The 265,113-nt window shown below is 41.6% G+C and overlaps 7 protein-coding genes and 1 non-coding gene across 13 annotated transcripts; 3 read left to right on the forward strand and 5 right to left on the reverse strand.

The window, feature by feature from the left end:
- Positions 1–1,602: 1,602 nt before the first annotated feature.
- Positions 1,603–66,512, forward strand: LOC121572324 (equilibrative nucleoside transporter 1-like). 3 transcript variants are annotated; one of them, XM_045226494.1, is made up of 13 exons: positions 1,603–1,843; positions 34,980–35,056; positions 35,433–35,514; positions 35,928–36,106; positions 39,326–39,465; positions 48,977–49,111; positions 49,209–49,306; positions 49,786–49,864; positions 56,892–56,971; positions 61,193–61,301; positions 61,489–61,574; positions 63,827–64,026; positions 65,655–66,512. In XM_045226494.1, exons 2-13 carry the CDS (start codon positions 35,031–35,033, stop codon positions 65,764–65,766), a joined length of 1,326 nt encoding a protein of 441 aa, XP_045082429.1. In that variant the 5' UTR covers positions 1,603–1,843; positions 34,980–35,030; the 3' UTR covers positions 65,767–66,512. The 3 variants fall into 3 exon arrangements, with proteins under 3 accessions (XP_045082429.1, XP_045082430.1, XP_041740323.2); XM_045226495.1 differs by lacking the exon at positions 1,603–1,843 and adding an exon at positions 2,779–3,134; XM_041884389.2 differs by lacking the exon at positions 1,603–1,843 and adding an exon at positions 34,335–34,524.
- A 12,133-nt stretch (positions 66,513–78,645) lies between these two features.
- LOC121572325 (CSC1-like protein 2) lies at positions 78,646–168,304 on the reverse strand. 3 transcript variants are annotated; one of them, XM_045226497.1, is made up of 24 exons: positions 167,997–168,304; positions 140,003–140,246; positions 133,295–133,374; positions 130,880–130,918; positions 125,945–126,035; positions 125,040–125,077; positions 117,776–117,918; positions 115,123–115,174; positions 114,468–114,576; positions 114,225–114,295; positions 106,119–106,199; positions 103,350–103,473; positions 103,108–103,241; positions 102,781–102,918; positions 98,664–98,817; positions 96,033–96,139; positions 92,695–92,781; positions 91,702–91,767; positions 91,263–91,425; positions 91,073–91,178; positions 84,566–84,733; positions 84,294–84,409; positions 84,047–84,133; positions 78,646–82,540 (listed from the first exon to the last, which is right to left on the reverse strand). In XM_045226497.1, the coding sequence occupies exons 2-24, from the start codon at positions 140,174–140,176 to the stop codon at positions 82,358–82,360; spliced, it is 2,511 nt and encodes an 836-aa protein (XP_045082432.1). In that variant the 5' UTR covers positions 140,177–140,246; positions 167,997–168,304; the 3' UTR covers positions 78,646–82,357. The 3 variants fall into 3 exon arrangements, with proteins under 3 accessions (XP_045082432.1, XP_045082431.1, XP_045082433.1); XM_045226496.1 differs by having other exon boundaries at positions 84,273–84,409; XM_045226498.1 differs by lacking the exon at positions 130,880–130,918 and having other exon boundaries at positions 84,273–84,409.
- trnar-ucu lies at positions 160,978–161,048 on the reverse strand. Its single transcript has one exon. It is a non-coding gene; the product is annotated as a tRNA-Arg (tRNA).
- Positions 168,305–178,636: 10,332 nt separating the features above from the next.
- On the reverse strand, positions 178,637–185,036 carry LOC121572327 (replication stress response regulator SDE2). Its single transcript, XM_041884392.2, has 7 exons — positions 184,852–185,036; positions 181,314–181,431; positions 180,972–181,083; positions 180,555–180,724; positions 180,185–180,290; positions 179,662–180,052; positions 178,637–179,360 (listed from the first exon to the last, which is right to left on the reverse strand). Exons 1-7 carry the CDS (start codon positions 184,951–184,953, stop codon positions 179,142–179,144), a joined length of 1,218 nt encoding a protein of 405 aa, XP_041740326.2. The 5' UTR covers positions 184,954–185,036; the 3' UTR covers positions 178,637–179,141.
- Positions 185,037–185,131: 95 nt separating this feature from the next.
- On the forward strand, positions 185,132–185,924 carry LOC121572328 (28S ribosomal protein S28, mitochondrial). The gene has a single exon (XM_041884393.2). It carries the CDS (start codon positions 185,222–185,224, stop codon positions 185,798–185,800), a length of 579 nt encoding a protein of 192 aa, XP_041740327.2. The 5' UTR covers positions 185,132–185,221; the 3' UTR covers positions 185,801–185,924.
- Positions 185,925–186,107: 183 nt separating this feature from the next.
- Positions 186,108–210,504, reverse strand: LOC121572326 (calpain-1 catalytic subunit). Of its 2 annotated transcripts, XM_045226499.1 has the most exons (23): positions 209,932–210,500; positions 208,090–208,110; positions 207,091–207,337; positions 205,751–205,820; positions 198,185–198,303; positions 197,793–197,926; positions 197,194–197,362; positions 196,539–196,622; positions 195,732–195,817; positions 193,755–193,829; positions 193,377–193,537; positions 192,036–192,205; positions 191,777–191,788; positions 191,480–191,691; positions 190,308–190,347; positions 189,926–189,991; positions 189,743–189,800; positions 189,379–189,443; positions 189,060–189,128; positions 188,862–188,940; positions 188,105–188,218; positions 187,070–187,128; positions 186,108–186,977 (listed from the first exon to the last, which is right to left on the reverse strand). In XM_045226499.1, exons 3-23 carry the CDS (start codon positions 207,334–207,336, stop codon positions 186,951–186,953), a joined length of 2,115 nt encoding a protein of 704 aa, XP_045082434.1. In that variant the 5' UTR covers position 207,337; positions 208,090–208,110; positions 209,932–210,500; the 3' UTR covers positions 186,108–186,950. The 2 variants fall into 2 exon arrangements, with proteins under 2 accessions (XP_045082434.1, XP_045082435.1); XM_045226500.1 differs by lacking the exon at positions 208,090–208,110 and having other exon boundaries at positions 209,932–210,504.
- Positions 210,505–210,704: 200 nt separating this feature from the next.
- On the reverse strand, positions 210,705–227,442 carry LOC121572329 (calpain-2 catalytic subunit-like). The gene is made up of 21 exons (XM_041884395.2): positions 227,116–227,442; positions 226,505–226,574; positions 222,496–222,614; positions 222,128–222,261; positions 221,755–221,923; positions 221,168–221,251; positions 220,831–220,916; positions 220,671–220,739; positions 219,605–219,765; positions 218,912–219,081; positions 218,458–218,469; positions 215,512–215,723; positions 215,296–215,332; positions 214,861–214,926; positions 214,638–214,695; positions 213,942–214,006; positions 213,573–213,641; positions 212,243–212,321; positions 211,684–211,800; positions 211,234–211,292; positions 210,705–211,097 (listed from the first exon to the last, which is right to left on the reverse strand). The coding sequence occupies exons 1-21, from the start codon at positions 227,350–227,352 to the stop codon at positions 211,074–211,076; spliced, it is 2,097 nt and encodes a 698-aa protein (XP_041740329.2). The 5' UTR covers positions 227,353–227,442; the 3' UTR covers positions 210,705–211,073.
- A 719-nt stretch (positions 227,443–228,161) lies between these two features.
- capn8 (calpain 8) lies at positions 228,162–255,630 on the forward strand. Its single transcript, XM_041884396.2, has 21 exons — positions 228,162–228,398; positions 229,467–229,536; positions 232,693–232,811; positions 232,977–233,110; positions 237,922–238,090; positions 238,499–238,582; positions 238,985–239,070; positions 239,349–239,423; positions 239,670–239,830; positions 241,708–241,877; positions 242,290–242,301; positions 244,121–244,332; positions 244,891–244,927; positions 245,095–245,160; positions 245,250–245,307; positions 252,363–252,427; positions 252,711–252,779; positions 252,885–252,963; positions 254,810–254,926; positions 255,270–255,328; positions 255,434–255,630. Exons 1-21 carry the CDS (start codon positions 228,162–228,164, stop codon positions 255,455–255,457), a joined length of 2,103 nt encoding a protein of 700 aa, XP_041740330.2. The 3' UTR covers positions 255,458–255,630.
- Positions 255,631–265,113: the final 9,483 nt, after the last annotated feature.

The following is a 265,113-nucleotide window of genomic DNA, read 5'->3' on the forward strand; positions in this document are numbered from 1 at the left end:
ACATTTTTTTCTTTAACTGCAAATTAACTTGTCATATACTGTATATCTCCTATGTACTGAAACACACATTTTGAAAAGGATTGTGATGTAAATGTCGACATGTTTTTCTTTAACTGCAAATTAACTTAATTGTGTTATATACTGTATATCTATGTATTGAAATACAAATCTTGAAAAGGATTGCGATGTTGTAAATGCTCTTACCAAAATCATTAAGGATTGGAAGCAGTTGCTTGCAAACATATATTTAATAGTTCCATCAGTGCCATGACACATAAGCACATAACATGGTTAATAGTTGGATATTTTTACAATATATCACATTAGGTTCATTAATAGCTATGAAAAAGTTATTACCCTTAACAAAAACATACAGTATAACATTAGATCAATTAAATTACCAACAAAGTTAATTCATATTTAAATTTTTTTGTACATACAATACAGTAATATAAAAGTACTTCTATTTACAGCCCATCTAGCTTACTCAGGAAATATACAACTTCCAGTTGACAAAAACATCAGACTGGTTTGTCTCCTTTAATGTCAAGAGGTCCCTGATAGTTCGACATGAGGCAGCAGATGGCCCACAGCTGATTCACTGAACCCACTGTGGAAAGAGGAACAAGCCCATCCCAGATATGGTACTCCTTCACCCTCCGTATGGCCCTCTCGACTAAAATCCTCAGCCGGGCGATGGCCTGGGTCTTAAGAGTGTCCTCCCTGCTGAGCTGAGGAGATTTTTTTAAACATTCAGCTTTGACCAGGAATCAATATTTATCTAGCTATCATGCACAACAGTATTTGAATAGGTGAGTTACTATACATTCATGAATAAACTAACTGCCTAACAAAGGGTTAGATAGCTAGCTAAGTAAACTTGTTACATTACAGCCAGGCAGCAATGTAACGCTACCTTTAACGTTATCGGTATCTGGTACTAAGTTGTTGTTAGCTAACGTTAGCCCACTTTTAAGTAACTAAGGCAGTGAACAATTATGAATTAACAATAACGTTAGCAAGTTACAAACCATTGCATATACGTAAACATTATTACTCTTAACTTTACTAATTTAACTTAAACGTACCTTTTGGAATTTCTTCAAGTAGCTAGCTTGCTAGTTAGTGGTCAACAGTTGTATTTTCGTTGAGAAGTCTCAGGTTACGGGCGAACGGAAGTGAAGTTAACCTGCTACGCGGAAAGGCGGAAGTTAGATGACGTCATCGTGAAAAGGGCCTATTGAAAATAAAACTTTTGAAGGTGACATAATGCTTAACTTCATGAATCGGCACGATTGTGCCACCAACGAAGAAGAACAGCCTATGAACTTGCCCCCCCCCCCCCAGCATATTGGGCTGAAACACAAACTCTTGATTGTGACTTTAAAAGAGAGCCTGAAACCTAACTTGATATATGTACGCACAACTTTGACTTTAATTTAAAACATGTATTGTTGACATCAATAAGGATTTGGCATACAAAGTGAGGTTACTGAGAAAGACAGTTGTTGAATGGAATGTTTTAGTGATTGCATGACAGGAAGTATAGGAGTCCCTAGCCGACCTGGTTAAATATTTAAAAAGCCTTCCAATATTTGTGTTCAAGGTGCATTTGATTTAGCTTGAAGCTTGCAATTTTGGATCTATTCTATTTATTCCATAATAGGTAGATTTAATATAAAGTATTGTAAAGTATTTCAGTAATTAGTCATTATGGAGGTGGCTGTCTTTTTTACCACTCCCATTGAACACAGAGTATTTTAGATAAGGCCCTATTGGTCTTTGAACTTCAGCTGTTGAGACATCGCTCGCCGGGGAACATAGTTCTGCTAGACGATTGCAAGTAAGTATTCACTCTTTTCCTTTAGCTTATTTACTTTTACTCAAATCATTTGTCTCACTTACAGACAATCTTTCCTCAGTTTGTCATATTTAGAAAGACCACACACTCACCAACACCTATCTTAGAAAAACAGTACAACTACAATGTTTAGCCTTTCTCACACCATGTGAACACATTTGTCAGACCAGCAATGATCAATAATATGGACAATTAGCTCCATTCTGCATGTTTCAGCAACTTTTCCTAGACTGCCAGTGTCTTAGTATTTGTTTATGTGGTGGAACTTCTATCTGATCTCAAAATGTGTAATTATTGTCGCCTGTTATTGTTAGTGATAGTAGACAGAAGTAAATATACATACATTGTTGAATATCGTTTAACTGCAGCTGACATCTACATGGATTTTTAAAAACATGTTAGTTGACTTTGACAGAGAGCTAAAGCAAGTATCCAAATATGGCAATATGTTGTATACAGCAAGATAAAGCTTTATCCTTCTGCCATGAATTACATTTTTTACAACAATATATTGTTTTCTTTGAGAAGTAAGAGCTTTTAATTACGTTCTTTTTTATTTTAATCAAGGAAAGTACGATAAAGGTTTTCCTGTATGCACATTGAAGTCAATCAGCTATTTCATCCAGGATAAAAATGCACTCATGGTCAATATCTTTATCAATCCTGTTAATGATTTCCACTCTGAATGTTAATGGGGACTAGCATGGATAGAGCCTTACATAACATTTTGTTACATGTTGAAATATCATAAAATATTCCTTAAAATCAATTCACACATTTCATTTTAACAGTGATAAAAAATATCAGACTCTCGCTTGTTGTGCACTTCAACAGCAAGAGTTTCAGAAAATATTTCACACCCTGATTATGTAAAAAAAAAACAGTAGTCATAAACTAGGCATGCTAAAGAAAAGTTTCTAGAGTATGCAGCAATTATATTCTCTCGTATAAGTAGTCATTGAAAAATACACTTGTCTCTTTAAGGGGAAGGAAGAAATGTGACATGAGCATGAAAAAACCAACTAGCACAGGACTAATAAATTGCGTAATAGAGAAACTGCAGAGCAAGCGACAAGGACTTCTCCAAGAGCTGAAGTCAGGGTATTATTGGTTCGACTAAGGTTGTTCAATGAGGTATTTCTGAGAAAGGGATAAGACTACATGTGAAGTGGTTGAATTGAAAGAGAGAAAGAATACAATAACTCCATGACTTCAGTGTATGACCAACAACAGGTGAGAAGAGGACAGCACAACTACAGAGTAGCTAAGCCTTGTAAGTAGATACAATCTATGTTTAACAACCCTGCTCCTGGATGCTAAAATAAAATCTGTCTTAATAAAATATAATGTCACGTCAGTTCACGTCACATACAGTAAGTCATATTGATTCTGCATCTGAAGATGGCTATGTACTGTATTTACCACAGTATTGGAATATTATCCTAAACCAGGGGTGTTCTTCCATTTTGGTGGGCAACTTTAACATGTCTGATACAAATAGTGACAGCCATGATTATTGGATAATTTGAATCAGTGATCAGTGCAGTAATCGAACAAAAGCCTGCGGGCTGCTGTCTCACTGCAGCCCTTCAGGATTAGGTTTGGACACCACTGCCCTGTCATAAACTAGACCAGGTCTGTTGTGGTGTTTTTAAGAACAGTTTGTTTGCCTTGTATATATTCCCATACGCAATATTGGTTTTCTGGATGCCAATCTATACTGAACAAAAATAGAAACGCAACATGCAACAACTTCAAAGATTTCACTGAGTTACAATTCATATAAGGAAATCAGTCAATTGAAATAAATTCATTAAAACAAATCAAATCAATTCAAAATCAAATCAAATTGTATTTGTCACATGCGCCAAATACAACAGGTGTAGACATTACCGTGAAATGCTTACTTAAAAGCCCTTAACCTCTTAAGGATCGGACCCTTTTATTCAATTTTCGCCTAAAATGACATACCCAAATCTAACTGCCTGTAGCTCAGGACCTGAAGCAAGGATATGCACCCATTTGAAAGGAAACACTTTGAAGTTTGTGGAAATGTGAAATGAATGTAGGAAAATATAATACATTAGATCTGGTAAAAGATAATACAAACAAAAAAACATGCATTTTCTATTATTTTTTTAGTTCCATCATCTTTGGAATGCAAGAGAAAGGCCACAATATAATGTTGACGTTTAGGCACAGTTTAGATGTTGGCCACTAGATGGCAGCAGTGTGTGTGCAAAGTTTCAGATTGATCCAGTGAAGCATTGCAATACTGGACTATTTTGTATCAAGTCTGCCCAAATGTGCCGAATTGGTCAATTGATACATTCTCAAGTACACAACTATAGAGAACATACAAATATGATATGGTAATACAAAATGTAAGTTTACACACTCCTAGGAATGTCATACATGATGGATCATTAGCTTATACACTAACTTTCACACATCTAGATGAAACTGTTTCTTTCTTTATTTTTACATTTTATTTACCCCTTTTTCGTGATATCCACTTACAGTCTTGTCCCATTGCTGCAACTCCCGTACGGGCTTGGGAGAGGCGAAGGTCGAAAGCCATGCGTCCTCCAAAACACGACCCTGCCAAGCCGCACTGCTTCTTGACACACTGTTTGCTTAATCCGGAAGCCAGCCGCACCAATGTGTCGGAGGAAACACTGTACAACTGCCGACCTAAGTCAGCGTGCATGCAGCTGGCCCATCACAAGGAGTCGCTAGAGCGCGATGGGACAAGGACATCCCAGCCGGCCAAACACTCCCCTAACCCGGACGACGCTGGGCCAATTGTGCGCCGCATCATGGGTCTCCCGGTCGTGGCCGGCTGCGACACAGCCTGGGATCGAACCCGGGTCTGTAGTGACACCTCAAGCACTGCGATGCAGTGCCTTAGACCGCTGGGGGTAGAAGCTGTTACTGAGCCTATTGGAACTAGACTCGGCGCTCAGGTACTGCTTGCCGTGCGGTAGCAGAGAGAACAGTCTATGACTTGGGTGACTGGAGTCTTTGACACATTTTTGGGTCTTCCTCTGACACTGCCTAGTATATATGTCCTGGATGGCAGGAAGCTTGGCCCCAGTGATGTACGGGGCCCTACGCGCTACCCTCTGTAGCGCCTTATGGTCGGATGCCGAGCAGTTGCCATACCAGGCGGTGATGCAACCGGTCAGGTTGCAATAGTGCAGCTGTAGAACTTTTTGATGATCTGGGGACCCATGCCAAATATTTCCAATCTCCTGAGGGGGATAATACATTGTCGTGCCCTCTTCATGACTGTCTTGCTGTGTTTGGATCATGATAGTTGGTTGTTGATGTGGACATCAAGGAACTTAAAACTCTCGACCCGCTCCACTACAGCCCCGTCGATGTGAATGGCCCTCCTTTTCCTGTAGTCCACGATCAGCTCCTTTGTCTTGCTCACGTTGAGGGAGAGGTTGTTGTCCTGGCACCACACTGGCATGTCTCTGACCTCCTCCCTATAGGCTGTCTCATCATTGTTGGTGATCAAGCCTACCACTGTTGTATCATCAGCAAACTTAATGATGGTGTTGGAGTCGTGCTTGGCCACGCAGTCATGGGTGAACAGGGAGTACAGGATGGCACTAAGTACGCACCCCTGAGGAGCCCCCGTGTTGAGGATCAGCGTCGCAGATGTGTTGTTGCCTACCTGTTGCCTACCCTTACCACCTGGGAGCGGCCCATCAGTAAGTCCAGGATCCAGTTGCCGAGGGAGGTGTTTAGTCCGAGGGTCCTTAGCTTTGTGGACACTATGGTGTTGAACGCTGAGCTGTAGTCAATGAATAGCATTCTCACATACAGTACCAGTCAAAAGTTTGGACACGCCTACTCATTCAAGGATTTATCTTTATTTTTTACTATTTTCTACATTGTAGAATAATAGTGAAGACATCAAAACTATGAAATAACACATATGGAATCATGTAGTAACCAAAAAAGTGTTAAACAAATCAAAATATATTTTAGATTTTAGATTCTTCAAAGTAGCCACCCTTTGCCTTGATGACAGCTTTGCACACTCTTGGCATTCTCTCAACCAGCTTCACCTGGAATGCTTTTCCAACAGTCTTGAAGGAGTTCCCACATATGATGAGCACTTGTTGGCTGCTTTTCCTTCACTCTGCGGTCCAACTCATCCCAAACCATCTCAACTGTGTTGAGGTCGGGTGATTGTGGAGGCCAGGTCATCTGATGCAGAAGTCCATCACTCTCCTTCTTGGTCAAATAGGCCTTACACAGCCTGGAGGTGTGTTGGGTCATTGTCCTGTTGAAAAACAAATGATAGTCCCACTAAGCCCAAACCAGATGGGATGGCATATCGCTGCAGAATGCTGTGGTAGCCATGCCGGTTAAGTGTGGCTTGAATTAAAAAAAATCACTGACAGTGTCACCAGGAAAGCCCCCTCACACCATCACACCTCCTCCTCCATGCTTCACGGTGGGAACCACACACGCAGAGATCATCTGTTCACCTACTCTGCGTCTCACAAAGACACATCAGTTGGAAACAAAAATCTCACATTTCGACTCATCAGACCAAAGGACAGATTTCCACCGGTCTAATGTCCATTGCTTGTGTTTCTTGGCCCAAACAAGTCTCTTCTTCTTATTGGTGTCCTTTAGTAGTGGTTTCTTTGCAGCAATTAGACCATGAAGGCCTGATTCACGCAGTCTCCTCTGAACAGTTGATGTTGAGATGTGTCTGTTACTTGAACTCTGTGAAGCATTTATTTGGGCTGCAATTTCTGAGGCTGGTAACTCTAATGAACTTCTCCTCTGTAGCAGAGGTAACTCTGGGTTTTCCTTTCCTGTGGTGGTCCTCATGAGAGCCAGTTTCATCATAGCGCTTGATGGTTTTTGCGACTGCACTTGAACAAACTTTCAAAGTTCTTGAAATTTTCCGGATTGACTGACCTTCATGTCTTAAAGTAATGATGGACTGTCGTTTATCTTTGCTTATTTGAGCTGTTCTTGCCATAATTTGGATTTGGTATTTTACCAAATAGGGCTATCTTCTGTATACCAACCCTACCTTGTCACAACACAACTGATTGGCTCAAATGCATTAAGAAGGAAAGAAATTCCACAAATTAACTTTTAACAAGGCACACCTGTTTATTGAAATGCATTCCAGGTGACTACCTCATGAAGCTGGTTGAGAGAATGCCAAGGGTGGCTACTTTGAAGAATCTCAAATATTAAAATATTTGTTGATTAGTTAACACTTTTTTGGTTACTACATGATTCCGTATGTGTTATTTCATAGTTTGATGTCTTCACTGTTATTCTACAATGTAGAAAATAGTAAAAAAATAAAGAAAAACCCTGGAATGAGTAGGTGTGTCCAAACTTTTGACTGGTGCTGTAGGTGTTCCTTTTGTCCAGGTGGGAAATTGCAGTGTGGAGTGTGATTGAGATTGCGTCATCTGTGAATCTTTTGGGGCAGTATGCGAATTGGAGTGGGTCTAGGGTTTCCGGGATGATGGTGTTGATGTCAGCCATGACCAGCCTTTCAAAGCACTTCATGGCTACCGATGTGAGTGATACAGGGCGGTAGTCATTTAGACAGGTTACCTTCTCTTTCTTGGGCACAGGGTCTGTGGTGGTCTGCTTGAAACATTTAGGTATTACAGACTAGGTCAGGGAGAGCTTGAAAATGGCGGTGAAGACAATTGCCAGTTGGTCCACGCATGCTCTGAGTACACGTCCTGGTAATCTGTCTGGCCCCGCGGCCTTGTGAATGTTGACCTGTTTTAAAGGTCTTGCTCACATCGGCTAAGGAGAGCGTGATCACACAGTCATCCGGAACAGCTGGTGCTCTTATGCATGCTTCAGTGTTGCTTGCCGCGAAGCGAGCATAAAAGGCATTTAGCCTTTTAGGCTTGCGTCACTGGGCAGTTTGCGGCTGGGTGTCCCTTTGTAGTCTATAATAGTTTGCAAGCCCTGTCACATCCAACGAGCGTCAGAGCCGGTGTAGTAGGATTCAATCTTAGTCCTGTATTGAAACGTTGCCAGTTTGATGGTTCGTCTAAGGGCATAGCGGGATTCTTATGAGCGTCCAGAGTATTGTCCTGCTCCTTGAAAGCGGCAGCTCTAGGCTCTAGAGTGCGGTCTTAGTGCCAGCATCGATTTGTGGTGGTAAATAGAAAAATATAGATGAAAACTCTCTTGGTAGATAGTATGGTCTACAGCTTATCATGAGGTACTCTACCTCAGGTGAGCAATACCTCAAGACTTCCTTAATATTAGACATTGCGCACCAGCTGTTATTGACAAATAGACACACACCACCACCCCTCGTCTTACCGGACGTAGCTGATCTGTCCTGCCGATGCACGGAAAACCCAGCCAACTGTATATTATCCGTGCCGCCATTCAGCCACGACTCGGTGAAACATAAGATATTACAGTTTTTAGTGTCCCGTTGGTAGGACAGTCTCGAACGGAGCTCATCTAGTTTTTTCTCCACTGATTGCACGTTGGACAATAGAACGGATGGTAGAGGCGGGTTACCCACTCGCCAACAAATTCTCACAAGGTACCCGGATCTGCGCCCCCTGTATCTCAGTATTTTCTTCATGCGAATGACGGGGATTTGGGCCTGGTCCGGGAGAAACAGTATATCCTTCGCGTCAGACTCATTAAAGAAAATATTAGGCCCTAATCTATGGATTTCACTGGGAATAAATATATGCATAAATTGGTCACAGATACCTTAACAAAAGAGGTAGGGGCGTGGATCAGAAAACCAGTCAGTATCTGGTGTGATCACCATTTGCCTCATGCAGCGTGACACATCTCCTTCGCAAAGAATTGATCAGGCTGTTGATTGTGGCCTGTGGAATATTGTCCTACTCCTCTTCAATGGCTGTGCGAAGTTGCTGGATATTGGCGGGAAATGGAAATGCCAATTGCAAGCTCCATCAAAACTTGAGACATCTGTGGGATTGTGTTGTGTGACAAAACTGCACATTTTAGAGTAGCAACACAAGGTGCCCAACATCTTTGAGAAATAAGCTTTACTGAGATCTTATATTTCAGCTCATGAAACACTTTACATGTTGTGTTTATATTTTTGTTTAGTATAGATGACATTGCAGTGTGACATATTTACAACGAACTTGGAAACAGTGTCCAAGACCTCCACACATTACATAGGACACATACAGGACAAATGTGCAGGTGCGACTTGGCCTTACTGTTGTTCCTTATCTACTATCCAGGCCTATTTTTATCATCCTTGTTTTAGCAGTTAAAACATGACTGCCACATTATTATTATTTTTATTCTGAAAGGTGGTATTACATTTACATTTACGTCATTTAGCAGACGCTCTTATCCAGAGCGACTTACAAATAGGTGCATTCACCTTATAGCCAGTGGGATAACCACTTTATAAAGGTTTTTTTTTTTTTTTTTTTTTTTTTTTTGGGGGGTGGGTTGGGGTAAGGGGGGTAGAAGGATTACTTTATCCTATCCCAGGTATTCCTTAAAGAGGTGGGGTTTCAAATGTCTCCGGAAGGTGGTGAGTGACTCCGCTGTCCTTGCGTCGTGAGGGAGCTTGTTCCACCATTGGGGTGCCAGAGCAGCGAACAGTTTTGACTGGGCTGAGCGGGAACTATGCTTCCGCAGAGGTAGGGGAGCCAGCAGGCCAGAGGTGGATGAACGCAATGCCCTCGTTTGGGTGTAGGGACTGATCAGAGCCTGAAGGTACGGAGGTGCCGTTCCCCTCACAGCTCCGTAGGCAAGCACCATGGTCTTGTAGCAGATGCGAGCTTCAACTGGAAGCCAGTGGAGTGTGCGGAGGAGCGGGGTGACGTGAGAGAACTTGGGAAGGTTGAACACCAGACGGGCTGCGGCATTCTGGAGGAGTTGTAGGGGTTTAATGGCACAGGCAGGGAGCCCAGCCAACAGCGAGTTGCAGTAATCCAGACGGGAGATGACAAGTGCCTGGATTAGGACCTGTGCCGCTTCCTGTGTAAGGCAGGGTCGTACTCTCCGAATGTTGTAGAGCATGAACCTACAGGATCGGGTCACCGCCTTGATGTTAGCGGAGAACGACAGGGTGTTGTCCAGGGTCACGCCAAGGCTCTTCGCACTCTGGGAGGAGGACACAACGGAGTTGTCAACTGTGATGGTGAGATCATGGAACAGGCAGTCCTTCCCCGGGAGGAAGAGCAGCTCCGTCTTGCCAAGGTTCAGCTTGAGGTGGTGATCCGTCATCCATACTGATATGTCTGCCAGACATGCAGAGATGCGATTTGCCACCTGGTTATCAGAAGGGGGAAAGGAGAAGATTAGTTGTGTGTCGTCAGCGTAGCAATGATAGGAGAGGCCATGTGAGGATATGACAGAGCCAAGTGACTTGGTGTATAGCGAGAATATGAGAGGGCCTAGAACTGAGCCCTGGGGACACCAGTGGTGAGAGCACGTGGTGCGGAGACAGCTTCTCGCCACGCCACTTGGTAGGAGCGACCGGTCAGGTAGGACGCAATCCAAGAGTGAGCCGCGCCGGAGATGCCCAGCTCGGAGAGGGTGGAGAGGAGGATCTGATGGTTCACAGTATCAAAGGCAGCAGACAGGTCTAGAAGGACAAGAGCAGAGGAGAGAGAGTTAGCTTTAGCAGTGCGGAGAGCCTCCGTGACACAGAGAAGAGCAATCTCAGTTGAATGACCAGTCTTGAAACCTGACTGGTTTGGATCAAGAAGGTCATTCTGAGAGAGATAGCAAGAGAGTTGGCTAAAGACGGCACGCTCAATAGTTTTGGAGAGAAAAGAAAGAAGGGATACTGGTTTGTAGCTGTTGACATCAGAGGGATCGAGTGTTGGTTTTTTGAGAAGGGGTGCAACACTCGCTCTCTTGAAGACGGAAGGGACATAACCAGCGGTCAAGGATGAGTTGATCAGCGAGGTGAGGTAAGGGAGAAGGTCACCGGAGATGGTCTGGAGAAGAGAGGAGGGGATAGGGTCAAGCGGGCAGGTTGTTGGGCGGCCTGCTGTCACAAGTCGCAAGATTTTATCTGGAGAGAGAGGGGAGAAAGAAGTCAAAGCATAGGGTAGGGCAGTGTGAGCAGGACCAGCAGTGTCATTTGACTTAATAAACGAGGATCGGATGTCGTCAACCTTCTTTTCAAAATGGTTGACGAAGTCATCCACAGAGAGGGAGGGGGGGATTCAGCAGGGAGGAGAATGTGGCAAAGAGCTTCCTAGGGTTAGAGGCAGATGCTTGGAATTTAGAGTGGTAGAAAGTGGCCTTAGCAGCAGAAACAGATGAAGAAAATGTAGAGAGGAGGGAGTGAAAAGATGCCAGGTCCGCAGGGAGTCTAGTTTTCTTCCATTTCTGCTCAGCTACCCGGAGCTCTGTTCTGTGAGCTCGCAATGAGTCATCAAGCCATGGAGCTGGAGGGGAGGACCGAGCCGGCCGGGAGGATAGGGGACATAGAGAGTCAAAGGATGCAGAAAGGGAGGAGAGGAGGGTTGAGGAGGCAGAATCAGGAGATTGGAGGGAGAAGGATTGAGCAGAGGGAAGAGATGATAGGATGGAAGAGGAGAGAGTAGCGGGAGAGAGAGAGCGAAGGTTGCGACGGCACATTACCATCTGTGTAGGGGCAGAGTGAGTAGTGTTGGAGGAGAGGGAGAGAGAAAAGGATACAAAGTAGTGGTCGGAGACATGGAGGGGAGTTGCAGTGAGATTAGTAGAACAACAGCATCTAGTAAAGATGAGGTCAAGCGTATTGCCTGCCTTGTGAGTAGGGGGGGACGGTGAGAGGGTGAGGTCAAAAGAGGAGAGGAGTGGAAAGAAGGAGGCAGAGAGAAATGAGTCAAATGTAGACGTAGGGAGGTTGAAATCCCCCAGAACTGTGAGGGATGAGCCATCCTCAGGGAAGGAACTTATCAAGGCGTCAAGCTCATTGATGAACTCTCCAAGGGAACCTGGAGGGCGATAGATGACTTGGATATTAAGCTTAAATGGGCTAGTGATAGTGACAGCATGGAATTCAAATGAGGAGATAGACAGATGGGTCAGGGGAAAAATTGAGAATGTCCACTTGGGAGAGATGAGGATTCCTGTGCCACCACCCCGCTGACCAGATGCTCTCGGGGTATGCGAGAACACATGGTCAGACGAGGAGAGAACAGCAGGAGTAGCAGTGTTTTCAGTGGTAATCCATGTTTCCGTCCGCGCCAAGAAGTCGAGGGACTGGAGGGTAGCATAGGCTGAGATGAACTCTGCCTTGTTGGCAGCAGAACGGCAGTTCCAGAGGCTGCCTGAGACCTGGAACTCCACGTGGGTGGTGCGTGCAAGGACCACCAGGTTAGAGAGGCAGCAGCCACGCGGTGTGAGGCGTTTGTGTAGCCTGTGCAGAGAGGAGAGAACAGGGATAGGCAGAGGCATAGTTGACAGGCTGCAGCAGATGGCTACAATAATGCAGAGGAGATCGGAATGAAATGAACTAAACATCTGGGAAAGGAGAGAGCGGGGCCTCCCTCACCACAACTCCCAAATATAACTCTCCCAACTTCCACCTCTCATACTCCCAAATATAACTCTCCCAACTTCCACCTCATGAGAGGTGGAAGTTGGGAGAGTTATATTTGGGAGTTGTGGTGAGGGAGGCCCCGCTCTCTCCTTTCACAGATGTTTAGTTCATTTCATTCCGATCTCCTCTGCATTATTGTAGCCATCTGCTGCAGCCTGTCAACTATGCAGCAACTAATTAACACCATTACAGCGATTAAATTAATGAATAATTGATTAAAAGGGAAAGGGCTCTTATGAAAAAAAGTGTTTCTGGCAGTGATAAAACATGATGCAGTGTCTTGTAGAATACTTACCATGAATGTCATGTGAGCAACCTGGTCTCAGAGTAGGGCTGTGGCAGTCACGAAATTTCATCAGCCGGTGATTGTCAAGCAAATAACTGTCGGTCTCACGGTAATTGACCGGTAATTAACATAAACACATTTAGCCACTGAAGCAGACCTTTGGAACATCTACATTTTAAAAAGTGTAATAAATCCATGTAATATAGCCTACACCTTCACAATAAATCCATTATTTATTTTAGACAGGTCTAAAGAAGCATGATATGAAGAAAATGTAGTCTATTTAAGAAGAACAGAATAGCATACTCTGAGTTGTCCTTATGTTAGGTCCTGATCTGGCTATGCCAAATGGCTGTGGGCTACACCAGTTCATTTAGCAGACAAGATTTGCTTAGAATTCCGTGGCATTATTTTATAGTATGAAGAATACAATTGAACAAAGCTGAATAAAATAGAAATAATATTTTCTCCAAACGATTTGAGGGAGTGCACATGCGGCTATTCTGTGTTGAGCGGTTAACAAAGAGTTATTAATGTGACTTTAGTTGTTCTACAAACGTTGGGCTATATGTTTAGATTTTTAATACATTGTAAGGCTGAATGATGCGACTCTAATGATGATTTGGAAAAAGTCGCTTGAAAGGCATGAGCTCTGCTTTGTTTTTTGTGCAGGCTGTACACACTACGTCAGTCACTCATTCACAATTTGACAAGCACTTGATAATGTCTAGAATTTCACGGCGGCATCACCTTTGTGTGGCCGTAATGCACCCAAAACAATTCCATGCCGTTGTGCCCTTCTCCCTGAGTGCTGCGCGCTCTATCACGTGATCGGGTCTTTCTCACAGGCTACAAGTGAAAGACAGACACATCTGGGATGCAACTGCGCGTGTCCTTATCCAATTCCAAGGTGCATATTAAAGATACTTGAAGAACTGTCCACATTTACTTTTCGTCAGCCAACAAGATGACTAAGCCTAATGAACAGCAAAAGCACTAGCCTATGTCAATCTACTATCCCCCATAGTACAAAGGTCGACCTATTCCATTCTGTGCGATAAAAAAATATTCCAAGCATAGTCTGGGACAGTTGTGGGATGTGATAGATCCCAAATTAATACAACCACTAGCATCAAAACAGCCTTTTTACGCAATGTGGCTGACGCAACAGATCAGAACGTTTAGCTTAAAATGTTGATAAACTATTTGTCACAATCCGGGTTAGAACTCCGGTCTCAGAAGTGTAGAGCTGGGGGTACTACCCCTTAGCCACAGAGGAGATGTTGTAGGACCCAAATGAAACACCCAAGGCAATACTCCAGGCAAGTAGATTTAATGTTCCAAAACAGGAGGCAAAACAAAACAACTCCACGAGGGGAGAAAAACAAACTAAAGATAACTTCAAAAACTTACTAGGACAGACACGGTGAGACAAAGCAGGAGACACACAGTCAGGACGCAATAACCAAGTGAGAAACAAGGGGAAAACACACAGCTAAAATACACAAGGGGAAACAAGGCACAGGTGACCTGGATAAGCTAATTAGGACACATGAGGAAGAACTAAGGCAAAGGGGAACACAGCTGACCTCTAGAGGCCAGGAGACAAACAGGGGAAGCAGGAAGCTGACAGGACCCCCTCCTCTAGGAACGACTCCTGACGTTCCTTCCAGAACACCCTGGCCCCAGGGTGCGAAAATCTCGGATCAACCCTGGGTCCAGGATGTCCCTGGCTGGAACCCAGGAGCGCTCCTCTGGCCCGTAGCCCTCCCAGTCCACCAGATACTGCAGAGAGTTCTGGACCCTCCGGGAGTCCAGTATCCGGCGGACTGTGTAGGCTGGCTGGCCGTCTATGATCCTGGGAGGTGGCGGGGGTCTGTGGGGGGGGCAAAAGGAGAAGACAAGACAGGTTTAAGGAGTGAAACATGGAAAGTGGGGTTAACTCTAAGGGAGCGAGGCAGAACTAAACGATACGAAACAGGGTTAACCTTTCTAGCAATGCGGAAAGGGCCGATGTATCTCTGGGAAAGCTTCTTGGATTCGACCCGGAGGGGCAAGTTCTTAGTGGCCAACCAAACTCTCTGACCAGCTCGGAAACTAGGGGCCGTCCGGGCGGTGGCGATTAGCCTGACTTTGGTATCTCTGGGAGGTCCGAAGGAGGGTACACCTGGCCTTCTTCCAGGTCCGCCTACAGCGTTGGACAAAGCGCTGGGCCGAGGGAACACCAACTTGCGCCTCTTCCTCTGGAAATAATGGAGGGTTGTAACCGAACTGGCATTCGAAGGGGGACAATCCGGTGGCTGAGGACTGGAGGGTGTTGTGGGCATATTCAGCCCAAATGATATAGGTGGCCCAAGACGTGGGATTACTGGCCGCCATACACCGCAGGGTGGTCTCCAGATCCTGATTAATCCGTTCCGTTTGGCCATTAGACTCTGGATGGAATCCTGACGATAGGCTGGCTGTGGCCCCAATAAGCCTGCAGAAGGCCCCCAAAACCGGGACGAGAATTGGGGACCTCGGTCAGAGACCACGTCCAGGGGAATGCCAAATATCCGGGAAGACATGGTTCATGAGGAGCTCAGCAGTCTCCTTAGCCGAGGGCAGCTTGGGCAGGGGAATAAACCGGGCAGCCTTAGAGAAACGGTCTACCACCACAAGGATGACGGTGTTGCCCTGGGATAGAGGAAGTCCCGTAACAAAGTCCAGAGAAAGGTGTGACCATGGCCTTCGAGGAACAGGTAAGGGATGGAGCAGTCCCTGGGGTCGCTGGCGTGTCGACTTTCCCTGGTTGCACACAGGGCAGGCCTCAACATAGACCTGCACGTCCTTCTTGATGGACGGCCACCAAAACCGCCGTCGGAGGAACTCCAGTGTGCGAGCACTGCCAGGATGGCATGTCAAGGGCGACTCATGACCCCACTGCAAGACGCGGGCCCGAACCGAGAGAGGAACGTACAGGCGACCGGCAGGACCACCGCCTGGATCGGGCTCATGGGCAAGAGCTCTCGTACCCCTCTTTCTAGTTCCCACTGAAGAGGTGCGACGATCCTAGACCTCGGAATAATCGATGCCAAGGGCTTCTCTTGTACCTCGGGAGAATAGACTCGAGACAGAGCATCCGGCTTGACGTTCTTGGTGCCAGGTCGGTAAGTCAGGAGGAACTGGAATCGATTAAAGAAAAGGGACCATCGTGCTTGCCGAGGGTTCATCCGCTTAGCCTGTTGGAGATATTCCAGGTTCTTGTGGTCTGTGAGAACCTGGAAAGGGTGCTGAGCCCCTCAAGCCAATGGCGCCACTCTTCCAAGGCCAGTTTTACCGCAAGCAACTCTAGATCCCCCACGTGGTAGTTGCGCTCGGCCTCAGACAGGCGGCGAGACATGAAGGCACAAGGGTGTAATCTCCCATCCGCACCCCTCTGTGACAGGACGGCTCCCACCCCCACCTCTGAGGCGTCCACCTCCACCACGAAAGGTCTCTCTGGGTCAGGGGTCACCAGAATCGGAGCAGAAGTGAAGCGGCGCTTGAGATCCTCGAAGGCCCCTGCTGCTTCCGGACCCCAGTGAATCTTGGTCCCTCCTCCCTTGGTAAGCGTCGTCAAGGGGGCTACCACCGAGCTGAAATTCTTGATGAACTTCCGATAGAAGTTAGAAAAGCCAATGAACCGTTGAACCTCCTTGACCGTGGCAGGTGTGGGCCAATCGTGGACCGCCTTGACCTTCTTGGGATCCATCTCTAGGTGCCCGGGAGTGACAATAAACCCGAGAAACTGAGTCTGAGAAACATGAAATTCACACTTCTCAGGCTTAACGTAGAGGTGATTGTCAAGGAGCCTCTGGAGAACCCGGCTAACATGCCCCTCATGTTCCTTCAGTGACCTCGAGAAGATGAGGATATCGTCCAGGTACACGAAGACGAACAGATTAAGCATATCCCGGAGAACATCATTAATCAGGGCTTGGAATACTGCGGGGGCATTGGTGAGCCCGAACGGCATCACCCGATATTCATAGTGTCCCGTGGGCGTGTTGAACGCCGTCTTCCATTCGTCTCCTGGCCGGATCCGCACGAGATGGTAAGCGTTGCGGAGATCCAGCTTAGTAAAAATGGAAGCCCCTTGAAGCAGCTCAAAAGCAGTGGCCATGAGAGGAAGAGGGTATCGATTCCGAACCGTGATCTTGTTGAGTCCCCGGTAATCAATACAAGGCCTCAGACCCCCGTCTTTCTTTTCAACAAAAAAGAAGCCCGCCCCAGCCGGGGAAGTAGAGGCATAGATGAGGCCGGCTGCCAAGGACTCCTTAATGTAGGTGTCCATAGCTGTGTGCTCGGGGGAGGACAAGGAAAAGATCCGACCTCTAGGAGGGCAGCACCCAGGGAGTAGATCAATGGCACAGTCATAAGTGCGATGAGGCGGTAAGGCAGTAGCCCGGGCCTTGCTGAACACTGCCTTGAACCGATGGTAAACACTGGGGACTCGGGAGACGTCAACAGACTCTTGAAACTGGGTACTAGGGGCTGAGGAACTCTGAAGCATGCAGGTGAGTTGGCAAGTGGGACCCCAGCTAAGAATGGTGCCAGTAGGCCAGTCGATCTGGGGATTATGTCTGCATAGCCAAGGGTGACCCAGGATAATAGGATACTCGGGAGAGTCAATGAGATAGAAGGTCTCCTCCTGCTGGTGTTGAGAGATGGTAAGTCGCAGGGACTGAGTCGCCTCAGTAACTTTTCCTGGTTCCAGAGGTCTGCCATCTAAGGCTGTAACTGCCTGGGGTTGAGGAAGTAGTTGGGTAGGGATCTTAAGTTCCTTAGCCAAGGTTACATCCATAAAATCACCTGCGGCACCGGAATCGATCATAGCCTGGACCCGATGCTGGTGGCCCTCCCAGGACAGAGTGGCTGGAATAGCTAGGACCGCGTTAGTAGGAGGAGCTCTAATTTTCCCCATCACAACCCTCCTGTAGCTGGGCGGGGACAGGCGTTTCCCGAAGCTCGGGGCAAGTGGAGCGGAAGTGGCCGGCAACCCCGCAGTAGAGGCACCGACGCTCCCTCATGCGACGTTCCCTTTCGTTGGAAGAAAGCCTGGAACGGCCTAACTGCATGCTCTCCGGGAATCCTGGGGCAGTTCAGGAGCCGGGGCAGCTCTGAATGACGGAGTCCAAACAGGAGAAACAGAGCTGCTCAGAGGAACTTGGGACTGAGACACCTGACGGCGAGCCGTTCTCCGCTCTCTTAGACGATTGTCCAGGCGGATGGCCAAGGCTATGAGGGACTCGAGATCTTCAGCTGGTTCACGGGTGGCTAACTCATCTTGAAGGGGCTCAGATAACCCTCCCTGAAAGCAGACCCTCAGCACTTCATCATTCCATCCGCTCCTTGCTGCTATGGTTCGGAACTCAATGGCAAAATCTGCCGTGCTTCGGGGGCCCTGACGGAGAGACAGTAGGCGCTTGGAAGCCTCCCGCCCACTGACAGGATGATCGAACACCCGCTTGAACTCTTCTACAAATGCAGCGTGGGAGTCACAACAGGCCTCCTGGGACTGCCACACCGCAGAGGCCCAGGCGAGCGCCTTGTCTGAAAGAAGGGTAATGAGGTAGGCAATCTTGGAACGGTCTGTGGGAAAACTTGAGGGTTGGAGCTCGAAGGTGAGGGAGCATTGGGTGAGGAAACCCTGGCAAGAGCTTGGATCCCCAGAAAAGGGCTTGGGAGGTGGTAGTCGGGGCTCCGCCAACCGAGAAGGCCTGTCGTCACTGGGAGGTGACCGGGGGAAGGGGGAGGACCAAGGAGGCGTTCAAAGAGCTGGTGAAGGGAACTCATCATTTCGGCCAGGAGTTGAGAATGTCTAGCCATCAGCTCCTCTTGTCGGCTGAGAACGGCTTCATGGCGCTGGAAAGAAGCCTCATGTCGAATGATCACCGCCAACAGGTCCTGGGAACTGAGTGTTTCTGGGTCCATGATTGACTTGGTTATTCTGTCACAATCCGGGTTAGAACTCCGGTCTCAGAAGTGTAGAGCTGGGGGTACTACCCCTTAGCCACAGAGGAGATGTTGTAGGACCCAAATGAAACACCCAAGGCAATACTCCAGGCAAGTAGATTTAATGTTCCAAAACAGGAGGCAAAACAAAACAACTCCACGAGGGAGAAAAACAAACTAAAGATAACTTCAAAAACTTACTAGGACAGACACGGTGAGACAAAGCAGGAGACACACAGTCAGGACGCAATAACCAAGTGAGAAACAAGGGGAAAACACACAGCTAAAATACACAAGGGGAAACAAGGCACAGGTGACCTGGATAAGCTAATTAGGACACATGAGGAAGAACTAAGGCAAAGGGGAACACAGCTGACCTCTAGAGGCCAGGAGACAAACAGGGGAAGCAGGAAGCTGACACTATTAGGCTATTTCTTCACATTATAAGCGCAGCAATGCACACATGGTAGTAGGCTATAAGCGCGAATGTTCCATTAGCGGAAAACACCATTATCAAAAGTGACCGCAAATGCAATTATGCATATAATGCTTTTATTATGGGTTCGATCCCCGGGACCACCCATACACAAAAAATAAAATAAAATAAAATGTATGCACGCATGACTGTAAGTCGCTTTGGATAAAAGCGTCTGCTAAATGGCATATTATATTATATATATATATATAAAGGTGCATTTTTATGGTGAAAATGATCTTCCCCAAACTTGAAACTCACACATTGCTTATGTATTCCAGTTAGGCTCTACACCCCTTATAAAGCAGATTAATGTGCTTAATTTTAAGAAGTTATTTGGCCACTTTAGTTGTGATACAAACCTTATTAAAAACATATAAGCCTATGGGCTAGGCTACATGAGGTGTGAGACTATGATTCGAAAAAGTCAACAAAAAAAAGGCATTGTTCTTATGCTGGGCCTCATTCACAAGTTATAATATATAATTCACAATATTGTCACCCATCAGACTATTCTTGATTTAATATATGTGTGAAATTTGTTTTGATTTAGAATGGACCATTATCATGCACTTGTATCGAAACAGGGGCAGCGGATAAAAATACATGTAATCTATGCACTTAAATAGTGAATGGAGGACGCTTTTCCCCGATGTTTACTTTCACGCCAGCCAGGTAGGCTATACTCCTGTTGTAAATATAAGCAATGAGCAAGTTGAGAAATAAATATAGTAGGCTTAGCCTATAGAACACTGATCCTCCTCTTTGTAGTAGAGGTCATCACTCTATTTTCTCGCGCAATTGCATAGCCTATTGAAAGGTTGCGCAACTTGAGCTCATGGGCTCTCATGAAGTGTTTGATTAGATTTTCGAATACATTTACAGTGATGTCAGAGTGATTAGAGGGACAATAGAGTGCTGAGTACCAGGCAGTTAGCAAGTTTGGTAGGCTACTAATGACCATCAGCAGCATCAGAGCTTGGAGAAGCCTAATTACCGTGACTAAACGGTCATGTGGAATTTGCTGCCTTCATGACTCGTGACCGCAGGTGTGGCGGTAATATGGGCACCGCAACAGCCGTATCTCAGAGCAAAACATATTTTGCTAAAATCCGTGCCACTCCATTTAGTATGATACAGTATGTTACTTTACGTTAGGTTGGCAGTCGTACAATATAATACGAATTGTAGGACGTATAGTATCCTACATCTTGATCGCACCAGTTTGCTTTGACCCGTTTAATATGATACAGTGGGGAGAACAAGTATTTGATACACTGCCGATTTTGCAGGTTTTCCTACTTACAAAGCATGTAGAGGTCTGTAATTAGTATCATATGTACACTTCAACTGTGAGAGACGGAATCTAAAACAAAAATCCAGAAAATCACATTGTATGATTTTTAAGTAATTAATTTGCTTTTTATTGCATGACATAAGTATTTGATACATCAGAAAAGCAGAACTTAATATTTGGTACAGAAACCTTTGTTTGCAATTACAGATATCATATGTTTCCTGTAGGTCTTGACCAGGTTTGCACACACTGCAGCAGGGATTTTGACCCACTCCTCCATACAGACCTTCTCCAGATCCTTCAGGTTTCGGGGCTGTCGCTGGGCAATACGGACTTTCAGCTCCCTCCAAAGATTTTCTATTGGGTTCAGGTCTGGAGACTGGCTAGGCCACTCCAGGACCTTGAGATGCTTCTTATGGAGCCACTCCTTAGTTGCCCTGGCTGTGTGTTTCGGGTCGTTGTCATGCTGGAAGACCCAGCCACGACCCATCTTCAACAGCCGAAGCTAAGTAGTAACATTAACATGATGTCTTCTAATTGCAGTCGCTGTACTCATAATATACAGGAGAACGATCGCCTTACGGCGAGAATAGCTGTGCTACAAGCCCAGCTTCAGACGCAATCGTTAGGCAAGGGTAATCTCAGTGTAGGAAAGGAAGAAACAGCGTCTGTGCCACCAGTAAGTACAGACAGTAACGTTAGTATAAATCCCCCCGCACAGTCCCCGCAGCCGGACAACTTTCTCATGGCTTCTGGAGGAAATACTGTTGGAATGCTCAACCGGTGTCGCTCATTCAGCCGACAGAAACCTTCAACCGGTTTTCCCCATTATGTAGCGAGTCGGAGTCTGAGTCTGAGTCTTCTCTTGTCTCTACTCCTCCCGTTACGGGGTCTGAGACGCCGAAGGCTCCCACCATTAGCTCTGACAAATTGAAAACCCTAGTCATTGGCGACTCCATTACCCGCAGTATTAGACTTAAAACGAATCACCCAGCGATCATACACTGTTTACCAGGGGGCAGGGCTACCGACGTTAAGGCTAATCTAAAGATGGTGCTGGCTAAAGCTAAAACTGGCGAGTGTAGAGAGTATAGAGATATTGTTATCCACGTCGGCACCAACGATGTTAGGATGAAACAGTCAGAGGTCACCAAGTGCAACATAGCTTCAGCGTGTAAATCAGCTAGAAAGATGTGTCGGCATCGAGTAATTGTCTCTGGCCCCCTCCCAGTTAGGGGAAGTGACGAGCTCTACAGCAGAGTCTCAGCACTTAATCGCTGGTTGAAAACTGTTTTCTGCCCCTCCCAAAAGATAACATTTGTGGATAATTGGCCCTCTTTCTGGGACTCACCCACAAACAGGACCAAGCCTGACCTGCTGAGGAGTGACGGACTCCATCCTAGCTGGAGGGGTGCTCTCCTCTTATCTACCAACATAGATAGGGCTCTAACTCCTCTAGCCCCACAGTGAAATAGGGTGCAGGCCAGGCAGCAGGCTGTTAGCCAACCTGCCAGCTTAGTGGAGTCTGCCAATAGCACAGTCAGTGTAGTCAGCTCAGCCATACCCATTGAGACTGTGTCTGTGCCTCGACCTAGGTTGGGCAAAACTAAACATGGCGGTGTTCACCCTAGCAATCTTATTAGGATAAAGACCTCCTCCATTCCTGCCATTATTGAAAGAGATCGTGATACCTCACATCTCAAAATAGGGTTACTTAATGTTAGATCCCTCACTTCAAAGGCAGTCATAGTCAATGAACTAATCACTGATCATAATCTTGATGTGATTGGCCTGACTGAAACATGGCTTAAGCCTGATGAATTTGCTGTGTTAAATGAGGCCTCACCTCCTGGTTACACTAGTGACCATATTCCCCGTGCATCCCGCAAAGGCGGAGGTGTTGCTAACATTTACGATAGCAAATTTCAATTTACAAAAAAAAAATGGCGTTTTCATCTTTTGAGCTTCTAGTCATGAAATCTATGCAGCCTACTCAATCACTTTTTATAGCTACTGTTTACAGGCCTCCTGGGCCATATACAGCGTTCCTCTCTGAGTTTCCTGAATTCCTATCAGACCTTGTAGTCATAGCAGATCATATTCTAATTTTTGGTGATTTTAATATTCACATGGAGAAGTCCACAGACCCACTCCAAAAGTCTTTCGGAGCCATTATCGACTCAGTGGGTTTTGTCCAACATGTCTCTGGACCTACTCACTGCCACAGTCATACTCTGGACCTAGTTTTGTCCCATGGAATAAATGTTGTAGATCTTAATGTTTTTCCACAAAATCCTGGACTATCGGACCACCATTTTATTACATTTGCAATCGCAACAAATAATCTGCTCAGACCCCAACCAAGGAGCATCAAAAGTCGTGCTATAAATTCTCAAACAACACAAAAATTCATTGATGCCCTTCCAGACTCCTTCTGCCTACCCAAGGACGTCAGAGGACAAAAATCAGTTAACCACTTAACTGAGGAACTCAATTTAACCTTGCGCAATACCCTAGATGCAGTTGCACCCCTAAAAACGAAAAACATTTGTCATAAGAAACTAGCTCCCTGGTATACAGAAAATACCCGAGCTTTGAAGCAAGCTTCCAGGAAATTGGAACGGAAATGGCGCCACACCAAACTGGAAGTCTTCCGACTAGCTTGGAAAGACAGTACCGTGCAGTACCGAAGAGCCCTCACTGCTGCTCGATCATCCTACTTTTCCAACTTAATCGAGGAAAATAAGAACAATCCAAAATTTCTTTTTGATACTGTTGCAAAGCTAACTAAAAAGCAGCATTCCCCAAGAGAGGATGGCTTTCACTTCAGCAGTGATAAATTCATGAACTTCTTTGAGGAAAAGATCATGACCATTAGAAAGCAAATTACGGACTCCTCTTTGAATCTGCGTATTCCTCCAGGGCTTAGCTGTCCTGGATCTGCACAGACTCTGCGAGGGCCTGGGATCGGGAGAGACACTTAAGTGTTTTAGTACTATATCTCTTGACACAATGATGAAAATAATCATGGCCTCTAAACCTTCAAGCTGCATACTGGATCCTATTCCTACTAAACTGCTGAAGGAGCTGCTTCCTGTGCTTGGCCCTCCTATGTTGAACATAATAAACAGCTCTCTATCCACCGGATGTGTACCAAACTCACTAAAAGTGGCAGTGATAAAGCCTCTCTTGAAAAAGCCAAACCTTGACCCGGAAAATATAAAAAACTATCGGCCTATATCGAATCTTCCATTCCTCTCAAAAATTTTAGAAAAAGCTGTTGCGCAGCAACTCACTGCCTTTCTGAAGACAAACAATGTATACGAAATGCTTCAGTCTGGTTTTAGACCCCATCATAGCACTGAGACTGCACTTGTGAAGGTGGTAAATGACCTTTTAATGGCGTCAGACCGAGGCTCTGCATCTGTCCTCGTGCTACTAGACCTTAGTGCTGCCTTTGACACCATCGATCACCACATTCTTTTGGAGAGACTGGAAACCCAAATTGGTCTACACGGACAAGTTCTGGCCTGGTTTAGATCCTACCTGTCGGAAAGATATCAGTTTGTCTCTGTGAATGGTCTGTCCTCCGACAAATCAACTGTACATTTCGGTGTTCCTCAAGGTTCCGTTTTAGGACCACTATTGTTTTCACTATATATTTTACCTCTTGGGGATGTTATTCGAAAACATAATGTTAACTTTCACTGCTATGCGGATGACACACAGCTGTACATTTCAATGAAACATGGTGAAGCCCCAAAATTGCCCTCGCTAGAAGCCTGTGTTTCAGACATAAGGAAGTGGATGGCTGAAAACTTTTTACTTTTAAACTCGGACAAAACAGAGATGCTTGTTCTAGGTCCCAAGAAACAAAGAGATCTTCTGTTAAATCTGACAATTCATCTTGATGGTTGTAAAGTCGTCTCAAATAAAACTGTGAAGGACCTCGGCGTTACTCTTGACCCTGATCTCTCTTTTGACGAACATATCAAGACTGTTTCAAGGACAGCTTTTTTCCATCTACGTAACATTGCAAAAATCAGAAATTTTCTGTCCAAAAATGATGCAGAAAAATTAATCCATGCATTTGTTACTTCTAGGTTAGACTACTGCAATGCTCTATTTTCCGGCTACCCGGATAAAGCACTAAATAAACTTCAGTTAGTGCTAAATACGGCTGCTAGAATCCTGACTAGAACCAAGAAATTTGATCATATTACTCCAGTGCTAGCTTCCCTACACTGGCTTCCTGTTAAGGCAAGGGCTGATTTCAAGGTTTTACTGTTAACCTATAAAGCGTTACATGGGCTTGCTCCTACCTATCTTTCCGAGTTGGTCCTGCCGTACATACCAATACGTACGCTACGGTCACAAGACGCAGGCCTCCTAATTGTCCCTAGAATTTCTAAGCAAACAGCGGGAGGCAGGGCTTTCTCCTATAGATCTCCATTTTTATGGAACAGTCTGCCTACCCATGTGAGAGACGCAGACTCGGTCTCAACCTTTAAGTCTTTACTGAAGACTTATCTCTTCAGTAGGTCATATGATTGAGTGTAGTCTGGCCCAGGAGTGTGAAGGTGAACGGAAAGGCTGGAGCAACGAACAGCCCTTGCTGGTGCTCTTTCATGCCGTCCCTGGGAGGGGTGCGTCACTTGAGTGGGTTGAGTTACTGACGTGATCTTCCTGTCTGGGTTGGCGCCCCCCCCTTGGTTTGTGCTGTGGTGGAGACCTCTGTGGGCTATACTCGGCCTTGTCTCAGGATTGTAAGTTGGTGGTTGGGGATATCCCTCTAGTGGTGCGGGGGCTGTGCTTTGGCGGAGTGGGTGGGGTTATATCCTTCCTGTTTGGCCCTGTCCGGGGGTTTCTTCGGATGGGGCCACAGTGTCTCCGGACCGCTCCTGTCTCAGCCTCCAGTATTTATGCTGCAGTAGTTTATGTGTCGGGGGGCTGGGGTTAGTTGGTTATACCTGGAGTACTTCTCCTGTCTTATCCAGTGTCCTGTGTGAATTTAAGTATGCTCTCTCTAATTCTCTCGTTCTCTCTTTCTCTCTGAGAACCTGAGCCCTAGGACCATACGTCAGGACTACCGGGCATGATGACACCTTGCTGTCCCCAGTCCGCCTGGCCTTGCTGCTATTCCAGTTTCAACTGTTCTGCCTGCGGCTACGAAACCCCTACCTGTCCCAGACCTGCTGTTTTCAACTCTTAATGATCGGCTATGAAAAGCCAACTGAGAGACCTGAGCCCTAGGACCATACGTCGGGACTACCGGCCGTGGTGACTCCTTGCTGTCCCCAGTCCGCCTGGCCTTGCTGCTATTCCAGTTTCAACTGTTCTGCCTGCGGTTATGGAACCCCTACCTGTCCCAGACCTGCTGTTTTAAACTCTTAATGATCGGCTATGAAAAGCCAACTGAGATTTATTCCTGATTATTATTTGACCATGCTTGTCACTTATGAACATTTTTGAACATCTTGGCATGGTTCTGTTATAATCTTCACCCGGCACAGCCAGAAGAGGACTGGCCACCCCTCATAGCCTGGTTCCTCTCTAGGTTTCTTCCTAGGTTTTGGCCTTTCTAGGGAGTTTTTCCTAGCCACCGTGCTTCTACACCTGCATTACTAGCTGTTTGGGGTTTTAGGCTGGGTTTCTGTACAGCACTTCGAGATATTAGCTGATGTAAGAAGGGCTATATAAAATAAAATTGATTGATTGATTGATCTTCAATGCTCTTACTGAGGGAAGGAGGTTGTTGGCCAAGATCTCGCGATACATGGCCCCATCCATCCTCCCCTCAATACGGTAGAGTCGTCCTGTCCCCTTTGCAGAAAAGCATCCCAAAGAATGATGTTTCCACCTCCATGCTTCACGGTTGGGATGGTGTTCTTGGGGTTGTACTCATCCTTCTTCTTCCTCCAAACACAGCGAGTGGAGTTTAGACCAAAAAGCTCTATTTTTGTCTCATTAGACCACATGACCTTCTCCCATTCCTCCTCTGGATCATCCAGATGGTCATTGGCAAACTTCAGACGGGCCTGGACATGCGCTGGCTTGAGCAGGGGGACCTTGCGTGCGCTGCAGGATTTTAATCCATGACGGCGTAGTGTGTTACTAATGGTTTTCTTTGAGACTGTGGTCCCAGCTCTCTTCAGGGGGTTGACCAGGTCCTGCCGTGTAGTTCTGGGCTGATCCCTCACCTTCCTCATGATCATTGATGCCCCACGAGGTGAGATCTTGCATGGAGCCCCAGACCGAGGGTGATTGACCGTCATCTTGAACTTCTTCCATTTTCTAATAATTGAGCCAACAGTTGTTGCCATCTCACCAAGCTGCTTGCCTATTGTCCTGTAGCCCATCCCAGCCTTGTGCAGGTCTACTATTGTATCCCTGATGTCCTTACACAGCTCTCTGGTCTTGGCCATTGTGGAGAGGTTGGAGTCTGTTTGATTGATTGAGTGTGTGGACAGGTGTCTTTTATACAGGTAACGAGTTCAAACAGGTGCAGTTAATACAGGTAATGAGTGGAGAACAGGAGGGCTTCTTAAAGAAAAACTAACAGGTCTGTGAGAGCTGGAATTCTTACTGGTTGGTAGGTGATCAAATACTTATGTCATGCAATAAAATGCTAATTAATTACTTAAAAATCATACAATGTGATTTTCTTGATTTTTGTTTTAGATTCTGTCTCTCACAGTTGAAGTGTACCTATGATAAAAATTACAGACCTCTACATGCTTTGTAAGTAGGAAAACCTGCAAAATCGGCAGTGTATCAAATACTTGTTCTCCCCACTGTATATTATGTTTGACTGCTTTAGTATGATATATTACATTTGACTTCTTTAGTATGATATATTACGTTCGACTGCTTTAGTATGATATATTACATTTGACTTCTTTAGTATGATATATTACGTTCGACTGCTTTAGTATGATATATTACGTTCGACTGCTTTAGTATGATGTGCTATGTTAGGTTAGGGGTTAAGGATAGGAGTTAGGTTAAAGGGTTAAGGCTATAGGGAAGGGTTAGCTAACATGCTAAGTGGTTGCAAAGTAGCTAAAAAGTAGTAAGTAATCCAAAGTTGTTAATTAGCCAAGATGCTAAAGTTGTCCATGATGAGATTCAAACGCAACCTTTGGGTTTCTAGACGGTTTTGTACGTTTGGTATGACCTAGTGTCATACCAAACGTAACATATCATACTAATTTCAGTGTCCCGGATTTCCGTAGGCCAATGTAATGTAACCTAATGTAAAGTAACATATCATACTAAATGAAGTAGCATGGATTTTAGTAAAATATAATACGTTTTGCTCTGAGACCAGGCTGATGTGAGACATAGGGCTCCATTTTTCTCACACAAAATAGCACTGAGCTGTGCAACAAATACTGTAAAATATACTTTACTCTCCAGAGTGATTGATGTTACTAATTTTTTATATTGTCTTGACTATCATAAGAGTAGGGGTAGATTTGAAACGGTTTCCATGTTTGCTAGTTTATAAATATGATGTAAATGTTTCCCTCCACTCTGCAATGCAGGTGAAGGGAGAAGCAATTCCAGTTTTACTTTGGCTGTTACATCAGAGAATATGGCTAATTTCCTCTAACATTAGAGACTTAAAAAGCTTACAGTTGGCATTGTCTGTTACTCACACAAATTATAATATGTTTGAAACTACTTTTGTTGCTTGTCATTTGGCCACATTTCATTTCCCCTTTTTGGTGCACTCTCAGCATGTGATTAACAGCTCAGCATTTAAATCTATGACAGTGGTTTTGTTTGGTCTGTTTTCATGGTGGCCCACTAGCCACTGGAGTTAAAAAAGATTAGGATGGATATTGTCTGATATGAGTACAATAGTACCTTCTAACTCTGTTTACTATTTATCTCCTCAACAATCAAATGATAAAATCCAACTTGACAATAGGAATGTGACCAGATATATAGAAGTCAGTGACACATTTCTATAGAAAGGAAAGTGTCTGTTCAGTGAGGAGAAACACCCATAGTAGTCTTCAACAATCCAAATCAGAGCAAAGAGCAGTTTGTAGCCAAGATGATTGATGGACGAAGATCAAATGGGATGTGAAGTCATAACAGTAGTACTATTCCAACTTTGTAGAGGATCTTGAAGGAACTCATACGCCTCAGTAAGTCTTATTGAATATACAAAACTGTCAGTTTCCAACCTTAACATGTGATGACAATACAACAGAACAGATAAACAGGAAAGACATTTACTCCCATGGGTACCCTCTAGGTAACAAATTTGCCATGCTTCTCTTTCAAATTGTGACCATTCTATAGACCAGGGTTCTTCAATTCCGGTCCTGGAGGGCCGAAACACCTCTGTTTTTCATCCTCTCCTTCTAATCAGGGGCTAATTCAGACCTGGGACACCAGGTGAGTGCAATTAACTACCAGGTAGAAATAAAAAACAGAAGTGTTTCGGCCCTCCAGGACCGGAATTGAAGAACCCTGCTATAGACTCTTAGAATTAGTGGTGACTCGAGGAACCCTGGAGAGCCTCCTGAAAGAACCATTGCTATTCAATGGTTCATATTTGCACATTTGGTTAGTTGAGGGGTTCTTGGAACAATCTTTAATGTTTCAATGTAGCAGTAGCCAAAAAAGTTCGAATGAGCAACCCAACCATACATTTTGACCTATACATTAAGGTCTTACAGCAAACTCAGTTTACATACACCTGCTACTGCTATTGATGTGCATCGGTCAAATTTAGGGTTGGTTTGCACAATTTAAGTTTCCTTTCTGTTTTTGGCTATTGCTGATGCTAAATATGTCACGTAAACAGGTGGGACCCTTAAAACATTGTTTTTGTAATTTATTTTCTGAGTTTTTCACCAGATGGATCTTTCCCTTTTTATTTTTTGTCTGTATGCTGCAGTTCAGCTTATAACTGTGAATGTGTACAAGACAGCCTAACCAATAATAAAACATTGATAATAATTAGCCTAACATGACAGTAGCCTAATTTATTCTTCAAAATAACTCCACTAACTTCGCTCAAGTTTAGTGGTTCTCATTTGAACCGTCAATCATATTTTGTAAAGAGTGACAGTGTGTTTTTGTACAATATCTTAATTCAATTGGGTCTAAATACTGTAGAACATATCTGCTGACATATCTGGTAGCCTAAGTTTAAACTGATAAAAATGCCTTTATATAGCCTAGATGACAAAGAACAGGCCTATACACATACATTTACATGTACCTTTTTTTCATTTAGCAGACGATCTTGTCAAATCAAATCAAATCAAATCAAATTTTATTGGTCACATGCGCCGAATACAACAGGTGCAGACATTGCAGTGAAATGCTTACTTACAGCCCTTAACCAACAGTGCATTTATTTTAAACAAAAAAAGTAAGAATAAAACAACAACAACAAAAAAGTGTTGAGAAAAAAAGAGCAGAAGTAAAATAAAGTGACAGTAGGGAGGCTATATATACAGTAAAATAAAGTGACAGTAGGGAGGCTATATATACAGGGGGGTACCGTTGCAGAGTCAATGTGCGGGGGCACCGCCTAGTTGAGGTAGTTGAGGTAATATGTACATGTGGGTAGAGTTAAAGTGACTATGCATAAATACTTAACAGAGTAGCAGCAGCGTAAAAAGGATGGGGTGGGGGGGGCAGTGCAAATAGTCCGGGTAGCCATGATTAGCTGTTCAGGAGTCTTATGGCTTGGGGGTAGAAGCTGTTGAGAAGTCTTTTGGACCTAGACTTGGCACTCCGGTACCGCTTGCCGTGCGGTAGCAGAGAGAACAGTCTATGACTAGGGTGGCTGGAGTCTTTGACAATTTTGAGGGCCTTCCTCTGACACCGCCTGGTATAGAGGTCCTGGATGGCAGGGAGCTTTGCCCCAGTGATGTACTGGGCCGCACGCACTACCCTCTGTAGTGCCTTTGCGGTCAGAGGCCAAGCAGTTGCCATACCAGGCGGTGATGCAACCAGTCAGGATGCTCTCGATGGTGCAGCTGTAGAATTTTTTGAGGATCTGAGGACCCATGCCAAATCTTTTTAGTCTCCTGAGGGGGAATAGGCTTTGTCGTGCCCTCTTCACGACTGTCTTGGTGTGTTTGGACCATGATAGTTCGTTGGTGATGTGGACACCAAGGAACTTGAAGCTCTCAACCTGTTCCACTACAGCCCCGTCGATGAGAATGGGGGCATGCTCAGTCCTCTTTTTTTTCCTGTAGTCCACAATCATCTCCTTTGTCTTGGTCACGTTGAGGGAGAGGTTGTTGTCCTGGCACCACACGGCCAGATCTCTGACCTCCTCCCTATAGGCTGTCTCATCGTTGTCGGTGATCAGGCCTACCACTGTTGTGTCGTCGGCAAACTTAATGATGGTGTTGGAGTCGTGCCTGGCCATGCAGTCATGGGTGAACAGAGAGTACAGGAGGGGACTGAGCACGCACCCCTGAGGGCCCCGTGTTGAGGATCAGTGTGGCAGATGTGTTGTTACCTACCCTTACCACCTGGGGGCGGCCCGTCAGGAAGTCCAGGATCCAGTTGCAGAGGGAGGTGTTTAGTCCCAGGATCCTTAGCTTAGTGATGAGCTTAGAGGGCACTATGGTGTTGAATGCTGAGCTGTAGTCAATGAATAGCATTCTCACGTAGGTGTTCCTCTTGTCCAGGTGGGAAAGGGCAGTGTGGAGTGCGATAGAGATTGCATCATCTGTGGATCTGTTGGGGCGGTATGCAAATTGGAGTGGGTCTAGGGTTTCTGGGATTATGCTGTTGATGTGAGCCATGACCAGTCTTTCAAAGCACTTCATGGCTACAGACGTCAGTGCTACGGGTCGGTAGTCATTTAGGCAGGTTATCTTAGAGTTCTTGGGCACGGGGACTATGGTGGTCTGCTTGAAACATGTTGGTATTACAGACTCAGTCAGGGACATGTTGAAAATGTCAGTGAAGACACTTGCCAGTTGGTCAGCACATGCTCGGAGTACACGTCCTGGTAATCCGTCTGGCCCTGCGGCCTTGTGAATGTTGACCTGCTTAAAAGTCTTACTCACATCGGCTACGGAGAGCGTGATCACATAGTCGTCCGGAACAGCTGGTGCTCTCATGCATGCTTCAGTGTTGCTTGCCTCGAAGCGAGCATAGAAGTGGTTTAGCTCGTCTGGTAGGCTTGTGTCACTGGGCAGCTCGCGGCTGTGCTTCCCTTTGTAGTCTGTAATAGTTTTCAAGCCCTGCCACATCCGACGAGCGTCAGAGCCAGTGTAGTATGATTCAATCTTAGACCTGTATTGACTCTTTGCCTGTTTGATGGTTCGTCGGAGGTCATAGCGGGATTTCTTATAAGCGTCCGGGTTAGAGTCCCGTTCCTTGAAAGCGGCAGCTCTACCCTTTAGCTCAGTGCGGATGTTTCCTGTAATCCATGGCTTCTGGTTGGGGTATGTACGTACGGTCACTGTGGGGGACGACATCATCGATGCACTTATTGATGAAGCCAGTGACTGATGTGGTGTACTCCTCAATGCTGTCTGAAGAATCCCGGAACATGTTCCAGTCTGTGCTAGCAAAATAGTCCTGTAGCTTAGCATCTGCGTCATCTGACCACTTTTTTATTAACCAAATCACTGGTGCTTCCTGCTTCAGTTTTTGCTTATAAGCAGGAATCAGGAGGATAGAGTTATGGTCAGATTTGCCAAATGGAGGGCGAGGGAGAGCTTTGTATGCGTCTCTGTGTGTGGAGTAAAGGTGGTCTAGAGTTTTTTTCCCTCTGGTTGCACATTTAACATGCTGGTAGAAATTAGGTAGAACGGATTTAAGTTTCCCTGCATTAAAGTCCCCGGCTACTAGGAGCGCTGCATCTGGATGAGCGTTTTCCTGTTGATTAATGGCCTTGTACAACTCATTCAGTGCAATCTTAATGCCAGCATTGGTTTGTGGTGGTAAATAGACAGCTATGAAAAATATAGATGAAACATAAATCCGCAATCAGAGATTTTTTTCCAAGTTGGCTTGTGAACCTCTGGGCATGGGATCCGGTCAAATACTGTACCACAGTTTGGAAAACATGGTGAACGATCCTCCGAGATTTTACTGGGCCAAGTTTCCTTTATTTATAACAACCACAAGAGGGCAATGTTATTATGGATAACCAGAAGGACCAGTGGCCTATAGACTGACTGACTGACACAGTGTTGGGATGATTGATAGGTTGTGTGCCTAGCCAGCAAAGTGACCGGTTTTCATATGTTCATTCTAATGCGGAGCAAAACTGGCCAATGCTAAGAGTGCAATAGCACCTATGTTGTTAAAGATTAGGCTACTTAAATTATATAAAAGATTAGACCCTACATAAAATATTAGGCCTACTTTTTTTTTTTGCATTAGTCTTTGGATAGGCAAGATCAACCACAATTGCTTATCACTTAAGATTCTCTAAGAGTTAGCCTAGCCATGATTAGGCTACTATTCATCTCAGTTTGGACTGAAAAAGTTTAGGAGGGCCTCCCTCATGATTTGAGGTTCTGTTTCAAAAAAGCTCAACTTACTTTTACAAAAACTTGTACTGCATGTGCCTTTTATTCAATAGGGCAAATGTTATTTTGCTTGGGTGTGGCATTCGTCCATCGTTGAGTTGACACACTTTGATATTTCACAAGGACTGCCACCTGTCTTTGTCAAGCAACCCCTCATACCTATTTCTTTCTGATATCACATGGGATCTTATCCAGAGGTAAATTCCTTCATGTAGGCCTATCTCCTAGGTCCTTCAGGGTGAGTTGCTTAACCTCGTACAGCTTTCACTCAACTCAAACCCATCAGCAACATCATTCCATGCTATTTTGTCAGACATTACTACTCCTACTGACTTGAGATAGTTGTATCTGTTTGATTTGGAGCTAAGGTCTGTGTAAATACAACTGTGCCAGGAAAATGTATGTAGAATTATGCAACATTGATGCCTTGCACGTCATGGTACTGTGTACCATGTACCGTGCTGTAGACCAATGATGCATTCAGATTTTAGTGCACAGTTTATGTGTTTTTAAGTGATTTTGCAGAGTGCAGACTAGGCTATACGTAGGCTATTGTTTGACCAAATGGTAGTGAGCTCTATACTGCTTTGCTTACCATGGAATGTTTAGAGGCTTGTTGCAGTTATAAACCTAGGCTACTGAATGGTGATGTGTATTGAAGGCAAATAGGCTATAGGATATTCTCCAAGGGTGTTCTAGGGTTGATAATAAGGCAAAACATAACCTAAACCCACTCTACAATGTAGGCAAAAACAATCAGTTGAGTGAGTTGATGAGTTGCATTGTGCTTTAGTTGCCTAGGCTAAATTTGACAAGAGAAAAAGTGACAGCTGTTAAAGAAAAAAGGTATGTGAATGTGCATGCCTGAGAGAGGGAGGGACAGAGAGAGAGGGGGGAGGGACAGAGAGAGAGAGGGAGGGACAGAGAGAGAAAGCGAGAGATAGAGAGAGATAGGGAGGGGTGGTTCCTATTGATTGCACCACAGACTAAGATAAAAGAGACAATGGGCAATGAAAAGGGTGAAGGAAGGAAGTTATGTATAAGGTTGAATTGCACATTCTGTTAGAATGATTAACCTAATCAGACCATCCATTCTGACCAGTATTGTCCTAGAGACTGAACACAGTAGGCTAACTTGTGAGATGCTATAGCCTACAGATCCCAATTGAAAATGTATTGAGGCCCATACAATTATTAAGCAGATAGAGAAAAATCATGTAGCTTATTCATTTGAAGTTGTTATTCAATTAACACATCACAGCTCTCTTCCGGGTAGTGTGGGGAATATGGAAAAGCCCTATATGTGTCGGGGGGGCTGGGGGGCAGAGAAGACATTAAGATAGCGCCTGTTAGTCACTATCAGCTGCTGAAATGCACACATAGTTGGCAACTGTATGCGCTGGGAGGAGTCAACATCTGAGTTCTTAGAATGTCCATGAGCCGACCTCTCAGCTTTATAAAATAAGAAGATCTTGACGACTGGCTGGAAATGGGTAGTTGATGATACTGAGTCTGTTGCTGTAAGTATTTTATCTCTCATCCCATTGCATGATGCTCTCTCTGTCTAATGCCTCGATGTTTGGTAATATGAAGAATATGAATCTTACATTGTACAGGAGCAAAACACTGTAGCCTAGGCTATTTGTCAGGATGCTACTGAATATCATCCAAAGAGTCAGCAGACCTTCATTTTAGACCTTCAATTTAAGTTTCAGTACTGTGGAAATGTGGGCTATATAATATCACTAATTAAGAAACTAGTCTAACCCTAGTTTTCAGATCTCATAGACCCATATTCATTCAAATATATTTTTTATTCCACTATCACAGTTTTATCTCCTAAAACCCTCTTGGTGTTTGTTCTCTAAAGTAGTTGATAAAATAATAATAATATGAGTTTGTTTTCTTGTAATTCCTCAACACGACTGAAGGAAAAAGACGTGAAATGTGTTTAAATCCATCCCATTTCTTTCAGGTTTGGTGCTGAGCTGTGGAAAAGGGTGACAGTAATCACTGAAGAGAAATAATGGCCGTCCATGAGCCAAAAGACAAGTGAGTAGCAGCCTCTTTATGTGTTGAATGTGTATGGCGACATCTTCACATTTTGACAATGCACCCACAGCTATAGTATCAAGTTTCTGTGACACTTTGGCTAGTCCTTCTTGATATGGATATTGGCAAATTATATTGGAACGTGGTGCTTGCTTATGCTAAAAAAATCTACAGGCTTTGTGACTTCTTGGACCCAAATGGTAGTCCCGCAAAAATTACTGGAATTTGCTTAATTGAATCCCACATGTTGTATCATAACAGTCAAGTAATTACCATTCTACCTTATCATTTCTGTGGGCCTACATACTATGGTATTTATTATCAAATTACAAATAAAGTCTGTAAGCCTAGTTTCCTCTCCTCTGTCATCCAACAGAAACAATGGCGTGTGGCTGATCTTTTTCATGCTGGGCTTAGGAACTCTCCTGCCATGGAACTTCTTTATGACAGCCACCATGGTAGAGCACACAATATTTTCATATCATCTACTTTAAGAGTGTGAATAATTAAAGAATACATTTCAGAGATACAATGCCAGAGCATTTAGTGAAATGTCTGTATTCATTTCAAAATATGTCTCAAGTCTTACTTTTCAGATATTCTTAATAGCCAATGATAATTAATATAAATACTGATAACCCCTAATCTATTCATTATAATAATTAATGATGGATTGGATTTAAATTCAATAGCATTTTTCAAATTTTCTCTAAGTGCTTTACATTATAGTATATTTTATACATTATTGTATTTCATCCACTAACAATGGATAGCACCCATCTGGGTGATGCATGGCAGCCATGTTGTGCCAGAACTATCACCACACATCAACAATTAACTAAAATTAAGTGACTGTCCTCTGTCTCTACAGTATTTTACCAGCCGTCTCAGCGACCCCTCCCAAATGGGCACCAACCTGTCAGGCAATGGGACCGGGGGAGAAGGGGACAACCGTAGCCTTTTGGAGGCCAAGTTCAATAACGTAATGACGCTTTGTGCCATGGTGCCTTTACTGGTCTTCACCTGTCTCAACTCAGTCCTGCATCAAAGGTTTGCCCACCACCCCACCCACATCTTTCCTAATGCATTAAAGCTCTACTCCAAAAGTTATAAATACAGTAATGTACATACACAAGGGTAAAAACATAATGGTTTGAGAAAAATAGTGTTTTTTAGACAACTGGGAACTTCTGAAGAGTAGGGCATTCAAGGAGTTGGTCTGATGGTCTAATGTGATGTCATCGGCCACCCCTCCTGCTTGAGGAACAATAGAGGAGCAATGGAGAACAAAAGAGGAAAGGCCCACTCTCACACTTGTGTCATGTCATGTCATACCTGGACCACCTATTGAGATGCGCCTTTTATTAAAGGCCCAATGCAGTTGTGTTTATCTCAATATCAAATCATTTCTGGGTAACAATTAAGTACATTAGTGTGATTGTTTTCAATTAAAATGGTCAAAAATAAACAAAAATAACAAAATCTTAGCATAAATGCAATTTCTCAAGCAAGATTTTTGCTAGGACAGTCTGGGAGTGGTCTGATAGAGGGGCCTAATTGGAGGAGCCCAATGGGAGGGATGTGGAACCTAAAAACTAGCTTGTATTGGCAGAGAAGAGGGAAAACTCTCTTTGTTATTGGTCTATTAACTCACACAGAGTGTACATAACATTAGGAATATCTGCTCTTTCATTGACATAGACTGACCAGGTGAATCCAGGTGAAAGCTATGATCCCTTATGAGTGTCGATGAATGGGAAAATACAGGTTAAAGAAGGATTTTTAAGCCTTGAGAAAATTTAGTCATGGATTGTGTATGTGTGCCATTCAGAGGGTGAATGGGAAAGACAAAATATTTAAGTGCCTTTGAACGGGGTATGGTAGTAGCTGCCAGGCGCACCAGTTTGAGTGTGTCAAGAACTGCAACTCTGCTGGGTTTTTCATGCACAACAGTTTCCTGTGTGTATCAAGAATGGTCCACTACCCAAAGGACATCCAGCCAACTTGACACAACTGTGGGAAGCATTGGAGTCAACATGGGTCAGCATCCCTGTTGAACGCTTTCGACACCTTGTAGAGCCCATGCCCCAACGAATTGAGGCTATTCTGAGGGCAAAAGGGGGTGCAACTCAAGATTAGGAAGGTGTTCCTAATGTTTTGTACAGTCAGTGTATACTGCTTGGTGATGTGAATTTCATGTAGTCTGTTCAAACAACTCTTACACTAAAAGTGCATTATTATAATGTTCACAATTTCACAGTATTATTCCAACCTCATAGTGTGGAAATATATACATTTTGGACTGCACTGCCGCTTTAAGTAAATCAGGCGTTAGAGGTGAAAATGAGAGTGGAGCAGAGAGGAAGAGGCAAAGCGAAAGGTTATATGCCGCGTTCACATTCTAGTCGGAACTAGGAAATGCTGACAGTTCTGACTTGCTAACTGGTTGAACGCGGTACGTGTATAACTAGGAGTGCTGAGCGATTAGTGCCTTTTGAGGTCGGTTCGGTTTCGGTTAGATTATAAAAAAATATGTTTCTGATTTTGGTTTCGATAATTTTATTCAACATTAAATTAACTATGAAATAGTGAGGTCCACATTGTGTAGACATCAATAGAAAAATAGGAAATTACTATGAAATAATGAAATATTTCAGTTGTATATTACTTAGTTTTTATTGGATTACTTTATTATTTTTCATTCCTTAAAGTCATCATCTCATCTCTGCTCAGGCAGTAGCAGCCAAACAATGTTCTCTGTGCTCCCCATAACTGTACTGTCTTTAGTCATCCTATTTAGCTAGGCTAGCCTGCCTAAGCATGCTGCAGAGCTGTCTGACTAAATCATTTACTAGTTCCTCAAAGTAGATAAGGCATACTTTCACGAACTGTCTCTATCCCTCTTGTTGTGTTGTGTACATTCCTCTCTCATACGGTCTGTGTGTATCTAACCTATCATAGCAAGCTTAAAAGTGTATCCATCTCCGTCCGAGTCGGAAAGAACAGGTGCAGTGGATTATGGTTATTGTAGTTATTTACCACATTCTTGCGCTGAACTATATTGAATATTTAAAAACTACAACTCCATTCAGCCCAGTGTCACACACAGTTCTTGACATGATTTCTCTTGTGAATTATTTGATTTCTCTCTAGAGAAACGGCATGTTGAGCTCACAACAAAATAGCTAAATGGTATTCAAGTAATTGAACCGATGTCGGTCAATTAATTGTTAATAACAAAAATAACAATTTGGGTTAATCGCTCAGCACTAATAACTACAACCAAATTTCCGACTAGCACGGCATTACTCCACCCAAAATCTGTCCACGAAAATAAGCCCATGAAGTGAGAAATGTTTGTATGGAGGTCAATGAGAGTGCCGAATTTAAATAAATAAAATTGCTACGTGAGGCTTATTTGAACGAACAGAAGTTTCGTAATGGCTAGGTTGTTACGAATGCACTGTTATAAGTGGTCGCATGGGCAACTTGGAAAAAAATGACTTTATTTCAGAGGTGTGCCTGTTGTCATAGAGATAGATAGAGGACTCATCATGGCTATAACCAGTTTTAGTATGGACATTGCCATTGTGGGCTTCCACCATTTTAAAGTAGTCAACTGGGTGGGGATTCCTATGAGATGGGAGCAATCAGCCAATGAAGAAGAAAGTGTACTACTTTAAAATGGAGATAGTCTCAATGGTGTTGCCAATGCTTTCACAGACACTATAATGGCACAGATACAAATATGAGTCCTCTATCTATCTCTATGGCCTGTTGTTCGCACGCATATCTGCCCTCTCATTGGCTAGAATGGTCCCACCTGATCTCGCCTCCTCCCGCCTGCCTTCCATCTTTGAGAACATGTATTTCCATTGTTAGAGTGGTCACTTGAATATCTTGCCAATATAATAGACAATCTTTGACTGGAGTAGGACTTTAATCTATTGCTGGACAAGCTAATATGATAATGTGTGCCTGTATTGAGCAGGCATGTTTAGAATCCCTTTGGGGTTCAACTTAGACGGTTGTACCCTTTGTACACTATTGTGCCGACCCAATCTGCACTGTGCTAGCTCAGATATTTTCTTTTCACATTTTCCTTTCCAGCATGGTTCCAGCAACTACAGTGGATCCATAGCCAGGCCAGCACATTTCAGCTTGGCCCAGCTCGGTTCAGTAGTGTAAAAAGTATACTATGCAGGATAACCACTTGTAATCAGCATAAGATTGACCTCAGATATTTCACTCCAACTCTGTAACTCCCAGGATTCCTCAGAAGTTTCGGATCATGGGCAGCCTGGCAGTGATTTTGGTGGTGTTTCTTCTGACGGCCATCTTGGTAAAAATAGAGATGGCACCCCTCCCCTTCTTCACGTTGACCATGATCAAGATTGTCATCATAAACTGTGAGTTTTTCCGGCCTTTCTAGGGTCCCTTTTTTGCCCCCTTCCTCCCTCTTTTTAACGTGTCAAATATTTTCCCCTTCAATCATCTGAGTTGTCCTGAAAGTAGAACTAGGCCTCAGCACCCTCAATGTCGTATGTCTTTATTTTACATTTTGGTAATTAGCAGATGCTCTTATCCAGGGCGACTTACAGTCAGTGCATTCAACTAAGGTAGAGAGAACAACCACATATTACAGTCATTGCAAATAATACAATTTGTCAATAAAGCATCTATCAGCAAAATCAGTGCTAGTAAGAAAAGACAAGTGTGAGTGTTAGTGCAAGAATGACACGTACAACAGTAAGGTATTCGTTTTGGGGGGGCATTCACAACTAGCAGGATAACAATAACTGAGTTGAGTTTTATTTCATTATATATGGCAGCTAGAAGCTGAATTGCGTATACAGGAAATTCAGGAAAAATAAATCAGGCTAATCAAGAAAGTAAAGAGGTCTGAAGAGGTCATGGACCAGAGAGTTGTTTTGATGTTTGAGAGAAGGAAACATCGATGCTCTGAGTGGAGGGAGCATCTCGATCACAGCTGGTCAGAGTCAAAAGACAGGCAGGTCAGTAGCCTCAGCTGCGCACCTGGTCATACTCCTTCGTAGACAATTAACTGTCTAGTCTTGCACTACCACTTGGGTAGTGCCACTGCTGCTACTAGGGCACTTACAGATGTCGGATCTTAATTTGACCCCCTTCGTCGCAGGATGAAAAATAGTCCTGCAGCAGGAGGATTTGAATGAAGAGTGAATATTTCAAATCGCCACCAAGGGGCAGCTGGAAGCGGTGTTTGTAGGATATACAATAATTTTGGTCCACCGGGCTTCAGTTCAAGTAACATATCTAGGCTATGTGCAGGCTACAGTGCATCTCTTGTAAATTCTCATGGATTATAATAAATTGACATATTTGTAGGGGGTAGATGTATCATTTTTTTAATCAATTGTTTTATTATACTGTATGTTCAAGGCAATCAATAGGCGGAATAAATTAGTGGTTGCATAAGTGGCAGTGTGGTCCAGTGGTTACAGCCATTGACCCTGGCACTCATATGCCAGAGTTTGCATGACTTTGAATCTGCCCCACTGCCCTTTGAGTTTTTAGAGGAAATAGTACTTTTCTAGTTACTCTCTGTGGGCTATACTTGTACTCTTACTCAAGTAATTTCTGAAGGAAGTAACTTACTTTTTACTCCATTATATTTTACCAAATCACTTCAGTTACATAGATATATTATATTATTAAATCGTTGCTGTCAGATGAAAACCTCGTAACTCCAAATTTGTTGTTTTTCATTTTTTTACATGAATCGATACTATTGGTTCCCGTTTACGTCTGTATGAACGTTTCACGACCCCTTGACCAATGAAATGTATTCAAAATAGCTTGTCATCAAAACTCGTAAGTCCATTTGCTCTCAAAGTTGTCCGTCAAACCCTGGATCTCCACCATGACTCTTGAAGGGAAGTGCACGTCTTTACTCCTGAGGATATTTTTTTGGTGGGTTCTTACCAAGTCGCTATCAGAGGTAAGTTGCACTATAATTACCTTTTTCCTTTGTAATATTATATATTTCTGGAGTAAAATAAGTATTTCTCAGATATAATTCTGCTATTGAAATTGTGTTTTGAGGGCGAGTGCAAATCAAATGGCTAGTTCGCCTGGAAACCCGACGTTGAATTGCATTGAATTCTACGTTGGGCAGAAATGATCATTTGAATCAGGAAAGTTTCCTCTCACGACCTCTACAAGCCAAAATGAATTAAAATTATATTTTAATGTACTTTACCGGTTGTCAGTGCGGTTGGTCCTTTTGGCGGTAGGAATGTGAGATAATATATCCACAGGAAAGTATAATTACATAAATCTTTCAAAACGCTGGTAATGTGTTCAGATTTCTATCACCTGAAACATGCGCAGAACCATGTAAACACATACACATGCTTCGTACAGTGGGGAAAAAATGTATTTAGTCAGCCACCAATTGTGCAAGTTCTCCCACTTAAAAATATGAGAGAGGCCTGTCATTTTCATCATAGGTACACGTCAACTATGACAGACAAATTGAGAAAATGTTTTCCAGAAAATCACATTGTAGGATTTTTAATGAATTTATTTGCAAATTATGGTGGAAAATAAGTATTTGGTCACCTACAAACAAGCAAGATTTCTGGCTCTCACAGACCTGTAACTTCTTCTTTAAGAGGCTCCTCTGTCCTCCACTCGTTACCTGTATTAATGGCACCTGTTTGAACTTGTTATCAGTATAAAAGACACCTGTCCACAACCTCAAACAGTCACACTCCAAACTCCACTATGGCCAAGACCAAAGAGCTGTCAAAGGACACCAGAAACAAAATTGTAGACCTGCACCAGGCTGGGAAGACTGAATCTGCAATAGGTAAGCAGCTTGGTTTTAAGAAATCAACTGTGGGAGCAATTATTAGGAAATGGAAGACATACAAGACCACTGATAATCTCCCTCGATCTGGGGCTCCACGCAAGATCTCACCCCGTGGGGTCAAAATGATCACAAGAACGGTGAGCAAAAATCCCAGAACCACACAGGGGGACCTAGTGAATGACCTGCAGAGAGCTGGGACCAAAGTAACAAAGCCTACCATCAGTAACACACTACGCCGCCAGGGACTCAAATCCTGCAGTGCCAGACGTGTCCCCCTGCTTAAGCCAGTACATGTCCAGGCCCGTCTGAAGTTTGCTAGAGTGCATTTGGATGATCCAGAAGAGGATTGGGAGAATGTCATATGGTCAGATGAAACCAAAATAGAACTTTTTGGTAAAAACTCAACTTGTCGTGTTTGGAGGACAAAGAATGCTGAGTTGCATCCAAAGAACACCATACCTACTGTGAAGCATGGGGGTGGAAACATCATGCTTTGGAGCTGTTTTTCTGCAAAGGGACCAGGACGACTGATCCGTGTAAAGGAAAGAATGAATGGGGCCATGTATCGTGATATTTTGAGTGAAAACCTCCTTCCATCAGCAAGGGCATTGAAGATGAAACGTGGCTGGGTCTTTCAGCATGACAATGATCCCAAACACACCGCCCGGGCAACGAAGGAGTGGCTTCGTAAGAAGCATTTCAAGGTCCTGGAGTGGCCTAGCCAGTCTCCAGATCTCAACCCCATAGAAAATCTTTGGAGGGAGTTGAAAGTCTGTGTTGCCCAGCGACAGCCCCAAAACATCACTGCTCTAGAGGAGATCTGCATGGAGGAATGGGCCAAAATACCAGCAACAGTGTGTGAAAACCTTGTGAAGACTTACAGAAAACGTTTGACCTGTGTCATTGCCAACAAAGGGTATATAACAAAGTATTGAGAAACTTTTGTTATTGACCAAATACTTATTTTCCACCATAATTTGCAAATAAATTCATTAAAAATCCTACAATGTGATTTTCTGGATTTTTTTTTTCTCATTTTGTCTGTCATAGTTGACGTGTACCTATGATGAAAATTACAGGCCTCTCTCATCTTTTTAAGTGGGAGAACTTGCACAATTGGTGGCTGACTAAATACTTTTTTTCCCCACTGTAAGTATGCATGCGTCTCGTGCATGTATTTTTTATCTTGTGTGCATGCTTCAGGTGATAGAAATCAGAACGCATTCCTACCGCCAAAAGGACCAACCTCACGGACAACCGGTAATGTATGTTAAAATATAATTTTATTCAACATTCTGGCTTGTAGAGGTTCTGAGAGGATTCAAATGCTAATTGCTGCCTGACATAGAAATCAATGCAATTCAACATCGGGTTTCCAGGCAAATGGTTAATTAGCGTTAGCTAACCCAGAATCTGACAACGTTTAATCTCCTGTTTTTAGCTCCCCATATTATCTCTGCTTGTTGGCTAACTATCCACCTTGTCATTGACATAAAGAGTGAACAGATTAATCAGATGTGTGTGGCAATAACTAACTAGCTATCACATTAGGTTGCCACTAGATACGCTGGCTAAGCTAGCTAGCTAGCTGCAGTGTCAACCATGTAGCTAACTTACATTAGCTAGATTAACCGGTCAGTCCAGCGCAGCATTCTCCCACTCCATTTCTCACTCGTGTGTGTGTGTGTGTGTGTGTGTGTGCATGTGTGCGCGCGTGTGTCTAAATGTCATTCTGTTTTTATGACAAGCCCTATAAGCACATCTGTCAGTGTATCAACTCAGTAAGCTGTTTGTGCCATATACTACACTGAACAAAAATATAAACGCAACATGCAACAATTTCAAAGATTTTAATGAGTTACAGTTCATAGAAGGAAATCAGCCAATTGAAATGAAAACATTATGCCCTAATCTATGGATTTCACATGACTGGGCAGGGGCACAGACATGGATGGACCTGAGAGGGCATAGGCCCACCCACTTGGGAGCAAGGCCCAGCCAATTATAATGAGTTTTTCCCCACAAAAGGGCTTTATTATTATAGACACACCCCTCCCCTCCTCAGACGATCCCGCTGGTGTAGAAACTGGATGTGGAGGTCCTGGGCTGGTGTGGTTACACGTGGTCTGTGTTTGTGAGGCCAGTTGGACGTACTGCCAAATTCTCTAAAACGATGTTGGAGGCGGCTTATGGTAGAAAATGAACATTAAATTATCTGACAACAGCTTTGTTGGGAATTCCTGCAGTCAGTATGCCAGTTGCACGCTCCCTCAAAACTTGAGACATCTGTGACATTGTTGTGTGACAAAGAGTGGCCTTTTATTGTCCCCAGCACAAGATGCACCTGTGTATTGATCATGCTGTTTAATCAGCTTCTTGATATGCTACACCTGTCAGCTGGATGGATTATCTTGGCAAAGGAGAAATGCTCACTAACAGGGATGTAAACACATTTGTGCAAAACATTTGAGAGAAATAACCTTTTTGTGATTATGGGAAATTTCTGGGATCTTTTATTTCAGCTCATAAAACAATGTACATGTTGCGTTTATATTTTTGTTCAATATAGAAATACAAATATGTGTGTGTGTGTGTCTTTTTATTTACAGCTTGTTGTGGCATCACCGAGAGGGAAGAGAATGGGCCATCCAAGAAAAGAAAATACCCTTCAATGTGGAAAGGAGTGGTTCGTAAGAGGAGGATGTAGGGTAAACATTCTACCTTGGCAAGAAAAAAATGATTGAGTTGACTGGCAATTAGTATCTGCACTGTTTGATCATTTATTACTTATATGATTCTTTCCTTATTACCTACCTTGATGTTTAATTCCATGCTGAAATGTGTCTGATTTGCATACTAGTAACATGATCGATAGTGACATGTCGATATTGATTGTTGTTTGACTGTTGTACCACTTACCTGATCCTCCTTGATATTTCATTCTGAGTGAAAAAAATGTAACATCACACTTGGTGTAAATCTTTTTAGTAGGCATTCACCATCACATGTAGACTACTTGAAATTGTGTTGTGAAATACATTTTCATCAATGCTATTGAAATGTTTAAATTATTCCAATGTCTTGAGTACCATTTACAGTGAGGGAAAAAAGTATCTGATTTTGTACGTTTGCCCACTGACAAAGAAATGATCAGTCTATATTTTAATGGTAGGTTTATTTGAACAGTGAGAGACAGAATAACAACAAAAAAATCCAGAAAAACGGATGTCAAAAATGTTATAAATTGATTTGCATTTTAATGAGGGAAATAAGTATTTAACCCCCTCTCAATCAGAAAGATTTCTGGCTCCCAGGTGTCTTTTATACAGGTAACGAGCTGAGATTAGGAGCACACTCTTAAAGGGAGTGCTCCTAATCTCAGTTTGTTACCTGTATAAAAGACACCTGTCCACAGAAGCAATCAATCAATCAGATTCCAAACTCTCCACCATGGCCAAGACCAAAGAGCTCTCCAAGGATGTCAGGGACAAGATTGTAGACCTACACAAGGCTGAAATGGGCTACAAGACCATCGGCAAGCAGCTTGGTGAGAAGGAGACAACAGTTGGTGCGATTATTTGCAAATGGAAGAAACACAAAAGACCTGTCAATCTACCTCGGCCTGGGGCTCCATGCAAGATCTCACCTTGTGGAGTTGCAATGATCATGAGAACGGTGAGGAATCAGCCCAGAACTACACGGGAGGATCTTGTCAATGATCTCAAGGCAGCAGGGACCATAGTCACCAAGAAAACAATTGGTAACACATTACGCCGTGAAGGACTGAAATCCTGCAGCGCCCACAAGGTCCCCCTGCTCAAGAAAGCACATATACAGGCCCGTCTGAAGTTTGCCAATGAACATCTGAATGATTCAGAGGAGAACTGGGTGAAAGTGTTGTGGTCAGATGAGACCAAAATTGAGCTCTTTGGCATCAACTCAACTCGCCGTGTTTGGAGGAGGAGGAATGCTGCCTATGACCCCAAGAACACCATCCCCACCGTCAAACATGGAGGTGGAAACATTAAGCTTTGGGGGTGTTTTTCTGCTAAGGGGACAGGATAACTTCACCGCATCAAAGGGACGATGGACGGGGCCATGTACCGTCAAATCTTGGGTGAGAACCTCCTTCCCTCAGCCAGGGCATTGAAAATGGGTCGTGGATGGGTATCCCAGCATGACAATGACCCAAAACACATGGCCAAGGCAACAAAGGAGTGGCTCAAGAAGAAGCACATTAAGGTCCTGGAGTGGCCTAGCCAGTCTCCAGACCTTAATCCCATAGAAAATCTCTGGAGGGAGCTGAAGGTTCGAGTTGCCAAACGTCAGCCTCAAAACCTTAATGACTTGGAGAAGATCTGCAAAGAGGAGTGGGACAAAATCCCTCCTGAGATGTGTGCAAACCTGGTGGCCAACTACAAGAAACGTCTGACCTCTGTGATTGCCAACAAGGGTTTTGCCACCAAGTACTAAGTCATGTTTTGCAGAGGGGTCAAATACTTATTTCCCTCATTAAAATGCAAATCAATTTATAACATTTTTGACATGCGTTTTTCTGGATTTTTGTTGTTGTTATTCTGTCTCTCACTGTTCAAATAAACCTACCATTAAAGTTATAGACTGATCATGTCTTTGTCAGTGGGCAAACGTACAAAATCAGCAGGGGATCAAATACTTTTCACCCTCACTGTACCTTTTTCTGAAATTGAGCACATTAATAGATATTAAGCTAACTTTGAATAAGACCGTAATTGAAACTGTACAGCCTACGAACTTAGTTTGATGTGAGTCTTTATTGGAGACTACTTAGGGTGTATTCATTACGGAAACCGTTTACTGTTTAATTAAGAACCAAACGGAAGCAAACAGGGACCTACCTGAATTTGTCCAATAGAAACTGTAGTTAGCATTTTCCGTTTGGAGTAAACGGTTTCTGTTGCAATATGTTTTGCAACAGAATCTGCGTACTGATTACACCTCTGTGCTGGAGTACATCTGCAAGATGGTGCTGGCAGGTTTAAATAATAAATGAATGTCAAATCAATTGCACTAAGTAGTTTTCCTTTTTGTTTTCTGTCACAGTTTAGGAAAACATAAAAAAATTACCTAACTAAATTTGTAACTAGTAGGTTACTTAAGTAGTTTTCTGACCGGATACTTTGTTACTCTCACTTGAGTAGTTTCTTATTAGGGCTACTTTTACTTTTACTTGAGTAAATTACAATCTAAGTAACAGTAATTTTACTTAAGTACAGATTTTCAGTACTCTACCCACCTCTGCAAATTATACATAGCCTAACTATAAAACCTGGGCGAGCATACACACTGGAGGAAAGTTTATTGTTATACAGTAGGCCTACATCTGTCAATCAACTGATGGCCCAAATCAGTTCATCAACTTTAGCCAGGGAAACACAAACAGTAGCCTATTAACAAGGGGCCTATTGCCACCATTGATGGCACTAGATTATCGCATGTTGATGTTTCGTTAAACCATCAATATGCTCTAAATTCATCCACACAGCTGATCTCAATTGCAACCATTATTGGTCACATCACATCAAGATGATGTTGGTGTTACCTTAGTCAGAGATCTGTATATAATGATGAGATGCTCATGTCTCTGCCCTAACAATGGGAGTCGTTTTCCCAAAGGCAGGAAGGCAGGCGACAAATGTAGGTCTGCATATGAAGGCCATAGAAACGCATTGGGCTTATTCTGGACAGATTTTGGCAAGAGTGAGCCCTCTTACTTTGCCTCTTCCTCTCTGCCTTAGTTCTGCTTGCAACCAAAGTATTTCAAGATACAGAATGTTCACCCTGTGGATGGTATTGTCATCGAAACAACTTAGTCCTTTTTGAACCAACTAAGGGCGATTTATCTATTTGACAAACATTCCGTACAATAGAAATAAAGTATTTCCTTGTTTACCACGGCAAATCTACTTTGGCAATTTACCCGACACTTTGTATGAATGGAAACTAATGTTGGTGTAGCCTACTCTTATTATTTTATTTGTTTCCTATTTATGTTATCCAAAAGTGTCTGGGTGAAATATCCCTGGACTGTCCATATTTGAAATGTGTAACTAAATCAAGTCAATTGGGGGGATTGAGTTATTTTTGCCAGAAGGGAGTAAGCCAGAATCGAACCCACACTGACATGGTAGGCCTATATCTGCGCCCTGAAGGCAACGGCCCTAACCGCTAGACCATCCCAGGCCACGATTGAACTGAATTTTGACAAGTCACTCGTAACCTTAGGATACACTTCATACGTGTACGTCATAGCCTAGTGAAGACCAATATCTATTTTGTGTTATTAAGCTATATTTAATGACGGTGGTTGATATGTATGGATGCATTTCAGAAACACTGTTGCATTAGTAGGGCCTAGAGATATGATTTTGATAGCAGGCCTGATCCCAATGACTCAACTGCCCCCGCATGGATAGAAAGAGAACTGCACATTTTCAAGGAATCACAAGGCTCATTTGAATTTCCTGATGTAGCAGGACATTTCTCCCTGACAAAAGAGTGATCAAGTTAAGATCCACAATCTGTAGGCTCACCACACATTTGATAAAAGGTAATAGCGGTAACATTGTTTACAATTCATTTCTATTGAGCACAACATAATCCAAAACACAACCAAAGCAAATGCATCCAACAAGTTTGTAGAGTCACAAGTCTGATGTAGTCATTGTGTGCTAGGAATATAGGACCAAATACAAAAATGTTGACTAATTTAATACACTATAATTGAATTTGTTCAAATACTTATGACAAATAATTTCATTTCTAAATGGTAAAACAGATATGTATGAGAATACCCTCAAATAAAAGGCATTCTGTTCTGTCACCTCATGAAACACCTCCAAATACTAGAGTATACAGTAGAGACAAATTAAAAGATTTAGCTTCATTGTCCAAATAAATATGTAGGGGAGTGTACGAGCGATAATTGGGGCATATTGGAATCACTGTCTGAGTAGTTATTCATTTGTCAAGCGATAATTCCTTGTTGTTGTATGACTGGACTGTTTTTTTTACAACCTCTTCAGCCTTTGGCGCTATCCTGCAGGGTAGTCTGTTTGGCATGGCAGGCCTAATGCCTGCCAAATACACCACGCCCATCATGAGTGGGCAAGGCCTGGCGGGCACTTTCGCTGCCTTCTCCATGATCTGTGCTATCGCAAGTAAGTCTGAGAGATGATACACCTTTTTTAAGAGGGGGCAACCGTGGCATTTCAAAATCAACTCTCTCTCACTCTCTCTCTCTCTCTCCTTCACCAGGTGGCTCAGAGATAAATGATGCTGCTTTTGGATACTTCATCACAGCCTGTGCAGTGATCTTATTGGCCATAATATCCTATGTGGTCCTCCCTAAACTGGTAATAACTGAACTCTGGATTTAATATGTTATTACATACATTTGGCTGAAAATGTGCTTAGGAGAGTCTACTCAATGATAATAAGTAATGCAAGTAATACTTTCGGGCAATTTTACCGTAATAGAATTACGGTGAAATCTCCCTCAGTTTTATTCTTTGTATTTGCACAGTGTTTCCTGTAAATTCTCTTCGGAAATTGTTAAAAGTAGTCCTTGTGCATAGAGTTTTATGGTTTGTTAAACTTTGAAATCAATGTATTTTCTTTGGTATACATTTTAAAGTGAAACATCTGAGTCTCAGCGTAATTCCGTTACCCTGGTTACCCTTTCACAACTTTTCATTCACTACTTATTAATTTCCCAGTGTTGTTAAAGAAAACAAGATATGTAATACCTCCATTTGAGCCATTCCAGTTGATCTCTTCCGTTTAACGACCATCCCCAGTGTGAAATAATTGGTCATTCTGAACCTTACTTTAGGAGTTCTACCAATATTATAAGAGCCAAAGTGGAAACAGGGTTAGTGATGAGGAGAACAAGCTGGATCTTCTCAAGAAAGGTAAAATGACAGCAATTTCTGTTTCTTATATTTGTGAAAATATTAAATGTAGAAATAAGAGAATTGTCCTTTTTATTTTATTGTATAGAAAAGTAAATCTAAGACACCCATTGAATATATTTCTATTCAAACATATTTGTATTACCAATTTTATCAATCATGGAAGATAGCAATATATTAAAGGAGCAATCTGCAATTGCTACATACATTTTTGGACATTTAAATTCATGATATATAGCATTGATTCTTAAAGAATATACAGTGAGGGAAAAAAGTATTTGATCCCCTGCTGATTTTATACGTTTGCCCACTGACAAAGACATGATCAGTCTATAATTTTAATGGTAGGTTTATTTGAACAGTGAGAGACAGAATACAACAAAAAAAATCCAGAAAAACGCATGTCAAAAATGTTATAAATTGATTTGCATTTTAATGAGGGAAATAAGTATTAGACCCCTCTGCAAAACATGACTTAGTACTTGGTGGCAAAACCCTTGTTGGCAATCACAGAGGTCAGACGTTTCTTGTAGTTGGCCACCAGGTTTGCACACATCTCAGGAGGGATTTTGTCACACTCCTCTTTGCAGATCTTCTCCAAGTCATTAAGGTTTCGAGGCTGACGTTTGGCAACTCGAACCTTCAGCTCCCTCCACAGATTTTCTATGGGATTAAGGTCTGGAGACTGGCTAGGCCACTCCAGGACCTTAATGTGCTTCTTCATGAGCCAATCCTTTGTTGCCTTGGCCGTGTGTTTTGGGTCATTGTCATGCTGGAATACCCATCCACGACCCATTTTCAATGCCCTGGCTGAGGGAAGGAGGTTCTCACCCAAGATTTGACGGTACATGGCCCCGTCCATCGTCCCTTTGATGCGGTGAAGTTGTCCTGTCCCCTTAGCAGAAAAACACCCCCAAAACATAATGTTTCCACCTCCATGTTTGACGGTGGGGATGGTGTTCTTGGGGTCATAGGCAGCATTCCTCCTCCTCCAAACACGGTGAGTTGAGTTGATGCCAAAGACCTCGATTTTGGTCTCATCTGACCACAACACTTTCACCCAGTTCTCCTCTGAATCATTCAGATGTTCATTGGCAAACTTCAGACGGGCCTGTATATGTGCTTTCTTGAGCAGGGGGACCTTGCGGGCACTGCAGGATTTCAGTCCTTCACGGCATAGTGTGTTACCAATTGTTGTTTTTGGTGACTATGGTCCCAGCTGCCTTGAGATCATTGACAAGATCCTCCCGTGTAGTTCTGGGCTGATTCCTCACTGTTCTCATGATCATTGCAACTCCACGAGGTGAGATTTTGCATGGAGCCCCAGGCCAAGGGAGATTTACAGTTATTTTGTGTTTCTTCCATTTGCGAATAATCGCACCAACTGTCGTCACCTTCTCACCAAGCTGCTTGGCGATGGTCTTGTAGCCCATTCCAGCCTTGTGTAGGTCTACAATCTTGTCCCTGACATCCTTGGAGAGCCCTTTGGTCTTGGCCATGGTGGAGAGTTTGGAATCTGATTGATTGATTGCTTCTGTGAACAGGTGTCTTTTATACAGGTAACAAACTGAGATTAGGAGCACTCCCTTTAAGAGTGTGCTCCTAATCTCAGCTCGTTACCTGTTGTGATGTCACGAGAGGCTACACAGCTTTCAGCGGGATTGCTCAAGTAGTGCAAGGAGACCAGGTTCAACCAAAACAAGGATTTTATTAAAGGTCTTGGGAAACTAACGAAAGTATAACACCATTCTGTTCTCTGGTGGCTCTTTAAGGGTTAACAGTTCAGGGATGTCTCTTCCACATCCAAAATCATAACTCTCCCTCGCTCAAATAACTTTTCCCCAGTCTTACTGTATTCCACGTTGCAGCTAGTGGCCAACCCAGCAAAACGTCCTTCCAAATGTCCCACACGTATTTCCACAGGTGCATATATCCAAAGGTGAGTATTTCCCAAAGGTAAGTATCTCCAAATCCTTATATTCCTCATGGAAGTGGACGTGCAGCACTCTTGTCCTCCAGAGAGCCCAGCTTGGAGACTGTGTCTCTTCCCTTCCCAAACCTTCAGCTCATCAGCTCCTCATTTGTTTCAGCTGCGTGGGAAGATTGGCCATAGAGGGGTGGAGTTCCCGACCATACCAGCAGATGGAGCCATAGCTGTCTGGGTTTGCAGCAACCTCAGGGGGATGTAACGTCCCTCCAGGACACAGCCTCTCGTGACATCACACTGTATAAAAGACACCTGGGAGCCAGAAATCTTTCTGATTGAGAGGGGGTCAAAAACGTATTTCCCTCATTAAAATGCAAATCAATTTATAACATTTTTGACATGCGTATTTTCTGGATTTTTGTTGTTGTTATTCTGTCTCTCACTGTTCAAATAAACCTACCATTAAAATTATAGACTGATCATTTCTTTGTCAGTGGGCAAACGTACAATATCAGCAGGGGATCAAATACTTTTTTCCCTCACTGTAACGTATAATCAATTGTATATAATCAATTGTACATAAAGCTAGCAAATATATAAATTATTGTTGATGATGAACTAAGCAATGTTATCCATTCCAAATGAATGACATAATTGTATTCTGGGATTATTTTGTAAATGATCTTACCCACTGGGCACACACTGGTTGAACCAATGTGGAATAGACGTTGAATTGACGTCTGTGACCAGTGGGTAGTTGTCTAACCCCACCTGAACCCAAAATATAAGCGGGTCCATCCTTGCAAACATTAGAAAAAGTTTACGTTTAAAATGATGCTCCGTCTCAAAATGCGCATCAGCCAATACCCTATGCAAGTAGCCTTGTAGGCTTTTTGAATGGTCTTCAATGGGCAAAAATGTAGATCAATGATCTTCAGCGCAAAGACATCTGACAGAAGTAAATGTATCCACAAACACTAATATATTTTTTCGAGACTGTATCTTATATGACACCGTTTTCATGAATTTGATCATATACTCACCAAGCCCATTCAAAAGACCATGGACATGAACATGGCAGTATGATGTAGGAACGTGTAATAAAGGGTATTATACAATCGTTGATGTAGTTGTACGTGATACAACTCTACATGTATACCTGTTCCCATAAGATAACCTGCCACATTTAGCCCTATGCTAACCTGACCAGGTGGCAGTGATTATATCCGGTAACAAGTTCTGCATCAGCCAATTACAAATGTTGATGTAGATGGACGTGATGGAATACTTTTCAATCAGAACATCCTTAACAGTAGTCAAGCGGTTCCCGATAGTCAATGGTACTACAACATACACAAAATGTCAACTGAATGATTTGCTCACAGTTTAGTGAGCCTGGCTCCTGGTTCTTGTCACCTTTTGCGGCAAGTTCGAATCCCAGGTGAGATATTGTTTATTCTTTTGAAATGTAGAATTACAATTATTGTGATAGTGTTGCGAAGGGAAGTGCAGCCAAAACCTTGTAAATGAAGATGAAATCAAATCAAAATAATGGGTATTTGTCACATGCGTCGTAAACAACAGGTGTAGACTAACAGTGAAATGCTTACTTATGAGTCATTTCCAACAATGCAGAGTTAAGATAAAGATTTTTTATTTTTTTTAAGTGACAGGAGGAATAGTCTAAATACACAGTGAACAACGAATAACAATAACAAGTAAAAGTAGGCTAACATGCCTATACTATATACAGGGAGTACCAGTAGCCTACCAAGTCGATGTGCAGGGGTACCAGGTGATTACAAATCTATATTATAATATGCTAAGGATTCTAAGCTGCGGGAAAGTCTCCTCCTACAATTTTGGGCCGATGTTCTTCATTTTAGGCTCAAAAGAAGGTCCTCCCACATCGGATGATCCACTTTATAATCCAGTGTGTTATGTATTTTTGTTTATTTTCCCGGTTTTTGTGTTTGGAATGGCACAGTTACTATTGCATCATCCTGCCAATACTAGGTTACTATGACGTTACTGAAGAAAGGAGTTTTCAAAATTCTAACTGTGATAATTATTGTATCATAATTTATCCCATGATGACTTGACTCCCGCCCCCCCTCCAACCCTATAAAAGGGACCCCGGCCCTTCTAAAAGTAATTCATAGTCTTATTTATCATTCACAATGCCCAGAAGATGCAGAGCATCCACCAGCCGCCCTGTCCGCAGGTGCCTCTGCCCCACCTGACCTAGCCCCAAGTGAATTAGCATATGTGATATTTGCACAAAAAAATATGTACGCAAATTAATCTCTATTGAACAAAATACATCTGCAATTCTGGAGTCCTATTTTGACAGTAAAATTATAACAACAATAGCCTAATTGTCAAACCAAAATGAATGCCAATCACTGATTTAGGTATTGCACATAGTATATATATACATTACCAGTCAAAAGTTTGGACACACCTACTCATTCCAGGGTTTTTCTTTATTTTTTATTATTTTCTACATTGTAGAATAATAGTGAAAACATCAAAACTATGAAATAACACATATGGAATCATGTAGTAACCAATAAAGTGTTAAACAAATCAAAATATATTTTATATTTGAGGTTCTTCAAAGTAGCCACCCTTTGCCTTGATGCCAGCTTTGCACACTCTTGGCATTCTCTCAACCTGCTTCATGAGGAATGCTTTTCCAACAGTCTTGAAGGAGTTCCCACATATGCTGAGCACTTGTTGGCTGCTTTTCCTTCACTCTGCGGTCCAACTCATCCCAAACCATCTCAGTTGGGTTGAGGTCGGGTGAATGTGGAGGCCAGGTCATCTGATGCAGCACTCCATCACTCTCCTTGGTCAAATAGCCCTTACACAGCCTGGAGGTGTGTTTTGGATCATTGTCCTGTTGAAAAACAAATGATAGTCCCACTAAGCGCAAACCAGATGGGATGGCGTATCGCTGCAGAATGCTGTGGTAGCCATGCTGGTTAAGTGTGCCTTGAATTCTAAATAAATCACTGACAGTGTCACCAGCAAAGCACCACCACATCTCCTCCTCCATGCTTCACGGTGGGAACCACACATGCAGAGATCATCCGTTCACCTACTCTGCGTCTCACAAAGACACTGTTTGGAACCAAAAATCTCAAATTTGGACTCATCATACCAAAGGACAGATTTCCACCATTCTAATGTCCATTGGTCGTGTTTCTTGGCCCAAGCAAGTCTCTTCTTATTATTGGTGTCCTTTAGTAGTGGTTTCTTTGCAACAATTCGACCATGAAGGCCTGATTCATGCAGTCTCCTCTGAACAGTTGATGTTGAGATGTGTACGTTACATGAACTCTGTGAAGCATTAATTTGGGCTGGTAACTCTAATGAATTTATCCTCTACAGCAGAGGTAACTCTGGGTCTTTCTTTCCTGTGGCAGTCCTCATGAGTGCCAGTTTCATCATAGTGATTGATGGTTTTTGCGACTGCACTTGAAGAAACTTTCAAAGTTCTTGAAATTTTCCAGATTGACTGACCTTCATGTCTTAAAGTAATGATGGACTGCCGTTTCTTTTTGCTTATTTGAGCTGTTCTTGCCATAATATGGACTTGGTCTTTTACCCAATAGGACTACCTTCTGTATACCACCCCTACCTTGTCACAACACAACTGATGGGCTTCAACGCATTAAGAAGGAAAGAAATTCCACAAATTAACTTTTAACAACCTGTTAATTAAAATGCATTCCAGGTGACTACCTCATGAAGCTGGTTGAGAGAATGCCAATAGTGTGCAAAGCTGTCATCAAGGCAAAGTGTGGCTACTTCGAAGAATCTCAAATATATAATATATTTTTATTTGTTTAACAATTTGTTGGTTACTACATGATTCCATATGTGTTATTTCATAGTTTTGATGTCTTCACTATTATTCTACAATGTAGAAAATAGTAAAAATAAAGAAAAACCCTTGAATGAGTAGGTGTGTCCAAACTTTTGACTGGTACTGTATATATATAAAATTCAAAATAAAATAGCTAGATGATCCTATGACCAAGGATCATTTAGCTATTTTTATTTATTTTAGGACCCCTGAAGGTATAATTTTTTTAAATATATAAAACAATTATTTGATGAAACATTGAATTTGGCCGGTCCCGGGCCCTTAAGACCATAGGGGATTTTAACAGAAAAGCTTGACACAAAGGGGCTCAAACCCATGCTTAACTTGCACTGTTGATTTTGAGTCAACCACTTTAGCAATGTGTACCACCTGGAAGCGGTGGTGATAATCGTGCATGACAGTTATTTGACAAGTCCATAAGGCTCTGTCTTTTTTGGGGGAGGTACGATAAACGTACATGTTGTATACACCTCATTTATATTTAAAAGTACATGAATGTGTGTGAAACTGATAAACTAAAATGTGGGATTTTGTCATATGTGAAAACGTGCCTCTTGAATTGTTCTAACGTTAGAAGCTAGTAGCCTAGTCAAGGATGCATCACGCAATATTGCCACACTACAATTGTGAGAGACCAAGTAGAACAAATGTAACCTTGAATTTGGAGGTTTAAAATATCCCTCTTGTGGCCAAGACCTATTTTCAGAAATGATATTGCTTGGTGGATATAAAGTCTAAGATCCTTGATAGGCTGATGCAGAATTTGTTAGAGGAAATAATCACCAGCCAGCTGGTCAGGTTAGGGCTAAATGTGCCAGGTTATTTTATGGGAACAGCTATCAGTACATGTAGCGTTGTATAACGTGCAACTGGCTGATGCACATTTTGAGACGGAGCAAAAAATGTTACTTAAACCTATTCTAATGTTCGTAAGTATGGCCCGAAGCATGCTTTACTCCTGTTTGTAAACAATTTTATTGTAAACAAACACTCTATAGCCTCAAAACATGGTTAAAACTTGAATGTTTATATCATGGATGGTCAGTCCTTGCATCCATAGCTCTGTCTATGAATTTGAGAGTGGTTAAATTTCTCCAGCCCCATCCCTTAGCTGTTTACTGAAACAGTGGTGGGGTATCCGCTTTGTTATTGTTTGAACTGCAGATTACCCCTTTAATGGATTGCCTCGTTCCTTACCCCCTCAGAAAATGCTACAGAGAATAGACCCGTTTTCAAACAAGGAGAAGAGGAGCAAAACGTGTCCATGTTGACCATCTTCAAGAAGGTAAATTATGTTGCTGAAGTTCAGCTTTATTGCGGGACTGAAATGTAAAGGCAATGCTCCCGTGTTAGCGGAGACTGCATTCACGCCACGGTAAACGCTGCGGAAATTAGCTTTACATTTTGATGGTGCAATCTGTAACGCTTCAGTTAATCAAATCAAACTTGATTTATATAATACATTTCAGACACGGATGCAATACAATGCACTTCACAGGAAAATGAATAAAAACAATGAAAAGACCATGAGACAAACAATATATATGCAGTGCATTTGGAAAATATTCAGACCCCCTGACTCTTTCCACAATTTGTTACGTTACAGCCTTATTCTAAAATGGATACAATAGTTTTTTCCCCTCATCAATTTACACACAATACCCCATAATGACAAAGCAAAAATTGGTTTTTAGATATAACAAAAATAAAATACATTTACCTAAGTTTTCAGACCCTTTACTCAGTATTTTGTTGAAGCACCTTTGGCAGCAATTACAGCATTGACTCTTCTTGGGTATGACGCTACAAGCTTGGCACACCTGTATTTGGGGAGTTTCTCCCATTCCACTCCTGCGTTGTCTTGGCTGTGTGCTTAGGGTCGTTGTCCTGGTGGAAGGTCGACCTTCATCCCAGTCTGAGGTCCTGAGCGCTCTGGAGCAGGTTTTCATCAAAGATCTCTCTGTACTTTGCTACGTTAATCTTTTCCTCGATCCTGACTAGTCTCTCAATCCCTGCTGCTGAAAAATATCCCACAGCATGATGCTGCCTCCACCATGCTTCACCGTAGGGATGGTGCCAGATTTCCTCCAGACGTGAAGCTTGGCATTCAGGCCAAAGAGTTCAATCTTGGTTTCATCAGACCAGAGAATCTTGTTTCTCATGGTCTGAGAGTCTTTAAGTGCCTTTTGGCAAACTCCAAGCGGGCTGTCGTGTGTTTTACTGAGGAGTGGCTTCCGTCTGGCCACTCTACCATAAAGGCCTAACTGGTGGAGTGGTGCAGAGATAGTTGTCCTTCTGGAAGGTTCATCTCCACAGAGGAACTCTAGAGCTTTGTCAGAGTGACCATCGGGTTCTTGGTCACCTCCCTGACCAAGGCCCTTCTCCCCCGATTGCTCAGTTTGGCCGGGCCGCAAGCTCTAGGAAGAGTCTTGGTGGTTCCAAACTTCTTCTATTTAAGAATGATGGAGGCCACTGTGTTCTTGGGGACCTTCAATGCTGCAGAAATGTTTTGGTACCCTTCCTCAGATCTGTGCCTCTTGCAATCCTGTCTCGGAGCTCTACGGACAATTCCTTTGAATTGGCTTGGTTTTTGCTCTGACATGCATTGTCAACAGTGGGACCTTATATAGACAGGTGTGCCTTTCCAAATCATGTCCAATCAATTCAATTTACCACAGGTGGACTCCAATCAAGTTGTAGAAACATCTCAAGGATGTCCAATGGAAATAGAATGCACCTGAGCTCAATTTCGACAAGATTCTCTGGTCTGATGAAACCAAGATTGAACTCTTTGGCCTGAATGCCCAGCGTCACGTCTGGAGGAAACCTGGCACCATCCCTACAGTGAAGCATGGTGGTGGCAGCATCATGCTGTGGAGATGGTTTTCAGCAGCAGGGACTAGGAGACTAGTCAGAATCAAGGGAAAGATGAACGGAGTAAAGTACAGAGAGATCCTTGATAAAAACCTGCTCCAGAGCGCTCAGGACCTCAGACTGGGGCGAAGGTTCACCTTCCAACAGGACAACGACCCTAAGCACACAGCCAAGACAACGCAGGAGTGGCTTCAGGACAAGTCTCTGAATGTCTTTGAGTGGCCCAGCCAGATCCCAGACTTGAACCCGATCTAACATCTCTGGAGAGACCTGAAAATAGCTGTGCAGCGACGCTCCCCACCCAACCTGACAGAGCTTGAGAGGATCTGCAGAGAAGAATGGGAGAAACTCCCCAAATACAGGTGTGCCAAGCTTGTATCGTCATACCCAAGAAGACTTGAGGCTGTAATCGCTGCAAAAGGGGCTTCAACAAAGAACTGAGTAAAGGTTCTGAATACTTATGTAAATGTCTTATTAAAGTTTTTTTTTTGTGTGTGTGCAAATATTAATAAAACCTGTTTTTTCTTTGTCATTATGGGGTATAGTGTGTAGATTGATGAGGAAAAAACAATTTAATCCATTTTAGAATAAGGCTGTAACGTAACAAAATGTGGAAAAAGTCAAGGGTTCTGAATACTTTCCAAATGCACTGTAACTCTTTTTTTATTTTTTATTTTATGTAATATCTTATGTTCTTGTCTATAACAGTTTTGTACTTTGTCATGTATTTGTACGTTTTTTGTGCACCCCAGGAAGAGTAGCTGCTGCTTGTGCAGTAGCTAATATGGATGCTAATAAACAAAACTATAGCGCAGGTCACCAGGGATGGTGGAACAGGGGGTGCAGGAAGAAAAAAGGTTTTAAGACTAATTTAGATGTTTTTCTGCTTATAATTTCTGACATTTGGTAGACTATTTCTTAGTCAACTTGTCGATAATAAAATACATGCGGTATGTCTTCTGTCATAACTTGTTGAGCTAGAAGACTAAATAAAGCAGTTCTCACCAGAATAATGTCATAAAATGATGTGCGTCAGTAAGATCAAGTTGACATTGGTAAAGTTTTCTCTTTCATTTCTGCTGCTCTCGCGGAGCAAGGAAGTTTAGGGAACGGGGAGGAAACGCAATTACTCTGAAACAGCGGAAAGATTTTTCCCATGTAAAATGTTCTAATTCCAAAATTACATATTGGTTTCCTTACTCTGTAAGCAGTCTATGGAAAAGGTATGACTGCAATCCATGCTTTGGTTTAGTTTACTTGGCACTATTTCCATATGCTAGCGTGTGGCACAAATCCCATTCAAGTCATGGGACCGATATTAGCATTTTTCGCACATGATGTTCAAATCATCTATAAGTGACTTTGCTGAGCTTCACAATCAATTTTAGATAAAAATACAATTCTAGATTTTACTATTACATGTTCAATATTTCTTTTGCAAAAAAAATATTAGTTCGTTTCACCATATTAAAATGAGAGTTCAGTTCACAGAACAGGGTTGACCTTAAAATGAGGGACAGGTTTTTCTTTAAACTTTAAAATGAATCACATTAAATAAATAATACATTTCAGAAATGACTTGGTCGAAGCAACAACATAACTAGGGCTTTACAATCATGGTGAAAACTTGGAGAGATCTTGGTGTTAAGTGGGTTAAAATCTTCCTGGAAGTAACAGAGGGTGCACAGAGGGACATTTCAAAATGCTGAATTTTGGCACTTTAGCAATTAATTCATATAAAAAAAATCAGATTTATTGAATTCTCCATGTGGTCTATATTAAAGGGAACTTCATTGAATATAACATGCTTTTAAAATGCAATATTGCTGCACAATTTCTACTTCTCCTGAGTAGCGCAGTGGTCTAAGGCACTGCATCGCAGTGCTAGCTGTGCCACTAGAGATCCTGGTTCGAATCCAGGCTCTGTCGTAGCCGGCCGCGACCGGGAGACCCATGGGGCGGCGCACAAGTCGTCCAGGGTAGGGGAGGGAATGGCCGGCAGGGATGTAGCTCAGTTGGTAGAGCATGGCATTTGCAACGCCAGGGTTGTGGGTTCGATTCCAGTATTTTAAAAAAAATGTATGCACTCACTAACTGTAAGTCGCTCTGGATAAGAGCGTCTGCTAAATGACTAAAATGTAATGTAAATGTAATACAATATCAAAGGGCACTCATTTCGTGGACGACCCAATTATAACTAAATTGCAGTTTATTTAGCTGTCTTTAGCATGTGGAATGACCAGTCACTTTCATAGCATGAGTTTTATTGAGGTTTTTTTAATGTATTTCATAAATTTCAATTAACTTTATGAATTGGAAAATCATGAAAACCAAGACACTCTTTATATAATTACTTAAAATGGATTAAAATGCCGTAGAAATAAATACTTTTTAAATACTTGTTTTTCCATGACTTCGAAAGTAGATCCCTACACCAAAGAGCACCTTCAATCACACTATTCTACAGTTCTACAGTGTGTACTGCTCTCTATCTTTCTTTTGGGTTGAATTAACTGAGGGATGCAAGCACAATAGTGCTTGTCAAGGGTATATCTGCATGGGAGCAGGCATCTGTGGGGGGCTCAGCTGGTCTAATGTGCTTTCTTCTTGACCTCTGACCCATTTACTGTAGATCTGGGTCCTGGCTCTCTCTGTGTGTTTTGCCTTCACCATCACCATCGGCACCTTCCCAGCAGTCACTGTGGATGTCAAGTCTACCATCGCTGATGGAGGCACCTGGGGTGTGTGTGTGTGTGTGTGTGTGTGTATGAATATCTATGATAAGAGCATGGTTTATGAGTCCATATTAGAGTATACCACTAGTCATTTTGCAAGCCTTTACAAAATGATCATATTCAATAATTCACAATCAATGAAACACAAATGAACAGATGTGGTGTCTTATTGTACATTGCCCTCTCCTTTCAGAGCTGTACTTCATCCCGGTGTGTTGTTTCCTGCTCTTCAACCTCAGCGACTGGGTTGGGAGAAGCCTTACTGCTGTGTGTATGTGGGTAAGTCAGCAACAAAACACTTGCAATTGGTCACTTTTAATGGAAAGGTCTGAAACTAACTGATTCGTATTCAAACTTTGCATTTTGTGAAGTAAGGATTCCAGCTCATAGGTCTGGATTGCATTTTGCTTTCCACACACAGTTAAGTGATAGAAGGCCCTAGAAGCCTTGGTTTGGAGGATAGTCTATCTGTGACCCAACACCTTTATGTGAGATTAAGTCAAATATTGCGATTTGCTTTATTATTATTTTTAAATAAAAGTACAGAATCAGAGCTTCAATATGGTGTATCATATACACTGTAGATGGAGTAAACAAGGGAAAGTTATGCTGCTTTGAAAGTTGATAAACCTGTAAACCCACTTAGGAGACAAATAGGAGAAAATGCCCTTGAAAGATTTTGCAGAGATTTTCACACTTGGTATAGAGCTCTTCTTTGTTTGCACCGATTCAGCATCGTTCACACCCTCTTAAGCCTTAGCCGCACCCATCTATTTAAATCAGCATGGCATTGTCTTCCAGAAAGTTGTCTCTATACTTAAAACTTTTGCCCACTGAGCTTTGTCGATAGCACCAGCTAAATTCAGGGCAGCAATGTTTTTGAGAGCTGTAGCAACACTTTTGCAGTTGTCCATTGCTACAGTGCATTTGGAAAGTATTCAGATCCCTTCACTTTTTTCCACATTTTGTTACGTTACAGCCTTATTGTAAAATGGATTAAATTAAATCCCTCATCAATCTACACACTTGTCATTAGTTCGATTGGCAAGTTGCTGTGCCATACAAAAATGTTTGCTATGGAGGCTCTTCCCCTTTGTTAACTTGCCAACTACACAGCTAACACAATCACTTCAAACTGAAGCTGGAAAGACCGCAAACTAGCTGCATTTCATTTAGTTTTAACTGTTTTTCTATTGAAATGAAAAGGAATCTCTGCACACTCAGGATTAATGCACAATTTTCTATTTATTTAGGCTGAGCTTTCAGTCGTCAAACCCTCATCAGAGTATACAAAAACACACAATGACAGAGGCCACATATAGGCAATATAAACTCAAGCTCAAGTCACTTTTTCTGAGATAATTGATTACTGATGTGCCTCCTGGCATTTGTGTTGTACACATGTTGCTCATCATGTCTGATTGCATTGACGCACGTTGCCTATATGTGGCCATCGTGTGTTTGTATGCTTTGGTGAAAGTCTAACGACCGAAAGCTCAGCCTAAATGCATTTAAAATTGTGGGCATATGTAGTATGTGTGTGTTGGGGTGTCAGTGTAGAGTTCAGTGTGTGTGCGCATAGAGTCAGTGCAAGAGAGTTAGTGCAAAAAGGGTCAATGCAGGTAGTCCGGGTAGCCATTTGATTAGTTATGTAGCAGTCTTATGGCTTGGGGGTAGAAGCTGTTCAGGGTCTTGTTGGTTCCAGACTTGGTGCACTGGTGCCACTGCAGTAGCAGAGAGAACAGTCTATGGCTTGGGTGGCTGGAGTCTTTGACCATTCTTTGGGCCTTCCTCTGACAACGCCTGGTATAGAGGTCCTGGATGGCAGTGAGCTCGGCCATAGTGATGTACTGGGACGTACTTACCACCCTCTGTAGTGCCTTGCAGTTGGGTGCCTTGCAGTTGCCGTACCAAGCGGTGATGCGGCCAGTCAATGGTGCAGATGTAGAACTTTTTGAGGATCTGAGGATAAGAGACACATTTTAATACCAGGTTTAGACACATTTCTGAAAATGTGAGGACAATCAGAATTGTGACAAGATCAGGACAGGACCCATGTTAGCGCCAGGTACTAGAGTAATGTACTATTGATCAAATGCTGCCTGCCAAAAAAAACTCTAAGAAATTCCTTGAAGATGCATTTCAAATATACTGCATACTTGATCTTGCAAACAAAATCTGTGATGTTGAAGAATCAGAACAATAGAGGTAAATTTACCATCTGTTTTTTAGAAGAGTAGAAAATACAGGTTAACACTGAACTACCCTGAATTTTAGATAAATAAATAAATACCTTATTGACTAACTTGTCTTGTGGTGATCAGCTTAAAACAAACACTGCAGTAATGTTTTATTGAACATAAAATGTTTTTCTCAAAAGGGAATTGAAGTTGTAACTTCCTCATCCTCTATCAAATAAAGCACTTGTCATTTACACATCCTTGTGGCATGTATTTGAGTGCATTTCATTGAATGTGCATGTGGTGTGTGTGGTACAGTAGTGTTGACATCCCTCTGCCATTCACTTTCAGCCTGGGAAGGACAGCAAACTGGTGCCCATTCTTCTGGTGGCCCGTGTGATCTTCGTGCCGCTCTTCATGCTGTGCAATGTTCAGCCCCGCTACAACCTGCCTGTCTTCTTTGAACACGACGCCTGGTTCATCGTCTTCATGATCCTCTTTGCCTTTTCCAATGGATACCTGGCCAGCCTCTGCATGTGCTTTGGGCCCAAGTAAGACCTCTTGCCTACGCCTGTGCACAAACCCAAATAGATAAACTTTCAAGGTACAGGGCAACATTTTCCTCTCGCAATGACACGCTGTGAGCAAACTAACCGTTTGCTAACAAAAAAATGTAATAGACGGGATTAGTACGATTATAATATGCAGCGTGATTCACACTAACTTTTCTTTAACAGGGAAATCCCATTGAGACCTAGGCCTCTTTTGCAAGTACACAAATTATACAAAATATACAAATACAACGTAATAAAACATATAATATTTACAAGCAATTTAAGAAAAGCAATCACATTCCTCAACAAGGGGCAGGTAGCCTAGCGGTTAGAGCATTGGGCCAGTAACTGAAAGGTCGCTGGTTTGAATACCCGAGCTGACAAGGTAAAAAATATGTCGATGTGCCCTTGAGCAAGGCACTTAACCTTAATTTGCTCCAGGGGCGCTGTACTACTATGGCTGACCCTGTAAAACAACACATTTCACTGCACCTATCTGGTGTATGTGACAATAAAACATATTATTAACTTGAACTGCCCTAGAGGTAACGGAGCGCAGAGGTCTGCAGATCATTCCATACACAGGGTGCAAAAAAACGGAATGCCGATTTCCCGTAGAGATCAACGGGACCTCTAGAGTTAGCCATTCCACTGATCAGGTCTGGTGACTCGTTTAATTTAACAATGAAGTAAGGTACGGTGGAAGTTTGTGCAAGAGGGCTTTATAAACAAAAATAGAGCAGTGTATCGATCTACGAGACAGCCAGCCTACTTTCTGATATAGGATGCAATGATGTGTACTGAGCCTGTCGCCTGTAATAAAGTGAAGTGTTCTGTGGTAAACTGCATCTAATGGTTTCAGTGCAGCTGCAGTCATATAAATGGTGTCATTGTAGTCTAGCAATGGCAGGAAAGTTTACTGAATTATCTGCTTTCTGCTGTTCAGGGAGAGGCATGATCTATTTCTAAAGAAGAAGCCCATGTTTATCCTCAACTTCTTAATGAACTCATCCATATGCTTTTTAAAAGATAACATTTTGTCAATCCAGATGCCCAGATATTTATAAGCAGGGACACGATCAATGTAGGCACCATAAACCAATTACATGACACCTGATCCAGGCCAATCTCAGACAACCTTTGAATTAGTAAAGAGCGGTCGACAGTGTTGAACGCTTTAGACAAGTCAATAAATAGAGCAGCACAGTGTTTCTTCCTATCCAAACAATTTACTACATAATGTAAAACCAATGATACTGCCGAGATGTTGCTATGCCCTGGTCTGAAGCCCGACTGATGCACATTTAGAATAGATTTTGAAGTTAAGAAGGAGCTTAGAATCATTGATTAATGCTCAACTAACATTTTTGCTAGGCTAGAAAGTTTAGAAATAGGGTGGTAATTATGTCTGTTAGAAAGACGAGGCACGACACACATGGTACACACAAAGAAATTGTGAGGTGCAGTTTTTGGAGCTCCTGTCTATTTAAAACGTTATGGTTAGTTTACTCACGTTGCAAGGGTCATTACGAGAAGAAAATGTCTCCCAGGTTGACAGAAATGAGATTGCACCTAAAATCTTACCACACCTGATCGGCTGTCATTCTCTCTCTCTCTCTCCACAGAAAAGTTGCTCCTCATGAGGCGGAGACAGCTGGAGCCATTATGGCCTTCTTCTTGTCCCTAGGTTTGGCTCTGGGAGCATCCCTCTCATTCCTCTTCAGAGGCCTGGTCTAAAATGGCACCTTGTAGAGAACATGACCCATAACCCAAACACGACCCATAACACTTGCATTGTAACAAATTGTCAAAAATGTATTTGTTTCTTTTTTAAACAAGCAATACTGATTCACCTCAAATCTGGTCTTCCAAAGAACAGAAGGTGGCAAGCAGCTTAAGACCAGGATTCAATCCGATGGCACTTTGTCAGCTATGCGCTATTTAAAGGTAATTTTCCAATTGAACTGACATATAAAGCGTTTATCGTGAATGCGGTCTCCGCAAACGCAGGAACATTACCTTTAACAGCCGATAGTGTGAGGATTTTTTTGTTTGACAGCTACCAAACTAACCAAAACTGACCTAAGTAGAGCGTTTGTGAAATTAGGCATCTACAGGTTCCTACTATCCATGGGAGATCACATTCTATGCAATTCAGTGCTTCGCTTTTGATTCTGTAGTATTCCAATTTGAATCCTTATGAAGCTGAATCCTTATGAAGCCATGAGCTCGATACGAAGCAAGTCAAACACAATTTACGGCTATATTAACTGCCATTTATTGGCAAATATATTTAATCAGTATGAGTGCAATAGACAGTGTATACAGTGTAATCATGAATAACATTACAACAAAGGGATGACACAATCCCTACAAGAAGGTGATGTGCAGTGTGCACTATTAAAAATAGACTCAGCGAGATGACGTTGCAACAAGCAACACCGCAGATATTGAGATGAGCGTGAATCTGCCAGTGGGGAGGCTGGTGGGAGGAGCTATAGGAGGACAGGCTCATTGTAATGGCTGGAATGGAATAAATGGAATGGAGTCAAACATGTGGTTTCCATATGTTTGATATCATTTAATTTATTCAATTCCAGCCATTGCAATGAGCATGTCCTCCTATAGCTCCTCCCACAGTCTCCTCTGGTATCTGCACATGTGCATGGGTGCGCTTCACGCTGCCACAACGTGACCAAAACAGCTACGGGACCAAAACTGAAAATAAGTTTAGCCTCGTGCATCAACACTCTTAGTTGTTGTGGAAATGTACCCGATATTGTGTTTACTTCGTGCATGCAACGTCATCTCACGAAGTCTACCTTTAGTCATGTGCCCTAACAAGAGCTAAAAAACATGGACAAAGCCAAATCAGCTCCAGGCCATGGTCATTTTGACAGCCTTCATTTTGTTAAGAAATTACTCAAAGAGCTCTGTTACAATGACTGTCGTTGCAAACTGCCATATATCCATGAATTGTTTTATGTTGCTTACAGTAGTGTATTGTTAATGTCTTAATGGAGTGTCCCAAAAACAGTATAGTTTCACTTTAAATAATGACAGTATGATTAGCAGCCTTCAAAAAGCCTACTTTACAGTAGCAGGAGATGAGAACAATATCTTGAAGCTATGCCTAGCGGGGTATCACTTAAATATTATGTGCTAATGTACATATGTTACTGTGTATAGCAAATACGAGTATACTACCTCTTCCATTTTTGTATAGCTTGATAACTCATGCCCCCAATTTAAGCATGTTTTTTTTTCTTTGCCAGTATGAGATATGGAGGAAAAGGGAAAGTAATGCAGCATTACTTTAATGCTTCACTGCACTTTGAATAGAGTAGGTGACAATGACAATGCCATGTAAGAATCACTGTACCAAAACGTCAATATGAACTTTACATAAAAATGGAACCATGTGTATTTTTTCCAGATTTTTAATACATAAAGTCATTTAATCAAACTTTAATGCAGATGGCACTGAAATATTATTATAAATATTATTGAATGCTCTAGGAAAGTGTGTACTAATAAATATGGAATCAGAAAATAGTATATAATCCACTGCTAAATCATAAACATGTTAAGTGGCTTCATGTGGCATGGTCTCAGAGGCATAGAATTAGTGCGTTCCTAAGAGTTCATCAGGGGGATGAGCCTTGGATGCACTTTTCTAATTCACAACATATTTCCCTAGTTCACAACATAGTTCAATGTGTGCTCCAACGCTACTTTTTCACTGTGCTCTTTCTGTCTGCAAATAGAAACATCCATATTCCCCCATGCAGATTACGTACTTCAGAGTACAAGATGAATTTCTGCTATTGCTCACAGTCATGATCCTCTTGCCATCTTAACCCTGAGAAATACCTCAGGATTTCCCAATCTCCAATTAAACTGTCTGCTGAGCGCATATTTCATGAGCATTATTTATGTGGAGATGCACGATAAGGATGACATTCAGGGGTTCAGTCAGGGTCAGTGTTTCATTACTTACGTAGTTTTGCACACATTGCTCAACACCTCAAGACAGCAGTGAACACTAGTAGGATGGATGTGTCCATGATGTGGCATCTGCACATCTTAAGTGAAATCCTAAATCAAACCCTGCTCCCTATCCCTGACACTTGTGAAGATCTGAAAGAGTTGTTGGTGTATGTGAAATGAAAGCTCCACCGCGTCTTCTAATTTCCAGATTTACAGTGCACCATTGCCTAGGAGTTGATATAGAATTGGGCATCACATTTCTGTCAATTTCCCAGGCATGCGATTGGACATTCACAGATGTTGGATCTTAATTCGAACCGTTTCGTCCTTGGAGGAAAATAATCCTGCAGCAGGAGGATTTGAATGACTGAAGAAATATTTAGAATTGCCACCAGGGGGCAGCTGGAAGCAGTGTTTGTATACAATGCAGTACACCATACCTACATTGTACATTAGACTGCAAGTCCACTGGGCGCCAGTTCAAGTATGCTATGTAGGCTATGTGCAGTCTTATGTGGATTATAATAAATGGACACATTTGTAGGGGTTAGGTGTATTTTTCCTTAGGGAAAATCATTTGTTTTAATCAATTGTTTTATTATATGTTCAAGTCAAGCAATAGGCAGAATAAATTATTGGTGGCCTCAGTGCCTGTGTGGTCCAGCAGTTACAGCTGCTAATCCCGGCACCCACATGCCAGAGTCGGCATGGGTTCAAATTTGGCCCACTGCTCTTTGACTCACCCTTCCCAGCACTGTTCTATCCCTTCAATAAAAGTGTCCTTAGTTTTCAGGAACTCAGTCTTTGTTTTGATTTGCCAGGGTCGTCGTTCTTTCTATATCTTAGACTGCGGTCAGTGCTTCGTGCCTATGGGGTCCAAGTTTGGGAAGGCACCCAATGATAGAGTGGATTTTTACATTCCCGTCCAGAGGTTTTATGTCTGCTATTTACTCTCATCTTCAATTCTTAAAGCAGAAAGATCTGTCAATGGTTAAAGCATGGGTAAAGGATTTGGCTGTCGATGATGAGGCTATTGATTGGGAGATCATATTTCCCTCATCAGAGAACCCAAACCATCAGTTAATTCATTTTGAACTTTGTCATAGATCTTATTGGAGATCACTTTCATGCAAAACAGGCTCCAAGCCCATACTGTGACCTATGTAATCTCAATACACTTGACACATACAAACATCTGATATGGGATTGTCCGGAGGTTTATGAGTTCTGGAGGAATGTGTCGTCTATTCTCTCGGACATGATTGATAAAACTGTACCCGTTGAACCAATTCCGCTGTTGCTTAACGATGATACAGGTATGCTGCTGAATGAGAAACGGCAAAAGGTTTGGCTGTTTGGGTTGACTGCTGCCCGAAAACTTGTTGTTCATCGCTGGTTGCCACCACATGACCTTCATACAAGGAAATGGCTGGCATACTTATGTAGAAGTTATCCACTGCCCGTATGAATAAAGCCAGACTTAGCACTTCGGAAACGTGGAAAGTAGCTGCCTCAGAAATCTCTGAATTGCTGGAGATTATGTAGGTGTGTGATGAAAATGCTTTCTTGATGGTGTTGTATTGACAAATGACTTTTCTGTGTATCATTTGTATTCTAGTGTAGTGTTTATTTTAATTTTCTAGAAACTAAAAAAATGTACATGTTTTGTTTTTATATTATGGGTTGTCTGAGGTTGGGGATAGTAGGGTGGGGCCGCCAGGGGTATGTTTGGGATGGGTGGGGTGGGAGGGTGTGTTTGCGGTGGGGTGGGAGGGGTATGTTTGGGATGGGAGGGGTGGGAGGGTGTGTTTGGGGTGGGGTGGGAGGGGTATGTTGGGTATGTTTGGGATGGGTGGGGTGGGAGGGTGTGAATGTTTGGGATGGGTGGGGTGGGAGGGTACGTTTGGGATGGGTGGGGAGGGAGGGGTACGTTTGTGATGGGTGGGGTGGGAGGGAGGGTGTGTTTGTTCAAAAAAGGGGGAACTTTATTTATATTTTTTATGATTGTATTGCTCGTGACCCAACAAAAACAATTGTTCACAAAAAAAGAGGAATTTTAAGCCTCGAATACATTGCAAGTTTGCGCTTTCACTTTTGATTGATGCACTGAATGAGTGGTGTTCCACAATCGGATTGTACATTGTTCAATTAATTTAGATAGCCTATAGCTTATATTAGGCCCACAAGTTAATTCCATTTATTTAAATGTTTTCAAGAAGTTAAAATGAATAGTCTGATAATTTACATATCAAAGAAAAGTGTCTCAGCTCAACAAAATAATATTTGGATAGACTCAAATGCATAAACATCTAGACAGCTTTAAGAAATGAAATATTAAAGCCACACAATTCAGGCTTTCAAGCCAGAAGGATGACTTAAAATTCCGGCATCAAACTGATAGTACAGTAGGCCTATGCTACTGTAACCGGTGCATAACAGTTTAGCAGACCATAACTATACTGAACAAAAATATAAACGCAACATGCAACATTTTCTAAGATTTTACAAAGTTACAGTTCATAGAAGGAAATCAGTCAATTGAAATAAATTAATTAGGCCCTAATCTATGGATTTCACATGACTGGACAGGGGCACAGACATTGGTGGTACTGGGAGGGCATAGGCCCACCCACTTGGGAGCCAGGCCCAGCCAATCAGAATTAGTTTTTCCCCACAAAAGGGCTTCATTACAGACAGAAATACTCCTAAGTACCCCCTCCTCAGATGATCCAGCAGGTGAAGAAGCCAGATGTGGAGGTCCTGGGCTGGCGTGATTCTACGTGGTCTGCGTTGGGAGGCCGGTTGGACGTACTGCCAAATTCTCTTAAACAACGTTGGTGGCAGCTTATGGTAGAGAAATGAACTTTCAATTCTCTGGCAACAGCTTTGTTGGACATTCCCGCAGTCAGCATGCCACTTGCATGCTCCTTCAAAACTTGAGACATCTGTGGCATTATGTTGTGTGACAAAATTGCAGATTTTAGAGTGGCCTTTTATTGTCCCCAGCACAATGTGCACCTGTGTAATGATACTCGTTTACCATAGCAAATCTACTGTTGCAATTTACCCGACACTTTGTATGAATGGAAACAAATGTTGGTGTAGCCGTCTGTTTTTATTTTATTTGTTTCCTATTTATGTTATCCATTAAATACAACTGTATTTAAAATAAAAGTGACTGGTATGGTCATTTCTTATCAAGATCGGGGGTAAAATATCCCTGGACTGTCCATATTTGAAATGCGTAACTAAATCAAGTCAATCAGGGGGATTTAGTTATTTGCCAGAAGGGGGTGGGCCGGAATCGAACACACCAACACAGTGGCCAATCTGTGAGCACTGAAGGCAGTGGCTCTAACCAGGCCAGAACTGAACTCAATTTTGACAGTTGGTTCGTAACCTTAGGTTCGCTAGAAACCTTAAGATTACCTATTTTTCGATAATAAACTATAGATAAAAAAAATGATGGGTTGCGTTTTTTCTGCGTGATTTTTTGGTTTTAAAATCAGTCACTTTCTTTCATGAGCCATTGCGCTCCATTCCGTAGGCTACCTCACTATTCTCAATTTCATCTCGTCTTTACATCTGATATTATAGGCCAATGTGGGCAATACGTTTTGATAGGCTACAGTAGAATACAGTTTAGGTGTAGCCTACTGTACGGCTGCATTTCAGATACACTTGACACTTGTATGTTGTAGTGGAGACCAATATCTATGTTGTGTTATTAAGCTATATAAGATGACGCTTGTTGATGTGTATGGATGCATTTCTGATAAATATTTGTACATTTGAATGTTGTAGTAATATGATCTATAGGCCTACAGTAGCAGTAGTGTTTTCAGTGAATATATCTAAATAACAAGGCTGATTTGAATTTCCTGATGCGTAGGGGAAAAAATTACAACAAAATAGTGATCAAATTAAGATCTGGCGTCATTAGATCTGCACCATATATGTTGTAAAGTTTAAATGATTCCACAATTATTTAGATTTTCACCATATCGGTTGTAAAACAAACAATATGATTCAGAATGATTTCTAGGAATTCAAGACTATGAATGGAGGATCTATATTGGTTGCTCTGTGGTTTATCGTTGACGTAGTTGCACGTGATAAGAATATTACATTGTAGCTGGTCCCATCATTAGCCCTATGCTAACCTCTTCTAGCCCTATGCTAACCTCTTCTTCTTTGTATGGTTTTTCGGCAGACTAGACGCTTTGTTGCGTATTGCTGCCGCCCACAGTTCGGAAAGTGCATTGCACATTTGTTCACAGAAAAAAGGGAAAAGGGAAATGGGGGAAAAAGGAAATTGCACCACCATGTAACCAAGTATATAGGGTTACATGGTGGTGCAATTTCCTTACAGTATACACACACCACTATTCCCAACACATCCTACCACCCCTTCCCACTACTTTGGCCCTAACAGATCCTACTCCAGACCGTCGGCCTTGGAGGCTAGAATCCCTTCTCTCAAAAGCCCCAGTAGATCTTCTGCACTAAAATCTCTGACACCCAACAATCTCTCTGCTGCTGCTAATACTAATTCAATCTACTGGGATTTCCTTTTCATCTGTGAGGTACAATTAATGACCATAGCAATAAACGCCAAGAAGCCAACCGTACAACATTCAGGATGTGCCTAAGAGTGCTGGGGTTGATGGCGTCCACATTCTCAGTAGTACCTCTTGGCTTACTGAGGATGAGAGACTTCCAGCGCTGGGTGTTTGCCCAACTCCTTTGTATACGGCGTCGTCTCCATCGCCAGATAGAGGTGACTTCCGCATGTCTCTCAGCTCTCCATCCTGGAAGAGTCCCTCAATCTTCGTTCCTGGCACTCCCCTAGGGGTGGTGGCAACAAGGAAAGTGGTGACGGCAGATGAGACGCACCACTGGGGGTGGATGCGCTGGCACACCCTTAGCTGAGGGTGTTGCTTTACGCTTTTCCTCCTCTCTGCCTCATACTCCCCACTCTGGCCAGAGTGAGGGAAGAAGGCTTATTCCTGATCTTGGTAGCCCCTCCATGGCAAGGCAAGCTCTGGATAGTGGAGATCACTCTCCTGTTATACAACAAGCCTTGGCAACTCCCGTTATGCAGTGATCTGTTGACCCAAGCGAACAGAGAGATTTTCCACCCTCACCCAGAAACCATGGCCCTCTGGGCCTGGCCCTTGAGAGGTTAAATCTGGATGCGACTGGCTTGCCTCGAAGTCATTGAGACAATCCAGAGTGCTAGGGCATGTTTACACACTCACTGTAGGAAAATAAGTGCTGCGTTATTGTGAAGTGGTGTGACCGAAAACAGATAATTCCTTACCAATGCTCTGTATCTGAGATTTTATGCTTCTTGCAGGACCTTTTGAACAGAGGGTAGGCTTTCTCCACTGTTAAGGTTTATCTAGCCGCAATCTTGGCCTGTCATATAGGCTTTGACTAGAACACGGTGGGAAAACACCTCTTCATGAAAGGGGCACATTGCTTACTACCAGTTCACAAGCCATTAACCCCATCATGGGATTTGTCTATTGTGTTTGAGGCTATTTCACGGCAGCCTTTAGAGATGAATAATCTCTCCTTTAAGATCGCTTTACTGTTTGCCCTTACTTCTGCAAAATGTACGAGTGGCTACATGTCAGTTCACCATTCGTGCCTGCAGTTTGCCCGAGGCTTTTCCAAGGTCACCTTGTTGCCTAACCCCGCCTTTATGCCCAAGGTTAGTGTCAGTTACAATTGTCTCACCTTGGAGCTTGTGGCTTTTCCACCCACCACCTTTCCTTTCTATGGAAGAGGAGCGGCTACACCATTTGTGTTCTGTACGCGCATATACTTGGATAGGACGAGAGCTTTGCGCAAGAGCGACCAACTCTTTGTGTCCTGGGCACCTCCCAGCAAGGGGATAATGATGATATAATGATAATGATCAGAGGGCAGGCAATGGCTCTTTAGTATGAGGGGAGGGGCTCCCTCATTCGCCACTTGACCCATCCGACAGACGTGTATGATTGGTTCTTCGAGCTACTTAGGAGATGTTGGTGAATTCTACTAGTGAGATGTCTCACTCATAATATCATAGAACCGGGGTTACGCAAGTAACTTCGAGTTTCCATCAGGAGTGTGACACTAAAGACTTGTGGCGAGCAGAATCAACAAACTCTGCATCATTCAAGACTGTTGCTTTGTGAGGTGTTAAAGTTAGCCATTGTTACGTAAATGAAAGCTAAGAAATACCCAGGGCCATGGCACAGTGAGACACGGGTGCCGGCACGTGTAGATGGACACAGAAAGGTCTGAGCCTTTTGGGTAAAACACGGGTAAATTCCTCAATGGAAATGTGGCATATGCTACTGCTACACAGGGGTGTAGCAAAGATACTGGTAACTAGCTCCTTCTATCTGTGGGTTGAGTGCTGCCGGTGCCAGAGCGCACCGGAGTGACGCTCTGCTACTTTTCAGTATGGTGGTCATTTAATAAAGTTTGGATCAAAGCTGAATCAATGTCTCTCAAGATCACTTAATTATTAATTTGTATTTTACATAATATCAAATGTTATTGGTCACATACACATATTTAGCAGATGTTATTGCTGGTGTAGCGAAATGCTTGTGTTCCTAGCTCCAACAGTACAGTTGTATCTATATACATATTAAATTAGTAAAGCAGTATGTAAACATTATTAAAGTGACCAGTGATTCCATGTCTATGTAAATAGGGCAGCGGCCTCTAAGGTGCAGAGTTGAGTAACCGGGTGGAAGCCAGCTAGTGATGGCTATTTAACAGTCTGATGGCCTTGAGATGAAAGCTGTTTTTCAGTCTCTCGGTCCCAGCTTTGATGTACCTGTACTGACCTCGCCTTCTGGATGGTAGCGGGGTGAACAGGCCTTGGCTCGGGTGGTTGATGTCCTTGATGATCTTTTTGGCCTTCCTGTGACATCGGGTGCTGTAGGTGTCCTGGAGGGCAGGCAGTGTGCCCCCGGTGATGCGTTGGGCAGACCGCACCACCCTCTGCAGAGCCGTGCAGTTGCTGTACCAGGCGTTGATACAGCCCGACAGGATGCTCTCAATTGTGCATCTGTAAAAGTTTGTGAGGGTCTTAGGTCTCACCTCCTCCCTGTAGGCTGTCTCGTCATTGTTGGTAATCAGGCCTACTACTGTTGTGTAGTCTGCAAACTTGATGATTGAGTTGGAGGCGTGCATGGCACGCAGTCATGGGTGAACAGGGAGTACAGGAGGGGGCTGAGCACACACCCTTGTGGGTTCAGCGAAGTGGAGGGGTTGTTTCCTACCTTCACCACCTGGGGGCAGCCCGTCAGGAAGTCCAGGACCCAGTTGCACAGGGGCGGGATTCAGACCCAGGGCTCCGAGCTTAATGATGAGCTTGGAGGGTACTATGGTGTTGAAGGCTGAGCTTTAGTCAATGAACAGCATTCTTACATAGGTATTCCTCTTGTCCAGATGGGATAGGCCAGTGTGCAGTGCAATGGCGATTGCATCGTCTGTGGATCTATTGGGGCGGTATGCAAATTGAAGTGGGTCTAGGGTGTCAGGTAAGGTAGAGGTGACATGATCCTTAACTATTCTCTCAAAGCACTTCATGATGACAGAAGTGAGTGCTACGGGGCGATAGTCATACAGTAGAATAGAATAGGTATACCAAAAATGTATAGTATAAGGTTACTTTTAGACCAAAAACACCACTTAATTTCTTATGTAGGCTACACTTACATGTACAACCATTTATATGCAATATTATAATCATCCACTTCGTCACGTGTTATTTGAATCGAGCATCCCAACAAAAAAGCTTGACACAAGGGGGGCTTGAACCCATGCTTAATGTGCACTGTGAATTTCAGGTACAGTGAGGGAAAAAAGTATTTGATCCCCTGCTGATTTTGTACGTTTGCCCACTGACAAAGAAATTATCGGTCTATAATTTTAATAGTAGGTTTATTTGAACAGTGAGAGACAGCATAACAACAAAAAAATCCAGAAAAACGCATGTCAAAAATGTTATAAATTGATTTGCATTTTAATGAGGGAAATAAGTATTTGACCCCTCTGCAAAACATGACTTAGTACTTGGTGGCAAAACCCTTGTTGGCAATCACAGAGGTCAGACGTTTCTTGTAGTTGGCCACCAGGTTTGCACACATCTCAGGAGGGATTTTGTCCCACTCCTCTTTGCAGATCTTCTCCAAGTCATTAAGGTTTCGAGGCTGACGTTTGGCAACTCGAACCTTCAGCTCCCTCCACAGATTTTCTATGGGATTAAGGTCTGGAGACTGGCTAGGCCACTCCAGGACCTTAATGTGCTGCTTCTTGAGCCACTCCTTTGTTGCATTGGCCATGTGTTTTGGGTGATTGTCATGCCGGAATACCCATCCACGACCCATTTTCAATGCCCTGGCTGAGGGAAGGAGGTTCTCACCCATGATTTGACGGTACATGGCCCCGTCCATCGTCCCTTTGATGCGGTGAAGTTGTCCTGTCCCCTTAGCAGAAAAACACCCCAAAAGCATAATGTTTCCCACCTCCATGTTTGAAGGTGGGGATGGTGTTCTTGGGGTCATAGGCAGCATTCCTCCTCCTCCAAACACGGCGAGTTGAGTTGATGCCAAAGACCTCGATTTTGGTCTCATCTGACCACAACACTTTCACCCATTTCTCCTCTGAATCATTCAGATGTTCATTGGCAAACTTCAGACGGGCCTGTATTTGTGCTTTCATGAGCAGGGGGACCTTGCGGGCGCTGCAGGATTTCAGTCCTTCACGGCGTAGTGTGTTACCAATTGTTTTCTTAGTGAGTATGGTCCCAGCTGCCTTGAGATCATTGACAAGATCCTCCCGTGTAGTTCTGGGCTGATTCCTCACCGTTCTCATGATCATTGCAACTCCACGAGGTGAGATCTTGCATGGAGCACCAGGCCGAGGGAGATTGACAGTTATTTTGTGTTTCTTCCATTTGCGAATAATCGCACCAACTGTTGTCACCTTCTCACCAAGCTGCTTGGCGATGGTCTTGTAGCCCATTCCAGCCTTGTGTAGGTCTACAATCTTGTCCCTGACATCCTTGGAGAGCTCTTTGGTCTTGGCCATGGTGGAGAGTTTGGAATCTGATTGATTGATTGCTTCTGTGGACAGGTGTCTTTTATACAGGTAACAAACTGAGATTAGGAGCACTCCCTTTAAGAGTGTGCTCCTAATCTCAGCTCGTTACCTGTGTAAAAGACACCTGGGAGCCAGAAATCTTTCTGATTGAGAGGGGGTCAAATACTTATTCCCTCATTAAAATGCAAATCAATTTATAACATTTTTGACATGCATTTTTCTGGATTTTGTTGTTGTTATTCTGTCTCTCACTGTTCAAATAAACCTACCATTAAAATTATAGACTGATCATGTCTTTGTCCATGGGCAAACGTACAAAATTAGCAGGGGATCAAATACTTTTTTCCCTCACTGTACATGTTACATGACAGCTATTTAGACAAGTCCATGAGGCTCTTCGTCTTTTACTATGTACGATAAACTTACATGTTGTAAGGACCTTATTTATATATTTTTCCGTAAAAGCACATGGATGTGTGTGAAACGGATAAGCAAAAATGTGTGATTTTGTCATTTACGTATACGAAAATATGCCTTTTGAATTTTGTCTAAGGTTAGTACTAGTAGCTAGTAACCTAGTCATGGATGCATCATGCAATATTGGCACACCATATTTTGTTACAAAGCGGAACAAAAGTAAACCTTGAATTTGGAGGATTAAAATATCCCACTGGTGGCCAAGTTGACCTATTTTAAGAAATGCCATTGGTTGGTGGATATAAAGTCTAAGATCTTGATAGGAATTTGTTACAGGAAATAATTACCGGCCAATTCGTCAGGTTAGCTTAGGGCTAAATGTGCCAGGTTATCTTATGGGAACAGCTATACATGTAGCGTTATATCACTTGCCACTACGTCTGATTTTAAATTGTCTGATGTGGATTTTGAGACAGAGAATTTTTTTAAACTGGGGGCTCTATTCAATCTATCACTGAAGCGTTACAGATTGCGCAATATTTAATTTAAAGCTAATTCCGATTGAGCCGACATATGCAGCGCTTACTGTGAATGCATTCTCTGCTAACGCGGGAAAATGTCCTTTAAATTTCAATCACGTAGCGCTGAACTTCAGCGATACCGATTGAATAGAGCCCTTAAACTTGTTCACAAGTATGGACCCAATAAGATCCCGCGCTAGCGGGCAAACGCATAGATTTTAATTTATTTTATTTAGACGTGTCGGAGGTGTAATTGCGTGAGAGCTGAGACCGCATTTACGGTCACTTCATATGTCCGCTCAATTGGAAATGAGCTTTAAAAATGCTACAAAGTGCGATCGGATTGTAAATTATTGCCAGAGTCTGGTGTAGCGGTACCGCTCCTGACTCTGGACCAAACATACTGCTCGGCCACTTTACCATAGGTGCCCTTCCATCTCTCTCCCGCTCTCCCCTACTGTTCTATCACAACAATTATTAAATATGAAAGAGATTGGGAATAGCATTATGTCAAAAGAGATGGAATCTCTGCTACCACAGGATTGCTCCTCAATCATGTTCTTATAAACCAACATGAAGGATGAATGACGATTTTATTGATCAAGGAACAGATAATGACAAATGCTTCACCATACAGACCTTTGGACAAACGTCAAAATAAATAGTATAGACAACCTGACAAATCTACAGCATCAAATTAAACTTTCCTTAGTTGTCTTAGTGAATGGAACCAGCATGAACGTTAGCAGAGGCTTAAAAACAAACAAACGTGTGACCATTTGCTGTATTTTTATGTATCCCTACCCATATTCATGTTTTATAGAAACTGTAGATTATGTGCTCTATAACACTACCATTATTTGATCCTCTGTAGCTCAGCTGGTAGAGCACGACGCTTGTAACGCCAAGGTAGTGGGTTCGATCGCCGGGACTGTAGAATAGTGATACTGTAAAGTAACTTAATTTCCATTGAGAAAGAGACCGTATATTAGCAAGCAAACCTCTATAACAAGATTTCTTATAGTGTCAGGAAAATGTACTTCCACTGGATTATTGTTAAGTCTTGTGTTAGCGTGCATACAAATCATGAACGGAGTGTTAGTGCACACTCACTTAAAAAGGGAAACAGAAGTTACAGAACAGAGTAGACACAGAAAATATACAATATCTCCAGCATGTAGCTATGGTTTTCAAACAGGGACAAACCACAATACAATGGTCATTTCAGTGTGTCTACAGAGGAACATGTGCTGCTAATAAGACAGCCATGGTAAAAAAAAATCATATCTGATAGAATGCTACTAATGTTACCAATAGCCACAGCTTTCATAGATTAGCTTAGTCAACAGATCAAAACGCTTAAAGTTGAAAACAACTAATACAATGTAAAAAAAACCCAGCTGTAATAAAAATACAACTGAGGACTTCAACATTTCCTTAAGTTACTGCTCTAGTTCTATTTCTTTGCTGAATGTCGCACTTGTCGCTATTGCATGTTCCTTGTTGCTATTGCATCCTTTTTTTGTTACAACAAATCATTTTGCAAAGAGACGATTCGTCCCGTTCCAAAACATGATCATTATAGTAATAAAAAAACACAGGTATACAGTGACCTCTAGCAGACCTTCACTATCAGTGCACCTCATCTGTTGGATTAGTCAGTGGAGCCACACTCTTGGGCCTGGTAAAATGTGTGTCCCTAGCCTCTTCCATTTGGCCCTATCCCTATGGTGTTCACAGATCTGAAAGGACTGGCTAGTTTAATAAAGAAATACTTCGTTATCCACTTTTTTCTGTTTTTGACAGGATTATATCAAATTCATGAAAACGTGGTAATTTAAGATATGTATGAAATTATATACGTATTTGTGAATTAATTTATTTCTACCCAATGCCTTTTATAGAAGTATTTGATTGTGTTTTCATGTGTTTTGTGCTTGAAGTCCATTTAGAAAAGAAAGTGAACACTGGCTTTGAAATGTCATCACACTTTCCCAGGGTATAACTGTGAACACCAAATGAGTAGTTGCTATGCGGGCTGAGAAAAGAGGCTGAGGGCCAAAATAGATCCTGGCCTTAATACCACAGTTCTGTTCCAGAAAGTGCAAAACAAAGATGGCTGACATCTAAGCCAGAAGGGCCAGCCCATGATGTCACTTTGTTCTCAACCAGACACCTGACTGATTGCACTTCAATCAGAGACAACTTAATGGTACTTTCATCCAAGTGCATGAAAACACACTGCACCCAAACGGATGTGAAAAAAATAAATGGAAGCGTCGCTATTCATTGGTGCTGTATATCTGAACAATTATCTTCCATAAGTATGACTCCTGAGGAGCAAAATACTTTACTAAGGCTACATTTTTTCATCTACACTTCATTACTATTCCCTCAGAGAGGAAGCATACAAAAACAGCTAATTCATTGGGACTTGGCTCCTCCAGAGATGCATATAATTTAGCTCACCTCAGCGTACTTCTGATTGGAGGACTTTAAGGGTAGAGAGTACAACTTGAGGCAAGACCAGTTTCTTCATGTCTCCCAGTGCCCCACCCCCCACCCACCCATCGGTCTAGTTTCTCTTTGAACACTTTTTGTCTCAAAATAACAGGCACCAGCTGATGACCATAGTCAACAAACACAAAGTGGGTCCTCACAATTGAAACCTTTTGTTTTGTTTTGTGTTCCCTGTGGGACGAAAGACAAGGCTTGACTACAAAAACGAAACAAATATTTTAATGCTGCACGCGCATGAAAGTCATTGTAAACCTATTTTTTTTCTACCTATAGACTAAATCTGTAGTTGACCCCTCTCCAAATTTCAACTGTAAGTAACTATAAACATTGCAAGAATCAGAAATAATAAAGAATCGGGGGGGTGGTGTTAATGTTTAAATGTTTAAATCCTTAGCAACTTTGTTTGCCGTTCTCATGTATTGATCTACTGTTAGTGCACACATAAACACAGACAGAACCCATACAGATACCCTCTTACAGGAGTGCTGAAAACTCCAGGCTTAAAAGGTAGATCATCAAGTGCAAAAGCACCGCTTTTCCCTGGATCTACAACATAAGCTAAACTATTGAACTATTGTGCAAATGTTCAAGTTCTCCAAGGTGAACAGAACCCAGTTAGAGTAGAAGTTGCCTACTGAACTATGCGCTGACAAGAACATTAGCTTCCTATTTCATATGTTTAAGGTAGTAGAGGTGAAATAAAAAATAATAAAAAAAACTGTAAGTCAGTGGCTGTAAGAGTCAGCAAGCCACTGACCCTTTGGAAACTGAGAGGGACAGGATGGAGGGGAGCAGAGAGACCAGGTGACTTACAGGGCATCACAGGCAGGAGGACTGTAGACATGTCATGACAACACAAGTCACACCAGAAACACCACAATCCAACTGAACTGAGGATGTTCAGTGGCAGAGTGAATATCTTATGACGAACAGAAGATATCAAAAGAAAAAGGGGCAAGCAAGTCATTTAGTTCATAAACTATGAGAAAGAAGACCTAATGCAGGGTGCTTTGCACGTTGACAAAAATGAACTAAGTTTAGTTTGGGTATGAGTCTGTAGACCCATAAAAGTTCATGGGACCTGTGCTTGGAGCAGGATTTCATTGGAGGCTTTGTGGCCTAATTTTCATGACCTCTACACCAGCCCTGAGCCACCCTGATTGGGATTTAGTAGTTAGACACACAAGTAAGGAAACATGGATGAAAATAAACCAAAACCAGGCACAATTTTGACCCCCTCTTCCCAATAAGAGACACAAAAACGGTTGGCATACTTTGGGATATGTACAAAGTTTAGCCTTTTGTATATGGTTTCTTTCCTGGGACTCCATCTTTTTGGGTTTGATGAAAACCAGTGTTGGACTGGTGCTCCATAGAAGTTCCATAAAAGTGTAGGACTCCAGTAGATAAATAAATAAAACAAGGGGCGTCAACGCCCAGATTCATATAGCGTGGATAGGTGTTCAAATTTCACTGAGAGGGGACTTTGAAGAATCCGCACAGACAAGCTCCAAATTAGACTTAACAAAACCACTCACAATTACACCACGTGAGTGTGTGTGTATCAGGCATTTTCTGGTAATGCCAATGTGCAGAGGCACAACCGAAAAAAGGTGACAGAGTGGGGGAGCATGGGGGGGGAATGACTGCAGATGGTTTTAGAATCCAAAGTGAAGTTGGTGGTTTGTTGTTCTTGTCTGGCATTCATCCTCTCCAAAATCCCTCTCTCACCATCTGTCTCTCTTTCCCCTTCTCAGCTAGTAGTGTTACTGGTGGACCTCGTTGGCTATGAGGCTGTCTTCACCTGACTGGAAATCAGCTTCATTGAGACTATTCCCAGCGTTGATCATCTCCTCATCCTGTGAGGACCCCCGATCTTCCTCCCCACTGCCTGTGTAAGCCTCATCCGTGATTGGGTCCTGTAAGACCTGGGCAATATACGTTGGTTGCTAAGGAAAAAAGAAACAAACATTCAATGTTATGAAGGATCCTGCACCTCATCATTCATATGCTTATAAATGGCATCTGAGAAGTTAAAAGGTGTTTAACATTGTACTGATCATTTCAACTTCCACTTGTTTTTGAAAGAATACTACTTAGCTTTGTATTGCTTCACCCTTCATCATAACCCAACACACACAATGGTTGAGTTCCTGCCCGACTACACTGCAGACCAATGCCAGCTCTTACAAAGCCCTGGATAGGTATTTAACATATCAGTTAACCACATCATATGATATAACAATCTGATGCCCGACTGCACAGTTGACCCAACCATTGGTTGATGCAATACAACGCCTGCGCATCTAGTCGGGCAGGAACTCTACCATTCTTTGCGGGAAAATGAAATATTTTATATTGTTTACATGTTCAACTGCCAAGAACGTGAACCAATAGTAAATCAGCAAGACACTGCTGTTTGTTTACATTGAAGATGATCAGAATGGCCAGTGAACAAGCAACTTCTTAATTTTTTTCCTTAAGGAATTTAATTCCTTTACTATTACAGATATTATAATTGATATTAAGGCCTATTTAAAAGTGCTGCTGACTCCAAACAACCACTGGGACAGGGAATACCCAGGGAGCAAATTGTCAAAAGTTTATAATAATGATGGATTGGATTTATATAGCGCCTTTCAACCAACTTCGGTACTCAAAGCGCTTTAGATAATAAGGGGGAAACTCACCTCATCCACCACCAATGTGTGGCACCCACCTGGGTAATGCACGGAAACCATTTTGTGCCAGAATGCTCACCACACATCAGCTAACATGGTGCAGAGGTGAGGAGTAATATATGCTAATTAAGGGGATGATTAGGTGGCCATGATATTCCATTTAGCAGACGCTTTTATCCAAAGCGACTTAGTCATGTGTACATACATTTTACATATGGGTGCTCTTGAGAAACGAACCCACTATCCTGGCGTTGCAAACGCCATGCTCTACCAACTGAGCCACAGAGGACCACATGAACATGGTGCATTTCTATGTTTTGTATTAAAAAAGATAGAGGAATAAGTATTTCCGATGACATGATCCAAAAAAACACTTGACATTGGCAGTGTTCAGGAGTATTAAAACCGTGATGCATCATGGGTAATTCATCATTGTGACTGACTGATCTGCAAATAATATTGAGTACTTATTTATGATGCAAGGTGATTTGTAGATCAGTCAGTCTCAACTTGCTTTTAAAGTGGGCTACAATGTCGAAGTACTGTATAGCTTAAAAAAATATTAAAGCTCTCATTTGGGCCAAAGTCAGATTGTTTGTCAAGGGAGCAAACAAACACACATTGTTGGCCCACTGGACAAAATGACGCATATTGTGCATTGCGATAACATTGGGCCAATGTCAGTGTGCTATCTGGACAGTTCCATTCTAGTCCCCCCACAATTCAACAGCTTGGAATACTCCAAAACCAAAAAGAATTGGCGTCTCTGCTTACCTGAGACTTATTAGAAGGAGAGGAGAAGGTGCGGAGTGGTGGGCGGCCATTTTCAACCACGTCAACATCAGTTTCCTTGGTGTCAATCTGTTTGAGACCAGAGGGGGGAAGAAAGGGGGTAAAGAAGGGAAAAGAGCTATCAGAGATTCTCCTCTATGGTCCTACTTGGCCTAAGTCTGCTACCTGAATTGAAGGACTGGACATTTGGCGTGTTGGTGAGCCGTACCTTGAGCACAGTGACCCGTACCTTGTAGTTGTGAGCGCTGAGGTACTTGAAGTGGCCGAAGCAGACGTGCGACAGGCATACCACAATGGTGATGATTAGGACCACCAAAGTGAACATGGACGTGGGGGTCACAAAGCCTGGGTTACAACACAGTGCAAAGAGACGGTAAGTTACAAGGTTTGACTTCAGGGCTCAGCCTCTGAATATGGTGGTAAGTGTTATGTACTAACACATCTTAACAATCCAATTAACCACTTTGTGTCTGGGAAGAAAAACATCCCCCAGTCCCTTACCTGTGCGCATGGTGGAAAAGAATAGCAGCCAAAAGAGACAGAGGATGGGAGCTGCCACCACCTGATTGACAGCACCCGAGTGGATTTTCTTGTCCAGTTTCGAGGGAAGGTAAGCGTAATACATGTTGTATCTATCCACCAGGTGCTTCAACAGCATGTACATCAGACCTGGAAAGAGGGAGACAACATTTTTTGTTTGACAACTATTGTTTAACCGATATAACTACTGAACATATACCTCCCCCCACCCGTTTTAAGTCTTTGCTGGAGACAACTGACATTCTGATAGTCTTCTTTGCTTGGTCTTTGGGGGGTTAGACCTGGGTTGAAATCCCTGAGTTGAGGGGGTTACAACTGCAGTATGTCTATTAATAACATGTGGCTGTCTTTTTTAAGTCTGTTTATAGCACAGTACATGATGTCAACTCACTTTTGAAAGTGTTTGCATGTGACCTCTATCTTCAATAATTCTCTCTAGATTAAAGTATTTACTAAATTAACAACTGTGTGCTCACTGTTGCCCATTAAGCAAATGTTCCTTACTAAAGTAGACAAGTGTAAACTACCCATACTGAAAACGAATGTATTATAATAAACAGTACAATTCAAAACATATTTGCATATTCAGTATGTCCAGAAAATATTGATTTAATATACAGTTGAAGTCGGAAGTTTACATACACTTAGGTTGGAGTCATTAAAACTCGTTTTTCAACCACTCCACACATTTCTTGTTAACAAACTATAGTTTTGGCAAGTCGGTTAGGACATCTACTTTGTGCATGACAAGTAATTTTTCCAACAATTGTTTACAGACAGATTATTTCACTTATAATTCACTGTATCACAATTCCAGTGGGTCAGAAGTTTACATACACTAAGTTGACTGTGCCTTTAAACAGCTTGGAAAATTCCAGAAAATGATGTCATGGCTTTAGAAGCTTCTGATAGTCTAATTGACATCATTTGAGTTAATTGGAGGTGTACCTGTGGATGTATTTCAAGGCCTACCTTCAAACTCAGTGCCTCTTTGCTTGACATCATGGGAAAATCTAAAGAAATCAGCCAAGATCTCAGAAAAAAGATGGTAGACCTCCACAAGTCCGGTTCATCTTTGGGAGCAATTTCCAAATGCCTGAAGGTACCACGTTCATCTGTACAAACAATAGTACGCAAGTATAAACACCATGGGCCCACGCAGCCGTCATACCGCTCAGGAAGTCTCCTAGAGATGAACGTACTTTGGTGCGAAAAGTGCAAATCAATCCCAGAACAACAGCAAAGGACCTTGTGAAGATGCTGGAGGAAACAGGTACAAAAGTATCTATATCCACAGTAAAACGAGTCCTATATCGACATAACCTGAAAGGCCGCTCAGCAAGGAAGAAGCCACTGCTCAAAAACCACCATAAAAAAGCCAGACTACGGTTTGCAACTGCACATGGGGACAAAGATCATACTTTTTGGAGAAATGTCCTCTGGTCTGATAAAACAAAAATATAACTGTTTGGCCTTAATGACCATCGTTATGTTTGGAGGAAAAAGAGGGATGCTTGCAAGCTGAAGAACACCATTCCAACCATGATGCACGGGGGTGGCAGCATCATGCTGTGGGGGTTCTTTGCTGCAGGAGGGACTGGTGCACTTCACAAAATAGATGGCATCATGAGGAAGGAAAATTATGTGGATATATTGAAGCAACATCTCAAGACATCAGTCAGGAAATTAAAGCTTGGTCGTACTTCCAAAGTTGTGGCAAAATGGCTTAAGGACAACAAAGTCATGGTATTGGAGTGGCCATCACAAAGCCCTGACCTCAATCCTATAGAACATTTGTAGGCTGAACTGAAAAAGCATGTGCGAGCAAGGAGGCCTACAAACCTGACTCAGTTACACCAGCTCTGTCAGGAGGAATGGGCCAAGATTCACCCAACTTATTGTGGGAAGCTTGTGGAAGGCTACCCGAAACGTTTGACTCAAGTTAAACAATTTAAAAGGCAATGCTACCAAATACTAATTGAGTGTATGTAAACTTCTGACCCACTGGGAATGTGATGAATTAAATAAAAACTGAAATAAATCATTCTCTCAACTATTATTCTGACATTTCACATTCTTAAAATAAAGTGGTGATCATAACTGACCTAACACATGACATTTTTACTAGGATTAAATGTCAGGAATTGTGAAAAACTGAGTTTAAATGTATTTGGCTAAGGTGTATGTAAACTTTCGACTTCAACTGTATAACTTGCACACATTATAGAATGTGTATGTTTTAAAATATACAGTACCAGTCAAAAGTTTGGACACACCTACTCATTCCAGGGTATTTCTTTATTTTTACTATTTTTTACATTGTAGATTAATAGTGACGACATCAAAACTATGAAATACCACATATAGAATCATGTAGAAACCAAAAAATGTTAAACAAATCTAAATATATTTTATATTTGAGATTCTTCAAAGTAACCACCCTTTGCTCACTATTGGGGGGGTATACAGAAGATAGCCCTATTTGGTAAAAGACCAAGTCCATATTATGGCAAGAATAATCAAAGAGAAAAGACAGTCCATCATTACTTTAAGACATGAAGGTCAGGTCAGTCAATACGGAAAATGTGAATAACTTTGAAAGTTTCTTCAAGTGCAGTCGCAAAAACCATCAAGCGCTATGATGAAAATGGCTCTCATGAGGACCGCCACAGGAAAGGAAGACCCAGAGTTACCTCTGCTACAGAGGATAAGTTTGTTGGAGTTACCAGCCTCAGAAATTGTAGCCCAAATAAATGCTTCAGAGTTCAAGTAACAGACACATCTCAACATCAACTGTTCAGAGGAGACAGCGTGAGTCAAGCCTTCATGGTCGAATTGCTGCAAAGAAACCACTACTAAAGGACACCAATAATAATAAGAGACTTGCTTGGGCAAAGAAACACAAGCAATGGACGTTAGACCGGTGGAAATCTGTATTATGGTCTGGAGTCCAAATTGGAGAATTTTGGTTCCAACCCCTGTGTCTTTGTGAGATGCAGTGTAGGTGAACGGATGATCTCTGCATGTGTAGTTCCCACAGTGAAGCATGGAGGAGGAGGTGTCATGGTGCATTGCTGGTGACACTGTGTGATTTATATAGAATTCAAGGCACACTTAACCAGCATGGCTACCATAGCATTCTGCAGCGATACGCCATCTCATCTGGTTTGGGTTGAGTGGGACAATAATTTGTTTTTCAACAGGACAATGACCCAACACACCTCCAGGCTGTGTAAGGGCTATTTGACCAAGAAGGAGAGTGATGAGTGCTGCATCAGATGACCTGGCCTCCACAATCCCCCGACCTCAACCAATTGAGATGGTTTGGAATGAGTTGGACTGTTGAAAAAGCATTCCAGGTGAAGCTGGTTGAGAGAATGCCAAGAGTGTGCAAAGCTGTCATCAAGGCAAAGGGTGGCTACTTTGAAGAAACTAAAATATATACTTTTTTGGTTACTACATGATTCCATATGTGTTATTTCATAGTTTTGATGTCTTCACTATTATTCTACAATGTAGAAAATAGTAAAAATAAAGAGTAACACTTGAATGAGTAGGTGTGTCCAAACTTTTGACTGGTACTGTATGTCAAATATATTTTTGTGCCACTAAAGGTATGTAGAGAGCTGCTCGTCGAACATCTCATTAAAAAATCACGGGCATTAATATGGAGTTGGTCCCCCCTTTGCTGCTATATCAGCCTCCACTCTTCTTGGAAGGCTTTCCACTAGATGTTGGAACATTGCTGAGGGGACTTGCTTCCATTCAGCCACAAGAGCATTAGTGAGGTCGGGCACTGATGTTGGGTGATTAGGCCTGGCTCTCAGTCGGCTTTCCAATTCATCCCAAAGGTGTTTGATGGGGTTGAGGTCAGGGCTCTGTGCAAGCCAGTCAAGTTCTTCCACACCGATCTCGACAAACCATTTCTGTATGGACCTCGCTTTGTGCACTGGGGCATTGTCATGCTGAAACAGGAAAGGGCCTTCCCCAAACTGTTGCCACAAAGTTGGAAGCACAGAATCGTCTAGAATGTAATTGTATGCTGTAGCGTTCAGATTCCCCTTCACTGGAACTAAGGGGCCTAGCCTGAACAATGAAAAACAGCGTTTCCACAGCTCCAGAGTCCAATGGCGGCGAGCTTTACACCACTCTAGCTGACGCTTGGCATTGCGCATGGTGATCTTAGGCTTGTGTGTGGCTGCTCAGCCATGGAAACCCATTTCATGAAGCTCCTGACGAACAGTTATTGTGCTGACTTTGCTTCCAGAGGCAGTTTGGATCTCGGTAGTGAGTGTTCCAATCGAGGACAGACTGTTTTTACACGCTACACTCTTCAGCACTTGGCGGTCCCGTTCTGTGAGCTTGTGTGGCATACCACTTCGCGGCTGAGCCGTTGTTGCTCCTAGACGTTTCCACTTCACAATAACAGACAGCGCTTACAGTTGACCGGGGCAGCTCTAGCAGGGCAGAAATTTGACGAACTGACTTGTTGGAAAGGTGACATCCTATGACGGTGCCACGTTGAAAGTCACTTAGCTCTTCAGTAAGGCCATTCTACTGCCAATGTCTGTCTATGGAGATTGCATGGCTGTGTGCTTGATTTTATACACCTGTCAGCAACAGGTGTGGCTGAAATAGACTAATCCACTATTTTGAAGTGGTGTCCACATACTTTTGTATATATAGTGTATGTAAATATATGTCAATTAAATGTATTTTTGTGCGACATGTATCATGGGGAATTGTAATGCTGAGTTTATTGACCTCTGGTACCTTGGCATTAGGGTCCCAAAGTGGGGTTTACATGCAAAAGTTGAAAATAAATAATGCCGCTATTGAGGCTACTTGTCACTTATGAAACATAGTAAGATTAGCTATGTTAATTTCGAAACGAGACATGAACCTAGAACATATTCATCCCGAGCTGTCAATCACAATTTGAAACATTCCCGAGCCCTGCCCCCAGCCCTGCCTGCAACTGACAGCGCAGCCATTGCAATTGTATTTATTTTTTCAGATGAAGGAGAAGAGCAGCTGTCAGCACCAACAATCTTTCTCATGGATAATGACATTTTATTTGATTATATAATCATACATTGATTTAAAATATACGTTTTTCACCTGGCGGGTGACAAAGGAAAAATATATTTTCTTCAACTGCATGCAAGAACTTTCACTGAGCTAGCAAACACAGCTAGTTAGCTCCTTTAGCTTGCCACTACAACATGCAGTGTGGCTGGCCAAGTTAATAATTATTTTGGATATTAAAGAGTTAATATGTCATGTATGTGTTATAATTTAATTGCCAAAGCTAGTTAGTTAATGTGAAATGTTGCTTGCCAAGCAATGTGTTGCTTGCTAGCTAGCTTTGTAGTGAGGGCTGGGTTTCTCTGACAGCAATATAGCAAAAAATGGCTAGCTTGCTAGATTATTTCTAGCTCAAAATAAACATATTTTTCCCTGCAGTGGAGCCTTCTGGTCTGGAGCCTCAACTGCCTATGGACAGACCCCAGCCAATATAAGTTAGTCTTCTGTATCATTTAGCTAGCTAGTTCCTGAACTTGTGCGGAATTGTTTCACTGATTGTCTCTGCATTATCCACAGGGTAACTATCAACTTGTGAGTCTGAAAATGGACACAAAATCCTAGAGGAAAACCTGGTTGAGTCTGCTTTCCACCAGACAGTAGCCTAAAACACAAGGCCAAATGTACACTGGAGTTATTTACCTAAGCGGCCGAGTTACAGTTTTGACTTAAATCTACTTGAAAATATATGTCAAAAACTGAAAATGTTTGTCTAACAATGATCAACAACTAATTTGACAGAGCTTGATGAATTTAGAAAATAATAATGGGCAAATGTAGCACAATCCAGGTGTGGAAAGCTCTTAGAGACTTACCCAGAAAGACTCACAGCTGTAATCGCTGCCAAATGTGCTTCTACAAAGTATTGACTCAGTGGTGTGAATACTTACGTAAATTAGATATTTATGTATTTCATTTCCAATACATTTGATAAATTTTTTGAAAACATGTATTTACTTTGTCATTATAGGGTATTATGTGTAGATGGATTCAAAAAAACAGATGTTTAATCCATTTTGAATTCAGGCTGTAACAACAAAATGTGGAATAAGTCAAGGGGTATGAATACTTTCTGAAGGCACTGTATGTCTTAGTAAAGATACATTGCATATTGTACCTATACAGTGCTTTTACAAAGAGATGCACAGTAGTGATATATTAATACTGTATGTACACACCAGGAGTGGGTAAGCCTGTTCTTGCCGTAATGCAGTGTTTAGTTTTCCCTAATTTACTTGGTGATTCATTCTGACTCATACAAAGAACTGCCAGTAGGTAGTCCTCTCTCTCCCCAGTCTCTCTTCCCGTTCTCCGTCTCTCACTTTCTCCTCCTTCTCTCCCTCTTACCCCTTTTCCTCTCTGGGGAGAGGTGGGCTGACTCACCGAAGGGGACGATGATTGGACAGGTGATGCTGTACGTCATTACTACAGTGAAGACGCACATCATCCAGGCGTAGGCCGCTCCGAACTGGAATTCAAATGCTTGATGCTGTAGACACAGAAACATTCAGCATTGAAAAGTCAATTGAACTTTGAGCACAGCAGCAGCAATATATTCCTTAAGGACTCTTACCCTCTTTACGTTACGCCTCTCTGCAGAGGAACGGGCCAGGGACAGTCTGATCATATACATGAGCAAGCCTGGAATCCGCAGCAGGTCCATGGCGTTACCGATAAATGCTGAGGCGATGACATAGTTGACAAAGAAGGCTCCGTTGTCAGGGAGGAAGACACACCTTAAACGGGGGGAGGCACCACCAGTGCGATTAGATAGCATTTACCATAGTACTGGTATTTACTAGTAATGGCCTGACAAATCACACAGTAATTATGCTTTGGTTTCATTGAGACAAACACTTATGTGCCTTAATGTACCAGGTGGTTAGCAATTGTGTTGAAAGTACAGTGCCAGGACGTACTAGATATTTCCCCCATAATACCAGGCAAATAACCAGCTGTAACAGGACTGGATCTTAATTACATTCCTCTTTTATAAAAATATAAATACTTACTCAAATCTGACAGTGGCGTCAGCAAGGAATTTCTTATCAAACAACCAGCGGAAGAAGACATCCAAACTGTATTAAAAGCAACCAAAAAAATGAAATCAAATTAGCTTTTCTGGGGTCATAATTTGGTCGAAATCTGTAGGCAGACATTGGTTGATTATTCATGTCCCATTTATTCGATAAAGTAATTTGGCAAAAACAGAGCAAGACCGATCTCTACAAGGCATTTGGGCCAAGGTGGACTTGCACAGCCAGGCAATGTAACTTCCTACCTAGGGCCAAGGAAAACTCCTGTATTTCACCTGCTGATTTCTATGGCTAAACCTCTTCTCTTTCCAGGTGCCAGCTATAAGATTTGCCTCTACATTTACCATTTCATGTACAGGTATATTTCAAAGTCTTCTATAATGGCATAAGAAATATAGCAACAGCTTAGGTTTTGGGGTTATTAATGAGATTCTATGGGACTTTTGTATACTTTTTAGCCAGTAGTTCTGAAAGTAGCGCTCACGAGCCAAAAGTGGCCCCCAAAAATGGTGTACTACGTCACATATGTGCAGATATGTGCACCATGTCATTGCGCTCTCTTTTGCTCTGCTATGTGTGCATCTTGCTAGCTGTCACTCAAATGGAGAGGGGCTGAAGCTCATTGGCAAAACTCAAATTGCTAGGGGGCTGGCCGACATGGGGGAAAATCTAGGGAAAATGGCGCAGCACAGCTTCCAGAAAAACAGTCGCTTTCAAACTAGGGATTTCGTGGCTAATTGAGGGAAGACAGTAATTCTGCTCATAGATTATGCATGAACTACACATTGACACATCCAGCCCAAAGTATGTAGGTTTAAAAAATACTTAGTAGATGCCAAAGTTCCAGAGCATGTCTAAGGGGTTTCATAAGGGATATAATAAAAAAAATTGAAGGGGTATATTCCCTTAGTTGAAATAACCAATGTTTTGTGCCTTTAAAACATAGATAGTACATAATTTAACAGGTACCTGCTAAGACCCAGTGAAGGCAGCAAGAGGACCATGAAGATGAGGAAGGTGTAGCACTTGTGCATGGTGGTCCGGTTCTCACCCGACCTGCCCATGAAAAAACATAGAGAAAAGGACTGAAGGAGCATTACATCACTTACATGATGATAATGGTTTATTTCATTTAGTTTCATGTGTACTATGGCAGTTAAAAGCTGAATTACAGTAACACATACAAGAAACACATTTAAATTAATAAAATGAGATACAACAAATTGAACAAAATCAAAACGTCTGGGAGTTGAGGCATGAAGGGAGGTAGAACGGTCTGAGCGGTGGAGGGAGGAGGGAGCATCTTGGTCACAGTCAGGGAGCTCGGTGGTCATATCAGAGTCAGAGACAGGTCCGCAGCCATCAGCACACCTCGCTGTCCCCGACGTCCTCAGCCTCTCCTTATGGACTCTGTAGGTAGCTGGCTAGCTACTCCTCTTCACTACTAATTTGTAGTATCCACTTGGGTGATGCACCGGCAGACGCTGGTGCCAGAAAGCCATCGGTAATCATCAGAGTAGTTGTCCTCATCTCTACAATTATACTAATTGAAGTGTGTGTGATCATTAGAAAACCCAAAATCAAGAACAAATTGAGTGGAAATTATATAGGTCAACTGAAAGAAACCCCTCCCATATATTTAGGTTATTCCCCATTGTCAACATCACATCTGCACAAAGAGCTGTTGGAATTAAAGATCTCTCAGAACATAACCTTAATGGCCACATGTACTCTTAAAGGTCCAATGCAGACGTTTTTATCTCAATATCAAATAATTTCTGGGTAACAATTAAGTACCTTACTGTGATTGTTTTAAATGAAAATGGTCAAAAAGAAACAAAAATAGCTTATCCGCGGTAACAAACTTGTTGAGCAATTATTACAAGATGAGGGGAAAGCAGAACAATCTGATGAGTAGAGTATTTTGCTAAACTATTTTGAACTGGAATAAATACTGCACTATTAACAATTACCGACACAATTCCAGTCAAAATAGATTGTAAGAAATACTGTAGCCTACCATTACTATAACCAACCCAACTGTTTGATGGCACATCCCAGTGGTTTTCAAACTTTTTGACCCGCGACCCCCAAAAAGGAGTGGTACAAAACTTGCAACCCCCCGCGCACGCACATGCATGTGTGCACACGTAAACATTCGTCCACAATCGCTCCGCAAGTGTAGCCTGTCATTACAGCCATAAACGGTGATGCATAAACTGCTCTTTACACATGCATGTGGATCTGAAGGTAATTCATTTTAGTAGCCAATATCAACTAGGGATATATCATGTCACTACTCTGAAGTCTACGCAGTGGCCTTGTGGTTAGAGTGTCCGCCCTGAGATTGGAAGGTTGTGTCATACCAAAGACTGTAATAACGGGATATGATGCGTCTGCTTGGCAGTTTAAAGGAGATAATGTAGATTTGAGGTAAGGCCCTGTGATAGACTAGCGTCCTGTCCAGGGGGTGTACTTGTACATCAAGCTGCCTCACGCTACAGAAACAGGAGATCGGCTCCTGCCCTATGAGCCGTTACGGCTCTCACAAGCTCGTGGCAGGCTACTTACTTACTCTGGAGTCCAGACAGAGCAAGCTAAATTATACGGCTTACTTGTAGCAGAGGCTGCAGGATCAGATGGAAAGCCTGCCACCGAAAAAGGCACTTTGGAGACTGGAAGGGCAAAGGGGCATGTGCTCTACACAGGTAGAGCCCTATGTGCACGTGCCTGCATGGAACAATCATTTTCTCTTATTCAACGTTGACTCCAAAGCTTGGGGTGCAGGCCACGTAGCCTATTTCTATGCTCACCGAGGCGTGTGCTCCTATTACACACAACAAAAATGACAGAAACATAGTCTGACATAACCTGGGAAATATGAACAAAGGAAATCATACATTGAATTAAATAAACAGCACTTCTACCTCATGAGTCTTGCAAACATTCATGTGCACAATAAACATTGCGCGAGTCCACTCAAAGGGTAAGAAATGGTAAATGAAAATGTATCGTATCAAACATGAAACAGAAATGTCTAAGTGCTGCAATAAATGTTACGGGATTGGAATGATGAATTAATGAATTATTGTAGGATTACATGGAATATATATTTTCCACATATGCATTTAAACGTTTGAAAGCAAAAGCAAACATTTCAACAAGAGCACAAAGCACTCTCTACTGGCAGGAGTTTGGAGAGCACAAGTGGAGATATGCGCCTATGGTGCACCTTCACCACTGTAGCCTAATAATTCATTTAAAAAACAAATTCCAAATGCAAGCTTCATAAGTAAATTATACATTTCAATCAATTTTGACAAACCAAAAGACCAGTAGGCCTGTGCTAGTAATTGTTGCAGATTGCTAGCTCACCCAACCTGTGTTGATTGAGTGTTTTCTGGTCCAATCAGAGGGCAGTGTGTGTTTTACTAGTCAATCTCTTGCAAAAAAAAAATAGCAAGGGAGATGCTGAGGCTACTGTTTCAGTGTGGCGAGTAATCCACACAGACTCTGTGCCACAAAATGAGTGATAAAACATTACAAAACCTGGCCAGATAATTTCAAGTCATCTCTCAAGTCAAAGTCGAGTCCCGTCTTGAGGCTCCAACTCAAGTCTCAAGATATTTTACTTTCTATCAAGTCGAGTCTCAAGTCATCAAATTTTTGACTAGAGTCAGACTCGATTCCATGTCATGTGACTCGAGTCCACAACTCTGCTGCCTGGTGATGTCACCAGGCAGGCCAAAACTCCATCTCACCAAAACAGGCAGAAATTTCAGGCGGTCTTTTTAAAACAGCTCTTACACTAAAAGGGCATTATCATCATTTTCACAATTTCACAGTATTATTCCAACCTCGTAGTGTGGAAATATAAATAAAACACAGGAAAATCACGTTATTGAGTGCACTGGGCCATTAAATTTCTACCCGGTACAGCCAGAAGAGGACTGGCCACCCCTCAGAACCTGGTTCCTCTAGGTTTTTTTCCTCGGTTCCTGCCTTCTAGGGAGTTTTTCCTAGCCACTGTGCTTCTGCCTCTGCATTGCTTGCTCTTTGGGGTTTTAAGCTGAGTATATGTAAAGCACTTTGCTGATGTAAAAGGGCTTTATAAAATACATCTGATTGATTGATAATTCTCATAACTCAGGGAAGAGCAACCCCAGTCTCCGCTGTTCGTGCTGATTTCTGTTCTTTAAACCAAATCAGCAACTCATTTGGACCTGGAAAATCCCTAGGACCAGTATGGCCTAACCCTCGGTGCAACTTGCAAAGCATATAGCTAACGATAGGAAAGTGAACAGTACCTCGTCCAGTGTTTCTCGAAGAAAGCAGAGTAGTAGACGATGGTGGGCAGCAGGGCAGAGAAAGCCCACAGGAGCAAAGTGGGGAAGAACTGGGTGACGATGGGGTTCTGGAGAAAAAGGACAGGAGGGAACAGAAGACAGACACTTCCTCAATAGTCAACAAAGCCTTGCTCCTCAAAGGCCCTCAGATTCAGCACTGTACCAAAAAGCTTTAGATTCTGTCCAACTGCAATTTATAACACCATGCTAAGAACAATGACTCCTTTCTCACTGAGCAAAGTACTAAGGCAGGGCAGGGTATGACTATTAAATTACGTCAGAAGCATTGCTGGTTTTGATTCTTACCCTCTAATCAAGGACTGAATCAGACCTGGGAAAGCAGGGTTCTGTTCATTAAGGGAAGGAAATGAAATGGAAAGGGACTACCTGGAATTCACCAATAACAATGGTAATTTTTCATTTTCCGTTGCAAAACCTTTTAAAACGTTATTTTGTGGTCTACCCTAACAGTGTTTTTCAAACCTCTCCTCGGGAATCCCCAGACGTTTCACAATCTTGTTGTAGCCCTGAACTAGCTCTCAACTAAATTACCTAGTCAAAGGCTTGATGATTAGTTGGCAAGTTGAATCAGGTTGGCTAGCTCTGCAATATATCAAATACAGTGAGGGAAAAAAGTATTTGATCCCCTGCTGATTTTGTACGTTTGCCCACTGACAAAGAAATGATCAGTCTATGATTTTAATGGTAGGTTTATTTGAACAGTGAGAGACAGAATAAATAAATAAAAATCTAAAAAACACATGTCAAAAATGCTATTAATTTATTTGCATTTTAATGAGGGAAATAAGTATTTGACCACTCTGCAAAACATGACTTAGTACTTGGTGGCAAAACCCTTGTTGGCAATCACAGTGGTCAGATGTTTCTTGTAGTTGGCCACCAGGTTTGCACACATCTCAGGAGGGATTTTGTCCCACTCCTCTTTGCAGATCTTCTCCAAGTCATTAAGGTTTCGAGCCTGACGTTTGGCAACTCGAACCTTCAGCTCCCTCCACAGATTTGTTTTGGGTCATTGTCATGCTGGAATACCCATCCATGACCCATTTTCAATGCCCTGGCTGAGGGAAGGAGGTTCTCACCGAAGATTTGAAGGTACATGGCCGCGTCCATCGTCCCTTTGATACGGTGAAGTTGTACTGTCCCCTTAGCAGGAAAAACACCCCCCAAAGCATAATGTTTCCACCTCCATGTTTGACGGTGGGGATGGTGTTCTTGGGGTCATAGGCAGCATTCCTCCTCCTCCGAACACGGCGAGTTGAGTTGATGCCAAAGAGCTCCATTTTGGTCTCATCTGACCACAACACTTTCACCCAGTTCTCCTCTGAATCATTCAGATGTTCATTGGCAAACTTCAGACGGGCATGTATATGTGCTTTCTTGAGCAGGGGGATCTTGCGGGCGCTGCAGGATTTCAGTCCTTCACGGCGTAGTGTGTTACCAATTGTTTTCTTGGTGACTATGGTCCCAGCTGCCTTGAGATCATTGACAAGATCCTCCCGTGTAGTTCTGGGCTGATTCCTCACCGTTCTCATGATCATTGCAACTTCACGAGGTGAGATCTTGCACTGAGCCCCAGGCCGAGGGAGATTTACAGTTATTTTGTGTTTCTTCCATTTGCGAATAATCGCACCAACTGTTGTCACCTTATCACCAAGCTGATTGGCGATGGTCTTGTAGCCCATTCCAGCCTTGTGTAGATCTACAATCTTGTCCCTGACATCCTTGGAGAGCTCTTTGGTCTTGGCCATGGTGGAGAGTTTGGAATCTGATTGATTGATTGCTTCTGTGTACAGGTGTCTTTTATACAGGTAACAAGCTGAGATTAGGAGCACTCCCTTTAAGAGTGTGCTCCTAATCTCAGCTCGTTACCTGTATAAAAGACACCTGGGAGACAGAAATCTTTCTGATTGAGAGGGGGTCAAATACTTATTTCCCTAATTAAAATGCAAATCAATTTATAACATTTTTGACATGCGTTTTTCTGGATTTTTTTGTTGTTATTCTGTCTCTCACTGTTCAAATAAACCTACCATTACAATTATAGACTGATCATTTCTTTGTCAGTGGGCAAACGTACAAAATCAGCAGGGGATCAAATACTTTTTTCCCTCACTGTACATGGAATGGCTGGGGGTCCCCAAGGAGAGGTTTAAGAACCACTGCCCTAATAAACACAATCCAGATGAACTCTGGTCAATCAGTGACATTCAATTAATGAACAGGTAGAAAAGAAAGCCAGCAGTGATATGGCTCTCTAGACTAGAATAAATAGCCCTGTACAAGGGCTTACAAGCAATTTCACAGTGGATAATTTTATTTCATTATGTCAATGTAGAATCAATTTGAGACGTTTCAGTTGACAAAGCCTTTTTTTAAATACATAATTTAAAGGTCTTTTCAGATTTGTATTTAACAGATAGTGGGAATGACAGTGGGGAAAGATAGAGAAAGGTTGTATCAAAGGGCAGTAAGCCGGATTCGAACCCATGCGATACTGCTAGACCAACCAGGCCACGACAAAACCTTTGATATGTAGTGAAATACATTGGGGGATATCGAAGATTTTCTTACATTGAGATACTCCACAGGCTTGGTGACGTTAAACTTGTCCATCGTGGAGATAATGATGGCGGGTGTAGTGAGAAAGAAGAGCAGGAGGAAAAGGATGCAGTTGATGATGAAGCAGCGAATCCACCAGGAAATCCCCCCCAACGATAAGTGCTCCCTGTCAGACAGAAGTTGACATACACAGAGATCATTTGTAAACCATCCATCATTTAAACAAGTCATCCCAACATGCACATTAAAGTGTTACCTTCATATTAGACTTAATACAATACCTTCTGCTAAGGTAATATAAATAAGAAAAATAGACCACACTAGTGTTGGTGTTCATCACTTAAAAGATGTCAAAATCCAAAGATTTGTTGATATCAAATCTATTGACCAAAATTCAGTGAACGAGGTAACACCACACCCGTGTACACACACACATACTACTATTCTGTTTTACGGTCCCTGACCAATTGTGCTATTATTTTTGCTGATCTTCACTTATTTTTTTTACATAATGTTACCGCCATGGTTTCCTATGACCGAAAAGAGCTTCTGGATATCAGAACAACAATCATCGATTTGGAGGAGGATTTCTACTTCAATGAGTTGGTGGCGAAGGACATACTGCTCATCCCGGACCAGGCCCAAACCCCCGACATTCGAAAAACGATAGAGGCGGTGTTATAGAGGCTTGCGTGTGGGATACCTGACGAGACTATGTCAGCGAGTGGATAAACCACCTCTACCCTCCGTTCTATTGGCGAATGTGCAATCACTGGAGAATAAACTGGATGAGCTCCGTTCGAGACTATCCTATCAACATGATTTGAAGAAATCGAATATCCTATGTTTCTCCGAATCATGGCTGAACAAGGACATGGAAAATATAAATCTAGCTAGTTTTTCTATACATCAGCAGGACATAACTGCAGCGTTGGGTAAACTCAAGGGGGGTGGTGTGCAGGTCTTTGATGCGCGATATCTAATATTAAGGAAGTCGAGGTTCTGCTCGCTTAAGCGAGAATACCTCATGATAAACTGTAGACCATAAAATGTATCAAGAGAGTTTTAATCTATATTTTTCGTGGCTGTCTATTTACCTCCACAAACCGATGCTGGCTTACACTAAAACCACACTCAACAAGCAAGCTGTATAAGGCCATAAGCAAACAAGAAAATGCTCATCCAGAGGCGGCGCCCCTAGTGGCCAGTGATTTTAATGCAGGAAAACAGAAATCAGTCTTACCTCATTTCTACCAGCATGTCACCGGTGCAACTAGAGGCGAAAAAAATCTCTAGATCACCTTTACTCCACACACAGAGACACATACAAAACTCTCCCTCACCCTCCATTTGGCAAATCTGACCAAAACTCTATCCTCCTGATTCATGCTTACAAGCAAAAACTTAAATCAGGAAGTGGTCTGATGAAGCGGATGCTAAGCTAGAGGACTGTTTCACTAGCACACACTGGAATATGTTCCGGGATTCATTCGATGGCATTGAAGAGTTTACCACAGCACCGGCTTCATTAATAAGTGCATCTACGACAACGTCCTCACCAGTGGAGGCTGGTGGGAGGAGCTATAGGAGGGCAGGCTCATTGTAATGGCTGGAATTAAATTATGTTTGATACCGTTCCATTTATTCCATTCCAGCAATTACAAGGAGCCTGTCCTCCTTTAGCTCCTCCCACCAGCCTCCTCTGGTCCTCAGAGTGACCATACGTACATATCCCAATCAGAAGCCATGGATTACAGCCAACATCCACACTGAGCTAAAGGCTAGAGCTGCCGCTTTCAAGGAGCGGGACACTAATCCAGACGTTTATAAGAAATCCCGCTACGCCCTCCGAAGAACAATCAAACAGGCAAAGTGTGAATACAGGACTAAGATCGAATCCTACTACCATGGCTCGGATGCTCGTCGGATGTGGTAGGGCTTGCATACTATCAAGGATTACAAAGGGAAACCAAGCCACGAGCTGCCCAGTGATGCGAGCCTACCAGTCTAGTGAAATGCCTTCTATCCTCTCTTTGAGGGAAGCAACACTGAACCATGCATGAGAGATCCAGCTGTTTCGGATGACTGTGTGATCACGCTCTCCGTAGCCAATGCACTGGGCATAAACGGTCCATATCAGGGGATCTCTTTACATTCTAGATAATACAGACCATTTCCCATGCATATTTTGAGTTTTGTGGATATGCCCCATATCCTGAAAAAGTCTGAATCCAGATAAGGCTTTTAGACATATGATATTGGGATTACTCCGCATATCACACATGGACATTTTCTATGGACTCATTCAATATCCTGAGATATGTGACATCCTATTTTCTCTCTTCGTGTTGACAAATACTGACTGTATACATTGCATATCTGTTTTCTCAGCACATTCAAGATATGAAGCTATATTGATTCCAGATATGCTTCTCTTGGCTGAGGTCCATATCCGGATCTTCATATGCTAAAGCATGATTTCTGATGCATTTCTAAGTTTTCAGCACACGCTAAATAATTGGACAAATATGAAATATATATTTTTTTCATGCACAAATCATTTTTGGATTGCCTCTGGATATCATAAATGGTATGGCAGGATATTGACTCATTAGATATCCTGAGATAGGCCTATGTGGACATCTTATTTTCTCTATATGATGACAAATATTGACAGTAGACCTACAAAGTATTTTGTCTCAGCACATACAATGCATATGCTCTTGACTGAGGTCCATATCAGGATCTTGATATGCATTTTGATATGCTAAATAAGGAACATTTTTTATGCTTATTTGAGGACATGCTCAATAATTTGACAAATATTAAACCATATAATTATTTCAGACACTAGCTATAATTTTGATATTGCCTCTGGATAAAGGCACGCACAAACCGCAAACTAAAAGCACTGTAACTGGTAGCCTTGCAACAAGAATCACGTATTTTCTGCTGTGGAGTTCCAACTGTAATTTTTGAATTTGGGCGCAACAAATGAGTGTGTAAACCGTGTGTGGTCAAACTGACAACTTGATAAACAAAGAAGTGAGAAGCTGTTCAGAAAATACCTCAAAGAAGTTAACGCTAAAGTGAGTAGCTAATTTAGGGATGTTTTAGTTATCTTAGTAACTAGAATCAAGAACGTTAGCTAAATTTGTCCAGCAGCAGTAGCAAGCTAGGCTTGATAGGCGGGTAAAAGCTAACTGGTAGCCTAGCAAGCTAACAAATAACAAAATTGCCTTCCCTTCAGGGAAAAACATTTTTACCCCCTATCAAGCCTCAAGGTGACAGCTAACGTTTTAAAACGTTTAGGCAGATTTTGTATTACTTGGCTAGCTAGCTAGCTTGTTCCAGTTAGTTTTCTCGTCATGAATGAAGCAGGTAGAGTAGCTACCTTGTGGTATGATTATGTGAAAGGACAATATTTTCTTGCCATATTGACACAATTTCGATTAATGATTTATGCATTGAGAGAGTTTGGAGTGGATCACAGACCAAATACTACCACCGAGCTGTGTCTAGACTGCGAGGGACCACCGCTGGCGACCCAATCTGCACCCATCGCATCCATCGTCAAAATCAAACAGGGCAGGCAGGGTTATTGAGGGTGTGCAACTTTTAATTTCTGTTAAATAAATAAAATAAATTTTTAGCAAAGATTGGCCTACGTTTGCATCTTTACAGAAAATACAGTATGTGTTGTGATTGGAGCTCTGGATTTGCTATGCAGCATTTTTTAAACAGAAATAGCAGAGATATGCTTTGGAAATAGCAACTTGGATGAAATATGACGATGTCAGGTAAAGAGCTGACTGGAGGTCAAGTGGGGCTGAGGATCATTAATACGTTTTGGACAAATACCCGTCATAACCCCATCCCCTCTTTCCATCTCTGCCCATAGCCACATTTTGTCCTTGAGTGCAAAGGCGTGGAGTGCAGTTGCTCATGCAGAAAGGATTACTCAGCACTTCTAAAGGATGATAGTCTCTTTTTGCCTTTCTTGCCGCCCCCCTTTGTTCTACCTCAACATCATAGTTGGTGCTGGCCGCATAGAAATAGAATGAGTATTATTCTAATTATATTCTAAATTCTATTGCTGGCCCACCCTGTGCAGGACACTGTCTCTTACCAACGCACGTTCTGAGGATCAGGAGCATAGCTCACACTCCAGTTGTAGATGTGGAGACTTTCACTGAACTGGGATGACCTGGGCTCTTGGCGGCATGTGCAGCCATGGCATTGGCAGGCATTGAAGTCCTTTAGGATTCTGTGAAAAGTGGTAAATGGCAAAGAAATTGAGTAGGCTAAACAAGCTTTTATTAAATTTGGCATTTGGTGATGGCACTGATCTACTGAGACGTTTTGAAAGACCATCCTGATCACATATAGCAGAGCATGCATGCACAAACAAACACATACAACACACAAACATCAAATTATGTTGAGATCGACTCACATTGCAGTCATGGCCTCATTCTGGAAAGTGACGAACGCCATGCCAAGAGGTTTGGTGTTCACCTTCTCTTTCTCCTTTCTGTACTCCTCCTTCAGTTTGGCCTCCCGCTTAGTATAGAAGCTCACTGCCTCTTCCTGAAATACAATGACAGATTATACTTTACATAACATTGCACAGTAGTTTAATTTGCACATCCCTAAAGGTCCAGCCTAATAAATGTGATGGTTTTCCGGGTGTCCAACCTGCTCACAGCCTTTGATGACACAGCAGCAGAGGTGGCCACAGGGCTTGGGGTTGATCATGGTGGGCATGTGCTCTTTGGCCATGAGATCAGTGAAGAACTTTAAACTGCGCTCTGTCTTCTTCCTGTGAGGCGACACACACACGCGGACACAAAAATCATATTGAGAGCTCTGCACACGGTGCACACATCAACGCACAATCCTGCACACATGCATGGTGACATACTGTACGTCCTCATCAGAGCAGTACATACACTCGCAAACATGCATAAACACGCTCACACAACAGACAAAGTAAGGCTCAAGTCTTCGGGTGAGTGCATTTCGACCCATAACTTTGGCAATCAATACCAGTAGCATGGAGGATTTCTCCATCCACTGGAGATCAATAGTGTTTAGCACCAGTGGGCGAGTAGGAGGAGATCAAGATGGCCGCTGCTGAGTCATCAAGGGCTACTTCCGTCATCAGAACTCACTGACCTAAAGAATATGGCCTCTCTCCTCCGATATCTTATAGGTCACACAGATAACATGTTTTTGCAACAGTGTCCATAACTGTGACTAACTTTAAACAAAGTCGTTCGTCTACAGGGTTGGGTAGGTTACTTTCTAAATGTCATCTGTTACAGTTACTAGTTACCTATCCAAAATTATAAATCAGTAAAGTAACTTTTGGATTACCCAAACTCAGTAAAGTAATCTAAGTTTAGGCATTAACTCCAAATGGTTAAGGTAATGGTTAAGGTTTGGGATAGGCTTAAAACAAACATTTCAAAAACAACTTTCTATCGCTGGATTCGAACATGCAACCTTTGGAACCAGAGGCAGATGCTGACAAAAACAACTTTCTATCACTGGATTCAAACATGCAATCTTTGGAACCAGAGGCAGACGCCCATCCACCATCCCCGTTCACAACACCCTAGCAAAACCAAAGCCTACTTGATGGTAACAGCGCTCACTGTTGCCCCTAGTGGCTGGTTTCCACGTCATCTCCCGACATCCTCAGACATGGATGGATGTTGAATACTGACTTGTATCACGGGTGAACTACCTGTTCAAGATATAGGATTTTCAAGAAGCAAAGTGTAACTTGCCACATCACTGTATTAACAGTGAACTAATGAAGAAAATACCCAAATGTAGTTTGAGTGGATTATTCCTTGAAGAGGCATTAGAAGACAAAAAGGATCCATCAAACACATTTGGTGTGTCATCATAGTGGTCTCAGACTTCTGGTCAGACTCACTCGTGTGGAACAAACTTACACTTGCGTTCATTTTTTCCAATGCTGAATTGAATGTCATTGAGAAAACAGAAAGGAGTTGATATATTTTTTTCGCAATCATCGTTTCTGCATTTAAATGTAATCCAAGAAGTAAACATGTAACAGTTACTTTCTAAATGTAATCTGTTACAGTTACCTATCCAAAATTATAATCAATAACGTAATTTTTGGATTACCCAAACTCAGTAAAGTAATCTAAGTTTAGGCATTAACTCCAAATTCTTAAGGTTAGGCATTAACTCCGAATGGTTAAAGTAAGGGTTAAGGTTTAGTTACTCCTCATGTAGTTACTCCCCCAACCCTGCGTCTCCATATACAATTCAAACACTATTTTATGGACCTTACACTTGCCTTGACCCATTTGTTGAGCGTGAGGAGGTAATGAATTTAATTAATGTAATATCTCTACGTCTGGTCAACAATTTTATGCTTTTGGGTGCTTTTTGTCTCCTTCAAAAAGGCAGGAATAAATTCCACCTGGAGTTCTTCTACAGTAACTACAGATGTAGGATCTTAATTAGACCTGTATTGTCGCAGCAAAAGAATCCTGCAGAAACAGGATTTTAACGTTTAATCCACCATGTTGCTTGATCGCTGGTCAAAATTAGGCTACATGTAAAGTGGAATACGGGTTTTCTGTGAATTTATGTAAATCACTCATCTGCATTGCAGCACAGGCAAATATCAGCAACAAAAGTGTGATCAAATTAAAATCCTGTAGTGAAGTAATACTTATCATATAGGCTAGATAATATATACCTCACGTGACAAGACTATGTAATTAGCCTATTAAAATGTTTTTCTGACTCCATAAAGATTATTTAGCAAAATGCAAGAAACTATAGTTGAGTTACAGTAATAGGCTATCAAGAAAGGTCTGAGTTGTCAAAGGCAAAAATACGTAACATCATTGTAAAATAAATGATTCAATTATACAAGGCATAAGCTTAAATTACAAGGCATTATTCTACGCATGATCAGACAGGGAATGAGAGAGACGTCATGACTTGTGCCATGTCCCGTAGCTCTTGGGGGAGACAGAGATAGAACGACAGTGTATATTTCACCAACGCAGGTCAGGAACAAAGAGAATCTGACTTGTTTGGATTCAAAATCTGAGTTGTTGACCAATAGCATTACTGTTGAGTTAACTTCCAATCAGATATCAGACCCGCAGGATATAAAGACAATGGAACCTGTTTCACAGAGGTGTGATAGAATGGGGGATGTGGAGAGCAACACAGACAAGGCTGAATTCTTAAGACAACACAAAGGAAATCTTTGCATACAGTGTAAAGAGTCACTTCGGGGGCTAGGCCGCACCTACAATCCTACATCTGTACAATTTTGCCATGCACTGCCATTTTATGTAGTGGGGGTTGGATATGTTGGGGGATATGTTGGGGGCTGAAATTGTGATGAAGCATTCTAAAGGAAAGTGAGAATGAACACAATTGGTGAACAGCAGGTAAAGGTCTCACCTCTCAGCATTCAGGGACATGAGTTTGGCTACGTTGTAGCAGATTCGAGCATCCAGAACAATGCAGTTCTCATAGGCTTGTCTGTGTGACAATGGCGAGAAAACAAAACAGAACAATTACCATACTATAATGAGAGTTGATCAAGTCTGTGATTTTAAAATGCAGTGACAACATTTTTTTACCGAATATATACCGATGTTCAGTATTTAGGATAAATTGAGCTACACCTCCAATATTAGTACACTAACGTCTGTCCATCAGTGAGTCACCTTGGTTTTACATTTCATTTGAACATTTCTGAATGATAAATCAGATGGGGAACAATTTCATCCGTGGCGTCTTCAAGGTAAACGGGGGAACTTACACAATCATTCACTGACTGGGCCTAAAACAGATGTGCCTGTATTCCAATGTGCTTGGGTTTAATCCAGAACAGGAGATTGACTGGTACAATATGCTGACAATGCAATCTTAACCAGTGGTGGAAAATGTACCCAATTATCATACTTGAGTAAAAGTAAAGATACCTTAATAGAAAATGACTCAAGTAAAAGTGAAAGTCACCAAGCAAATTACCACTTGTGAAAAAGTCTAAAAATATTTGGGTTTAAATATACTTCATTATCAAAAGTAAATGTAACTACTAAAATATACCTAAGTATCAAAAGCAAAAGTATAAATCATTTAAAAATATATATATTAAGCAAACCAGACGGCACGATTTTCTTGTTTTTTTAATTTACGGATAGCCAGGGGAACACTCCAACACTCAGACATCATTTACAAATGACGCATGTGTGTTTAGTGAGTCCGCCAGATCAGAAACGTAGGGATAACCAGGGATGTTCTCTTGAAAGTGTGTGAATTATACAATTTTCCTGTCTTGCTAAACATTCAAAATGTAACAAGTACTTTTGGGCGTCAGGGAAAATGTATGGAGCAAAAAGTACATTATTTTCTTTAAGAATGTAGTAGAGTAAAAGTTGTAAAAAATATAAAATAGTAAAGTACATTTACCCCAAAAAACGACTTAAGTAGTACTTTAAAGTATTTTTACTTAAGTACTTCACACCACTGATCTTAACCCACTTCCCACATACAGTGCCTTCAAAAAGTATTCATACCTCTTGGCTTATTCCACATTTTGTTGTGTTACTAACTGAATTAAAAATTTATTAAATAGATTTTTTTTCTCACCCATCTATCTATACACATTAACCCATAATGACAAAGTGAAAACATATTTTTAGAAATGTTTGCAAATGTATTGAAAAAGAAATACAGTACCAGTCAAAAGTTTGGACACACCTACTCATTCAAGGGTTTTTCTTTATTTTTTACTATTTTCTACATTTTAGAATAACAGTGAAGACATCAAAACTATGAAATAATACATATGGAATCATGTAGTAACCAAAAAAGTGTTAAACAAATCAAAATAAATGTTATATTTGAGAGTCTTCAAAGTATACACCCTTTGCCTTGATGACAGCTTTACACACTCTTGGCATTCTCTCAACCAGCTTCACCTGGAATGCTTTTCCAACAGTCTTGAAGGAGTTCCCACATATGCAGAGCACTTGTTGGCTGCTTTTCCTTCACGCTGCGGTCTAACTCATCCCAAACAATCTCAATTGGGTTGAGGTTGGGTGATTGTGGAGGCCAGGTCATCTGATGCAGCACTCCATCACTCTCCTTCTTGGTCAAATAGTCATTACACAGCCTGGAGGTGTGTTTTGGATCATTGTCCTGTTGAAAAACAAATGATAGTCCCACTAAGCGCAAACCAGATGGAATGGCGTATCGCTGCAGAATGCTGTGGTAGCCATGCTGGTTAAGTGTGCCTTGAATTCTAAATAAATCACTGACAGTGTCACCAGCAAAGCACCCCCCCCATCACACCTCCTCCTCCAAGCTTCACTGTGGGAACCACACTTGCAGAGATCATCCGTTCACCTACTCTGCGTCTCACAAAGACACGGCGGTTGGAACCAAAAATCTCAAATTTGGACTAATCCGACCAAAGGACAGATTTCCACCGGTCTAATGTCCATTGCTCGGGTTTCTTGGCCCAAGCAAGTCTCTTCTTATTGGTATCCTTTAGAAGTGGTTTCTTTGCAGCAATCTTCCTTTCCTGTGGCGGACCTCATGAGAGCCAGTTTCATCATAGCGCTTGATGATCTTTGCGACTGCACTTTAAGAAACGTTCAAAGTTCTTCAGTAGGTGTGTCCAAACTTTTCACTGGTACTGTAAGTATTCACACCCCTGAGTCAATACTTTGTAGAAGCACCTTTGGCCGCGATTACAGCTTTGAGTCGTCTTGTATCAGCTTTGCACATCTGGATTTGGGGATTTTCTCCCATTCTTCCTTGTAGATTTTCTCACGCTCTGTTGAATTAGATGGGGAGCGGCATTGAACAGTAATCTTCAAGTATTTCCACAGATTTTCAATAGTATTCAAGTCTGGGCTTCGCCTGGGCCACTCAAGGACTTTCACATTCTTGTTCAAAAGCCATTCCAGCATTGCTTTGGCTGTATGCTTGGGGTCATTGTCCTGTTGGAATGTAAATATTTGCACCAGTTTAAGGTTGTTTGCACTGTGAAACAGGTTCTCATCAAGGATTTGCCTGTATTTGGTTCCATTCATTGTTCCCTCTATCCTTACCAGTCTCCCAGTCCCTGCCGCTGAAAAGCATCCCTATAGCATGCTGCTGCCACCACCATGCTTCACAGTAGGGATGGTGTTAGACAGGTGATTAGCTGTGCCAGGTTTTCTCCAGACATAGTTTAATTTTGGTCTCATCAGACCACATAATATTTTGCCTTGTGCTTATGGACAACCAGCTGGGTAGTTCCATATTTTTTCAATTTACCAATGATGGAGACCACTGTGCTCTTGGAAACTTTCAACAATCTAGAAATTGTTTTGCATCTTTTGTAGTGGGGGGCAGTATAAAAAAATATATATATATATGTATTCACTAACTGTAAGTCGCTCTGGATAAGAGCGTCTGCTAAATGACTAAAATGTAATTGTTACTTTGGCCCAACACCTAGAAACTGTGTGTGCAAGGTCATGATCAGCCTATTGCACCCTGAGAGCAGAGACGCCTAGTTTGTGCATGAGTATAAAGAGTGCTGAAGGGAGAGCACCCCTTCAGAGCTTCTGACAGACTTGTACTTTGAGTATTACGTTTGTTGTAACCTCTCCGGCCGTGATAATAAATATATTTTCATTAACTTTGACTTTGAGTCCTTAGTGGTGAATTTCCACGACACCTTACCCAGATATACTGTATACCTCATCACAATTCAATCTCGGATATCTACGGGCAGTTCCTTGGGACCTTATATAGACAGGAGTGTTTCTTTCTAAATTATGTCCAAACAATTGAATCGGCCACAGGTGGACACCAATCAGGTTGTAGTAACAGCTCAAGGACGACCAAGGAAATTGGATGCACCTGAGCTCAATTTGGAGTGTCCTAGCAAATGGGTGTGAATACTTATGTAAATTAGATATTTCTGTATTTCATTTTCAATACATTTGCAAAACTTTCTAAAAACATGTTCTCACGTTGTCATTATGGGGTATTGTGTGTGGATGAGTGAGATTATAATATTTTTAATCCATTTTGAATTCAGACTAACACAACAAAATGTGGAATAAGTCAAGGGGTATGAATACTTTCTGAAGGCACATACAGTGGGGTCCGAAATTGACACCCTTGAGAAAGATGAGCAATAATGACTGTATAAAATAAACAAATCAAATACTGAGCTATATATTATGCTAAAACAATTGGGAAATTCTGTTTGGATTTATTAAGGATCCCCATTAGCTGCTGCCAAGGCACCAGCTACTCTTCCTGGGGTCCAGCAAAGTTAAGGCAGTTATATACCATTTAAAATATTACATGACATTACATTTCATAACACTTTACCCAATACATTTAGTTTGTTCCCTCAGGCCACTACTCCACTATCACATATTTACAATACAACATCCATGTGTATGTGTGTGTAGAGTGTGTGTCTTATGTGTGTCTGTGTCTGTGCCTTGTGTGTGTGTGTGTGTGTGTGTGTGTGTGTGTGTGTGTGTGTGTGTCTCTTCACAGTCCCTGCTGTCCATAAGGTGTATTTTAAAATCTGATTCTACTGCTTGCATCCGTTACCTGATGTGGAATAGAGTTCCATGTAGCCATGGCTCTATGTAGTACTGCGCGCCTCCCATAGTCTGTTCTTGACTTGGGGATTGTGAAGAGACCTTTGGTGGCATGTCTTGTGGGGTATGCATGGGTGTCCGAACTGTGTGCTAGTAGTTTAAACAGACACCTCTGTGCATTCAGCATGACAACACTTCTTACAAAAACAAGTAGTGATGAAGTCAATCTCTCTTCCACTTTGAGCCATGAGAGATTTACATGTATATCATTAATGTTAGCCCTCCGTGTACATTTAATGGCTAGCCGTGCTGCCCTGTTCTGAGCCAATTGTAATTTTCTGAGGTCTCTCTTTGTGGCACCTGACCACACAACTGAACAGTAGTCCCAGTGCGACAAAACTAGAGCCTGTAAGACCTGCCTTGTTGATAGTGTTGTTAAAAAGGCAGAGTAGCGCTTTATTATGGACAGACTTCTCCCCATCTTAGCTACTGTTGTAGCAACATGTTTTGACCATGACAGTTTACAATCCAGGGTTACTACAGCAGTTTAGTCACCTCAACTTGCTCAATTTAAACATTATTTATTACAAGATTTAGTTGAGGTTCATGGCTTAGTGAATGATTTGTCCCAAATACAATGCTTTTCATTTTTTAAATATTTAGGACTAACTTACTCCTTGCCACCCATTCTGAAACGAACTGCAGCTTGTTAAGTGTTGCAGTCATTGCAGACAGCTGCCCTGGGGAATTCCTGATTCTACCTGGATTATGTTGGAGAGGCTTCCATTAAAGAACACCCTCTGTGTTTTGTTAGACAGGTTCTTTCTCCACAATATAGCAGGGGTGTAAAGCCATAAAACATACGTTTTTCCATCAGCAGACTATGATCGATAATGTCAAAAGCCGTACTGAAGTCTAACAAAACAGCTCCCACAATCTCTTTATCATAAATTTCTCTCAGCCAATCATCAGTCATTTGTGTAAGTGCCGTACTTGTTGAATGTCCTTCCCTTTAAGCGTGCTGAAAGTCTGTGGTAAATTTGCTTACAGTAAAATAGCATTGTATCTGGTCAAACACAATTTTTTTCCAAAAGTTTACTAAAGGTTGGTAACAGGCTAATGGGTCGGCTATTTGAGCCAGTAAAGGGGGCTTTACTATTCTTGGGTAGCGGAATTGCTTTTGCTTCCCTCCAGGCCTGAAGGCACACACTTTCAAGTAGGCTTAGACTGAAGATATGGCAAATAGGAGTGCCGATATCATCCACTATTATCCTCAGTAATTTTCCATCCAAGTTGTCAGACCCCGGTGGCTTGTCATTGTTGATAGACAACAATAATTTTTTGTTTTATAACAATACAATTGCTCATAGAAAGATATTTTGTTTAACAAGTAATATTATTTTCTCTCAAAAAGGTAAGGGTCAAAATGATTGACACCCCTAAATATTCTTATAAATAAAGTAGTAAAAAGTGTAGTATTTGTTCCCTTATTCCTAGCATGAAATGACTACATCAAGCATGTGACTCTACAAACTTGTTGGATGCATTTACAGTTCGTTTTGGTTGTGTTTAAGAATATTTTAGCCCAAAATAAATTAAATGGTAAACAATGTATTGTGTCATTTTGGAGTCACTTTTATTATAAATAAGAATATAATATTTTCCTAAACACTTCTACATTAATGTGGAAGCTCCCATGATTACAGATAATCCTGAATTAATCGTGAATAATGATGAGTGAGAAATCATACCCCCAAGACATGCTAACCTCCCCTGTTATTGGTCATGTTTAGAAACATATATTTAGAAAGTGTTTAAAAACACATTATTCTTTTCTTATTTAAAATAAAAGTGACTCCAAAATGACAATACATTACTTACAGTTGAAGTCGGAAGTTTACATACACCTTAGCCAAATACATTTAAACTCAGGTTTTCACAATTCCTGACATTTAATCCTAGTAATCTTATGTCAGTTAGGATCACCACTTTATTTTAAGAATGTGAAATGTCAGAATAATAGTAGAGAGAATGATTTATTTCAGCTTTTATTTCTTTCATCACATTCCCAGTTGGTCAGAAGTTTACATACACTCAATTAGTATTTGGTAGCATTGCCTTTAAATTGTTTAACTTGGGTCAAACATTTCAGGTAGCCTTCCACAAGCTTCCCACAATAAGTTGGGTGAATTTTGGCCCATTCCTACTGACAGAGCTGGTGTAACTGAGTCAGGTTTGTAGGCCTCCTTGCTCGCACACGCTTTTTCAGTTCTGCCCACAAATGTTCTATAGGATTGAGGTCAGGGCTTTGTGATGGCCATTCCAATACCTTGACTTTGTTGTCCTTAAGCCATTTTACCACAACTTTGGAAGTCTGCTTGGGGTCATTGTCCATTTGGAAGACCCATTTGCGAGCAACCTTTAACTTCCTGACTGATGTCTTGAGATGTTGCTTCAATATATCCTCATAATTTTCCTTCCTCATGATGCCATCTACTTTGTGAAGTGCACCAGTCCCTCCTGCAGCAAAGCACCCCCACAGCATGATGCTGCCACCCCCGTGCTTCACGGTTGGGATGGTGTTCTTCGGCTTGCAAGCCATCCCCCTTTTCCTCCAAACATAATGATGGTCATTATGGCCAAACAGTTCTATTTTTGTTTCATCAGACCAGAGGACATTTCTCCAAAAAGTACAATCTTTGTCCCAATGTGCAGTTGCAAACTGTAGTCTGGCTTTTTTATGGCCGTTTTGGAGCAGTGGCTTCTTCCTTGCTGAGCGGCCTTTCAGGTTATGTCAATATGGGACTCGTTTTACTATGGATATAGATACTTTTGTACCTGTTTCCTCCAGCATCTTCACAAGGTCCTTTGCTGTTGTTCTGGGATTGATTTGAACTTTTCGCACCAAAGTACATTCATCTCTAGGAGACAGAACGCGTCTCCTTCCTGAGCGGTATGACGGCTGCGTGGTCCCATGGTGTTTATACTTGTGTACTATTGTTTGTGCAGATAAACGTGGTACCTTCAGGCATTTGGAAATTGCTCCCAAGGATGAACCAGACTTTTTCTGAGGTCTTGCCTGATTTCTTTTGATTTTCCCATGATGTCAAGCAAAGAGGCACTGAGTTTGAAGGTAGGCCTTGAAATACATCCACAGGTACACCTCAAATTTACTCAAATGATGTCAATTAGCCTATCAGAAGCTTCTAAAGCCATGACATCATTTTCTGGAGTTTTCCAAGCTGTTTAAAAGGCACAGTCAATTTAGTGTATGTAAACTTCTGACCCACTGGAATTGTGATACAGTGAATTATAAGTGAAATAATCTGTCTGTAAACAATTGTTGGAAAAGTTCCTTGTGTCATGCACAAAGTAGATGTCCTAACCGACTTGCCAAAACTATAGTTTGTTAAAAATAAATTTGTGGAGTGGTTGAAACACGAGTTTTAATGACTCCAACCTAAGTGTATGTAAACTTCTGACTTCACCTGTACCATTCATTTATATTGGGCACAACATAATCTGAAACACAACCAAAAGGAACTGTAAATGCATCCAAAAAGTTTGTAGGGTCACAAGCTTGATGTAGTCACAGCATGCTAGGAATATGGGACCAAATACTAAACTTTTAACTACTTTATTTATAAGAGTCTTTAGTGGTGTCAATCATTTTGACCCCTAACTTTCTGAGAAAGAAAATGTTACTTGTTAAAGAAAATCTCTTTCTGAGCAATTTTAGTAGTATAAAATAATATAATTTCCTTTTTTTGCATAAAATATAGCTCAGTATTTGAATTATTTATTTTATACAGTCATTATTTCTCATCTTTATCAATGATGTCAATAAATTCGGACCCCACTGTATAATGTACCACACATGCAGGTGCAAGCCAATGCCTTGCTGATGCCTGACAATAAATGAAACCAGAGAAACGCTTACTCAAAGTGTTGTTTTATGTGGACCTCTTCGGCATATTTGGAGATCCCATTGATAAATAAAGTGCGTTTCACCTGAAAAAGAGCATATGCCTTGATTTATGACTGCTGATTTTTTTTTTTTTTTTTTTTACTGTACATCAGAACTATTACATTCCAAATGTTCCTATAGTAGCCCACTGATTAAGTGGACATTGCATTCATCTGAATTTGACTAAGCTGGATAAATAAAATAAATCAACTTTACCAGGTCGTCCTCCTTGTAATGCATCTTGGACGTGTGTCGTCTCATGCTGTACACAGTCAGAAGCAGGTATATGAATGCAAACAAAGTGTGGAGCCACAAGAGGTTAGTCCTGAGAAAACGCAGAAGAGATTTGATAAGTCAACACTAACACTTGATAGCTGTGGACCTACACATCCTAGTGGGCAAACATTTGGTTTGGAATGTCATATTGATATAATTTTCTAGTTGTAAACTGGTTTTCTATTTATTTATTTTACCCTTATTTTACCAGGTAAGTTGACTGAGAACACATTCTCATTTACAGCAACGACCAGGGGAATAGTTACAGGGAAGGTCAGACTACAACAAGATGAAGATGTATTTTTCATGATGTCATTAAGACGTCAAGGAAAGACAGTATATTTTGGTTGTTATCTGGTCAGATAAGCAGATGACAACCAATAAGTAAATTGTTTTTGCTGGTTGTTTTAAATATTTAAAACATTACAACCAATCATCTGATCATGATGTACCAAAATACTTAATAATAAAGTCATTGCAACCAGTTTTGCCTGCTGGGATTTTCCGTAACTACCATCATTCTTTCTTTTCAAATAATGCCATTGGTTTAATAACCAACAAAATAACAAAAGCGTGTTATAAAAAATGTACCAACCCAGACTTCAGGTTTGCTATAGTGGTCCGCCCAAAGCTGTATGCATTATTTTCTGGTGACAAAAAGAGAACACTGTATATAGACATTTTCTTGTGACATTTCCTTTAAGTATTTCTATTATCTGTATTTAGCTATCTGTTGGTCAATTTAAATAATACTTTCTTGTAACAATTTAGCTATGATAGTCAACGTAAATAAAGTAGTCTGCAGAAGAATACAACCTAACAGCTGAGATACACTACATGACCAAAAATATGCAGACACCTGCTTGTCGAATATCTCATTCCAAAATGGACATTAACATGGAGTTGGTCCCCCTTTGCTGCTATAACAGCCTCCACTCTTCTGGGAAGGCTTTCCACTAGACGTTGGAACATTGCTGCGGGGACTTGCTTCCATTCAGCCACAAGAGCATTAGTGAGGTCGGGCACTGATGTTGGGCGATTAGGCCTGGCTGGCAGTCGGCGTTCCAATTCATTCCAAAGGTGTTAGATGGGGTTGAGGTCAGGGCTCTGTGCAGGCCAGTCAAGTTCTTCCACACCGATTTCAACAAACCATTTCTGTATGGACCTCGCTTTGTGCACTGGGGCATTGTCATGCTGAAACAGGAAAGGGCCTTCCCCAAACTGTTGCCACAAAGTTGGAAGCACAGAATCGTCTAGAATGTCATTGTATGCTGTAGCGTTAAAGATTTCCCTTCACTAGAACTAAGGGGCCTAGCCCGAACCATGAAAAACAGCCCCAGACTGTTATTCCTTCTCCACCAAACTTTACAGTTGGCACTATGCATTGGGGTAGGTAGCGTTCTCCTGGCATCCGCCAAACCCAGATTCGTCCGTCGGACTGCCAGATAGTGAAGCGTGATTCATCACTCCAGAGAACGCGTTTCCACTGCTCCAGAGTCCAATGGCGGCGAGCTTTACACAACTCCAGCCGACGCTTGGCATTGCGCATGGTGATCTTAGGCTTGTGTGCGGCTGCTCGGCCATGGAAACCCATTTCCTGAAGCTCCCGACGAACAGTTCTTGTACTGATGTTGCTTCCAGAGGCAGTTTAGAACTCGGTAGTGATGACAAGAGGGAAGCCTGTTCAGAATAAAAATATTCCAAAACACGCACCTTGTTTGCAATAAGGCACTAAAGTAAAACTGCAAAAAATGTGGCAAAGAAATGAACTTTTGCAGTGCTGAGGTGTCACTACAGCCTCGGGTTCGATCCCAGGCTGTGTCACAGCCGGCCGTGACCTGGAGACCCATGAGGTGGCGCACAATTGGCCCAGCGTCATCCGGGTTTGGCCGGCCGGGATTTCTCATCGTGCTCTAGCGACTCCTTGGGGCGGCCCGGGCGCCTGCAAGCTGACTTCGATTGTCAGTTGTACGGTGTTTCCTCTGACACATTGGAGCAGCTGGCTTCCGGGTTAAGCGAGCAGTGTGTTAAGAAGCAGGGTCGTGTTTCGGGGGACGCATGGCTCTCAACCTTCACCTCTCCTGAGTCCGTAGGGGAGTTGCAGCGACGAGACAAGACTGTAACTACCAATTGGATACCACGAAATTAGGGAGAAAAAGGGGTCAAAGTAAAACAACAATTTTAAAAATAACTTTATATCCTGAATAGAAAGTGTTATGTTTGGGGCAAATTCTATACAACACATCACTGAGTCCCACTCTTCATATTTTCAAGCATAGTGGTGGCTGAATCATGTTATGGGTATGCTTGTCATCAGCGAGGACTAGGGAGTTTTTAGGATAAAAATAAGCGGAATAGAGCTAAGCACCGATAAAATCCTAAAGGAAAACCTGGTTCAGTGCTTTCCAACAGACACTGGGAGACAAATTCACCTTACATTAGGACAATAACCTAAAACACAAGGCCAAATATATAATGGAATTAGTTACCAAGATTATGTTGAATGTTCCTGAGTGGCCTAGTTTCAGTTTTGACTTAAATTGGCTTGAAAATCTATTGCAAGACTTGAAAATGGCTGTCTAGCAATGATCAACAATCAACTTGACAGAGCTTGAAGAATTTAAAAAAGAATAATTTGCAAATATTGTTCAATACAAGTGTGCAAACCTCTTAGATACATACCCAGAAAGACTCACAGCTGTAATGGCTGCCAAATGTGATTCTAACATGTATTGACTGAGGGGTGTGAATACTTCTGTATTTAATTGTCAATACATTCTGCAAATATGTTTTCGCTTTTTCATTATGGGGTATTGTGTGTAGATTGGATTCCATTTTGAATTCATGTTGTAACACAACAAAATGTGAAATAAGTCAAGTGGTATGAATACTTTTTGAAGGCACTGCAAATGCCTTAAATGGGCCATTTTGGCATATCATAACCCCAAAACAAGGACTCATTGATCCATTTGTGATTTTGTTGTCATAGGAGATTTTGTAAACTAACTGTACAATGGAGAGCAGATATGCTACTTCTATGTGCAAATCTGATGGAATACGACTCCCTTCATATTGTTCCATTGTAAAAAAAAATTTGAAGTCACATCATTTATATACAAAGTCTCACATGACAACAAAAACTATGTAGTGTGTCTTTAGCTTAAGGTGATCTCATTAATAAGGGATTTATAAGGTAAACAAGAGGTAAATCTCATTAATAGAAATGAAGGGAAATCTGGCACACTCACCCAAAAGGTCTCCAGAAAAGTTGACTGGCAGGACGATGCCCACAGACAGAACCCCAACAACCACCAGCTGGCCGATGATGTGGCGCTGGAATGAAAGGTAGTGCACGGCGTCCTCACCACACTTCTCCCGGATCTCCTCGTCCCTAGGCGGGGTAAGGGCAGGAGAAGTGGGTTAACTTTTGGAGTATAAATTGAGCCCCATTTACACAGAGACAATAACCTTATTTTTAAACTTTGTGACCTTATTTTTGGTGAAAGGGATAGGGGGTACATGTTTTTTTCATTTTAAACGACCAAAAGCCCAGACTGAGACCAAGTCATGTGCAGACCTGGTATAACTAGTTTTAACTATGCTTTGTGGAAAGTCAAAATGTTGTTGGGAGGAACAAATAGTTTGTTTGGAGGTGACTGCAAATATTTGAATACAGATACCCCAAAATAGTTAATTTTTCTAAACTATTTGAATACAGATCTCAGAAAGTAACTTAGTTTTTAAAACTACGTGAATACAGATCTGAGAAAGCAACTACTTTTTTGTTTTTATACACCTCAGGAAGTGACTTCTTTTCAAAAACTATTGGATTGGGTGCCTTCAACTAATGGCACAGCTGTATCTGGAACTGCATGTTGCAGATAGAAATATATGAATAGAGCACATACAATTTCTTATACTATTCCAATCTATCCGACAGCAGATCATATTTGATCTACACAATACATTTATATCTGAAACTTCTCTAAATGTACATTCTCCTGAATGTCCATTGCCCCAGGTGTAGATAATCAAGTCAAACCAATTTTGTACTGATAAGTATAAACAAGTTGTGACGCTCAACTACTGTATGACTATCAACATGCCACTGAAAAAGTCGAAAGCCGCAATTGATTTTATGATACCTGAAAATACTGCAGAGACATTCAAAGCCATTTGCAAACAGCAAGTTGGATGCTTAGCAAAAACAATTTTGAACCCCTTTTTCCATCTGAGGGTAAGTGTGCTTGTTTCAAACACACTATAACCATTTTTAAAGGGACAGTTTACACAGAATATAAACTAACATGATTTTCAACCTACCTTGGCTGTAGTTGATTCAAGAAGGCAGTTCTTACATCGTTTCCCCTTTTGACATTTAATAGCCAGATTTTGTTAACATTAAACTGTTTTTATGCCTGTGTAATAAAACAAATTACTTTTGGAGCAACATTTTATTAGCATGTTGTTAAATAACACTTTGATAATTGCATAGCAATGAGCTGAGAGTTTTTATAACTATGGTATTACTCTATTATGCACTTATAAAACAATTTCCAAAGTCCTACGTAACACCAATGTTGCTATTGTAATAATCAAAGTAACTACACATGTATAAGAACTTGATGTCAAGTGTTACTATATTACCTTATGTCTCACTCATTATGAAAATATATTTGTTAGTCATTTAGAAAATGCAAAAGTGGTCTACTCTAATGTTGAGATGATTCTATGTCCCTCGTATTTATTTCTAGGTGATATATTAAGATTCATATCTGAGAGCCCTCCAAACCATGTGTTAATAATGATCATACACTGAACAAAAATATAAACGCAACAATTTCAAAGATTTGACTGAGTTACAGTTCATATAAGGAAATCAGTCAATTCAAATAAATTCACAAAATTTGAGAGAAAGAAGTATTTTGTGCATATGGAAAATGTATTGGATGTTTTAATTCAGCTCATGAAACATGGGACCAACACTTTACATGTTGTGTTTATATTTTTGTTCAGTATATATTTATACTAATTCAAATAGCTGTTGTAGTTTTTGGTTCTTCAAATATTTGGCAGCCATCAAATAAATATGTTGGGATTTTCAAATAACTGTCATACAGTGCCTTCAGAAAGTATTCACATCCCTCGACTTTTACCACATAATTTTTTGTGTTACTGCCAGAATTTTAAATTGATTAAATTTAGATTTTGTGTCTATGGCCTACACACTATACCCCATACATAATGTAAAAGCGGTATTATGTTTTTCAAAATGTTTGCAAATTAATAAAAAATAAATAGCTAAAATGTTTTGGGTCAATAAGTATTGCCCCTTTGTTATGGCAAGCCTAAATACGTTCAGGAGTAAACACCTACTTAACAAGTCACATAATTAGTTGCATGGACTCACTGCGTGCAATAATAGTGTTTAACATTATTTTTAAATGACTACCTCATCTCTGTACCCCACACATACAATTATCTGTAAAGTCCCTCAGTCGAGCAGTGAATTTCGAACACAGATACAACCAAAGACCAGAGAGGTTTTCCAATGCCTCGCGAAGAAGGGTGGGAATAAAAAAAGCAGACATTGAATATCCCTTTGAGCATTGGTAAAGTTATTAATTACACTTTGGATGGTGTAATCTCCAAAGTGGCGCATCTCCTGAGTGGCGCAGTGGTCTAAGGCACTGCATCGCAGTGCTAACTGTGCCACTAGATCCTGGTTCGAATCCAGGCTCTGTCGCAGCCGGCCGCGACCGGGAGACTCATGGGCGGCGCACAATTGGCCAAGCATCGTCCAGGGTAGGGGAGGGAATGGCCGGCAGGGATGTAGCTCAGTTGATAGAGCATGGCGTTTGCAACGCCAGGGTTGTGGGTTCGATTCCCACGGGGGGCCAGTATAAAAAAAATATGTATTCACTAACTGTAAGTCGCTCTGGATAAGAGCGTCTGCTAAATGACTAAAATGTAAAATGTAAAATGTGTATTAATAAACCTAGTCACTACAGAGATACAGGTGTCCTTCCTAACTCAGTAAAACAGTTACAGAGTTTAATGGCTCTGATTGTAGTTACTCCACAATCCAAACCTAATTGACAGAGGGAAAAGGAAGGCTGTACAGAATAAAAATATTCCAAAACATGCATCCTGTTTGCAACAAGTCACTAAAGTAATACTGCAAAAAAATGTGGCAAAGCAATTCGCTTTTTGTCCTGAATATGTTATGTTTGGGGTAAATTCAATACAACACATTACTGAGTACCACGGTCTATATTTTCAAGGATAGTGATGACTGTATCATGTTATGGGTATGCTTGTAATCGTAATGGACTGGGGAGTTTTTCAGGATAAAAAAATTAACTGAATGGAGCTAAGCACAGGCAAAATTCTAGAGGAAAACCTGGTTCAGTCTGCTTTCCACCAGACACTGGGAGATTAATTAACCGTTCAGCAGGACAATAGGCCAAATCTACAGTGGAGTTGCTTACCAAGAAGACTGTGAATGTTTCTGTGGCCGAGTTACAGTTTTGACTTAAATCTTTGACAATCTATGGCAACACCAGAAAATGGTTGTCCAGCAATGATCAACAACCAGTTTGACAGAGCTTGAAGAATTTTGAAAAGAATAATGGGCAAATGTTGCACAATTCAGGTGTGGAACGCTCTTAGAGACTAACCCAGAAATACTCACAGCTGTAATTGCTGCTAAAGGTGATTCTAACATGTATCGACTCAGGGGGTTGAATACTTATCTAAACATTTTACATTTACATTTTAGTCATTTAGCAGACGCTCTTATCCAGAGCGACTTACAGTTAGTGAGTGCATACATTTTCATACTGGCCCCCCCGTGGGAAACGAACCCACAACCTTGGCGTTGCAAGCGCCATGCTCTACCAACTGAGCTACAGGGGACTAATAATCAAGATACATGAGTTTATTTTGCATACATTTTTTACACATTTTAGAATTTTTCTTCCACTTCAGAGTATTTTGTGTAGATCGTTGACCAAAAAATGACAATTAAATCCATCTTAATCACACTTTGTAACAACAAAATGTGGAAAAAGTCAAGGGGTGTGAATACTTTCTGAAGGTACTCCTCTGAAAAGTATGCAAAATACTTTCAAATATTATTTGTTTTTCTGAGACCTGTATTTGAACAGCAAAGAAAATAATTGCCTTTGAAAACTCTGTTTTTGAAACTCTATATTCGACTACCTAGAGTATTTGAAAAGTTGGTATTTTAAAATAAACTGCAAAAGACAATTATTTTCTGCCCAGGTCTGTTTTTTACTGTCTGTGGGAATTGAGCTGTGTTTTTTGCAGGTAAATTCATTAACACTTGCATTGTTAAAGACCATTATAATTTGAATTTCAAACAGCCCCCATGGTTTAACAACCCAGCCCTTCCAAATTGCCGGTTATGCACTGATATGTACAAGAGGGGATACACCCCCCAAAAATGTTTTCAAGGGGCTGTTTAAACAAAGGTCATTTACCCTCTTTAAAAAAATGGTGTAAGTAAATTTATTGTTTGTGGGGAACGTAAAAACTGTATTAGATTACAGTATTGGATTTTATTTTATTTAACCTTTATTTAGGCAGGGGAGTCCCATTGATACCAATATCTATTTTTCAAGGGAGCCCTGCATGACAAGACCAAGCAATTACACAATCAAGGAAGGACCATAGGAAACACAAAGAAGTGGAGCGGGTCAAGAGTTTCAAGTTCCTTGGTGTCCACATCACCAACAAACTATCACGGTCCAAACACACCAAGTTCTACAGCTGCACCATCGAGAGCATCCTGACCGGTTGCATCACCACCTGGTATGGCAACTGCTCGGCATCTGACCGTAAGGCGCTACAGAGGGTAGTGTGTACGGCCCAGTACATCACTGGAGGCAAGCTTCCTGACATCCAGGACCAATATACTAGGCGGTGTCAGAGGAAGGCCCAAAAAATTGTCAAAGACTCTAGTCACCCAAGTCATAGACTGTTCTTGCTGCTACCGCACAGCAAGCGATACCAGAGCGCCAAGTCTAGGACCAAAAGGCCCCTTAACAGCTTCTACCCACCAAGCCATGCGACTGCTGAACAATTAATCAAATGGCCACCCGGACAATTTACATTGACCCCTCCCCTTTGTTTTTACACTGCTGCTACCCGCTGTTTATTATCTATGCATAGTCACTTTACAAATTGCCTCGACTAACCTGTACCCCCGCATATTGACTCGGTACCCCCTGTATATAGCCTCGTTATTGTTATGTAATTTTCTTGTGTTACTTTTTGATGTTATTTGATTTTTTGACTTTAGTTTATTTAGTCAATCTTTTCTTAACTCTATTTCTTGAACTGCATTGTTGGTTAAGGGCTTGTAAGTAAGCATTTCACGGTAAGGTCTACACCTGTTGTATTTGGCGCATGTGACAAATAACATTTGATTTGAAAAGACAAAACACACAATAATAAAAAACAACTACTACTAAATCTGTAGTGACAGAAGGAATTTCAAGAGTTAGTCATCTCTGCGACAGGATATGGTAACTCATACTTCTATAGGTTAGTTACAATGTTAGGTAACACGGGAGTTTTAGCAAAAGGGCTTTATAAATAAACAGAATGAAATGTTTTGACCTACGCAATGTCAAAGAGGGCCAGCCTACTTTCTGATAGGGAATGCAGTGATGAGTGCAAAACCTGTTGCCTGTGATAAAACAAAGTGCACTGCATCTAACGGCTTTAATGAAGTGGCAGCTGCAACAATGTAGATGATGTCGCCATAGTCTCGGACTGGTAGGAACGTCGACTGAATGATCTGCTTTCTACAATTAAGTAAGAGGCATGACCTATTTCTATAGAAGTCCAGTTTTATTCTCAGCTTCTTAGTTATCCAAATGTCCAGATATTTGTAAGCAGGGACATGATCAATTTGGGCACTATCCAATGTACATATGCTTACATCTTAAGAGTCATTGTAGAGCGCTCTAGAAAACAACATATACTTTGTTTTTCCCGTATTTTAATTTTAGGTCAATTAGTATATTTTTGTAATACAATGAAAGCAGTCTGTAGGTCAGCTAGAGCCTGGTCCACGGTGGAGGGGAATAGAATACGCAACAGTATCATCGGCATACTGGTGCAGTTTACAATTATTCACTGACAAACCAATATTGTTAATGTAGATAGTAAAAAGTACTGCACCCAGAATCAGCCCTTGCGGAACACCTTTTGTTATATTAAGGAAACTTAACTGAACACCATCAATAGACACACATTGTGTTAGATCTGTCAAGTCGTTTTTTAAAGGAAAGGTTCACACATTTTGAATGTTATATTGTTTCTGTGCATTTCTGTTCTATCGATTCCCTGGGTTTCATGTGTATCTGAGTTATTGGCGTTCAAGCAGGCAGAAATCCGGCCGGTATGATGTAGCACTGTGATTAAGTCCCTCTCACTACACTGGAAGTTAATAGGAATATGACATTTAGATTGCGAAAACGTCTATCGTAGATGTCAGATTTCAATACTGGCCGATGTCATAACTTGGGAGGATGTCTTCTCTCGAATGAGCCATTGATCATATTTTTGTGATATGCCTACCTCGAGAAATGTGTAATTTAACAGAGGGTCTAGCAAATTTTTCATATTTGTCTGCCTCTTTAGTACAGGGTCCATTGCATGGTGCCGTTGCCAGAGATGTATTGTGCCTCACGCACATCAATCTGCAGGTTGAACATGGTGAGATTGTAGACTCCTAAATTGATAGTGCAGTTTGTTTAGGCAATTTTACAGCTAACTAGCTACTTTACATGCTGATATTGTCTTTAGTATTATTGTGTGTAGCTACGTTTGCTAGCTAGCTAGCCAGCCCATAGAGTCGACTTAAGCTGCAACAGATTGCCACAATTTTCCATGTTGCTACCAACCTTATTATAACGCCAAAATGAAACATTTGTTCACAAAAAATGTTGTTCTCACATAGTGTTATTTAACACTGTAAATTAAAAAGGAATTAATGGTTTTGGGTGGATTTTTCTTTAAACCAATTGCAAGTGGCCTGACCTAAGCCAATTGAAGTTAGCCTCTGAATCAGCAGTGAATGATCAACAGTGTAAAATGCCTTGGAAAGGTCTAGAAAGACGGCAGCACAATGTTGTCTCTTATACATACAATTTACTACATAATTTACTACATGGGATGCAGCAGAGATGGTGCTATGTCCTGGTCTAAAACCAGACTGATGAACATTCTGGATACATTTCATAGATAAGATCATAGCTGAGAATTAATGAAGGATTCTAATATTTTTGCTAGGCAAGAATGTTTTGAAATAGGGCAATAGTTATTTATCACTGTTTGTTCTTATCAGAGGTGTGGTCTTTAGCACAGTAGCAACATTATTCATTCGGTTGCACATTTTGAGGCAACATTGACATGCATGATCTCTAGCTTTTTCCCAATCAAGTATTTACATAGAATGTTGATAACAGACCCACTTACTTTATTCTGAAGATGGCAGTTAACCAGGAACAGAAGCCCTGCAGTGTAGACATGCACAATACAAAAATCAGACATTTGAAAAATACGCAGTTTAAAACAAAATTTGCAGTTCAAAACATGATTAGTCAGCAGTCACATTTTCAAAGGTGTTTTCATTACAGCTGAAATTACATCAACACATGGAGATTTAAAAAAAAAATTACATTCCACACAATCAATCAAATAAATTGATGTATAGCGGTGGCCCAAACGTGATGTGAGTTTTAGTGAACAGACAGGGAGAGTAGAGGAAGAGCCCTAGCCTACCAGCTGGGATTCAAAGGCTAGGAGGTAGAAAGAGATAACATGGACTTGATTTGACCTCCTAGGGTGATTACAGTGCTACGTATGACTCAGGGATATGGTATGGAGTTGCATAGAATGTTCTTGAGGGACATTGGTGTGTGGATAACTGACGGGTTTAGCTTTAGCTTATATTTCTGTAATACAGTCACAAGTTGTTTGGACTAAAGGACAATTTGTCTATGAGTGTCTGTTCCACACACTGGGGCATTTCACCCTAAGGATATTAATTCAAACTATCACCATATATAATATTGTGTTGCATTAGTTGGAAGAGTCAAGAGAGATAAGGAGATAAGTCTCCCTTATGATAAAACATATATGTACTGTATCTATAAGGGGTGGGGAGTCTCTATCAGGAGTCACTCTAAGTGGAAATCTGTGTCTGGCGGACAGGTCCCCTCCCCACCCCACATCCAAGGCTGGCAACCAGTGGCTTTGCAGTCCTCTGCTTATCCTGCATTATTTAACAGGGATGGGAGGCAAAGCCAATGGAGTCGTTTAAAGAGATGCACGTGTGACCAGTAGGAGACAACCGGAGGGAGGAGGGAGGGATTTCTCACGTTATCCCGTTGATCGAAGTCGACAGAGCTGGAGACTGAAGTGAGACGCTCATAGCGGTCTGGCGTTTCAGAATGCAGAGCTGAGGCAACACTGGAAAAAGAGGACAAGTGTCAGGCTTTGACGGAGGCACGAAGAACAAAGCAGGACCGGGTCCTGCAACTGTTTGTTTGTTAATTTGTGGTTTGAAACAGAACGGAATTGAGGTTAGAGGAATTTCTTCACAATTAAAATGAACAGTACTGTCACAGCTAATGGGGTCGATTCCTTTTAAATTCCATCAATTCAGAAAGTAAACAGAAAATTGAAATTGGAATGTCAGTTAACTTCCTTAAAACATTTCAATGGAATTGACCCCAACCCACATTTTGTTTCACTACTGCATATTTATCATAAAAAATGCCCTTTTATTAATTAACCCATAACAGTTCCTCAATAATGTCCGTAGAACCATGCCATTTCGTGTCTATTTTATTGTCAGCTTGATAAACTCTCCATCTCTCTGAGGGTCTAACATGACATATTCAAGATCCCAACATCCTCAGCAGAATTACTGGCCAATCAAGCATTGCGGAGTGTAGAGCAGAGCTCTGAGTTGGTACGCACAGAGGTGTCAATCAGAAAATAGTTCATTTAGTCATTGACACATGACATAATCCTACATATTTTTGACTTTTTACTGTAGATACTATGCACTAACAAAACCACACAACATTTCACTTGAACTCCCCACTCCAAGGCCAACATCAAGAAGGCTGCTATGTGAAAAGACATAATAGATGTCGAGCTCCACAAGTTCAACATTAGTAGCTACACAAATGTCAAACTCGTGGGGCTGGACAGATGTCTAGATAATGGTTTGTGTCATGACTGTAAAGTCTGATAGCGTCAGCCAACAGCGTAATGACGGTTTATGACATCTGCCTTGTCAGGGAGGTGTCAAGTAAAGGGTTACCCCTCACTCTATAGGACAAGAGACATACACAGTGTGCAACTCAGACCAACACAACTCTGGCTGAGGGTGCCCCAAGTATGCCAAACATCCAGACAATAAGGTAGGCATCATTGAGGGTACCCTCAAGCCAAATAATGGTTATGTGCTAGCAGTATAATTTTCAGACAGAAGAAAGGCGATCTAACGATCTTTTAACGATCTATGTTGGCCACCACTGCATTGTGCTGCCCAACATGCCTGAGGAAATACACTATATATACAAAAGTATGTGGACACCCCTGCAGATTTACATTTTTACATTTTAGTCATTTAGCAGACGCTCTTATCCAGAGCGACTAACATTTAGTGAGTGAATACATTTTTCATACTGGCCCCCCGTGGGTATCGAACCCACAACCCTGGCGTCGCAAACGCCATGCTCTACTAACTGAGCTACACGGGGCCAGGAGAATGCTACCTGCCCCAATGCATAGTGCCAACTGTAAAGTTTGGTGGAGGAGTAATAATGGTCTGGGGCTTTTCATTGTTCGGGCTAGGCCCCTTAGTTCCAATGAAGGGACATTTTATTTTTATTATTTCACCTTTATTTAACCAGGTAAGCCAGTTGAGAACAGGTTCTCATTTACAACTGCGACCTGGCCAAGATAAAGCAAAGTAGTGCAATAAAAACAACACAGAGTTACATATGGGGTAAAAAAAACATAAAGTCAGAAATACAACAGAAAAATATATATACAGTGTGTGCAAATGTAGCAAGTTATGGAGGTAAGGCAATAAATAGGCTATAGTGCAGAATAATTACAATAGTATTAACACTGGAATGCTAGATGTGCAAGAGATTATGTGCAAATAGAGATACTGGGGTGCAAAAGAGCAAAATAAATAACAATATAGGGATGAGGTAGTTGGGTGGGCTAATTTCAGATGGGCTGTGTACAGGTGCAGTGATCGGTAAGGTGCTCTGACAACTGATGCTTAAAGTTATTGAGGGAGATAAGAGTCTCTTAACACTACAGCATACAATGACATTCTAACAGATTCTGTGCTTCTAACTTTGTGGCAACAGTTTGGGGAAGGCCCTTTCCTGTTTCAGCATGACAATGCCCTCGTGCACAAAGCGAGGTCCATACAGAAATGTTTTGTCGAGATCGGTGTGGAAGAACTTGACTGGCCTGCACAGAGCCCTGACCTCAACTCCATCGAACACCTTTGGGATGAATTGGAACGCCAACTGCGAGCCAGGCCTAATCGCCCAACATCAGTGTCCAACCTCACTAATGCTCTTGTGGCTGAATGGAAGCAAGTCCCTGCAGCAAAGTTCCAACATCTGGTGGAAAGCCTTCCCAGAAGGCTCCATATTAATACCCATGATTTTGGAATGAGATGTTCGACGAGCAGGTGTCCACATACTTTGGTCATGTAGTGTACTATCTTTGATATGCATAATCTCATTTTGTGATTAGAGCTCCACTGAGCAATTGACAGGACAAAGGAGGCAGTGTCTTTTGCATTAAATGCCAAGAGCCCTATTCAATTCAACCTATTAACTGTCTTCTCAGCATGAGCAATTATCATTTAAAATGCTACAAGAAATCCTGTAAAAAAAAAATATATATATATATATGCAACTCAAGGCCAGGCACCACGGGCTAATGACAGTTTCCAGAAAAATGGATTTACAGGATATGCAAATATGTGCATATTTAATTATATAGAGTACCACAGTATTGTCTCCCGAGTGGCCCAGTGGTCTAAGGCACTGTATTGCAGTGCTAGCTGTGCCACTAGAGATCCTGGTTCGTATCCAGGCTCTGTCGTAGCTGGCCGTGACCGGGAGACCCATGGGGCGGCGCACAATTGGCCCAGCGTCGTCCAGGATAGGGGAGGGAATGGCCGGCAGGGATGTAGCTCAGTTGGTTGAGCATGGCGTTTGCAACGCCAGGGTTGTGGGTTCAATTCCCACGGGGGGCCAGTAAAAAAAAAATAATATATATATATATATAAAAAATAAATACAAAAAGAATTATGTATGCACTCACTAACTGTAAGTCGCTCTGGATAAGAGTGTCTGCTAAATGACTAAAATGTAAAAAAATGTAAATGTATGAGTCATAATACCCATAAAACCTAGAGGTCAAACAGGGAAATGGTTCCAATAATTTTTCCACCATAGATTTTTCCCATAGGGGATGTAGAGACACTTAAAGTAAGGGCTGTGTTTCATGTAGGCTTAACCTGGCATGAGGTTTTGATAACCATGTAAATCTCTTTAGGACAATGTGATTTCCATCAATATATTTGCCTGTATTTACCCCCCAAAAAAGAAATGCTAATTAGCTGCAAATGTGGCTATCATAAAGAACTACAAATGCCATGATCTGGACGAGCATGCCGAATCGAGGCAAAGGTAAGAATGTCTGGATTAACCATCTAATGTTAGTTAAATGTAGTAATGAATAAATTGGCAACATTTCTTTAAAATTGACAGTTCAGTGAACTGTCTTGTGCATATTGACACAATACCTTTTAGCAAAGGTGTCAACTAGAGATAACTTGCAGGAGCTTGCGGGGATTTGTAGTTTTGCATGATGTCTACTTTCATGCTAATTAACATTTTCTAATCAGAGTAAATAGAGCCGAATATATTGATAAAAATCACCTTGTCCGAGAGAGATTTACATGGTTATCAAAACGTCACGCCATGGTAAGCCTACACGAAACACATCCCCTATTTTAAGTGTTTCTAAAATCCCCTATGGGAAAAATGAACGGTAAAAAAAAACGATTGGAACCATTTCCCTGTTTGACTGCTAGGTTTTATGGGTATTATGACACCTCCACTGTGGGGCTCTACAGCCTAGGTGATTGTGATTAAGGGGCAAAAAATACACTATTAGTGTGGTGCCTGGCCTCAACAACAACAGTATTACTCCATAATTTCTTGAAGGCTAGGATTTGTTTTGACATATTCCGGAAAGCCAGTTAGCGATTTTGAATAGGGCCCAAAGTCTACAAATAGGTTGCGTTTTACCTGCAGCACTGGGTGTATATTGTAATCTCCCACCCTTACATCCTACAACAGAAGATCTACCACAGTCCAACAATAAACTTAGTCCAATGACATGTACAGAAATGGGGGCAGTATACATTTCACTGTCAGGACAGAAGACCACATTCCACTTTCTAGCTGGATTCCAATCTGAAAACAGTCCTTTCCTCTTCCTTTATTGACCCCTTCATGGCCCTGAATGGACAGAGGGGAAGGGGTGATTTTTTGAATGAGAACCCAGCCTGTTGAGAACGTGGCTTCTTATGGTCTAAAAAAGGGTCCACTCTGGGAGGTGCTAGCATCACAGCTAATGTCACAAGGATTCACAAAGACGCCACAGCAAGAGGGCCTAGGGAAGTTCACATCCACACTGATGCACCTTTTACCTTGTATTATTTGCTCTCAGTGTATCATAGTTACCCTTTTCTCTTCTCCGACTATGTTATATTCAAATGTGTAAAAGGAAGCATGCATGTCAAAAGATTCATATGTTAGGTGACAGTCAAAGCATCAGAAGCCATGGCAGATACACTGGTGAAAGTCAACAGTATGGTTATTGACACACAAGGCACTTATGGTGGGTTAACAAAAGTCAGAGTCGACACCCAATAAATCCACAGCAAAAAGCAGTGACAGAGCCCTCACACCAAACCATCTTGCTTGTTAATAAGATAGATACACATACACCTTCTTTCTCACACACACCAACCCACAGGACACCCGATTTTGGGGTTGATTCCAGTCCATTCTGGAATTGGATTGCAAGCACGTACGCACACACACACACACACACCTATCCGAAAGGGAAAAACAGTGTGTTAGTCCACCAGTGAGCAGGACAACAAGTACAGTTAGGGCAGTAAAGCAACCAGGGAAGAGAGAAGACGCTGGAAAACAAGGAGATAATCAAAACGTGTTTAAAAAACAACATACTATTCCCGCTCCTCCAATCCGCTGAAACGCTTCTTCGATCTTCACAGTGAAACAAAAAAAAGAGGAAACATTAGCAAAACTGGCATGAAAAGGAGTACACATTTACTTCATTAAGGTTAGTCCTGGATAGAAATCCTGAAGTGTCAACAAATTGGATGTTACACAATGTATAGGAGCAGGACAGGTTTATGAGAGCCATAGGCGGGGTGAGGATGAGGGGCGAACCATCACATAACGTGGGACCTGATCAGATGTCACCCTCCATCCCCTCACCCTACACGCACACCAACACACACACACACAAACCAACTGCGACACTGGTGACCCCTGCCTCATCACAGCTCTGAAAGAGAGAGCCCCTGAAAGCAAGAAAACAGCTGTGTGTGTGTGTGTGTATGTGTCTGTTACTGCTGAGCAATTAACAAAAATGTTAACTCAATGCGCCGTTTCTCTTTCCCGCCCAAAATGTGTTTGCTTGCAGAGCAGCGTTGCTGTGTGAGCCAGGCGGTGGAGAGTTACAGCAGCGCTGTGCAATACGCGACCATATGGCCGACGCAGGTGGTGACTCCACTTCTGTCAGCGGCGTAATTTTTTGGAAAGCTGGGAAACTTTTTTTGGCTATGAACCCAGCATGAACCGGCAGAAATTCGCCAATTGGTTGATTCAATTCATCGATTGACCAGGGGAACATGACCACACACAGACCGCATGAGAGGAAGTAAAGTAGTGAATAAATTAAGTGATAAGCAGTAAAATGGGCAGTCACTACCATCATGGGGCTTTTATTAGCTAATTGTATTATTCTGTGTAGTTACAGAAAAAAAAAATTTCTAACCGAAATTGAAAACCGTGATTATTTTTCAAAAACCAAACTGAAACCAACCTCAAAAAGCATTAATCGCTCAGCACTAGTGTGTGTGTGTGTGTGTGTGTGTGTGTGTGTGTAGGGAGCGACAAGGGAGAGAGAGAGAGCGGGACAGACAAGAAAACAGGAAGTATGTGGCGCAAAATAGATTTTCCAGTCAGCTGTGGGACTATAGCAGGAAATGGTTTGCCCCTCTCTCTCTGTCCTTTAAATGAATGGGAGGACAGAACTATTTCAGAAAGGCAAAGGACGCAAAGCACTTAGAAAGCTCGTACATCCTATCCATAAGCAGACCAAGGTCACCTTAAAATAACCAAATAAGTCTTAAACTATTATTGTACTTAAAGCGGCCATCAAGGATTGGTACACAGTAAATCAAGGAGAGTTGAAATCACGGTGTTAAAATTGTTTGGGTTAAATTTACTCTACTTGAGTTATCTGAACCCTCAGAGTGATACGCTCTCTGGAGTTAGTTGGGACGGAGTACTTTTAACTCAATTAAGAGTAACCAGAGACATGGAGTTACATTTGGGAGGGGCCTCATTGTCATATTTCCCAGCATGCTCCGTTGCAGGTAGATTTCATTAGAATAGTTTATTTTAATATCTGTATTTTTGCATGTACATTGATTGTTTACAATCATTCATTTTTTAAACTTTCTGCTCTGACAGGCTTTCTGAATGCAAGTCGTAATCCATTATAAATTATTAATTATGTGGAGTAATTATAAAGTGCTACCAAATATTTTTACAAACTAATTTGTTGTGGCAGTTCTGAAAATCTTGTCTAAGCCTGTGTCTGGTTGGCCAAGGCCAACTCTCTCAATCTTGTGCAAAAGTGACCATGCAGCAAGTATGGAGCTGAGCAGTACAGTAAAAAAAAATTCGACTGCATCGCAGTGTAATGAGTTATAGCATCAAGGTAGGGGTACCTTACAGTAAGTTTATGACTTCAATCAGTAGGCATATAGCCATTTGTACATTAATATTCTTAGTGAATGACTGATTCAGTACTCAAGGAGTTCGAAACTTGTTATTTCTCTTCTTAATTGCACTGCATCAGATCATGTACATTCAAGGTGATGGATTTAATACAACAATAAAATACAGTAAGTATGCTAACTAGTTATACATTCTTTCCATATTTATTACCAACATACCCAAACCATAGATTACTCATAATTGATAAAGAAGTATCCCATGGGGTTATGGTAATAAACTGGTGAAAAGAAGATTCCCTAAAGAAGATTTATTTGCTCTGCTGTGTGAGCAAATCCTGCTGCACAGACAGTCGTTGTTCATATCCAGCTCCAGAAATGAGTAGTATGTAAGTGACAGTGAAACAAGTCTCCCTGAATGACTTGCAAACCAATCATCTTCAGGAAGAGGTAGGAAGGAATGGTTATGGGGTTACTTAAGGCACACTGTCATAATAGGCAAGTAATTCTCACAGTTCAACAGACAAGGACCAATGACCAGTAGGACTACATCTGGGCAGTGTACGTGTGTGTGTGTGTGATGTAACACCTCAGAGTAATTTGTTAGGCCTACCTGTCAGCGTCTGTCACCAATGCCAAGCGTCCATAATCCCAGGCCACTTTCCGCAATATTGAGAAGACAAAGAGAAGCACCTGAAAGCACAGAGGAAGGTAATGCTATATGATTTTCATTTTCTTTGGTGTTTTTCGATTGAGCCCCAAGAACATCTGTGTATCATTCAAATGGATTTTATAGCAATGTCACTGCTGTTCTAAAAAAATTTAGTAAGACCAGTAAGCATTTAGAGTGGGTCCCATATTCCTAGTACGCAATGACTACATGAAGCTTATGACTACAAACTTCTTGGACGCATTTGCAGTTCGTTTAGGCTGCAATTCAGATAATTTTGTGCCCAATAGAAATTAATGGTAAATTATGTATTGTGCTCATTTTGGAGTCATTGTAAATAAGAATAGAATAATGTGTTTCTAAACACTTCTACATGAATGTGAGTGAGAAAGTTAGAGGGTCAAAGATCATACCCCCAAGACATGCTAACCTCTCACCATTACCAATAAACAGTGGAGGTTCTATTCTTATTTACAATAAAATGGACACCAAAACGACAAATTATTTGCCATTCACTTCTACTGGGCACAAAATTATCTGAAACACAACCAAAACAAAACTTTTGACTACTTTATTTATAAGAATCTTTAGGGGTGTCACTATTTTGACCCCTACCTTTTTGAGAAATACTAAATGTTACAGAAAATCTCTGAGCAATTGTATTAGTATAAAATAATACAATTTACCATTTGTTTGCATTCAATATAGCTCAGTATTTGAATTACAGTACCAGTCAAAAGTTTGGACACCTACTCATTCCAGGGTTTTTCTTTATTTGTACTATTTTCTACATTGTAGAATAATAGTGAAGACATCAAAACTATGAAATAACACATATGGAATCATATAGTAACCAACAGTGTTAAACAAATCAAAATATATGTTATATTTGAGATTCTTCAAATAGCCACCCTTTGCCTTGATGACAGCTTTGCATACTCTTGAAATTCTCTCAACCAGCTTCATGATGTAGTCACCTGGAATGCATTTCAATTAACAGTGTGCCTTGTTAAAAGTTAATTTGTGGAATTTCTTTCCATCTTAACGCGTTTGAGCCCATCAGTTGTGTTGTGACAAGGTAGGGGTGGTATACAGAAGATAGCCCTTTTTGGTAAAAGACCAAGTCCATTTTATGGCAAGAACAGCTCAAATAAGCAAAGAGAAATGACAGCCATCATTACTTTAAGACATGAAGGTCAGTCAATACGAAACATTTCAAGAACTTTGAAAAGTTTCTTCAAGTGCAGTCGCAAAAATTATCAAGCGCTATGATGAAACTGGCTCTCCTGAGGACTGCCACAGAAAAGGAAGACCCAGAGTTGCCTCTGCTGCAGAGGATAAGTTCATTAGAGTTAACTGCACCTCAGATTGCAGCCCAAATAAATGCTTCAGAGTTCAAGTAACGTACACATCTCAACATCAACTGTTCAGAGGAGACTGCGTAAATCAGGCCTTCATGGTCTAATTGCTGCAAAGAAACCACTACTAAAGGACACCAATAAGAAGAAGAGACTTGCTTGGGCCAAGAAACACGAGCAATGGACATTAGACCGGTGACATTTTGTCCTTTGGTCTGGAGTCCAAATAGGAGATTTTTGGTTCCAACCGCCGTGTCTTTGTGAGATGCAGAGTAGGTGAACGTGTGATCTCTGCATGTGTGGTTCCCTCAGTGAAGCATGGAGGAGTAGGTGTGATGGTGTGGGTGTGCTTTGCTGGTGACATTGTCAGTGATTTATTTAGAATTCAAGGCACACTTAACCAGCATGGCTACCACAGCATTCTGCAGCGATACTCCATCCCATCTGGTTTGGGCTTAGTGGGACTATAATTAGTTTTTCAACAGGACAATGACCCAACACACATCCAGGCTGTGTAAGGGCTATTTGACCAAGAAGGAGAGTGATGGAGTGCTGCATCAGATGACCTGGCCTCCACAATCAACCGACCTCATCCCAATTGAGATGGTTTGGGATGAGTTGGACCGCAGAGTGAAGGAAAAGCAGCCAACAAGTGCTCAGCGTATGTAGGAACTCCTTCAAGACTGTTGGAAAAGCATTCCAGGTGAAGCTGGTTGAGAGAATGCCAATAGTCTGCAAAGCTGTCATCAAGGCAAAGGGTGGCTACTTTGAAGAATCTAAAAACACTTTTTTGGTTACTACATGATTCCATATGTTTTATTTCATAGTTTTGATGTCTTCACTATTATTCTACAATGTAGAAAATAGTAAAAAAATAAAGAAAAACCCTTGAATGAGTAGGTGTGTCCAAACTTTTGACATGTACTGTATGTATTTTATACAGTCATTATTGCTCATCTTTATCAAGGGTGTCAATAATTTCAGACCCCACTTCACATTATATGAGGTAGATGTAGTATTAGTGGATGACAATAGAAAGGAGCAACATTGGTGCTTAATTCTAAAGGGTAATTTAAAAATGTAAAAGTATGAAAAGGCCAGCACTCATGTCACTCAGTTTTCAGACTCCAAAAATGATTCAGTTTTGCATATTTATTTCACATTTTCATTATGCTGACAAAGACGCAAGTAATAATATGAAATAAATTGATTAAACTATCTGGCCTTTTCATCTGTTCATTGTGTTATGATATCATGTCCATGTTGTTAGTATATTTTATTTAACCAGGAATAGAGAGACCATTGAAGTTAGAAACCTCTTTTGGGAGGGGGACCTGCTATATGCTGCTTTATGAGCATCAACGTGACATTGTCCTGTGAAACAAAATCCTTGAGAGACATGGATCTTTGAGGGCACAGGCACACATTACGACATTTCTTTGGAACACTTATTCGGTTACCAGACCCTGTCATTTTGGGTGAAAACGCATTCTGGACACATCTATTTCATAGATGTAAAGTTATAGATAATGCTTACCAACGCACAGCCATAACCCACCACTTTGTGACCTTGGCTGCCCAGTAAAATGTTACAATAAATCTGGATTTGAGCATTTGAAGAGATGAGCATGTGGCCATGTGAATGTAGACATGTTCATTCATGCACTGAGACAGTTCTCTTACTCATACACCTAACCTGAGACAATAAGTAAGTATTGAGACAATAAGCATTGATTCATTACTTTGTTAATTTACTTTGCAGATTAGGTAATACCTTCCTTACTTTTATCTCATGGCCTTAAATTCAATTGGCAAGCATACATTAAAAAGACAACAGGAGGTGAGGTGACCCCCAATGACACAGTACAGCTTCATTTGAATAACGCCCCTACTAGACAGTCAGCCACTATGTAGGTCAATCCATTGTTCCCGTGGTCACGAAGCACTATGGATTTTACTATCAATTAGTCATGAACAGGAGCATCCTGTTCCACACCAGTACTACAGCCAAACCTTTAGGACTGGTAAAACAAAATGGTACCATTGAACTCACCGACTTGTCCAATTTGACTTTAATAAGATTCAATAAGATTTGTCAAACCATACCCTTCCTCCCCTGAAATCGGGGACTGATTCAGACCTAAATGACAAGGACACAAGGTTGAATGGACTCAGACCAATCAATGACATCAATCAATTAACATCCAGGGAGAAAATAAAACCAACACTACTGACGAACTTACTGGTCTGGATTTGAAGAGCCTAGCCCTATTCACCTTTTGTAGGCCCGCCAAATTGACCTGAGCCATTTTGAACGCATTTGTCTTTCAAATTCCTGCGCATTAACACACAAGCAAACCTAGGGAGGAGAAGTCATTAAATATGAATTACATGTGTTAAAACTATTACATAACATGTAGAGTTTGAAAGATATGGTAAATCTCTGGTGAGAAAAATAAATAATGAACCTGTATTTTCGCATAGTATAAGCACTCAGAAGCAGATGTTAGCATGTAAGCATTCCTATAGACTTAACATGGCAGGGTAGTTAGCTAGTTTATTCGATTATCTAATAGTCGTCATCCATACATGCTTTATCCCTTTTCAATCAAAGATCAAGAATTGAAAGGGCAATGCGGTTGGACAATGAAAAAAGACAAAAAACTAAATGTTTTTATGTAGATAACATTAGGATATTTGCAATCTGATGTGCCACAAAGCTAACTAGCCAACCCACCATGTTAAGTCTATGGGAATGCCAACGTCGGCTTCCGAGTGCTTACGTGAAAACACACCATATCTTTCAAATTCTGTACACGTTCTTTAGTTGTTTTGACAAATATATATCATATTGAACTAATTCTCCCTGTGTTTTAATGCGCCGGACGTTGATAGACGATCGCAAGAAATATGACCGCACCCTTGTTGCCTGGCTACATAAGGTGAATAGTACACTAATCAGGGTTGGGGTCATTCCATTTGATTCAGTCAGTGCATGAGATACATTGAAATTCGAATTCAATAATTTATAAGCAACATTTATGTTCTATGAGGGTTTTTCTGTCAAATTTTTAAGTGGAATTTCTATTTGCTTTTTGAATTGACTGGAAGTTAACACTGCTTGAGACACCTTGCCATTTTGGAGACAGTGTCTCCAGCAATGTTAACTTTTTTTCTATGACGCCTCCACTTTTCAAGCGTATTCCATCACAATTACAGTTTGTGAAAAAAAAGCTAGATGAAATTCCACTTAAAGCTTTTACAGAAAAACCCTCATAAAAAATACATGTTGCTTATAAATTCTTGAATTGGAATTTCAATTTCTCTCATGCACTGACAATCAAATGGAATGACCCCAACCCTGATTAGTGTACTATTCACCTTATGTAGCCAGGTAACAAGGGTGCAGTCATATTTGTTGCGATTGTCATTCAACTTCCGGCACATTAAAACACAGGGAGGAGATGTCGTTAAATTAATTAATAAATAAAAATAAATATAATATAATGACTAAGCAAAAACTGTTTTATCAAAATGTTTGCTAATTTATATTTAAAAATAATAATATCACATTTACATAAGTATTCACACCCTTTACTCAGCACTTTGTTGAAGCACCTTTGGCAGCGATTACAGCCTTGTGTCTTATTGGGTACGACGCTACAAGCTTGGCACACCTGTATTTGGGGAGTTTCTCCCATTCTTCTCTGCAGATCCTCTCAAGCTCTGTCATGTTGGATGGGGTGCGCTGCTGCACAGCTATTTTCAGGTCTCTCCAGAGATGTTCGATCGGGTTCAAGTCCGGGCTCTGGCTGGGCTACTCAAGGACATTGAGACTTGTCCCGAAGCCACTCCTGCGTTGTCTTGGCTGTGTGCTTAGGGTCGTTGTCCTGTTGGAAGGTGAACCTTTGCCCTAGTCTGAGGTCCTGAGTGCTCTGGAGCAGGTTTTCATCAAGGATCTCTCTGTACTTTGCTCCGTTCATATTTGCCTCGATCCTGACTAGTCTCCCAGTCCCTGCCGCTGAAAAACATCCCCACAGCATGATGCTGCCACCGCCATGCTTCACTGTAGGGATGGTGCCAGGTTTCCGCCAGACATGATGCTTGGCATTCAGGCCAAAGAGTTCAATCTTGGTTTCATCAGACCAGATAATCTTGTTTCTCATGGTCTGAGAGTCTTAAGGTGCCTTTTGGCAAACTCCAAGCGGGCTGTCATGTGCCTTTTACAGAGGAGTGGCTTCCATCTGGCCACTCTACCATAAAGGCCTGATTGGTGGAGTGCTGCAGAGATGGTTGTCCTTCTGGAAGGTTCTCCCATCTCCACAGAGGAACTCTGGAGCTCTGTCAGAGTGACCATCGGGTTCTTGGTCACCTCCCTGACCAAGGTCCTTCTCCCTCGATTGCGCAGTTTGGCCGGGCGGTCAGCTCTAGGAAGAGTCTTGGTGGTTCCAAACTTTTTCCATTTAAGAATGATGGAGGCCACTGTGTTCTTGGGGACCTTCAATGCTGCAGAAATGTTTTGGTACCCTTCCCCAGATCTGTGCCTCGACACAATCCTGTCTCGGAGCTCTACGGACAATTCCTTCGACCTCACGGCTTGGTTTTTGCTCTGACATGCACTGTCAACTGTGAGACCTTATATAGACAGGTGTGTACCTTTCCAAATCATGTCCAATCAATTTAATTTACCACAGGTGGACTCCAATCAAGTTGTAGAAACATCTCAAGGATGATCAATGGAAACAGGATGCACCTGAGCTCAATTTCGAGTCTCATTGCAAAGGGTCTGATTACTTATGTAAATAAGGTATTTATGTTTATTTGTTATATATTTGCCCAAAAATCTAAAAACCTGTTTTCGCTTTGTCATTATGGGGTATTTTGTGTAGATTGCTGAGGAAAATGTTTTATTTAATCCATTTTAGAATAAGGCTGTAACGTAACAAAATGAATACTTTCCGAAGGCACTGTATACATACGTACTGTATATATACACACACACAGATATACATATAAACACACACACACACACACACACATATGTAGACATATACACATAGATATACTGTATACCTATGTGATCAATGCAGATTAGCATAAAGTCACTAGGACCCAGGTCATAAGTATTGCTGTACACAGACCTGGGGTCCCAGGTAAGTAGAATCTCTGGCCAATGAATCAGTGATATAAGTCAATAAATGAACTACGGGGGAGAGAGAAAAACCTGCAACACTGGAATGGGGATAGGGATCAATTTGAAATTCAGGCAAGACTGATCTCTAGGCAGACTCACCAGGAAACACATGAAGTCCAGCGCGAGGACGGTGGGGACCCCTCCAAAGGGTAGGCCCTGAAGCACGGTGCTGCGGATACGGGCTGAGTAACAGTAGTCCTTGGACTCATTGTTGGCAGAGCAGTTCTCCTGGCCTGCAATGCAGGCCCGGACACCACCTGGCCATATCCCCATGGTCACGATCAGGTGAAGACCTACAGGATCAGCACTCTGAGCAAGCTCACAGCCACATCTTCCTGGGAACCTATCGTGGAAGGAAGGAGGGAAAAGGAGGGTGAAACCACCAATTATTTCAGATAAACCACTTATGACAACAACAAAAAACACCTAAACATCGTCACTTAGGGAGAGGAATTGTGCACTTTATATAGAAATCAGAAAATATCTGAAACCTCAGATCTTTGTAAATGACTTTCTAAAACTAGAACTTGTTGTGAACACAATTCAATAAATAGAGCAAGTGCTATGCCGCTAAGGACCATTTCACAAAGCAGAATAAGTGTGTTAGGGGCACCTCACAGTAACACAATGACGCTGAAACTCAGATTTTTCACTTTACAAGTATGCCAAACACAAACCATTGATTGCAAAATTAAACAAACCATACAACTCTATGCACATGGACTACTTTTAACAATTTCCACAGAACATTTTACAAAAACACATTTAAATCAAAGAACAGTGCAGATGTAAAGTTTGGTACCAGAATGATGGTAAAATCTCAGTTATTTTATGTGACCACGTTTTCCAAAAACTCTTATTAACTTATTAAGCTACTTTTTTACTCCTGAACATATTTAGGCTTGCCATAACAAAGAGGATGAATACTTATTGACAAGACATTTCAGCTTTTCATTTTAAATTAATCTAAAAACATAATTCCACTTTAACATTATGGGGTAGTGTGTGTTGGCCAGTGTCACAAAATCAAAATGTAATACATTTTAAATTCAGGCTGCAACACAACAAAATGTGGAAAAGGTCAAGGGGTGTGAATCCTTTCTGAAGGCACTGTAAATTGGTAGGTCTACCTTTACTTGTTACTTCTGTGAACTTTCATTATCCTCCCTCCTCATAAGGGAGAGAAATTCAAAAATATCTAAGATATGTGGGTTTTTGGTCATGGAATTACAAGGCACAGGCCAATGTACTTAAATGTACAAATAATTAATCCAAAACGAAATATTGGTGTTGATATTAGTTAGGGGTTGTTACTTAAACATTAGTGTTTTGTATTATTTCTAATCCCTTTTAAGACTTTTTCTGGTAGATGTTTTCTAAGACCCCTTTTCCATCTGTTTGACCAGAAATATTTTTATAGCACAGTTATGGAGTGTCTTCTTCTATCAAGTGTCTGTCTGACGTAATGGAGCACTGGAATTACATTAAATGACCATCCAAAACAGTGTTTCCCCTCTTATTAGTCCAAACCCAGTGTGGGTCTTCACCTGCTTTGTGAACTAGTGCCAATTCAAACAAACAGCCGATAACAGAAAAATCCTCCCAGAGACCGACACTGCCAACAACAGAATGTGACAGAGACATGATAAGCAGACACTGTCAAAGACATCAACCAAACTCAAAGAGCAATGACATTTCAAGAAGAGCCAGACACAAATGAAATGTACTGGCTTCAATGATCTCAACTGTCTCTTGTCACAGAAAAAAAGGTAACATTATCATATGAAAGCATTATAAATGTATTACACATGTGCTTCATCCATTATGAAGAGGGTATTCATTGGAAGTGTAAACCAAAAAGGAAGGTTTGCTCTTTCCTCTAACCAATGGGTGTCAAACTCATTCCATGGAGGGCTGGCCAAGTGTATGCTGGTTTTCATTATTTCCTTTCAATGTGTCCAATTAACCTTTTCACACATACCAAACAAACAGGTGTGATCATTCTACAGTGGTCCCTGCAGCGTACGCTCAAACCGGTGTGATTAGAACGTTTATTTAGAACGTGTGAGAATGCTGTTCATAAATTACAGCTCAGCGTTCAACACCATAGTCCCCTCCAAGCTCATCACCAAGCTGGGGACCTTGGGACTGAACACCTCCCTCTGTAACTGGATCCTGGACTTCCTGACGGGGCGGCCCCAGGTGGTGAAGGTAGGCAACAACACCTCCGCCACCCTGATCCTCAATTCGGGGCCCATCAAGGGTGTGTGTTAAGTCCCCTCCTGTAGTCCCTGTTCACCCACAACTGTGGCCACGCACGACTCCAACACCATCATCAAGTTTGCTGACGACACGACGTGGTAGAACTGATCACAGACGGCGATGAGACAGCCTACAGGAAGGAGGTCAGAGACTTGGTAGTGTGGTGCCATGACAACAACAACAACCTCTCCCTCAACGTCAGTAAGACCAAGGAGCTGATCGTGGACTACAGGAGAAAGAGGGGAGCATGCCCGCATCCACATCGACGGAGCTGTAGTGGAGAGAGTCGAGAGCGTCAAGTTCCTTGACGTCCACATCACTAAGGACTTAACATGGTACACACAGACCCGCACAATCATGAAGGAGGCTGGACAGCCCAGTACATCACTGGGGTCGAGCTCCCTGCCATCCAGGACCTCTATATCAGGCGGTGTCAGAGGAAGGACAGCTTGGCTGTCGAAACGTTGGTTATAAAATTATTGCATCTGAGCTCCTAGAGAGTGCATCCCTCGTTTTCTTTTTCAGCTGTCAGAGGAAGGCCCAGAAAATTGCCAAAGACTCCAGCAACCCAAGCCAGACTGTTCACTCTGATACTGTCCGGAAAACAGTACCGGAGCATCAGCTCTCGGACCAACAGGCTTCGAGACAGCTTATACCCCCAAGCCTTAAGACCGCTAAATAGCCATAAAGCTGCTAAATAGTTAATTAATGGGTTACCCAGGCTACCTGCACTTACCCTATCTTGCACTCACTATGCACACTCACAAGACTATACACATCATTAGTGCTCAGCGATTAACCAAAATGTCAGTTATTAAACAACTAATTGACTGACATTGGTTCAATTAATTGAATTCCATGTAGTTATTTGTATTTCCTGTGAGCTAAATGCGCACATTGCACAGTTTCTCTAGAGATAAATCAGATCCAGCCTGAACTGAGAGATGTAGTAGGGAGTTGTAGTTTCCAACAGGCCAATATTCTACATAGTTTAACGCATAAAACGTAGTAATTAGGTACAATGACCATGCTACGTTAGGTTAGTGTGGGGCAGACATGCAAAGGGAGAGAATAATGTGCGATCGTGAGGATATAGAGAGCCGCTGTTGCTTTGCGAGGTATCTCTACCTGAAAATACATGATCTAAGTGATTGATAGTTGGTATTCAGCAGTCATAAAAGTATGCATTATTTACTTTGACAGCATAGGCGGGAGCTCTATAGAGATGAGATGATGACTTGGAATGAAACAAAGTAATCAAATAAAACAAATGTAATATACACTACAACAGATTTTTGTTTTTTTAAGTAATGTGAATAAATGATTTATTACTAGTAATGGGCAGTCACTACCATCATGGGACTTTTATTAATTGTTTTATTCTGTGTTACAGCATTCAACCCAAATAATCTAAACCCGAACCCCAAAAAACACTAATCACTCCGGACTACACACCATATACACACACACTACAGCGACACTCACACACAAAACATACACACACGTGCACACACACATTTACAATCATCATATGCTGCTACTACTCTATTCTTTATTTCACTCATATTATATTATCTATCCTGATGCCTAGCCACTTTACCCTGCCTTCATGTGCATATCTACCTCAAATACCTCGTACCCCTGCACATTGATCTGTTTATTTATTTGTATTATAATTTTCTAACTTTGAATCATTAGGAAAGGCTCATATGCCAGAATACTTTCCGAAAGCACTGTATATTATGGACATTTTCTGAAATTACAAAGCAAAAAAATAAAAAAAATAATGTATGTGTAGCACCTTTGTATTTGTATTTATTATGGATCCCCATTTGCTGCTGCCAAGGAAACCGCTACTCTTCCTGCAGTCCAGCAAAATTAAGGCAGTTATACATTTTAACAACATTACAATACATTCATAACAGATTTCACAACAAATTAAGTGTGCCCCCTCAGGCCTCTACTCTACGACCCATGGGGCGGCGCACAATTGGCCCAGCGTCGTCCAGGGTAGGGGAGGGAATGGCCGGCAGGGATGTAGCTCAGTTGGTAGAGCATGGCGTTTGCAACGCCAGGGTTGTGGGTTCGATTCCCACAGGGGGCCAGTATAAACAAATAATGTATGCACTCACTAACTGTAAGTCGCTCTGGATAAGAGCGTCTGCTAAATGACTGAAATGAAATGTAAATGTAATATCTATAACACAAAATCCATGTGTACGTGTGTATAGTGCGTATGTTATCATGTGTCTATGTTTGTGTTGCTTCACAGTCCCCGCTGTTCCACAACGTGTATTTTTATCTGTTTTTTTTAAATCTAATTTTACTGCTGGCATGAGTTACTTGATGTGGAATAGAGTTCCATGTAGTCATGGCTCTATGTAGTACTGTGTGCCTCCCATAGTCTGTTCTTGACTTGGGGACTGTGAAGAGACCTCTGGTGGCACACGTTGTATTCGGTGCATGTGCCAAATATAATTTAATTTGATTTAAGTTTCTGACATTCAATCCCACAGATAATGATTTGTGCGAATTTGCACAAAATATTTATGACAAGAACAAACAAAAAATAAAAAACACCTTTATCCTCAAAAGGTGTCATAGTTTTTACATGGACAATGCATTATTATCTAAAAGTATAGCTGAACAAGCTGTCTGTAGTGGGGTCTAAAATAGCTCAATAGTGTTGATGTTATTAAATAGTTGAAATTATTGGTGCCCTGAAGAACGTCACTACATTACTTCAGCCATTTTATTCAGTCATTAGTCTTGTTTACACCTTGCGCTAACATGAGGTTTGTGATCTGATCAATATGATCCAATCACTATCTGATCAAGGTTTGTCGCGTCTACACATTGTATTGAAATGTGTCTCTTATCTGTCCACTGTGTCCGCATTGTGACCAGATCAGCTGGTGTCTCCCTGTATGCAAATTATCTGACAGATTCTTTCAAAATAATATTTATTTATTTTTAAGATAATTATTGATGCCATTAGTGAATGGTGCTACCGGTCAATGGATTTTAGAGGCCAGTATAATGATGATTTAAATGGTTTGACCATCTAGATCGGTTAACACTTGATTGATACAATGTGTGCCTGACTACCTCCGGAAGTGGTCAGGAAGATCTGATCACAATCATATCACAATGTGTCTTTTAATCGTCTAAACCGGTCTAAAGCTGTCACAATCAGAATGTGGGCAAGATCAGGACAAAGGGTGCATGTTAGTTATAAACAGGGCTATTGAGTCATACATTGTCTGAGTAGTAATACAGTGTAACCTGTTTGAGTTTTCCATGCACTTGTACAGTCATGCCCTAGATTGACTGGGCGATAAACTAATACAGGTAGGATCAGCATGAACTGTGCAATCGGTCTTGATGTTGTTGAGGGTGAAGATTAAAAGGTGTTTGGCCTATTTGCATTCCCCGAAAGATGGCATGTCTGCTTGCTTCAGAGTTCTCAGCTTAGAAAGTCTTGCAGCTGCCACTCTCCAGGGACAGCACTGACTATCTGCCTGAGCCTTACTACTCGGTGATGGCATTCCCTTTATGGATACGGTTGGATGTTCCCAACCTATTTTTCACACCTAATCGTCCCACTTTCTCTCATCAAAAGAGAACGGAAAATCTTTTTTCTTCTCCACTTGTGTATCAGAAGGATATCAGAGTAGTGAAGCAAAGAGAAAGAGAGAAAATGAGCCGAGATAGTGATGAGTGTGGAGTTCTGGCAGCTGAATTTTAGCTGATCAACAGAAATTCTATGCAAAGATCTTACTGACAACATTGAATTTCCCAACGATTAAATAAGGAAATAATGATGACCTGGCTTCCACAATCCCCCGACCTCAACCCAATTGAGATGGTTTGGGATGAGTCGGACCGCAGAGTGAAGGAAAAGCAGCCAACAAGTGCTCAGCATATGTGGGCACTCCTTCAAGTCTGTTGGAAAAGCATTCCAGGTGAAGCTGGTTGAGAGAATGCCAAGAGTGTGCAAAGCTGTCATCAAGGCAAAGGGTGGCTATTTGAAGAATCTCAAATATAAAATCTATTTTGATTTGTTTTAAACTTTTTGGGTTACTACATGATTCCTTGAATGAGTAGGTGTGTCCAAACTTTTGACTGGAAGTGTAAGTACAAAGTAGGAACCTCGTCAAGAGGTTTTAGCCATTAGGGTAATGACTAAGGTGTTGGACTGAGTCACAGAGACATGGGTTCGATTCCAGATCAGGCTACCCCCCCAAATTCACTACTACATGTTACCATTGAATCCTAGCAGAGGAAAAAGGGGCTTTGGTATTTTTCAATCCAGGTACACTGCAGTCTACAGCACAACTGAGATTAAGTGTGGCCAAGTGCACCTCTTCGTTTCATACAGTGCTCTTTTACTGGTCTTGGTATGAAAAAGTGTCCTTTTTTTGTTTGACATGACTTTGTAGCTGCGTCTGAACATAGTGTTATGAAGCCATCTAACCATCCTGATGAAAAGCCCATGATCTGTCTTATGAGTACAAATGTGATTACTTTCCATTGCCCTAAGACTTCATGAGAGGAGTCAGAAAAGTACACATAAAGGGCTTAATTAAATAAAAATTAACCCTTCTGTTGACAAACATATTCCAGAAGAGTTGGGGTACTGTAAGGTAGACTCAGTTTATTAGCATAAATGTGTGTGTAGCAAACAAAGGCAGTAGTTGTGTAAACAAATATACTGCATACACATTATTATTGAAACAGGCCAATTCTCCTACAAGACCAATTCCATGTCAGTATAAGAGTTACACACAGAGTGGAAAAAGTTTGGGGTCGTCTCATGAGCTGCAATTAAGTGCACATAAAATACAATCTAAAATGATCCATCTGATTGAATTTCCTTGGTCTGCAGGGAGGAATTATGCTACAACCACGGGTTTGTAATAAAGTCAGACAGTGAGTGAGTGAGTGAGTCAGTGAGTGAGCGAAAGAGAGAGAGAGATACAGTTGGGGTATATAATGTGTGCGTTGTCTTGAGTGCTAATGAGCTCTCTCTCGCTCTTAAGAATGAAGAAGAGCTGGGAGGGGGAAAGAATATAACACATTTGGTCTTCCTCAGCAACCCACACTTAAGCCGAATTTAAATACAAATGAGTCGGGACAACAAAAGCTTCAACTTATGACAACTCAGCACCTCCCCCACATGGGCCAACATGCAATTTACATATCTTCTTTCAGCCCCAAGTTTGTTCTCTTATTTCTGTATTTGATGTGTGAACTTTTCTAATTCAGGGCTCATCTGTAAGAGACCTTGGTCTCAGTATGACTCCCTGATAAAATAAAGGTTACATAAAATAAATACATTGGTCCAAGTTATGGTCACCTGCGGCGTGCACAAATGCAACGTGATAGCAGGTCGGCCGACAAAGAATCTGGGTAAAAAAGCATCCGACCCGAGGCCAGACTGCCCGAACTCTAATTCACATATAAGTGACAATTATTAAAATCGGCTCACTCTGTTTTAATATGAATGGACCTTTCCTCTTTGTCACTGCAGACCAGAGAAATCCCTCTATTACCCACAGGCCTTTGCTTTCTCTCCTTCGCTCCCCACCTCAAAACACTCTCCCTCCCGCTTTCTTTCACTCCCCACTTCAAATTTTTCACAGATGTGACAATGAACACTCAATGGGCTGCCAGGGTCCAGTGGAAACATGGGACTCATGGTGGAGGACGTGGAAAGCCCTCAGCACATCCTAACATGGAAACCCCTCAGCCCATCCCAACATTGTCCCCCCAGTCCGGGTTGCGTGAGAACGAAGTGCTGTAAACGAAATAATTATCTTAGTCCATTCATATACGGAAGCTTCAGATACCATTCAAACAATTTCTGCTTGATTTAACTGCCAAGCAGAAGATCTTATGCAATAAAATTGCCTACCGGGATAGATAGAACAATAATTTTATTGAGTCAAAAGGCAAGATGTGGCAGGATACCATAATGAAGTCTATTTCTTACCACTACTCCACAGTGCATCCTTAACGTCTAATTTAGGCACATAAGTTACATTATATTATGAATGTGGATAAATACACTGAACAAAAATATAAAACGCAATACGTAAAGTGTTGGTCCCATGTTTCATGAGCTGAAATAAAAGATCCCAGAAATGTTCCATATGCACAAAACACGTATTTCTCTAAAATGTGTTGTGCACAAATTTGATTACATCCCTGTCAGTGAGCATTTCTCCTTTGCCAAGATAATCCATCCACCTGACAGGTGTGGCATATCAAGAAGCTGATTAAAGCATGATCATTACACAGGTGCACCTTGTGCTGGAGACAATAAAAGGCCACTAAAATATGCAGTTGTCACAACACAATGCCACATGAGTCTCAAGTTGAGGGAGCGTGCAATTGGCATGCTAACTGCAGGAATGTCTACCAGAGCTGTTGCCAGAGAATGTAATGTTAATTTCTCTACCATAATCCTCCTCCAATGTCGTTTTAGAGAATTTGGCAGTACGTCCAAGCAGCCTTAAAACCGCAGACCACTTGTATGGCGTTGTGTGGCCAAGCGGTTTGCTGTTGTCAACGTTGTGAACAGAACATGGTGGCGGTGAGGTTATGGTATGGGCAGGCATAAGCTACGGACAACGAACACAATTGCATTTTATCGATGGCAATTTGAATGCACAGAGATACCGTGACGAGATCCTGAGGCCCATTGTCGTGCCATCCATCTGCCGCCATCACCTTATGTTTCAGCATGATGATGCACGGCCCCAAGTCGCAAGGATCTGTACACAATTCCTGGAAGCTGAAAATGTCCCAGTTCTTCCATGGCCTGCATACCCACCAGATGTGTCACCCATTGAGCAAGTTTGCGATGCTCTGGATCGACATGTATGACAGCATGTTCCAGTTCCCACCAATATCCAGCAACTTCGCACAGTCATTGTCGAGGAGTGAAACATTCCATAGGCCACAATCAACAGCCTGATAATCTCTATGCGAAGGAGATGTGTCGCGAGGCAAATGGTGGTCACACTAGATATATGACTGGTTTTCTGATCCACGCCTCTACCTTTAAAAAAAAAAAAGGTATCTGTGACCAACAGATGCATATCTTTATTCCCAGTCATGTGAAATCCATAGATTAGGGCCTAATTTATTTATTTTAATTGACTGATTTCCTTATATGAACTGTAACTTAATAAAATCTTTGAATCTGCATGTTGCGTTTATATTTTTGTTCAGTAATAGTACGGTGTAAACAACTGTCCAGTGATTCAGTCAATTTGTACAAATCCTCACTTTCCTCCACCACAACAGCAGACCTGAAGAAATGTGCAGGAACTCACCAACAAATACTCAGTTGTTTTGGAATTACCAGTAGCATGGAGCATAAACAATATTGAGTAGACCAACATAATTCAATATTGAGCGATAACCAACAGGTTAATTATCTATTTTGAAGGATATAAAAAGAAATGCACTTCTCCAGCCCACGTAGACAGCAAGTAAATAAATGAAATATATAGAAGGACATCACATGGATAGCAAGCCGTAAATCCCAGTGTCACTGCTGACAACTATGTTCCCATTAACACAGGCCTGGTGCCTTGCGCCATAGCAAACTGTCAGGGTACAGCGACAAAATACAAACCCCATTACTCACCAACATCAAAAGGTTAGTGTGTGTGTGTGTCCTGCATCACAACCATATGTCTAGGTGTATGTGTGTTAGTGTTGTTCCATCCTTCACTGACACACTGCCAGGTTCAGCACCAATTTCTGAAGGACTGGCTGCTAGTGCTCACCCTCGGCCTACAGACCCAAATACTATTGATCCCCATACTTTCAACTGGAACAAGTTGTCTTCACTCACCATACTAAGCAGCTCCACTGTGGACTCAAAGATATTACATATTCAAGAGTGAAACAAAAAGGCAAGAAACCAACACTTAAATCCTGGTTCCTTATAGTTGTCAAACGATCCACTGGAGCTTCAGTTTGGGGACTGCCGGAAACACAAACATATGTGGTAAACACATTAATTCACATAAAACATTTGTGTGCATATTGAGCCATGTTCAAGGAGATGGGTTGCACCTGAGATGTCTTGGTGCCGAACCTGTCCAAAGCTGGCCAAACACCTCAGCCATGTCTTGTTCAAACCAGAGAGCCAATCGCGCTATCTGCTCCATAACCGAGCCAACAGCTACAGAGATCACATTTAATGTTAGATGGAAATAATAAGAACCAACAGCAACCATTGATAATTCTAGAAGCCGGGATGTGCTACCAAGCGCTGAATCAAAAACTATCAGTCAGTATCTCTTTCAAATGTGCAGATCGCCTGGAATATCTCCTGACATATATGATTCATACACTGCATTAAAAACACTAACGTCATACTGCAAGTCAAGACATCAGAAAAGCTGGATATGAGAGCCTTTTCAATACAACAATAGGTACACACCCTGTAAGGTGTACAGAGTGGGTGTATCCCTGACTAAGAGTGCCATATCCATAATACATAACAGTGCCATATGGTTGACACTTGCACATTACCAAATTGAACTTTAGCATTTAGTCTGGTCAACAGAGCACAAGTTTCTTATGACCAACCTGCCTCTGACCAGTGTTTGTGGGTTGGCGGATTGGGGGGGGGTATGCTGTCAACAACACTGCAATGGAATAGGAGACATAACACCGCATCAAACAGATGCAGATTTCACATAACAAATTACATTCATAGCCATTTATGAATACTAGTAGCCACTATACTCCCTCCATATAACATATACTTTATTTTAGAATGTATAATATTGAATTCTAGAAGTACTGTGTATCTATTTGTTTAGGCCAAAACAAGAACTCTACTCCAGTGGTATGTATACATGCCAATTATTTTTACAATCATTGCAATTTCTCAAAGGGAAACTGTGGTGGACCTTCATATAGCACCGGCTGCTCATTATCACATATCTGCACTGGGCATGTTCTTCTGGGAGAGTAAGATTATCTGCGCCAAACAGACAGCAAGTGTGCAACAAGGGAAAAGGAGCAGAGACGCGAAACATTTTCTAGGTAGCCTATAAAGAACAAATCCGCTTAACATGAGTGCAGTGCTTATCAACAAACACAGAAACATATCATAGAAGTCCCATGATTGTCCATGTATTTCTTACCACTTACATAGCCTGTTTGTACATTGTTCGTCTGTATCAGTATCGTAAACCTGAGTTATAGACTAGATTATAAATGTAAATTCTGCCCTCGGAACAACGTAAAGCTGACGCAGCCTAGTCAATGGGAAGGACATGCTGTAGTGAAATTTAACAAGTGCTGTGTTATGACTATGCACCCCTCTCCGACACAATTCTTATCTTCGCTCATTAGCTGCAGTAGATTGGGTCCCATGCAGGAGCTCGCTAAATGAATTTAAAGCTTTCTCTGTGTCCATTACACAGACCCAAGCTAACCAGTAAATTGACTTGAAAGGTAGAGCAGAGAGAGAAAACATGAGATAGTAAGACAAAAGAGAAAATGAGAGAGAGAATGAGAGAGAAAAAGAATGACAGAATTTAATGATATAAAATATTATAATCACCCCACTTGAAGAAAAAAAAAGGATTCTCCGTCCAATGCTTCCATGTCAGAAACACGGAGCCAATGGAAAGATGGATTGGGCGGTATCTAGATTTGTACCTTCTGAAAATCATACCTTTAAAGAAAATGTGTTTCAATGGTATTGGAAATCATACCTGCTGTATTTCAAAATACCCTGGTACACGGTATAATCTAATGCACGTGTTAAACTCATTCCACGGAGGGCCGAGTGTCTGCGGGTTTTCACTCCACCCTTGTACTTGATTGATTAATTAAGGTGACTAATTAGTAAGGAACTCCCCTCACCTTGTTGTCTAGGTCTTAATTGAAAGGAAAAAACAAAAGCCCACAGACACTCGGCCCTCCGTGGAATAAGTTTGACACCCCTGATCTAACGGGAAGGGACTTAATATAGATTGAAGAGTTGCATTCACTACCCAAAAGACAATAGGGTAAATGGATGATGATTGATGATCAACATACCGGCGGTGTCGGCTACAGACTACAAAATATTTAATCTAGTTATCATTTTGACAGACAAGCTATGGGCAGTAAACCATTTGAATACCTTATTATTTTATTGATTTACTTATTTTTTTATGTGACTAGGATATCACAATAAAGTCAAGACTTATTTCCAAATCATCCCACCCACATCAAATCAAATTTTATTTGTCACATGGGCCGAATACAACAGGTGTAGACCTTACAGTGAAATGCTTACTTACAAGCCCTTAACACTTATTTATCTTAAAATGCATTGTTGGTTAAGTAAAAAATAGATAACTAAAAAATAAAAACAACAAATAATTAAAGAGCGGCAGTAAAATAACAGTAGAAAGCCTGACTGTCCAAGCAGCAAGTTACCGTGTGTAGTACAGGCTAGCGTCGTCGTCGTCGGGTGTGTCTCTCTCTGGCGGGAGGTAAGCTTGGCTTATATACAGAGTTTGGGCTTTGTCGAGAAAAAGCTTAAACTATGTATTTAGATTGTAGTTAGGTATTGTAGGTAGTTATCGTGGGTTGTTGTATGTAATTATTGTAGGTTAGTATTGTATTCGGCTGAGCCCGGTGAAGCACGAAGCTAGCTAACCCACTACCTGGACTAGCTGGCGGGTAGCTACTGGTAACTATTTGCAACTGTAGATAGTTGTTTCACGCCTGAGAGTACCTGTAATTACGCCAGCTAGCTGCCTACAATAATTACATACAATAATGCCTGCGATTCAGCAGTTTTTCTAACCTCATTGTCTGAAGCGTTAACGTTAGGTAGTAAGTGGCTACTGTGCTTGAAATTTAGCTAGCTTGTTGCTACCTGGATAGCTGTTAAACAATGGCTGGAACGACCTAGCGAACAGACGCGAACTGGCTGAGTCAATTCAGTGGCTAGCTTTGCACTTGGCTAGCTAACAGTAGCTGCTAGGGGTACGTTATAACCTACATTTGTGTTTTGTTTTTACATACTGGTAGCCAGAATCGTTCAAGGGAATTCGGGACATGGGTGACTAGTTAATGTTAGCTTGGCTCTCTCTGAGTGTTCGTGCCGTGGGAGGGCTAGCTAGTATGCTAACTATTCTAGCTAACTAACTGGCTGAATAAGTTGACGACGGACTCGTTCAAGCTGTCGGGACTAACCCACAACGTTAGACACAGACACGAATGATCTGCTTGGCGTGTTGACACACTGGTGCTTTGTTGTGGCCGAGTATTGGTGCTAAACCGTGTTGTTGGAGTCCGGCATGCTAGTTGGCTGTGGCGTCATATGACTAGGTGCCCTGGACGATTTTCACGGAAGAATACTGTACCAAGTTAGCTAGCTGAATAAACTAAGTTAGTCTATTCCTAGAAAACATTGAACCGCTGTAGTTTACAACAATTATAGTTTCTGAGGTGGAAGTTGGGAGAGTTATATTTGGGTGTTTCAGTGAAACGTAAGTGAGGGAGGCCTTGCTCTCTCCTTTCCCAGATGTTTAGTTCATTTCATTCTGATCTCCTTTGCATTATTGTAGCCATTTTCTGTAGCCTGTCAACTATGCCTCTGTATATCCCTGTTCTCTCCTCTCTGCACAGGGCATACAAACACCTCACACCGAGTGGCTGCTGCCTCTCTAACCTGGTGGTCCCTGCACGCACCACCCACGTGGAGTTCCAGGTCTCAGGCAGCCTCTGGAACTGCCGTTCTGCTGCCAACAAGGCAGAGTTCATCTCAGCCTATGCTACCCTCCAGTCCCTCGACTTCTTGGCGCTGACGGAAACATGGATTACCACTGAAAACACTGCTACTCCTACTGCTCTCTCCTCGTCTGACCACGTGTTCTCGCATACCCCGAGAGCATCTGGTCAGCGGGGTGGTGGCACAGGAATCCTCATCTCTCCCAAGTGGACATTCTCTCTTTTTCCCCTGACCCATCTGTCTATCTCCTCATTTGAATTCCATGCTGTCACAGTCACTAGCCCATTCAAGCGTAACATCCTTGTCATTTATCGCCCTCCAGGTTCCCTTGGAGAGTTCATCAATGAGCTTGACGCATTGATAAGTTCCGTTCCTGAGGATGGCACACCCCTCACAGTTCTGGGTGACTTCAACCTCCCTACGTCTACCTTTTACTCATTTCTCTCTGCCTCCTTCTTTCCACTCCTCTCCTCTTTTGACCTCACCCTCTCACCGTCCTCCCCTACTCACAAGGCAGGCAATACGCTTGACCTCATCTTTACTAGATGCTGTTCTTCTACTAATCTCACTGCAACTCCCCTCCATGTCTCCGACCACTACTTTGTATCCTTTTCTCTCTCGCTCTCCTCCAACACTACTCACTCTGCCCCTACTCAGATCGTAATGCGCCGTCGCAACCTTCGCTCTCTCTCCCCCGCTACTCTCTCCTCTTCCATCCTATCACCTCCTCCCTCCAATCTCCTGATTCTGCCTCCTCAACCCTCCTCTCCTCCCTTTCTGCATCCTTTGACTCTCTATGTCCCCTATCCTCCCGGCCGGCTCTGTCCTCCCCTCCTGCTCCGTGGCTTGATGACTCATTGCGAGCTCACAGAACAGGGCTCCGGGCAGCCGAGCGGAAATGGAGGAAAACTAGACTCCCTACGAACCTGGCATCTTTTCACTCCCTCCTCTCTACATTTTCTTCATCTGTTTATGCTGCTAAAGCCACTTTCTACCACTCTAAATTCCAAGCATCTGCCTCTAACCCTACGAAGCTCTTTGCCACCTTCTCCTCCTGCTGAATCCTGGATGACTTAGTCAACCATTTTGAAAAGAAGGTTGATGACATCCGATCCTCTTTTGTTAAGTCAAATGACACTGCTGGTCCTGCTCACACTGCCCTACCCTATGCTTTGACTTCTTTCTCCCCTCTCTCTCCAGATAAAATCTTGCGACTTGTGACGGCCGGCCGCCCAACAACCTGCCCGCTTGACCCTATCCCCTCCTCTCTTCTCCAGACCATCTCCGGTGACCTTCTCCCTTACCTCACCTCGCTGATCAACTCATCCTTGACCGCTGGTTATGTCCCTTCCGTCTTCAAGAGAGCGAGAGTTGCACCCCTTCTCAAAAAACCAACACTCGATCCCTCTGATGTCAACAACTACAGACCAGTATCCCTTCTTTCTTTTCTCTCCAAAACTATTGAGCGTGCCGTCTTTAGCCAACTCTCTTGCTATCTCTCTCAGAATGAACTTCTTGATCCAAACCAGTCAGGTTTCAAGACTGGTCATTCAACTGACTAACTCTCTCTCCTCTGCTCTTGTCCTTCTAGACCTGTCTGCTGCCTTTGATACTGTGAACCATCAGATCCTCCTCTCCACCCTCTCCGAGTTGGGCATCTCCGGCGCTGCTCACTCTTGGATTGCGTCCTACCTGACAGGTCGCTCCTACCAAGTGGCGTGGCGAGAATCTGTCTCCACACCACGTGCTCTCACCACTGGTGTCCCCCAGGGCTCAGTTCTAGGCCCTCTCCTATTCTCGCTATACACCAAGTCACTTGGCTCTGTCATATCCTCACATGGCCTCTCCTATCATTGCTACGCAGACGACACACAACTAATCTTCTCCTTTCCCCCTTCTGATAACCAGGTGGCGAATCACATCTCTGCATGTCTGGCAGACATATCAGTGTGGATGACGGATCACCACCTCAAGCTGAACCTCGGCAAGACGGAGCTGCTCTTCCTCCCGGGGAAGGACTGCCCGTTCCATGATCTCGCCATCACGGTTGACAACTCCGTTGTGTCCTCCTCCCAGAGTGCGAAGAGCCTTGGCGTGACCCTGGACAACACCCTGTCGTTCTCCGCTAACATCAAGGCGGTGACCCGATCCTGTAGTTTCATGCTCTACAACATTCGGAGAGTACGACCCTGCCTTACACAGGAAGCGGCACAGGTCCTAATCCAGGCACTTGTCATCTCCCGTCTGGATTACTGCAACTCACTGTTGGCTGGGATCCCTGCCTGTGCCATTAAACCCCTATAACTCATCCAGAATGCCGCAGCCCGTTTGGTGTTCAACCTTCCCAAGTTCTCTCACGTCACCCCGCTCCTCCGCACACTCCACTGGCTTCCAGCTGAAGCTCGCATCTGCTACAAGACCATGGTGCTTGCCTACGGAGCTGTGAGGGGAACGGCACCTCCGTACCTTCAGGCTCTGATCAGTCCCTACACCCAAACGAGGGCATTGCGTTCATCCACCTCTGGCCTGCTGGCCCCCCTACCTCTGCGGAAGCACAGTTCCTGCTCAGCCCAGTCAAAACTGTTCACGGCTTTGGCACCCCAATGGTGGAAAAAGCTCTCTCACGACGCCAGGACAGCGGAGTCACTCACCACCTTCCGGAGACACTTGAAACCCCACCTCTTTAAGGAATACCTGGGATAGGATAAAGTAATCCTTCTACCCCCACTTACCCCACCCCAAATAAAAAATAAAAAAAATAAAAAAAACATGTAAAAAATGTGTAAAGTGGTTATACAACTGGCTATAAGGTGAATGCACCAATTTGTAAGTCGGTCTGGATAAGAGCGTCTGCTAAATGATGTAAATGTAATATATACAGGGGGTACCAGTACAGAGTCAATGTGCGGGGGCACAGGTTAGTCAAGGTAATTGAGGTAATATGTACATGTAGGTAGAGTTAAAGTGACTATGCATAGATAATAAACAGAGAGTAGCAGCAGCGTAAAAGAGGGGGTGGGGGGAACAATGCAAATAGTCCGGGTAGCCATTTGATTAGCTGTTAAGAAGCCTTTTGGACCTAGACTTGGCGCTCCGGTAATGTTTGCTGTGCGGTAGCAGAGAGAACACTCTATGACCAGGGTGGTTGGAGTCAATTACAATTTTTAGGGCCTTCCTCTGACACCGCCTGGTATAGAGGTCCAAGGCAGGAAGCTTGGCCCCAGTGATGTATTGGGCCGTATGCACTACCCTCTGTAGTGCCTTGAGATCGGAGGCCGAGCAGTTGCCATACCAGGCAGTGATGCAACCAGTCAGGATGCTCTCGATGGTGTAGCTGTATAATTTTTTGAGGATCTGAGGACCCATGCCAAATCTTTTCAGTGTCCTGAGGGGGAATAGGCTTTGTCATTTCCCCTTCACGACTGTCTTGGTGTGTTTGGACCATGATAGTTTGTTGGTGATGTGGACAGCAAGGAACTTGAAGCTCTCAACCTGCTCCACTACAGCCCCGTCGATGAGAATGGGGGCGTGCTCGGTCCTCTTTTTCCTGTAGTCCACAATAATCTCCTTTGTCTTGATCACATTGAGGGAGAGGTTGTTATCCTGGCACAACACGGCCAGGTCTCTGACCTCCTCCCTATAGGCGGTCTCATCGTTGTCAGTGATCAGGCCTACCACTATTGTGTTGTTGGCAAACTTAATGATTGTGTTGGAGTCGTGCCTGGCCATGCAGTCATGGGTGAACAGGGAGTACAGGAGGGGACTGATAACACACCCCTGAGAGAACCCCCATGTTGAGGATCAGCGTGGCAGATGTGTTACCTACCCTTACCACCTGGGGGCGGCCTGTCAGGAAGTCCAGGATCCAGTTGCAGAGGGAGGCGTTTAGTCCCAGGGTCCTTAGCTTAGTGATGAGCTTTGAGGGCACTATGGTGTTGAATACCGAGCTGTAGTCAATGAATAGCATTCTCACGTAGGTGTTCCTTTTGTCCAGGTGGGAAAGGGCAGTGTGGAGTGCAATAGAGATTGCATCATCTGTGGATCTGTTGGGGCGGTATGCATATTGGAGTGGGTCTAGAGTTTCTGGGATAATGGTGTTGATGTGAGCCATGTCCAGCCTTTCAAAGCACTTCATGGCTACAGACGTGAGTGCTACTGGTCGGTAGTCATTTAGGCAGGTTACCTTGGTGTTCTTGGGCACAGGGACTATGGTGGTCTGCTTGAAACATGTTGGTATTAAAGACTCAGTCAGGGACAGGTTGAAAATGTCAGTGAAGACACTTGCCAGTTGGTCACCGCATGCTCAGAGTACACGTCCTGGTAATCCGTCTGGCCCTGCGGCGTTGTGAATGTTGACCTGTTTAAAAGTCTTTCCCACATCGGCTACGGAGTGTGATCACACAGTCGTCCGGAACAGCTGATGCTCTCATGCATGATTCAGTGTTGTTTGCCTCGAAGCGAGCATAGAAGTAATTTAGCTCGTCGGGAAGGCTCGTGTCACTGGGCAGCTCGTGGCTGTGCTTCCCTTTGTAGTCTGTAATAGTTTGCAAGCCCTGACGAGCGTCAGAGCCGGTGTAGTACGATTCAATCTTAGTCCTGTATTGACGCTTTGCCTATTTAATGGTTTGTCTGAGGGCATAGTGGGATTTCTTATAAGCATGTGGGTTAGAGTCCCGCTCCTTGAAAGCAGCAGCTCTACCCTTTAGCTCAGTGCGGATGTTTCCTGTAATCCATTGCTTCTGGTTGGGGTATGTACGTACGGTCACTGTTTGGACGACATCATCGATGCAGTTATTGATGAAGCCAGTGACTGATGTAGTATACTCCTCAATGCCATCGGAATCCCGGAACATATTCCAGTCTGTGCTAGCAAAATAGTCCTGTAGCTTAGCATCTGCGTCATCTGACCACTTCTTATTGACCGAGTCACTGGTGCTTCCTGCTTTAGTTTTTGCTTGGAATCAGGAGGATAGAGTTATGGTCAGACTTGCCAAATGGCGGGCAAGAGAGAGCTTAGTATCTCTGTGTGTGGAGTAAAGGTGGTCTAGAGTTTGTTTTACAACTGGTTGCACATTTAACATGCTGGTAGAAATGAGGTAAAACGGATTTAAGTTTCCCTGCATTAAAGTCCCCTGCCACTAGGAGCGCCACCTCTGGATGAGCGTTTTCCTGTTTGCTTATGGCCTTATATAGCTAATTGAATTTTGTTGCATTACAACCTGTAATTTAAATGGATTTTCTATTTGGATTTCATGTAATGGACATACACAAAATAGTCCAAATTGGTGAAGTGAAATGAAAAAAATAACTCATTTCAAAAAAATTGAAAAAATAAATAATGGAAACTGGTGCGTGCATATGTATTCACCCCCTTTGTTATGAAGCCCCTAAATTAGGTCTGGTGCAACCAATTACCTTCAGAAGCCACATAATTAGTTAAATAAAGTCCACCTGTGTGCAATCTAAGTGTCACATGATCTGTCACATGATCTCAGTATATATACACACACCTGTTCTGAAAGGCCCCAGAGTCTGCAACACCACTAAGCGGCACCATGGAGACCAAGGAGCTCTCCAAACAGGTCAGGGACAAAGTTGTGGAGAAGTACAGATCAGGGTTGGGTTATAAAAAAATATCTGAAACTTTGAACATCCCACAGAGCACCATTAAATCCATTATTAAAAAATTGAAAGAATATGGCACCACAACAAACCTGCCAAGAGAGGGCCGCCCACCAAAACTCACGGTCCAGGCAAGGAGGGCATTAATCAGAGAGGCAACAAAGAGACCAAAGATAACCCTGAAGGAGCTGCAAAGCTCCACAGCTGAGATTAGTGTATCTGTCTATAGGACCACTTTAAGCCGTACACTCCACAGAGTTGGGCTTTACGGAAGAGTGGCCAGAAAAAAGCCATTGCTTAAAGAAATAAATAAGCAAAAACGTTTGGTGTCTGCCAAAAGGCATGTGGGAGACTCCCCAAACATATGGAAGAAGGTACTCTGGTCAGATTAGACTCAAATTGAGCTTTTTGGCCATCAAGGAAAATGCTATGTCTGGCGCAAACCCAACATCTCTCATCACAACGAGAACACCATCCCCACAGTGAAGCATGGTGGTGGCAGCATCATGCTGTGGGGATGTTTTCCCATCGGTAGCGACTGGGAAACTGGTCAGAATTGAAGGAATGATGAGCTAAATACAGGGAAATTCTTCTTCAACCATCTTCCCCTTAAACCATCTTCCAGCAGGACAATGACCCTAAGCATACTGCTAAAGCAACACTCAAGTGGTTTAAGGGGAAACATTTAAATGTATTGGAATGGCCTAGTCAAAGCCCAGACCTCAATCCAATTGAGAATCTGTGGTATGACAAAGATTGCTGTACACCAGCAGAACCCATCCAACTTGAAGGAGCTGGAGCAGTTTTGCCTTGAAGAATGGGCAAAAATCCCAGTGGCTAGATGTGCCAAGTTTATAGAGACATACCCCAAGAGACTTGCAGCTGTAATTGCTGCAAAAGGTGGCTCTACAAAGTATTTACTTTGGAGGGGTGAATAGTTATGCATGCTCAAGTTGGTTTTTTGTGTTATTTCTTGCTTGTTTCACAATAAATAATATTTTGCATCTTCAAAGTGGTAGGCATGTTGTGTAAATCAAATTATACAAACCCCCCCAAAATCAATTTTAATTCCAGGTTAAGGCAACAAAATAGGAAAAATGCCAAGGGGGTGAATACTTTTGCAAGCCACTGTACAAGGCCCAGTGCACTGCTTTTCTGCTTTTTTTAAAAACTACATGTATTTGAGTGTTTACCAGCATTTGTAACTTGTGTCTGATAATTATCAGTACAAAACAGTTAATCTGATAATACTTGTGGAATATAAAAATTACTTGCTTGATATAAATTATGTTTTCCAGTTTCTTGAAATACTTTGCAAATGCAACTTAAGTGAAAATGGAAATGGTCTATTCAATCCTTTTCCATTTTAGTAGACCCTCTTTTCCAGAGCAACTTACAGTATTGAGTGCATACATTTTCGTACTGGTCCCCCATGGGAATTGAACCCATAACCCTAGCATTAGAAGTGCCATGCTCTACCAACTGAGCCACATCACATCATCACAAACCACTTGACGTCTCAATGTACTCACTGTATTGTGCATAGCGCATTGTGTTTTTCTTCATGGTGATGGAAAGACTACAGGTACAAAACGTAGATGACCAGCCTATGTACAATACAGTAATGTTAATTTACATTTAGTGGTTTGTAAGGATGGTAAATTAATACTGCACAAAAAGTATTTAATATTTAAGAAAAATAATTTGATGTGGGTGTTTTGTGTCTTTGCCCATAACTTTGCACCTTTTGATAAAAATGTTTGAGGACATGGTTTTGTTCTTTATGGATTCCATTAGAATGACAATCGCAGAGAAAGGGACAGAGCAAAAACTCTTACAATTCCAACTTTTGAATCCTGCAAGATACTGTTCTTAATTATACAATACCTTTTATGCCAAACCTGAGATGCTGAAAAAATAAAATGTGCCCGTGCTACAGACATCTATATCGGTTCGCTAATACTAGTGAAGGTACATTTTAGTCATTTAGCAGACGCTCTTATCCAGAGCAACTTACAGTTAGTGAGTGCATACATTATTTTTGTATTTTTCATACTGGCCCCGCATGGGAATCAAACCCACAACCCTGGAGTTGCAAACGCCATGCTCTACCAACTGAGCTACATCCCTGCCGGCCATTCCCTCCACTACCCTGGACGACGCTGGGCCAATTGTGCGCCACCCCATGGGTCTCCCGGTCGCGGCCGGCTACGACAGAGCCTGGATTCGAACCAGGATCTCTAGTGGCACAGCTAGCATTGCGATGCAGTGCCTTAGACCACTGCGCCACTTTTTTGTAATTCATATATATATATATATATTTTTTGGGGGTGCTACAGCACCCTCAGCACCCCTACTTCCCTCGGCTATGGGAGAGTGCACTTTTTGTAAAACACAAAAGGACCACTGGTGTAGTGGAAGGTATACACAGGTATAAGCGTAGTGGAGATATGACTTATCAATTATGTAGTACAATAGAGAAATCATGCACAAAGTAGCCTACACAAATCGCAAAGCACATGAAATACTGTATATTCACATGCGTGCCACACACATAACCTAGTTTTAGCGGAATATCATCTGCAGGCAGCAAGAGCGCGCACCTCTCAACTGGTTTTGGCATGGAGCAGCCGGTAGGGTAGGATAAGACGTTTCAACTTATGATATCTACCAGTAAATGCTAACTAAGGCAACAATGGTTATGAAAACAAGGTATTGAAAAAGTTTGGTCCGAAGTGTTGGTTAGTAGGCTATTTATGATGCTCAATTGTCATCATGGCTGTTTGCATCAGGGGCATAGGCATGGATGGGCCTGGGTGGACACAGGCTCACCCAATCAGATTTATGTGGTTTAAGCATTGTTGTGAATTTAGAACATCACATTTTTATTATTATTTCTATTTAAAAACTTCTCCAGGCACCACTACAAAGACAGCAGTCACACACTGCATGATGTTAAAGGATAAGCAGTCCATTCACTGACATAAGCCAGTAGGTCCCAATCATAAGAATACAAAAATACAACCATCAAGCATTTCCCAATCGAAATTTACAAGTATTACTTCCCATTGCAAAAAACATTTAACGTTTAGCACACAAAGTAACCGGTGACCTAACATTTTCATGCAACAATGTTTCACACTAACAACAGCAAGTGTGCTGCAATTAAAAACACAGTTCCACTCACCAGATGATGATAATTTAAAACTTAACTTCTTGTTGAAAGTTATTTTTGAAAAGGGAGACACTAACAAATTAGCAACAACACCTGCTGCAGCCACTGCAAACAAGACGGCAACAAAAGCTAGCTAGACCATGGGAAAACTACTGCTCGCTACTGCGCAGTGACCTGTTGGCCTTCGAGAAGGCAGAAGTTTCCATAGGTTTTTGTAAAAACGGTCCCGCACATTAAGTCAAAATGTGATTGGTTGATTTCACGGTCACTTCAACATTTTGCTCCCTACTGTGTCTGGGTTAGTAATAATTTGTAGAGTAGCTCTATTTTCCCTCAGCATGCATTTTTTCACTTCTGAATGGCTAAAGAATCCATATGTTGTTCAGAAATATGAACAGAGAAATATTGGACATTTTGAACTCTTATTATGGTGGCGATTTGACAAAATTACAATCATGGTCTTGAATTGGACTCGCATTTTTCTGGTCTCGGTTTTGGACCCCTTGTCCCCCTTGTCTCAGTCTTGAATCGGTCTCGCTTTATGTGGTCTCGAAGACAACACTGCTAATATGTGATCAATTGTGATCCATTGAAGGGAAGCACCTTCATTACACACACAATCATTACATACTGTAAATCAAAAGGAGTCGATGTGTTCTGAAAGATGAGACATGGAGGATTATAATAAAGACCGCTTTGATGTCATACAAGCAAACCACAAAACCATGAGTCCAAATGTGCACTTCACATTTCCATATTTGAAAATGCAAAATTACAATCTGTTTGTCTGACGTGCCTTTGAAAGCCTAACACTAAGATTGTATTTTATAACTTAGCTAGCTGTGTTGACAATAGAATAAGCTTTCACGATGCCCACCTGACCCAGATTGTGATTCATAATGGAACGTTTTTGGATTGCATAAACAGTAATTTTGTGATGGTGGGGACATAGGGCAGTGTTCCAAACAAAAAGCCACAAGCGTGTTTGCTTAAGTTCCTCAATGGCAAAGCTAGGAGAGCTATAAAAAATAAAAGCACCTTATAGTTGAAGGCTCTTTCATTGAGTCATAAAAGTTCATTGAAATTACTTAGGAAATGTGCACAGTTTGGAGAGGTGTGGCCACCTGGAGAGAGCAGTTAGACCTCTCACTCAAACCCTTGTAATAGGTTTTTCTTATCTTGCACCTACTCCAAAATTTCAATGAATATTCTTATGTTACTGAATGTATTCAGAGTATTTTCAGATTCCGTTATTGAAAAGTACAGTAAACGTAAAATGCACATGAAGTCAACAGTGTAATGTTTGGATTCAGTCTTGTGTCAGGTTAACTGTTGTGTCCTCACCTTTGGTCTGATAATTTCCCCATAATCTCCAAACTGTTCTCTTTCAATTGCTACCATGGTCATGCATACAGTGCATTCGGAACATATTCAGACCCTTTGACTTTTTCCACATTTTGTTACGTTACAGCCTTATTCTAAAATTGATTAAATCAAATGTTATTATCAATCTACACACAATACCCCATAATGACAAAGCAAAAAAAGATGCATCCTGTTTCCATTGATCATCCTTGAAATGTTTCTACAACTTGATTGGAGTCCACCTTTGGAAAATTCAATTGAATGGACATGATTTGGAAAGGCTCACACCGGTCTATATAATGTCCCACAGTTGACAGTGCATGTCAGAGCAAACACCAAGCCATGAGGTCGAAGGAATTGACAGTAGAGCTCCGAGACAGCATTGTGTCGAGGCACAGATCTGGGGAAGGGTACCAAAAAATTTCTGCAGCATTGAAGGTCCCCAAGAACACAGTGGCCTCCATCATTCTTAAATGGAAGAAGTTTGGAACCACCAAGACTCTTCCCAGAGCTGGCTGCCCTGCCAAACTGAGCAATCAGGGGAGATGGGCCTTGGTCAGGGTGGTGACCAATAACCCGATGGTCACTCTGACAGAGCTCCAGAGTTCCTCTGTGGAAATGGGAAAACCTTCCAGAAGGACAACCATCTCTCCACCAATCAGACCTTTATGGTAGTGGCAAGACGAAGCCACTCAGTAAAAAAGGCACATAACAGCCCGCTTGGAGTTTGCCAAAATGCACCTAAAGGACTCTCAGACCATGAGAAACAAGATTCTCGTCTGATGAAACCAAGATTGAACTAACAAATCTACACACAATACCCCATAACGATAAAGCAAAAACAGGTTTTTAGATTTTTTAGCAAATTTATAAAAATATAAAAACTGAAATATCACATGTACATAAGTATTCAGACCCTTTACTCAGTACTTTGTTGAAGCACCTTTGGCAGCGATTACAGCCGAGTCTTCTTGGGAATGATGATACAAACTGTAGAGAGCGGAAAATAGCTGTGCAGCGACGCTCCCCATCCAACCTGACTGAGCTTGAGAGGATCTGCAGAGAAGAATGGGAGAAACTCCCCAAACACAGGTGTGCCAAGCTTGTAGCGTCATACCAAAGGTGCTACATTTACATTTTAGTCATTTAGCAGACGCCCTTATCCAGAGTGACTTACAGTTAGTGAGTGCATACATTTTTTTCATACTAAAGGTGCTACAACAAAGTACTGCGTAAAGGGTCTGAACACATATGTACGTGATATTTCAGTATAATTATTATTTATTTTTTTTACATTGGAAATTTCTAAAAACCTGTTTTTGCTTTGTCATTATGGGGTAGTGTGTAGATAGGTGGGGGGGGATAGGGGGACCATTTAATACATTTTAGAATAAGGCTGTAACGTAACAAAATGTGGAAAAAGTCAAGGGGCCTGAATACTTTCCAAATGCACTGTATATATACATAATTATTCAGACCCTTTACTCAGTACTTTGTTGAAGCACCTTTAGCCTTTAGTGTTCTTTTTTTTAAGGTGGTAGATCTGCTTTAATATTGCAGATAGATTGTAACTTCCATCAATGTAATTGTCTGCATCACCTCCAATAGGTTTTTTTACAAATATATATAAATACATACATACATACATATAAATACATACATATATACACACACATATCCTTTAAAATATATATATATTTCCCTTTATTACTTTCCATTTCATCACACCAGAGAACCTTGTTTCTCATGGTCTGAGAGTCTTTAGGTGCCTTTTGGCAAACTCCAAGCTGAGGAGTGGCTTCCGTCTGGCCACTCTACCATAAAGGCCTGATTGGTGGAGCACTGCAGAGATGGTTGTCCTTCTGGAAGGTTGACCCATCTCATATACATACATATATACATATACGTCATTTAGCAGACGCTCTTATCCAGAGCGACTTACATGAGCAATTAGGGTTAAGTGCCTTGCTCAAGGGCACATCGGCAGATTTTTCACCTAGTCGGCTCGGGGATTAGAACCAGCGACCTTTCGATAACTGGCACAACGCTCTTAACCACTAAGCTACCTGCCGCCCCACAGAGGAACTCTAGAGCTCTGTCAGAGTGACCATCAGGTTATTGGTCACCTCCCTGACCAAGGCCCTTCTCCCCTGACAGCTGAGTTTGGTCAGGCGGCGAGCTCTAGGAAGAGTCTTGGTGGTTCCAAACTTCTTCCATTTAAGAATGATGGAGGCCACTGTGTTCTTGGGGACCTTCAATGCTGCAGACATTTTTTGGTACCCTTCCCCAGATCTGTGCCTCGACACAATCCTTTCTCAGAGCTCTACGGACAATTACTTCGACCTCATGGCTTGGTTTTTGCTCTGACATGCACTGTCAACTGTGGGACCTTATATAGACAGGTGTGTGCCTTTCCAAATAATGTCCAATCAATTGAATTTACCACAGGTGGACTCCAATCAAGTTGTAGAAACATTTCAAGGATGATCAGGCTCAATTTCGAGTCTCATAGCAAAGGGTCTGAATACTTATGTAAATAAGGTATTTCTGTTTTGCATACATTTCTAAAAACCTGTTTACGCTTTGTCATTATGGGGTATTGTGTGTAGATTGTTGAGTTTTTGTTATCCATTTTAGAATACGGCTGAAAAAAATGAAGGGGTCTGAATACTTTCCGAAGGCACTGTATATACTAAACAAAATTATAAACACAACCTGTTAGTGAGCATTTCTCCTTTGCCAAGATAATCCATTCACCTGACAGGTGTGGATTATCAAGAAGCTGATTAAACAGCATGATCATCACACAGGTGCACCTTGTGCTGGGGACAATAAAAGGCCACTAAAATGTGCAGTTCTGTCACACAACACCACATATGTCTCAAGTTTTGAGGGAGCGTACATTTGGCATGCTGACTGCAGGAATGTCCACCAGATCTGTGTCCATTTCTCTACCATAAGCCGCCTCCAACATCGTTTTAGAGATTTTGGCAGTACGTCCAACCGGCCTCACAACTACAGGCCACGTGTAACCACACCAGCCCAGGACCTCCACATCCGGCTTCTTCACCTGCGGGATCGTCTGAGACCAGCCACCCGAACAGCTGATGAAACTGAGAAGTATTTCTGTCTGTAATAAAGCCCTTTTGAGGGGAAAAACTGGGCCTGACACCCAAGTGGGTTGGCCTATGGCCTCCCAGGCCCACCCATGGCTGCACCCCTGCCCAGTCATGTGAAATCCATAGATTAAGGACTACTGAATTTATTTCAATTGACTGATTTCCTTATATGAACTGTAACTCAGTAAAATTGTTGTTTATATTTTTGTTCTATATATTTTTTTTTCTTTTCTAAATGACGAAATAGTAGATCAACTTACCTCAGAATAGTTTTGTTAGTGACTTAAAAAATGTAGATGAGATACATAACTCGAGTAGTGGCAGGAAAGTAGTTTCTGTGAGAATTACAGGGGGTGTTAGTTACACTATGCTGCTAGATGGAGATTACAATATCTGTCTAGAAGCTGGGCTAGTCAAGACTGTTCCGCTCACTGGATCCTACAAAGCCTTTATGCAAAGACAGTTCAGCGCAAAATCATTTTAAATGCGGTTATTTTCTTGGTACATCAATTAGGTCATATGACACGACGTTGTTTGTTATTGAAATAATTAATCAAATAGTCTAGGCTACTATAACATTTGATATAAAATAGGTTATCCCTCAACTAGCCTATAGGCGTGACAGGCCCAGAGCACAATAGTGCGAATGCGATTCTGCATGATTGCTGCGCTGCGTCAACATTTTTAAACACGTGAACACTCGCAATAGTCTATATTGTATGTAGGTCTTTACCTTCATGCCATATGTCAAAACAAATTAAATGAAGCTGCAGCGTCTTTTACCTGGCAATCCAATTTGATTTTCCGTTCGCGTCTTCTCTTGCTCAAATGGCAATATCCCAAACGAGATAGGCTAAATATATCCTTACAAATCCACCACCAAGGTGACGAGGTCTGGAAACCAAGCAATCAGCCTCACGAGAGTTAGCTACTGAGAAGCGTCAGAAACACATTCGAAATCCATTAAGGGCTTTTTGTTGCAAAAGTTTAAAAAGCGGCGAATTGCTTCACAGTCCCTTTGAACGACAGCGAAAATGGACGCGGACGCTCCGGGAATATAAATACCGGCAATTAGAAGCCCGACGTATTCCATTGTGAGCCTCTTTTCCAACAATAAACACTAGGTAGCGACAAAGTAACACTTCCGTTTGGTTTTCAGAATAAAAGTCCCCTTATCCAGCAACGCATGCAAAGGTATTTTGCAAAGTGTGACTGTCAGTGTCCACAGGCATTTTGTAAAGTGTAATTTGATTTATTTCCTATTAGTTACACCTCATTGGAATCATTGGAACACATCTGTTTTATTTACTTGAACTCTTAAGGACAAAATAAACATTGTCTCAACTAAAAACCAGTCCAGTCAGCTCACCGAAACCGAATTGTATTAGTATGGAAGTTGCAAATGACAAAGTGGCAACTGCATGCTTAGGGAGTGCCACTTCCACACAATTCGGAAGGGCAAACTCAGGACCTCTGCCTCGCAAGCACACATGACCGCCCTCCTAGAGCGTTCCAACCCATTGCACTTCCAAAAAATGCCTATTTCAAGAGCAGTTATTTCTTGATTTATACTGAATTGATTTATAATGGTGGGAATTAATGATTTCTGAGCTCTGGTGGTTTTGTAAAGATGGACTCTGCATCGGCGGCCTGATGGTGGGAGCTGGTTGAGTGTGTGTGTCAGGTTGGAGGCAATTCTCGCTTCTGCCCTCACTATTCTCTCCAAGAACATCACTTCCATGTTCTTAAGATTAACTCCACTGATTTTGCTTGACAGCTTTACTATTTTGTGTAGTTTTTATTTTATTTTTATGGATAGGCTTGGAAACAGAAAGTGACAACACTCTGAACAAGATGTGTAGAATATGGTTGTTATTATTTTATTGACCTGATATTTAATTCATATCCTCATGAAATACAGTCGTTGTTGTCCCTTTTTGTATATCTGTTGTGTGTTTGCAGTCCAGGAGAGTTTTGAGTAAACTATAGTTCCAAGATATTTGTATTGCTCAACTGATTCTGAGTCAATGTGAATGGGCCCGGTATCATCTTTTATAGATCTGAAGTTTGTCTGTTTTCCTTTTACCATTGGGTGAAGTACGTTATTTCTGTCCTGTAGTCATCCTCGGACCCCTAGGTGTGTTCCCAGGTTTGTACAATATGCTTTCTAAATGCTACTAAAGGCTGTACAAACCCAAAAGCCTTGTTTTCACCTTGCGCTAATGTGGTTTTCATTATCTGATCAAGATGATCCAAGCAAGTTCTGTCACGTTTACACATGGTAATAAAATGTGTCTGTTATCTGTCCACTGTGTCCACATTGTGACCATATTTCCCTATAATATCTATCTGCAGTCTGCAGTAACTACAAGGAACAGTTCAGTGTTGTAGTAATCAAGACCACATTGAGTGTCTCGGTCTTGTCTCAGTGTCTGATACATTTTTACTCAGTCTTGACTCGGTCTCAGACAATGAGGACTCATAATTTCTTCCAGAGACCAGCCGAGACCAGCAGAGTAAAAAACTCATAATTACAGTGGTCGCGTTCCACTGCTTAGACGTTGCATGCATCAACCAATGGTTGGTGCTACGTCATTGACTGTGTCATCGACTGACAGATCGCTATAACATATGATGTAAGATCTGGCAACGTCTAACAGTACATTTCCATATAACACAATAATTCGAATAGCCACTCTAGCTTCGCCCTCATTTGGAAGCTAGCAAGCAGCTTAGGTAGTGCTAGGTATCAACAGCCAATCCAGTAGGGGATGGAAGCTATAGTGAGCTTCGATTGGCAAATAGCGTTGCGTTATCGCAGAGTATTTGCATAAAGTTCAGCTTTCCCCAACTTTGGTCCTGCTCTGTTCACGCTCCCTCGCCTATGCTCGCATCGCTCAACGGTCCCCCTGTCCACTTTGCTTCCCTCCATAGAAAATGAATGGGGCTCCGTTGTTTCATCGCCCCCATAGTGTTCTGTGGAAATGCACTGTAAGCAGTGGAACGCGACCAGTATCAGCTTCCATTCCATCAGCGCATTAAACTGCTTCGCCAGGACAAATGTCCACACTCTTTTCATGACACATTAATATCTTATCGCCTATTGAAACATGGGCTTGCTACTTTTCTCAATAGTTACAGTGGGGAAAAAAAGTATTTAGTCAGCCACCAATTGTGCAAGTTCTCCCACTTAAAAAGATGAGAGGCCTGTAATTTTCATCATAGGTACACGTCAACTATGACAGACAAAATGAGAAAAGAAAATCCAGAAAATCACATTGTAGGATTTTTTATGAATTTATTTGCAAATGATGGTGGAAAATAAGTATTTTTGGCAATAACAAAAGTTTCTCAATACTTTGTTATATACCCTTTGTTGGCAATGACACAGGTCAAACGTTTTCTGTAAGTCTTCACAAGGTTTTCACACACTGTTGCTGGTATTTTGGCCCATTCCTCCATGCAGATCTCCTCTAGAGCAGTGATGTTTTGGGGCTGTCGCTGGGCAACACAGACTTTCAACTCCCTCCAAAGATTTTCTATGGGGTTGAGATCTGGAGACTGGCTAGGCCATTCCAGGATCTTGAAATGCTTCTTACGAAGCCACTCCTTCGTTGCCCGGGCGGTGTGTTTGGGATCATTGTCATGCTGAAAGACCCAGCCACGTTTCATCTTCAATGCCCTTGCTGATGGAAGGAGATTTTCACTCAAAATCTCACGATACATGGCCCCATTCATTCTTTCCTTTACACGGATCAGTCGTCCTGGTCCCTTTGCAGAAAAACAGCCCCAAAGCATGATGTTTCCACCCCCATGCTTCACAGTAGGTATGGTGTTCTTTGGATGCAACTCAGCATTCTTTGTCCTCCAAACATGACGAGTTGAGTTTTTACCAAAAAGTTATATTTTGGTTTCATCTGACCATATGACATTCTCCCAATCTTCTTCTGGATCATCCAAATGCACTCTAGCAAACTTCAGACGGGCCTGGACATGTACTGGCTTAAGCAGGAGGACACGTCTGGCACTGCAGGATTTGAGTCCCTGGCGGCGTAGTGTGTTACTGATGGTAGGCTTTGTTACTTTGGTCCCAGCTCTCTGCAGGTCATTCACTAGGTCCCCCCGTGTGGTTCTGGGATTTTTGCTCACCGTTCTTGTGATCATCATTTTGACCCCACTGGGTGAGATCTTGCGTGGAGCCCCAGATCGAGGGAGATTATCAGTGGTCTTGTATGTCTTCCATTTCCTAATAATTGCTCCCACAGTTGATTTCTTCAAACCAAGCTGCTTACCTATTGCAGATTCAGTCTTCCCAGCCTGGTGCAGGTCTACAATTTTGTTTCTGGTGTCCTTTGACAGCTCTTTGGTCTTGGCCATAGTGGAGTTTGGAGTGTGACTGTTTGAGGTTGTGGACAGGTGTCTTTTAGACTGATAACAAGTTCAAACAGGTGCCATTAATACAGGTAACGAGTGGAGGACAGAGGAGCCTCTTAAAGAAGAAGTTACAGGTCTGTGAGAGCCAGAAATCTTGCTTGTTTGTAGGTGACCAAATACTTATTTTCCACCATAATTTGCAAATAAATTCATTAAAAATCCTACAATGTGATTTTCTGGCTTTTTTTTTCTCAATTTGTCTATCATAGTTGACGTGTACCTATGATGAAAATTACAGGCCTCTCTCATCTTTTTAAGTGGGAGAACTTGCACAATTGGTGGCTGACTAAATACTTTTTTTCCCCACTGTACCTACCGTCCTTGAAAACTTTGTGGCATTCATCAGAATTTCCTTGATTTGTTGGTAGGGAAGAGTGGGGGAAATCGTTTGAAAGTTGTGTGCTCACTATTAGTAAGGGGAGACCGGGGGAAGCTGTAACATATTTTGTCTTTCTATCTATTATAGACCTGTTTGGGTTAGTGATAATTTGTAGAGCGGCTCTCTATTTGCCCTCAGCATGCATTTTCTCACCTTTCTGAATGTCTAAAGAATCCATATGTTTTTCAAAAAATATAAATATATATATATTTTCAATTAGTTAAACAAAGCATATTAATTATAATTGTACATTATATATTCAGTATACAAGAAAAACCTTGTTTGATTATGTGTGTGTGTGTGTGTGTGAGAGTGTGAGAGTTAGGCTACATGGAGGGGATTATCACTCCTCAGTAAAAGGCACATGACAGCCACTTGGAGTTTGCCAAAAGGCACCCAAAGGACTCTCAGACCATGAGAAACAAGATTCTCTGGTCTGATGAAACCAAGATTGAACTCTTTGGCCTGAATGCCAAGCGTCACGTCTGGAGGAAACCTGGCACCATCCCTACAATGAATCATGGTGGTGGCATCATCATGCTGTGGGGATGTTTTCCAGCGGCAGGGACTGGGAGACTTGTCAGGATCGACGGAAAGATGAATGGAGCAAAGTGCAGAGAGAAAACCTGCTCCAGAGTGCTCAGGACCTCAGACTGGGGTGAAGGTTCACATTCCAACAGGACAACAACCCTAAGCACGCAGCCAAGACAATGCAGGAGTGGCTTCGGGACAAGTCTCGAATGTCCTTGAGTGGCCCAGCTAGAGCCTGGACTTGAACCTGAGCAAACATCTGGAGAGACCTGAAAATAGTTGTGCAGTGATGCGCCCCATCCAACCTGACAGAGCTTGAGAGGATCTGCAGAGAAGAATGGGAGAAACTCCCCAAATACAGGTGTGCCAACCTCGTAGCGTCATACCCAAGAAGACTCGAGGCTGTAATCGCCGACAAAGGTGCTCCAACAAAGTACTGAGTGAAGGGTCTGAATAATTATGTAAATGTGATATTTCAAAAAAATATATACATTTGCAAAAATAAAAATAAAAACTGTTTTTGCTTTGTCATTATGGGGTATTGTCTGTAGATTGATGAGGGGAAAAAAGAATTTAATCAATTTTAGAATAAGGCTGTAACGTAACAAAATGAGGAAAAAGTCAAGGGGTCTGAATATTTTCCAAATGCCTGTGTAATGCAGCTTTAGTCACAAAGGAAGTAAGCTAAATTGTTCCTGCTTTTATTCACCCTGAAATAAGACTTTATTATTACACTGATAAGTGATGAACCACCCACTGCCAAAAATTCTACAATCTGTGGAGAGCAATTGTAAATATAAAATTGTAAACATAGTTTTTTCCCAATTTGGTGTAACTACTGTACATGATATGTCAGGTTTTGCTGTCTTTCAATCTCTAGAACACTTTGTAAAATACGTTTTTTTTTTTTTTAAGTCACCTGATCAAATACAGTAGTTGATAGCCCTAGTACTCTACTTCTTATTGTTGGGTTTTATTTATTTTACATTGACGTAGAAAATTGCAATGAGAAAATCGACATTGAAGTCTTCAGCCTACCCTGGAAGCCTGTGTTTCAGACATAAGGATGTGGATGGTGGCAAATGTTTTATTTTTAACTAGGACAAAACAGAGATGCTAGTTCTAGGCCCCAAGAAAAAAAGAGATTTGCTGTTTGATCTGACAATTAATCTCGATGGTTGTACAGTCCTCTCAAATAAAACTGTGAACAGGAGGTTGGTGGCACCTTAATTGGGGAGGATGAGCTCGTGGTAATGGCTGGAGTGGAATAGGTGGAATGGTATCAAATACATCAAACACATGGTTTCCATGTGTTTGATGCCATTCCATTCGCTCCATTCCAGTCATTATTATGAGCCGTCCTCCCCTCAGCAGCCTCCACTGCTGTGAAGGACCTTGGCGTTACTCTGGACCCTTTTCTCTCTTTTCTCTCTCTCACAAGCTTACTTACAAGCCCTTAACCAACAACGCAGTTTTAAGAAAGAATACCTAAAAAAAAAAAAAAAAGTAACAAATAATTAAAGAGCAGCAGTAAAATAACAATAGCGAGACTATTTACAGGGGGTACCGGTACCGAGTCAACGTGCGGGGGCACCGGTTAGTCGAGGTAATTGAGGTAATACAGTGCCTTGCAAAAGTATTCATCCCCCTTGGAGTTTTTCCTATTTTGTTGCATTACAACCTGTTATTTTAATGGATTTTTATTTGGATTTCATGTAATGGACTACACAAAATAGTCCAAATTGGTGAAGTGAAATGAAAAAAATAATAACTTGTTTTTCAAAAATATTAATAACGGAAAAGTGGTGTGTCCATATGTATTCACCCCATTTGCTATGAAGCCCCTAAATAAGATCTGGTGCAACCAATTCACTTAAAAGTCACGTAATTAGTTAAATGAAGTCCACCTGTGTGCAATCTAAGTGTCACATGATCTGTCACATGATCTCAGTATATATACACACCTGTTCTGAAAGGCCCCAGAGTCTGCAACACCACTAAGCAAGGGGCACCACCAAGCAAGCGGCACCACGAAGACCAAGGAGCTCTCCAATCAGGTCAGGGACAAAGTTGTGGAGAATTACAGATCAGGGTTGGGTTATAAAAAAATATCAGAAACTTTGAACATCCCATGGAGTATCATTAAATTCATTATTTAAAAATGGAAAGAATATGGCACCACAACAAACCTGCCAAGAGAGGGCCGCCCACCAACTCACAGACCAGGCAAGGAGGGCATTATTCAGAGAGGCGACAAAGAGACCAAAGATAACCCTGAAGGAGCTGCAAAGCTCCACAGCGGAGATTGGAGTATCTGTCCATAGGACCACTTTAAGACGTACACGCCACAGAGCTGGGCTTTATGGAAGAGTGGCCAGAAAAAAGCCATTGCTTAAAGAAGAAAATAAGCAAACACGTTTCGTGTTCGCCAAAAGGCACGTGGGAGACTCCCCAAACATATGGAAGAAGGTACACTGGTCAGATGAGACTAAAATTGAGGAAAACGCTATGTCTGGCGCAAACCCAACACCTCTCATCACCCCGAGAACACCATCCCCACAGTGAAGCATGGTGGTGGCAGCATCATGCTGTGGGGATTTTTTTCATCGGCAGGGACTGGGAAACTGGTCAGAAATGAAGAAATGATGGATGGCGCTAAATACAGGGAAATTCTTGAGGGAAACCTGTTTCAGTCTTCCAGATTTGAGACTGGGATGGAGGTTCACCTTCCAGCAGGACAATGACCCTAAGCATACTGCTAAAGCAACACTTGAGTGGTTTAAGGGGAAACATTTAAATGTCTTGGAATGGCCTAGTCAAAGCCCAGACCTCAATCCAATTGAGAAGCTGTGGTATGACTTAAAGATTGCTGTACACCAGCAGAACCCATCCAACTTGAAGCAAAAGGTGGTTCTACAAAGTATTGACTTTGGAGGGGTGGATAGTTATGCACGCTCAAGTTCTGTTTTTTTGTCGTATTTCTTGTTTGTTTCACATTTAAAAAAATATTTTGCATCTTCAAAGTGGTAGGCTCCCGTGTTGAGGAGCAGCGTGGCGGATGTGTTGTCACCTACTCTTACCACTTGGGGGCGGCCCATCAGGAAGTCCAGGATCCAGTTGCAGAGGGAGGTGTTTAGTCCTAGGGTCCTTAGCTTAGTGATGAGCTTTGAGGGCACTATGGTGTTGAACGCTGAGCTGTAGTCAATGAATAGCATTCTCACATAGGTATTCCTTTTTGCCAGGTGTGAAAGGGCAGTGTGGAGCGCAATAGAGATTGCATCATCTGTGTGTAGATTGCTGAGGAAAACATTTTATTTAATCAATTTTAGAATAAGGCTGTAACGTAACAAAATGTGGAAAAAGTCAAGGGGTCTGAATACTTTCCGAAGGCACTGTATATCCAAATAAGGAACATAGGTAGATAAGACCACAGAAAAACAAGAAAATAGTTATAAACCTACTTTTTAAGCCAGAGAATTTATGCTCTTTTTAAAAGACTTGTGAGAACAACCACTCACTAACCATGTTGCCATCCAACCTTTTTATGTGAGCAAAGTACATTGGATAAAAAATGTCACAACAGGCCTGATGGAAACTGCAAATTATGTCTGTAAACTTTCCAAATGTCAACAAAACATAATAAGCTAGACAAGGTGGGAGCTTTTTGTGTCTGTAAAATTAATTACAGTGAGGGAAAAAAGTATTTGATCCCCTGCTGATTTTGTACGTTTGCCCACTGACAAAGACATGATCAGTCTATAATTTTAATGGTAGGTTTATTTGAACAGTGAGAGACAGAATAACAACAAAAAAATCCAGAAAAACGCATGTCAAAAATGTTATAAATTGATTTGCATTTTAATGAGGGAAATAAGTATTTGACCCCTCTGCAAAACATGACTTAGTACATGGTGGAAAAACCCTTGTTGGCAATCACAGAGGTCAGATGTTTCTTGTAGATGGCCACCAGGTTTGCACACATCTCAGGAGGGATTTTGTCCCACTCCTCTTTGCAGATCTTCTCGAAGTCATTAAGGTTTCGAGCCTGACGTTTGGTAACTCGAACCTTCAGCTCCCTCCACAGATTTTCTATGGGATTAAGGTCTGGAGACTGGCTAGGCCACTCCACTCCAGGACCTTAATGTGCTTCTTCTTGAGCCACTCCTTTGTTGCCTTGGCCGTGTGTTTTGGGTTATTGTCATGCTGGAATACCTATCCACGACCCATTTTCAATGCCCTGACTGAGGGAAGGAGGTTCTCACCCAATATTTGACGGTACATGGCCCCGTCCATCGTCCCTTTGATGCGGTGAAGTTGTCCTGTCCCCTTAGCAGAAAAACCCCCCCAAAGCATAATGTTTCCACCTCCATGTTTGACGGTGGGGATGGTGTTCTTGGGGTCATAGGCAGCATTCCTCCTCCTCCAAACACGGCGAGTTGAGTTGATGCCAAAGAGCTCCATTTTGGTCTCATCTGACCACAACACTTTCACCCAGTTCTCCTCTGAATCATTCAGATGTTCATTGGCAAATTTCAGACGGCCCTGTATATGTGCTTTCTTGAGCAGGGGGACCTTGCGGGCGCTGCAGGATTTCAGTCCTTCACGGCGTAGTGTGTTACCAATTGTTTTCTTGATGACTATGGTCCCAGCTGCCTTGAGATCATTGACAAGATCCTCCCGTGTAGTTCTGGGCTGATTCCTCACCGTTCTCATGATCATTGCAACTCCACGCGGTGAGATCTTGCATAGAGCCACAGGCCGAGGGAGATTGACAGTTCTTTTGTGTTTCTTCCATTTGCCAATAATCGCACCAACTGTTGTCACCTTCTCACCAAGCTGCTGGCAATGGTCTTGTAGCCCATTCCAACCTTGTGTAGGTCTACAATCTTGTCCCTGACATCCTTGGAGAGCTCTTTGGTCTTGGCCATGGTGTAGAGTTTGGAATCTGATTGATTTATTGCTTCTGTGGACAGGTGTCTTTTATACAGGTAACAAACTGAGATTAGGAGCATGCTCCTAATGTTTTTATTTAACCAGGTAAGCCAGTTGAGAACAAGTTCTCATTTACAACTGCGACCTGGCCAAGATAAAGCAAAGCAGTGCGATAAAAACAACAACACAGAGTTACATATGGGGTAAAACAAAACATAAAGTAAAAAATACAACAGAAAATATATATATACAGTGTGTGCAAATGTAGCAAGTTATGGAGGTAAGGCAATAAATAGGCTATAGTGCAAAATAATTACAATTAGTATTAACACTGGAATGATAGATGTGCAAGAGATGATGTGCAAATAGAGATACTGGGGTGCAAATGAGCAAAATAAATAACAATATAGGGATGAGGTAGTTGTGCTCCTAATCTCAGCTCGTTACCTGTATAAAAGACACCTGGGAGCCAGAAATCTTTCTGATTGAGAGGGGGTCAAATACTTATTTCCCTCATTAAAATGCAAATCAATTTATAACATTTTTGACATGCGTTTCTCTGGATTTTGTTGTTGTTATTCTGTCTCTCACTGTTCAAATAAACCTACCATTAAAATTATAGTCTGATCATTTCTTTGGTCAGTGGGCAAACGTACAAAATCAGCAGGGGATCAAATACTTTTTTCCCTCACTGTACATGAGAAATGGCAGTGGAAACGCCTTCATACTCAAATTGTTGATATAATAACCATCATGTCAAAGTAAACTTGGGAGTCACGCGATTATATGTTGTGTGGTCCTCCCACTATGACTCGGGAAAGGATGCAGTTAATTAGGCTACAGATTAAATTAGTTATGAACTTCACAGGAGGGTGAAATTGCACAGTGACGGGCTTAATGCTCCTTTACAATAAATATTGAGTTTCTTATTCTGATCGACGCTTGGCTGCATTTGACAAATCAAAATAATCTCATCATGTAGGCTATACCCGTACTGTATCTGTCATCTGATTTCTAGAGCGCACGTACCAAGACTAGAGCAGGCACATTCGCTATATAACGCAACATTTTTTGTGACAAAACCATCTGTAGAGTTAAAAATGCGATGGAAACTCATAACATTTATTTTTTATTCGGTACATGGAAATGTTATTTTTTTTAAATGTGCACGTCATCACGCACAGATTTTTATCCGCCACAAGTCAATTTGATGGAAACATCTCTAGTGGGAAAATGAGCAAATCGTTTTAGGATTTTAGAATATTTGCATGAAAATCTGTCACCAATTGGTGACAGATACTGTGATAAATCTTTTGAGTGTTCAAAAAGAGACTTCACTTCATTTGTGACATTTCATCCAACATAAGGGACAGTACATAGAATTTAAAAAAGTAAAATCTATATACTCTAGAAAAATTTATAAAATGCATTGAGAATATAGTAGAATTCTGACATATATCCAATAGCTGGGACAATCTTAAAATGTGTCCACTATTTGGGGCAAACAAAAATATTCAGACACTTTGAATCTGGGGCTCATGGCATGGTTATAACAAGTAATAATATCCGTTGACTTAATTGTCACCAAGTTATCAGGCGTCCACTCAGCATAAGACTCATTATTATATGGTGCTGTAATAGAAATTGGGCAGTCATTTCTTCTTGCCCTTGCTGGGTTTGGCCAATAGGGCAGGATCAATGTCCTCTGCAGAAAGCCCTATGGTGGAGAAAAGGCGAACAGCGCGCTCGGACAGGGTTCCCCCACACTTCATCCCCCGTGCAATCAGTTCTGCCTTTAGCCTGTCCAACCCCAAAGTCTCCAGCTCCTTGTCCGAGTGCACTGCCTGGAGGTCTAAGGGCCCATCTTCCCACTGCATACCGGGGGAGAAACACACAAGTTAATCTTTAAAAGTAACTGCTCATTACGCTGTTCTATTCTGCTTGACTGCAGTTGGTCTTGTTGCAAAGTACTTTTCGTGGCGCATTATGAGCCATTAAACATAACTTTGGTCGTCTTAACATCTTGTTTGCATTCTGGGCTGACCCAGAAAAACCAAGGTACAAGTAGAAAAACCAAGGAGCAAGTATGGATGATATAATATTGAAAACATTAAATAATGGACTAATAAGGACCAAGAGAACAAATCTTGAGTGGAACATTAAGAAACTCACAGTGGGTTTGTTGGTGCTACTCTGAGCTTTGCTTAGACTGTCGGTCTTTGGGAATGTTTCTTCTGTGGGGACCACCTCCTTCTGAGCCCCACCATCACTGGTGCCCGAAGCTACTGCCTCTGCTTGAGATTGTGTCTGCACCTCTGCTGGGCTCTCTGGAGAGCTGGGTCCTGAGCTGGAGTTGCTGCTTGTGCTAGGAGCTTCTGGAGTTGCTGTTTGTTCCGCTCTGCTCTGAGAGGCTGAGGTGTGAGCTGGCGTTGCTCCCTTTACGGGACTACTGGGTACCCCTGAGCCAGAATCAGATGTTGAGGGAGAGGGAGAGTTCCCGCTGTCGCTTGCAGCATCGTCATCCTCAGAGCTGTCCAGGTCATCCAGGCCACCAACACCTGTCCTGTAAAATCCTAAACATTTCACTACTGGGCAGTTTTTTCCCCCCATTACATTAGTTTTTTTAAGAGTCTGGAAAGATGTCTTTTTTTTTTTTACACAACAACGTTAAACCAAGATGACAAAGCTCATTCACCAAAAGCATTTCTTCTTGCTTTTCCCTTGGCCTTTGTTTGGAGGTGGATTTTTGCGTTTCGGTGCCTCGTCTACTTTCACGAGTCCACTGGAAGAGGCTTGCATTCCTAAAAAACAGACTGTTAAAGACTCATCCTTGAATTAGTTATATGGAACGAACAGCCCTTTACATTGCAATAACTTTCTATAGCACAGATCATAAAGGTATCTCCATAAAAAGTACACCAGGGGCTATGCACTGTGTTTGGCCCTGTGCAGCTTCCAACCGTGTGTGTCAGAGAGGTTGGGTGAAAAACAAACATTTCCATTCTTACAAATGGACAATAAACATACTAAGTACATAATTCTAAATATCTATTTGAAATTAGTGCCTTTTAAGACTGAGTCATCCAGTCGTTCTGAGAGGTTGTGGCACTGCTGCTCGTAGTTTGGGTCTGTGAAGTGATGCTTGGGCTCGGCCAGCTTCCTCTGCAGTCTCTCCAGACGCCTTTGCTCTTTCTCTGCCTCGCGGTCTGCCTGCTTCTTAAGCCACTCTGCCATCCTGAAAACACAGACACACACAATAAGACCTCATTTTTTAAAACCTATTTATTCATGCCATTTAGGTGATAAAGACAGAGCATCCTCAACAAATTTGCTCACTTGTCGCACCGGGGTCCATTCCATTGCACCAAATGCAAACTGATGATCAAATGCACCAGGCGAGCTTAATCTAGGACACCTAGTTATTATACTAGGAAAATACTTCAAATCCCAGATAAAATTGAGTCTGTGGGTGACCATCTTACTCTTTCTCATGGTTGACATCTCTTAGTCGCCTTCCGCTTAGATCTCTGCAGGCTTCGCGGTTTGTGGTCTTTTCAATTTGTGCCCCAAGAGCCCTAAGCATAGACCCAAAGCCTGCCAATTACAAATAATGGAACAGTTAGTTATTAATTTACTCACTTATTCAGAATAATATAAGTAACATTTCACACCTGTCCACTAACTTTAGGCTTAACAGTAAATTATAATTCTTTTAAGTAGCTAACTAGCTAGATGGAAGTAATTAACCTGTTAACTAACTAGCTTGCTAGTTAGCTAGCTAGACTGCTTGCCCTTTAGACTTTAATAACTAGTTAGTTAGCTACCTCCTTTCCCACCACAGAGACGGGGCTCCAGTCGATACACCGCTCCAGCCTGCAATTTCTCATCAAGCTCTGATAATCGCCCATTATTCTTGACGTAGAGATCTGATGACGGGATTCCCTGAAAACAATAGAAGAAATGTTAGGCAAGTAGCTAGCTAGTAGGGACGTAATGATTGACCAATACGCATCGTCCCCGGTTCAAATGTATAAGATATGAGCGCATCAGTCTTCGGGACCCCAAACCGATCCAAATGTAGCATCAGCCAGGAAATCGATTCAAACGTTACGAATCGGCAGTTCACAAAAAACGTTTTGCTCAAATTACTTTCTTTCTACCGTCGGGAAATACCTCATCTTTTGTGACAACTGCGTCCTCTCCTTCAGTGTAGAACTAAACATTTCATTGTGTTGACAGTCATTGATCTACAACCCCAGGCAATATCAGTAGCCTAGTCAAACGGCACCAAGAGTGCTGTAATATCTAACAATTTCACAACATATACCCAATACACACAAATCTAAGTAAGGAATGGAATTAAGAATATATACATATATGGACGAGCAATGACAGAGCGGCATGGACTAAGATACAGTAGAATTGTATAGAATACAGTATATACATATGAGATGAGTAATGCAAGATATGTAAACATTATTAAAGTGACTAGTGTTCCATTTCTTAAAGTGGCCAGTGATTTCAATAGGCAGCAGCAGCCTCTAATGTGCTAGTGATGGCTATTTAACAGTCTGATGGCCTTGAGATAGAAGATGTTTTCCAGTCTCTTGGTCCCAGCTTTGATGCACCTGTACTGACCTCGCCTTCTGGGTGATAGCGGGGTGAACAGGCAGTGGCTCGGGTGGTTGATGTCCTTGATTATCTTTTTGGCCTTCACGTGACATCGGATACTGTGGGTGTCTTGGAGGGCGGGTAGTTTGCCCCCGGTAATGCGTTGGGCAGACCGCACCACCCTCTGGAGAGCCTTGCGGTTTAGGGCGGTGCAGTTGACGTGGACAATTTAAATTTGTCAGTGATGTGTACGCCAAGGAACTTGAAGCTCTCCACTGCGGTCCTGTCGATGTGGATAGGGGGGTGCACCCTCTGCTGTTTCCTGAAGTCCACGATCATCTCCTTTGTTTTGTTTAGTTGACATTGAGTGAGAGGTTATTGTCCTGGTACCACACTCCCAGAGCCCTCACCTCCTCCCTGTAGGCTGTCTCGTCATTGTTGGTAATCAAGCCTACTACTGTTGTGTCCTCTGCAAACTTGATGATTGAGTTGGAGGCGTGCTTGGCCACGCAGCCATGGGTGAAAAGGGAGTACAGGAGTGGGCTGAGCACACACCCTTGTGGGGACCCAGTGTTGAGGATCAGCGAAGTGGAGGTGTTGTTTCCTACCTTCACCACCTGGGGGCGGCCCTTCAGGAAGTCCAGGACCCAATTGCACAGGGCGGGATTCAGACCCAAGGCCTCAAGCTAAATTATGAGCTTGGAGGGTAAGTTTAAGCACCGCCTTCGCCCAATCCTGAGTCGTCCAAATAATCAACGACTTAAACCCAAAACCAGGAAATACTGCAGCTCTTTATTAAAAATGTTTTGCCAATGTACAAATACAATAAGGCATAACATACATTTAAATAGAGTCCGTGGCAAACAGAGCACACAAGGGGTACAACATAGCTAAATAAACCAAAATACAAAATAAAATAAGAAAATAAAATATAGGCTACAATGAGGCATAACTTAAGCTATGGGGTCTTCTAATAAATCTAATTAATTCATCAATTTATTTTTTGCTTACTTTTTTTCCTTCCTATACATTTCAATGAATCAAAGTTTTAAAAAAATATATTGCTGAAAAACTATAAGCAAAGGCTGTGTTTTTATGTATTTACTTTTACGAATATAAAATGTACCCAAAACAAGTAAAACATTCTAAAATTAAATGTTATGTTCTTATCTTCCATTATTATACCGAAAGCTACATTCTCTCTAGTAAACTGGGTTATTGGAAAGATTTGTTCTAACCAGTCAAACATATAACTCCAGAATGTGTTGCTGTAAACACACTTCTGAGTCACAAATGTAATCTATGCCAAAGCAAGTCTCACAAGATAGATATCATTAAATATTTAAGTGCAATTTCGGTCATCAAAAACACTCAGCTTTTCTATAAAAACACTCAGCTTTTCTATATCAGAATTCTTGATAAGAGCTGACAGCATTTCTGCAGCCATAAGAAAGAGTGATGGTGAAATAGAGCAGCCTTGTTTAATTCCACGACTTATAACAAATCGTGGATTAGTGCCTAGTGTTAAGGACACTGAGCTATTAGTGTTTTGATAAGAGGATCTAATCATGTTCCTGAACTTTTCTCCAAAACCATAAAGCTCCAAAGGACAGAAGATAAAAGGGTGTTCAACCATGTCAAATGTTTTGTAAAAATCAAGAAAAATAGTAAATCCATCGTTTCAGATTCCTATATTCAAGCATGTCTTGGACCAAGCGTATGTTGTTCTACTTTCTATGCCTGTGATATGTGGTTGTCCTGCCTAGCTATTTTACGATTAAAGCACTAACTGTAAATCGCTCAGGATTACAGCGTATGCTAAATCAGGGGTTCCCAAACTTTTTCCAATCGGGCCCCCACTTCCAGCATTGGGTAACATCCCGCGCACCCCATGGCTATTTCTATTGGCAAAAGCACTGTTCGTGACACAAACCGTTCACACCCTTCTTGTTGGTGGAGAGAATTGTGCAGGTTTAAAGCTTATTTCCTGCAATTCTACACATTTTGTCATGGGGTGCACAAGAAATGTGCTGTTTTAAAGCAAATTTCCTTGCAATTCCATACATTTTGCCATGTCTAATGTGAATTCATGTGATATTTGAGTGACTAAAAAAATTACAACAATATCTATGGGCTAAAAAACCTAAATGAAATACAAAACCGTAGACATAGGCTAGTTGATCTGGACATTTCTGACAAGTTATAAATAGCTCTCTAAGGTATGCAATGACAAGAGGAACTGATGTTGCACTACCAATTTGCATTCTACTATTACAACTTTCAAGAGTACGTTTAAAGCCGGACTGAGCTCCTTTATAAACAAACCAAAAAAAGTTTGGGAACCACTGTGCTAAATGACTAAACATTATTCTTTATTTGTTTTAACGTTTCGTTCTTGTATCGCATCGGAGCCCATCTAAATGCGTATCGAATCGTCTTGAAATGGAAAGATGCACATCCCTCCTAGTACTAGTACTGCTAGTAACGTTACTAGCTAGCTAGTTATAAAAATACAGAGCAGAAAATATCATCTTTGCTCAAATGCTGTTTGGCAAAGTTAGTTAAGCTAGTTAACTAGCTAGCGTCCGCTAATACCGCGTTAGTTATTTAGCCAGTTTGCTAGCTTGTTGGATGTGTCGACCCACCTAGCTTGCCTTGCCAGAGCTAGCTTGCCAGAGCTAGCTAGGTTGGCTAGCTACCAACGAAGTATTATTTCAGTTTAATTGATAACACGACCATTTTGATACTAACCTTTTCTTTCGTAAAAATATCAACTAGATCACGGACAGAGGCTCCAGTAGGAAAAGAAGCATTGCAAAACTGAAGAAGTGGACCAGAAAGAAACAACTCCATGATGTTGCCAAAGACAGTACAGAAATGTAAGGTTGCTTTGTCGAGCTACTACCGGATATTTACGCGGAAGGCCGAGAGCTTAAAAAAAGAGAGCTTGTTATGTAACGTGACGATATAGCGTTTTTTTTTAAGGGCTTTGTTTTTGCTACCAAAAATGTAATGAGTTTTTTTATACAGTACGGATTGGACTATTGTGGTATTCCTTCATTTTTTCTTTAAATGTAACACAAATAAAACACCCATCATCCTTTGCGGCAGACACACCAACATGGCAGCTTTGAACAAGGTTGTGTCATGTCTGAGGACTGGCACATGTGTGTTTCCAAAACGAGCAATAGATATTCGCAAGTCGTTATACAGCACAGATAGCGGGGAGACATCGGAAGGAAAAGCGGTGGAAGAAACGCAGAAACCAGCAGCCGACAAGGCGAAAAGTGGCTTCGCTGCAGCATATGAACAACACACAGACCTTCAGCAGAGGCAAGATCAGACGGGAACTGCTGTCAGACTTGGGTCAACAAGAAATGAAAAATCATTTGCGTCATTGCTACGAAATTCTCCTCTCATGCAGATGGGACCAGCAAAGGACAAAATGGTAATCGGGAAGATCTTTCACATAATCAAAGACGATTTATACATTGACTTTGGTGCCAAGTTCCATTGTGTATGTAAACGACCGACAGTGGATGGAGAGAGGTACCAGAGGGGGAGCAGAGTACGTCTGCGTCTTGAGGACCTCGAGCTCACATCTCGCTTCCTAGGTGGGAACACCGACACAACACTACTGGAAGCAGATGCCTTTCTTCTTGGACTGATCGAGAGCAAGGACGCAAAGATCAAAGAGTAGAACAGCATTGACTCCGACCCATAGACCTGCCCCGGAAGAGGACAGTTTTTCTTGTTAATGTCACTATTCTCACAGTATGGTAATTTGTAACCGAGGTCTTGAACAATAAATGTATCCAAATATATGTTTCTGTTTCATCTTGAGAAATCTGCTACATCCATGTTCAATGGTCATTTCAATTACCCATTTATTCTGGAAGAGTCATTAAATGTCTCATGCTTAGTAACAGTCATGTGTCATCATAACCCAAAATGTAAGGTTGTAGGTTAACCATGTTCTTTATCATCTTTAGAAAACGAGTAGCTCAAAAGTTCAGTCAGTTTTTATTCAGTGACATTATTTGCATCATTAAATGTGCAGTTCAGCATTGGAAATAACCTACACCAATCACAGAACACAAACATATCCCGCTTCAGAGCACCTCACACCTCAAAGTTACTTTTTACCTTGTCACATTTTGAGGAGTCCCTTTCCTACATTTAGTGTTTAAAAGAGTTGAAAGTACCCTCACCAATTTTTCAACTAAAATTGGCATCTTGAGAAAAAGATGAGTGTTATGAACTTTTTTATATTTCTATCTTTAACTGATGTAGGTTACTGTACTGAGGTATCCTAAAGACTAAGGCATCGGTACAATTTGCAGTTCATTAGCAGCCTATAGCTCTACATAAAATGAGAGATCCTGCGAAAGGTAGCAAAAAATACATAAGAATGTCACAGAGTACGATGTCATCTCTTATCACAGACTAGCATCTGAATTCAATGGTTAAACAAAAGAGAGGAAACCCTAAGACGTTTGGAATGGAACGTAAAAAATGCAGGCATTCTTTGTACAACGGTATGCCCTGAAAGCTTTGCAATTGTATAATGCGTGCAGTGATTTACATGCAGTGACTCCATTAGTAGAGCATCTCATATCACGTGTAATTGACCAGCTTAAATGCAATTCCCAAGTTATTGAGCAGAGGCAGTGAGGTATTTGAAGTGGTGATAAAAACTAGGGAGTAGTAGTTTCTTTGGGGTTGTTTGAGATGATGCAAGCCTTAGTTGGGTGCATTGAGATGCTTTGGAGGCACTTTGAAGCTATGGGTGTCCTCTACTATGGGTGTGTATGTGTCCTCTTCTACAGCAGACAAGATCACCATACACTTCAACCACACATGGTCATATACAGCCACTGTGAGAGAAAAAGACAGAGTGGATAAGGTTACGTTTTCCATAGTGAATCAGTGATTAAAAGACATATCATGGAAATTCAAATGGTCTCACCTCTGTGATATTCATTTCAGCAGTTCCAGTGCCTTCTCTATCCAACTCCTGGAAGGCCTCTGTGAAAATAAGGGGAAATATATATTTGTCTATTTGTACTTTAACACTATAATTAAGGCCATGAACATTTCTTGACCATCTGACCAATGACATTTTTAACCTGTAATTCGATGCAAGGCACTACAGGCACATCCCCCACAGACTCACCAGTTCAATCTCACATTAGGGTCTAATTATTAACAACTTTAAAGTGGAAATCTGGAGTTTGGACACACTGAACAAGACTGTTAGATGAAACATCTCTGAAAGTATTTCCCTGCTTGCTGTTTACAAAAGAAACATAACCATTGTTGAACCAATTTTTGTTATGTTGGGTAGCAGAAGTAATATAAATTACCCAGTTAAAGAAGAGTGCATGGACAATTCACATGCATTGAAGCTTAAAGGGATACTTTGGCATTTTGGCAATGAGGCCATTTATCTACTTCCCCAGAGTTGGATGAACTTGTGGATACTATTTTTATGTCTCTGTGTCCAGTATGAAGGAAGGTAGAGGTAGTTTCGCGAGCCAATGCTAACCTAGCGTTAGCACAAAGACAAAGTCTATGGGTATCTGCTAGCATGCTCATTGCCAAAATCCCGAAGTATCCTTTTAATGTGTGATAAGTAGAATATTAATGGAAATTATTAAGGTATGAAGACGTGATGAATGATTGTAAGCTTCAGAGGGCACTACATCAATGTCTTGGTGCTGGAGGACAGAATTACCAGTACAAGACAGAAGTCAAGAATTTCTCCTGGTCCTAGTTATGAAATGATCATGTGAATTCATTCACAAAATAAGTCCAGAAACAATCCCAGGCCTAGCCTTCACCCCCCTTTGCAGATTTAAAAGAATCAGATATGTATGCAAAATAATAATGGCTCCACTAACCATTCCAATCAGGCATAGGGGAGCTTACATATATCTAATTTCTTCAAGGCTAAATGTTGTTTCTGGACCAGGTTGTGTAGTCAAAGGCAAAAAATACATACTGAACATGGCTTCTAGCTTGACCAGACAGCAGACAAAGTTGTCAAAGTCGATGACCTCGTTTTCAGCATATCTGGCCACAAGCACCTGGTTCAGCCTGTTGTTCAGTTTAAATCCTGTGAAGATCATAAAGCATGTAACACACGAAAACCAGAGTGTTTTTTCGACATCACATACTGTAGTCTAAGCCTGGTCCCAGATCTGGTTGTGCTATCATGTCAACTAATAGTAATGCAATGGCAATAAGTGACAAGGAGCTGACATGATAGCACAAACAGATCTGGGACCAGGCTACTGTAGTCTAACTGTAAAGATGAAAGCAGTGTTATCCATTGATATCAATCAGTGGAGGCTGCTGAGGGGAGGACAGCTCATAATAATGGCAGGAACAGAGTGAATGGAATGGCATCAACTTATTCAGCTCCAGTCATTACCACAAGCCTGTCCTTCCCAATTCAGGTGCCACCAACCTCCTGTGATATCAACAGTCCTGAATTAACTATAATGTCATTGACAACATCAACTCTGCAATTCATAATGTGTTATAGTGCATAAGTAATGTAGAGTTATAGTACATAAGTTATAGTCATTAGCTGTTTCATTGAAGCCCCTGGATTGTGTTCAGTAGGTACACTGTAGCAAAACCTACACATTATTTTCAAGTTCAGGTAGCTAGTACATCTCTGTTTTACTCTATTTAAAAATATTTAGTGTCTACTGAACACCACCAATCCAGTAGTGCGAAGATAGAGTAATCACCAGCAGACTCCAAGGCCAGACGCATCTCATAGGAGCTCATACATCCGGACTTGTCCAGATCAAACTGGCGGAAGATTCCCTGGGAAAATAAGAGATTTGAGCTATGGGCGTCTGCTTTGCATTCTTGCATGCCATTGTCAATTTTACTATTACAGAAGTGAAATATTGTCATATAATTATCAGCATATTTCAACTCACCAGCCACTTTCTGATCTTATTCCACAGAATCTGAAATTCAACTATACCAAGGCGAGCGCTGCCATCTTTCTGCGTGCCAGGTGAGTCAAGGTGTCATGATAGCAATTGGAAATTGAGTGAAACATTTGTCAGTTAGTGTCACATATCAAAGTAATTATACTTTTTTGTGATCATGCAATTGGTTTTGTTGTGTGTGCATAGTATTCTGTATAGTATTTTTCATTAATACTGCTGTAATATATGCTTTGCCCAAATAAAGTTGAGCATGTATTGAAACGAAGGGTAGGGAGTGTTAAAGTGACTAGCTGAGGAAGGATACGTCTATTAGGCTGACCATGCCTCTACAGGACTCCATGCTGAACCCATCAGTCTTTAGGTCCCTGTCTGGGAATCAAATCAAATTTAAAATCACAACACACTTTACATTAAAACAATAAATGAAAAAAGTGAAAGCAGTAAAGAGGATAAATAAAAGAACAAGATCACAGAAGATGTGTAAAACAATCACTTATTAAAGGCCCGGCTAAAAAGGTGGGGTTTTAAAAGTGATTTAAAAACCTCAATGGTGTCTGCCCCTCTTACATGAATATAGGATAACAGACCACATTTCAGAAATTGCATTGACTGGATGATGAGTCATTAAACGCCCTGGACCTGAAGAGCATTGAATGAACAGTACTTACGTTTGGTCACCACCCTATTGAGAATGGTCCTGAGCTCACGGACAGAGATCTCCATGTCCTAAAACATAAAGCAGATAATGGTTTTGCACTCAAATGTCTCCATGTTCTTAAACATAAAACACATTAGCTTTGCACTCAAATGCGTTTCGGAACCATGCCACCAAAACCAAACTTGAAACTCACCTCCCCAGATAACTGAGCGAACATGGCCCTGAATGAGTCGTCAATGTCACTCTCTGAGATGTCCTCCTGTGAAGATATCAAGACTCGGTTGTCCATCCATGTTCATACATGGTCAACAAGCGAAATAACAGTGCCTTATGAAAGTATTTAATCCCTTGCAAAGTTCTGACGTGTTGCAGTAACTTAAAAATATATATGTTTTTTAAACAGATCTACACAACCTACTCCACACTTTCAAACTTAAAGAAAAATACATTATTATTTTTCCCGTAATAAAAAATGGAATGTCTCAATTGTATAAGTATTCACACCCCTGAGTCAAGTTCTTGGTGTAAGTACTTATTGCAAGGTAGTTGACACCTGAACATCTAAGCTTTTTTACCTCATCTTCAAAGTTTGCCACCACGTCATCATCCAGTTCTCTGAAATGACATGGCAAATATTTCAAATAATTTCCATAAATGTTTACATGCAATGTTTAGAATATACCAAAGCGGCTTTTTACATTCAGTAATAGCCATACAATACAATACGATAGCCACACAGACTCTTATTCCAATTATTTACCAAATTGTGCCAATGTCTAAAAGCTACAGTGGTATACAGATGTCGAATCTTAACTTGATCACTCTTTTGTCGCTGAGAATTTTCCTGCTGCATCAGGAAATTCAAATGTGATTCCCTGAAAAGTTATATTTTTCTCTCCATGCGGGGGCAGTCAAACGCTAGGCCTAGGTCCTATTACTCCAACATTCAAATGTACAAAAATGTATCTGAAATGCAGCCATACACATCAACAACTGTCATTTTATATAGCTTAATAACATAAAATAGATATTGTGGGTGGGTGGTTGGATAGAGACATGTTGGATAGGTGGGGTTGGGGGGGATGGGAGGTTGGGGATCGAGGCGCACTTATTTTTGTTTATTTTCCTTTACATATTAAATGTATTATAATTTTTTAACTCTGTAATATGATCATAATGATCAATGCTTTGTATATATGTACCTTTTTTAAAATGTATTTTTCTTTTTGAGTGGCAGCCCACAGGTGAATACAAAATAAATATGAAATTATATGACCCCCCATGATCATAAAAAAATCATAGGCTTTCATGCGCCATTGCGTAGGCTACCTTACCTAAGCAATGGTGCATGACAGCTTATGATTTTTTAGATCTACAGTATATATTATCGAGAAAAAGGACATCTTAAAACCAGTTGAACTGGTGCCCAGTGGACCTGCAGTAGGCCTACTATGTAGGTACGATACTGCATTGTATACAAATGCCGATTCTAGCTGCCCCCTGGCTGCGATTCTAAATATTTCTTCAAACATTCAAATCCTCCTACTGCAGGATAATTTCCTCCTGCGACGAAATAGGTCAAATTAAGATTTGACATCTGTACATAATTACCAACAACTGATTGAGGTGTATTGAGAAAACCAGACTAGAAATGATTTAGGATTGACAATTTTGCTGCTGAAGTGAACAGAACTGTATTTCTCCATTTAAGTTGCACATCCCTGAAGTACTACTGTACTGTACTCACTGTGTCTCCGACTGCTTCTCAGTGAAGACTCTGAGGACAAAGTCAGCCTCCTTCCCAGGTTCGAAGGTGGAGGGTACCACCAGGTACTCCCCGGGCGGCAGGCGCAGCCGTGCGCTCACCTCCCTCAGGTTGATAAAGGTCTCCGAACGTGCACAGGACGAGTGCTTCAAGAAGAAGTCTTTCTTCAAGTGAACACTTTGACAACCCTTAAACTGAGAGAAGAGGGACAGGGGGTAGATAGGGCTAGTCTGTTTGTGTGCGTGTGTGTTTGTGTGGGTGCGTGAAACCGTTACATACCTCTTCTGGAATCTGTAACGATAGATGACAAAGAAGGAAAATAGAAAGGACAAGGTCAGTTTTAGGGACATTTTGTTTTGGTCTATCGTTGATTCTTTGGTCACTGGGTCTCACATCAAATAAACAGACATTATACACAGAATCTACCTCTACTTGGCTAAATGTCTCTTTGCTTTATTCTACCCTTCATCAACTTTTATTATGGCTTAATTTCCTCCTCTGCTACTGGCATGTCACCTTGTCATCTTTGACCCCTCACCTCGTAGATGGCAAAGCCGATGGTGTGCATGTCCTGGCCCTGGCGTCGGTAGCGGCGCCTATCCTTTTGCATGAGAGCCACCAAGAAGCTGCAGGCCTCCTCTTCATCCTCAGGGTCGTCGTCCTCCTCCAGCAGGGTAATCTTATACTGGGGGTTGATCCAAAAGGTGTCTAACAAAGACAGAAGGCAGAGGTCATGATAATGCATATTTTGGGTTCTACCTCCTTTTGAACATAGCAAGTGAAAATGCCTGTGGTCAATTCTAATTCAACTCAGGGCTCTATTTTAACAAACCAAACGCAAACGGAAATCTTAGCACACTCACGCAGCACTGTGGGTGTGTCAGAAATATTTTTGTCGTTTTGACAGTGGGAATTATGGGCACAACAGCTGGCGGTGGTGTAAAGAGGCACGCTTTTCATTAATTTGTTGTAGGTGTAACGAGGGCTTGACCACTCACTGGCCAATGAAAACCTGCTCCTAAGCTTTTAATGTGGTTGTGTATTTATGGTGTTTGATGTTCCGTTGTCATGAACTCCAATTCATCAGGAGAGCATGGATGTGCATCCTATCTATTGAAGATTGTTTATTAAATGGCATAGGCCTATAGTAACCCTATAAATCAGCATAGTTATAAAAAAAACATGTATCCAGTTTTTCACAAAAAGGCTTCAACATAGGAATACTAACCTACACATTGCATTCACATTTCGGTAGCCTAAATTGCAATGCAGGTCCGAGCCATGGACATTGCCTACAAAACGTTTTAAGATTAGCCAACCTTCGCCGTTGATATGGTCTGTATGGTGACTTTGCCAAGTGAAGAATTGTAAAGGTAAAGAAACAAACAGGCAAATATCTTAGATCAGGTCCCTCCGATACATATGGCCCCAGAGCTACAGTACTTGTTCACTTCTCTCCTTTATCTGATACTGTCTATGATCCTACAGCACCCCCTAATGTCATAACTAGGTACTTGAAAGCGTAACAGTATATTCCTTATAAAATATGTTATGGTAAATTACATTTACATTAACATTTGTCATTTAGCAGACGCTCTTATCCAGAGCGACTTACAAATTGGTCTCACTAGGATGTTTGTATGTTGTAACATATGCAATCCATTAACAATATATGCAACTCATGTGATAAACAACAGATATGCAGTCAGTGGCTGATGAAGTTGAAATGTATCCCTGACTCCAAAATCAACCTCTAGCCCCTACCACCTAGGCCAGGTGGAATTGTCACCATATTGCTTACAACTATCCAATCCTCTCAGGTCTACACATGTGCCTACAAGGTAGTGGGTGTAGTGTAGTGGTCATGGTGCTCTCTCACTTGGATGGTTCCGGCAGCCTCCAGCCGTGCTGCCCTTCCTCCAGCCTCCGTCAAACTTGATGGTGTTCCAGAAACTCTGGCTGTCATCACTCAGAGCATCTGCTGTCAAGTTACAGATCTCCAGCCGGGAAAACTGACGCAGGAACTCCTGGAAGGACATCCTGGATATACAGAGAGCAGGGAAAGGGAGACAGATGGAATCTGTCAAAAGTTTGATAAAATGGTAATACATTTCCATCAGGTGTGGGTTGGGTTAGATTATTATCGGGTGCAGGTGTGGTATACAGGGTCCAGCCCCAACAAACAGGACACCATAGCAAACAACTGAGTGTTGTGGGGGGAGAACACACAAGGCGATATCTCGGAATGTGAACTCACCAGAACTCCCCGTCCTCCATGTGACAATTCATGTCCTCCCTTTCTGTTGGATCAATCGCATCCCACTCAGACGAACTAATAGCAATATCCGAGAGAGAGAGAGAGACAGACACAGAGAGAGAGAGAGAAAGAGAGAGACAGTGATGTGTATTGTTTATAATCCCCATTGTAAAGTGGTTATCCCACTGGCTATAGGGTGAACGCACCAATTTGTGAGTCGCTCTGGCTAAGAGCGTCTGCTAAATGACGTTAATGTGCCCTTGAGCAAGGCACTTAACCCTAATTGCTCCTGTAAGTCGCTCTGGATAAGAGCGTCTGCTAAATGACTAAAATGTAAATGTAAATGTAATTGATCAATAGAAATGTAATGCAAAGATCTTACTGACAACAACCTTAAAACTCGCTGCTCTGGATGACCAGGTGCTTTCGCTCTCCCAGCCCAGATGAGATGCTGACTAGGGCTGGGATGATACCAGTAACACGATACTCATTAGTATCGTGGCAAGGAAACAAAACACAAAGCGGATTCACCTTCTTTAGGAAAGCAGCCCTAATGTTGGAAACAAACATCATGTTGTCATCCAGAGTCACATGTATTTATTTTCCAAGCTATAGCAGACAATATTTTACATACAGAATGTTTTTAAAGGACCAAATAGTTTGTTCTGCTTCGTTTTTTCATTTTTTGCCATGGAAAAAAATATTGCGATACTGGTATCATCCCAGCCCTAGTGCTTACCAGCTGGTGGGCGTCTTCTCTAACATCTTCAAACTGTCACAGGCTGTAATCCACACCTTCTTCAAGGAGACCATTACGTCCAAGTGCTCAAGAAAAACAAGGTGACATGCCCAAATGACTATCGCCCCGTATAGGCTCGCCCCGGTCATCATGAAGTGCTTCAAGAGGCTGGTCATGGCCCCTGAGGACGGCCCACAGCATCATCCAGGACCCCACACACCCCAGCCACGAGCTGTTCACTCCCTTACAGTCTGGCAGACGGTATCGGAGCATGAGGTCTGATACCAACAGGCTCAGAGACAGTTTTTATCTACAAGCCATCAGACTGCTGAACACTTGAACTGGACTGACCGACCACCTGCACTGATTCTCCGCACCTTAGCACACATGCACTCACTCACGCACACACCCACCCACACAGATATACACATACACACATTCATGCTACACACACATCACAACTGCTGCTAACAGACTCTTTATTATTATTGCTAAATACTGCACAATTTAAAACACTTTCCCCCCAATCCCCCCTTCCCCAAAACAAGTGTAAATATTAGACTATAAATTGTGGCTTCCTGTATTATACTTATGCTAAAATGATTATTCTATTCTACTGAGTCATTTACTTTATGTTCGTATTCTTATATTTTCTTATTTCTTATTGTTGTTGCATTGTCGAGAAGGAACCTGCAAGTAACCATTTCGTTGGATGCCATGTGTATCCGGTACATACGACTAATAAAACTTGAAACTTGAATAGCGAATTCAGAAAGAGGTCCACTGGAGTACTCGTGCACACAAACAAATCCTTACACAAATCCTTACACAGACACACACGCAGCCTTTTGGGGGCCCTAAGCGAGCTTTGGTTGCAGTTTTAAAGCTAATTTCCTGGAATTCTATACATTTTTCCTTGACTTATGCCATGTTCATACGATATCTGGGTGACTAACAAGATCAATGGGGGACCCCTGGAGGTCAGGGGCCCCCTGGAGATCAGCCATGAAGGTTTAGATATAGCTGGCTTGACTAATTTACCTAGCAATCTTATAAAATGTTAGCTGACATGGGCTAATTGAATGACTGTCAGTGACTGACATAAGAGAAAAACTGCTGATGCACGTTGTGTATTCTACCCGACTGAGCCACGGGGCCCTATGCGCAGCGTGTAGTCTACGCAGAGGCGGCACTGCACACACAGTGTCCAGAAAAGCATGATGGTGATGTGAACTCACTTATCACTCCAAGCCCCGGTCCACTCCACCTGACCCCAGGGGTTACGAATACGGATCAACCTCTCCATGCGACCCCGGAAATCCACCTATGATGACAGACAGACACACACACACACACAAATGTGGGTCAGATTTTACTTAGAAAGTGTAACCACTTGCCAACTTCCAATTTGACGGTAGAATTTCTCAATCCAGATGTTGTTTGATAGTCATAGATGCCCGTATAACTATTAATTTGGAAATAAGTAATTTCTGCAAAATATTGCCTGTATACTGAAAGATCAGGAGAATAAGTGCCTCTTATTTTGCGATTTGTTTACGTCTACTATAATACATATTCCTGTTTTCACCACTCCTTTTCCTCCAATTCCAGATTCACACTAAGGTCAAGCTGAGCCAAGCTATGCTAAGTTGTACTTAGCTGGCCTGCTTAAGAATCCACCATGGAACCATGCTGGAAAGGACAATGTGGAGAAAAAAACATCTGCGCTATTACAGTATGGTTCGGGTCTGCCCTATAGTATGAATCAGGCACAATCGCCTAAGGCAGGGTTCTTCAATTCCGGTCCTGGAGGGCCGAAACACTTCTGTTTTTTATTTCTACCTGGTAGTTAATTGCACTCACCTGGTGTCCCAGGTCTGAATTAGCCCCTGATTAGAAGGAGAGGATGAAAAACAGAGGTGTTTCGGCCCTCCAGGACCAGAATTGCAGAACCCTGGCCTAAGGCTTGAAATGGCCCGCAGGAAGAGGCATATCCCTCACTTTTCCACAATTCATTATCCAAAGCCTTATTTTCACTCACTCACCTGCTTCAGACCTGTGACAGAGTAGGCATGGCCTTTAACCAGCTTCTTAAAGGTCACTGCCTCCATGTCGAAGGCACTGGTGATCTAGGAATGCAAACAGATGTCATCATACATATTCAATTATTACTACCCACACTTGGGACATGACATTTTTGGCCAAAAATATAATTGCGATTTTGCTCTATGTCAACAACAGACTATTTGTCTCTCCACTTTAAAGAGGCTGTATGGAGGTTAGGTTATTGTTGACCTAAAATGTTGGCTTGAGTGTTGCCTGTATGCCCATGGGCATGGGAAGATGTGCCCATTTCTGTCCAATGGGGTAATATCAAAAGCAATATTTCTGTCCATTTTAGGGGACCACTTTTGGCTCAAACCATCACCAGAGGCAAAAAGTTGAGAATACTGCAGCTCACAATTCCATTATGTGGAAAGATCGTTTAAAAAAAATAAATAAGCCAAGATTCATGATGCGAGTGATTCCGTTGTTTTGGGGAATTTAAAAGCTGAATGGGGGCGAAAATGTCAACCTAGATTAGAACATAGGACCTGCGCCAGTGACCTAGGTCCCGTCCAGAAACAACCCCTATCTGAGAGGACTGCATATGTGTACAGCAGGTTGTCCTGTGTGTCATGTAACAGGGACGCCACTTACGTCAATGGAGCAGCCCAGAAGGGAGCCTCTCTCCAGGGCTTTACCAATGATCCGGTACAGATCCTTAGGCGCCTTACGGAGCTCGTACATCTCTGCCACGCCACCTGTGAAGTCCTCAAAGCCCTCTGTGGTGCTGCCACCAGACAAGGCCTCGTAGGAGCCACTCAGTCTAACACAAAACAAAGGAATGACAATGTCACAATGTGTCAACCCTGGAAAATAATTATGTCCCTTCATGCAAAAATGCACCAGTATTCACCATCTACAATATTCGTAAATGAAATGTATGTTCATAAAACAAACATTACACCTAAGCACATAATAAACATATCATTATAGCTTCATAGATTGACGAAAGCTTAAGGAATGTATGATACAATTACAGATGTCAGAGCTAACTGGACTTGTGACATGTATGCTTTATGAACATACAATCATTACCCACTGTTTACTTGGTGTAACAAATAAAACTTTGCAAAAAGAAAATTCAATTCTAAGATGGATGCACTGTATACCTGAATTAAAGCCTGTTTTACAGAACCATTAAACATTTTTAAAGCTTTTGACACAGACAATAGCTAATATTAGGAAAGTCATACTTGGCATATGCCTTCTCAATCAGGGCACTCCAGAACTCGTTACCCTCAGCGGAGTGAACAAACATCAGCTCGCCATCTTTGACAGGCAGTCGATCATCAATGACAACGTCCACCCACTCTCCAAACTGCCAGAACTGTGAACAAACAAAACAGTCATTACTGTTGGTGAAGAATTTGGAGTCAGACATGAAGGCTATAATTGTTTTATGCTGTTTTATGCAACCTACAAAGGTTGATTTAAAATCCATCAAATCAAACTTCAATCTGAATATGACAAGTCACTATTTCTTATGTATGTAGGCTACCACGCTGTATGAAGCTGTATCATTATATTATCTTTCATTAAAATGTTTTTCTATTCCATTTCCTCTATTCTGTTTGATTGATTGGACCTGGAAGTGGAAGATGCCAGCGTAGTTGTCTTGAAAGGCTTGACCATGAGGGACCACCCTGTGTAGCAGCTTCTCGTTAAGGGTGAGGGAAGCAATGGCTGCCAGGAGCCAGCAGTCACCTAGCCACAGAGGGAAAATAGTAAAAAATGATCAATCAAATGTATTTATAAACACTGAGCGGTTGTCACCAAGTGCTTCACAGTAACCTGGTCTAGACTCCAAAGAGCAAGCAGATGCACAGTGGCCTGGAAAGCCTTCATACGAGGAGGAAACCTCGAGCGGAAGCAGGCTCAGAATAGAAGCACCTGGCCCAGATGGGAGAAGAGGTAGATAGAGGCATTTTCAAATGTAATCATTTCAACCTGGGGTGAAAGTGTGAGAGAGGGAATAGAAAGTGTAGGGCGGCAGGTAGCTTAGTGGTTAAGAGCGTAGTGCCAGTAACAGAAAGGTCGCTGGTTCTAATCCCAGAGCCGACTAGGTGAAAAATCTGTCGATGTGCCCTTGAGCAAGGCACTTAACCCTAATTGCTCCTGTAAGTCGCTCTGGATAAGAGCGTCTGCTAAATGACTAAAATGTAAATGAATAAATATAAGCTAGTTTAGCTGAGCTCCAAATGTTTTATTAAAATACTGTCAAAATAACTATACAGAAATCTTAACAGTCAAAATCTAAAGGCATCATAGCCTAAATTAGTCATGTGTGCATCTTTCTCAAATATTACCTAGATGTCTTAAAACACAACATTTACATTGTCTGGTGCGGTTTCAATCCCACCACTTTCAATGAAGGCTGCTGTTAGTAACAAAAAAAAAACACTTAACTCATTCCAAGCACTCAGCTCAAATCACCCTTGTTCAGCATTTAGTAGTGAGTGAATAGCCAACCTAATGCATTTTGGCCAGTCTGAGCCAAGCCTTCAAAAATGTGTTATTGTTTTCCAAAACCTCAACTCCTCTTTGAAAATTGCTTCCAATTTGCTTTAACTGAAATCATGCACCATCAGTAGACTACTATCAAATGGCATGCAGCAAGAACAGCTGAGATCTACACATGAATCATCACATTGTTAAAACCATCAGGCAACCTCAAGTCTTCTGGTCCAGTGTAGCTCAGTTGATAGAGCATGGTGCTTGAAATTCCAGGGTTGTGGGTTTGATTCTCACGGGGGACCAGTACGAAAATGTATGCACTCTCTACTGTAAGTCGCTCTGGATAAGAGCGTCTGCTAAATGACTAAAATGTATTCAGCTGTTAAGGGGTCATGTACTGCAACTCAGTTAGTGTGGGGAGTAAGCATTAGCACTGTTGGTTAAGGGCTGTAAGTAAGCATTTCACTGTAATGTCTGCACCTGTTGTATTCGGCGCATGTGACCAATAAAATTTGATTTGATTTGATTTTGATTAGCTACTTCCCTATAGAGAGAGCTATGGGGATTGCTAATGCAATGTTAAAGGTCCCTAACGTCACTACTGCGGATTGGGGGTTGAAATCCTAAGGCTAAGGCCACACTCAGACGCATGACACATTCAATTGTGTATGACCTGCATCATTGTCAGTTTTGGTCCGTCAACAGTACAACTTCAAAAAGCATTTGCTTCATCCGAAATTCTCGAACATAAAATTCTAGTGTGTCGGCGCCCTAATGTGGGTGCATGTGACAGCAGCCTTAACCATATAAGTGTATACTCAGAAGTAGATATGGTTAATAACTTAAGCCATGCACTGCTTGCTGGTGAAAAAGTAAAAGTATGGACCTTATAGTGAGGAGTATTATCAGATTCTGTCAATCATTGTCACATTTTCTATTACATTTCAAGCACTGATTAGCTGAACCTGAAGTTTGATGAGCCTTATAGAATGCTTGAAAGGCTACATAACTCAATCAAGTTAATTCCCAAAAACAAACAGAAGGGGGAGCCCACAGGCTGTGACGTAAAGGGAGAGTCAACTCCTGCCAAAGACAGAAAGAGAGAAGTTGTTTGTGGGCTGGGCCTTCATCCTGTCATGTGTATAATAATTACACATCAGACCGCCTTTTCCCTTCCAGCTAGACTAGAGATATGAGGAAACTTTAAACAAGACTTGTGAGATCACAAGAACAGAACAGTTTTGGGCATTATTTTTTGTTGCCATTTCCTGTGATCTACTCACAACAAAATAATTTTCTCACTAGTTAAAAAGGAAGCTGATCATGGCACTAATCACAACTGATAGCTCACTGATTGAACAATCTTTTATCTTGAATTCCATTCCAGTGGCTAGATCCGTTATCCGCCCCTCGTTATCCGCCTCCCTCCACCCTGTTTCGCAAACATACGCCAAAGATTGCTGCATGGGACTGGAGCCAATATCCATGAGCACGCTTTCTCTGTAGGCGTGTCCACTATTAGCCTTGCTGTGAGTCATTACCAGTATCTCCCTGACTCATAAATGGGTACCGCCACACTCAAGCAGTCAGCTGGCTAGTCAGGGTCATTCCTCTTTTACTCACAGAGCTACTCCAAAGGACATATACAGTTGAAGTCGGAAGTTTACATACACTTAGGTTGGAGTCATTAAAACTTGTTTTTCAACCACTCCACACATTTCTTGTTAACAAACTATAGTTTTGGCAAGTCGGTTAGGACATCTACTTTGTGCATGACACAAGTAATTTTTCTAACAATTGTTTACAGACAGATTATTTCACTTATAATTCACTGTATCACTGTATTCCAGTGGGTCAGAAGTTTACATACACTAAGTTGACTGTGCCTTTAAACAGCTTGGAAAATTCCAGAAAATGATGTCATGGCTTTAGAAGCTTCTGATAGGCTAATTGACATAATTTGAGTCAATTGGAGGTGTACCTGTGGATGTATTTCAAGGCCTACCTTCAAACTCAGTGCCTCTTTGCTTGACATCATGGGAAAATGAAAAGAAATCAGTCAAGACCTCAGAAAAACGATTGTAGACCTCCACAAGTCTGGTTCATCCTTTGGAACAATTTCCAAACGCCTGAAGGTACCACGTTCATCTGTACAAACAATAGTACGCAAGTATAAACACCATGGGACCACGCAGCCGTCATACCGCTCAGGAAGGAGACGCGTTCTTTTTCCTAGAGATGAACGTACTTTGGTGCGAAAAGTGCAAAACAATCTCAGAACAACAGCAAAGGACCTTGTGAAGATGCTGGTAGAAACAGGTACAAAAGTATTGTGACGTCACGAGAGGCTACACGGCTTTCAGCGGGATTGCTCAAGTAGTGCAAGGAGACAAGGTTCAAACAAAACAAGGATTTTATTATAGGTCTTGGGAAATTAACGAAAATATAACAAAATTCTGTTCTCTTGTGGCTCTTTAAGGGTTAACAGTTCAGGGATGTCTCTTCCACATCCAAAATCATAATTCTCACTCGCTCAGATAACTTTTCCCCAGCCTTACTGTAGTCCACGTTGCAGCTAGTGGCCAACCCAGCAAAAAGTCCTTCCAAATGTCTCTCACGTATTTCCACAGGTGCATATATCCACAGGTGAGTATTTCCCAAAGGTAAGTATCTCCAAATCCTTATATTCCTCATGGAAGTGGACGTGCAGCACTCTTGTCCTCCAGAGAGCCCAGCTTGGAGACTGTGTCTCTTCCCTTCCCCCACCTTCAGCTAATCAGCTCCTCATTTGTTTCAGCTGCGTGGGAAGATTGGCCATAGAGGGGTGGAGTTCCTGACCATACCAGCAGATGGAGCCATAGCTGTCTGGGTTTGCAGCCACCTCAGGGGGATGTAACGTCCCTCCAGGACACAGCCTCTCGTGACATCACACATCCCCCTCCTCGGGACCGACGTCCTCGTCGGGGTAAAGGCAGCGAAGAAGGCATCACGCCGGGAGAGGGCGTCCGCATTGCCGTGGTGCTTGCCAGACTGCTCTCTCTTCCACTCCTCCAACTCTAGGACCAGGGACTCAGCCTCCTGTTGTCTCTCCTTGAGTTTCTTACTGAACGCATCAGCCTTGGTTTTAGCAGAGTTTAGCTTCTGTTGAGCAGCTTTCAGTTCCTTCTCTCTCTCTGCCTCCGCATTCTTCATCTTGTTCTCCAACACCTTGTACTTCTCCTCTGCCTTCTTCTGGACCTCCTTACTACTGCGCAGGGTCTCCTCACACTCCTCGATGGTCCTGCGCAGCCTCTCCAGCTCCTCCTGTTGCTTAGGGAAGGAGCTCTGTTGGAGTTTAGCCTGGAGGATATCTAACTCTTCTGTCTTCATGTCTAACTGTTGCTTTAACAAACGATACCTCTCAGCGGTCCCCTTCAGACCAGACAGTTCTTTGTCCAGATTCTGTAGCTCCGTCTCTGTGTCGGTCTGGGCACCTGCCATCCCTATCAGAGCCCGGGCGGGAGTGAGTAACTCGGAGGATTGCACGGAGCCTTCCCAGGATGAGTCTTGCCTCTCCGTTTCCGAGGTACTCGGGTTATCCTCTCCTGAGACTCTCTCCAGAGTGGGTAAAAGGCTGGGCAGTCTCGTCCAATTAGGACAGGGACGGGAGGGAATCAACCACCCCCGCCGTCGTGTGTATGGTTCCCCGTGTGCTGGTCATTGTAAGTTCAGTAATGGGGTATTCTCTGGTGTCCCCATGGACACAGGAAACTGGGAGGACTTTCCCCGGGGTCAGACACGTTGGGCCCACCAAATCCTTACGCACCAGGGTGGCCCGGCTACCAGAATCCAGTAAGGCCTCCACATCATGGTGATTCACAGTTACCGGGCAGGTGGGGGGGTCGATCTGGGCCGCCATCTACGACTCCCAAGAGCGAGGCAAAACGGTGTGTGGGTGCTGAGCTGGAGGACTCCGCAGTGGGCATAGGTTCATCGGCTGGTTTCCCACACTGCCAGGAGATATGTCCCATCTCCCCCACACCGGTAACACTGTCGAGTTTCCCCCCTCCTGGTGTACTCTTCTTGGACCCGCCTGGTTTCTGGCTCCCCCTGGAGCCGGGATAAGTCCTGACGTGGCTGGGTTCGAGACCTTGGGGTCCTTTGGACGGGTTCTTCCCATTTGTGGTGGGGCCGCACTCCTGGGGTCTTTTCGGGAAGCATTCAGCATCTCCGCTGTGGCCTGGTACTTTTCCACAGCTTCCACGGTCAGATCAGCCGTGGTCAAGGCCTGTTGACTGATGAACCGTTTTGCCTCATAAGGCAGGGCGCGTGGTAACGATCCACCACAACGGCCTCCACCACCGCCGCTGCTGTATTCCTCTGCGGATCCAGCCATTTCCTTGCGATTCGGACAAGTTCATGCATCTGCGCCCGAGGAGGTTGGTCTGGTTGGAAGGTCCAGCTGTGAAAGCGCTGGGCCATACCAAACTTTGTGAGTCCATATCTGCTGAGGATCTCAGACTTCAGGGCATCATAGTCAGTAACCTGGTCAGGGCCCAGGTCCCGGACAGCATTCAGCGATTCCCCGGTTAGAAAGGGGGGCTAACAGACCAACCCACTGTTGCTTGGGCCAGGCTTCCCTAGTGGCCGTGGCCTCAAATGCATGCAGGTATGCCTCAATGTCATCGGTAGCTCCCATCTTAGATATAAAGTCACTTGCCTTTATTGGGCGGGTATTTTGGACAACCCTCTGTCTCTGCAACTGCAATTCCTCTGCCTTCAGAAGGTTGGCTTTCTTTTGCTCCTCCAAGAGAGCCACGTTTGCTTGCATCTGGGCTTGCTGGCCAGCAACAAGGGCTTTCAATATGTCCTCCATTTCCGTCGGCGGGGAGCCTACGGCCAACTTGGAAAACTGGGTGATCAAACCTTCGGTATCCTCCTCTGACATGCACTATTAACGCTTGAGCGTGCCCGTTTTCTCCACCATCTGTGACGTCACGAGAGGCTACACGGCTTTCAGCGGGATTGCTCAAGTAGTGCAAGGAGACAAGGTTCAAACAAAACAAGGATTTTATTATAGGTCTTGGGAAATTAACGAAAATATAACAAAATTCTGTTCTCTTGTGGCTCTTTAAGGGTTAACAGTTCAGGGATGTCTCTTCCACATCCAAAATCATAATTCTCACTCGCTCAGATAACTTTTCCCCAGCCTTACTGTAGTCCACGTTGCAGCTAGTGGCCAACCCAGCAAAAAGTCCTTCCAAATGTCTCTCACGTATTTCCACAGGTGCATATATCCACAGGTGAGTATTTCCCAAAGGTAAGTATCTCCAAATCCTTATATTCCTCCTGGAAGTGGACGTGCAGCACTCTTGTCCTCCAGAGAGCCCAGGTTGGAGACTGTGTCTCTTCCCTTCCCCCACCTTCAGCTAATCAGCTCCTCATTTGTTTCAGCTGCGTGGGAAGATTGGCCATAGAGGGGTGGAGTTCCTGACCATACCAGCAGATGGAGCCATAGCTGTCTGGGTTTGCAGCCACCTCAGGGGGATGTAACGTCCCTCCAGGACACAGCCTCTCGTGACATCACAGTATCTACATCCACAGTAAAACGAGTCCTATATCGACATAACCTGAAAGGCCGCTCAGCAAGGAAGAAGCCACTGCTCCAAAACTGCCATATAAAAGCCAGACTACGGTTTGCAACTGCAAATGGGGACAAAGATTGTACTTTTTGGAGAAATTTCCTCCGGTTTGATGAAACAAAAATAAAACTGTTTGGCCATAATGACCATTGTTATGTTTGGAGGAAAAAGGGGGTCGCTTGCAAGCCGAAGAACACCATCCCAACCGTGAAGCACAGGGGTGGCAGGATCATGCTGTGGGGGTGCTTTGCTGCAGGAGGGACTGGTGCACTTCACAAAATAGATGGCATCATGAGGAAGGAAAATTATGTGGATATATTGAAGCAACATCTCAAGACATCAGTAAGGAAGTTAAAGCTTGGTCGCAAATGGGTCTTCCAAATGGACAATGACCCCAAGCATACTTCCAAAGTTGTGGCAAAATGGCTTAAGGACAACAAAGATCCTGGTTCGAGTCCAGGCTCTGTTGCGACCGGGAGACCCATGGGGCGGTGCACAATTGGCCCAGTGTCGTCCAGGGTAGGGGAGGGTTTGGCCGGCAGGGATGTCCTTGTCCCATCACGCTCTAGCGACCCCTGTGGCAGGCCGGGCGCAGTGCACGCTGGCTCGGTCGCCAGGTGTACGGTGTTTCCTCCGACACATTGGTGCGGCTGGCTTCCGGGTTAAGCGGGCACTGTGTCAAGAAGCAGTGCGGCTCGGTTGGGTTGTGTTTCGGAGGACGCACGACTCTCGACCTTCGCCTCTCCCGTGTCCGTATGGGGGTTGCAGCGATGGGACAAAGACTGTAACTACCAATTGGATACCATGAAATTGGGGAGGAAAAGGGGGTAAAATACCTAAAAAATAAAAAAAGGGGGATGAATACTTTTGCAAGGCACTGTATGTGTTATTTCATAGTTGATGTCTTCACTATTATTCTACAATGTAGAAAATAGTAAAAATAAAGAAAAACCCTTGAGTAGGTGTGTCCAAACTTTTGACTGGTACTGTATATAACAATCTTTGTAAGGCCATTAAACCCCCTTTTAGTGTCAAACTATTACAGCACATTGACACCTAAACACATTGATACTCACCGAGTGCTCCTTGACAGATATCAGTCCTTGTGGCTCCGCCCAAAATGAACTCAGGGTTATCTGAAAGCTCCTATTGAAAATGAAGTAAAACCAGAAACAATCAAATAAATACATACAAATATGTACACATCGAGACAAATATCATGAATGAAAATGTGGCTGATGTTTTTAAATCTGGTGCAAAAGCTTGTGTAGCTACAGTACCCCTACTTATGATTTTGCAACTTCAACCCATGTCCATTTTGCACTGACACAGAAAGTATCTTTAGTCAAACTTTCAAAAAAGGTGTCAAAAGTAGATTGTTACTCTCTCAATGACATCAAAGCATCATTTGAAGAGTAAACAGCTGCCGCTAGTGTGAGAGAGTAGGGCTGCCCTCTCAGCCTTAATATGTTCAAATAATTTAGCAGCTCGTGCTGTTAGTTAGTAAACACAAGCAGCAGCTGTTGGAGGAGCTATGTCTGGCATGTAGGCCTCTAGACTGTTTGTTCACCACTCTCCGGCAAGGGACGCTGACTGAAGTGAGCATAGCTCTCCCGACCACCCACATCCACATTACCGTTAAACTAACAACAGTGCTGTCATTACCTCTGCTACAGAATGACAGTGTCATCACATGCTGCGTGAAAGAGGGATTGAGTTACATTCGTTTTTTGTCCACCAAACAATAACATTTTGCTGTAGTAAAGAATAAAATAAATGTTCCAAGACCAATACAAAACAACTATTTGAAAGCAGAAATAGACTGGCACCCAGGCTAGGTAGAACATTGTTAACACAGCAATGTATCAACAACCATTTGTGTATATATAAAATCAAGGAAGGGTGTCAAATTTGTTGTTTGAGTGTTTTATCTTTGCATGGGGTGGGAGGAATTGTCGGTAAGTGCACAGATGTCAGAATGATAGATTAATCTTTTACAGCACCTTTTCAGGTTTGGTGAAATGCTAACTCTAAAAGCCCTAACCCTCTGCTGAAAAGAGCATCTGTTTTTTTCTCATTACATGCCATTCATCGTGCCCCTCCATGCCAAAATAACAATTTAATTCTCAGCTCAGGCACAAAATGTATCTAGGGTGCCCTGTGTCTGCAAGTAGCACATACAAATCCTGCAGTCTAACCACACAGGAACAAGGGTTTGATTCAGAGGCTGGAGCAAAAGCTATTATGATACTACTAGAACAGCTTACACTCGCTCTTTTTTGCAATACCATTTATGAGTTTAGGGACAAATCCTTACTTGGGTTGATACAACCAAGGGATTTGCATGTGTATCTCTTGTATGGCTTCAACTACAATATTGTAGTTGAAGCCAGTGTAACTCCTATCAGTCTCTTACTGTGGGCCTCATCCACTCCACGCCCTGGGTTTTGGATGAGTGGGGGGCCAGCTCTTTGAAGCCCAGGGATGTTGGCTCGGTGGGGAAGCAGGGGTCCTCGAAGAGACAGCCGCTCTCCAGGCACTCCTGCTTCAAGGCCTCGTAGTCCTGGTTGAGGAACTTCAGCGCCCGCTCGTTGGTTCCCATTCCTTCAGCGTGTAGTCTGTCCCTCTGGATGCGTGCTGAGACCCCTCCGAATGGGTACATGCTGGGACGGACAAAAATAAGAGTGTGTGTGTGTGTGTGTGTGTGTTAAGAGGTGGGTTACTGGAAGCTAGCATATAAATAGCTTCGACAGAATACACTTGCAGGCAGAGGGATATTGTTTCAAATGAGAGAGGACACTGTACGATGTGGCTCATTATCAGTAAACGCTTTTTACTCATGACAATGGAGATAATGTCTCAGAACTAGGAGCAGTGATGGGCCCAGAGCAGCCATGGATAGGACCTTCTCTCTGAGTGCTGTCTGAATATTTCATAGATAAAACTGAGTGCCACAATGTAAAGGCGTTTGGATTATCCGGAATTCCACTGGTATTTTCATGTCAATTAATTAGTGTGCTTACAAAAATGCTAGCCTTTCGAAGATACAGTTTGACTATTGAGCATACACTTTCAGTGGAGTTTTTCACAAAAAATAAAAAACACTCAGGTCATATTTTGTTTATATGGCTGGGTACTTAAAGGGCAGAACAAGCACTACACTCAAATACTTTGAAGAGGCATTCTTCCTGGCCTGCCCTACAAAAAGTGATCACTGCTCTAACATAATTGGATATAGAGGAAGGACACCTTGTGTCCATCCATGCAATTCTGTCAGTCACAAAACTGAAACTACAGCATAAAACATTATTTGATGGTTAGGTTAGAGAAGGGACTACAATTCCAATCTGTACATTAGACTCCATTCCAGTCACTGAACAGACCATGACAAAAACACATATCTATATTATTGTACCTTCTGTCCTTCAGCAGCAGGCTTGGGGAAACAAAAGTCCAGTTAATGTAGGATTCAGTCTTCACAGATGCAGTCACAAACTAGAATTTCACTGTAGTATAGCAAAGCAGTGAGCTATACACACATGCAAGCAAGAAACACTGTTCTTTGTCCATGTTGTCCGTGTTGTACATTTCACTGACATGAGATTGATAAGGACAGCAGCTGGTAGAGAACTCTTATAGGTACCTATAGAGCTGAATGGTACAGTATGTCATGTCATTCACTAGGCTCATTGACTAGAGGGGGCCAGGGCTTGCTTTGAACACAGCGGCACTGTAGCATCACAGACCTATAACAAGAAGCAACTGTTTTTGAACGCTGAACTGTGTCTCATAACAAAAAAGGTTTATGGTATGATAGTCGGTCGTTGTAATAGACAGTACATCTGTATGGTACATCACAAAGTAGGTCCTAAAAACATAATTCAATTGTTGCAGACAATGACTCCCTTCTTCCATCCAAAGACACTTGCTGTGGAAATCAAACACACTTCAATAAACTGGTAGTGATGCTCAATTTTAAAACAGTTTGAATCTCCTTTTGTTTTTGCACTCATTTACACAATGCACCTAATACAATAAACAGAACGCGTCTTCTTCTATTACCAATAAAATAAATGTTTATGGGGTATACTCCATATTTTAATTCTGCTTTCATACTGTAACGAGATAAAAAGACTAATAATGCATTCATTTGGATTTATATATCAATACACAAGGCTGCAACAATACATTTGAATCGGGGCGGCAGGTAGCTTAGTGGGTAAGAGCGTTGTGCCAGTAACCGAAAGGTCGCTGGTTCTAATCCCCGAGCCGACTAGGTGAAAAATCTGTCGCTGTGCCCTTAAGCAAGGCACTTAACCCTAATTGCTCCTGTAAGTCGCTCTGGATAAGAGCGTCTGCTAAATGACTAAAATGTAAATGTAATATTGTTGATTGAAACTGAAATGCTTGTGGCAAGTCCATTGCAACTAAATCCAATTTGCCTGCCAACATTATAGGTAACAATGTGGCATTAAATTAGCATTTCTTGTTCATTTCATGGTCATCAAGAAAACGTTTCATGATCACTTCATTTTCGTGGATAAATCCAATAGCCTATACTGTAAGCCTACATCAAATTGATCAAATTGTTGCTTTGAGTATTGATAACAGTCTAGTCAGGTTCACACCCCTTCCAGAAAGCTGCATCACCTTTACAATAAGCCCATAATAACACTCAGTTAGCCTCCTTATTACAATTCATTGAACCACAATCTGCATGGTTGAGAGTCATTTCAAGTATAGGCCTATAGGCTACTTTACGTTCTGCAATAATCCCTGTGAATATCACATTTGTTAATGTTTTCAGTGGATCAAATGAGCTCATTATCTTTTTAGAATTGTATAAATAACAATGTCACAGAGTAGCATTTCATGTTTTGACAGTAAAGGGAGTATGACAGTAATGGAGGATTTCAGAGAGAAATAATTTTGTTTTAGAAATTATATCGTAAAAAGACAGATAAGATAACGTCTCTCTATGAAGAAAGTAGAGTCAGTCGCCTGCCATGTTTGGAGGAATCAGCTGACATGGAGCAGTTCATCATATCATATTGCATGATCATAACGTGCAAAACTAATTTCCATGACTGGACATGCTTGACATAGATTATCATTGCAATGAAGCATGGTAACATGCAATTTCTGTTTTTATGCTGAGTTTCAGCGCATTTCATTCCGGTAAATTGTCCAATTCAATAACACAATCACATAGAGACATGCATCTGGCATTCCAAATCATAAATCAGACATAACTTACCACTGACTCGAAATCTTTTTAGACACTTTTCGAGGTGACGTTCAGTTTCTCTGTAAACCGATATGTGTATATATGTATATCATGTCATATGAGTAAAGAAGGCCAGAACAAAGCTGCAATCAGTGTTGTTACTGCAGTGTCTTGCCCAGCCCATTCCGGTGGGAGGGGTTTAGCAGCGTCAAAATGATAGGGTTCGCTTAATCCCGCATGGCGCCCGCGTTGGTCTATTTTGCCTCTGCTGAAAATGGATTGCATTCGATTTGGAACAGGGCTGCCTCCCGGGCGTGAGCCAGGTGTCCGGTTCAAAACAAAAGAGACGCAATAAAGCACCTGTAGTAATTACATTTGTGTTTTCCCATGCAAACGGGATTGCGTTTGATAAAAACGCTTTATCTGCCTTCCCATTGAAAACTAGTTAGAAAATTCAAACATTTATTTGATGGAAAAGAGATGTTGTATGTTTCTGGGCGATGCATCATGCTGCCTTCTTGACAAAATGACCGAGCAAAGCAGATTACTGTTTGGTTTGTGAAGGGAGTCACGCTTTTACCCGATGACGTGTCGGGCCTATGCCAGGTGGCCCGCGGCTCAGCATAATCGAATCCACCAAACCAATTTTATCCACCCAATCATATTTAGCGTATTATTAAAGGGCCAAGATCCATGTGTAGTTGGTGCGCAACTGCGCATCATAGTCCGTATAGGCCTATAGACCGTTGGTTTATAACCTAAAAGCCTACATATAGCCGATGGATTAATTTCCTACTGTTAACATTATTATAATATAATATATTTTTATTTAAGCATTTGCATGCAATTACATGTGGACATTCCATAAAACAGGCCAAAATAAAAAGCAATTTCACAATCTCTACAAGGCATATTTGCTAATACAAAAAGTAAACATATTACAGTGGTTGCGAACAAATATATTGTTGTTCCTCTTACAGAATGACATTCACATGAAATCTACCACAGTAATACCATACCACAGTTAGTAATGTCTTACCGAATACACAACACCATTGAATAAAATCCATTCCAAAATGTGATATAAAAATCTAAAAAAAATCCATTAAATAATTAATGTAATACTTGTTTTTTGAACTTGCACATTTTTCTTTGGAATGAACAGGGGTCTTCTAGATCATCGCAAATGTTAGCCACTGTAACAAAAAGAACAGACCATCATATTGCATTAGGCCTACCTGTGTTGTGAATCCAAGCTAATTGCAGTACAATATCCATCATATGCAAGTCAGAGCAGTCTTCATTGTTTCTTTGAATAATTCATTCACTGACCTGATGGAAGTCGAGCTCTATGGAGCCACTGTCATGAGCATCAATCTTCTTAAAGACTCCTGTAGAAAATAGAGTAGTTATCAATTATTTACAGTAAAAACAAACACACATGTTACAGCCCAAATGATGAATTCAGTGCCTAATGTTAGATTTGCTTGATTTTATATAATTTAAAAGTTTTTAAACACTGTTTCTTCATTAGTTTTAAAATGACCACAAACTGGAGTTTGTGTTTCAGCCCAACATCCACTTGGTTTGGAAGAGAACAAACTACGTCATTTGGAGTGAAACAACAGGCTTTGGGTTATGATAGGGTAAAACAGATGTTCATAAGGCAACTGTAAGTTTAATTCCTCAAGAATAAATGGCTATATCATTAACTGAAATGATGACCATTGAACAACAGGAAATCTTATGGATTGGGATTTTGAGAAAGCCAACAATACTCACTGAACATCATATCCAGACGCATAAGGCAGGCTACAAAGTTATCAAAGTCGATGGTCATGTCTGGCTCAGCGTAGCGAGCTATGAGGATCTGATAAATGCTGTTGTTCAAAGTGAAGCCTGAGGAAGGAAAATAAGAGTTTCCTTGTTAGAAACTGAGCAGTGAAGCACTGAGTGCAATGACAGCCTGCATACCTAAGACTTTCTTTCTGTTGCAAACACCTTCAGTTCAGCTCAATTCACCTTACTCCAAACTGCTTCAATGGGTTTTTAATCTGTTATGCACATACATTATTCACTTCTATGACCAATAAGTTTAGGCCTTGCTCAAAGACTCTGTTTCTGGAATTTGAACTCTATGGTTACTAGCACCAGTCCTTTTCCAAATCGGGTGCCTCATTACAATACTATTGATATTTGTCCTTTCCCCTATCTACTTCTACTTAACGGTGAACACTTTCACCAACCCATATCTGTCAGATCAGCGAAATCTCCAAGGAAGCCAAAAAGATAGGCTCAATTAAAAAGTAGTCACAGGATCAGAAAATGCCAAGAGACTCGCCTGCTTCTTTCAGGGCCATACGCATCTCTGGAGTACTCATGGTGCCTGAATTGTCCATGTCATTCTTCTTATAGATACCCTGTAGGAACAAATGGCACATATTACCCAATTCAATATTTTTTTGTTATAACATATGGTCATAACAATGACGTCTTATGCATTACTGCCAGGATAAACATGGCATGCTCCACATTATCAGCATGGGTAAGTACTACATCCACTATTTCCAACTTAATGTAATGTGTAATTGTATACATTGTGCATTGTTCCTAAGTAGTATTTTGTTTGTTTATCTTTTAGTTTTGTTGTAAATGTTTAGTATCTTATGTTCCTTGTGAAGTACTAGTGTAAAAAAATATGAGCCCTTACATTTGTCGTAAAAGATAGTACAGATATGTTCAATGTCGATTAGATTAAGATCACTTTATTGGTCAATTGAACACAAGGTCCGAAATTGGACTTCTGCTTTTAACCCAACCCCTCCGAAAGACACACATACATTCACATACAGGGAGCGATGCAGGGGGGCTGCCACACTGGGCGCCCAGGGAGCTGCTGTCGTTAAGTGCCTTGCTCAAGGGCACACAATGGCATCTAGGATACCCTCTGGTTGCCAGCTCACTTCCAGACAGATTTTTACCGTCGGACATTTACATTTTACATTTACGTCATTTAGCAGACGCTCTTATCCAGAGCGACTTACAAATTGGTGCATTCACCTTATAGCCAGTGGGATAACCACTTTACAATATGTATTTATTTTTTAATTTTTTGGGGGGGGTGGGGTAAGGGGGGGTAAAATGATTACTTTATCCTATCCCAGGTATTCCTTAAAGAGGTGGGGTTTCAAGTGTCTCCGGAAGGTGGTGAGTGACTCCGCTGTCCTGGCGTCGTAAGGGAGCTTGTTCCACCATTGGGGTGCCAGAGCAGCGAACAGTTTTGACTGGGCTGAGCGGGAACTGTGCTTCCGCAGAGGTAGGGGGGCCAGCAGGCCAGAGGTGGATGAACGCAATGCCCTCGTTTGGGTGTAGGGACTGGAACTGGCAACCCTACAGTTGCTGGCTCGCCTCTCTAACTGCTCGGCTACCTGCCGCCGAAACGATGGCCATCTATTTGCAATACATATGAGAGTATTACAGGGGTCAAGACCCTCCGCTTTTCTTTGTGTGACTAATCTAAGATATGCACCTCATCATTGTTTTTGGTTGAGCATGTTCTGTCATACCTGTGGCGCCTGTTGTAGAAATTGCTGGGAACTACCAATAGCAAATAGTAATCAGGGCACCCACATCAGGGTAGAAATTCAAACCCTTCTCGACACATATCTTACCAGGTACTTCTGCACTTTCTTCCACAGAGTAGCGAACTCCCCAAGGCCCAATTTTCCATTTCCACTGTCCTACTGTAGAGTTAAGATTCAAACTTTCAGTACGAGCACACCATATCGAATAATTGGTTGAACATGGAACATAAGGAAATTCGTACCACTGGCAAGCAGATGAAAGCATTACTTTAGTTAATGTGATATAAGTTAGGAGATTGACATACTATAGTGTAGAACAGAGGAGGCTGGTTGGAGGAGCTATAGGAGGATGAGCTCATTGTAATGGATGGAATGGAATAAATGGAACGGTTTCAAACACAGCAAACATATGGAAACCACATTTAGAATGGGAATACTGACGGAAAGAAAGGATACATCCATGAGGTTGACCATGATTCTACAGGTTTCAAGACTGAAGCCATCTGTTTTGATGTCAGTTCCTGCAAAACAACAAAAAGGACTATTGAGGGATATTCCAGAAAAGGGAGATTAATGAGTTAGCCAGCAAATGTTTGTCAGATCTTGAATCAACGCCGCTCCAGATAGAATTTTCAGCTCCAGAGTGAGCTGAAACGATGGCAATGAATCATCCACAAAAAACCTGCCTCATCACAGGTTAGCTCAACTCTATCCTGATTTTGTGGCTACACTCACATGTTCTCAACCAATCAAATCAAATGTCCTACCTCCTCCAAGAATCACGTGGATGAATTTGCTAGTTGTTTGTTGCACTGATACATTTGTACTAGGCCATCAATGAGTGTAACCTAAATAATAAAAGCTTGCATTTGCTTTATTCATCTTTCTGGAATAGCCTTCAGGTCCATCTGATGCTGTGTGCTTTCTAAGTAGGAGGAGTAACAGAGACCATCCCTGAACAGCAAACCTTGGACGATCCAATGTTCCCAACAACACTTTGTCACTCAAGTCAACCGTGCAACTGGGGTGAGCAACAGTTGACTAGATCTCAGGGCGGGTGAAATCACTTGTACAATGGGCTATCCCATAACACTGCATAGCTACATACACTTCACATCTGCCTCAGATCCACAAAACAAAACTTTTGCTTACGTTTGGAGACAATCTTATTCATGATGGTTTTCAGCTCTGCTGCAGAGATCTCCATGTCCTGAAGAAATAAAATAAAAGACAATACATATAAAATACTCAAGAACCCCAAAGAGAAACCTTTTCAAGATGAATGATGTTTAGGTTCACCCTCTAACATCCTTTGTAAGTGGATGAGGTGGTTATGAGGTTGTAATGCACTGATAAAAGTGTCAAAAGAATGTACATCTCCTGCAAGCTTTGTAAACAAGCCTCTAAATCCTGCGTCGACGTCGTCATCAGATACAGTCTCCTAAAAAATAAAATAGTTGATATTAGAACATAATTAGAATGTTTATGGATGTAAAGATATGAGAGCAATACTCACAATAAACCAAGAAACAGAATTCAAACTTTGTTTTACAGTACATAAACGAATAGATATTTACTAGAAATGGCATGGTAAAATGGTAATTACATAGTAATAACCTATGAAGAACATGTTTGTTTCTTTGGGATTCTTCTAAACAAGGACGACTAGGCACTATTAGTTATTGTGTTAAGTATCAGAAAGTACCTTAAGTATTGGTACTACCCAATTTCCTAATAAATACCAGGTAAATACTAGTGGAAACAATACCATAAAATAAAGTGAAACCAAAGCAGTCTGTGCACTACTCACATCATCTAAGTCTGCCTTGACAGGATCGTCACATGGTCTAGATAGCACAACATAAAACAAAACAAAAATGTGATATCTTAGCAGGCAGTAACAAGTCAGACTATCAACACATTACATTTCAGAGGTAATTGTGTGTGCAGGAGTAATTTAATAATTTACTGAATCGGCCCTTGGCCCTGAAAATGTATGAAACCTGAACAAAGGTGAGAGCATTACCGAGTCTCAGTCTGCTTCTCGGAGAAAACGCGGAGGCAGAAGTCGCCATTTAGGTGTGGCTCGAAGGTGGAGGGCACAATGAGGTACTCCCCGGGGGGCATTTTGAAGCGGGTGCTAACCTCCCGAAGGTTGACGAAGGTCTCAGACCGGGCCTTCTGAGCATGTGTCAGGAAATAATTCTTGTCCAGGTGAACCTCTCTCTGGCCATGAAACTGGCAGGAGAATGAACCAATCAGGGAAAGATGCAGGGTGTGTTTTAAGAAACAAACAAACAAAAGGCAGTCATAAAGGTTATTTAAAGTACGGAACAGGTGTTGAAACCAAAATTATTTTCCAATTGTTTCGTTCTGAACAGAAACTATTTTTAAGTTCCATTCCGCTGTTCCCACCAGCAAAATAAAGTTCTGAACCGGTTCGAACCAAAAAGCAGTAACAGTTTATATTGTTCCTTTCTGTTCCTTTTTAAACCTCTGAAAAAAGTTTTACGTTTAGCTTGAAATTACATGATTTTACCAATGGAGCAGGCAAGCTATGTAGATGCATTGGACAGACAAGTGTAATGCAGGGTGCGACATGCGACTGAAATTTTGCGGGTGAGGAGAGCACTGGGCATTAAGCACTGGTCGTCTTATTGTTATGATATGCATTATCTGAATTAGGCCTACAGAATTATACCTACGGAGGAGCGGCTTCTATGAAGGAACTTTGAATGTCTTTGTACTTCAGAGAGTTGGCTTAACTATAACGTTGGACCAGAGCTAGCCCTTGATCATAATTCTCAGTTCCATCACATTACACATAATGCCGCCTAGAGTTTAAGAGCTAGACCAGAGCTAGCTAACATGCTTGTGTATGCAGAGCGGCACTAGAATTAAAATAAAAACACGTCTTACCTTTTTGTAGTTAATAAATCCAATGTGAAATGTGATAACTATAGTATCCTTAACTAGCATTGAAAAAGTAAATCCATTGTTCCCTAATAAAAAATATCTTTCCCTAATTTCGGAATCACGCCTGTAAAGTCAGTAGCTACAGTAGACTATGCATGCTTCAGAGGAAGGGGGGAGTGGCAGGTAGCCTATAGGTGCTTTGATGCATGTTTTTGTGGGACTGGAAAAAAATGCCCGGAACGTAAAATAACATTGTTAACCGGTTCCCATACTTTTAAAATAACGGTTATGTTCCTTAACAGTAGAGCTCACTTTCATTCTCGGTTCTGGTTCTGTTCTTCAAAATTGTTTATTATTTTCCAGTTTTTGGTTCTGTTCCCTGAACCGGTTCCAACCCCTGGTACGGAATACAGTAAAAGGAGGGTACGGTAGCATACAGTGAGGGAAAAAAGTATTTAATCCCCTGTTGATTTTGTACGTTTGCCCACTGACAAAGACATGATCAGTCTATAATTTTAATGGTAGGTTTATTTGAACAGTGAGAGACAGAATAATAAAACAAAAATCCAGAAAAATGCATGTCAAAAATGTTATTAATTGATTTGCATCTCTGCAAAACATGACTTAGTACTTGTAGTTTCTTGTAGTTGGCCACCAGGTTTGCACACTTCTCAGGATGGATTTTGTTCCACTCCTCTTTGCAGATCTTCTCCAAGTCATTAAGGTTTCGAGGCTGACGTTTGGCAACTCAAACCTTCAGCTCCCTCCACAGATTTTCTATGGGATTAAGGTCTGGAGACTGGCTAGGCCACTCCAGGACCTTAATGTGCTTCTTCTTGAGCCACTCTTTTGTTGCCTTGGCCGTGTGTTTTGGGTCATTGTCATGCTGCAATACCCATCCACGACCCATTTTCAATACCCTGGCTGAACGAAGGAGGTTCTCACCCAAGATTTGACGGTACATGGCCCCGTCCATCGTCCCTTTGATGCGGTGAAGTTGTCCTGTCCCCTTAGCAGAAAAACACCCCCAAAGCATAATGTTTCCACCTCCATGTTTGACGGTGGGGATGGTGTTCTTGGGGTCATAGGCAGCATTCCTCCTCCTCCAAACACGGCGAGTTGAGTTGATGCCAAAGAGCTCCATTTTGGTCTCATCTGACCACAACACTTTCACCCAGTTCTCCTCTGAATCATTCAGATGTTCATTGGCAAACTTCAGACGGCCCTGTATATGTGCTTTCTTGAGCAGGGGGACCTTGCGGGCGCTGCAGGATTTCAGTCCTTCACGGCGTAGTGTGTTACCAATTGTTTTCTTGGTGACTATGGTCCCAGCTGCCTTGAGATCATTGACAAGATCCTCCCGTGTAGTTCTGGACTGATTCCTCACCGTTCTCATGATCATTGCAACTCCACGAGGTGAGATCTTGCATGGAGCCCCAGGCCGAGGGAGATTGACAGTTATTTTGTGTTTCTTCCATTTGCGAATAATCGCACCAACTGTTGTCACCTTCTCACCAAGCTGCTTGGCGATGGTCTTGTAGCCCATTCCAGCCTTGTGTAGGTCTACAATCTTGTCCCTGACATCCTTGGAGAGCTCTTTGGTCTTGGCCGTGGTGGAGAGTTTGGAATCTGATTGATTGATTGCTTCTGTGGACAGGTGTCTTATATACAGGTAACAAGATGAGATTAGGAGCACTCCCTTTAAGAGTGTGCTCCTAATCTCAGCTCGTTACCTGTATAAAAGACACCTGGGAGCCAGAAATCTTTCTGATTGAGAGGGGGTCAAATACTTATTTCCCTCATTAAAATGCAAATCAATTTATAACATTTTTGACATGCGTTTTTCTGGATTTTGTTGTTGTTATTCTGTCTCTCACTGTACAAATAAACCTACTATTACAATTATAGACTGATAATTTCTTTGTCAGTGGGCAAACGTACAAAATCAGCAGGGGATCAAATACTTTTTTCCCTCACTGTATGTAAACATATGTAGCAGACCTTTGTTGACTTTTGGTCATTACACACTGCATGGTCGCTTTGGTTAATCCCTCACCTGTGGTGGAACCTAAAACAAAAGAAAAAAACTACATTTTCACCTCATATCAACTAATATCTGTTAATGTGATGCAATTATAATGCATTGTAAGAATTCTGATATGCATATATAGTCTTAGAATCATCTCATAATGACAATGAAATCCTGACTAAATAACAGCTATTTTCAGTCAGTTGGAAAATTGCAGCATCGAAAATAAACAGTTATCCAAATATATAAATCAGCCAACGCCAAAAACAAAACATTTAAATACATTTGAAAAATCAGCCAATGCCAACAGAGCATGTCAGACTCCTTTGAGATTTGAACACCTTGACTATCTAGTTCAATTTGTCCAAATTGTACAAGGAGTATGGGGTATGTGGAATGTTTTGTGAAACTGCTTTGCCCACTAGAACCTACCGCCTTTCCTCAAGCGACACCGCAGGGGGTTGAGAAAGACCTTCCTCACCTCATAGATGGCGAAGCCAATGGTGTGCATGTCCTCGCCTACTTTCCTCAGCCGGCGCCGGTTCTTCTGGATCAGGCCCACCACGAAGCTGCAGCCCACCTCGTTATCGTCAGGGTCATCGTCCTCCTCATCCAGCCTGATCACAAATTGGGGGTTCATCCAGAAGGTGTCTGGAGTTGGGAGGGAGGTAATGGAATAATCTGAAGAGTGTCTTGGATTTTTTAAAGCATGAAATAGTGTGAGTTTACTTTGTTTGAGGAGTGTTAAGCTGAATGAGGTTGAATACAACAGTACACCCAGCAAACCAAGAACATTCCTAGCCAACATTAGCTAACATTCCAATTATTACGTTTTAATTAGGTTTTAAACAAACATTAGCATTATATAATTTCACAAACAACAAAGTGCTATTTTCTACTTTCAAATATCCTTGGAATTATGTGCTAATTTTTTGAAACAGCTACCACTGATTCCACTAAACAAAGACACTGCGTAAACATTGCTATGAGTTTAATATAATTCCAGCTTTGTAAACATTGCTATGAATTTAATATAATTCCAGCTTTTGTACTGGCTTTTGCACTATTGATGAATATCAAATAGATTCCATTGAAATTAATGGTTCTCTGTTCTCTATGTGAAAGTAGAGAGACGAATATGGTCACTTTTGAAGACTTTAGCAATTGTACTCACAGGCGTGGTTCCTGCACCCCCCAGCAGTGGAACCCTTCCTCCAGCTACCATCATAGTTACACACGCTCCAGTGCTTCACAGAGTCATCCGTTAGCGTATCTGGGGTCAGAGTGCAAATCTCTATGCGAGAGTAATGCCGCAGGAACTCTGTAAATGACATCCTGCACATGGGCATGAATGGGTGGAATACTTAGCTGATACAGTTGGTAGGTTAAAGGGGACAGATACACTTTAAAGGTAGGTGCATTTTGTAACTTTCATTTCATTTTCATTTCAGGTACTATGAAAACATTTGGGCAAGAAGCGTAACAAAAAAACAAAAACAGAAAAACTAAACAGAATGCACCTTTCAATGGTCATAACATAAAACCTTTTCAGGCACAATAGTTACTGTTACGTGAACGCATATGACATAACAGGTGTCTAAGGCTTTGGCTACAGCTAGAAAATATTACTTAAAAGAGTTCTTAAGGCTTTGGCTAGATCTAGCATTTTTAGCCTAAGTTTAGCGGACATGAGTCAGGCTCATAGTCTTGTGATGAGGTAGCACCACCTGCAAGCGACTTCAAAATCAATGTCACTGGCCCAAGAGGAAATGTCCTATTGGTCTAGGTCAAGACGTTGGTTTCTCCTGTGAGAGACCAGGGTTCACATCGCGCCCGTGACATAAGGGCGACATTTTCGTAGTGCAAAACCATTGTTCAAAATTAGCATAAACCTTAATATAATTTGGCAGTGTGATTTATTTGGAAACTCTTCTTCAAGAATAAGCGTTAAAAGGAGGCAGTTATCTAAACTCTAGTATTAATCACCTTATAACACACATTGTTGAAAAGTTTGTTACTTGGCATTTGGTGACATAAGTATGAAAAATGTATGCACTCACTAACTGTAAGTCGCTCTGGATAAGAGCGTCTGCTAAATGACTAAAATGTCAATGTAAATAAGATATGTAATGTTTATGACATTATTATGACACTGTTGTGGGGAGCAGCTCAGTGTGTTACCAAAATGTGTTAATATCAGACACATGGTTATCAACTCTAAATAACTAAAATTGTTGTACCAGAATTCTCCATCATCAGCTTTGACATTCTGGCGCTCTGAATCATCCACGGAGTTCCACTCGGAGGAGCTGCAAGGAGGGCAAAGCAGTGAAAGGTCATTTTACTATAAGGTACAAGGAACATTCATTTCTCTGAGCTATTGTTCTGATAAAGGCACACCTGTCACTCCAAGCCCCTGTCCACTCCACTTGACCCCAAGGGTTACGTATTCTGATCAGCTTCTCCTTACGGCCACGATAGGTCACCTAAAACACATGCACTTACACATAAGTACCCTCATGGACCCATGTGGGTGGTGGAATGATTGCATCTTCATAGTCATTATCATTTGGGTGACACTTTACATTAAGTCACCCTTCTGCCATAACCAGAATGTTTATAGTTAGCAGAATGTAACTATTTATATTTTTTTATTCTACAGTGACCAAAATGTTAAAAATTCCACGCATCTACACCATCTACTTTCATTTTGGAAGGCTTTCATTTTGGTTCTCACCTCAACAGCCCCTGTTAGGGAGTAGGCATGCCCTTTCACCAGCTTCTGTCGTGTGACTGCCTCCGAATCAGCGGCACTGGTTATCTGCACCAACACAGGAAAACTGGGATTAGACCAAAGAATTGTAGTGGTGTGAGAAAAAACTTGGAATGAACTATGAACTGAATTGTTACACAAGACCTAGATGTTCATACTGAAAATATTTTAAACTTCAACTCGACCAGGTTACTTCCTACCAAAATACTTTTTCCTTGCCACTGACACGCCTGCTTGGTCTTTTGTCTTTTAGGCTTAGGTCTAGGTTACTGTTATTAAGCATTTTGTAACAAATGTGTTTAAAAAAGCACTGCAGAATTTGATTGATTGATTTGTTTATGTTACACATTTTCCCCTTTCTACTCTACCTCTCGTAATGTATTTCACACATCCATTTTCCATTTCTAAACGCACACACTGTGCAAAGAAAACCTGTATAACCAACACACTATCCAACAGGATAACTTGAAACATATATTTTAACGATGCCTATGGTGACAATTGTGCTGTTAAAATAAACAGCGTGAAAAGGACAGAGAAGAGAGCCTTACGTCAATGGAGCAGCCAAGCAGAGCCCCTGACTCGATTGCCTTCTTAATAATCTGGAACATGTTCGAAGGGGGTTGCCTCAGGTCGTAGTTCTCTGCAATGCCCCCAGTGAAGTCCTCAAAGCCCTCAGTGGTGGAGCCCCCAGACAAGGCCTCGTAGCAGCCATTCACCCTGTGGGCAAGACAGAAAGACTGTGAAATTAAAAATACTAGATCACACAGATGTTTAAAATAGGTCACACAATATTTTCCCTACAGTGCCTAAAGAAAGAATTGTATTCCTAGCATTTGCCATGCAATATTTGCGTTCTGTCAGCATAGATTTTTGACTGCTACACTGGCAATTTATCATTAAGCGCAAGGAATATAGACTCACTTGGCGTAGGCCTTCTCCAGCAGTGCACTCCAGAACTCTGAGCCCTCAGCTGAGTGAACAAACAGCAGCTCTCCATCTTTTGTGGGCAGCCTGTCATCAATGACAACGTCCACCCACTCCCCAAACTGCCAAAACTGTGTAATGGGGGGGAGAGAAATTAATCAATACAATTTCGTACCATAATTTGTCAGTTTAGACCATGTGTATTTTCAACCTATGGATTTAAATGTTTAAAAACTAGTAGCATATTTTGATTACAGTAAAGGTACACATTGTTACCTATTTGTATTTTGGGTGAGTACACATTGATTACAAATTCTACCAAACAAAAGCCTAACATTTGTTCACTTTGTTCACTTTCATTTTACCTGAAAGTGAAAAATTCCAGCGTAACTTTCCCCAAAGCTCTGTCCAATGGGGACCACTCTAGCCATGACATCTTCATTGAGCGTCAAAGAGGCAATGGCAGCCAAAAGCCAACAGTCACCTAAATAAAAAATAAAAAACAAAGAACAGGATCTAAGTTTGTATATTTGGGTTATTTATATAGATTAAGGTTGTGTACTTTTTGGGAATATATGTATTATCATGTTTACCACAAGCAGTGAGTGCACCAAGGTATTGCCCAATGCAAACAAGAGTGCATTGTGACATGTGGCAACACACTGGAAGGATATGTCTGTAGCTAATCTCCTCTCATATACTGTAGGTTTGAATGGGGACAGGGAACAATAAACAGATCTGGTAAGTCCACCCAGACAACAGCGAAAAGCCAACAGTCACTTGACAATATAATAACTGATTCTAAGTGGTTTAACTAGTTGATTCAGGGTTATCTATTATATTTTCAATGCAGTTGTGACATTTGCAATGGTAGGCTAAACATTAACTGGAGACAAACATTTCTGTAAACTAGCGTCCTATCATAAAGTTTGTTATGAGGACATAGGCCATTAAGTTAAATGTTCAAGTTAAGTCAACTGAGGAAATCAAATTAACAAAACTAGGTAACAAAATATTAGTTATATTATACAGTTTTTCTCAATCACGTGCAAGTGTTTTTTTTCCGGAACTGTGGCCAAACGTACCTATAGCAGAACAACAATGATCAAATGCCCAAATTAATTTGCCAAACTTCTGATCACTTTCTTGTCTTTGTATCTGGATTGCATATCTTAGATGCCCTTTTGCAAAACTATAAATATAAATGGAATCAGTTAATACAAAATTCGGTAACACTTTTCTTGACACCTAGCGTCATAACACATTATGATACGGTCATAACCATGACATAATATGTCATAACAGCTGACATAACTTGTCATAACCTGTGATAATATGGTGATAACACTGTCAAGACCCATTTATTTACACCTGTTGTGACATACACTACCGGTCAAAAGTTTTAGAACACCTACTCATTCAAGGGTTTTTCTTTATTTTTACTATTTTCTACATTGTAGAATAATAGTGAAGACATCAAAACTATGAAATAACACATATGGAATCATGTAGTAACCAAAAAAGTGTTAAACAAATCTAAATATATTTTATATTTGAGATTCTTCAAGTAGCCACCCTTTGCCTTGATGACGCTTTGCACACTCTTGGCATTCTCTCAACCAGTTTTGATGTCTTCACTATTATTCTACAATGTAGAAAATAGTAAAAATAAAGAAAACCCCTTGAATGAGTAGGTATTCTAAAACTTTTGACCGGTAGTGTATATTGCGTTATTCTATGGCTGGTTATGACACCTACATTCAAATGTGTTTTTTCCCTGCCAAGAAGTTTCCTTTCGATTGAAAGTTTGTTTCTTCAATTCTGTGTTGTTGTTGTATTGAATTCTTTAAAGTCATGATTTTAAACTTTATGACACTGTCAAGAAGCAGTATGACCATCCTGTGTCACTTTGCTTGGACTAAGAATATACACTTTATGACACTGTCAAGAAGCATTATGACCATCAGAATCATATAAGCCAGATAGGCCTATTACATACATGCCCTTATGTCAGTCATCAGTCAAAAAGAGGGTGTCTTGTCCTGTTCCTGAAATCTGCTCCTGCATTCATCAGCAACAGAGAATTGGGGTAGGTACATCTCTGACATCAATGTGTGAGCAATTATAATGATATTTCAATATGGTCAATTTCAGAAAATGTTATATAACATAAAAATAATGGAATGTTTTGCCTTGTGATGTAGGGTTTGTGGGTTTTGACACTCTTATGTAGGTGTCATAACCAGCCATAAAATAATGCAATACAGGTCTAAATATATGTGTTATTGTTATGACCATATTACGACAGCTGTTATAACATATTATGACATGGTTATGACCATATTATAACGTGTTATGACACTAGGTGTCAAGTAGCCATAAAATAATGCAATATATGTCACAACAGGTCTAAATATATGTGTCATGACATTGTTATGACCATATTACGACAGATTATGACAAGTATGTCAGCTGTTATGACATATTATGACATGGTTATGACCGTATCATAACGTGTTATGACACTAGGTGTCAAGTAAGGTGTTACCCAAAATTCACTGTTAAGTGTTTTGTTCTCCGAATCATCACACGTTTTCATCAGAAGATAAATAAGTCTGAATATGTTCACTGTTTCCAGCCATCATCAGTAAATAATAGTGCACAAAATTCTAAATCACTCCATCAGTTCTATATTTTTACAACATTGCGGACATGCAGAGGTGCAGAGAATAAGGTTGGGTTATTTCTAAGTAACGTTGGGTAAATTCTAAGTCGTCATCTCCAACATTGTGACCTTCCATTACAGCGCTTTGCTTTGGTGTGTGTTGAGGCCTATACATTCATCATATAAGTTGTGTTTCTCCACTGTATTTATATTTCGTTGTTGGGGATTGTCTGCTTGGTGATGGAAAGGCTACAAACCTATAATCAGACCAGCCTCCGTATTAAATACATGGAATTGGATCATGATGATACAGATGAATGAATCCTGCACACAATGTGCTTATTTTCCATTTTCTTATTGATTAGAAACAATATTTGATTTGATGTGTATTAATTTATTTGGTGAAGAATACATAAAAGGACAGTAATTGCCCATAATACTGCACCTTGATTGTTGAATTTCCAATTTTGATAATTAAGTGACTGCAAAGAAAATATATTGATGTAATGGGATTTTTTTTAAGACAGACCAACTTTCTGTTTTGTCAGCTTGACTCAAGAGGTATGCATTGTTGTGTTAATCCTTTTGCAGGCAGTCGTTCTCTTGATGATTGTATTTGTGATTGATTAATGTATTTGCTGTTTTGAGAAGGTAACTACATTAAAAAAATGCATTTTCTGTTTTGCAAAAGGCCACAGTGTATAGTGTACACTGTTTTGAAAATCAACAACATTGTTCCAAAAAACGCTTGTATGCGATTGAGACCATTTTAAATATACAAGTTAATGTAACTTAATATTTCACATCAGCATGGTAACTAAGTTGAAACAGCTAAACAATTTACAGCCTGGTATACATGCTCAGAACATATCAACCTAAAATGAAGCATTATAAATAGGCCTTAAAGATGTCAGTTTACAAAAAACTGGCACACAAATGGCAGTGCCTCTGAATGAATAAAATACTATTCAAACTTCTGCAACCTACTAGTGTCCTGGCTCCTACAAAAGAATGCTTAGCTGTCATGCATGTTTTCACAGTGGTAGCTTTGAACAAAGAGAAACTAGAATTCTGGTGTGGTTTTACAGAGGCACGCACACAAGTGGTGAGTCAGCCTGTGAAAAACAAAAAAAGATTTTCTCCAATTCTGCAAACTAGTTACAACAGGGGAAGGCAGACTGTGTATGTGCGTGTGTGCGTGTGTGCGTGTGCCCACATGCTCATGTGCGTGTGTGTGTCTGTGTGTGGTCTTCACTTCCCACTTGGGCACTGTCTCCTTAAAAGTATATGGTGCCCTTTATTAAACCAGGGACAAACAATGGCCAAGCCCCTTTCTGTGGTATGAGGGTGATATCAAATTTCAGCTGCATTTTTACAAGGCCAAATAAAATGTACCTCTGTGAAGGGCACTTTAATGATCCCTTTTAGATGATTGCCCTTCCTGAATATGTACTAGACAAGGCACAGTTATATGTTTCAGGTGGTTTGTATTATTTATTTGGCAGAAGGCTGGACTCCACGATAAACAGTGCTGGGGAAGGCCATAGAGGGCTTATGCAGTGCATGAAGAATGTAGACGTTTTAAGACATGAGTGTAGGGGCTGTACTAGTCCAATTTGCGTTTTGATGCACTGGGGGCTTTTTCCAAAGGCAGTTTTCCCATAAAAATTGCTTTGCAGTGGAGCCTACAAGAGTGTGAAATAACTTACCTAGAGCTCCTTGACAGATATCTGTTCTGGTGGCTCCTCCAACAATGAACTCTGGACTTGAGCACAACTCCTGAGGATATTATGTCACGTTTAACCATGCATTAACCACAACAGCAGAAAAACAAACAAAGCCTACAGTCTATTCTATGCTTAGGATATCTCATATAAAAGCAAAGGGAAAATTGACAAATCTAGTAAAATTGTCAAATGGTATATTAAGACATTCACAACCTACATAGCATATGAAATATTGTCATGCCGTCGCTATTGCCAAATTCTTTACAATAATTGAAGTGCATAAATCAATGCTTAGCTTGGTTTTATCCTGGCCTCTTGTGGACAATTCTTGTCTCTGCAGCATGAAAAGGCTATTGACGCAGTTGAGTTATTTTGCGTCAAAAGCCCCTCTACTGAATATTTTAGAAAATACTCGCAGAATAGGCTATAGGCAAAATGATGCACGGGGTAGTTTAAAACGCACGGGGCAACAATACGAACGGAGTAAATATGATGGGAAATAGGAAATCCGTATATGTTATAATGTTTTAAATAAACATTTCTAAATAAACTAAAGCATATAACATTAATGGGTGGATTAAAAATAGACTTACTCCTGGTCTTTTCCATTGCACTGCTTTAGTTTTGTACGAGCTTGGTCCAAGTTCATTAAAGCCCAAAGACTCGGGTGCGGCTGGGAAAGTTGGATCCGAGAATAGCCCTCCTCGACTTAAACATTGCGCCCTAAGCGCTTCAAAATCCTGATTGAGATATTTCACGGCATTGGCATTGGTGCCAAATCCTGCAGCCAATGCCCGCTTTTTGGCTAGGTTAGACGCCATTCCAGACATTTTCAGTGAGATGCTGTATAACTTCGCTATCACCAAAAATTTACAGATGTTTCAGTCCCATGGAAAGTTTTGCTGTGACTCTCCGCCCAAAACTTTTACAGGCGTGGCTTGTCAGAAGCAAATGAATGAGTGTTTTCTCAACATCTCTTACGGAAAAAGAAAGTGATCTCCAGACAATGTTCACATCTTTAATTGCACATTAACACATATTTTAAAAATAAATCAACTCAATGCACGTGGATTAACAATTTAGCTCCAAATTCCAAAATCAAACTGCATCAGAGATCTCTACCATTCACTGGGCATTTAACATTAATTGAACGTTCTCTGTAATGTAGCCAACACTGATAGCCTTTCCATTAACAAAGTCAACTAATAATAGTCTAGGCTAATAGTAACTAGTCTACTTTGCATAAAAGGGGTCCCTTTGAAGGACCATCAATGTCACACACACACACACACACACACACACACACACACACACACACACACACACACACACACATACACAGCACTCCTCTTTTGCTGTTGTTGTATGTCAGCTACAATTACCCCCTGGGAACTAATACAGGTCATTGAATTGAATGTGTTCCTCAACAATGCTGAGACGTCTTAGGCCAATACCTTTATGGTGCAGGCAGCAGATGCCACACCTCCACCTCTGTCTTTATAGACTGCAGGTGAATTGACTCCACCCCTTCACACCTATCTCCCCAGTCCCAAAAGCCTTTTACTATACACACAGGAGCAATTACAGCACAGTTCACAGTCACACTTCACATACTGCAGCCATCTGAGTTCACAGCACCATGTCCAGTATAGCTAACCACTTGGCCAGGAGGAAAGCTAGGGAGGAAGGTGAAGGCAGCAACGACAACGCCATCCCCTTTAACAAGCAAGACTTCCAGAGCCTGAGGAGAGAGTGTCTGGAGAGCGGGAAACTCTTCAGTGACCCATCCTTCCCTGCTGATTGGAACTCTCTTGGGTACAATGAGTTGGGTCGCTACTCCTCAAAAACCCGGGGCGTGGAGTGGAAAAGACCGACGGTAAGGACTTTGTCTCAGTATAAGGAGGATAGCTGAAGGATATCCTTGTATATCTACAAGGACGTGGCAGCCAATTCACGTTTCACATGATATTAGCCATTTCTGTTTTAGTAGTTTGTTAGATGTGCAGCAACAAAGAGGCACTTATCAATCTGATTCTTGCTTTGGTTCTTGTTGCAATTTCATCAAGATATATGTATCGAGCTCACAACATGTCTTTTGGATTAATAACTTGTTTATGCTTTTGTTTTACTTTGTTCTAGAAGGCCCCATTGTTTTCCTTTCGCTTACTTTCTGTGTCCTTATTTAATATTCTGTGTATTGGGATTGTTCAGGATTTGTTCACAAAAATACATGGATGGACAATTTTCTTCCCACAATTGACAGATTAAAATGAAATTGTAAGGTGGAACAATTAACACCCCAACCCCACCTCCTCCCAAATAACTTTTGTGTGTGTTTTGACTCCTGCTGTCCATGTCACCAGGGTAACCTCCTCATGGCTCAAGTTTCTAAGAAGGTGCATTGGGGCATATAGGGGTGGTGGCAGTCATGAAAGGGACTAAGTTATGCCCCAATGACTTATTTTCACAGACAGGTGGAATATATTCAGGCATAGATAGGCTTAATTCTGATTTAGTCAATAACAGAACATTTGATTTCTTCATCATTGATTGCCATTAGGTGACATTTCTCCAGTCTGTCTCAAACCTCTTGATTGAAGATTAACCATAGTGCAGAGAATTATTTAGATGTGTTGGAAGGCAAATTAAGTCTTGATAAAAATGTAATTGCAACTTACTGCCTGTATTTGTGCTGGCACCCTGTCTCAAGCATGCAAATTCAATGTACTGTACCTATATTCTGTCACTGTTTTTGCTCTGCCCTTGAAACAAATTACACTCCATACAACTCATTTGGTCTTAATGTAGGGAAACAATTCATGCCTTATATTGTGCATTTTAGCATCATCTGGAGCAAAGTACCAATTGCTTAGTCTTTTTAAATGAACCGAATTCCTCCTATATTCATTCTGTTAGTTAAACAACCTATGCGTTTTCCAAACAGGAGTTGTGCTCAAGCCCTCAGTTCATTGTTGAAGGAGCCACGAGAACTGACGTCTGCCAAGGGGCTTTGGGTGAGTTTGACATCTTATCCCCATACCTATATTGTTCTGTATATTTGCCATAACATGAGATAAAGTGTGATGAGATTATACTTTGATGTTTGAAAATAAATTAGCTTTACATATCCAAACGGCACCTTTACAACACCAATTCCTTCCAGACAATATAGTGCACATCCCAAAGCAGGGTTATTAAGGATGTTATCTCACATTGTGATGTAGTGGTGTTGAAGGAGTCAGGCGCAGGAGGGTAAATCACAGAATAACAGGCTTTAATCCGCAAAAATACAGGGTTACGCAGAAATGCGTCAAACACACTCCAGGGCACAAAACAGGTGCACTGGAAAACACAAGGCACACAGGAAAATACTCCCGTCGAACAAAATACACGAGCTCCACCAAGCTTCACTAACCTTCACAATAAACAATCACCCACAAGGACAAGGGGGCAGAGGGAACACTTATACACAGACTAATTAGGGGATTAGAACCAGGTGTGTGTGATAACGAGACAAGACAATTGTGATGATGATTGGGGCGGCAGTGGTTAGTACTCCGGTGACGACGAACGCCGAAGCCTGCCCGAACAAGGAGAGGAGGCAGCCTCGGCCGAAGTCCTGACACACATACTGTATGCTTATCTGTATTCAACAACAAAGGTGTGTGTCACTGTAGTCATGTAGACAATGGGAATGAAATGGAAGTGGAACAAATTGTGCAAAACCTCTTACTTTTAAAATAGTGTCTATACACTTTTTGTATGTGGTAGGTTCCCACTTTACTTTAGTGTCCCAGAAATGTTCTAATAAATGTACAGTGGGGAAAAAAAGTATTTAGTCAGCCACCAATTGTGCAAGTTCTCCCACTTAAAAAGATGAGAGAGAACTGTAATTTTCATCATAGGTACACGTCAACTATGACAGACAAAATGAGAAAAGAAAATCCAGAAAATCACATTGTAGGATTTTTAATGAATTTATTTGCAAATTATGGTGGAAAATAAGTATTTGGTCAATAACAAAAGTTTCTCAATACTTTGTTATATACCCTTTGTTGGCAATGACACAGGTCAAACGTTTTCTGTAAGTCTTCACAAGGTTTTCACACACTGTTGCTGGTATTTTGGCCCATTCCTCCATGCAGATCTCCTCCAGAGCAGTGATGTTTTGGGGCTGTCGCTGGGCAACACGGACTTTCAACTCCCTCCAAAGATTTTCTATGGGGTTGAGATCTGGAGACTGGCTAGGCCACTCCAGGACCTTGAAATGCTTCTTACAAAGCCACTCCTTCGTTGCCCGGGCGGTGTGTTTGGGATCATTGTCATGCTGAAAGACCCAGCCACGTTTCATCTTCAATGCCCTTGCTGATGGAAGGAGGTTTTCACTCAAAATCTCACGATACATGGCCCCATTAATTCTTTCCTTTACACGGATCAGTCGTCCTGGTCCCTTTGCAGAAAAACAGCCCCAAAGCATGATGTTTCCACCTCCATGCTTCACAGTAGGTATGGTGTTCTTTGGATGCAACTCAGCATTCTTTGTCCTCCAAACACGACGAGTTGAGTTTTTACCAAAAAGTTATATTTTGGTTTCATCTGACCATATGACATTCTCCCAATCCTCTTCTGGATCATCCAAATGCACTCTAGCAAACTTCAGACGGGCCTGGACATGTACTGGCTTAAGCAGGGGGACATGTCTGGCACTGCAGGATTTGAGTCCCTGGCGGCGTAGTGTGTTACTGATGGTAGGCTTTGTTACTTTGGTCCCAGCTCTCTGCAGGTCATTCACTAGGTCCCCCCGTGTGGTTCTGGGATTTTTGCTCACCGTTCTTGTGATCATTTTGACCCCATGGGGTGAGATCTTGCGTGGAGCCCCAGATCGAGGGAGATTATCAGTGGTCTTGTATGTCTTCCATTTCCTAATAATTGCTCCCACAGTTGATTTCTTCAAACCAAGCTGCTTACCTATTGCAGATTCAGTCTTCCCAGCCTGGTGCAGGTCTACAATTTTGTTTCTGGTGTCCTTTGACAGCTCTTTGGTCTTGGCCATAGTGGAGTTTGGAGTGTGACTGTTTGAGGTTGTGGACAGGTGTCTTTTATACTGATAACAAGTTCAAACAGGTGCCATTAATACAGGTAACGAGTGGAGGACAGATGAGCCTCTTAAAGAAGAAGTTACAGGTCTGTGAGAGCCAGAAATCTTGCTTGTTTGTAGGTGACCAAATACTTATTTTCCACCATAATTTGCAAATAAATTCATTAAAAATCCTACAATGTGATTTTCTGGATTTTTTTTCTTCTCAATTTGTCTGTCATAGTTGACGTGTACCTATGATGAAAATTACAGGCCTCTCTCATCTTTTTAAGTAGGAGAACTTGCACAATTGGTGGCTGACTAAATACTTTTTTCTCCCACTGTACATTAATGTATAGGCCTACAGTACACAATAGCGTCATTTGACTACTATGCTGCTACTTTAACAAATGGTACACAAGGTTCGCCCTTTGTAGTAAACATACACCACCCCTAATTTACACAGACATGAAAGACTCAAGTGTGCAACACTGAGCAAACAAGATTTTATTCACAGCTAGCTACTGATTGGAAATGAAATAGGACACTTATTTGGAGTATAGATTTGACTCAATTTCTATTACCATATAGGGTGCTATACACCCATTCATATAGTCATGAAGAATTACTCATGCTGAGAATGTTTGCTTACTGGTGTGTTGTGTACTCCCTTCGCTTTGGCTGTACTTGTTCATATCTGCAGTCTCAAACAGTTCAGCATTTATGTTTCACTATATTGCACCATGTAATATTAGTATTTCATAATTTAATAATAAGGGATACAAAACTACCAGTAATTTACCAAAATCTATGGCAATCTATGGTAATTTTGGTCATTTATACTATACTCTACCAAGCCACAGAGCCATTTCTTGGTAGCACACTAAAGTATTAAAATGCAATGATTTTACTATTATGAAGTGTTTAACAAATTGTTATTCAATAAAGTTGGATTATTACCAAAATAAAAATAAACAAATGAATATCCAGAAGAATCTCAAAGTTCCCTAGAATGATCTAGGTATATAAAGCATTCATACGAATATGTACACATTTTTTTATTGCTTATACACCCACTGGTGTATGTATACAGGTGACTGTTGGTTGCTGGCAGCCATTGCCTCTCTTACCTTGGACAAAGACATCTTGGCTCGAGTGGTACCCCCTGGGCAGAGCTTTGAGGAGAACTACGCTGGCATCTTTCACTTCCAGGTGAGCAATGTGTTTTTGGTAGTGATGGATGAGGTTGCTCCTAAGTGCTGATTTAAGATCAATTAGTCTTTTTACCTCCTAAAGTGAATTTTCACTCCAAAAGTTTAAATCTGAAAAGGAAGGGGAAGTCATGGTCTACCTCTGCTCGGTTTTCCTTGTTTACAGTTTTGGCAGTATGGACAGTGGGTGGATGTTGTGATTGACGATAGGCTGCCCACAAGAGAGGGGAAACTGCTGTTTGTTCACTCAGCTGAGGGCTCAGAATTCTGGAGCGCCCTGCTGGAGAAGGCCTATGCCAAGTGAGTAAACATCATTCACCCGTCATGGTTGGTAACTGGGGTCCTGTTCAATCAGAACTGATAACCACACAAAAATACGTTTTCTTACAGTTTTTCTGTTGCTGTCAGTCTATGAATATTTTGCAGTCAGATTTTTTTATTTATTCAAATATGCATCCCTGCAATTCAAGAAAAATGTGGCTTTTGATTTATCCCGGAAACCCAGTGACTAGGTTTGATTGAATAGGGCCCAAGGCCTTGAACCTGCACAAAGGGAATAAAACAAAGGACATGGATTTAAATTGAACTGTTCCAAATGAATTGCAGATAATTCGCTATAGTATAATTTTGACCTAACTAGATGGACCATTGTGGTGACCAGCAGAGGCTTTAGTCATAGAGTGACTGCTGAATAAATATTGAAGTGTACCTGTAGCCACCAGCCACCGCCTAAAATGTAAACATATCACCAGATTGCTCCCATCACCTTCTTTACTTACTGTGTTTGTTATGCCAGTCCCTATTATGCTCTAATTTGTATCAATTGTCATATCTTTTACAAAACATCCCTGTACAAAAACCTCAACACATATTGCAGTATTTTGGAAACCTTGTTAGCATGGCTTTTGGTTAGCAATATTATTGCTATTATTTTAATATAGTTATTTTAGCTTCTTCTTTGTTTTATTATAAAACAATTATTTTTAAAGAATAAAATATTACCAACCCTCATACTACCAACTGGGGTCATTTGACTACAGAGGCATATTTATTATCATAGCTCAAAGGTGGTTTATTCAATTCTTAAACTTTTTCATGACTTTGTCAATCAACTTGTTCTTAATTATAACTTTGGGGTTGTAATGAATACTCAGGGAGAAAAAGGTGTAGATTCACGTGCAGAGCGCGGCAGGTGTTTATTACGCCTTCACAGAAGGCAGGAATCGTGGTCGCAGGCAGGCAATGGTCATACACAGGTAGGCAAACAGACAGGTGAAACAAAACTAGGACAGAAGGCTAAAACTGGTTCTGACAAACGAGCTATAAAAAGGCTTAGTAGAGTCAAAACACACAATACTTTATAAGGCACAAACAGAAAGAACTGAACTAAATAAGGAGCTGATGAGACCAGGTGAGTAACTAACACAGGTTAAATAAATGAACAAAAATGAAAGACAAGGCTACGTTTAAGAACACAAAGAAACAGGGCTACGTACAAGAACAAAGGGTGAACTAAGACAACAAATACAGAACCTTACAGGGGTCATTTTGACCCCAGCTAAAAACACCTAATTCCGCCTGTAGTATTTGAATCTAGGTTTCTCTGGAGACATAAGTTATCCATACCACCAGAGGGTGGAGGGGGACCTGATAGACAGATCACCTGCAGAGATATAGCTCCCCATGTACTCACCTAAGATTGTACTTATCTATACCACATATCGTATACAAAACCAAATTACCTTATTTTTACTGCATCTACAAATCTGTCGATGGTATACAAAGTCTGCCAATGGTATAAATACTTGAAAGAACTCTAATACAGAACTCAGATATATATATATATATATATATATATATATATATATATACAAATATTCCATTCTATTTTTTTTGAAGATTTAGGCTTTCTGATAATGTATCAATAATAAAAGAATTGTCAAGGAGTGCTGATGTGGATGCGGTGGTGGAGTCAAGCGCAGGACACAGAGGATAAGTCAAGACGACTTTACTAATGACCTAGACAGGTACACAAAAACAAACGGCCTCACAACACTAGAGGCGAACAAATACGCGGAGCGCGTAAAACAACACGTCTACCCAAGGTAACGAACCAATACATCCAAGACAATAGGACAATAACACACAAATGCAAACATAACACAGGGGAACTTATAGGTGACATAATCAATACAGAATACGAAACAGGTGCAGACAACTAGACATGAACAAACGAACATCGAAAACATCAAACGGTAGTAGCTAGTACTCCGGGGACGACGAACGCCGAAGCCTGCCCGAGCAAGGAGGAGGAGCAGCCTCGGCGGCATCCGTGACAAGAATAAACTTTTACACCCCACACCCAGACCTTTTTTTTGTGCCAATAGGGCAACACTGTGCTTTAAGGGTACTAAAACATCAAGCAAAATCGGATATTTTCAGAACATTTATTAATTGAAATACTGTATACTAGAAACAAGCACTATTTCATAAGAAAATACAAGTTGGGCATAAACTAGTATTTCACAGCCTCTCAAACCTGAGTCTGGCGTCCATTCTTCATTGCTGTCACTGTCCTCAAGCTCACTATCCTCACTTTCAGATGGTATGATCCTAACATGCTGACCAGACCGCTCGCGTGCGTGCGTGCGCCATCACGCGTATGTTGATTTTGTCCACCCACACCAGACGCGATCAGGACACGCAGGTTGAAATATCAGGTTAATGTCAAGCCCTGCATTTTTTTTCTCAGAAATCATGGTATGTAGGCCTACATTGAACACCACACATTGGCTGCTATTGTAGGCTGAATGATAGAACAGCTATTTCCGAGTTAAAATGTTATTGGATGCATTTTATCCATTGTTTTTGATGGTAGGCCACTCTGGTAGGTCTACATTATGATCAAATAGCCGCAGTATCCTACTTGACCACTGTCTGAAACTGTAACTTAAAGCGGGTACAGCCTCAGTGTTCACATAATTTTTTGCAACGTTCAAGTTTGTGCTCAGCAGACCTCAAATGTGCTCAGTGCCTAATTTTTTTGAGGGAACATTAGTTATAATTGGTTATTACTAGGTATGGCTGTGTACAAAATCAAAATTATCTTATATATTTGCTTAGTTGCAGTCAAAACAGCTCATACAGTGAGGGAAAAAAGTATTTGATCCCCTGCTGATTTTGTACGTTTGCCCACTGACAAAGACATGATCAGTCTATAATTTTAAAGGTAGGTTTATTTGAACAGTGAGAGACAGAATAACAACAACAAAAAATCCAGAAAAACACATGTCAAAAATGTTATAAATTGATTTGCATTTTAATGAGGGAAATACATATTTGACCCCTCTGCAAAACATGACTTAGTACTTGGTGGCAAAACCCTTGTTGGCAATCACAGAGGTCAGACGTTTCTTGTAGTTGTCCACCAGGTTTGCACACATCTCAGAAGGGATTTTGTCCCACTCCTCTTTGCAGATCTTCTCCAAGTCATTAAGGTTTCGAGGCTGACGTTTGGCAACTTGAACCTTCAGCTCCCTCCACAGATTTTCTATGGGATTAAGGTTTGGAGACTCGCTAGGCCACTCCAGGACCTTAATGTGCTTCTTCTTGAGCCACTCCTTTGTTGCCTTAGCCGTGTGTTTTGGGTCATTGTCATGCTGGAATACCCATCCACGACCCATTTTCAATGCCCTGGCTGAGGGAAGGAGGTTCTCACCCAAGATTTGACGGGACATGGCCCCGTCCATCGTCCCTTTGATGCGGTGAAGTTGTCCTGTCCCCTTAGCAGAAAAACCCCCCCAAAGCATAATGTTTCCACCTCCATGTTTGACGGTGGGGATGGTGTTCTTGGGGTCATAGGCAGCATTCCTCCTCCTCCAAACACGGCGAGTTGAGTTGATGCCAAAGAGCTCCATTTTGGTCTCATCTGACCACAACACTTTCACCCAGTTCTCATCTGAATCATTCAGATGTTCATTGGCAAACTTCAATGGGCCTGTATATGTGCTTTCTTGAGCAGGGGGACCTTGCGGGCGCTGCAGGATTTAAGTCCTTCACGGCGTAGTGTGTTACCAATTGTTTTCTTGGTGACTATGGTCCCAGCTGCCTTGAGATCATTGACAAGATCCTCCCATGTAGTTCTGGGCTGATTCCTCACCGTTCTCATGATAATTGTAACTCCACGAGGTGAGATCTTGCAGGAGCCCCAGGCCGAGGGAGATTGACGGGTCTTTTGTGTTTCTTCCATTTACGAATAATCGCACCAACTGTTGTCACCTTCTCACCAAGCTGCTTGGCAATGGTCTTGTAGCCCATTCCAGCCTTGTGTAGGTCTACAATCTTCAAATCAGTGGTCATGGTTTATAATACATCCGTGCATTATCACTTATCTATCTCCAACATATTTGTCTTGCTAGCAAAAAAATTGTACTTCAATCAAATGACTGTAAATCAGTTTTTTTGTACTTATGTGGATTGTACTTTGGAAAAAAGCTGCACATTATTTAAGGGGAAAAATATATATTTTTGTTTGACAGAATATGCAAATGACCTGTACATTTGCTAAAATAACAGTCTGTTTTGTTAATTTTATTTTAGATAACATGATTTACATGTCTTATGACATTTGATGAGAATTAACTTCATATTTTGCTATGATTGTTGCTTTTTCCAATAGTTTATTCTTGGGGTCAAAATGACCCCAGTTGGTAAACCATGTATATAAAATATGTTGGTAGTATGAGGGTTAATGCACATAAATGTTAATAATTGCTTATAAAATCTTATGAATCATCTTGGCCTCCTTGGAAGCATAAGGGTTATATCATGGTTCTCCACCTCACTTTATTTATATGCAAGGGATTCATCTCAAGATCCCCAAATTTATCGAGGTCTTAACAAATTGAGCATCTCAAGTTATTTATTTTTTTACCTTCCCTCTTTGCTTTTTCTTTGTGGGTTGTAATCCAATTTAGTTCCAACTGTTTTGTTTGATTTTGTGTTTTCTGACATGATTAAACAAAGATGGATTCTTACATTGTTTTTTTCAAGAGATGTGTTTATGACATTGTATTTGATTTTGATATAACCAAACATAATTTTCTCTGTAGAGTCAACAGTTCCTACGAGGCCTTGTCTGGGGGCTCCACCTCTGAAGGCTTTGAGGACTTCACTGGGGGCATCGCTGAGACATATATTCTTAGCAAAGCCCCACCATACCTGTTCAAAATCATGAAGAAGGCCCTCGGGCTGGGTTCTCTTTTGGGCTGCTCCATTGATGTAAGGGTGTTTTTGATGAGTCATCTTTAAATACATAATGTTCCAGTTGTACATTACAATAACCAATAAATATAATGCTGCCAAGGTCCTGACGTGTTACTGTACCTTTGGGAGACACCAAAATGCTTTTTAATTGTGAGTAGACTACACCTTGAACCCAGAATCCCAATGTCCATAGTAACAGTTTTTTGAATATAGGTGTGATGTCATGACTGTTTTTTAAATTGTCAGACAAAGGAAAGGGTGAAACCCTACCTTAAGATTGGCATGTGTAACTACATATATCTCTTATACATGAAAAGACAAATTATACAATTATACATCTGTTTGGATCTGTCCTACATGAATAAATTGGTGTATGCAGTAACGGAAACCATTTTTGATATGTGGTGTTCTGGGGTACTGTAGATAACAAGTGCGTACGAGACAGAGGCAGTTACTCGTCAGAAGCTGGTGAAGGGGCATGCATACTCAATCACTGCAGCAGAAGAGGTAAGAATAAACCTTTTGTCAATGCATAAAACTATCAAGGAGAAGTAAAATAAGTTAATATCATGTGTTCACCCTTTTTAGCAGTTACATTAGTTAAACAGTGCATGTTGAGCATCCAAAAGACTGTTTTGGTAACAGTAAACTTAATGTTGTCTCTGTGACAATGTCATAAAAAAGACTGATATTATTATTAGTAGTATTCTAAGTGACATACTATTATTATTATGTCATATTATGACACGTGACACATAGATAATTAAAAAAATATGTATTTTAGACAACAGATCATGATGCATGAAGTTAGTCAATGATGTGAGTTTTGCAGCAACCTCTTGGCATCACGACAGACAGGTAGCCTCTTGTCAAGCGTAACCGTCTGTCGAATTTTCATATTGAATGAAGGTGCACCTGCATGGGACTCCAGTTGAGCTGGTGAGGATCCGAAACCCCTGGGGTCAGGTGGAGTGGACGGGTGCCTGGAGCGATGAGTGAGTACATAACTAAATTAGTAGCAGTGTTGAGTAACAGTATTGACCATATAACCATTTTGGATGGTTGTGGCACACACACAACAAACAATTATACAACACTTAATTTCATGTATATAAGCTTTAAAAATTGTGATACTGTGTTGACAACAGGCTGCTGGGAGAAGGCTGTTGGTAAGCCTCTAAGAAGGCATCCTTTCTTGGTTGTGAAATTCCCTGATGTTGTAATAACCACTTAGGGGAGCCACCTGACAAGCCTAAACTCTCTCTCTCATCAGTTCCAGGGAATGGGATGGAGTACGGCCAGAGGAGAAATCCAAGCTAGACTACTCTGCAGAAGATGGAGAGTTTTGGTGAAACTGTTATTTTTTTCTATTGGTATTGCACTGTATTAAACACTCCAATGATATTGTTTGCTACAGTATAACACCTTCATTAGAACGATATAGTCTAACAGCTGTCATAAAATAACTTTTGATTGTAACATTAAAAAAAAGTGTTTTTCTCCATTCTTGTCTCTTTCAAATGTTATACATAAAATACATATTCCTTTATATTTTATGTGCATGGTACCAACCTACTCCTTGTTCCTTATCCAGGATGGCCTACTCCGATTTCCTGAGGCAGTACTCCAAGCTGGAGATCTGCAACCTGACTCCAGACACACTGGTCAGTGATGAAGTGGGTCGCTGGAACCACTACCAGTTTGAGGGGATGTGGAGGGTAGGTTCTACCGCCGGAGGATGCAGGAACAATGCAGGTACAGTCCCTGTCAATCTCTAATAATCTAACATTATATACAGTAGGCCTTAAAACTACTTGTAAAAGATTTTGTGCTGCTTGCCTATTTGCAATAATCTTATCTGCAATAGTTATGGACAGCTGATGAATTACATTATATTTACCATTATGGTTAGAGCAGTGCTTAATTTGTAAATCGGGAGGTGCCGGAGCAAAAAGTGAGCGCGAGAGTGGGTGACCTGGGGAGTTCTGAGGTACCGGAATGCATTACATAAAAAAATAAAAAAATATGCGTATCATCGCATTTGCGTAGTGGCATAGAGCAGTAGAGTAGCGGCAGTTACAGAAGTTGTACACATTGAGAACATTTTTAGTAACCTAGGGTCCGAGAAAAATTTGGCCTTTTATAAACGCATTTCATGCAATTCTACGTCATTTTACATGACTGGAGACTTCGGCAGAATCTTTTTTAATACCGCACAAATGATCGAAATGGCAGGCTACTTTGACACTGAAACAGAAAATCTGAGATAAATAAAAACGACCTTGTCTTGAATCCATCATAGGCCTATGTGTGTGGAGACAGATATTGTAGGCTACAATATGAAGAGGAAATTATAGTCCTAAAAAGGATTTCCAGTTTCACTGACTCACCCAATGATGAGCAGCTCACTTGCTGGTGATGGCCGATACGCTAATGCCAAACGCCTATCTCTCTCTCTTTTTTGTAAAACAATATTTGGAAGTTGATCAAATATTTTGGTAGTATACAGAATAGTCTTCTATTTTCAATAGGAGCCATTTGCTTTACAATCTGTGTTTTCCCTCGATTGTATTTAAAATATTGCGAAAGGCCTGTTTTGTCTGAATGCTGTTTTTTCACTGACAGATTTTCCGCGCGTTCCCAGTCTACAGCTAGGCTATAAAAAAAAAAGCTATTGATCCTCTGTGGCTAAATTATAGGCCTTCTCATTGTGTAGTAGGCTATTCTGAATGACTGAATTTATTTCTGAACAGACAGCAGTAATTCTATAACTTTGCCAAATGTATTTCAATTTATCAGGGGTGCTGCAGTTCCTTCAGAACCCTTCGCGCGACGATGATTCTATAAGGAGAAGTGCAACGCTGGAGAGATGAGAGTTGCAGGTTCATGTCTATCAGAGCAGAGAGGGATCATAGAAAGTGAATCTCATTCTAGCTATGTGAGAGATACTGGCGCGCGTTGGTCTCAAACATAGGTTACAATGTTACGCAAACCATAAACCCGGGCCTGCCCAACCCAAATTAACTCTTAGAATATTAGGCCCGGGCTTAAAATCTATTTTTTCACATTACGTTTTTTTGTGGGGGCATGAGAATTAACGAAGATTCAACTCGAATGAACTTTGATCGCTTTCATTAGAATTTTTACATTGCAAAAAGTGAAAATTATGTTTAATGCTACGAGAGGTACGGGATCCGGCCAATTAGGTTCCGGAGAAAACTGTCCTAAACGGAAAGGTGCCGGATTCTGTTCCGGCAGGATCCGTTTCAAATTAAGCACTGTGTTAGAGTAAAAAGTGTATAGTGTTCAGGGAGGGCCAGAGGAGTCTGTCTGTGTGTGTGTTGATTGAGAGAGCGCTGCAGCAGGCAGCTGAGTCACTTGAGTGAGAGGAGAGCAGCACGCGTGCACGTCATGACAAGTAATGTGAGAACCACGAACTAACAGCACTAGCTAGCTAATATGGAGACACTTATTGGATAAATGTGGCAACTCTTCTCTTGCTGCGGAAAAAAATTGAGGTTTTGAGTGGTCATTGAACTGGAAATTTTAGCTAGACCTGCCAACTCTGATAGTGCCTCAATTAGTCACTAATCTTTTTTCAAGAATCATTTTTCTCACCCATTTCTCTGCAGCCACATTCTGCTCCAACCCCCAGTTTGCCATTAAATTGGATGATGTGGATGATGACCCTCATGATGGCAAGGATGGCTGCACCTTCTTGGTGGGCCTCATGCAAAAAGATGGCCGCAAAGAGAGGAGGTTCGGCCGGGACCTCAACACCATTGGCTTTTCTATATACCAGGTGCAACATCACCACCCCTAGTGAATTTATCCACTTAATCCAGCCAACTGGCCAACCCTCCTCTGGTATGCAGGCTTTTGTTCCATAGTATTTTTAACCAGCAACTATCAGGAAATAACACTGATCACATTTGTTTCACACTTTTACAGTGTTAGTTTCATCAGCTATTGTACAATATGATACAAAACACAGGAAATCTGAATTTCTACGTATCAGCTGCTTATAGATCCTGAATTAGCTGAATCTGGTGTTTTAAATCAGGGCTGGAGCAAAAGCATGCATACCCAGTAGCTCTCCAAGAGGAGAGTTGGCTACCCCTGACTTAACCCATTTTAAAATAAAATGGTCAAATTTCACAGAAAGCTTCTTTGTTAATATTCTGATGTTTGTTTTGTTTTTGTTTGTTTTCCAGGTTCCTGATGAGGTATGTACAGTTCTTAAACACATAGAAGGAAATAAACTCAAGCATAATTATAGACACAGTGCATTCGGAAAGTATTCAGACCTCTTGACTTTTTCCACATTTTGTTACGTTACAACCTTATTCTAAAATGTATTAAATTAATGTTTTTCAATCTACACACAATACCCCATAATGACAAAGCGAAAACAGGTTTTTAGAAATTTTAGCAAAATTTATTTTTTTAACAACAGAAATACCTTAGACCCTTTGCTATGAGACTCGAAATTTAGCTCAGGTGCATCCTGTTTCCATTGAACATTCTTGACATGTTTCTACAACTTGATTGGAGTCCACCTGTGGTATATTCAATTGATTGGACTTGATTTGGAAAGGCACACACCTGTCTATATAAGGTCCCACAGTTGACAGTGCATGTCAGAGCAAAAACCAAGCCAGGTCGAAGGAATTGTCCGTAGAGCTCCGAGACAGGATTGTGTCGAGGCACAGATCTGGGGAAGGGTACTAAAACATTTCTGCAGCATTGAAGGTCCCCAAGAACACAGTGGCCTCCATCATTCTTAAATGGAAGAAGTTTGGAACCACCAAGACTCTTCCTAGAGCTGGCTGCCCGGCCAAACTGAGCAATTGGGGGAGAAGGGCCTTGGTCAGGGAGGTGACCAAGAACCCGATGGTCACTCTGACAGAGCTCCAGAGTTCCTCTGTGGAGATGGGAGAACCTTCCAGAAGGACAACCATCTCTGCAGCACTCCACCAATCAGGCCTTTATGGTAGAGTGGCCAGACGGAAGCCACTCCTCAGTAAAAGGCACATGACAGCCCGCTTGGAATTTGCCAAACGGCACCTAAAGGACTCTCAGAACATGAGAAACAAGATTCTCTGGTCTGATGAAACAAAGATTGAACTCTTTGGCCTGAATGCCAAGCGTCACGTCTGGAGGAAACCTGGCACCATCCCTACAGTGAAGCATGGTGGTGGCAGCATCATACTGTGGGGATGTTTTTCAGCGGCAGGGACTGGGAGACTAGTCAGGATCGAGGGAAAGATGAACGGAGCAAAGTACAGAGAGATACTTGATGAAAACCTGCCCCAGAGTGCTGAGGACCTCAGACTGGGGCGACGGTTCACCTTCCAACAGGACAACGACCCTAAGCACACAGCCAAGACAACACAGACGTGTCTTCGGGATAAGTCTCTGAATGTCCTTGAGTGGCCCAGCCAGAGCCCGGACTTGAACCCGATCGAACATCTCTGGAGAGACCTGAAAATAGCTGTGCAGCGACGCTCCCCATCCAACCTGACACAGCTTGAGAGGATCTGCAGAGAAGAATGGGAGAAACTCCCCAAATACAGGTGTGCCAAGCTTGTAGCGTCATACCCAAGAAGACTCGAGGCTGTAATCGCTGCCAAAGGTGCTTCAACAAAGTACTGAGTAAAGGGTTTGAATACTTATGTAAATGTAATATTCCAGTTCCTTATTTTTAATACATTTGCAGAAATTTCTAAAAACCTGTTTTTGCTTTGTCATTATGGGGAATAGTTTGTAGATTGATGAGGGAAAAAAACAATTTAATCCATTTTAGAATAAGGCTGTAACGTAACAACATTTGGAAAAAGTCAAGGGGTCTGAACACTTTCCGAATGCACTGTAAGGCCATTTTCAGGCTGGTCTATTCATATCACATTCTCAACTTATTTTGAGCCAAAATATATTTGAGTACAGTGCCCAATGCACAAAAAGTAAGGTAAGATGTTGTTTGAAACCAATGTATAATGCCACAATGTAGCCTACAGTAAAATGGCCCTCTGTGTTTGATGGCAGTATAAGGGCCGCACCAACATCCACCTGGGCCCAGATGTGCTGCTGAGACAGAGGTCTGTGGCAATGAGCAGCACCTTCATCAACCTGCGGGAGATCTGTGACCGCTTCAAGCTGCCCCCCGGGGAGTATGTAATCATCCCCTCCACGTTTGAGCCGCACAAGAAGGGCAGCTTTGTCTTGAGAGTCTTCTCCGAGAAGCGTGCTGCCATCAGGTGGGGCCCGAGTTTATAAAGAGGTTATACAGCCTGCAATAGAGTGGGACTCAAACAAATTTTAAGCGAATGTTGCAATGCTGTAAGGCATGTGAATAGATCCATGTTGTGTGCCATATTGTTTTATTAACATTCTTGGTTTTATGTTTCTAGATGCTGTTGTGAACACGATAATGTTTTATATAATGTAGGCCTATGTAGCAAATGAGGATATGTGACACTCACTCCTCAGCCTGAAGTGTCCCCACTTCTGCTGACAAATAGCTATTTTTTGTGCCGTGGCTGGGTAAGACGGTTCAGGAGTGCGGTCACGTGTGTTTGCGTGGCAGAGGTCCTGGGTTCATGCCTCGGTATGAGCCGAATCAGGAGGAAGTGGTACTCGCTAAGGAAGCAGCGTGACATTATTTACACCTACATGTGTTCGATCATAAATTTTCATTCAATTTGAAAATGATGCTTTGCTACCAAGGCACAATGACAAACATATGTAAAATCAGGACATTTAAAAAAAACGTATGTGTATGTTATATGTATATCTTTGTATGTATTTTGTTGCAGTCCAATGGAAGAGGATATCAGTGTGGAAGTTGAAGAGGTACATCATAGTAATTTCTTGTCTTTTGATCTCAACATCTTCCAACACAATTTTGTTTTTATGTTTACTGAGTTATTCTTCCAGCTGCAAATTCCCAGTGCAATATGATATTTTAAACAGAGATTTATGAATGATTTTAGATTATTATTATTTTGTACCCTTTTTAGCACGATATTACAGAGGGTGATGTGGATCCCCACTTCAAACGTCTATTCTCGCAGATTGCTGGAACTGTATGTCTTTCTATATTCTTTTAGTTCTTTATTTACATCAGTCACATAATCTTATTTTCCTTTCTAATATATTCATTTCATATTGACAGGATTCCGAAGTTTCTGCCTTTGAACTTCAACAGATTTTAAACAGAGTGGTCACGCAGAGTAAGTAAAGGATATACATGATGATGCATCATCTGTGATGAGATACAGTGGGTCTAAAGTGCCTTGCACAAGTATTCATCCCCCTTGGCATTTTTTCCTATTTTGTTGCATTACAACCTGTAATTTAATTTGATTTTTATTTGGATTTCATGTAATGGACATACACAAAATAGTCCAAAATGGTGAAGTGAAATGAAAAAAATAACTTCTAAATTCTAAAAGATAAATAACGGAAGTGGTGCAAGCATATGTATTTAACCCCTTTGCTATGAAGCCCCTAAATAAGATCTGGTGCAACCAATTACCTTCAGAAGTCACATAATTAGTTAAAGTCAACCTGTGTGCAATCTAAGTGACACGTGATCTGTCACATGATCTCAGTATACAGTTGAAGTCGGAAGTTTACATACACATTATCCAAATACATTTAAACTCAGTTTTTCACAATTCCTGACATTTAATCCTAGTAAAAATTCCGTCTTAGGTCAGTTAGGATCACCACTTTATTTTAAGAATGTGAAATGTCAGAATAATAGAGAGAATGATTTATTTCAGCTTTTATTTATTTCATCACATTCCCAGTGGGTCAGAAGTTTACATACACATTAGTATTTGGTAGCATTGCCTTTAAATTGTTTAACTTGGGTCAAACGTTTCGGGTAGCCTTCCACAAGTTGGGTGAATTTTGGGCCATTCCTCCTGACAGAGCTGGTGTAACTGAGTCAGGTTTGTAGGCCTCCTTGCTCGCACACACTTTTTCAGTTCTGCCCACACATTTTCTATAGGATTGAGGTCAGGGCTTTGTGATGGCCACTCCAATACCTTGACTTTGTTGTCCTTAAGCCATTTTGCCACAACTTTGGAAGTATGCTTGGGGTCATTGTCCATTTGGAAGACCCATTTGCGAGCAACCTTTAACTTCCTGACTGATGTCTTGAGATGTTGCTTCAATATATCCACATAATTTTCCTTCCTCATGATGCCATCTATTTTGTGAAGTGCACCAGTCCCTTCTGCAGTAAGGCACCCCCACAGCATGATGTTGCCACCCCTGTGCTTCACGGTTGGGATGGTGTTCTTCGGCTGGCAAGCAACCCCCTTTTTCCTCCAAACATAACGATGGTCATTATGGCCAAACAGTTCTATTTTTGCTTAATCAGACCAGAGGACATTTCTCCAAAAAGTACAATCTTTGTCCCAATGTGCAGTTGCAAACCGTAGTCTGGCTTTTTTTATGGCGGTTTTGGATCAGTGGCTTCTTCCTTGCTGAGCGGCCTTTCAGGTTATGTCGATATAGGACTCGTTTTACTGTGGATATAGATACTTTTGTACCTGTTTCCTCCAGCATCTTCACAAGGTCCTTTGCTGTTGTTCTGGGATTGATTTGCACTTTTCGCACCAAAGTACGTTCATCTCTAGGAGACAGAACACGTCTCCTTCCTGAGCGGTATGATGGCTGCGTGGTCCCATGGTGTTTATACTTGCGTACTATTGTTTGTACAGATGAACGTGGTACCTTCAGGCGTTTGGAAATTGCTCCCAAGGATGAACCAGACTTGTGGAGGTCTACAATTTCAACACTTGGCTGATTTCTTTTTGATTTTCCCATGATGTCAAGCAAAGAGGCACTGAGTTTGAAGATAGGCTTTGAAATACAGCCACAGGTACACCTCCTATTGACTCAAATGATGTCAATTAGCCTATCAGAAGCTTCTAAAGCCATGACATCATTTTCTGTAATTTTCCAAGCTGTTTAAAGGCACAGTCAACTTAGTGTATGTAAACTTCTGACCCACTGGAATTGTGATACAGTGAATTATAAGTGAAATAATCTGTCTGTAAACAATTGTTGGAAAAAGTACATGTGTCATGCACAAAGCAGATGTCCTAACCGACTTGCCAAAACTATAGATTGTTAACAAGAAATTTGTGGAGTGGTTGAAAAACGAGTTTTAATGACTCCAACCTAAGTGTATGTAAACTTCCGACTTCATCTGTAAATACACCTGTTCTGAAAGGCCCCAGAGTCTGCAACACCACTAAGCAAGGGGCACCACTAAGCAAACGGCACCATGAAGACCAAGGAGCTCTCCAAACAGGTCAGGAACAATGTTGTGGAGAACCACAGATCAGGGTTGGGTTATACAAAAATATCTGACACTTTGAACATCCCACGGAGCACCATTAAATCTATTATTAAAAAATGGAAAGAATATGGCACCACAACAAACCTGCCAAGAGAGGGCTGCCCACCAAAACTCATGGACCAGGCAAGGAGGGCATTAATCAGAGGCAACAAAGAGACCAAAGATAACCCTGAAGGAGCTGCAAAGCTCCACAGCGGAGATTGGAGTATCTGTCCATAGGACCACTTTAAGCCGTACACTCCACAGAGCTGGGCTTTACGGAAGAGTGGCCAGAAAAAAGCCATTGCTTAAAGAAAAAAATAAGCAAACACGTTTGGTGCTCGCCAAAAGGCATGTGGGAGACTCCCCAAACATATGGAAGAAGGTACTCTGGTCAGATGAGACTAAAATTGAGCTTTTTGGCCATCAAGGAAAACGCTATGTCTGGCGCAAACCCAACACCTCTCATCACCCCGAGAACACCCTCCCCACAGTGAAGCATGGTGGTGGCAGCATCATGCTGTGGGGATGTTTTCATTGGCAGGGACTGGGAATCTGGTCAGAATTGAAGGAATGATGGATAGCGCTAAATACAGGGAAGTTCTTCCAGAGATTTGAGACTGGGACGGAGGTTCACCTTTCAGCAGGACAATGACCCTAAGCATACTGCTAAAGCAACACTCGAGTGGTTTAAGGGGAAACATTTAAATGTCTTGGAATGTCCTAGTCAAAGCCCAGACCTCAATCCAATTGAGAATCTGTGGTATGACTTAAAGATTGCTGTACACCAGCGGAACCCATCCAACTTGAAGGAGCTGGAGCAGTTTTGCCTTGAAGAAAAAAAAACCCTGAGGCTAGATGTGCCAAGCTTATAGAGACATACCCCAAGAGACTTGCAGCTGTAATTGCTGCAAAAGGTGGCTCTACAAATATTGACTTGGGGAGGGGGGATAGTTATGCACGCTCAAGCTTTCTGTTTTTTTTTTCTTATTTCTTGTTTGTTTCACCCCCAAAAATATTTTGCATCTTCAAAGTGGTAGGCATGTTGTTTAAATGAAATGATACAAATCCCCCAAAAAATCCATTTTAATTTAATTTAAGGGGGGTGAATACTTTCGCAAGCCACTGTAATATTTACGAACATTAGAAAACATTTTCTCCATCCCAATTTAAATAATTGAAGTAGTTACACGTGATAAAACACTACATTTTAGGTGTTCCCATTACATAACCTGGCACATTGCTAACCTGACCAGTTGGCAGTGATTATGTCCGTTCACAAATTCCTCATCAGCCAATTACAAATGTTGACGTAGGTGGACGTGATCTAACACGTTTTCATGAAAATGTCCTTAAAAGAAGTCAAACCGCACAATCTGCTATTCAAAGTTACTAAAACACACTTGAAATCTCAACTAAATGATAAGCTCACAGTGTAACGAGCCTGGCTCCTGGTAATTTTCCCTATTTTCGGCATGTTGGAATCCCAGGTGAGATATTGTTTTTTCCCTTGAAATGTAGAATTACATTTATTGTTATAGTGTGTTGCAAAGTGCGGCCAAAACCTTGTAAATGAAGATTACAAATATATTTAATGAGGAGCTTCTTGGAGTCCCTATTGCAGACCAACACGTAAGCTACTGCTACAGGGGTGTAACGTTAACATTAACGTTAGTGCTGCCAGAGCGAACAGAAGCAACGGTTCTCAGAATAGTGCTTGTTTAATAAAGTTTACATCAAAGCTACATCAATGTCTCGCAAGATCACCTACAGTAACTCTCCAGTGTTTCCAGATTTCTATGAAATATGACCTATAATTACTTACAAAATGAGTGAAATAGTTGTCCTTACAAAAATGGGCTATTATGCATGTTAAAAAGCAGCTTTTCTGTGTTGGAATGGTGTAGGTGTACCCCAACAACAGAATGGTGTGGGCCTATACTGGTCGTTAAAAATATTTATCAGAGTAGACCGCTGAATAGCCAGCTCATCCACCTTTAGACCGCTGATTGGCCAGCTCATCCTCCTAAGGAGTATGACGTCATACTCTATGAGGAAATAGCAAGCATTTTTGAAACCGTCTTTTTTAGATAAAAGTTTAAGGTGGAGGTTTTTAAAGTGTTTTTTCTCAAATTTATGCTTTGGCCAACAAATAGGAGTATAGGATGAGTCAACAACATTATTTGGGTATGAGTTAAAAGAATATGAACTTTTAAAAGTGAGATTTTCACTGGACACTTAACTTTAATGATTAATTATTATTCTACATAGGCCTAGCATACCAAATATAATAGCATAGTATAACGTTACTGTTCGACCAACATGTCTTAATTTCTTATGTAGGCTACACTTACAGTGGGGAAAAAAAGTATTTAGTCAGCCACCAATTGTGCAAGTTCTCCCACTTAAAAAGATGAGAGAGGCCTGTAATTTTCATCATAGGTACACGTCAACTATGACAGACAAAATGAGAAAAAAAATCCAGAAAATCACATTTTAGGATTTTTTATGAATTTATTTGCAAATTATGGTGGAAAATAAGTATTTGGTCAATAACAAAAGTTTCTCAATACTTTGTTATATACCCTTTGTTGGCAATGACACAGGTCAAACGTTTTCTGTAAGTCTTCACAAGGTTTTCACACACTGTTGCTGGTATTTTGGCCCATTCCTCCATGCAGATCTCCTCTAGAGCAGTGATGTTTTGGGGCTGTCGCTGGGCAACACAGACTTTCAACTCCCTCCAAAGATTTTCTATGGGGTTGAGATCTGGAGACTGGCTAGGCCACTCCAGGACCTTGAAATGCTTCTAAGAAGCCACTCCTTCGTTGCCCGGGTGGTGTGTTTGGGATCATTGTCATGCTGAAAGACCCAGCCACGTTTCATCTTCAATGCCCTTGCTGATGGAAGGAGGTTTTCACTCAAAATCTCACGATACATGGCCCCATTCATTCTTTCCTTTACACGGATCAGTCGTCCTGGTCCCTTTGCAGAAAAACAGCCCCAAAGCATGATGTTTCCACCCCCATGCTTCACAGTAGGTATGGTGTTCTTTGGATGCAACTCAGCATTCTTTGTCCTCCAAACACGACGAGTTGAGTTTTTACCAAAAAGTTATATTTTGGTTTCATCTGACCATATGACATTCTCCCAATCCTCTTCTGGATCATCCAAATGCACTCTAGCAAACTTCAGACGGGCCTGGACATGTACTGGCTTAAGCAGGGGGACACGTCTGGCACTGCAGGATTTGAGTCCCTGGCGGCGTAGTGTGTTACTGATGGTAGGCTTTGTTACTTTGGTCCCAGCTCTCTGCAGGTCATTCACTAGGTCCCCCTGTGTGGTTCTGGGATTTTTGCTCACCGTTCTTGTGATCATTTTGACCCCACGGGGTGAGATCTTGCGTGGAGCCCCAGATCGAGGGGAGATTATCAGTGGTCTTGTATGTCTTCCATTTCCTAATAATTGCTCCCACAGTTGATTTCTTCAAACCAAGCTGCTTACCTATTGCAGATTCAGTCTTCCCAGCCTGGTGCAGGTCTACAATTTTGTTTCTGGTGTCCTTTGACAGCTCTTTGGTCTTGGCCATAGTGGAGTTTGGAGTGTGACTGTTTGAGGTTGTGGACAGGTGTCTTTTATACTGATAACAAGTTCAAACAGGTGCCATTAATACAGGTAACAAGTGGAGGACAGAGGAGCCTCTTAAAGAAGAAGTTACAGGTCTGTGAGAGCCAGAAATCCTGCTTGTTTGTAGGTGACCAAATACTTATTTTCCACCATAATTTGCAAATAACTTCATAAAAAATCCTACAATGTGATTTTCTTGAAAAAAAATTCTCATTTTGTCTGTCATAGTTGACGTGTACCTATGATGAAAATTACAGGCCTCTCTCATCTTTTTAAGTGGGAGAACTTGCACAATTGGTGGCTGACTAAATACTTTTTTTCCCCACTGTACATGTACAACGTTTTACATGCATTATTATAATCATCTATTTCGTCACATATTTGAATCGATCATTGAGGACCAGCAGAGAACAATTTTTTCCTTAACAAAAAAGCTTGACACAAGGGGGCCTCGAACCCACTGATACTGTACCCCGCAGATTCACAGTGAACCGGTTTAGCGTGTATGCCACCTGGCAGCGATTGTAATGGAGGTACATGACAGCTATTTAACAAGACTATAAGGCTCTTAGACTTTTTTTTTTACTATGTACGATAAACTTAAATGTTGTATAGACCTCCTTTATCTTTTCCCTGTAAAAGCACATGGATGTGTGCGAAACGGATAAGCAAAAATGTGCGATTTTGTCATATATGGGAAAAAACATGCCTTTTTAGTTTTGTCTAATGTTAGTAGCTAGTAGCCTGGTCAAGGATCATACAATATTGGGACACTACACTTTACAAATCAAGTGAAACAAAAGTTAACCTTACATATGGAGGTTTAAAATATCCCTCTGGTGGCCAAATTGACCTATTTTAAGAAATGCCATTGGTTGGTGGATATAAAGTCTAAGATAGGCTGACGCGGAATTTGTCACAGGAAATAATCACCGGCGAGCTTGTCAGGTTAGCATAGGGCTAAATGTGCCAGGTTATCTTATGGGAACAGCTATACAGGGCGGAAGGTAACCTAGCAGCTAAGACCGTTGGGCCAGTAACCGAAAGGTCACTGGTTCAAATCCCTGAGCCAACTAGGTGAAAAATCTGTTGATATACCCTTAACCCTAATTGCTCCTGTAAGTCGCTCTGGATAACTGACTAAAATGTACATGTATCACGTGCAACTACATTGATGATTTGAATTGCCTGATGTGTATTTTGAGACAGAAAAAGTTTAAACTTAAATGTTCATAAAGATGGACCCAGTATGTGTTAATAGTACGGTATCTAAGCTTTACTTTTTGCCACTCTGTTTTCAAGGATCTCACGTCAAAACTGATGGATTTAGCCTTGAGACCTGTCGTCACATCATCAGTCTGTTGGATGTATCCTTTCCTATAGTAGCATGAACCATTCACTCTCGATATGATATGGAAAAATACACATTTTACTTTTCAACATGTGGTATTAGGAAATTGTTCCTGTGTGGCACAGTTGGTAGAGCATGGTGCTTGCAACACCAACGTCGTGGGCTCTGTTCCCATAGGGGAAAATGTATGCACACACTTTTGTAGAAACATTTATGCACGTACTACTGTAAGCCGTTTTGGATAAAAGTGTCTGCTAAATGGCATATATTATGATATGTTCTGCCTTGACCACAATCAGAGGGATGGTACTGCAAAGTTGGGCCTGATTGAGTTCCATACTTTGTGGACTAAGATCCAGATTTATTTGGTAAGATTAAAGGCAGAGACTGTGCTGAGTGTACAATACTGAAACTCTATTTGCATTGAAACCTATCACTGGTATGAGTCTGTCAATAATTTTGATGTCCTGTAGGAAATCTTCAAAAGGTACGACTCTGACAACTCTGGCACGATGAGCACCCACGAGATGAGGGGGGCGTTGACTGAAGCAGGTATTGTTAAGAAACATTGACTTTTTTAACCATTTAATTTACAGAGTGTACAAAACATGCTCTTTCCATGACATAGACTGACCAGGTGAATCCAGGTGAAAGCTATGATCCCTTATTGATGTCACTTGTTAAATTCACTTCAATCAGTGTAGATGGGGAAGAGACAGTTTAAATAAGGATTTTTAAGCCTTGAGACAATTGAGACATGGCTTGTGTATGTGTGCCATTCAGGTGGTGAATGGGCAAGAAACAATATTTACAGTAGGTGCCAGTAGGGCTATGGTAGTAGGTACAGGCGCCATGGCCGCGGGAACATGTTTTGGGGGGGTCTTTTTCCTCCCCGCTCTGCTGACGACTATTGTTCTCTGCTCATACAGGAGTAAAAAAGACCTAGTGCACTAATTGTGATTTTATTCCCATAATTATTTTGTAAAATAAATTATTTTTTAAATTGTAATTTATCAGGGGGTGCTGCAGCACCCTCAGCACCCCTACTTCCATGGCTATGCCAGACGCACCGGTTTGAATGTGTCAAGAACTGAAACGCTGCTGGGTTTTTCACGCTCAACAGTTTCCCGTGTGTATCAAGAATGGTCCACCACCCAAAGGACATCCAGCCAACTTGACACAACTGTGGGAAGCATTGGAGTCAACATGGGCCAGCATCCCTGTGGAACGCTTTCGACACCTTGTAGAGTCCATGCCCCGACGAATTGAGATTGATCGGAGGGCAAAAGGGTGTCTTCTTAATGTTTTGTACACTCAATGTAGTTAAACAGAAGAGTATTAGAAATCTACCTACATGCATGCCTCCCGAGTGGCGCAGCGGTCTAAGTCACTGCATCGCAGTGTTGAGGCGTCACTACAGCCTGGGGTTCGATCCCAGGCTGTGTCACAGCCAGCTGTGACCGGGAGTCCCATAGGGCGGTGCACAATTGGCCCAGCGTCGTCCGGGTAAGGGGAGGGTTTGGCCAGGGGGGCTTTCCTTGGCTCATTGCACTCTAGCGACTCCTTGTGGCGGGCCGGGCGCCTGCAAGCTGACGTCAGTTGAATGGTGTTTCCTCCAACACATTGGTGTGGCTGGCTTCCGGGTTAAGCGAGCAGGTGTTAAGAAGCAGCGTGGCTTGGCGGGTGATGTTTCGGAGGACTCATGACTCGACCTTCGCCTCTCCCGAGCCTGTTGGGGAGTTGCAGCGATGAGACAAGATCGTAACTACCAATTGGATATCACGAAATTGGGGAGAAAAAGGGGGTAAAATTACACACACAAAAGACATCTACCTACATGTAACGGAGTATTGTCCTGCAGGAAAACATTGCCAATTGTACACTAGCACAGACATATCAGAGTCAATAGACAAATAGCTTCATCACAACACACTATTTCCTTTATGGAGAGTTGGAGAACTTCTTTAAACACATTTAAAGGTATATTGCGAGATTCTGGCAATTAGTGGTAGTTTTGCAAGCCAATGCTAACTAGTGTTAGCACAATAACTGGAAGTCTACAGGTACGCTAGCGTATGCTACTCACCAGTGTATGCTAGCTTCTTGTGTATGCTAGCTGCTTGTGTATGCGCAGTATCTCTTTAAAGTCACATTACTTACTGTATGTTACCACAACTACCACTGCCACAACATTCCTACTATTGTAATATTATCAATTCAAATGCATTTGTTTGTTAACTGCAAATATTTATTAGAATGCAGCATCACGCTGGTTCATTTACCCCCATCTCACACAACAACAACATTTACATGGGTCAGTCCATAACTAATTGTTGTATTAGGACTTTGGTTGAAATGCTGGGCCAGGTTTTTATTATGATGTTTATTATTATCGCAGGGTTTAAGCTTAACAGCGAGGTGCTCCAGCTAATTGTGTCTCGGTACGCTAACTCAGAGTACGCCATTGACTTTGACTGCTTCATGGGCTGCCTGATACGACTGGAAATGCTATTCAGTGAGTGGTTTTTGACTTCATAATGCCTTCTAATAGAGGTGGTTCCAATGGCTCAATCCAGAGCATGGTGCTTGCATTTCTGGATATTGTACACTGTAAATTGCCTTGGATAAAAGTGTCTTTTACATTACCATTATTATTACAATTCTTTGATACAATTTTTTTTTTAAATTACATAACTATCTGGGGAAAGCCCATGACCTGAGTGTACACAGGATATTATTTTAACTTAACATTTATAAAAGTTACTACAATAAAATTAAAGGTATTAGCAATACCTGTTATGGGCAGGCAGGTTCTCATAGAGTCAGAATCACATTGTATTTCTCTCTCTCTCTACTAGAAATGTTCAAAACGCTTGATAAACATGACAGTGGGAAGATCGAACTGGATGTATTGCAGGTATGTCTTCACATCTAACTGTTAATTCATTAATTTAATACATGTTTTCCTGAAATTGTGTCCAAGCAATTCTGAACGATTTGTGTTTCTGTTCATGTTTTTCAGTGGGTCTGCCTGGCCCTCAATTAAGATTACAGAGATAATAATCTACTATAGGGACAGATGAAGACATACAACTCAATTGCATTGGACTCTACGGCTAAGATTTCTTGATGTGTTATTTTGCTGTTGCTTTTATTGAATTAGACTTGGACAAAATACTTTATAGGGCTCTTGTCTACAGTAGACTATGGATCACTCTACACCAGGGTTGGGGTCAATCAGATGTAAAACATAATTTATATTTTACCTTTATTTTACCAGGGAAGAACTATTGAGACCTAGGTCTCTTTTTCAAATGTGCCCTGCACAATACAACACAAATATACACATTATACATATATATACACATGAAAATACAAAAACTCTAATGGGAAGCACAAGAAAAACAGTTACATTCCTACGCAATTAAGTCCCCAGTCAATACTCTAAACTGCCCGAACGGCACCAGAACATTAAGATGAAATGTATTTAGAATTTTGTTCCAGCAATACGGTGCTTTTAAACTAAAAGCAGATTTACCTAGCTCGGTGAAGACCCTAGGACCCTCAAGAGTTAACCAATCCTGGGAACGAGCTAGGTAACTCGTGTCTATACTTCAACAGCAAAGTTAGATAAGTTGGAAGTTTATGAAATGGGGCCTTGTAAACAAAAAGGGAGTAATGTAGAGATCTATGGGTCTTTAACGAAGTCCAGCCAACCTTTTGATACAGGATGCAGTGATGAGTATCAAAACTGTCACCTGTAACAAAACGAAGGGCACTATGGTAGATGGCATCCAAAGGTTTAAGAGTAGTAGCAGCTGCACTTTGATAAATAATATCACCACATTCAAGAACAGATAAAAAGGTTGACTTAATAATCTGCTTCCTGCTGCTTAGAGAAAGGCACGATATGTTTCTGTAGAAAAAGCTTTAAATCTTAGATTCTTCGACCAGCTCATCTATGTTTTTTAAATGTCAAATCCATATCAATCCAAATGCTTAAGTATTTATATGCGGGAACACGTTCAATTGGAAAACCATCTAATGAGTGAACATGTAGTTCATCTGAAACATTCTTACTAGAGTATAAAAACAACATGTATTTTGTTTTGCCCGTACATATAATTCAATCAAACTCAGAATAGAAATTTGAATTGAGACATGACAAGTCTCATTCATATTACTAAAAGCATCTGCCACTAGTCATATCACTGCAAACATTGAATATAACATTTAAAATAACTTGATTATCACTTAAATGTTTTTTTATTTTTTATGTTTCGTTTTTTAGATGTTTGGTTGTTACCATACATTCTGGAGTGCTTGATATAAAGCATTCTGGGAAATCTGTGCGTTGGGCTGAACAGCACCATTTACCTGGTACTATATTCATGATATACAGTGAGCTCCAACAGTATTGGGACCGTGACAATTTGGTTTGTTTTGGCTCTGTACTACAGCACATTGGATTTGAAATGATACAATGACTATGAGGTTGAAGTGCAGACTGTCAGCTTTAATTTGAAGGTATTTTCATCCATATCGGGTGAACAGTTTAGAAATTACAGCACTTTTTGTACATACATTTTAGGGGACCAAATGTATTGGGACAAATTCACTTATACTGTATGTGTATTAAAGTAGTCAAATGTTTAGCATTGGGTCCCATATTCCTAGCAAGCAATGATTACATCAAGCTTATGACTCTTGTTGGATGCATTTGTTGTTTGTTGGATGCATTTGCTGTTTGTTTTGGTTGTGTTTCAGATTACTTTGTGCCCAATAGAAATGAATGGTAAATAATGTATTGTGTCATTTGAGTCACTTTTAATGTAAATAAGAATATCATATGTTTCTAAACACTTGTAACTTTCTCACTCATCATTATTCACTATTCATTCAGGACTATCCGTAATCATGGTAGCATCCACACTATTGTAGAACATAGTCTATTCTTATTTACAATAAAAGTGACTCCAAAATGAGACAATACATTATTTACCATTCATTTCTATTGACTATGTACAAAAAGTGCTGTAATCTATAAACGATTCACTCGATATGGATGAAAATACCCTCAAATTAAAGCTGACAGTCTGCACTTTCATTTCTAATCCAAAGTGCTGGAGTACAGAGCCAGGAAAAACTAAACATGTGTCACTGTCCCAATACTTTTGGAGCTCACTGTATCACAACCTCTTGTGCCTTATTGCTTAATTATAGACAGCCTACAAAATTACCTTAGACTATTTAGACTAAAAATACTGCAATTCTTAGGATAAATTATTTTTTTAATGAAATGTTTCAACCATATGTTGTACCTAGTATAACCATATATAATTGAAATTATATAGTGATGTGTAGAATAAATAAGATATTTGAATTTCATTAAAATACATTTCCTTTCATTCCAATTGAAATTGTACATATAGCCTTATTCAAATTCAAGAATTTAATTGGAATTAAAGCACAATTATAAAATCTATTCTGCATCAAATATCGCTCGAGTGCTATACTCATACATATGATTTAATTGCACATGTTATTACCGGAACAGAATTATAAATCATTTGTACACTGCAAATTGACCGCAAGACTCAACAGATAGTATTTGATAAAAACAAAATCATTTCAAACCTTGATTACATTGGGATATGATCACATATGCCTCTATTTATGCATGGGAATACTTGGGAACAGATTTCCTAAATTAAAATCACTGAGTGGATTTCCTGGTGATTTAACAGTATTTTCTGTCCAACAACAAATTATTTTACTCAGTAATATATAAATATATATATTCCCAGATTTTGTTGTGTTACAGCCTGAATTTAAAATTGATTAAAATTAGATTTTGTATCACTGATCTACAAACAATACCCCATAATGAAGCCTATACAGAATTTTAAAAAATCTAAACATTTACATTTGAGTCATTTAGCAGACGCTCTTATCCAGAGCGACTTACAGTTAGTGAGTGCATACATTGCAACATGCATGCTGTTTGCAATAAGGCAATTAAGTAATACTGCAAAAACAAATGCAAAGAAATTACAATTTTGTCCTGAATACAAGGCATTATGTTTGGGGCAAATCCAACACAACATATCACTGAGTACCACTCTTTATATTTTCAAGCATGGTGGTGGCTGCATCATGTTATGGGTATGCAAGGACTAGGGAGTTTTTCAGGATAAAAAGAAACGGAATACAGCTAAGCACAGGCAAAATCCTAGAGGACAACTTGGTTCAGTCTTCTTTCCAAGTCACTGGGTAATGAATTCACCTTTCAGCAGGACAATAACTTAGAACACAAGGCCAAATCTACACTGGAGCTTCTTACCAAGACAACATTGAATATTCCTGAGTGGCCTAGTTACAGTTTTTATATAAAACAGCTTGAAAATCTATGGCAAGATGTGAAAATGGCTGTCTAGCAATGATCAACAACCAACTTGACAGAGCTATGTATTGTTCTTATTTGACTTTGTCTGTATAAATAAAGGTTTAAAAGTGAGATTTGCGGTGAGAGCTTTCGTGTCCAAGCTGTTGTTTTGCTGGAATTGCAAAAGGTATGGCCATGTATCAAGTGTGTGGGCCGAAGGAATGTTGTTGAAGAATCTGAGGATGTATGGTGTTGGATTGTGCTGGAAATCACATTCCCAATTCCCCGGAGTGCCTGGTTCTGGTAAAGGAGATTGAAGTGGCAAGGGTCAGGGCTGTTGCATTGCAACTTCCATTTATGTATGGGATTGATCTGAAAGCTGTGTATTTATGGAGTTATCGTAAGTTATGGGAGGCCGCACTGACCAATATTGAGCCTACACCTGAAGTAAAAAGGTAGCGTAAAGGAACTCTTTAATTAACATGCTTTTTAGTCCAGTAGTAGCCTTAAAGGTGCAATCTGGGATCTGGGAATCTGTTCAATTCTTGATATGTACCCAATGATTCTTGAAGAATATAACGTGCCTCCTGAATATAACATAAATGCCTCCTGAGCTTAGCACAGCTGCCCTATTATAACCCCTCATAAGGTCTTATTACTCCATTGTTTACAAACATCAAGAACGTAAGCAAACATATAGCTTCAAAATGTTTAATATGATAACACTCCCTGGCTCATGTCACATATACAACTCCCCACCAAAGACCAGTGTTCAATTCCTGCATCCACCCTTCCCACTGTTTCTCCCTACCTTATTTCCTTAATGTCTGAATAAAGTGTTAAAACACCTAAAGATATATTTAAAACTATGGTGTAGATGTCATGGACTGTCAGTCATTGCATCAGGAGCACTGTCTATGTATACTGAAGAAAAATATAAACACAACATGTAAAGTGTTGGTCCTATGTTTCATGAGCTGAAATAAAATATCCCAGAATTTTTCCATATGCACAAAAAGCTTTTTTCTATCAAATTTGGGGCACAAATTTGTTTACATTCCTGTTAGTGAGCATTTCTCCTTTGCCAAGATAATCCATCCACCTGACATGTGCGGCATATCAATAAGTTGATTAAACAGCATAATCATTACACAGGTGCAACTTGTGCTAGGAACAATAAAAGGCCACTAAAATGTGCAGTTTTGTCACACAACACAATGCCACAAATGTCTCAAGTTTTGAGGGAGCGTGCAATTGCAGGAATGTCCACCAGAGCTGTTGCCAGAGAATTGAATGTTCATTTCTCTACCATAAGCCGCCTCCAACGTCGTTTTAGAGAATTTGGCAGTACATCCAACCGGCCTAACAACCTCTCCCTCAATGTGATCAAGACAAAGGAGATGATTGTGGACTACAGGAAAAAAAGAGGACTGAGCACGCCCCCATTCTCATCAACGGGGCTGTAGTGGAACAGGTTGAGAGCTTCAAGTTCCTTGGTGTCCACATCACCAACAAACTATCATGGTCCAAACACACCAAGACAGTCGTGAAGAGGGCACGACAAAGCCTATTCTCCCTCAGGAGACTGAAAAGATTTGGCATGGGTCCTCAGATCCTCAAAAAGTTCTACAGCTGCCCCATCGAGAGCATCCTGACTGGTTGCATCACTGCCTGGTATGGCAACTGCTCGGCCCCCGCACATTGACTCTGTACCGGTACCCCCTGTATATAGCCTCCCTAATGTTATTTTATTTTACTGCTGCTCTTTTATTATTTTTATTTTTTACTTATCATCTATTTTTTACTTAACACTTATTTTTCTTAAAACTGCATTGTTGGTTAACCACGCCAGCCCAGGACCTCCACATCCGGCTTCTTCACCTGCGAGATCGTCTGAGACAAACCATCCGGACAGCTGATGAAACTGTGGGTTTGCACAACCGAAGAATTTCTGCACAAACTGTCAGAAACCGTCTCACCAGGGTCTTGAACTGCCTGCAGTTCGGCTTTGTAACAACTTCAGTGGGCAAATGCTCCCCTTCGATGGCTACTAGCATGCTGGAGAAGTGTGCTCTTCACGGATGAATCCCAGTTTCAACTGTACCGGGCAGATGGTGTGGGGTTATGGTATGGGCAGGCAGAAGTTACGGACAACGAACACAATTGTATTTTATCGATGGCAATTTGAATGCACAGAGAAACCGTGATGCGATCCTGAGGCCCATTGTTGTGCCATTCATCCACCACCATCACCTCATGTTTCAGCATGATAATGCACAGCCCAATGTCGCAAGGATCTGTGCACAGTTCCTGGAAGCTGAAAATGTCCCAGTTCTTCCATGGCCTGCATACTCACCAGACATGTCACCCATTGAGCATGTTTGGGATGCTCTGGATCGACATGTACGACAGCGTGTTCCAGCTCCCACCAATATCCAGCAACTTCGCACAGCCATTGAAGAGGAGTGGGACAACATTCCACAGGCCACAATCAACAGGCCGATCAACTCTATGCGAAGGAAATGTGTTGCGCTGCATTCGGTGGTTACACCAGATACTGACTGGTTCTCTGATCCACGCCCCTCCTTTTTGTAAAGGTATCTGTGACCAACAGCTGCAGATCTGTATTCCCAGTCATGTGAAATCCATAGATTAGGGCATAATGACCTTAATTCAGTTGACTGATTTCCTTATATGAACTGTAACACAGTAAAATCTTTGAAATTGTTGCATGTTGAAATTATATTTTTGTTCAGTGTATAATTGACGCTGAGGACGATTTTGTTTATATCACTCACAGTCGAAGACATTAACATTTTATATTCATCCAATGTCTGCCATGTTTTTGGATGAGGTGACGACGTCTTCGCTGCTCGTGCTGCTCCCTGTGCGCACTGAGTGCTAGTGCGCATGTGATGTTGGTCTGTATAAACTGGATGCAACCAGCATATAGATGGTCCATGAATCAGTGTATGCAAACGTGAGTAGATTACCTTGAAAACAACGGGCAGACATCTTGGACGCAGTCTCCAGTTCTTCTTATACCTCAGTGAAGTAGGCCTATGGCAAGTATTTATTTGAGTCAAATATGCCACAGACCCCCCAAAAAACAATCATATTCAAGACAAATATGCAGAGGAAAGGCAAGCATTCCTCCACGGAGCAGCGCCGGTCCACAGACCGGGGTTTGAGAAAGGCTGGAATAGAGTTCCATGTATTCATGGCTCTGTGTAGTACTGTGCGTTTCCCGGAGTCTGTTCTGGACTGTGAAGAGACCCCTTGTGGTATGTCTTGTGGGGTATGCATGGTTGTCTGAGCTGTGTGCTAGTCATTTGAACAAACAGCTCGGTGCTTTCAACATGTCAATACTTCTAACAAAGACAAGTAATGATGCAGTCAATCTCTCCTCTACTTTGAGGATTGATGTCATTGTACAGTATACATTTAAGGGCCAGCCGTGCTGCTCTGTTCTGGGCCAACTGTAACTTGCCTATGTCCCTCTTTGTGGCACTTGACCATATGACTGGGCAGTGGTCCAGGTGTGACAAAACTAGGGCCTGTAGGGCTTGTTTTGTCAATAGCCATGACAAGAAAGCAGAGCAGCACTTTATTATGGACAGACCTCTCCTCAGCTTCCGTTGCATCAATATGTTTTGACTATGACCGTTTACAATCCATGGTTACACCAAGCAGTTTAGTCTCCTCAACTTGCTCAATTTCCACATTATTCATTACAAGATTTAGTTGAGGTTTAGGGTTTAGTGAATGGTTTGTCCCAAATACAATGCTTTTAGTTTTTGAAATATGTAGTACTAGCTTATTACTTGCCACCCATTCTAAAACTGACTGCAGCTCTTTGTTAAGCATTGCATTGCAGATTACACTTGCTGTGGTAACTGACGTGCATAATGTTGAGTCATCAACATACATCGACACAGGCTTCATACATAGGCATGCTGCAAGGAGGCATGAGGACTGCAGATGTGGCCAGGGCAATAAATTGCAATGTCCGTACTGTGAGACGCCTAAGACAGCGCTACAGGGAGACAGGACGGACAGCTGATTGTCCACGCAGTGGCAGACCACGTGTAACAACACCTGCACAGGATCGGTACATCTGAATTTCACACCTGCGGGACAGGTACAGGATGGGAACAACTGCCCGAGTTAGACCAGGAACAACGTCACCGTAGCTGGACCAGACAGGACTGGCAAAAAGTGCTCTTCACTGACGAGTCGCGGTTTTGTCTCACCAGGGGTGATGGTCGGATTCAAGTTTATCGTCGAAGGAATGAGCATTACACCGAGGCCTGTACTCTGGAGAGGAATCAATTTGGAGGTGGAGGGTCCGTCATGGTCTGGGGCGGTGTGTCACAGCATCATCGGACTGAGCTTGTTGTCATTGCAGGCAATCTCAACGCTGTGCGTTACAGGGAAGACATCCTCCTCCCTCATGTGGTACCCTTCCTGCAGGCTCATCCTGACATGACCCTCCAGCATGACAATGCCACCAGCCATACTGCTCGTTCTGTGCGTGATTTCCTGCAAGAGAGGAATGTCAGTGTTCTGCCATGGCCAGCGAAGAGCCCGGATCTCAATCCCATTGAGCATGTCTGGGACCTGTTGGATTGGAGGGTGAGGGCTAGTGCCATTCCCCCCAGAAATGTCTGGGAACTTGCATGTGCCTTGGTGGAAGAGTGGGGTAACATCTCACAGCAAGAACTGGCAAATCTGGTGCAGTCCATGAGGAGGAGATGCACTGCAGTACTTAATGCAGCTGGTGGCCACACCAGATACTGACTGTTAGTTTTGATTTTGACCGCCCCTTTGTTCAGGGACACATTATTCAATTTCTGTTAGTCACATGTCTGTGGAACTTGTTCAGTATGTCTCAGTTGTTGAATCTTGTATGTTCATACAAATATTTACACATGTTAAGTTTGCTGAAAATAAACGCAGTTGACAGTGAGAGGACGTTTCTTTTTTTGCTGAGTTTAGTATATGAATTCAATGAATGTGGAGTTTTGGAGATGGGTTTCTATTTCGGCTTTAATTTTACAGCACGAGAGAATGACCAAAAAAGCGTAACTGTCGTACAACAATTTAGGATTCAATAATACTGCCATTATGCCTTAACGATTTAAATAAACAATTATACCTATTGTAAAAATGTGAGCTTTGAGTTACTCAAGGTTATCAAGTGAATAATTAGTGAAATTTGTACAATAATAAATTACCTCAAATGTCTTTATTCCTTCTAAAACAAAGAAAGTAGACAACTAGAATATGCATAATCCTTACACTCATATAAGTTATCAATTTTTACAAGGCTGGCGGTCAGTACATTGCAGGACAAACTGGACTTTCCTCATTCTCCACAATCTTAGGACAGAGGCACAATACAAATCTCCAAACACTGTCTTGACTACTTATTCATAATGCTTATCATACACATGTACATACTGGGTCCTGCCAGAAATGTCAGACACTTGCATCCATAATAAATAAGAGCAGGGGTTAAATTGGTCCGGATCCCGCTGGGTCTGAGGCCCGGCACCTATGATCCAAATGAGAGCCAGGCAGAGCTGAGACCCGGGAACCTTTGGTTATACGAATGTTGAATTATCTAATCAAAAATTGTTGTCCACATGTAATTTTCCTCAGCCAACAACACAAGTAAAGCAAAAGCAAAATTAGACAACCCCATAGTAGAATAGTGTACATATACAATTGGTCATCTCGTCACATTCTATGCGAGAAAAGAAAACCCCTCTCAAAGCGCTTTCAAATTGCCAGTGGAGAAAAACATGCATGCCAAGTCATTGTAGCCTACAACATTCTTAATGCAGTCACTGGAAAACACACCTTTGACATCATTTTTGATGGCCACTGTTAAAAGAGGAGGATCACAGAGCTTTCTAGTGTTACTCCACTTAGTGCACCATTTTAAAACCAGAGTTTTTAGCAGTGGCATGGTTTATGTGCGTTAGCGCTCGCCAATGGTGTTGAATGCATAGGGGAGACCAGGGCTAAATGTACCATGGGTCAGGTGTAACAGATAGGTAGGCCTACATTATATTCACAGTACATGATCCTTGGCTGAGTGCCAGTGGAACGTTTCGGACATTCAAGTCATCAGTATGTTGCTAACTAGCAACAGGATAATGTTTATGATCTAGCTAATGATTAGCCCAATGGGGTAAATGCAGATGGGTAACCCTCAGCCTATTTGTTTATAGCTACATCAGGTGAAATTATACTTTAGATGTCAGTATCATTATATTTTAATTCATTTTAGAGTAGGCTGTCCTTTTAAA

This window comes from Coregonus clupeaformis, chromosome 17 (assembly GCF_020615455.1).
Source record: "Coregonus clupeaformis isolate EN_2021a chromosome 17, ASM2061545v1, whole genome shotgun sequence".
NCBI lineage: Eukaryota > Metazoa > Chordata > Actinopteri > Salmoniformes > Salmonidae > Coregonus > Coregonus clupeaformis.

Coding starts and splice junctions, on each gene's coding strand:
- LOC121572324 (XM_045226494.1), top strand. CDS start 35,031: ATGGCCGTCCATGAGCCAAAAGACAA. Junction 39,466..48,976: donor CAAGATTGTCATCATAAACT/GTGAGTTTTTCC, acceptor CAACCTCTTCAG/CCTTTGGCGCTATCCTGCAG. Junction 61,575..63,826: donor TTACTGCTGTGTGTATGTGG/GTAAGTCAGCAA, acceptor ATTCACTTTCAG/CCTGGGAAGGACAGCAAACT.
- LOC121572325 (XM_045226496.1), bottom strand. CDS start 140,176: ATGGGGATATGGCCAGGTGGTGTCCGGGCCTGCATTGCAGGCCAGGAG. Junction 117,919..125,039: donor ACTGCCATCTTCAGAATAAA/GTAAGTGGGTCT, acceptor TACCCCGCCTAG/GGACGAGGAGATCCGGGAGA. Junction 96,140..98,663: donor AGCCTGTGGAGTATCTCAAT/GTAAGAAAATCT, acceptor CTTTTTCTCCAG/AACCCCATCGTCACCCAGTT.
- LOC121572327 (XM_041884392.2), bottom strand. CDS start 184,953: ATGGAGTTGTTTCTTTCTGGTCCACTTCTTCAGTTTTGCAATGCTTCT. Junction 180,725..180,971: donor GATGTCAACCATGAGAAAGA/GTAAGATGGTCA, acceptor CTGTGTTTTCAG/GATGGCAGAGTGGCTTAAGA. Junction 180,291..180,554: donor GGATGACTCAGTCTTAAAAG/GCACTAATTTCA, acceptor TCTGTTTTTTAG/GAATGCAAGCCTCTTCCAGT.
- LOC121572328 (XM_041884393.2), top strand. CDS start 185,222: ATGGCAGCTTTGAACAAGGTTGTGTCATGTCTGAGGACTGGCACATGT.
- LOC121572326 (XM_045226500.1), bottom strand. CDS start 207,336: ATGTACCCATTCGGAGGGGTCTCAGCACGCATCCAGAGGGACAGACTA. Junction 205,821..207,090: donor TGGAGTGGATGAGGCCCACA/GTAAGAGACTGA, acceptor CATTTTCAATAG/GAGCTTTCAGATAACCCTGA. Junction 189,444..189,742: donor CAATAGGGTGGTGACCAAAC/GTAAGTACTGTT, acceptor TTTGATTCCCAG/ACAGGGACCTAAAGACTGAT.
- LOC121572329 (XM_041884395.2), bottom strand. CDS start 227,352: ATGTCTGGAATGGCGTCTAACCTAGCCAAAAAGCGGGCATTGGCTGCA. Junction 221,252..221,754: donor TGCTTGGCTGCTCCATTGAC/GTAAGGCTCTCT, acceptor GTGTTGGTGCAG/ATAACCAGTGCCGCTGATTC. Junction 212,322..213,572: donor AGAAAGTGCAGAAGTACCTG/GTAAGATATGTG, acceptor TTGTTCCTACAG/GGTATCTATAAGAAGAATGA.
- capn8 (XM_041884396.2), top strand. CDS start 228,162: ATGTCCAGTATAGCTAACCACTTGGCCAGGAGGAAAGCTAGGGAGGAA. Junction 238,091..238,498: donor TTTTGGGCTGCTCCATTGAT/GTAAGGGTGTTT, acceptor GGGGTACTGTAG/ATAACAAGTGCGTACGAGAC. Junction 245,308..252,362: donor AAACAGAGTGGTCACGCAGA/GTAAGTAAAGGA, acceptor TCTGTTTTCAAG/GATCTCACGTCAAAACTGAT.